Below are 244,145 nucleotides of genomic sequence, written 5' to 3' on the forward strand. Positions count from 1 at the left end.
ATACACGCTGCAGTACATAAAGGTAAATGATAATCTTTTGTCGCGAGTAATCCATGTTTGTTTGGCCAGTGAAATATCTATTCAGTTTTTCTGGACATTTCACAGTTTTTTGCACCAGAAGGTCTCAGTAAAATTGGCTTTATGTAAATGCAAAAGATGTATTTTTCCCATTCAAAAGTTGAATCTTTTTGTTGCCCAAAACAGGATATGCATGACCTCTTGGCTTTCCATCATCTGGTTAAAGTTCTCTGCTTGCTCAATATTGTCATTTACAACAAATACCTGCATATAGTTACAATCCATCTGTTTCAGCAGTTCTGTCTGAGCCAATCTGCAAAAATCTGAAATGTAAGGCACAAAAGAATGAGGGAAAATTAATAATAACTTCCTAATATTATGACTTGTTGGACAGGCAGAATGAAGGTAATAACGTTGATTATCTTATAACAGTGGGGACTGTCAAACTTGTAGAATTTGTTTGGCAGTGAGATAGTAAAGCTAATTTATGAAACTGTAGAAATTGACAAGTTTGAAATTGTAGGAAAATTCTTCTCGTTGGGATACACACCCCTCAAAAAAAACTCCACACTTAAAACCTCATCCTAACCCATACCAATGGTCACCGCTACTTTCTAAAACTGGTCTAGAATGCTCCAACTGAAATGAATACAATACATTATTGTTTTACTGCAGATTCACGCTGTATGAAGGATATCCTGACTCAAGAGTAACTAATACTTCACTTGATAGTCCACAGGGACCATGTGAATAGACCTAATGGCACATTCTCATAATAGTAGTCAGCACAAACAATGTGACCACAAGCTTTGATTATTCAGGGCGTTTGTAAGCAGTAGCTGGATGTAGCTCTGAGATTGATGTCGGGTGACATTTTGTGAGTGTATGTATATCAGACTATACAGGAGTCTCACAATATTTGATCTGAATCAGGGATGTGGACACTCCAGGGCCGGGACTGAGCAGATTGGGTTTTAATTAGAGGATTTAATTGATTTACTTCGCCTTTTTAAAAATTTAACTGAAGGTGGACAGTAGAAGTACAGTAGTAGTACACTCGTACTTTCAAGCTGCAGTGATGAACTGAAAACTCAGACAACACAAAGAAAACACAAGCTTGCACAATCCATCAAACTGCTCCTCTCACTGTCTTGCAATGTGGGAAGTTTTTTCCTTTTTGCTTTTAATTCCTTTGTTTGGAATCCAGCTCATGTGCGACAGGGGCCAGGCCCTCGGTGTCGGTGAGAGTCTGTCGTTTTGTTGGTGTAATGAGCGAGGATGTGTGCTTCCTGTCAGCGAAGAGCAGTCTTCTTACTTCCTGTGTGGATGTTTTAAAACTGTCCTGCGCAAACATTTTGGTTGGCCTCGGAGCTGATTTTTCACCTCGGAGCGCTCGGCCCCTGCCAGCCGTCGTGTTTCCTCAGCTGGTGGATACCCTCCCCTCCTCACGCATCTCTCCCTCTGCCATCCAGCTCCTCCACTCTGCCTCCTACCGGCTCATCGTTCGGCACTCGAACGGGCGGTCAACGGGACTTTGCGCCGAGCTCAAGTCACACTAAATAAAGTGTGACAGATGGAGAAATATATGCTTAACGAATGAACCGTTTCTGCTCGAACCAGATTATTGGCAGTTCGCTAAACCCCACCTCTTCTGAACAGTGATTGCTCAATCATGACTTTGTAACCTTAATCAGGCATAACAGGCCTGTCAAGTTTTGAATTTCCCCACGTTCTGAAGCAAGGCAACAATGTTTCTGCGCTCTCCTTGTAGTGTAAACCGTACCGTGCCAGGAGGAATAAGGTGTGCTTCATTTGCTAACCACTTTCAGATTACATTAAGAATCTCTTTCTTTTCAGGACGAGCACAGCCAGTGGTACTTTGTCTATCAGACTTAAGCTTTATCCTAACATCTGTTCTGCTCTTTCCTGGACTAAGTGTGGGTTACACTCCAGCAACTGCTGCCAACTTTACCTCATTTTGCTTCTAAGACAATAAGAGCAGATATAAATAAAGAGCCAGAAAGGCTGTAGGGTTGTCCATCCATCTTTTATACGCTTTTATCCAACTTGGAGTTGCCGGGCGCTGAAGCTGATTTGAGCTGACGATGGCTGAAAGAGGGGTACGGCCTGGACAGGTTCCCAGTTCATCACAGGTCAAACAGAGGGAAACACACACACACACACACACACACACACACACCTCACACACACACCTCACACACACACACACACACACACACACACACACACACACACACACACACACACACACACACACACACACACACACACACACACACACACACACACACACACACACACACACACACACACACACACACACAAACAGGAGATTTTGATTCACCAATTAGCCTAAAACACAAACAAGACTCCAATCCTGTTCCCAATTGAGAAGTTTTACTTCATTTCAAAGCTATAGTGAGATATTCCTGTTTTACAGCAAGGGTGTGCGACCTGTAAAGCTCGGGCTACAATGGAGGGCCAAGCAATAACTTCTGCTCAATTTTGCTGAAAACCAATATACTGTATCGATAAATGAAAAGCAATAAGTTACATGGTTGATTAAGTTATAAAATAACATAAAATGATTTCTCATTGACCGCTTGTGGGCCGTTTCAGTGACAACCAAAGGTCCCACATGTGGCCCGAGGGCCAGACGTTACCCAGATCTCTTCAGTGTGGCTTTAATGGACACCCTTGAATTGCTCCGGGACCCCCCCTGGGACCCCCCGGGAACCCCCCCGCTGTCTGCTACTTCAAAGCACACCTTGACACTCAACTCAGCGACCACACCTGTACATGTCTCCCTCCACCAGGCAAGTCTCCAGCGACGTGGCGGGTTTGGAGATTGGAAAGCCAAGGGCGAAAATACAACGCTGTGAATGTGAGACTTTGAAGTTCCTACACGCTCTGGAAACAGGGCAAGGAATCACCTGCCATAAAGACGTCTGCGTAAGCGCTGAGATATTTGTTCTGGTGCCTGGGTGGTTATGGGTCCCAGGGGAGGGCTGGCCCGGGCCCCTGTGAGATCACATCAGATCGAGAAGGAGTCCACGCGGAGGTGGAACTAATGGGCCCATGTGTTCGCAGACACTTCTAAGAGCCAGATGCCGAGGAAGAGAGAGACGTCCGTTGAGTTTTTCACAACACCTCCCCTGGAGAGAAGAGAGGGGAACCTAGTCAGGCTTCACACGCATGCAGGACAGAGAAATCGGCGTGTACCGATACACATGCTGCGTTCATTTGCTTTCGTACAGACAGGAATGCTCAGCGTAACACACACATCTTTAGTTTGTTGAGTCTACGCGGCGACTGATTCTAGTGATGCGGCACGCAAAGGTGAAATCCTCTAATAAAAAGGATCGGCGGCTCACATCTATCTATTCCATATGATCTGCCTGACCCAGTAAAAGTCACGTACAAACTCCATTGCCGGTGATTCACCGTGTTATTGATGCAGTCGTGACCCCTCCGATCTGATGTCTTATTCAAAGTGGTTAATGATTACCATCTTTCAATGTGTTTCAGCTGTTGTACCCCTGTTGTGCTCTCACTATCGGATGGATTGTTTTGGTGACTGAGACGCTGTTTTGACCTCATCCTTTCCCTCCAACACGACACGGCATGGTCAGCCATTAGCTCATCGCTCTCCAAACACCCACAACGCCGTTGATGTGGTGATAAAGATATACAGAGCATGGATTAACAGCAGGATGTAGAGAAAATAATTGAGGGCTTACAGCATTTTTGATAGCTTACTGTTTTCTGTATGAAGTCATATAGTCATCCTGTCTCCGCAAACGGGGTTTTCATCTTATTTATTAGGGCCTTTCTTTTCATCAGCTCGGAATTACGAGAAATAAGTGTTAATGGCAACCTAGTAAATCTCAAAGAAAAGGAACAACCCTCAAAAACTTTGCACGGGCGGCTCCTGGCAGACAGCTAAAGATACCATTAAAGATGATTAATAAGGTTTTCGAAGCAGAATATCGTGACAGGCTGGGGAATAAAAGTTTCTCGTCTCATCCTGACGCACAAGCTGCAGTCTTAAGTAGTGATGCTGTGAGGAAACTCTGTAAAAACCAAAAGGGGAACGCGTCTGTCAGCAGGTCTCAAAGCTGTCCAAACCGGAAGACAGGCTCAGTCCAGAGAACACAGATAATGCAACGCCGCCCTTTTCCCTTCTTCCATCCATTGAGTCCTGTCTGAATCAACTCGAATAATAAATAACACGAGAAAAGCCTGGCTGCTCTAAGCAGTGGAAAGCTGAGGAAAAATACGGCTGGAGTGTAGCGGGAGGTCAGCAAGACCTGTGTAATGACGGCTCAGTAAGATGTCAGAGGTGGGAATTAGTCAGATATGGGATTAAGATGGGGGAGAAACGTGAGTCGAATCATCTGCACCATCATGTGTTTAGAAGACTCCTTTTGATCGTGAGAGGTGTTGAAATGTTTCACATATGTCCACATCAAAGTATTTCACTTGCAGTAATATAGTTAAATTGTTTATTTACAGGGTATTAATTCATTCAACTCAGGTAATTTGCAGAACACGTGTGTCTGGACGCTGCTTGTTAAGTTATTGGCGGACGCACACCCCCTCCTGTGAGTTGTGGGCGCATTAAGATGCGGTGACACACTCTGGTAATGGGTGCGTGTCATTAGAAGTCGTCGGTTTATCAACGGTTCATTCGCCCACACAGAAGACGCCTTGCAAGTTAAATTAATCTCACTGTGGAGTGCTTGTTTTTGCCAGCAAAACAAATTTGGCACCTGTTGATTCGCCGGCACGGTCGGTTATCTTGTGTGCGCACGCACAAATCTGACATTAGCCGTGACCGCCCTCTGATCTCGTCTTTTATAACCCTGCCCGCCTCTTTGTTTTAACTTCAACAAAGAAGAGAGAGAAAAGAGATGTGTAGCAATTTCCCATACAGGTTGACCACATGTCGAAGTCCATTAGGGAAAAGGGAGCTGCTGGCCAGATGGGAGCGGACAGCACACATCACTCAGGACCCTTTAAACATGATTGGATGAGCAGAAAGTGTGACTCAAGACCTCAGAGCTGTTTTCCTTTCCAGATCGAGAGTGCGATGTTAAGGGTTGGATAGTCTCGACCTTCGGTCTGAGACCCGGTCACACTGCTTTCCTTTAGATGGGCCAGAAAGAATGTTTTTTTGGGTTTTTTTTTAATACTCACGTTGAAAGATCCCTCATTGCACATTTACCGTCGTGCGTGGAGCAACAAATGTACCAGTCCCTCCATCAGAAGGTTTATAGGAGTCCTGTCTGGACCCAATGAAACGACGCACTGATTGGCTGCTGGGTGCCGTATTGGAGAAAATAACCCAACAGATGGCAAGAAAATCCCCAAGCTACTTTAATTTCAAGTCGCTTTCGTTTTATTTCCTATTTTTAGCCATGTATAATGCAAGCCAAGAATTTCCTCTGCTGTCTGTCTGATTGTTGTGAGCCTGGAGTCTTAATACATGAAGCATCAGAGAATGAAAGATCTGATTAAAACAAATCATCATTATTAGGAAAATCTGCCAGTCCTAAATGTTTTGAAGTTTCAATTAAAACTTCAAGAACAGCTGATTCATGATGTGTAAGTTGTGTTGTCCATCCATCAATCCACCCATCCTCCTTCCACTTTAGTGGAATTATTAAGTGCAAAGAAGCCCAGAGTCAGAGACGCTCCCACTGAGAGATGGAATCTCTACAGGTGGCCGACTGTTAATCTCTTGGGCTCATCCCAGTTGGCCGTGCCCGGTAGATTTCCAACTGTCGATGACGGACTACCTGAACTGAACTGGCGGCTCTACTTTCTCCCGGTTGGCTGAACTCGTCACAATATCATGAAAAGTCAGGAATATTTTCAGCTGCTTGTATGTGCAATAATATTCTGCCATGACTCAAGGTGAGGTTGTGGATGTAGACCATACGTTGCCATACAGTTCACCACAAAAGCTGCTGCTTTACTGCAGTGGCTTTTCCAAAACCTAGGGCCAATTTCACAATCCCTCCTCACATCATGGATAAATAACACCCCAACATACATCAGCTCCTCCACTCCATCTCCTGGGTTCAAACTGACTTTGCGTTTGGATGTTCTTGCTCAAGTCTGAGCACCTTTGACTGACGATGTTTTGGGCCACATTTGAAATCGAGTCATGTATATGTTTCCGATAAACTCAAAGTGATCCACACAAGTTGCTTCTTTGAGTCCTTTGTGTTAAAGACAAGTTAAACCAGGATTGATGTCAATGGTGTCCTTCTTGTTTTCTGAAGTTACAAACTGAACTGAGCTTCGGTTGTCCCACGCTTACAGGGGTTTGCAGACGGTTTGGTTTTAATTAGTTTGTTCACCACAAAACAGTCAGGATCTACAGTAGATGTGTAAATCCAAACTGGGACTAAACACATAACAGCTGATGGAATAAAACTGAGGTCAGTTCTCAACAAGCTTCTTAATTTGTTGAATCAGACATTAAACTTAAGGTCAGAAGGAGTAGCAGAGAATCTGCTGGATTCTTCTGGAGTGTTTGCTGGATGTTGGTGGTTGCAGGAAGCAGTCAGGTCCCTGGAGACACGTTGAAAGGAAAGTGGTGCGTTTCCACCTTGAAGAAGCTCAGAAGCAAAGTCCTGCTGCTTGACACCCCCCCACACACACACAAACACACACACAACCTTCTCTATTTGCCCTTCACATACATCTTGCCACGAAAACACTCACACACTCAAATACACATTTTTCTGACCTCAATGTAAACCGATGTGACCACGGTGAAGCTGAACAGAATTGAATCCATTGACTGTAATGAACACATTACTACTATCCTCTTGTTTAACCAAACCCTTAAATAAACCCTCTTTGACATTTGAATGTGATTAAATCAGTTTTTATTTATGCATTTATATTGAACAGTTCTTTAACAGTGATGTTGTGTCAGTAACTAGAGATCGTAAAATAAAGCCTCTGAGCCACATCCGTCTTTCTGCGTAGGTTCTTTTAACTATGCTTTCATTTCAGGACACTTCAACACAGTTAACTATAAAAGGACACAATCACAACATCTTGATTATGTTAATGTGTTACTCATACTTTAATTTCCTTCCGCTGACAATTGTTGGCAGGATTATATTATTCCTAATTTATTTGGTAAATTCTACTATTTGGTTCCCTAATTTTACTTGTGAGCAAACGATCAGTTCTTTTCCCCCGTATTTCCAACAAGTTTTCAAACTTTTTTTTTTTTTAATTTAGCTAAGAGAGCAACACGACATAAACTTGGCGAGTACAAAGGGACATTCGTATGGGCAGACGACACAATTGGATTGTGATTACGGTGACTCTCAACTATAAAACTACCAAGTCCCAGGGGAACATGGATGCCACTTTAGGCCACCATTGTTGTGCAGAAGAACAATTTTTCTGCGATCGTTGTGCGCATGCGCAGTAGCAACGCATCAGAAAAGTTCTATTTTCTGCCGTTTACACAGAGACAGAGTGGGATTGTTTTCACAAAGTTTCATTTTCAGTGACCGCAGCAGACCCCCCAAAACACAACAAAAGTTTTTAGTTTTCATTTGAAAACATTGTCGTGTAAACGAGGCCCCGATGTTGTTTCCAATGTTTTTTTGTCCATTTCAATGACTGATGTAGTGCGTTTGCCATAGTGTGGCTTATGCGTATGAAGTTACAGTGTTCTTGTGAAAGAAATATGCTGTAATGTTTCTGTTTAAACTCAAAGACTTTGAGCAATAGTAGCTTCTCTGGAGGTGCCCAGATTGTTTTTCCGACTTGTAATGTTGTGATCAACTGGAGCGCTACAACACACTTTTCTCCCCGGGGGGTTAGAAATGACGTCATTGTGAGTTAGGAGCTCAGAGGTAACTGGATTGCAGTGCCAGTTTAAATACTTTCAGCCACGTTCTGCACTTTGCATTCTAAACTACCTGCCTCTAAAACTGAAACCAACTTTTAGAAACCCAAAGATAACCTTTATTGTGACGAAGGTGAACCTTCACGGCCACATTATTACCCTTGATGATCACTCCAACACAACGTTCAAATCGAAACTCTTTGGATAATATCAGAAGAATTCCAAGGTCACCATCCCTGAGGTGAATATCTGTGTGGATCTGGAAATGGATTTTCTCCTGGCGGGCTGTGTGACCCGGGTCCTCCTCCTGTGACCCTGCAGAAGATTACTGTGACTGAGATGTGTTTGATCCCCGCGTTGATGCTGGGCTTTTTGATGGCCTCGCCTCTTTGATGCCGTGACAAGATTGAATCTAACCACCCTCTGAGAAACACGCACACACAAACACACAACACCTCACACGGTTGACCGAATAGCACCATCATGCCTCACATCTAAAGAGGAGGTGCTTTCCCCCCCCCTTTTCCTCTCTCTGATCCAAACATTGATGTTTTTTTTTTCTTCACTTTTCTGACATTTCACTTCCAATATTTAATATCTGAGAAGAAAAATTTACACTATAACCTGTAAAACCTCAGAAATATAACATTTTATTATCCACTTATTCATTTTATTCTTGTTGACATGAATTTGCCTTCTTCTGAGACCACGTCTTTTTTTTTTTTTTTTTTTTTTTAGCACCCACAGGAAATATAGAAAAGTCATTGCCTTGCAGTGAGCGCGGTTTCTCCTGTGCCCTTTGCAGTTTTTTAATACAACTGTTCTGTTTCCTGAACTGTTTGATGTCTCTCTGCATTAATCCCAGCGAGCGAGGAGTCTGATTTACTAGCAACGCCGGACCACTTTAGTTTTACTCTGCTTTTATGTCAGGTTCAATAGGATGGAGCCACATACTGACTAATGGCTAAAGCAGACAAAGTCTCTAAAACCTGCAACTTCTTGAAATGAAATCTAACAGTTTCTAGTCGCAGCATTTGAAGACATTTTCATTAGATGTGATTTATTGGTGCGGCTAAACTATGACATTTAGGGAAGTATTTGCCTCCTGGCACCAGCGTCGTGCTAATTGTGGCACAACTTCTGTCATTTACATGCATTTTGGTTCATTTTATTGGTGGGGCTCCAAACCTTCACAGATTTATCGCACAAACTAAAACGGTTTTTAGCAGGTCGACAGACAAGACAAGAGAGGTAGCGACAGTTAAAATGAGCATCAACAATGAACTTATCTTGCTGTATTTTTCAGTTTTTCTACACTGCCTTGATCTTTAACTTGTGGTCTTACGCCCCATTTACTCCACAACGACTCAAATGAAAACACATTGTTTTTCCCGGTTCGTTTCAGAGGAACACGAGGCAACGATGTCCGCTTATACAAAATGAGCAGAAAGGTTGAAAATGATGTAGTTTACATGCCAAGCCACCAGTTGGCACTGTTGGTTGTTTTTGTAACAGATCCACACATACACATGCACACAGAGAACATTATACTATAAACATTAACAATCACACGCAGACATTCGTATGGACAGACTTTAACGATGTATTGTATTATGACGACTCTACTATAAATTTACCAGGTCCCAGGAGAATATGGCCTGGGAGTCATGACACTCTGGAGGAAACATTGTAGTTAGAGAAGAACTATTTACTACTGTCATGGTTCACATGCGCAGTAGCAGCGTTTCAGAAAACTTGCGCTTTCCAGCTTGGGAGCCATTTTCAGAAGCTCTAAACGCAATAAAAAAAATGTTTGTGTTTTCACTTAAAAATGTTGTCATGTGAACGGGAAACCTAGTGGGATGGAGTGGACCCCACCCGACTATAACCAAGCACAGGGTACACTCTAGACCGGTCACCAGGCCATCACAGAGCAACAATCTCAAACATTTGATTTTTGCACTGCACGAGGAAAAGCGTGGAGCAAAGCCATGCGTACAGAAGAAGAAGCCCAAAATTAAATCAGTAAAATCCTCCTGAAGAGAAGAGAGTGCCACCAACATTCTACCAGGCAGCCTCCACTTGTAATGGCCGTTCAAAAAGAGCCAAATGGAAGCGCCACAGTCCTCCTCATGGTCAGTTCAAGCCTTTTCCCATAATCAGGTGACGAATCCTCCAACCGCATTGAGATCCGACTGGCTGTATGTAAACCCCTGAACTAAAATTCATTTTGACGTCTCTGCCCTACAAGAAGCAAACTTCCAGTGGGTTTTCAGGGTCATGATCTCCAAGATATTAATCAATATTCCACACGTTGTTGGATATGAATCTATATACATTAAACTTTTTGGGGGATTCGTATTCAAGTGAGAAAAAGTTCACCTCACAGCCACTCTGGAAACTGAAGCGAGACACCCTGAGAGCGACACGGCTACCCCGTCAACTTGAGCGAACATAGGTCAGAGCTTTCCTACATTTCTGTCCCACACGCTCGACCCAGAACTGTCTGCGAGCCTTTTTTTTTTTTTTTTTGGAGCTCCATGGATGGGCGAAAGCAAAGAAGGAGAAACGGTGATATAGAAAGCGATTGTGAAATGTGGGAGCGAGGAGTGTTTGGCAGGGCTCATCTTGTTTGCTCAGTAAACCCCCGAGGCCTGTGTTTTTTCGCCGAGGGAAATGCCCGCATTGTTGGGCCCGGAGACCGTGGTTACCGGCCAGCCCGGGGCCCAGCCAGGCAGGTTGGGACAAACAACAAGATGAAGGTCAGCTAATATAGCAGTTAATTCCACTTCCTGGTCCCCATGACACCCAGGCAGGGTTTATTTGAAGATCCCAGACCCCGAAGTCACTCTGCACTTTGTTTGGTCCATGAGTATTTTTGGTGCGAGCCAACACTTTCAGATATTAATGTATTTGAATGAGAAGGAAGGGTGGAAGACAGAAAAGGGGAAAGGGGACATGGCCAAGAAGCGAGGAGGAAAACCAGATTTTCACACATCTCTGTTTTTGTAGGTTGCCAACTTTCTTATGTCATAATTAACTTGTCAGAGATTTGTGGCGAACAAACGGACCGGTGAGACTTTCCAAATTACCTCAAGCTTACACGTTGGCATCTCCGACAGGCTTACACTGAGTCATTCGCTCATATTGACTGAACAGGAGACCAGTGGCTTATTTTACCCCTAACAAACCACCAATATGTGTGTTGTGTTGTATTTTTAAAGTTGGAGGTTTCAAATTGTATGTCGTAATGCAATTTATCGTCTCATTCATATCAATATACACATATTGAGTAAAATGTTGGCTGTGCATTATCATTGGCTTAAAGGAAAAGCAAATCTGATCACTTTCGTGGCATTCTCATAATGTGATTTTTCAGGAATGGATAGAAGATTGAATTTGGCATTTTCACATGGATTCAATTTAAAAGACACTGTGACGTTCAAGTTTTCCCTCTCGGGGGGGGGGGGGCTCTGTGGCTCGCTTACTACCATTCGATCCCTCATCTCTCCCCGTTTCTGACCCGTTGTCCAGAGAAATGTGTTCATCAACTCGTGCCAAGAAGCAACAGCGGCAGCACATCAGCTGAGATTCATCACAAACACTCAGGAAGCAGCAGACAGCTAATGATGCTGCACACAGAGTTGGTTCAGGGTTAATAAGGCTCTCCTTCTCCAGTAAACACCAGTTTGGCGGCATTGTAACCGAGCTGGCCTTCGCTGGAGATAACAGCTTCAGATAATGCCGATGAGCTCATCGACGTCAGTCATTTTAACTGGTCACTAATTGGTTAAAAGTGATCTGTTACTTACACATTTTTGTGAGGAACTCATGGAGTTACTGTCGTGTTGTTTTGGGTTACACAACGCTGCTTTTGTACGTCGTGGCCGAGTCCTCAGCTCGGCTCTTCGATTACACATAAACAGTGTCGCAAGTGTCTGAAAACAGCTTTTTTTTGTACCGCTTTCAGGAGGCAAGGTTTTGAAAACGGATTAGTGTCTATCTTCAAGTAAAGAGGGAAAACATAACTTTTCTGAAAAGTGCTGCACTGCTCATGGGCACTACGCTTGTAGCGTTTTGTACGAGCAGATCCACAACATCAACCACGGCAGATCACACAGGAAAACCAGACGGAAAACCTTTCTGGGACAAAAATGGAAACGTCAAGCGTAAAGACTCTTAAGTCAAATTACTTTTAGTGTAGGTTAAACTGTGCTTGGTGTCCTCTTTTCCGAGTTGCAACCTGCAGGACAGAGCGCCACTGTGAGACAGCTGAAGGACTCTCTGTCCGCTCTGGCATCCAGAGCGTGAAGAGACATTAAAAGGAGCTAGTTTATGAGCTGATTGTCTTAGTGATCATTTAACTTGGACCATGAGAATTAAAAAAAAAAAAAAAAAAAAGGAGGGGGTTGGGCGACTAAAAAATATAGTACTCCCCATCCAAAAGCCAAGTGGCTTAATCCTGTATGGAAATGGTAATGAGAAAAAAAAGAGGCCGAACTCTTGTCTGTGTGTGTCGTCTATGCAGGATGTGATCGAGGCCTCTCTAGTGGGGCTTCTCCAAGATGTATAAGAAGAGCCTTTGTGTGCCAATCTAGTAAGCCAGAAATACAGCTTTTGAACCATGTGCATTGAAAGAAAAGACAGAAATGGAGAGGCAGTTTGGTGAGGGAGTGAATGAGTGAGCGTGGAGGGGTGGGGGGATGGTTTCGGGGCTCTAAAGGTGTTGGTGTCAAAAGCAGAGGGTGTCTCGCATTGCGTGCCTGTGCGCGCACATACATGTTGTTTTCTGTGTGTGTGTGTGTGTGTGTGTGTGTGTGTGTGTGTGTGTGTGTGTGTGTGTGTGTGTGTGTGTGTGTGGGGCGGTCACACAGTGGGCTGATATCAAGTGCCTCTTGAAGCCCTCCCTCCATCCTCAAAGGTGCTTCATTCTTTGTTTCATGGAGCCTCATTCCCCCACTTTGCTGGAGCCTGACTGGGAATGAAAGCTGGGAAGTAGAAGGGCGGCCAAAGAGTGGAAAATGCAACATACCACCTGGCTGAGCATATATATATATATATATATATCGCAGTCCATTGCAGCCAAATTCCCGAGGTTGTTTTTGAAAGTATCAAATGTTTATTTTAAATTTCAATTTGAATAAAAAAGAAAAATGTCGTTGCACTTCTAATTCAGACGATCATATTTCAGTGATTTTGGAGAACCAAGTCAAACAGGACTTTATTATTTTGTTTTGTTTTTAGTTGGGTGCTTAGGAGCAAACAAAACAGCGTTTGAGGCGCAGCTGTAGTTTTACAAGACGAGAGCGCAGAAGGCCAAGTAGGGTTTCAATAAAACAAAAGACTGCGATTGCATGTAGTTTTTCCAGCTCCGAGTCGAGTTGTAGAGATCTCATGCATAAAATCAGACTTTTAACTTCATTAATACGACTGGGAGCCTTTCAGGGAGAAAATTACTCCAAAACTCCATCAGCAGTCAGTATTTCTGAAGGTGGAGGAAGGGCTCATGCTTGTAGAGATTACAATTGAAGCATTTTTTTCTCTCTCTCTCTCTCTTTTTTTTTTCTAGTTCATAGCTGCTGCGTGATCCTCTCCAGTGTTTCGTGTCAGTCCCACACAACTAATCCACTTAAGTATCGCCGGGCCTCTCAGCTCATTTTGTTAGAGCTCGATAATTAGTTTTCTCCCTCGCTCTGTAATAAAACACCAGAGTCATTAAAGCATTGTTCATTTACACCCAAGTTAATGATTGTCTTGTCAATACACTGTAATTACTTGCTAATTAGATTGTTATTGGACAATTTGAATGCCTCCCCCTTTCTTTCTTTTTTGCCCCTTTCCTCTCCGGACTGAATGCTCCGCCGGGCCTGTTGATGAGAGTCTGTGAATGGGATTAAGGCCGGCTCTGATGCTTCCTGTCCCAGCATGGTGGTCATTTCATTCAAGGGGAGTTGTAGAGGTGACCACACTTTTCAGAATGTTTTGCTTCATATCAAATATGGGGCTTAGAAACAAATATTGACAGGAAATAAACCGCAGATTGGACTCAGGCGGAGCTCTGAAAGTTTGTGGAGTTTTTTTTCTCTTTTCTCTGCGATGCAGTTCACGGACTTGAGGCCACTTGGGTTTAAGGACCCCGGCGCATGCAGCAAGAGTCCCTGCAGGCATATAAAATGCAGCTACACGCATGGGAGTCACACAATCCCTGATGTGAGGCTGTTTCAACATTGCGGACAGCCGCAGCGGCCCCATAACGCCCACCAGTTACCTTTCGGGTGGGGGGGGGGGAACAACAGGGCAAGAAACAATAAGGAAAAGGCCATAAATCCAACTCCTCTGACTGTTTTTATGGGCTCAATCTGACAAAGAAATCAGGGTCTTTTCCATCCTGACATCACCGGCAGACATATGTCAAGGGAGCTGCAGCCATTTCGCCCAACCACTTGCTGTTTCCATTTCCTACAAGCTGTCAACGCCACGCAACAATTGAAGGGCGTCAGGACGGCACCGCCACCAAAGCAAGGACACCCTCAGCGTGTCGCACCATCACAGCCACCCCGCCTGGCTTTGTTTTCCCGAGGAGGACAATGGCGGCAGTGTGCCGGGCGCGGAGGGGAGTGAATATGTCTGCGTGGAAAGTTCCAAGTTGACGATGGAAACCTGACCCCCGGCATTAAGCTCACTCTGGGTAACGGGAATACCAGAAAACTGTGGTCATATCATGTCTGTGTGTTTGTTGTTCCAGCCTCGTCTTTGCGATCAGCGAGAGGGAAGTGCGCACACGCCCAGCTCTCTTTTCAACTCGCCCGTCCCGCCCGAATCAGGCGAGAACTCTCAGTCCTGTCGAGATCCTGTGCGACGCTCGCTCTTCGTAGGCTCGAGTGAGATTGCTTGTGGCTCTCAGGCCCTTTGAAACCGTATCAAGTTTACCACGAACAACAAATTCTGTTGGACATAGATCACACATCCATCTCCTTTTTCTCTTCCTCCTCGCAAAGAGGTTGAAGTGCTTTTATGAGTCGTGATCACGGTGGCCTAATATTAACGGAGACTACAGCTTAAACTTTCAACACTGGCTGCATAATTGGTTGGCCCCTTCAGAGTGTTTTGCGCTGGGCATCACAGGAGCCGTATATCAGCACCGCAGCCACAAGCCAAGACAGATGGACTCTCGTTTGGAGCGCGCTCAGAATGCGGCGTTGTTGTGCAAAACTCCCACAGGAATAACTCAAGGGTTTCTTCTGATTCCAAAAGCCTCCCAGCTACAACAATAACATCTGTGGTTTGGATCAGACACGTCGGTGATATCACCCTTTTAGTATTACGCCTGCATTATAGCAATTTAACAGCCAGTCCTTATTGTCTGTGAACTTTGTGGAAACACAGGGTCCAACATAAATGATGATCTGTGCTGCACGACATGGCCAAGGTAGTTTTGGCGGTGTTAATTCTGTTGACTCTTCACTCCTGGCTTCTCATTTCTCGTGTCACACTGACATCCGCCCTGGAGCAGCAAAAGATTTCAGGAAGACTTTTCAAAGTGCTTTCAATTATCCAATAAAAGCTGAAAATCCCTTGTTACGTTTGTGCACATTTTAAAACCCCTGTTCCTAATAAACAGCGGAAGTGGATGTAAAATGGAACAATTAACTTGCACAATAACAACAATTCTAAGACAAGTATTGTTTCTTTTTTAATATAAGTATTCAAAACGAATGACTTTTCCCTCAACTCCTCTTATTCATTATTTTATGGCAAAACCATGCTCTATTTTTAGAGTTCCAGTCTGGACTCCAAGCGAGACAGTTTTTGCACCCAGACTCTTATAGAATGTAGCCAGATCAGCACTCCACTCTATTTTACCATAGATCTATGTTGCAGTAGTACCTGCAGTGTTAGTTCCAGATATCCTTTAGTACAGAACCATGTCGGTGTATTAGTACCCAGGTTTCTTCACTATGGGGTGATACTGTTGTGTTTTTTGCACAATTGTTTGTATGCAGTGGAATCGCCTCTCAGACCTGGTATTGTGGTGCAACGTGGAGCAATAGCAGTGTGGGAGCTTAGGTTTGCAAGTTTGATTCCCACTATGCGAACAGTCGCCACTGCAGCTCCGTCAGCAAGGTCCGTCACCACCAGCAGCTTGCGTGTAGCTCTATAGTACAACATCTGTACTGTTAACGTTAAGTATGAATAGTATGGTTTAACTCAAAGAGATAATATCTAGTTAGTTTAAACTCATCGTAATTTGAATTTGTGCAATCAGCCACGCTCTTTAACGATTGGACTATGCTGTATGTTATAAAACCTGCAGAATGTTGTGAATGTTGCACTCATTCTCTTTTACTGAGCGATCAAGGCCCTCACTATGGAGTCATGCTGGTTTTAGTAGCTGCAGAATATTGGCAGTAAACCACTTGGACACTATATCACCTGCAGATTGTGAGGACTTGGACTCCTTTACTACTGAACCACATGGTTGTAGTATGTACAGGAGAGTGTTTCTCAATGTGTTGCTGATGTGAGTAAGGCCTTGCCTGGATCAAAAGTCTTATGATGGCAGCATATGTTGTTTCATGTTGTTTCCAGACACTTTAAAGCTTTCAACAATAAAGTACTGCAGATGATGGAAACTCCAAGTTGTTTGTCAATTAAATTTACAATATGTTAGTCTTGAGTCCCAGTCTTTGTCTGCCCTGAAGTCATTAGGGTCCATTTAATGGTGAATAGGTTTGTTTTTAATCAGCCCTGTTTCCTATATCTGACACCTTCAGAGGTGTGGTTACAATATTTCATGGACGCAAACTATCTGCAGCCTACATGACACACACACACACACACACACACACACACACACACACACACACACACACACACACACACACACACACACACACACACACACACACACACACACACACACACACAGTTCCATCATTATAATTCAGTCACTGCAGAGATAAATAAATAAATAAATAAATAAATAAATAAATAAATAAATAAATAAATAGTCGTGCAACCAGCAGTAGCAGCTGGCTTTAGCTTTACCTGAGCACGTGCTGCGTCTTCACATGGAGTCTCTGTTCTGGTCATCAGCAGGTCCACTGTGAGCTGCACCAGCATCTTCATCCCTCAGTGACATCTTCTGGGAGGTAAACCCAAAGTGTGCACGTGCTCCCACGGCTTGCTCGCCACTTTCAGTACGACTCCTTGCTTGTTTGGTGCGCACATGGCTAATTTGCATACGTGCACAGAACTGGACGGTTCCGCTTGCGTATGACGTGTATGGATTTGTCATTCATGTTCAGGGGCGATGGAGATCGCCCTGCACGTCACCAATGCGGAAGACTGCGTCATCAAATCGAAAAGCATAATGGGAAATACAGTCAAAACAAGCCTGGCGTGTCTATACTATATACCAACATCTATTGGGTGTCAGAATGATATATGTTTATATTTCACATCCAATCTTGGTGCGATTTATTACAATGTTGTTTTTTTGAATGATGAAAAAACAAAAAAACAAAAACAGGCCTACATGAAATAAGAGTAACAAGACTGTTTTTAAAAATGTAAGGAGTACAAAGTGCAGATAATTGTATGAAAAAGTAAGGAGTATAAGTACAATTAAGCTGAAAAATAATCATTCCAGATAAGTATGGATACCTAAAAATTCTATTTAAGTATTTATACTTAGTTACTTGACACCTCTGGTCATTTTTATATTGCATTGTTATATTGTATGAACTGTGCCATCATCAGCCTGTAAACTCATCAGTTCCTTAGCAGAAACAGAAAGCGTCACCTCAGCACTGACATGAAGTAAATGATTCCTCAAATGTTCATATGACAGGGTGAATCCAGAGGATTCTAGAGTTAAGTTTACACTGAATTTGTAATACAAGCCCCTTTTAAATGCTCAGCTTCTAATTTTAAACCTAGAAATTTGGTAAAAACAAGCAATGAATAAGCACGTTCTTACAAGGTCTAATAAGATGTGTCATTCATTTGAAATGAGGACGCAGTTTTTTGGGGACGTCTGGCAGGATATGGGTCATACTCATCCACAGGATCCATTCACAATAACAGTTAAAGAGGACAACCCCGACATGTGCATTCGGTTGATGTGAGGCACCCTGGTTTGAATCCAGGTTGTGGCATGACAGATGTAAAAACTAGTTGCACTGATTTCCTGTGGTAACCCAGAAAAGGGGTGTGTGTGTGTATATATATATATATATATATATATACTATATTTGGAGAACAATAGTTATAGGTAAATGTCAGTTATTCAGTCATTAGTTAACAGGTATTGCTTTACTAAGACATGAAGTTGAAAGTCTTTGTATTGAATTAATATTCATGTATTCATAATGCATGTAAAAACATCCTCCTTTCTGGTATTATTCCATGATGTAACAAAAGCATTGTAATGTGTGTGTGTCAATTACAAAAGACCAAATAGAAGAAAAATTGATCATGAAAAGGAATAAAAAAAAATATCTTAGCTGAGCTCAACCACATTTTTTTTTGCATTTTTTTTGCACAGCTTTATTTCAGATGAATTAATTTTCATTTCTATCGGGCTGTTCAATAGCCAAACACTTGTCAATACTTTTCATTACAGCCATCTACAATCAATGCAAAATAGTAAAAAAAAAAAAAAAAAAAAAAAAGAACGAAAAAAGAAAAGATCAACAATAAACGCCACAAAAGCCACATCGCTTCATGTGTCATTAAATATATTCATTTGTGATAAACATAATATATTAGTATTACAAGACATTAACACAACCATTTGCAATGGACACTGCTAAACAACATTTACAAGCTGATGTATAAACATGAGGAGATAATTATTCAGATATAATACTTATGGAGGGTAAAAGTCTGGCGGGCAGTACCGTTCTGCAGAGCTAGTTGTGTTGGCAAAAAACTTTATAAGTATAATGTAGTCATCAAATACATGCAGTATGATGCACAGAGTACTGAGTGTGCGTGCGTGTGTGTGTGTGTGTGTGTGTGTGTGTGTGTGTGTGTGTGTGTGTGTGTGTGTGTGTGTGTGTGTGTGTGTGTGTGTGTGTGTGTGAGATCCTCTGGGTGCACATACTCTGTAAACATGAGCAATTATTCCGACATTCATTTATTTGTCTTTCCATTTAATAAGAGCCTCTACTATATAAAACTGTGGTTAAGTTCACATGGAGATAGATCTAGTTAATGTTTTAACAAAAGTATAAAGAAAAAGAGGAGTAATACTATACAACTATATCACATGTAGACAACCGGTCATGCCTTTTTTTTTTTTTTTTTTTTTTTTTTTGTCGAGTACCAAGTCATGATAATTAAATCCCAAAATTTTTGCATCGACGTGTCGGACATTCGACACAGTGTGCTGAACGCACTCTACGATAATAAATGTGATTTTTTATTTTTTTTTAATCACTCCACAGGTTATTTTATTTCCCCCACAACATTGAATACTGTGTACAAATAAATGTGTACATAATTCACAATCATGACCAGCCAAGTCAGGTACAGTAAACAGTAAATAGCATGCAGCGCGTCAGTGGTGCGAGGTTCACTCGATAGGTTGATGTTCTCCTTTAGTTTCAAAGGAAGTGTGCTTCCATCGAGGGTAAGTTCATCACTAATGTCAGATTCCTCTTAATTTGTTTAAACACACTTTAGAAGCCGATGGGAGAATAAAAATTTAGCAATTGGGGAAGAAAATGTTCCAAATATTCACAATTTGAGTAGAATCTCATCGTATTTACTCAGATTTTAGCTGTCCGTGTGTCACAACTGGTTTTCTTTTAAAATGCTCCTGAACGCCTCTCTTGCACACACACACACACACGCACACACACACACACACACACACACACACACACACACACACACACACACACACACACACACACACACACACACACACACACACACACACACACACACACACACAAGAGCAGTCATTGTTGCTGCTCTGTCTCTTTGTAGAATTTTATGAATTAATATGTGTTCTCTCACATCAAATGGCCTCAGCTGATGAAAGCGAGTGGTATTTCATAATCAAATCAACAATTTTCAGTCTTATTTGAAGGGGGTGCACACTCTAAAACTGTGGGAACATATCTTATACGTTCTATAGCGTCTGACTCGCCCCCCAAAAAAATGAACAATAAGTGCATGGTTGACAAGTCTACTCTACGCCTCGTCGACGCTACGGCAACCACCTACGGAAACCCCCCCCCCCAAAAAAACGTCTATATATGCACATATGGTTACTTTACATTGCAGAGGTCACGACCACAACATACTGTTGACATTTCGAAAAGCGCCGAAGACTTGCTCGTGATAACGTCGCCATACGGAACGAGGAGAGGATCTTAATGGCGCTTTGCTCCCACAACAGGAGGAAACTCCCACATATGAGCAGCGAGCTCAACAACGACAAAAGAAAAAGAAAAAGAAAAAGAAAAAATGACACGCTGAGACCACAGGTGTGAACAGATTTCGTGAAAAGGCTCTCCAAGGTTTGGCAGGTTGCAAAGAGCAACTCCTTATACATAAGCAGAGTCCCAGGCGGAAACTCTTCGTTAAGCGAGACGGCGCTTTTCACAGCAAGTAAAATACTGGTGAAACACAAAGGGCTTGAAATGAGAGATGCATTTAAAACAAGCGAACGTGTGACTTTCATAAACATCAGAATGGGTAAGATAGTCAGACTGAGGCTGATCTGTAACATTAGGTGCAAACTCTGCAAGTAGACAACAAAAAAACAAACCTCCAAAGACAAACAGAGACGGAAAGAATGGTAGAATGAGCTCCTTCACAAAAAGTTCCTAAAAAAACAAAAAAAAAAAACAAACACTAAACTCTTCGCTCCGGCTTAGAGCAGCAGCACTCAGTCATTCCCTCTTTCCTACTTTTCACCTGTGTCTCTATCTTTAATTCTTCCAGTTTGTTTTGTTTTAATCATCCATCCTTTTTCCTCCTCGATGACGTCACCCCGACGGAGGAGACAATTTCAGCCCCCACCTCTCCCTCCATCCTTCACTCTCTTTTAGCACTTTCCCCTCTTGTCTCGCTGCTGGAACTTCCTCAGCCGGCGGCCCCACAGGTCCTTCCAGGGGATCAGGAGGCTTCCCTTGTCGGCCACGACGCCGCTCTGCCCGGGGGAGTCGTCGTCCGTGCCCAGGAGCAGGTACTTCCTGCCGGGCTTGATCTTGGGACACTTGCAGGCCACGTCCTTGGCCCGCACCCACAGCAGCTGGTCGCCGCGGCGGATGCGGTGCTCGCCTTGCTTGTAGACGGAGATGATGTTGACGGTGAACTTCCACCACTCGCCCGCCTTGTCCCCCTTGAGAACGTGCGCCTGGACAGCTGGTTGGAGGAGAAGAGCAGAAAGTGGATGAACACGTGACGAACTAAACCAGGACCATATCTGTCCTTTTGGTGGACTGAACTTCCCTTCCTGCAGAAATAAAAGAGGCTTACTTGAAACTCCAGCAGTCATCGGAACTCTGTCATTCCCCAATATCATCTTTAAAAAGCCTTTTAATAAAACATGACTTAAAGGACGCATGAAAAAGTACTTAAAGATGCAGAAAATCTGCTCAAATACATAACGTCTGAAACAAATGCTTTTCCGATTATTCCATCAGAGCTCAGCTGGAATCTGATCCTCGGGGCTACATGGGTCTGAACCTGGTAACTATTGTGACGCCATTTGTGGCAGATTGTCTTCTGCATACCAGGAAACGAAGCCACTGCAGAAGCCCCCCCCCCCCCCCCCCCCCCCCCAACCCCCACCACCCACGCACAGACTCCCTGTGCAGTTAAGCAGCTATTACTTCATCACTGTGATTGCAACAAGAAGCAAACAGCTCAGCAGCATCACAGCTAATCCGTACTCCGAGTGAAGTGCTTGATCCCGCTGGGGATTTATTTTTTTTTGTTGAGGGGGGGGGGGGGGGGTTCAGTCAGGAATGCGCTGTTACCATTTAAGTGTGTGCAGAGGGTACATTTAAAACAGAGAGGCAGTCTAATCGAGTGAGATCAGACGAAGAGAACAATGTCTGCAAGTCAACTTCTGGAACAATCGGATGCAGGTTGAATGTGATGACAGCTGCACCGTTTTAAGTCGCCATTCTGCTGCGTCAGCTCCTCCTCAGTCAACACTTTTGCAGTTTTGAAACTAAAATGTTCTTCCCAGTCTTGCACAATGCAGACTTCACCTGATCAGCAGTTCAGGCTCTCAAACGTCCTGGTTTAGTTTAAAGTGGATGCCACAGAAGAACAGGGTGTGTTTCTGAAGTGAGACGTTTGCATGTTCTCCCTGTGTGTGCATGGTTTGTCTACAGACACTCTTACTTCTTTACAAACCCCCCCCAGGAGGACCCATCAGACCCACATAAGTTGTTCTACATCCAAGATGCATCAATCAAACTGTATATTTTCCTCCTTTATATAGTGAAGCGTTAACTTGTATTTAATCTTTTTTTCTTTGCGTTCTATAGGGCTCTCATAAAGAAAAGTATTGTTCAAGCAGATTTCTTTTTTTACTTTTCATGCTAAAATTAACATCCTTTCAGGCCATTTGTGCGTAGAAATCTACTCCGAAGGTTGAGATTGACCAAAAACACACATTTCAACATTTTCAGCTCCTCAATGTAAATCTGTAGTGTGCCGGCACATGTTTTGAGTACTGCCAACATCACAACATCCCGTTTCCAGCCTGATTATGATTTATGTGTAAATGCAGGTTCTCGAAAGAAAGAATAGCTGAAGTTACCAAAGGTTAAAGCGCTGCTGCGATCTAACAGCACCAGATCTAATCAGGTGCTGTTATTATTTCATGTGATGTCGGATGGCCAATAGATTCTCAAGATAGCTTCAGTTTTATGTGAAGAAATTGTCCGTATGCTTCAATTTTTTCCACTAATTTGCCTGTACAGGTTTTTTTTTGTAACTTTTACTAAATCCTGCAGGTCTGTTTGATGCTCTTTTCTTATACGTTATATACATATATACATATATATATATATATGTACATGTAATGATGCTGCTGCAAGTCCTTTGTTTGGTATTACATTGGGTTTTTTTTCAAAATCTAAAATTTCAGAACTTTGATGTGTAACGTCAATTTATTTCCTTGACATTTTTATGGGGTTCTAATGTGGAGAGCATAATATGATCCTGTTTGTTCTTTATTTTACACCAATTTCCACCTTTATTGTTGTATTTTCTTTCTTCTAAGACAAAACATCATTAACAACTTTCTGTTGTTTATGTTTGAGCGTTCATGGGTGTTCCAATTGTGAGTTATTGTATATTGAAACTGGTTCTCCTTGTTTTATTATTCCAAAGTGAAGTTAGACTCTTGCCCGTGTTGGTTAACATGATCACTTGCGGTTCTGCAATCACAGCCGGGTGAGCGAGGAGGACCGGAGGAGCGGGGGTGTTTGAGTATGTGTGTCAATGCATGGTGTGAGCAAATTGCACACAATTTCAGAAGAAAGGGGGTTTGTTGGTCTGAGTAGGGCGAGCTCTCACAGCCCTGCCATTCATCGCAGCCCTTCTCCTTCATCCAGACACATAAAGGGTGTGTGAGGAGGAGGAGGAGGGAGGAGGGAGGGAGGGTCCACTATTTGTCTTCAACGCCACAGTGGAGGAAGAGGGGAAAAAAAAGAAAAAGTTGGAGGGGAACCGGGATGTGTTTCCGACCTCATGAGCTGTCCGGGTTCTGCTCCCAGAGCTCCATCCAACTCCACAGCGTGAGAATCCAGCGGATGATAGCGCTCTCCTCCTCCTCCCCTCCTCCTCCTCCTCCTCCTCCCCAGCCGCCGGAGGAGTCTCGGTGACGACGGACCCGGGCTCCGTCTCCCTGCCGGTGTCTGCCCGGCTCTTTCTTTCTCTCTCAAGTGTGTTTTCAGTCTATGTGGCGTATTTAAACACACACAAATCCCCCCCCCCCCCCCACACACACACACACACACACCTTCTGCCACTCGGGGTTGAGCTAAATAGACATCGGAGGGAGAGTGGGAGCGCCGGGTCAAGCAAGAGCTCGCAGTGTTTGGTGAGAGGAAGTGTGAGATGATCCTGCCCTTGCACAATGCCCCCCCCCACACACACACATTAAGATATATCCAGTGGGTTGTTTTGGCTGTGTGTGTGTGTGTGTGTGTGGGGGGGGCAGCTTGACACTGCCTGCCACCAACAGGCGAAGGCTAATGAAATTAGCGCCTGTTTAATTACCGTGCAGAGGCCCCTGTCCCCTCCGGTTATCAGCTGAGTGAATGATCAGGGGGGACCTGTTACCCTCGGGTGAGTGCAGAGAGGTGGCCGAGCGAGGCCGGGGGGGGGGGGGGGGGGGTGCTGCCTTTGAGCACCATCCCGGAGCGTTGGTAAACACGAGGCGCTTTGATTCATTGTCCTCCGTGTGGCAGCGGAGAGGGAGGGTACGTGTGTGCAGAGGAGGGTGTCAAGCGAGAATATAATCCCTTTGTGTCGGCCGTCTCCGTAGCTACGGCAGTGATGAAAAACAAAAATTGAATAAACAAAACATATTTCTTTCTCTCCGGGGTGGCAATCCGTCACCGTCCGCTTAATTTACCACCTGTTTGCACCCCGAGGAATGCTCGGAGCCGGCGGAGCGCACCAACTATGTTTAAACAGAAGGCCCCTTCCCGTGACCCCCGGGGGCCGGCATCACCACTCCACACATGGAGGGGGGGGGCCCCCAAGGAGCAGAGTCGAGACTCTGAAGCACCACAAAAAGCTGAAGCGACAGGCCTGAGAAATGAATTAGACCGCGGTGAAGGAAATGCTCACTAAGCAGCGATCATCTGCTTCCAGAGTTTAGAGGAAAACGCCCGCTTTGCCCCCCCCCCCCCCCCCCCCCCCCCCCCCCCCATTGCATTGCTGCACAGGCAGTCTGAGCTTTGATGATTCAGATTCAAGTCAATGGAAATATGAATAATAGCTGTATTTGGCTTCGTCACGCAGCATATGGGCTAAATGACTGTCTGCCCAGCAGGAAGGAGGGACTAAAAATCCATTTGGGACAATTTCAAACTTGCCTGATATCTAAAGTATTTTTCCTTCACAGTGATGAAGTTTTACTCTGACCTTTGAAACTAACTAAGCTGTCCAACATTCAATGTATGGAGAGCTGAAAGAGTCTCACCAGAATTGTTAGTTATGATATGAACATTTAATGAGCAACATTACGTCGCAACGACAAAGAAATCTTAAACGTGCAGGTCAACAAGGGGAAACCCCAAAACTTCTATTTGACTTGAAGGTAAATGTGACATTTTGGAAAATTATATGATCATATTGTCTCAACATGAGTAAATCTGAATAGAATTAGGTGTCTAACACAAATGCAAACACTACAACTGCAATTCTATCAAGTTTTCATTATTTTGTAAACATTTTCGATGTAGAAAACATTGAGAATTTGCCCCCCAAAAAATGTTTAGTTTCAGAAAAACGTGGAATATATTTTCAAACTTTTTATTACTCAGGCTGTTTCTATAAAGATTTATTTTAAAAATATCATGATCTGAAAATGAACTGAATGTTATATTACTCAGACTGATGTTCCTCTTGAGGTTTTTTTTTTTATCTTGGTGGGTTACAGATGTGGATCCACTGATAGCAGACTGCACAGTGACGGTTAAATCGTGTGGAAAATCCAGAGAGAGGAACGGATCATTTGCAGTCTGGATGAACGCAAAGGTACGGAGTGAAGTAAAAAGGACAAAAACAAATGATTATCCTCGCTGTGGTTTTCTCCCCGTATCCCCCCGCTGTGGCTGCGGGTTTTGGTTGGAGAGATAACGGACCTGCGTCGTTAATCATCACAGCATCAGACCTGCTTCTCCATCCAAGCGGCCGGCCTGTGAGACACAGCTGTGTTTGCCGTATTCCGACGATACCAGAACTTTGAACACATGATTCCAGGACTCGCCGATATCGTGTTTGCCTACCTGGCGCCGAGTTAGCAGACGTGTCTCAGCTGTTTCGTGTGCTCGCTGGATTCACCGACTGCATAGTGTGATTGCTGTGTGTTTTGGCTTCTCTTATCATTTTGGGATTTGCTCTAAAATGTCAGAAAGTTTTGTTTTTCTTTTACTTTTTTTTGCCAATTGCCTTCAGGCTAACCGGGCTGGCCCCAGCATTTGTGATCCTGCAGCCTGTTTGTCTTTCATAGGCTCGAGGAGGTTGCCTGGAGAGAACATTTACTGTTATTTTAACATCTGCAGTGTCTCTCTTCAGTGGTTAAAAGCTGCTGCGTGCAGGTGGAAGGAAAAGAGCATGACGATTTTGTTTTTCTCTTATACAGTATAAAAGCCTCACTTTCTTCATTAATTGCTTATACAATTGGATGAGCAGGATGTGAGTGAGACACAAGGTGCTTAACCTAATGCTATGCAAACAATGGAGGTTTTCACACTGTTTTCCATCCAACGAGTACAGGGCTGCTGGGAAAAAAGAAGTGAGCCCTGAAGAACTGTTGAAGCCTTATATCTGCGTCTGCTCAGCCATATTCTCAGGTTATCTGCTCTGGATGGCCCTCTTGAGCTCATCTCGGTTGAAAACAGGACTGAGCCACTCCTGAAGATGGAATTTAGATTCAGGGTTTCTTTCATTTCTGGCTCAATGTGCTTTTTTTGTATTAAGATTGCTGTCTTCATTGTGCATAGCTTTTCTCTGGATGCTCTGGTTTGTTCCTATAGATCAATGCATGTGAGGTCAACTGGTGATTTTAAATGGCCCGTGGGTGTCCCCTGCCTTCACCCATAGTCAGCTGGGATCTGTTTCACTGCTCTGCAACGCTAAATGGGATAAAACATTTGGAAGATGCTTGCATGGATGAATGGATTTACTTCCATGCTTTAGGGGAAATCGCCGATAAATTCAACAGATACTCAAAAGATGTGTTTTTGCAGTCATTTGTGTACTTTTTTCCGTTGGCTGCATGCAAACAAGAACAATTAAGCACTTTGTGGTTGTCTAAAGTTAAGTTCTCACGTTAACGCACTTTTAAAGCTTGTTTTAATTTTGAGCTGGACCTTAAGTATCGCTCGGGTTATAAATACTCTGCAGGGTAACCAATATACTGAATTAACTTGACAGGTATCAGTACTGTATGTCTGTACAGTACACACATAAAGCCAGTTAGATTACCAAGAACACATAAACAAGGGAGGAATAGATTCATTTCTGAAATTAAGCAGGTCAGCATGAGCCCCCTAATAGAGACACTTAAAGTTTGACTTCATTTTGATGTTTTTGGTGATGTATGGGGACTAATTTAAGAGATGAAAGGTGGGAGTCTCTGTTGAGAGAAAACTGGCTTAACCTGCATTGCTCAGGAATTTGCCGTCTCTTCACCTGTTGGTAGCTACGATCAGCTTCAGCAGCATAGAAGACAGATGGACGGATCAGGTCTGATTGGACAGATCGGGCCAATCAGAGGAAACGACCACAAGGAAAAATGTGAAAGACATGCTTGGATGTGAGACGGACAAATCTAATTCTCTCTGTTCACAGATTTGTTTGAAGCATGACAAAGTTCTGTCTTTTACCAGGAAGCAGCTCTTTCACCACTAGAAACCTCGATTACGTCTCATCAGCTTGACTTCACGCCCGGAGGCTTGTACAGTGCAGACAAAGATGACACAGCTGACAGGTTTGCCCTGTTGCCCAGCGTGGGGCAGAACCAGACCAGATGTATTGCTCCTGTTTCTCCTGGTACTTTCTTCAGCTGCGCGGTTTTTAGAGCGCAGATAAGAGCTGCGTCTCATAGCAGAGAATTATTAATCAGGATTGTATTTTCCACAAATTTGAATCTTTCTATTGATATTTCTGCTGTTATATGATTGCACAAACATGCTGAATGGTTAAACCATGACAATGAACCTTGAGTGATGGGAAAAGGAGATATGTGAATGAAAACACCCACATGATGGGATCAGATCAGCTGTATCCTCATATCCAATGAGCAATTACCAGCGACAGATAGTTGGCCGGCAGACAAACATCTTGAAAAGCTCAGTTTTGTCTCCTCACACTTGAAAACTATCTACTTGGGAGAGCATTTTTATAAAAACGTCAATTTTAAGAGGAGGAAATGTCTGCTCAGTGAGCAGCGGGGCCCACTTCAGAGGAGGTCGAGGTGTTTTCAGATTAATCTGTATCAACGGATGTGACCTGAGGCTGTTTGAATGAGACGTCGGTGGAACACGACGATGAGCCGCAGGATGTGGATTAGCCGCGCTGGGGATCTGATTAATTGAGATGTATGACCTCATGACTGCTGGCTGACGTCTGCGATCGGAGACACATTACCGCACACCGGACTCACTCACCGAAGTCTTTTTTGCAGTACTTCTTCATGGTGATCTTCATCTTTCCCTTGGAGGCTTTACAGTGAGATTCACAATCTGAGGATCAGAGGAGATGGAGAGAGGTTAGCCGGCGTAATTTACCAAAAGAGACCTAAAAACGTGGCTCGATATCTTCAGGCAGCTCCAGCTGGATGGACTGTACGTGTGACCCCTTACATCATCCTGTTTATGCCCCCGCGGGGCTTTTAAAAGATGTCGTCAAAGTGCCACTGTGAAATAGATTAAAGCTGAGACAGATGCTCCTGTGTCTGTTAACACGCTCGCACCATCCGCCCGGCAGTGTTTTCCACTTTACCCGACTCCCTCGTCAGTGTGCTGGCATGCATTGTGCCGGGGCTACTGGGGGGTCAGCCTGCACAAAGGGAGGTCACCGGGGGGTAAAAATTAGCCAGAAATTAGCCGGGGACCCACACGAGGTGAGAAAATGACGCCAGCAGAGGTTAAATGTTCTGAGAGGAAGGACCGCGCAGAAGCTCACAGACTTGGTGATTAATGTCTTTGCCCTATCCTTCATTTTACACCCCTGTGTGTGTGTGTGTGTGTGTGTGTGTGTGTGTGTGTGTGTGTGTGTGTGTGTGTGTGTGTGTGTGTGTGTGTGTATACTTGGCCCAGTGCGCCAAAGGACTTTATCGATGGCCAGTCTGTGCCGCTGTCCCTGTGCCAGGTACCTTTTGTAATGAGGAAGCGGGTGGTGTTACCAGAGGCCAAACTGAAAATTGAAATCATTTGTTCCCTCCACTTTCCACTGACTGACACAAATTGGAACCAGACCATCTCCAAGTGTAACCCCCCCCCCCCCCCCCCCCCCCCCCCCCCCCCCCCCACCACCACCACCACCACCACACACACACACCTCCCTCCCACTCTGACTCTCCCAGAGCAATAAGCCTTGTTAGGGGGGGGTGGGAAAACTGGGCTGGGCAGTCTGAAGAGAAAGGAGGGGGCAGTTGAGAGAGAGGGGGGACCTTTCAGCTTCCCTGAATATGGACAAACTTCATTATTTCTTCCAGCCCTCTGTCCAGTCTTCTCCTTTCTTCCCTATTATACTCTGTGTGAATGAGGTTGCCTGGGTAATGATGGAGAAAGAAAAAAACGCCCCTCTCCTCCCTCTCCAAAAAAGAGAACGAGAGAGAGAGAGAGAGAGAGAGAGAGAGAGAGAGAGAGAGAGAGAGAGAGAGACAGAGGAGAGAAAAAAAGAGAACGATTCGGGATGTGAGACGAGGATCGAATTCATGTATGTAGAGAAAGCATTTCTGCTGGAATGCCTGGCTCCTTTCTGGGGGTGGCGGGAAAAATAAGAAAAGAGGAAATCCCAAAGTAAATGAATTTGACGAGTCCATATCCAGCATGCCTGATTTCCATGTAAATGAAGTGCTGAGGGTGGGTGGCGGGGGTGGGGGCGGCTCTTTATCTCCCGCTGGTCCCTGTGGGCCTTTATCATACCTCTCTTTGATAGCTGACGTTACCCATTAGCCCCTTAGCGAGATGGTAGCGGCGGGCCATTACACCCGCGGCTGTCATTAAGGTCCAGTCCCCCGCTGCGGGGACAAACGCCCCCTTTGTGCGTCTCTGCGGCGGTGCCACGTTCATTCCGCGGGGGTCCCCAGGGGACCACACTGCCGCTAATTTGGAGGGTGGTGTCTGTTTGGAGTTCCTGACAGGAGTCCAAACTCGGCACTGAATCGGCAGTCACTACAGCAGGAAGCCAGCGGGCTCGCAACAAAGCTGGGTGAAGTCAGTGGCGCCACTCTCGTCAGACACTGATCGATGATCAGAGGTGACTCAGCCTATTCAAACAAACTGGGACACTTGGTAAAAAAAAAATAAAAAATTTTAATAAATAGAAAACATACACTTAAAAACAGCTGAAATGTTCAGGGAGACGATTTGCAGATTTACCACTTGAAAAAGTTATTCAGCCAAGTCGTCAAATAAGACAAAGAATCTGTTGTTTGTCACAAATTTGAATTAGAAATGTTTTGATGCCTGTTAAAGGCGAGGCATCAAATATGAGGACGTTTAAAAACACGATTTGAATTTTGAATACGAAAAGATCTCTTTTTTTTGGTTTCTTTGCTGTACAACAAGCTTTATATATGTAGAGTCCGACCACAGGCCGCCGTAGCTTCTCCTTGACGCCTAGAGAAGCAAACGTAGGTGATATTTACTTGTTTACTGATTACACCTCTCTACTAAATCTTAACATGGCAGCTTTAGTAGCAGGGCAATAATAAAACAAACGACACCTATAAAGATCTGGAGGTAAATTTGCATGTATGCCGGCACTCTTATCTTCAAATTACAGATATATATTATTTGTAGAGCTTGACGACGAGAGACATTTTTCTTCCTGCAGGTCAACATCTCTCTTCTACTCGATGTTATTTAAGCATTTTGACTGGAGAAAAAGTACGAGGAACATTAAAGGTACTTTCTGTAGTGAGCTGCAAGAGGGAAAAGGTTAGAAAAAACTGCTGACATTTATCTCACATTTGCTTTTTATACTTCTGGTACTTTTGGCCTGCTTCGCAACAAGAGGTCGTCTCCTTTCCAGTCTTAACAAACCTGTTTACAAAATCATACAGCGTCTTCCAAAATAGCACAAGTTAAAACTCCTCTTCCAATTATCGGAATCAATATGCACAGGAACATTTTCGGTTCTTTGAAGAGGAGTACCAGTAACTCAAGGTCAAAACGTGGCTACGCACTTCAACAACAGCCACAAGACACACAAGCACAGATCTTCCAGTAAAACATCCCGAGACGTTTTTCCCGCCTCAGCCTCTCCGCAGCAGTCGGTCCTGCACAAATCAGCAGTTGTTTGAAATCTGCAGCTCTAATTGCAGTAATTTTTCCCCAGAGTGGAACGTTTTATTTCAAATTATTTGGAGATTTATTGTCGGACTCAAACCTCCGCAGCGTTCCCTCCCGAAGGCCCTGGAGATCTCTCTCTGCAGCTTGGCAACGTGACATCGCACGCTTCAACTCTATAAACCATCCAGAGGCTCAAATCTGCTTTCTGTCCTCAAAGTCAGAACTAAACATGCAGAAGCTACAGTTACTTTTCACGGAACAAATATTTGGATAAAGCTTCCAGAAAATTCACTCCTTTTCCAAAAAACATAATTTTTGCTGCTGCTTTTTATTAGAGCAAATGATTGCTGCACTAAACTTTCTTCTTGTTTTGAACTTCGTTTTTCTTTCTATTCCTGCGTTTGATATTTTGCAGTTGTTGGCTTATATGAAGGCCTATTTGGTAAAACTTAGCCTAAATTTCGGTACTTAAAAAATGGACCACCTCACTGAGGAGGATGAAATTGATTTTATGTGTGCTAACTATAGGAGCATACATGTGAATATTATTATTATTATTATTATTTTTTTAAATACATTCAAACAATCAATATAATCAGATTTTAAATGGATAGATCTCATCACAATGTCAAGTTCTTTCAGACAACATCAAATGTTTATTGGGATATTTATGTCCCAACAGCAAAAACATTTATTCTGAGTGTTGTTTTTTTTTTAAATGGCTCGTATTGCACACGACTGTAGGACGTAAATATGGCTGCAGCCTCTCCTCTAATGTCACCATTTGGACTTGGAGCCTCTTGTCGGAGCGCATGAACAATAAGGTCAGGCAAGGCTTCTCTGCTGGCACAGCCGGCCTTGATTGAAATACAAACTGGTGCAAATGAAGCATGTAATCAGATTAGGAGTGAAACCCTCCGGGAGGCTGCGGGGCAGGCCGGGAATACAGGCAAAGAGGCCGCGGGGAGCATTGGCAAAATATCTGCAGTTTACATCAGCGACGGGTGGAAAAACACACACGCGCTTGAAAACACGCCGCTACATGGAGGAAGTCTCATTTAGTAAGAACTAGAAGAATATCAAATGATGATACTGCTCTTTGAAATCTTTCAATAACTGTATCATTTTCAAAAAAAAAAAAAGAAAAGTTTAGCAATATAAAATTTTTATGATCAAAATTTTAATTGAGCCACAAGTTTTTTAATGGTGAAGGGAAACTCATTATTTCTTCACCTACAAGCAAAAAATAATGTTTTCCATTTAGTCACTTTTGAGAAAGTTACCGTAGAAAGAAATTAGTGGGGGGCAAAGGGGGTTTGATCCCATTTTCTTGGGAGAAAAAAGAGATATTGAACCGACCATTATAATTTGAGGGAAATCAAGCTGAGAAATTATGTTTTTCATACTGAGAAGTTCTTGTTTAGTTTATTTATTTATTTATTTATTTATTATTATTATAAATTTTTTATTTTTTTTTAGTTTAAGGAGTTTCACCCCCCTCCCATCTGCACACACAATGGTTTGGTCCAGTTCGCTGCCTGTGGATCAGTGGAAGTGTGTCAGCGAGGAAATAACTGAAACCTCAGTAGCAACTTCACAAAAAGTCACTCAAGTACTTTATACACACCTGCTTCTCAAACGAATAACACATTAATACTTTATTTTGTTAAATTTGAATCTGTTGTTTCCATACATGTATTTACGGAATTCCTTATTTCCATTCTATAAATAATTATTATTACTTCCTATCAAAAAAGCATTATGTTGCTATTCACATGTAACACTAATACAGTCATTATATACATTGATCACACTAGTGAAACCTCAAAGTTATTGAACTGTCTTATATCCAAAATGCAGATGTTTAATGTAAATGTTTTACATTTAAATCCCTCAAAATTGTTGTTTTTTTCAATCTTTTGCCTTATGCAGCAATAAATCGGTTCAACTGCTAAATTTTCCAGCTTTACATAACTTTTTCCAGATACATTTATTCTATACAAGTTACATGCAAAGAAAATGTGGTTAAAAACACATTTTAAATAATTCATTACTATCAAACACTTAATCCAACTTTTTTTAATTAGAAATATTTAGTGAATGAAACAGTTTTTAAATCAAAACTTTAAAATAAATAAAAGAAACAGTCTGTCCTCAGTAGCAGGATGGCAGATTGGATTGCAAACACAAGAGTCTGCAATTTTGGGATGACTGTCTAACTGATAAAACTGTAGGAAATTTTAAAAAAACAACTCAGTACTGAAGACAAACTGGGTATTACAGTGACTCAGTGCTGCCACCTAACGCATAAAATAGGAATATTTAAGACTTACATACAGCACCTTTAATGACAGTTATATAATAAAAGAAAAAAAGTCTTCAGGCTGGACTAATCTGTACACGTGACACGTCATATAAAACAGATATTCATGTCAAAGCTAAATAAGAGGTATAACTCACCTGATGGCTCCTCGTAGCTGCTGTAAGTTGCTGTTGGAGATGCGACTGGGATTTCTGTGACAGAGGAAAAAAAGAAATTGACATTTCCCACTGCTATCATGTTGCAGTGGATCCTGAATAAAACATGTGAGGGTTACATCTACGAGGAAATATAGCCGCTCAATTTCCCTTGTCTGAGGGGCTGAATTTCACTCATTCTGACACACAGATGTGCTGAAAACTGCGCATCGTGGCTGCGAAATTCCCGTTCGCTTCCCGCTCCCTCCTGATTGTGTGTGTGTTGTGGGCATGGCGAGCCGAGGCGTTGTCAAAGCTGAAGCTGGCGAAGGAATTTCACTTCACATTAGTTTAATATCGTGCTGCTAACCCCCCCCCCCCCCCCCCCCCCCCCCCCCCCCCAAAAAAAAAGGAGAACATGAACTCCAAAAAAAATATCCAGGAAACCAAATAGGTTCTCCTTCTTTAGCGGATTCCTCCAACCTTTACACCACATTTGTTACCTTCCCAACTAAATTAAACAAATCCTGCTCGAGCAGCTTTAATTCAGGCCAATCCCATCACCCTGACTCGTCGTGCGCGGACTGAACGTCCAGTTTCCACACATGACGTTATCACGAGTGTCAGCACGAGTTACACAGCCCACAATTGTTAGTTTGCCCACGTCTGTCCAAACATCGCTCTTATCTTATCAGCTGGTGCCAGCCCGCTACTCGATGCTCCTAGTTAAAGCAGCTACTAGTGACCCATCTCTTCTTCTGTGAGGCGCTGGCGTTTATTACCGAGGGCCTGGAAGTCTGCCGGCGGCAGATACAGCCAATAAAGAAATCAGCCATCGTTCCCTCGGACTCATTCTGGGGATTTATTGTGAGACGAGCCGTTAACGGTATTTTAAGGCAAACGAGGCCGTATTAGCGGAGCTGTAACGATCTGTTTATCCAGACCCGGGAGGGTTGAAACAGCCAAATAATAGAATGGGGGTATAAAAATAAATCAAGAACGAGTTCGAGCCAGGGATTCATATGTAACAAGCATGTCCCTTTCAGGGCTTCTCCATGTGGCGTGTTGTGCTGAAATTGCTGCTGCTTTGTATTAAGAATGCACTGTGGGGTTTGTAGTAAGACATTATGTAGAGAAACCACATCAAAATTAGTGGAACCCCTCCCAGAAATCACAGGACGGTTAAAGATATCTAGCAGTTTTCAGAATCTAGAGCAAATCTGAAAAAGTAGCTTCTCTGTTGTGATTTCCTGGCAGTGTTTGTCCACCGCCGTTTGGCTTCACTGTGACCCGAGGATTGAAGGGGAACCGCCGGCTTTCTAAGCGACAGTCCAGAGAACTCCAAGAATTTTTTGGGGAGTTTCCGTTCATTCAACATTTGCACAAACATTCACTAAAATTGAATTGCCTTTGGACATAAGTACATACTCTTTATTTTTTTTTTTTTTTTTTTTTTACCTAGGATTTAAAGCTGTTTAACCACAAGATCTATGCGGCCCCATTTACGAGACTTTTGAGTTTACACGGCAATGTTAAGAAAACAATGTGTTTTTACGTGGAAATGGCAAAAACGCTGAAAACTAAGTAGTTTGCACTACCACTAGTAGGCGCTGTTGTTTATTTTTGTAAACACGCACACAATACACTGTAAACATTAAGAATGGCAAGTGCATGGACATTCATATGGACAGACAACAAGTTAGATTGTTGTTCCGGGTGACTGAATAATGTGTGCTTGCATCTTAAATATGGCAAGTGGATCGGTAAACTGACCGGGTAATACATTTGTTTGGAGTATTTCCGTAGTAATGTTCTCATTTTGCAAATTACCTGATGTGTAAAGTCAATATGTTTTTACATGATTAATGCCGTTCGTAACCGACCCTTCCATGTGCTTTCCTTGTTTTGAAACATTAAACGTCTCATTGTTTCCGAGAAGCGCCATCCTTACTGATGCAGGGAGCGATGGGCGAGCGGCTCTGCTGGTAGCCCTTGGCGCAGCGGTTGCAGGTGATGCCCGTGACGCCGTCCTTGCAGGGACACTGGCCTGTCGTCTGGTTGCACGTTTTCCCGGCCGCTCCAACTGGGTGGCAGTCGCACGCTTGAGGAGGTGAAGGGAGAAGCAGAAAGCGTCGTAACGTGAAACTTATTGTACACAAGCAAACAAGTTGTTATTTAAAGGAAATGAAAACACGAGTGGTGCAAAACAAATATCAGCTTACAAATGACTACGGCATGTCTCTGGCCAGACTTTACATATTCCATACAATAAAAACTAATCCCAGCACTAAAAAGCTAGCGAGAAATCGTTCATATTAGAGCAGGCTGTGTTTTTCCTTCCAGACCATCACAGATGGGGAACTGGGCCTTGCACCAGCATAAAACCTCAATCAAATTACACCGCTTCCCTCCACCCATTACGACCATGAGATTCTTCATTAGCTCGGCGCTGGAAGGCACGCACATGAGTAAATAACTTGATTAATTGCGTTGCCGTGTATGCGCCACATGAAATTTATGCAGGTCTGCGTTACGCCCGTGAGCGTCTCAGGATTCCGGTGCCGTGCCCGCCGCATTGTCGCGATCGAACGAGCTGGAACTCCTCAGATTGAGTTTCCTACGTAAAGCCTCTTGGCAAAGAGCTCCACACAAATACGGCCCGAATAATGTTTCCCATTAATGGACGGGTGGCACGCACTTCAAAGTCTGCTGAAGCTGTTAGTTGGGAGGATTGTGCGTTGAATGTGAGAAGTGTGTGTGTGTGTGTGTCTGTGTGTGTGTGTGTGTGTGTGCGTGCGGTAGTGTGCGTGTGTGTGTATGTGTATACACTCTGCCAAAGTTTTACCATTAAAACTAGTGTTTGAAGTGGAAGCCCAGCCTCCCTATTAGTGCTGCATGTGTTATGTGTAGCTGCAGAGTCATTTGCAATGTGCTTGAAGTGGTCCAATAGACGTTGGAGTTGCTTTCAGTCGGAATTTATAGAGCTTTACTAACACAACGAGATGCTTTTGAAACTTTTTGGAAAATCTAATTTATCTGTTTTTCATCTGCATGGTTTGTATGAAAAAAGCGTGTGCAAAGTAGCTATTAGGGCTGCTCAATATGCGGCAAATTGATCTTTATGGCAACTTCAACATATCGCAAAAGAAATCAATATCTTAATAAGAAAAAGGGATTAAAAACTGCCAAAATCCACCAACTTTTTTGTTTCTGAAACACTGCTCGTGGAAACGGCACAAACACATGAAACTAAAACGACAATAAAAATGGGCTCATCTGAAAATTCCAGCTTGAAACTAGCAAATGATTAAGCATGAAGACAATAACATCATCTCCTAAAGTTTTTGTATTGAATGATTGAAAGAATGAACGATTTATTTCTGACCATAATTCAACACAGAGGAAATACAAACAGCTTTAACTGGCCAAGAAAAGGAATAGGCATATCTAAGTATTTATCTCAAATACTGTACATTTATTGCTCCCATTGAAGTGACGGCGCCTTGCATGGCTGCAGCCTCCAATGGTGTGTGAATGTGTGTGTGATTGGATGAATGAGCTATGTAAAGAGCTTTGGAGTCGCTCACACAGCTGTAAGGCGCTATATAAGTGAAGTCCATTTACCATTTACCATGTAGTTATTGCAAAACTATTCAACATCATTTCATATTGCATCCAATCAAAAACAAGATTTATGTTTGTCAAACTACCAGATATTGAAAGTTGTGGTTGAGCTGGAGGAGCGATCAGGTTAAGTCTTGACCTTGAGTGTGGGAGGAGTCTTACAGCAACAAATACATCCGGTATAAATACATTTCAGGTCTATAGTGCAAGTCGCAGCTGAGCAGACACAACTACTTACTACACATATTCTTGACAATTCCACAGCCACAAAACCAAAATAAATCCAGTCATGAGAAGGTAAATTAATTTCCCCCTGCAGAGCTGAATGGTTGCTGAGGCACTTTGGGGACTTGTGGTGCAGTGGACTGACCGGCTGCGTCTCAGTGGACTCGTCGTGTCTGGTTAAAGACTCGGGCTGCCAAACGTGCACGAGGATCGTTACCAAAAGAAAAACAACCCCAAAACAAAACGGTGCACTGTGGTTCTCGGAGAGCCGTGTTTACACTGCGCTTGATGAGGGGTGAAGTTGTTAATCTGGGAAATAAAGCATGAGGCATTCCACATTGCCACTGGAGATGTAGGTGCTGTACAGAGCAGAAGAGCCTCGTTTTTAGTATTAGGCACATCGTTGAGACGTGGAGTGTGGGGTGAGGGGGGGGGGGGGGGGGTAACGAATGGGAGGGTATGAAAGCAGACTTCCTCCTGGCTGCGCTGGCAGTATTTCCTCTCCAACAACAGCAGAGTGGGATGGTTGGCTGATTCGAACAATAAATACAGTGGGTTTTTAACTGATGTCACGTCGCCCCGTTTTTGTCACCTGAGGAGAAAAGTAGCAATCAGGCTGTTTGGGTTTGATCCCAGAGCAGCGAGCCGGGCACGGGGGGGCGGCGGGGAGCGTTCGGGTTACTGATCCAGCTGTCTGGGAAAACTGCAGAGATGTGAATGCGACGCAGCGGAGAAACATTTCTCATATTTTCAGCCAAGTGCAGATGATCTATCAAACTGCCACGTGTCATAAATAGATCCCAGACGGTCTGATGGGTAAAGCATCTCTTCAGACACACTCGCAGGTCTTTTCATGTAAGTTGAAAAAGTGTTAAAAGGAGGTTATGAGTGTTGTGGCGTGCACTAGGAAATCTAACGTTGCTGTTTCTGTGTTTAAGGAGTCCGTGGTGTACCGAGGAGCGGGGGCACCGGAGGATATTCGTCCCGGCAGCCAATCGCAGCTCAGCGGTGAATGTGGCGAGGGACCGCAATATGAGCATCTGCCCTGAGTTGCTCATTTGTCATTAGTTTGTGGTAGAAGGCTGCTGTGGAAATGCATAACGGCAGCAGGGAATACATCTCAAAACCTCCAGAAGCAACTTTATTGGTTAGCTGAGGGAAACAACAACAACAACAAGGCGTCACCCAAATCGAGGTGTTTTCCCTTAAAAAAATTAACATGAACATTTATTTTCCTCACTTATGAAGTTATTAAAAAAAAACTCCTGTTACACATGAATGATGCGTAAAACATGGAGGAAAGTTTGAATATTTGTACTATTTCCCTTCATAAATAAAGCTGTTTTTTCTTTATTGCTTTTTGGTTCCATGCTCAGTGTCATAAATAAGTTCTAAAGTGGTACGTATTATAGTAACACGTTCACTTCTATGGAAAGTTTAGCGTTGACAGTTCAAAAAAACATGCAAACTACACACTACGTCTCACAAGCTCAACTAAAACCTGAACTGTAGTTTTGCTACAAACTGAGTACCCCGTCACAGATTACAGGGATTTTTCAATGAGATTATACCATTTGTTGTTGCTGAAAACCGTTATAGAGCTGCTGTCTCTCTCTGTCCTGCTCGCTGAGCCGACTGGAGCCTTGTTACTATTTCACCGAACTCATGTTTACCTGACGAGGAGCACATCAAAATCTGAGAGATTCACCAGGAAGTAACGCTGCATCAGTGCCGGTTTAGAGATGCCGGTCGTAGTTTATACTGTTTTGGTGCTGCTCAGTTCATATTCTTTAGTTTACACCCTCCTCTTGTCCTGAAACGGACTGATCTAACTTTAACTGAAATAAATCACGCAAACAACAGCTCAGCTGACAACAATACTTTATCAATGAATACTTTCCTGAGTAAGTACTTATATTTAATTTGCAGTGCCTGTGAAGTAATTCCACTATTGTTAAAAGAAGCAACTGTAATCAATTACTGATGATCAAAATTTGATAAATACAAACTAATATAAATCTTGATGCTTCATTGTCGGCAAAAACAGGTTAATAACAATTCTTTTACTTTCTGACGTGTCAAATCTGACTTGGTACAATAAAGTTTATCTTGTCTTCTAGTTTATGTCCTGATAATAAACCCACCAGCTTTTTGATAGAGGAATCAGGGTTATGAAAACTGTAGACCTGGATCACAAAATATCTCATTTCTGTAGCTCTTTATACGTGTTAAAGGAAATGAACACAGCTGATCCTGGTGGAGGATTCCCAGACTCGTAGGGTTGTGCGTGCTCACACGAGCATTTCATTGTCAGCGGGATATTATTTTTTGCCTGTGAGTGTTTAGAAGAAGTGACTGAGTGACAGCAGCTTGTTTGTCTTTCCTCCCAGAGGTGCAGTGAGACAGAAGGAGCTGAGCTTTTGTCTCCCCTGCACATTAATCCCTGGCAGCTCGCTCTCAAACCTCACATATGTGCTCACACCTTCACACCTGTGTGCATGTTGTTTTCTCCCTTTTTGGTAGCCTTTTTTTTTTTTGTCCGCCTGCACACGTGTATGTGTGCAAGCATGAATAGGAGACAGGGATGATTGGCGAGATGTTTCCACTGCCGCGTTCGGCGGATCAGCTCACACCTCTGCTCTGTTTGTTATGTTTGTACCGTCGGGGACCTGGAATAGTTTGGGAATTGCGCAGGTCAGCTCGCTGACACCAAGACAGGTGGGAGCTTCTCTTCTGCAGGATTCTGCAAGAACTGCTGTAACACCTGAGGAAGGTATGTGCATCAGAAAAAGTTCGTTTTTGGACTGGTGAAGTGGTGGAGTTCATATTTGGACTTTGCATGTTCTCTCTGTGCCTGTATGGGTTTCTCTCGGAGGACGTCTGCATTCATACTAACTAGTGCTTATTCACCATTCAGTCTTTTAACCTGACTCTGGTTACACTTTTCTGGAGCCATAAAAAGTTGTTATAATATGAAATATGTTACCAGATAAGTGTTTTCTTTTCTTAACTAACACCACATGTGTTGCCGCATTGCACACTGCAGGTGGCCTGTTTACTGGTTTCACATCAGAATGTGTCAGGATTACTGTAATCCCCCCAAAACATACAAACATTCACACACACACAGTATTCATCAAGTGAAAATAATGATTTGCATTTTGTTGAGTTGTTGATAATCTCAAATCATTTGAATGTGATTATTGAACGCTAAAATGAGTTAATTTCATTCTTTTACCAAGCACATTAGGAATCGGGACATAATATGGAGATTACATGCACAGGAATTCATAATCTGTGCTATGGGTGCAGAGCATTGTGCTTGCGTCTTATGTTTCATCAACAATGACAAGCCAAAACATGACCAGGGTGAAGTGAGCTCTCCAGATCTTTTTCCTCAAACTATATCATGTGTTGTTGTGCATAAAAGTTCAGATTAATTTAGGATTCAGTCAAATTGTATTCATAAAGGACTTTAAAAAGAGATGGCCATAGTGTTATACACATTCATGAATGGAACAAACACATAAAATACTTAAAACTATGAAAAACAACAAAACATAATGGTAAATAGCCCTTTACAATGTCAGTCACATTAATCCATTCACAAAAAATCTTGAATTAACTGAGTTGTGTAAACATATGAGATGTGACAAAGCCCCTGAATCATTTATATAATTGTGTCCCACCACTGTTGCGAAGTATTAAAAATATTTTTAAATAAATCTCAAAAAAACAGTGAGGCAATGAAGTTACACTTGAAGAGAAATGTAAGGATGTGGATGAGTTTAAGGGACTGTGTTGTGATTAGTGGGAGACTGGGTCAGAACGTTTGGCTCTTTTGAGGTCTTCCCATTCTGCACTGGTCAACCATCAGCTGGGTGAAGTGATGGCGAGCGCTCACTGCAACTTCCAGGACTTAAAGGATCTCCCGCTAACATCTTGTTGCCAGATTTGACACCATCCCCTCAGAGGTCTGGAGGAGTCTGTGCCTTCAGCTTGAGATCAACAAGTGAAGATCGCAGCACGCCATGATGTCAATTCAACCAAAAACGCAGCTGCAGGACGGTGAGTCAAAGACTCATAAAGCTGCTGAAATCAGTGAAAATACTGAGAAGCTGAGCTCAGATGAAGTCCCAACATTTAAATACTGAATCGTCATACCTTTGCAGGCTCTGCGGTGAGAGATGGACTTGGTCATGTCTCGGTAGTAGCCCTCCTTGCAGTAGTGGCAGTGGCGCCCCGCCGTGTTGTGACGGCAGTTGAGACAGACCCCGCCGCTCCTCCGGCCGGACAGCTTGTACAGCTCCATGTTGAAGCGACAGCGGCGGGCGTGCAGGTTACAGTGGCATGCTGAAAGCAGACAAAAAAGGACATTCAACATTGATTCTACCGATTTGCAGTTGCGTTGCACATCCAAATGTAGCGTTGAGGTCCTGGGAACGTGCTTAGAAAAGATCAGGAAGTCTGTCGATATGTGGCGACGTGTTACTGAACCAGATGTTTTAGCTCGGCCTGCTTCGGTCTGGCTTGAGAATAATGACGCCTCTAAAAAAAAAAAAAAAAAAAAAAAAAAAAAAGGGTCCCGGTTCACTCGGCCACCTGCTTGTAAATTTAACCTCTGAACTCTGCTGATGTCATGCAGGAAAAACTTTCTTTCTTTCTTTTTAATATTTGAAGGAGTGGCCGTGGTTTAAAGTTCTTCTGCACGTGTACGAGTAGATGGACAATAACAACAACATTTCCTCAAGAGTGTCATGACTCCCCGTCCATTGTTTCCTGGGACTTGGTAGTTTTATAGTTTGTAGTTTGGAATAACAATCCAGCTTTATCAAATGTCTGTGCACTCTCCATTGCTAGTGTTTATAAGGTATTGTTTTTAGTGCGCATGTGTGTGTAGTTTCATCACAAAAACAACCAACAGCGTCAACTCGTGGACTGGCATGTAACTACATCTTTTTCAGTTTTTCTGCCATTTCAGTGACAACGGACATCATTTTCAAACCACAGCCATGTAAATGCAAAAGTTTTCTTAAACGTTCTCTTGTTAATGGGGTTTTGAAATCTGCCGCTGACGTCACATTCAAATTAAACATTGTTATCAAAAATGTTTTACGTCCATTTGTTTTTCCCATTTCTGGTGAGATATAGAGCTAAAATGATCTGCTAATCTTTCTGACCCGTTTTCCTACTTTAGTTTTCAGCTTTAAGCTCGACAGTAGAACATGTTCCACACCTTGACGCGTCGCTGTATGATTGAGTTTTACTCCTCAGGTCATTTCTTCTTTTCATTTGGCTCAATCAGGCACCAATCATTCACGTGAGCACGTTCCTCACGGTTTTCTCACATTTCAGTAATCCCTCCATCATCTCGCCCGTCTTAATGTTATTACAGGGAGATGCGGGCGATAAGTCCGCCACATATGCTCGGCGTTCATCAGACGTCTGAATCACGTACAAACTCTCTCACATCTGCCGCGAGGGACCGGAGCTGGCAGGTGGCGGGGATTCAGAAACAGTCCTTCTGAATGGGGGGCCCACACACACACGCGCACACACACACACACACACACACACACACACACACACACACACACACACACACACACACACACACACACACACACACACACACACACACACACAAACTAACTACAGCGCAGAGGTGTTTGGCAGCTGTCACAGGCTTATCTCCCTCACTTACCTCCCCAAGGCTGATCCAACACGCACTACACCAAGCTTTGAAGAACACACACACACACACACACACACACACACACACACACACACACACACACACACACAGACGCCCCTCCCCACCCAGTCCCTCCTGCTCTTTGCTGCTTTCTTATCCCAGATGTTATCTCCACTTAGAGGAAGTGTGAGAGTAAATGCTACAGGGCTTTTTTTTTCATTTTTTTTTTCACCAATAGCAACTCGCATGCTCCTTCATTTTCCATGCTGAGGAAAGGCCATGCTGGTATTGACACTTTCATCGTTCCTAAATATGCACAGGCACATGTGTTCCTGTAACTCTTTAAGCATCTCTCCGGAGCACAAAGTGACTTTCTTTAAGAAAACAAACAGAACACGACACAAAAAAAGTTGGCAACACCTTGAGAGTTTTTATAGTATTTGACTCCATCAGAGTCAAGTAAATAAAGTTCCTACTTGTGAATGTGTCTGATTTTCTCGGAGGTAAAAACCACCCTGGCGGTGCGTGTGAGAGCGTCATGAGATTAATAAGTGCTATCTCCTCCGCTGCTGTCCCCAGGCTCTTGTAATGAGCGCTGCACTATCTCACCCACACATCCGCGGCTCTGCCTGCCCGGTCAACGCCGCACCGGCTCTGCAGCGACAATAGCTCGGGAGCTGATAAGCGACGTGCGGAGCAACAACCTCCAAATGCCTTTCTCAGAGAGCTGTCACATTAATAACGCGGCAAAAGTTCGTCTGCAGGTGAAACCCAGCCGCGATTCTCACGCCGGCACGACGCGGATCCCTCCTCGTCCAGCTTTTTATTGAGGACATTACAGAGAGGGGACGAAAAATGTGTCAATGGAAAGACTGCAGCTCGTCGTCACAAAAGGCTATTCTGCTGCTTCCACTCCGAATGAGTATGAGAGATGCCCTGTTGCATCTTCAGTCACGCAAGAATGTAATCTCACTACTCATGAACAGAATCATGCATCCTGTCGTCATTTTCATATTCACACTTATGGTCAATTTAAAGTCGACACTTAACTTTGAATGATATTGGACTAAAATCAAATATTTTATCAAATTAAAGTGTTGATACTAGAATTATGGTGTATTTACAATTCAAATATAGTAACAATGGAGTTAAAATAACTCCGGTGGGGGTGATCGCATCGGCCCACCGGGATTTGTGCCGGTATGCCAGCAGGCCCGTACACCACTGGGTATGTCATATTGCCAATAAATATTAGTATCGGAGGTGTTTACACCAGGTAAATGATACACATGGTATGATACACATGCCTGAGGTGGACACGTTATTAGAAATACTTGAACCTTGTGAAATACAAGAGCTCTGACCTGAGTCCTTCCTCCACACAGCCGACGGTATTTTTGTTTTGTTGGTTCAGGCTGGGATGTGATAACTTTACCTTATATATGTAACGTGAGGGTGTGCTCCTCCACACTGGTCTTCAGTGTAAAGCTAATACACCCTCTCTAAAGGCTGCTACCCAATTAAATCTTACTGCAATCTATAACCTTCATCTTACGACTTGTAATTAAATTGAAGCCTGTGGGATGATCTCAAGCAAAACTGAGTGTTACAACCTAAGGATGGAAGAATTCTATTAGATTGTACATCTGATATAGAAGCTGCAGACATTCAGTTAAACGAGTTGGAAATTATCCGCATATCAGATATCAAAAACCCAAGTTTTAATGCAACTTAATGTTACTTTACAGAGATCCAGGTCCCAGATCTCAATTGTTTTTTCTGAGTTTCCTGCCACAATCCAAAACACATGCATATTAAGTGGCTTTATGCGTGACTGTATCAGTGGTTGTCTGTCTCTGGGCGTCCCCTGCCTTTCGTCCGATGTCAGCTGGGATCCGACCCGGATAACACGGCTACGCAGAAGACGGATGGATGGTTACCGCAGAACAGCTGCTCGCTGTGATTGGACATCCAGAGCAGCAACATGTCTGATGTAGGTCTGCGATCATTTGCTTTCAAGGGCCTACTTGAAGCTATGCTATTCCAATCTATTTATGTTCAAGGGCCATCTATCAGGCACAGCGAAGGAAGCGCTCCTAGTGGGTGTGCATATTGCATGAAAGGTACGCATCCCACAGCTCAGTGGAGGCGGGTTTTTTTCCCCCTCCGTCTACAGCGGAGTGCACACTTCAGGAACAATCAAACGTCTGTATGCGATGATCTCTGATGAAATTCGGTTATGGATGGTTTGAAGAACTTGGCGCCGCGGCCGTAAGAATTTACCGACCTTGTCAACAGGTGTCAGAACCGCACAACATGTGCTGTGTGTGTGTGTGTGTGTGTGTGTGTGTGTGTGTGTGTGTGTGTGTGTGTGTGTGTGTGTGTGTGTGTGTGTGTGTGTGTGGGTGTGTGTGTGCGTGTGTGTGTGATCTGGTTGGAAAAGAATGCGCGGCTTTCTGCAGAGATGGAGACGGATGGGATTTCAGCACAATTGCTGTTTATCCAGGGCCAATTACTCTCTCACTCTGTGTAATCCCGCACAGTCGCTCGTATAGTGAGCTGACGACGTGCGCCAAATCAAACAGGGCTCACGTCTCGTCGCAGCCTCTGATCGGAGCTGAAGGCGGCACTCATGCAGATTACCGAGCCGTTATTATCATGACAACAGTGCGTTTATTGGTGTGGACACACAGAGACACGTGTAGAAAACTACCTGTACTTAATTCTAGTGTTTCACCCGCACAGTATATGGAGCTTATACAACGCTTGTGTAATATCTGTGCAGTACATGTGGGGGATGGAGCTGAAGTATCACAAGTGTTGTACATGTATATGCAGCAGTGAGGAGTTGTTGGTGAGGGTTAGACATATTTGGATGAATAAACCGAAGGCAGATTACAAAAGTGGCATCAGTGACTCATAATTAATTCCCATAATTGAATTACTTTGTGATCCTGAAGTAAAATATATTGATAAAAATGTGGGTTTTTGGAATGACGAGATTAAGTTCTGCTATTCTCTTTGCTGTACATCTGTGTCGTTATCAGCACCCAGAAATGACTGGTGTTGTATTTGGTGCTATATAAATAAAGTTGAATTGTATTGAATCATGGCAGTGATGTACATTCACAAAGGGATATGTTTCTTAGCCCGTTCATTAAATTTAGGTGTGTTGCAGCACAGGGACGTGTTTAAACAGCATTTGATAACCCATGTATCAGATGAGGACGGTCCAAATCGGCTTCAGAAGGAGTCCAATTTTATATTGTGAAAAATCCTGAGCTCCAGCGCTCTGAATTAATTTAAAACAATTTGAAAGAAAAAAAAGTCTATTAATATGAAAGCCTTGAGACATACGATCAAGTATATCACTTTCTCTGCTTGTCCACTCTGAAAGCGTGTTGAGGACAGTTGTTTCAGCTTGCTATTTGACTGCACTGATACGCAAAACAAAAAAAAAAACTTGTCAATTCGATCATCTTTAGTCAGAGCAATATTGATCCATCATGTCTATGTGAAGAAGCACTTTTGTTGCACGAAATGAACAAGAATTTACTTTACTGTAATTTCACTTGTTTCACTGACTTCCTTCTTTTACATTCTCATTCATTTTATGTCCTGGCTCCACCACATTACCCATCCAGGTGGCCAGTTCACTCAGGATGGTCGGGTATCGGGGGTTTTGGCTGTTTTCTCCCACTGAAAGTCCAAATGATCAAACCACCAAGTGAAGCTGCCAGGAACTCTCAGGACAGGTTCAGACGCACTACTCATCACAAATAAAGTTGTTTGTCGGTCCACCTCAGAAGCATGCATGTCATGTCATTTTGTCAATATCAGGCTATTGTCATTTCATTTTTTTTTAGCTGATCATATACAGCAAGTAGCATCTGTGCGTGTTCAAGCTTTAAAGCCTCTAAAGCCAAGTCTGTACGTGAGCTCACATGATGTGTTTTGCTGTTGTGACATCAAACCGAGGCCAAGAATGATCATTAGCTCCGTCCACTTTGGGAAGAAAATGAGGGGCAGAGGCTAACGGAGCAGTTTGGCTGCACCCGGCTGGTTGTACGAAGACGGATGCCATCAGTCTAATGATACCATCACGGCCAGTTTGGCAGTAACGCCTCTGTTTCCCCCTGGGGGAGTTGTCTCTTGCTCCGCCACCACAACAGCACACACAGAAACATAATGAGCCATCACTCAGCTCAACCTTCCACCTCTGAGGACCCGTCAGACCACACAAGGATGCCCTCTGTGCCCCGGCACCAGATAAGAGATAGAAAGGTACAAGCCAAACTCATGAATTGACTTATTCTTGTGATGAAAGGCCACAGCAGAGACATTTCACTCAGTTCACCCAGGCCTGAGCGTGTCCGTGGGAAAATCAGTCATCATTCTGTTTCCTCGACATACACCAATCCCATTATACTGTACATGGCTGATGTGAGAAGCCAGGCTGTTCCATTGTACTTTTTGCTCAGGAATCTGGTTTCGTGACACACCAGAGCATCCAGTCTGTCTTTGCTCCAATAAAAGATCAAGAGGCCGAATTAGTAAACCTGGCGCTGAAACAAATGGCAACAGAAAAACTGCCCAAACTGTGAGTGTCAGACTGGCGACTCACCACCTCCACCCACCAATGCATCGAACAGTCATCCCATAAACGGTAACTTTGACAAGGTTTATTAGGTTTCCTGTAGCTTTTCACCAAACTATTACGAGCCCATTAGCATCAAAGACAATATGTTGCGACTAAACTTTACAGTACTACACGCTTTCGAAAGCATGACGTAAAAGGTAAGGCATTTAGGCTGTTGACTGAATGTATACAGTATGTTAATACTATATGTGTAACAACCAGGCAATGAAAGGTTGCAGAAGCGCTCAATGTAGAGATTACCAATGACGACAAGAGGAACTTCTTAATGGACTTTATCTATATTGGTAAGTTGGCAAGTTTTGCGAGTATAGAGACACTTGGAAGACTGCCAACCCTGGAATTAGTAGACTCTGAGCCACAGCTGCCCACACCTCTATAGCAAAAAAACCCCAAAAAACCTCAGTATTTTGGTTGGAAATGTACTTTAAGAAAAGCACTGCCACCACTCTGCTGCACACCGTAAATGTTTCCCCATGCAGCTCATGTGTGTTTTATTTTTCTGAGGTCTAATAAGGTCGACTTTATACCACAATCCACTTTAGTGCTCTCCCGCGGAGCAACAGCTCAACAAAATGTGTGTTTATGTGCCCTTTCCACCTGCCGCCCTGTCTCGCCTCCCTCGGCAGGCTGCGCCTCTCACAGTGGGAATAAGTCCCCGCTCCGAGCTGCGGGCCTCGTCTCGCCATGCAGCGTGCGCTGATGTCATGCAGGGGTGGGGGTGGGGTGGGGTGGGGTGGGGTGGGGGGGTGGGGGGGGGGGGGGGGGGGGGGCGTTCCCGTTCTTTATGAGCACAGCGCTGTGATCTCTGGTGGGGATCAATTAGTTGAGCAATCAGCCCGCCCAGCGCTTTGTGCGAGTAACTGCTCGTAAAGCGCTCGGTTGCCTGGCGAACGGGGAATGCAGTGCCTCAACATAAACAGCCACCCAAAGGCAGGCCCGGCCGTGGCAGCGGTCCGTGCCCGGCTCGCACTGCGGTATGTGTCATTTAGGTAATGCGACCATTAGTCAGTGCAATTTAAGATTAACTAGTAAGAATTTCTGCGGGTCAAGTAATGACCTGGCAGGGTTACTCTGACGGGAACAGCAGGATTCAAAGGCGCCACGTTGATGCACAACCGTTACACTCGCTGTTTAGCCCGTACACGTGTGTCTATTCTGAGAAGTACATTACTGTAAATGCAATGTTTTACATCTGCATTTTGTGAAGTCTGTCTGATGTGAACGGCGTCCCCTTTTGTGGGGAAAAAATAAAAGGCCTCACATTTGTAATTGTGCAATCAGTAATGACCACAGTTCTCCACTCTCTTTTCTAAACAGCCGCCGCGAAGTGGTGCCAACGACAACACACCTTCTCTCATGAACAATAACGCATAACGGCCAGCATATATCAGCACATTGTTGCCGGGCTGGGAGCAGTCCAGAGAGGCGGGAGTGGGCGGGACGCTGGTTCACAGCGTAGACTTGCAACAAAGTCGAAGCTGTGTTGTGCGACGCACTTCTGTTCAGGCCTTTGATGCTGTACTCTCGAAAAGGAAAAGAAGAAAGTGGTGAATGTGACCAAGGCACTCAAACAGCTTTCGTTTTAACTTTTGATCTCATCAGGTTACTATTTCTTTGGGGACTGGTTGGTAGAGCAAGTCATCTTCCAGTCCCAATGGGGGTTTCTTCATAAAAGGCTCCTGCTTTATATCTGTATGAAATAATGTGTGTGTCTCCGTCTTCAAAACACACACTCAGCTGTATCACCAATTTTATATTGTGGATCTATTCCCAGGAGTAATCTCATAAAATCCCAATAATTTATGATATATCTGTGTGTTTGTGTTTGACATCTTGTATATTTTTATTGACAAACTGGCCAACAGAACTGCAGCTTTGTTTATTCTGCAATGAAAGGATTCTCAGTCAACGGGCTCTTTAAGGAACTTCTGGACGGCACACTAACACTGGAATACAAATTCTACTTCATTCCTTTTGGTTAAAAAGGCACAAGTAATTTACTTAACTACATTAAATGAACATCTTCTTAGAAAAGCTGACTAAGTTTGAGATTTTTCAACATTATTCCATTTTTGTGTTGCCTGGTGCAAAATACAGTGAAATGTCCAAAGTGGTCATCATACATGTTTTTACAAATCATCCTTCACAGTAGGACTTCGACTCCGCTCTACATTCCTACCCTGATGAGTAAGACGCGTTCACTCCTGAAAATGTCACATGTCAGTTTTCTGCAGTCATTGAAGCATCGTTTATTCGACCCGTTGTCTCCGTTGCTGTTTATTTTTTACTCTTTGTGCTTTATGAGTAATTTTCAATGATGCAAATTTTGGTTTGACTGTTGATACACTCGGGAGACATCTGAAAATCTCCCTCTTATCCGGACTGTAATCACCAGCTTGAGGTTGACCTGAATAGTTTTCCTCGGCTGGCAGCTTGTATTTACTGTAAACCTGACAATGCATGAATGCAGCCTAATTGAGCCTGCGGTGAGAAGGGGCATTCTCCAGACTAAACCTGTCCTAAACATCTAAACAGGGCCCCGGTTGCTGCAGGACTCCGGTGTCAGACTGAGGTCCAGATCCGCCCCGCGGCGCAGGGAGGTTGTTTTAATACTCCGGCACGCGGCTGCTCCACTGCGCTCTCCCGTGTGGAGGGAATAAGGGAGGAAGAGGCAGGAAGCCACGCGGTTGTAAATCATAAAAGTGAGGTGACAATCCATCTTTCTTGTGGCATGTTTATTGTGATTTTCCTCACTTGTCTCCAAAGTCCTATTTATAACAGGCCAGATTCTCTCCTCTGTGTTTATAGATCGCCTCGACACTTTTAACCCTTTGTTTCTCCCATCAAAAATTCAAGTTTAGACTGTTAATTCAATGGGTGCAGTTCCAGCACACTTTGGCGTGTCGTCTTTGCACAAACCTGAGTGATCAGTTTGTATTTTAAATAAATAAAAGCAAATTTGTGCACCGGTTCACATACAAACCGCACAAACACGTCAGGAGATTTGTGGTTAATAGATTATTTCTTTGCTGTCACAATGTTTCGCCAACATTATAGGTTTTAAATGCCACATTTGGCATGAAAATCCATCTGTGGGATGAGCAGCAGAGCAGGGTAAGTGGCTCCATTCTTAAATAAACAACTGCAAAAGCCAAATCGATTACGATTATTATTGAATTGTTTTTGCTAATAACGATACAGCTCTGCTGCTCATCCAACAAATGCATATTGCATATGATGAGACACCATTTGTAAAGGAAAATAATCAGGCTCCCAATGCATTGTAACAACAAGGAAATAATCTGTCAAACACCAATTTCCTGACTTTTTGTGGGGAGTTCAAATAATATCTAATAGTGGCTTTTATGGAAACGGTGTCATTGTTTCTACTGTTTTCACTGTTGTTGCCAGAGGCTTGGCTGGTTGCTAGGTGGCTTCCAGGACATGGCACTGAGTCAGAGAGGAAAAGGCTCGGTTTCTTCCTGAAGCCCACCGATGGCCGGCGATCTCAGCCACAGCTTGGTGAACTTTAATCCTCTGCGGCGACGGGTAACACAAACACTGCACTGCTCTTTAGATGTCAATCGCATCCTTCCTTCTTAAAAGCGGATTCACAACAGCTGGAGAATAATTAGGATGATTCTGCATATAGAGTATAGAAAGAAGTAGAAGTAGAAAAACATTGCTCCTGAAGATATAACCTGAAGCATCTTGCAGACTTGTAACGAGCGCTGAGAGGTTTGTGCTCTTGTCTGAAGGAGGCAGCAAACACATCTGTGGTGTGGTAAGTGGACTTGTAGAGGAAAAGCAGCCTCATGAAAATGTTTTTTAGTCGTGCATTAAGGAGCTCGGTGGATCTGCTTTTTTGAATTCCAGTCGCTCTTCAACTTTTTCATACTGTTCATAATCAATTCCTTTACCATATGGCTCAGGTCATTTCAGTCTAAACACTGCAACGTAGAACAGAAGAAGAGAAAGTATGACAATAATACATTAATGATCAAAACTACAGAGTGTTGTGCGTTTCAGAGTTTGTCTCAGGTTACACAATTTTACACTCCAATACATACGACATGAAAATATCGGAGCTTAATGCCAAATTTTTGCATTTTTTTGTTTCATTTGATTCACACTGGACATACAATCCATCACAGAAGGTGAAAACTGAACGAGTGTGTACATTTGTTGCTTTAGTTTTAGTGTGTATATACTATATCATTTCTATTTTGGGTAATTTTAGAAAATGTAATGTAACGTGAAATTGTTATATTTTTAGGGATTTTTTTTTACGACGATCAACTATCAAAACAGGTTCATTCTGATCCGAACATTATGTGAGGGTTGATCAAGAGGCATCTGTAAAACATAAACAAGCAGATCGTCACACTTTGCCTCAGTTGCGGACACACACATGCTGAATATGCATGGTGATAAATCACTGATAGATTACACCGGCTCAATTCAAACCTACAACTCTCAGTTTTTGTTTTCCGAATGTGTATTTCATGAACACGGTGGTGTTGAGGTTTGCATTCTTCAACTCGGATTATGTTGATGTATCAATACACTGGTATTTGGTGATATTGTTTTTAGGGACGCATTGCTCAGCTGTGGTGCCGCCACGCTGAAACAGAATCCAGGCTCTTTGTGGTTTGTTGTCCATCACGGTGCAACCTAACTGTACTGCGGTCACTCCTTTTCCCAGCAGCCCGTCCACGTGGGAACCAGATACGCTGCTTTATCTCTGACTCACTATCATGAGAAATTGAGCTTCACTGTCTGTGTAAATAAACCACACGGCGCTCATACACACACACACACACACAGAGTGATGCCTGCGTGTCCTGGGGATCTTTCACGTTGCCTGACTTTACATCGCAAACAGAGCGTCGCGGTTTTCCTGTGAGCAGAGAAGAGAGGAAACTCCGTCTGCCGTGCATCTCTGATCTGCAAAGGAAGGAAGTCACTTTCTCCTGTGAAGGGATCATGAGCCATCTGCCCCAGCGGAACGAGAGATGAGGAGGTGGAAGGGAACGGCCTACGCGTCCACTCGGACTGGAAGAGTTACAGCACACTGGAAAGTGGCTTAATCCCCTGCCTGTGGATGATTCCCCGCTCCCAGTCTGACCAAGAGGTCTGGCTCCATCGCGCACTCGCTCGGTGGGGGTGTTGCTGTTGATGAATCCCTGGGTTTTCCCGCCTTTGAGCAGATGTGGAACCCTGCGATATTTATTGTCATTGAGGGAACAAAGTCTGGTAGCTAGTGAGTTTTCCTCTTGTGAATCTACCCGGCTGGATATCTGCTCATGTCCAATAAGTGATTCCTCTGTCTCTGTCTCGGAGAAGAATTGGTCACTGGGGTGCGTGAACGATGGAGACAGAGAGCAGCAGGATGTAGAAACCCATTACAAAGAGACTCAGCCACTCCGAGACGCCTCCACAGAGCTTATATGGAAAGATAAATATAAAACCAGAACTAACAACTCAATTTCCTCTTCAGGCGTAGAATATATCTACCTTTTGTTTAAATGTGCTCTGAAAAAGTGACTTTTCTTCGAAAAGACAATTATACACCTTTAATTTATCTGATGTTTAAGTGTTAATTCAATTATGATATGAGCCATATATTTAAAAACTTATTATATAATGTAAATAGAAACACCCGTCTGATTGTCATCAATTAATGAAACGAACCCTTTAGGGCCAGGTTAAAATGATTTATTTAGATTATTTGGCTCTTCTGACTCTTTCTAGGATTATATCAACTTATATATGGCAGTTTTTTAATATTACACACTGTGGCACGCTGGTGAATCTTGTTTGAGCTTTGACTGACATACTGAGAAAGATCTGGGGCCACAGTTATGACTATTATATGGACACAAATCTTAATTTCTGTACTTTCTGGGAGTTTTTGAATTTTCAAGATATCACAAATTGTCAACGACTTATATTTAAGAGACATGCTCATTCAAAATGTTGCCAGTGTTGACAGGATAGGTATAAAAGGCTAAACAGTGAGTCACATTAATGAATTAAAAAAGGTGCATCAAGTAGAAGCTGAGACTTTCAATACATGTAATTTCTGTTTTTAACTAGTTTGAAACGGAGAAAGAAATCGACTCTGCCTCGAGCAGAGATGCTGCTGTTGTTGTTGTGGTGAAAAGTTTATCTGCAGACTTTATATTAATATATTTTCCTTGTTGCAATTTCTTTTCTGATTTTGTTTTCATTGTTCTTCTTTTCCCCACAGCTTTAAATTCTGCCCCATCATCTGATCAAATGATACCATTTCCAGTTCACATTTCAAATGTAAATGGAGCTTAAGGCACACAAAACCCTTATTTCAATACCATCTGTGCGCGACGTCCATCATGGTGTTTTGCAAAAACCCACGCAAACTGAAAGCCCGGTCACTTTGCGTGAGCCTGCAATTTAGCACGCTCCATCCAGGATCTAAGTATATGAGGCCCGTCTAATAAATATTAAGACTGTATTCATCTACAACTGTTCCAGTTGTCAGCTGTTGCCATTGTCTTCCAGTAAAAAGCCCCCCGTGTCGACAGCGCGGCAGGAAGGATGGTACCAGCCAAAGCAGCTTAGCTACGCCTCCGCTACAGAGTTCCTTAATGTTTTTTTTTTTTAAAGGGGGGGGGGGGGGGCATGGTACTGAGGGTAAGTGACACTGAAGAAGTGTGTTGTGTGTGGGCGTACAAGCGGCGTTGTCACTGAGCTGGCTGTGTCGGGTGGCAGCGCAGCAGGAGAGCTGGCTGGGGGTCTGAAGCCGAGCTGCGGAGCGTGTCACTCCGCTGGCCCATTAATCATTCCCAGCCTGCACTGCTTCAGCGCCTCAAAGGGGGCTCGATGTGCACGCACTAGGTGGTCCCGATGCCACCATGGAAGCCCCAGTCGGCTTCGTGCAGGGAGAGAGACGGTGGACACAGAGAATCGGGCATCCGCTCGTTCGCGCAAACATATTTCAGCTTGGCTCTTCGCAAAATAAACAGTGAGGAAAACAATCACAAGTGACTCCGGATCCCTTCACGGCACACAATGTTGTCCTTTGTGAAATGAAAGACTGAAAATGATATCAAGTCTAGAATTTATATTTGTACTCACTAAACGCTAAAGAGTGAATCCCCATGAAGTCTCATGAGGCGTCATGAAAACAGCATAACGTGAAAAGTGATTAATAAACCTAACTTTTCTCCCCAATACTCCGATGTATTCAAAATGTGAAGCCATTTATGTCTAACAGTAAACTGTCTAGGCTGTTATGTTGTTGCCTCACAGTAATTCAAAAACCACATCAGCTTATTCCAATAAACTTTATGGATCATTTTCAATCTCACAACTGTGGCAGCAAAACCTCCATAATTCAGCTTAACATTGAAAAATCCAGTTGCTTCTCCATTGTTTTTGTTTGGCCAGATGAACAGACAAACATCCTGTTACAAGTCTCAGCCATGTTTTGGCGTCTTTGATTTTAGCGTGAATGGTTTGTACATAACTCATAGCCCAGGTCACACACATGATGATGTGAATGAGAATATAAAACACTGAATTCAAATATCTGCATCTGAACTAATTACAAAACTATGTGAAATGTTTCCCATTTTGAATAGTTTTTTAAGTGAAACCCTGTTTTTTCGCTGATTAAAAAATGTGTTTTTAACACAAATTCCCCAAAGTGTCGTTTATAGTCCATAGAAGTGTGGTGAAAATATAGTGTGAGAAGTTGAAAAAGAATTTTGAAACCAGCATAAGAATGTAAAAAAAGAACACAAGAATAAATCTGAACTGTCTTGGGCGTGAGGCTGTTTTATGATTCAGGAGCAGCTTCTCAAAACTTAAGTGTGCAATTATTATAAAGTCTGCTATTGCTATAAAGACAGGAAACCTCGCGTAGCTTTTCACATTCATTTGAGAAAGTCCCCCGTGTCCCGTGAGGAGCGTCTGATCGTGAGGTGAAGGCGACATTTCAGCATCACTTGAGCATGCGGCGCGAAACTACCTGATCCAGTCAAAATCGGTATGTTTTGAATGAATCCAGCGTGTCCTGCAAACGCTGCAGACTGGTCAACGTCCCCGCCCGTGCAGCAGGGGCTCAAACGCTAAATCAAAGTGAACTCGCTCCCGTCAAAACACTGAGTCGCCTCTCCAAACGGCCGTCCGCAGCTCTGCACGAAGCGATTTTTCAGCATGCTCTTAAAAGCCTGAGTGAAACCTTTCTGGCTCGAACCGTCGTGTCTGTCTTGAATTATGAGCTCAACAAAACAAAATCCTCAAAACATGCAGCCTTTACCCAGAGGACACTGGATCGTAGCGGAGAATGGATTTTTTTTTTTTTTCCGAGATCCCCCAAATACATTTCTTTGTTTTATGGTCTGGTTGTATACATAGAAACCTCTTACCAGAGTCGCATAGGCTTATGTTGCAAGAAAACTCTGGAGGCGACAGAGCGACGGCCAACTTCAGTAAAGCACTGTTCTCCATTTGTAGTCGTGACAGAGGCAAAGGATGGGTTTGGAACCGCCACAGGTCCTGTTGTCGTTTTTTATTGCACGCGAACAGTGAGGGTGAGAATCAGGAGATCGGAGCTTAACGACACGATCATTTCTAATCTAATAAGCTCGACTCTTGTAACTCTGTGACGTCTCGCTGTCCTGTGTTAAGCTGCCACTCACTCCTCTCAGGTTCTGGACTGAGGAGGTCCAGTAAACCCGGGAGGCCGACACTTTATTTCAAGTCCTCTCTGCTTTAGCCCATTAACTGCAAATTGTATGGGTTTTTTTGGTTTTTTTTGCCATGGCTGAAGCCTACTTAACACTGATTTATCCTCCTTCAGACAGCCAACATGCTTTCATTTTTATGGATTCTGACAGTAAAAAGAAAACAGTCTCGAGTTTCGACTGGCCGGAGTCACTCTGTTTTTCTTAGATTCTTTCTGCGTCGTCTGACTCCGTAAAGGGACACGGTGCAACAGTGGTTAGTGCTGTTGGCTCACAGCAAGGAAGACCCTGGTTTGAAGGGTCCTGAAAGCCAAAATGTAGTTTGCATGTTCTCCTGCAGCCAACAACAAGAAGAATTGATGACCTCTAGTGGCTGTAGTAAATATGACAGTATCCTTTTGGGAACCCCGAAAGGTTTTTCACAAATTACAATGGTGTTTGAAACCAATGAGAGTTTCCATCTCAACGTACAGACAACATACATGTCTTTATTTCAACTTTATTGTTTGATTGTTTTTGTGTCATTACTAATCTAATCTCCACAGTTATCACAACAAGAAGGGAAGTGGGTTGGGAATGACGTAGCACCTTTGTGATCAAAAGTCTTTCAAAAAGCTTTGTGAAGCAACACTGTTGACTATTACTGGTTGATGTTGATATTGCTCATAGGCGAAGCACAAAGGATGGAGCAGATATTGTTCTCCAAATGCAGGTGGGGTGAGGTCTTTATGATTATCTCGTCTTTTTCATCTGTCCTTTGAGGCCGTCACTAAGGCCCCGTTTACACGACAACTTTTTCAAGTGAAAATCTAAAACATTTGTTGCGTTTTGGGGCAACGGCACTTGAAGCCACTGATAACGCAGCTTCTCGAAAACGTTGCCCAATGTGGAACTTTTTGAAAATGCTCCGACTCTGTCTCTGAAGAAACGATGGAAAACTCTACTTTTTGAAAAACACTCCAACTATATCTCCATGGAAACGAGAGAAAAAACAACTTTTCTGAAATGAAACTGTGCTACTGTGAATGCACGCCACAGCCATAGGAAACAGTTCTCCGGCACATCCGTGAGCAGATGGACAATAACAACAATGGCGGCCTCCGGAGTGTCATGACTCCCAGTCCCTATTCTCCTGGGACTTGGTAGTTTTATAACTGAGACACCCAGAATAACAATCCAACACGGTTGTCTGTCCATACGAATGCACTCGCCAGTGTTAATGTTTATAGCATATTGTTCTCTGCGTGCATGTGTGTGTGGTTTTATTACAAAAACAAACAGCACCCACTAGTGGCCCAGCATGAGAACTACACCGTTTTCAAGCATTTCTTTTCTTTTCTTTTTTTTCTTTTTTCTTTTTTTCTCTTTGCCCTTGTCCTGTTCGGCAGCTTGGGCCAACAATATGATGTGATTGAGAGCCTTCGGAGTCAGAACAGATTTTGGTCTTGCAACAGGGAGAGACCTGGAGTCTCCTCCTGTTGCCTTCTCCGTCAGAAGATGGCATGGCTGCCGTACACGACCGGGGGGGAACGCTCAAAGAGAGAGAGAAGAGAAAAGAGAGAAAAAGGTTGAGGGAGGAGGGAGGAGGGGGGAGGGGGTAGGGGGATAACATACAATATCCTTGTTGTGCTACATATATTATTTGCAGTTATCACACTGATCCAAATATTTTCCAACTGTTTTTGGATTTTTCAAGCATTTCTACCATTTTGTGTAAACGGACGTCATTTCAAAAAAAGTTGCTGTGTATAAGTTTCTGAAACGAAAACGCAAAAACAATAAATTTTCACTCAAAACGTCACGTAAACGAGGCCTAAGGTTCATGGTGCCGGAGCCCGTATTGATTATGGTGTTGCGTTTATGGTTATAATAAAGAAAGCTGTTCTGCTCACTAAGAAACTACCTCTGTTCGTCACATACATTTGAAGTTATTCGCTTGTCTTTCACGTGTTCAAAATGAAAGAAAATGGATTTTAATGACTGAAAATATATTTGCTGCGTAACAGTGGTAGATTCTTAAGGTATTATATTATGAGTGATTATGTTACACCATCTTCCTCATACGCCCACATCTTTTCCTTTTTGCTACTAATAATGATATGATTTGTAATTCTATAGCGTTGTATTAGTTGGACATCTGGTGATTAATAGGGTGTGGAGGAGAGTTTTTTTCACAGTCAAAGGGAGTGTCCATGTAATATATTAATAACTGTGGGAAAGGGCCTGACTGAAACACAAAGTTACTTCCCCTTTTCCCTTACCCAGGATTTCTTTACGGTCTCCAAGGCTCCAAAATGTCAGAGAGCATTAAAGAAAGCTGGGGAGAAAGCTTCAACTCACTCACGATAAAACGTCACAGAGAACCGTTTGGAAAATAGTAGAATGGACTGGATAACAAATTACAAATATAATGCATTGTAGACTCATACGGGTGCTGACACCATTAGACAATCGGCTTCCTGCTTGATTTTGCTGATTGGCTGAATAAACTGAATAAACTTGGTTTTGTCTTGGGGCCGTACCTCCCTCGACTCCCTCTCTTATTGGTCAAGCCTCTGAGCCGAGCTCCACATGTTCTAGATGACTGAGACTCGTCAGTCCGTCTCGCTGGCAGCCGACTCCTGATGGGAGTTCTGTCGGGGGCGTCCGACTTCCCACGGCTGCCAAATAATGTTCCTGCATGTTTCCGAACCTGCGGCACACCTGTTTCCTATTAACCGCTCCCTTCTCGTGTACTGGTGTTTATCCCTATTGCCGCGTTTTCTTTAATATCTACGAAGTGGCGTTTGCACAGCGTTGGGTTTGGTCTGCTTGCACAGCACATCTGCTGGTTGTTGTGAACCCCCAGAGGATCATAATGCCTAGAATCATTAGAAAATCTAAAATAAATACATTTAAATCACACAACAACTTCTAAAGATTAGTATTTTTCAACACCACTGGAGAAATTTCTCAGTCGCTGTATGAATCAAACTGAGGCTGCCTCGCTGGACAGAATGTGTCTCATCATCTACAAACACAGCCTGATTTCATTACTGTCCTATGGAGAAGGTTAAGGTAATGTACTTAAACACAAAAGCCATCAAAACAGAAGTCAACAAAAGGAAAACAACCAAATAAGTTATGTCCTTGAGCTAAAGTTGGCCACGTCTATGTTAAAAATAAAAGAGGAGGAGGAAAAAAAAAAAAAAAGGTCAAAAACCCGAGAATATTTCTCAGCGTACAAACTGAGAAGAATGACTCTGCCTGCCAGAGTGGCACACAGTGGCAAAGAGGGAGAGAGAAATAGAGAGAGGGCAAAGACGGAGAAACAGCAGGAGAGAGAGCAGGAGAGCCAACGAACCGAAATGCAACTTCTATTACAAGAAACTCTGACATCATGCTTCACAGAAATTCCTCTCTCCCGTCACATGGGCCGCTTCTGAAATGAGACCCAGATGGTGAGCGGGCCTGGCCTGGTCTAACCTGGCAACCCTGGGGAGCTGCGGGGGGGGGGGGGGGGGGGGGGGGGGGGGGCAGGACGGGTGGCACGGCCACCGCCAGCAGCACAAGCAGTGGCCACACGTACAGTTCTGAGCTGTAACTAAAGATGGAAGGGGATTTTGTTCGGCGTTGCAGCAGCAGTTGTGTGAAAACGGCGGTGGTGAATGCAGTGTCCTGGTATTGTGAGGGTTTGGTTTCCTCTGGTCTGTAACACAGTTTCCTCTCCCTCAGCTGCTTGGAGGATGTGGCACAAACAGAAAACGAGCTGTTTTGTCTTTCATGACTTCATGTTGACTTTAACATTCAACCTATTATGAACCGAACTGCTACTTTTAATCACTTGACGGGCCTGTTTGGATGCACCTGACAGCACACGGGCAAAGACTTATATGAGTTAAGTGAGGCTGTAAGTGAAGTTAACACACTGTTTTATGACATTGTCTTCAAATAGGTCTGTAAAGTTTGATGAGCACACCTTTAGATTGTTTACTGGAGCTTTAAACATCAGTATATGATTCTCTAAGTTTCAAGATGATTCACAAATACGATCGCTCACAAATTGTTTAGTATTTTTTTTTTAAATCAGAAATGATCTTTCAGTCTCTCCACCCCATAGTTTTATGATTTAAACTTGTGTTTCATCCCATCAACACTAGTTTGAATTGTTCTCATCTTGTGGTATCAAAAAAGTGGCACAGTTTTTGTCAAAATTATTATTTTAATTTAACCCTTTGTGCTGCAAAGACTGAATGAGTCTGCATGCATCTAATGCAAGTATAATCTAAATGAATGATCTTGTGGGTGGAAAATGCATTGGCTCTCGCTCTTTAAAGATAGCTGTGTGGGTTTTAAGGTTTCCAGAAATTGAGTCGGTTTCAGTTCCTGCACTTCTGAACACGAAATCCACAAAAAAAACAAACAAACAAAAACAAAAACACGTGAAAATCTGCAAACTGTGAAGGACCAGACACGAGTTTAAAGAACCCCCCGGCCGAAGCGTCAGCTGACTCAAAGTTATTATAAAACAGAACACCGCATGGCGCGGCGACAGCAAAAATAAAGCTGAAATTGAACAAGTGCAAAATTACACGTGTGAGTGACCGAGGCTACCATTTTCATCTCGCCTCAAAACCCACTTGGCAGGCAGGAGTTTCCCACAGTTCCCTTCACAGCCCATCAGTCAGGCCGGAGAGAGGAGTGGGGGCCTGACTGTCAGGGGTCAGAGCTACGCTGAACATGGAGAGAATATGAAGCAGCTGCCTGGGACAGGAGAGCCTGATGTGTCACTCTGAGTGTGTGTGTGTGTGTGTGTGTGTGTGTGTGTGTGTGTGTGTGTGTGTGTGTGTGTGTGTGTGTGTGTGTGTGTGTGTGTGTGTGTGTGTGTGTGTGTGTGTGTGTGTGTGTGTGTGTGCGTGCGTGTGTGTGTTGGCCAATTGTATTCATTCCTTTATTAAAATGATTGCGGGTCTTGCTCAAACACATTACCATGCATTGATGAATTAAACAAGCGTGGAGCTTTTTGTTGGCATGTTCTATCCCTTTGAATGGAGCTGCTGTGGAGGCAGACCGGAGTGGAGGGGTTTCACGTCGTGCACAATACGCGACAAATATGTTAAGCCTCATCTTGAGAGCAACAATCATAAATAAAGACATTTTATATTGGAGATATAAGCAATACCAAGCAAGCCAGCCTTCTATTACAAGTTCAGACATCATCAGAATGCTATTTATAGCTGATTTGTGTGGCTGTTCTGCATTACAGTGTAGTAATTTTCTGTCTATTTGTGGCTGTTCTGCATTTTTCTGCAGTTATTGTGCTTTTTTAGCAGACTAAGCCCCTTTTACAACAATTTTCTTATTTTCTTTTGTTGCCATTTTGTGTTTCTTTGTGGTACTTCTGTGTCTCTCTTTCCATAATCTCCTCGCAGCACTTTGTTGTGATTGTGACTCCTTGGATTGATTTGGCGTCTCTCTCTCTGGCTGTTTGGCATTTTTCTGCGGTCATCCTGTGTTTTTATATCGGTTTACACGCAATTTGCATCTCTTTGTTCTGATTTTGAATTTTTTTTTCCTGTGGCAGTTTTACATCTTGGTTTCATCTATCTTGCAACACTTCTCCTAATCTTGTTTGGCATCTCCTTTTGTTTTTGGTTCATCTGCATTTTTGTTGTCATTTTCTATATTCATACAGTTATTTAACTGTGTCTGTAGTCAGTTTATGTATCTTCATGTTGTATTTTTTGTTGTTGTACTCTTGTGTTTCTCTCTGGTAGTTTTGGGCCATTTTAGTGCATCTCAATTTGGAATGTTGTGCTACCTTTTTCTGGTCGTTTTTTCTTTTTGCAGCATTGTTGCACGACGTTAGAATCATTTAGATTCCTTTGCCCTCTTGTTTACTCTGTGCTTTGTAGAAGCTTTGCATCTCTTCCTGCATGTTTTAGTACTTTTTTGAAGTAATTTTGTCTATGCTGCAATTATTTTTAAATATTCATCTGCCGGTATGTTTTTTTCTTTATTTTTGTAGTTTATATCTTTTTTTATAGTAATTTTTGCTTTTTTTTTTTTTTTACAGTTTTCTTCGATTTTGTGGCGGTTTTGCAGGCGATGTTAGTATGGCTTTGCTTGAATTTGGAATCTTAGGCATTTCAGTACTGTAACTACATGTTTTTCTGTAGCTCTCCTGCTTCTTCATTTATTTTAAAGGATTATTGTGTGTACATGTGGCTTTCTGTAGTTATTTGGTTGTTTTTGGTGTCCATCTATGTTGCTTTAAGATCAGTTTGCATCTCATGGTAATAATTCTGTGCATGTTTATGTAGTTATTTTGCATCTTTCTGTTTTAGTCTTCATCCCTTTACAGTCTAATCCTCTCCTAGTTGAACATTCTTCATCGTACGTCCTGCATTTTCTCTCCTTTTGCATCAGCTTTTTGTCTTCGCATACAGAAGTTGTGAAGAAACAGAGGTGGTCATTTAACTTCCCATGTCTCCCCACTTTTAATTCATCAAATTTGTCATCGTTGCACCTCCAGCTGATTGGAATGTGAAGCCTGCAGCTGCCAGCATACAGTAAATGCCTCTTGACACAGTGATGGCAACCTTGCATGCAAAGTCATGGGAGGTTGACTTTGTCTTACTTCCTTGATGCCTGCCTCCAATAAGTGAGGCCAACTCTCCCATAACCGCACCTCTATCGCTCTCCCCTCAGTTTCCTAATGTCCTACAGCAGGGAGGAGAAATCCAGACAGATCATTAGCGCGGATCCCCTCTGCATCCCTGCTGCCAGACCATATGGACCCCATGCTCAATGGAAACAAGCCCTCCCCTGGGTCTTCTTCTTTCATGCTAAGGTGTCAGGGCCACCCTTATTATTTCCTCTGTGGAGGAAACATGCTCGGTCTGCCTTTTTTTTTTTCAGTGGTTTTTATCTGATGACACCACTCACACAAAAAAGTGAGACGGTGAAAAGGCGTGGGGCCTCCCGCTGACAGCGAGATGGATGCCACAAGTGACAGCCTTTTGTTTTAGTAAAATACACTCACATGCTGGCTTTGCACGGGCGAAAGGCGGAGGCCAAGGGGAACAACTTGTTCACTTGTTCCGTTTGGTTGAGCAAACCATGGCAGTGTCGGAACTTGTTACTTTTCCAGGTTTGCTGTGCTTGTGGCTCAGGGGGTTGTGGGGGCTTGAACTGTTGATATAAGCCCTCCTGCCCTGCTGAAAATAAGCATTGCAGCAAATACACACGCTGCAATAAAAACTGGGATCTGGCTAAGAATTACACCGCGCTTTGTCCTCCTCACTGAATAGTTTACTGCCTCTAAAGTGGCAGTTTATACTCTACGTGCCAAAAATGTCAATAAAACCGCCCTAATCGCCCATCCGATCTGTAAAAGCACCTGCTTATGGAAACACAACACGCCCCTGCAGTCTATCTCTGCAGCTGCAATGTTTCCTTCCTATTAAAGCCACTACTACAGTCGGAAACGCGGGTCAAAACGCAATTACGCATTAGGACAGGCGCACTTTGTTTGCCGAAACGACTTCCTGCCTTGTCACTCCTATTCAGGAATTTCTTCTGCGTGTTGATAAAAATCAAAGAGTCAAAGTGTTTGTTACCGTCGTGGGGGAAAAGGCGTCTGCAACTTGTGGGGTTAAAAAAAAAAAAAAAAGTTTACGGACGTTTCTTTGTCATTTTGCCTTTACGCACAGGAAACATGCATCCACAGGTCCTGGAAGTTATACACATCAGTTTGCCTCAAATCAATTCCGTGAATATTATAGTCTAATTTACTAACAAATTAAGAATTTAAGAATTGGCATTTTATTTGACTTCAGTCTATGAAAAAATCAACGTGGACAAAAACATATCCTATTTAGCAAAGAGAGTTATCAATTTCATTTTAAATGAGTAATTACTTTTTATTTTATTTGCTAAAACCATCCCCAGTTTGAAGTGGGGTTTTTTTCTCGAGAGAGTGTAACTTCGTCTTGACACGTGAGGCCTTCTCTTTTATTCAAATCCAATTTATTTAGCCACAGATACATGATTTTATTTTTTATTGAAAGCAAAATTATAGCGTATCGTTTTTTTGTCGTAAATGACACGTTTTTCTGTTGTGGAAGAAACAAACTAAATTTGCGTAAAATCAAATCAGAGAGAGTAACAAAGTTAAGGAGAACAAGTGGCCATTAGACTTAATTTTTAGTGTGTAAAAACAGAACAGGGTGAGAAAAAACACTTATTTCTGATCCCAATTATTTGATCAAATGCCCTCGGTAAATCACAAATGTATGAATATTTCAACATTTAAGAGAAAAAAGTTGAGATGTCCTACCGACACACTCGTTGGCCTCCCTGGCCGTGGCGCGCTGCCAGGGTCGGTCATAGTGGAAAGGTTTGCACCTGTCGCACTCCGGCCCCGCCGTGTTGTGTTTGCACTCGCACACCAGATTCCCCTCTCGGTCCTTGACGCACTTCGACGCGTGCCCGTTGCACTTGCACCGTCCGCCGACCTGCAGGTCCGACACCGCGTAAAAGTAGGAGTCGCGCGCCAGCTCCGAGTCGTCCTCGTTCTCGTCCCCGAAGGTGTGCAGCCGGCTGAAGATCACCTTGATGTCGGTGGCCGTCACCCAGTCCTGCAGCACCGGGGAGTTGTCGAAGTCGTGCGCCGACGGCCGCCCGTCCAGCGTGCTGAAGGCGATGAGCCCGCCGGTCAGCGGGTGCATGTCCGTGTGCGAGTCCGTGCAGATCGCCTCCTGCTCGTTCTGCTTGGTGATCGTGGCCTTGTTCTGCCGGTTGTACATCTTCTTGCACTGGGTGGAGTAGAACTGGAACGGCACCCAGGATTTACCGTAGTCCATGGACTTGTAGATGGCCATGGACTCGGGTCTGGGTGAGCAGAACTGCAGGCTAACGTAGGTGACCTCGAACTTCTTCCCCAGCGACAGGGTCAGCGTGACGTTCTGCGGGTACTGCACGTAGTTCTCCGACTGCCAGCAGGTGAGGTTGTGGGGGTTGTTGAGGTCCGTCAGGTAGGCGGGTGGATGCGACTTCTTGGGGTCGCCGGAGTCGCAGGTGTGACAGTCTCTGGTCCTCTCCTCTCCTTTCTCCGTCACCACGCAGTAGCGGGCGGCCGGGCTGCCACAGGTGCTGGACACGCGCACGTCCTTCCCGAACGCGGAGTTGACGAAGTCCGGGATGCATCTCCGGGGGTTCCCGTTCTCGTCATAGCAGGGGTCCGGAGGGGAAGACTGCGCGGCGAACATGCTCAGCCCGTAGCCCCCGAAGACGCGCCCGGCCAGCGCGCAGACTGTCACCAAGGTGACCCAGAGCTCCAGAACCTTCTGCATTGTAATCCGTGCGCCGCGGGGACTCTCGCGCTGAAAGGCAACGAAACACACGTCAATTATGAAGAGCAAATCAACACCCTGGGCGAAAACCAGACATGAGAATAAGAAAAATCTCCTTACGGGGCAAAGAAAAGCTCCAGACCTCTACCCCCAATTATAACCGCTCAGTCTGAAAATGTTCCCAACTCCCAAAAAAGCTCTTAACAACAACGTGACCCGTTTTGCGCACTTCAAAAAAAAAAAAAAAAAAAAACACAGCCACTGCTTCACTGCAACTTTTTATCCTTCTTTGAAAAAAATAAATAAAAAAATACAAAATAAGAGGAAGAAATGGCAAATTCCCAGCTGGCTCTCAGTCTCCCTCTGCCTCTGCCTGTCCACTCAGTCACACCTCTGCCCACCTCTATCTCTTTCTGTCCCATTCCCTCGCTGTTATAATAGAAAAAAGGGGGTTCACTCATTCAGAGGAGAGGAGTCGGAGCTTTGAGAGAGTCTCTGGCGATGGAGAGAGAGCAGCGACATCTTGTGGTGATTTGCTTCAACTACATGTCGGAACCTAGAGCAGAAAGAACGCTCCTCATTCAAAACTAATAGATGGAATTTAGTTAAAATTATATCATTGATAAGATATGTTTTCCATTTTTTTTCAGTCTTCAAGAGACATTTGTGTTATGATCTGATGTGTTAAAAGAAGATTTAACTATTTTTTGAGTCATTGACTAAATTGCACATAAACTACACGAAAAGGGGAAAAGTATCTGTTTCATACATCATTTATTTGTTGTAACAATAAAATACTATAATAAATCTGATACCAGTGGAAATTGTTTCCCTTTTTATTGTTGCCACATTTTTAAGGAACATGCATTTGTGGGATGAGCGTCAGACCTTGACATGTGGGTTGTGGCTTTGAAAAAAACTTCTGACAATATCAAATCGCTTTTTCTTCCAGTTGACATCTCTTTGGTGGATCTGATGATTTAATTATTATTCAAGAAACAAGATGTATTTGTGATTTAATAATGTATTCTTTTAAAAAAAAGAGCCTGGAATCACAAGTTTTCAAACCGTTTCTTCAGGTACTTCAATCCTCGAGTTCTCCGGCAGTTTGGAGCCGCTTATCCCACAGATGCGTTTCTTACAAATGTGAAAGTGGAGTAATCAGGTTTTCCAAATATATACAATCAATTTTGCCTATAAGTATTTTGACATTGCTTTAATATCTGTATATAGTTTCTATATAATGTACTACTGAGGAACATGTTACTCGCTTTGTTTAGTCACAGGTTTTCCAAAACATAAAAAGTGTGGGCAGCAATGATCATAATATCAAAAAGTTGTGATGTCACATGAAAATAAAGAGGATCAACTTACTAGTATTAATAAAACAAGTCTTGATTAATGTATGATTGAAGTTATTAACATGAAATGATTATATATACCATTTTTATTCAGCAAAGTATCAGTAGATACTTCGAGATTCAGGATACGGTTCCGAGATGCATGTTAGTTATCTGCTGGATATAATTTGCCTGTAGGTGTGACTCTCTCTCTCTCTCTCTCTCTCTCTCTCACTCTCTCTCTCTCTCGCTCTCTCTCTCTCTCTCTCTCTCTCTCTCTCTCCTGACATAGGAGGAGAAAAGAGTGGGTTGAGAGGATGAATGGATGGTTTCTAATGCTCGGTTGTAGCGATGTGTGTGTGGGCAAAACAGACTGTTTAATCAGCATAAACTAACCATGGAGGCTGTTGTGTCAGGTTGGAACTGTCACGTAAAGACTCCTCCCACAGCATCAGCGCAATCTCATGTTAACCACTTCAGCATTAAGACTCATTCAGTTCCTGTTTTGCAGTGCGCGCTCTCCTGGCTGTGCAGTTGGACGGTCTATTTTTAAAAAAGCTCCAACTTGGGAGGATGTGGTCTCTGTGTTGTTTTCCTCCACTAGTGCGTCTCAGCTTTGGCTGATCTGGGACGATGTACCGGTAGGACACTGGTTACTGCACACAGGTAGGAGTTACGTGTCTCTGGGCTACTTCATTTTCATATCTCCTAATATTTGCATGCCTGCTATTTTCATTCAGGCTACTCTTGTCTATCCAGTGGAAACAGTCCTCTTCCACAGTTTGATATCCTGTTGCCATTCATATCAATACAATCAAATCTATTTGATTCAAAAAACACTTCTGCATTGTTGAGATGCTGAACGGTACAACTCAGGTTTCTTTAAAGTGTAGCAGTCGTGTACCATTCAAACTGAGCATCAATTCCCTCCAGAGATGCACTGATACCGATGCCGATATTGGTATCTGTATCAGTATCGGTGCATCCCTAATTCCCTCTCTTTTCTTTTCTACTGTCTGACATGAGCAGGTGAAGCTCTACGTATGCACACTCGGTTAGATGAGGCAGAGATCGCTGTTTCTGCACCAGGGCCGGTCAAGTTTTGTCTGACACGGCTGGACAATACAGCCTGAAGGCGCACAATGCCTGTAACACCTGCTTCCTCTGAGGACAATCGATGGCGCTCGCAGGCTGAAAGCGGGATGTGGCAGGTAGCAGAGAGTCGTGTCACCCTGCTGTGTGCACATGGAGTCATTCTGTCCTCATCGGAACCAGATTTCAGTCTAACTTTACTGCATCAATGCCAACATTCTGTTTGAATATTATTCATATTATTGTATGTCTTCACCTCTGACATTTGCATCATTTATTGCTTATATATGAAGCAGAATGTGTGTACTTAGGTTTTTAAGTCCTCAAATTTTTAGGAGTTAAAATAGTTGACGATATGTAATAGGAAATCAAGTGGAATGACTGAAAATCTCTAGCATTTAATGAACGCTTAATTGTGTCCATTTCAAGTTCAGTGTCATTGCACCTATACTGTATATTATTGCATGTTAAGATGCAGCATATCTTCTAAAAGCATGTAAGATTTAAGTAATGCAACCTTGGCTTTCATTTCAATATGTTACAATTAGATGCCGCCTTAAGCTTGGCCGGTGCCATGTGTCCAACTCATTGTCATGTCTGCGACTGCCTATTATGTTCATGGAAGAGTTGAAGAGCGACTCTACACACCATCTTGTGGTAAAATCTGGTATTACAGGAACGTTTGAACCACATCCAGCTTTGTAACTCAATGTTTTTCTGCAACTGCAACATAAACCGGAAATGGCAGGTTGATATTGAGTCTTTTTTTTTTTACTTTTTTCGCTACAAAACGTCCAGCGGAGGACAGAGGAATTGTTGATCTCTGTCTTGATTAGTGAGGTGGATAGTTGGATTGTGTGACAGGATCTTGAGACAGAGTTCTAACAAATTAAAAGTTACCGACAACTCCTGTCTCGTAAAAATAAGAAGAAATACAACTCTGTTGACTGTGAGTTAACCTACCGGATAATATAAAGCAATGAAAATATTCATATTACATCCAAACCTAAGCAGACATTTACTCTTTTCTCACTTGATATATGTAGTTGATTTCTTGCAATGCCAGCACAACGATTGTCCTCCAACTGCTGTTTGCTGGCTCAGATCATGTTAACCTTCCTTCACTGCATAATATACTCTCCTCATCACAGAGCACCTCACACAGCCCTGCTCCCAGCAGACCTCACTCCCACTTTAATTTACATTGTATGCCGAGGAAGGCCTTTTTCCTGTTTTGATGGGCACAGGTGACCCCCGTTTTCCCGCCGCCGCTTCCTCATGTACGTCGACATCCTGTACATAACGAAGCTCCGCAAGGGGAAATATTCCTTCTCATCAATCTGAGGTGAAGGAAGCACCGCCAGCAGACCGCGCATTGAGGAAATCTGCTTCGCTTGTTGTTCTCAAGCTCCCTCATTGTGTGGTTTTCGGTGTGTGCGAATGAATGAAGTCATAAATACAGGAAGCATGCAGTCAGTAGTGAGGAAACTTCACTTACCTGTGCTTTTGTTCACTTTTAACTTAACTAGAACACGTTAAGCATATAGATCCAAATATGCTGCAGTAATGTTGTTAACTCTAACAACGTTATTTGCCGTAAAGAGCAGCACTGTTGCCATTTCACTAAACTCCTGTTTACAGCAGACTGTAAGCAACACAAACATTTGTCTTTTTCCTCATTTCTGATTGAGGAATTACAAAGTGATGTGTGACTGTGATGCCCGGCTAATGTGTCACAGCAATTAGAAGGGCAGCCCTAACGGTAGGAAAACGTTTTGAGCAAATCACAAGTTTCTTTCCCAAATGAGAACTTGTTTTTTGTTCACAGTGAGTCGTGAAGTTGCATTCATTTTCCCAGTTTTTGCCACATATGCACGTCTGTTTCTGCCCGTCATTGTTATGATCGTATTGAACAAATTCAGCTTCTTAATGCTCTGGTTTATTCTCACTCGGATCAACAGGTTTGCCTGCAAGTTTCAACTTTATCTCTGTTTCTGCCGTCAGTTAGAAAAACGTGTTTCCTCCCAAAACCACTCACATCTAGATTATAAAGCATCTTCCTCATTGCTGCGACTTCAGCTGAGTTACTGAACGAGTTATAGAAAGAAACACAAGTTTCCTCGAAGAAACTTCTCACTTTGATTTGTTGTAGCTAGTAATGTAACGCCGCCCACCTTTCAAGAGCATATTGTTATTAATTTCAGAAACTTGCACACCAACCGAGACTATTGACGATCAAACAGGAAGTGGGCCTTTAACGAGACAGATTGCCATCTCACTTTTGGATCATACGAAAGCTGTTGTCAGCAGCTGATTTTAAGAATGAGCAAAAACAAGAAGTTGTGGCATCTGTTTGAGGCCAACTCATCTCAGGCACGCTCACACAGTCTGTGACTCACTGCTTTTTTTGTAGGAAGTGCCAGGCTGCTCTTTATTCCGTCCTTCGCACTGGACGCTTGTGTTGGCGTCTCTCTGAGCGCGAGCATGCCTTTTATCCTCGATTGTGTTTGATTGCTTCCAGAGAGGAGATCATAAAGCCCTGTCGACATCGGCGGCAGGAAGTTGTGAACAATTGAGGACACAATCGACGAGTGTAATTCTTGTTTTCTGTTTTGGGACTTCCTCTTAGCTTGTGTTTTTGTTTGTGGACGTCCCGATACCTCGGCAGAAGATGATTCAGGCGATGGAGCAGAGCTCGTGCACGGAGGACAGAATCCAGCACATCCTCGAGCGCTGCCTGTGCGACCTCGGCCTCAACACCCTCGACAAACAGCTCTGGAATGGTAGGACCCGCAGACACATTTCATTTTACAGTCGATATTTGATTACCCGAAAAGGAACGAAGAAATAGTGAAAGTACTGGCATAGAGCAGAAGCTGCTGTTGAGGCCAGCTAAGAAACAGGAGGACACATTGTCCATTTTCTTCAGATGAATAGGAATTGAAAGTGGTGTCACACAACGCGAGTGAGTAACGTGTCGGATTATGTAAGGTCAGTTTTGAAAGTCTTACAAAAGAGCCTCATTCACAGGTTGTTGTTTTTTTTTTTTGCATTGATGTAATCGTGTTGTTGTTCGTCGGCACCTTGATGGATGTTACCTGAATAAAGGAAAAACTTGAGTGAGCTCAGGCCGTGTGTTTTGTGTCTGCCTCATTAGCCGGACGGTGCATAAACCGCTGGTGTTTGGAGGAACTTGTGAAGAGAGATCCACACAACTTCCTCATCCTTCTACAGAAAATACTGAGGAAAACAAAAGAGGTAAAAAAACAAAACAGAAAAACAACACGGTCTAAACCTCTCTGAGCCACGAAAGGAATGTTTTTCAGTAGTTTCTCGTCCACAGGTGCTGGAAAAGTGTCACTATGAGCAAGTGGTGCCTCTAACTCTTCTGTTCTCTTCAACCCTCCTCAAAGTGAGTCAACAAGCGAGAGCTCTTTGCGCAATGTTTCCTCGGTCTGGTTTGGTATTAAATCCTGTGTTACTCTGGATGTTGCAGGCTCCTCACATGGCTCCGGACTGCAGCATCCTGCAGGAGGCCTACCTGCTGTTCCACAGGTTCCTGTCGTGGCCCGAGCCGTGCAGCTCCGCCTGCAAACGTCTGCTCCTCTTCATCCAGCAGGAGCTGCGAGCACCAGGTCGCAATCAGACTGAGAATCAGACACAGCTGTGAAACAGGACTAACCGTCAACTCAGTGTTTACGTTCTAGTGTTTGGTCTCATGACTCAAGGCCTTAATTCTGCAAGTCAATTTTAACAGCTGCATATACAACACAAACCAGTCAGTTATTTTAATATTACAGTATGGAAAATTGTTTTGTAAAAAAAAAATGTAGCTATGCATGAGTCATTTTATTTAAAAAGAATAAACCCAGTTTGATTAAAATGCTGATATAAAATTGGAAAATTAAAATAGTAATTTAAATTTTGAGCTTACTTAGACTCAAACGTTTTGCTCCCAACACAAATTGAGAGTCAATTGTACTTGAATATGCAAGAAAAAACTATATAAGTAATTTGAGTTCTTGTAATGTATTATTTTTACTCTTTCTATGCATTATAAATTCAAAATGACCACATTGTTTTCTCAAAAAAGAGGATACTGATATTTAGAGGAAACACAAATGGCTGAACCACACCCAGCCTTGATAGTATTTATAAGTACACATACTCTATTGTAATGCATTTGCAGTGTTCCTCAGTCCTCAGTCAAATCTCATTACATGAACACACTAGGAATAAACATATCATCAGTTCATCTGATAACACAGCACGTCTGGGAAAACAGGAATCACCGGTTCAGCTCTTCGCTCATGCTCGTTCCCTGTGGCTGTGTTTTCCCCTCTGACCTTTTTCTTATTTCCTTTGCAGGTATTTCATTTCTCAGACTGGTACGGACAGAACAGGGGATTTCCAGTGAGATCCACTGCTCTAAATCCATGTGAGTTCATTCAGATTATCATTACAGATCATTTATTTAAAAACCCTTGACTTTGTTTTTAAAACAGCTTGACCAACATGTGTGTGGCCCCTGTGTTTCATTAGAACGGTGCTGTTGGTGAGCCCGGATGATGACGTCCCCGCGGAGGTCCGGTCGGTGTCTGAGCAGCTGAGTAGTCCTCATCACTCCAGCAGGGACCTCGCCACCACGCTGATCCTGCACAGTTTCCAGGCTGCTCTGGGCGCCGAATCCAACCGTGAGGCGCTGCACGCTGCCCTGCAGGTAGCTTCATCGAACTGCAACCCCTGCATTGAGAAATTTTGATTATTTCCCGTCTTTAATGTGACTTTCACTCCTCTGAATGCACTTCCAGACGATGCAGCCTGAAGAGCTGGAGCAGCTCCTGGAGGTGGTGAGTGACAGCGTGGAGACAGCAACATCTGCTGCAGCTCTGAGGACAACGATGGAGAGGCTCCGAGAAGGTCTCGCTGTTTCTGCTGAGAGCTGCAATGATCCTGGTAGGATTGAAAATCCCCAAAATGCATGCGTTTAGATAAATGTATCAACAGTTTCTGTATTCTTAATCTCAATATTGTTTTTCTCTTATTAGGGGGAGTTGAGATTTTTACCCTGCCGCTCCCCAAATGTCATTTATGCTCGTGGGAAAATGACAACTTTGGTAATTGGATCAACTTGAATGACGTTTCCCGACAAATTATCCATTTATCATTAAGATGCCTGAAGTTTCTGTTGTGTTCATTCCTGCAGATATTCTGAAAGACGTTCTTGCAGCTGAGGCCGACATGGATTCGCCTGAAGACTGTTTCCTCAAAACTGAAGTGGAGGAGGATGATATTAATGATATCAGCGTGGACGAGGAGGACGAGCTGGAAGGAAACAAACCGGCCAGTGAGCTGGAGAGCCACCGCATTTCCACCGCGTCTTCGTCCTCCAGAGACTCCATGTTTTCCAGTTATTCCCTCTCCTCCAGCTGGTCCGTGCCGTCGGGCTCCTCGGGCGTGGAGAGCGACTTCAGTGAGGATACGACACACGAGGACGCAGAAGAAGGACAAGACGGTCAGCCGAAACCCAGGAAAAAACCCAAGAAGAAGTCCCGATCCCTCCTGGGCATAGAGCGCTTCTCAATGCTTTTCAAGAGTCCGCGCAGTCCCAGTGTTTGCCGCCGTGTTCAAAGCATGGGCTTCAACGGCGACGTGACCAAAGACTTCCAACCAAATGGCTCACAGTTCAAACAATCCAGGTTTTCTTCCAGGCAGGCCCCCTTAGACGCCCTCTCCCCACAGAAGCACGTGTGCATGCGCCGGAGGCCGATCCTGAGCTGTGACGAGGGAGTTGTGCCAGAAGCGCCGACGCTGGTCAAAGTGGTCGTGTTTGGAGGCGACAGAGAGGCCGGCAGGCTGGCCAGAGCTTACAGTGACCTGCAGCAGAAGGAGAGCAGATGCCCCCAACTCACCAAGACGTGCAAACTGCAGTTTTACTTCGTTCCAACCAAGAGGAAAACTGGGAGTCCGGGAGGACAAACATTGAATGAAGGGCAGATCGGGGGTTCGGCTAAAACCAGCGGATCTGTGGTGAGAACATCCTGGAGGCCGTCACTTCTCAGTTAACCTGACATATTCATAGATATGTGGCACCAAAATTATAAATCTCATACAGATCAGTGCCAAGGTCTGACCTTGAGTTACAATACGTACAGTAATGCACAGTCTCTACCTAAATAAATTTAGGCACCAAAGCAATTTGTGTAGTTTTATAAAAAAAGAATAATTCTGTCGATCTATCCATCTTTTACAAAGCTTCAATCAGTTCAGGGTCAGTTGGAGTTGATCGCAGCTGAATATAGTCCATTACAACAAGGTATAGACAATATACAGAAAGACATACGCACATATTCTCACCTAGGGGCAATTCAAAACATCTGTTTAATCTCAAACACATCTTTTTGGACTATGAGACGAAAACCACGGTATCTGGAGAAAATGCATTTACTATCATAGACTAAACCTGCTCCCAAGGTCTTTCAGACTCCTGCCTCTCCACAGGGTTTATGTTGAGTGTACTACAACTGCTTGATGTTGCCATAAATCCTATTAGAGTATTAAGAAATAGCATATACTGTATGAAATGGTGGGGCTCCGTCACACCTGCTGTCAAACAGAATATATCATAAATGTTATTAATCTGATTAAACTAGAATATTAATGACTTACATTTTCTAATTCAAACAGGAGTTAAATGGCCTTACGCTGGAGGATAGTACGACTGAAATGGCCCAGATGGTGGGCCTGTTGGACCCCTGGTATGAGAGGAACGTCCTCAGTCTGCTCAGCCTGTCCTCGGATGTGCTGTGTCAGGTACAGTCTGTATTGTGTTGTAATGTTACCGCTTCTCCAAATCAGCCAGTTTGAATGAAAAAGCTGAGGTAAACGTTCATTTGGATATGAAAAAGACAGCCAGTGTGCTTTTCAATCTGTTTTATCGGAAGTAAGATCGTAAATGTGATTCGGGCTTCATGATGTAATTTCTGGCTGCTGTGATACATTTAGAAAATTTTATATAATCAGTCTATTGCGCAGTTTCTATTGTTTTGTAGTCGTTGATGTTTTTATATGTGAACCTCAGGCCGCGTCAAAGGACGATGACATCTCAGTGGGCAACGTCGAGCGTCTTCCCCTGCTGGCCGACTTGGTGCTTTATTACTGCAGACATGCAGACCAGCCTGTTTTGGTGCAGCTCTACCAGGCTGAGGTGAGCGGACGCACTCACACACTGGCCATCAGTTAATGTTGGTTGCTTCATCCATCTTTTTTTCTCTTTTGTGGGTTCTTCCTCCTCGCAGCTGACGCTGGCTGGCGGTGAGAAGAGAAGAGAAGTGTTTATTCACTCCCTGGAGCTCGGACACACAGCTGGAACCAGAGCAGTGAAGGCCATGGGTGAGTCATAAACTGGCGCAAAGACAACGATAATAATATTAAATCTGTCTTCTAATGTGTGTTTTTCTTTTTCGAAGGCGCTGCCAGTAAAAGATTTGGAATTGATCAAGAACGAGAGGCTGCTCCTTTAACGTTGAATGTGGCTTACAACAAGGTAGTGTTCTTGCCAACAGGTTCCCTTCTGAAGAAACAATATGGCTGAGCTGGTTTCTTTGCTTTGCGTTACAGGTGGCGGTCAGTGGGAGGAGTCAGTGGATCCAGAAGGAAATAGTTTGCACATCCGTCAATCTCTACAAAGGCTGCACAAAGCCGGAGCAGCTCGGTGCTGATTCCCACACACCCTATGATCGGTCCATTTACCCATTTATGTATGTGTTTGTAATCTGGGGCCCCAATCAAATAAGTGTTTTCTGTCCAGATTCGATAGAAAGTCTGCAGCTGACAATGACAGAAGTCCTGAAGAAGCAGAGCTCCAAATCGAAAAAGGTCAACCAGGTGAAGACTTTCAAATGTCGTGAAGCATAAAAGTCAATAACTTATAAATAAGAATGATCAAATATGTAAAGTAAAAGTTCAATAATCCGTATTATCTTCCAGAGCCACAATTAGTCCAGCAGCCAATGACATTAACACAAAATTACAGATTTTAATGACATTTAGTTAGTGGTTATAATTTTTGTACACCCTTGTGCTTGTAGTGGTGCTCGATCACAATTAGGCACCTCGAAAGTGAGGACTGAATTTTCGCCAATCTTGAGACACTCTTTTCTCACACGTCTTCTCTCCCGGCAGCACATTTTGACCACAGAGGTGAAAGTGGACAAGGCGCAGGTGAAGAGTGGAGACGAGGGGACAACTTTTGCCGTGTGTCTGGATCAGGATCAGAAGAAGTTCATCCAAAAGGTCACCAGGTACGACAGAGTTCCTCCCATCTAAAAACCCATTGTCAGATTTAATAGTGACGTGATGTCGTATAGCATAGCAATTTAGGTGTTTGTTGAGTGACTGGCGCGCTGGACGGAGGCAGAAGGTGAAGTAGAAAGAGGGAAACATCTCTGCCAAAGGGCGAGGCGTGGTTCCTGATGAGACTGAAGCCAGTAAGGTCACTATGGAGACCTGCGACAAGAAGTAAACACAGATACTTACCTGGTAATGAAAGGTACAAGTATAAGTGTTTGTTTTATCAAATGACACAGTGGCAACTGCAAGACGATATTGTAAAATAATATTGTGATCGTAGAGTAATAAAAAAAATCTAAATTGTGAACTTCACATTGTTTTCATTGGGATAATGACCGATTCCTGAAAGGGGTCCTATCATACAGCTTTTCAACTCTTCCACATGGTCTCCTTGGTCCAAAAACCTTGTATTCAAAGTTTCTTGCCCCAAATCCTGCTTTTCCTTGATTTTCCTCCATTGGAATATTGGATCATAGGAGCTACATTCAGAATCTGCTGTGTCTGTGTGAGCTGGACTGGCTCCGCCTACACATCTCCATCTTGAGAAGAGGAGGAGGTACTTCCTCTCGTGGTGCCATGTGCCAGAGCAGAGCTGCCTAATTGCGGGAGGGTCAAAGAGATTGGCTAAACCCCCGATGACACTATATAGGGTTTGATTTCTGATTGGCTGGTTGAAACACACTTTTTAAAACCTGAAACAAGCCAGGTAAAGAGAGGACAGACTTTCTTCACTTCTGGGGCGTTGAAGAAAGGGAATTTTGCGTAGTATGATCAATTTAAATAATTCATACTTTTTTACATATTACATATAAATATCAGTCCTTTGTGCTGATGATCTTTTAACAGGACACATCCACTGATGCTCTTTTTTTATCTGCAGCTGTGAAGTTTCTCTGTGCTGCAAACCAGGAAGGGGTTCAGACTGGAGGTCCTTCAAGCCGTCCCCGGGCCAAGTTCAGCCGCTGCACCCGTCCTACTGCTCCCTGCTGTGCCTTCCCATCACCTCCTTCTCTGCATCGAGTCCCTGAAACAGCGACGACTGGAGACGTCGCATTCCCCTGACAGCAGGGTTTCAAAACCAAAACGGATTCCAGAACTACGTTCATCGGCCAGATCAACTTTCTATTATCAGGATAGATTCAACAAGGTGTTGGGAGAATTTCTCAGAGATTTTGCTCCACATTAACTGGATGTAATGGATCTCCAGTTCCACCTCATGTGATCTGGTGGCAGTGGAAGCCATTTGGGCCCCACAAACACATTGTCATGTTCCAGAAACTTTGTTTACACAACTGGAGCTTTGTAAAATGCTGGAAGTGATCGTAAACGGACATAAATATTCCTGATGAAGCTTCTCAGACGAGACGTGAACCATCTTCAAACCTTCAGCACGTCTAAAGACAAACAGGGAAATCATGACCTGGATCACTGAGACTCCACAGGCAATGTCAGTATGTCATTACTTACAAAGACTGCCATGTGTAAACAATGCTCAAAAGGTACTAACGTTTGCTGCTCACAGCATCAGACTGAACAGCTGATACAAGGAATCTACATTTTCAATTTTTTCCAATCTTCTTTGTTGAGCCTTTGTCGTGGTCTTCTGCTGCCGTGACCCTTTGTGCTTCAAGGTTCAACATATTGTGCATCCAGAGAGCTGTTCTCCATCAAGGCGAGGGAGGTTATTAACCCAGCCGCATAAAATCCCATTAACATTCTAAGCATTAAGATGGCAATAACATGGACAACAACGCACTGATGACCAGTACTTGCTGACTAGTTAGCACAAGGTTTTATTACTCCTAAAGTCATTTAAAGATGCAGAGGTGGGACACAGACAAATTATGGAAAAATGAGTTCAAATTGAGGCAACAAGTCCCAAAATCCTTCCACAATTTTATTCAGAAAAATTGAATTTCCAATATTTATTAGCACAGATAGAGTTGACAGGAACTGTAAACCACATAATAAGTGTATTTTTCACTATTCCTAAGAAGAATTCAGTTTCTATTAGCAGTCATGACAAAATGCAATTACGTTTTTTTAGCTGCACAGTTGTGTTGTGGTTACCACTTTCAACTCCTCCCACAGCCCAAACCATCTGTTTCCAAATGGAAACGTATACATTTCCTGAGGTGAGTCTGAGGCCACGTATTTACAAAACTGTGATATTTATCTATGTTTGGGCCTTGCATTTCCACACAATCGCAGCTACGAGTCTCCGCAAACGATGATTCCTGAAAACTCCGGCCACAGTGGAGATTTAGAAAAACTCCATGTCTCATTTACATCTAAAAAGGAGTAAGCTGAGATTTACATCACAATTTGTGACCTCGTGTTTTTTTCTCCCAGATCCTGATTGACCATCATGGCTTCATTCTTCTCGTTACACTGCCCCCTACAGGTTTGGCATGCTCATAGTAGCTCTGAAACAGGTGTATATGTGGGTCCATGTAAATGAAGATTTTTTTCTGCAAACGTAGTGGGAGGAATATCAGTTTTTCTTAAAACCAGTGTACATGTAAAGGTGAAATGGTTTTGTATATGCATGTGTCCTCTCTCTCTCTCTCTCTCTCTCTCTCTCTCTCTCTCTCTCTCTCTCTCTCTCGCCACCCTACAAATGATTGTGTGCGGAAATCCCCGAAGATTAGCATATACAATACATGTCACTCGAGTCACTTTTCTTCCTCACTCTGCTCGATTTAAACGTTCATCTTAACCTTGTTTCCTCTTCGAGGCTCATTGATGAGACAATTTCAGATGTGTTGTGTTTGCCCATGTGTGTCACCAAAGAAGAAGGTGTGAGTGCACTGACGAGGCTGTGTCTCCCGTGGTTGGCACACTGTGGCATTGACATTTACTTTACATGACAAATAAATCAAACTATTTGAGTACGGTTGAGTAGATTCATGGTCTTTTGCAGAATATTACGGAAACTGTACTTTAACACATAGGAATCGGTTTGATTGTAAAATGTTCCAGTCAGGTAAAACAAAAATAAATTATGTTTGGAAATTGTCAAGTCAGAAACTGATCATCAAAAAAATCAGTTTGATGAATCAGTTCTGTTGGAAGCCTTTCATGCAGTTTGTTTCCAACAGTATTTAGGAGCACAATAGGTAAATAATCTGTCGCTTTCTTTTTGTCTGGGAAAAACAAACCAACAAAGGTTAAGCATATTGCAGAAACGAGATATTTGACGGAAATAATGATGCACTGTTTGGTGTATATTGTGCACCATTCTTAAGCATTTTCTAATAATTTTGAGAAACAGTAGCTGATCTCACTTGTGTGTATGTACTGTATGTATGCACAGTATATATAGACAATATATCATTTTCTATGAGGGACCACCAAACATTTTTGTGTTTATTGTGGGTGTGTCTGTAACTATGGTCACTTTTGACTCACCCAAATGACAAAAACAAACAAACAAACAAACAAAACCTTTGCAATTACATTTTAGCAGGTTTGAAATAGTTTGGAACTTCTTTTGTGTCAATTAAACCAAATTAGAAACAAAGAGTGGGGAGGGCCACAGCATGAAAATCCAGCATTCAACCATGAATCACTGCTTGGCATACGAGAAATCATGCAGCATGTAAATTTAATCTACAGTTATTACACATGCAGATGTAGAAATTTTAGGGAATCTAATCTTTTAATAATGAATAACTATTAATACTGAATTTATAAAATGAATGCACTCTTGTTGACACATCTCCACCAGCAGGGGGCGCTGCAGTTCAGTTATATAAAATCCCCTCCAGGTGCAGGTGGCTGTGGAGCCCATTCCGCTTATTACACGATTGTAAATATTGGCTTTTGGGCTTGTTTCTAACATGGGTTTGCTTTTTCGGGCTTGTTCTCATCCCCAATATTTGTCAAGTCTTGGGCGGGTTTGTCGTCCTGACCCTCTTCAACACAGGTAGGAGGGCGGGGTTAACAACCTTTAGCCTGCTTTTGATTGGCTCTTATTTTGATGGAAATGAAAACCAGCCAATTAGTGATAGTCTAAGAGTGAAGTCTTTCTTTTTTTACTTTAATAAGAAAAAAAATTACAGAACATGCTTTTTTAAAATTATTTTCAATCATTGCAGTTTAATTAGAACTTTTATAACTCCTTCATTTATTTGTGAAAGGAGGAGTCACTTTTCTAGTTGAATTTCTTTCCGTTTCTGGGTTGCTTTCATTCAGTTTGTATTTATAATTAATACTATCAATGTTCTCTCACTTGTCAAATAATAATTAGAATCCCTCTGTTTCTTTATTGTTTAAAATTTGAATTTTAGGTGGGGAAATCGCTTGTATTCAGAAGCCCTTCTGCTCTGCCCAAGCTGAAAAAATGTATTTCCTCATATCTGAACACAATTTATTGTAATCCCCTTGTTTGTTTTACTTATATATCTGTTTTTGATTATCTTTACAATGTCGTTTAGTGCTTCTCCTGTAATTTTCTTTTCATTGTTGAATTGGTTTAGTTTTTTTTGTTTCTCTAACCTTTGTATATATGTATATAGATTAAATCTTTTCTTTTTTGAAATGTCAAAAGGCAGATCTTCCATAATGGAGGTGTTTTTTGTTGTTGTTGTATTTAAGATGTTTAGAGTTGAATATCGAATTGTCTTTGTTTTGTTCCATTGTTCGGATTCTTTAATTTAATAAACTCTGGTCGCTGCTCTCGCGAGACTTGACAGCCCCACCCCCCGGCAGGTGGGAGAGTGAGTGACGTGCAGCGCGAGCTTTCAGGTGTCGATCGTTCGCTTTAAACATCAAAAACTCACCCGGCCTGGGGAGTCGGACTCTGATCATGAAGACGATCGTTAGATGAGTGCAAGGAACTTCATGCGGACCAAAGATTAAAGGTAAAAAGTTCATATTTATCTTTTCTTTTTGTTTAGTTCTTGCTGTGACGTGGACCTTGATATCCTGCAGGGACAGGTGCATCCAGACTGACGGGTGGTGCACTGCGTGCGCACCATCCTGTTCCGTGTTGGTTTGATCCGCATAGTTCTGCAATAAACACCGAACTGCGTTTCATGTTTCATCAAAACCAGCAAATATATAGATATGCAAAAAAGTTCAGTTTTATAATAATAATTTTCCGGGTTTATCTGTGGGGGTTTCTCAGGTTTGTTCTGGGAAACAGAAGCACAGTTTAACTATTTCATAGAAATGTTATTAATGCTTTTACATGGTTTATTAAGTATAACTGATGTACGTTTATAGGTTTCCGCTTTGCTTTGCCATATACAGTATTGAGATAACTACTTGACTTGTGCACATTAAACATATAACAAAGCTCCTCAGAGCATTTTTTTCAGCATTTAAATGTTGTGATTCAAATTTTTTTTCTGAGGTTTTCAGGCTGAAGTCATCACTTTGACCATATTTAGGTTTAGAGATCTATTGGTACACCTTTAGAATACTTCAATGATGCTTGAAGTTTACTGAAAAACGCTTCATATTTGATTATTTTTGACGTATGCCTCCTCTGTAGGGATGGAAAATTCACTTCTATGACAAAATATTATCACTCTATAAACAGACACATTCATATAGGCTCCACAAATGTTGTTCATCATCCTGTATTATGCCTTTTTTTTCTACATTAATGGTACAAATATGGATGAAACTAGAGGTTTGCATTTCCAGAAGAAAAAGCAAGTGTGAATGCTGAAGGCTGACTAAAGCTGATCCCCTTTGATCTCTACATCTTTTGCCCCTGTGTCTCCCTGGCAACAAACGCTGATCTCGGAAACGGTTAAAGATATAAACAATTTGTATCGAATAGATCAAACCACAAAGCGACCTTACGTCACACGCAACAAAGTATCGTAGTCAATTTAAATACATGCCTTACAGTCCGCTGGAAAAAACAACGAAAGCCAGACACCGTCACAAGTTCTATAAAAACGTTTGAGTTTTAAATTTAGGACATTTGGCCGCCCCGCTTCATACTAAAATAGAAGCATTTCAGAGCAACTGTATCCATATTTACTTAATTCTTGTTTATTTTTCAGCTCCCTGTTTGAATCCAGCCGGTCTCTCATGTGACATCTAATAGGAGACGCCGCCATGATGAGGAGGAACAAGCAGATCGATGTCAGGCACGCCCTCGCCCTCGCCGGCACCTTCAGCTTCGTGTCCTCCTGCGCTAAGGCCTGCCTGCTCCCCTTCGTCACGCTGTACCTCCGACAGCTGGGTCTGACTCCGGCCATGACCGGCATGGTCATGGGCACGCGGCACTTCATATCGCTGGTGTGGACCCCCGCGGCGAGTCTCCTCTCTAAGCTCTACAACAAGCGGCGGTTGCTGATAAATGGCTCTCTCGTGTCTTCGGCGGCGGTCGCTCTGCTCCTGCTGCTCCCCCCGCCCGCGGATGTGAACACGCAGGGAAACACTTGCAATGTTTCTGGCGTTAAAGTCGCCCCCACCCAAAAATTGGGCGATGGCGCTCTCGTGAGCTCCACACCTGAAACGCCGCCGGCCAAGATGAGACCGGAAGAAGCGGATTCCCAATCCAACGTTACACCGAACGATATGAATTCTGCGCCTGTTTCCTCGAGCACATCTTCACCTCACACAGTCATTTCTCATCAGAATTCCTCCGCGATGGTCGGGAATCACTCCAACGCTCCAGTGAGGAACAAAAGCTCGAAGATGAAGTCAAAACGGTCCGTGAAGGAGGAGAACGAGCAGACCAGTTTTGATTTCCTGGGCAGTCTGAACATGATGGACATTCAGCACCAGATCTTCTTCCTGGTCCTCATCATCATGTCGGTGTGGGTGTTCCTGTCCGCCCCTCTGGAGTGGACGGTAGAAGACGGATTGTATGAGTATTTGGACTTTGCAGATGCGTCAGACCGCCACAGCAGCACCGGTGTTTGGGGCCTGCTGGGGGCGGCGTGCGGGGTCGGGGGGGCGGGGCTGCTGGTCAGTCAGCTCAGCTGCCTCCTCTCCGCCCGGACCCCGAGGAGCGCGGTGCACTTCTACTGCTACGCCGCCCTCTCAGTCCTGGCCCTGCCGGTGGTCTTTTACTTCCCCCTGCACCTGAACAAGAAGCGAGACCGAGCCAACGGCCTCCTGAAGGCCATGCAGCTGGTGCGCGGCTCCGCCCGAGCGCTGCTGTGCGCCGTCACCACCCTACTGGTCGCGGTGGCCTGCTCGGCCGTGGATAACTTCCTCCTGTGGCAGATGCAGGATCACGGGAGCACTGAGCTGCACATGGGGCTTTCTCTGTCCCTCTCTCTGCTGTCACAGGCCAGCTTCCCTCTGCTGGCCAGGCACGTGTCCAAGCTCCTCAGCCCGGGGAGGGTGCTCGCCGTCGCGGCTGCAACTCTGGGCCTGCAGTGCTTCTACTACTCCTTCCTGTGGGGAGCGTGGGCCGCTCTGCCTGCACAGGTGCTGAGCTGCTTCAGCAGCGGAGCCCTGTGGTGGGCCGTGAAGGTGCAGTGTGAAGACATTGCCACGCCGGGGGCCGAGAGGAGCGTGAGCAGAGTCTACACCTCACTGTCCCTGCACCTGGGCGGTGGATTGGGGAGCTTCGCGGGAGGGTTTGTCGTGCAGAGGTTCGGACTGGAGTGGCTGTTCAGAGGAGTGGCGGTGGGGCTGACGGCGTGGTGCGCGTGCCTGCCTCTGCTCCAGTGGAAAACGCCTCTACAGCGCAGGATCAATTACTCCCGCCTCCTGGCAGCCGACGCGAGCGAAGTCAGTGACTCCGAGTCCGAACAGGAGAAGGACTGGCTCGATAAAGCCATGGACGACGACAGAGGCGCCAACAACAACGGAAGGAGGACAAACCACTGAGGCCAGTCAGCTTCGCAGGACATGAGTGGACAGATCTCTGAAACCTGTGTCATGGATGAAACCAAACGTTGACCTTAAGACGGGCGTCTCCGACTCAATCAAACAGTGTTGGAATAGTACAGCAAGATTTATCAACAATGTCATTTAATTATTTAGGAGTTTGAGGCCCCTGCTAGAAGACTCATATTCTCTTGTCTCACCTAAAGTAGAGCCCTGGTCTGTATCCTCCATTCATGTGTGTATTGTTGGTATTTGGCTCATGCTTTATCCACACGAGTTTTAGGATGTGAAAGTTTTCCCGCTGCACTGCATAAACACTTGAATCTGAGCTCAGTTTCAACAATTTAAAACAAGGTTTTGGGGAATTAAAATGTTGTCTGTACTTTTGCGTATGTCAGAATCTCTGCAGTGGACGGGAATGAAGAGTTTGCCTGCATGATAAAGGAGCAATGTGTACATGAGCGTGAGGTACTTGGAAAGCGACTTTAAAAACATGTCACTCTTGACGGCGAGAACAGGATGATTGATTTCCCACTCTGCCAAGTTTAATTACCATCGTAAGTGTTGACTTTTAACTCGTTCATTTCCACCAGAATTAAGTGTCCTTGCAGTTTATTAGTGTGCAAGCTGCTGCGCTTCATCCCTGAGCCTCCCGGGTCTTTACTGATGCACATTTGCATTTGGGCTCATTGTGTTATAAAAGGAATAAGAAACACAGAAGACTCTTACAAGGAGTGTAAACATGAGATCTGTGTACAAGGGAATGCCAAAACTGGACATTTGCAACACAACCAAACATGGAGTCATTGAAAAGACAAACTTGACTGTTGACGTGAATCACCTCTGTGCCTCTTTCTGGACTTTAAACTGTGAACTGCCAAAACAATATATTAAATAAGAATAAAAGCGGTTTGATGTTGTGCATTGGGTGGAAAATTACATCAAATAATTCTTGTTTTATGTAGTCGTGTGCATATCTTTGCAGATTTCTGATGACGAAAGAAATCCTAAAGACAACAGGGTTTTTTTTTCTCTCATTCATACATTCTTTTAGCAGCAGAAAACTCCAGCACCTTGAATTGTGAGTTGTAGTTCCTGTTTCTAACTGCTGATGTTAAGTAGGAGCTGAGCAGGAAGCTCAAGCTCTCCGACCGACACAAACAGCTTCCATCACATTGTTTCATTGTTACACTACAATGATGACAATTCTTTTTAAATTTTCTTTACGTGAAACGTGTTTTAAATTGTCTCTTTTGTTTAAATTTTTTCTCTTTACATTCAAACACAAGTATCTACTTTGGCCTCATATTCTGGCCAAATCCATCTTTTAACCTCTATTAGGACAAGTCAGTGTTGCAGTTTGAGTTCAACGGCTATAAGCTGCAGTCGGTGATAAATTTAAGAGTAAATAAATGCAATAATGTTTTAACGTTAAGACTTCCTCCCTCAGTTGACATAAAAAATGCAAATTGTATTCTTAGTATAATTTATGTAGTCTATTCGGTTTATGTTTATTTTAATTTACAAAATAATAATCTGCCTCCAAACCATGAATACAAGTTGAATCATTACCTGCGTCATCGCTCATGATTAATCCTTATTAATTTAATGTCTTTACATATTTCCTCTTGGTAGAGCACTACTTCCCTTCAGTGAGACTGCTTAATTATTACTATTAAAAGTGTTATCATGAGAACACTCAACACACTAGTGATTTTAGGGTAAAATTTATACACAACAGGCATTACAACAGTGCAGCTCAATATTGTGTTAATTACAGAAATCCTTTGTGAAAAATAACCAAGCCACGAATGTGTGATTTTATTCAGTTCAGTTACTTTAACACATTTCATCCCATTAGGTGGGACATAATTCACTCATATTTACACTATCCTAACACTCTCTAATAAATATGTTCAATTTCCAAGTATTTCAACAAGCACTCTATAAAAGGATAAGCTGCTTTATGCACTAATAAAATTAAGTTTCCCTTCTGTTTACTGTTGTACTTGAAGACTTTTACTCAAGTTAAAGTTCTTCTACTCCGTCTACTGAACTAAAGGTGTGTTGTTATAACGTGTCGCCGCCAGTAGGAGGCGCCTCTGTTCAGCTGCATCCATCCATCCATTCATTCATTCATTCAGCAGCATCAGCTGGAGCTTCATCCCTCATCCTCCTCTCACGTTTCCTCACGTGTTTCTGCGATGCTGCGTGAACTCGAACCTCTAAAAAGTCGCTCCCCCGCCGCATGAGCATCACCTGTGAGTTTCCTCTTTACCTCCGAGGAACGAAAAGATGGAAAAAGAGAGAAAATCGTCTCAACAGTACGGAGCGTTGGAAAACACGCAGGTGGACGTAGAGACGCAGAAACCAAGTGAGTTTCTTTATGACTTTAAAAATCAATGATTAATTGCATGAAGAAGAAAAAAAAAGGAAGGATGTAATGAAACTCCAGGTGTTCACAGGCCTGGTGTTAAAGCTGTTAATGCCCAGGGTCTTATATGCAAATGTAATCTTTTTGAAAGAAATTCTAATTTTCATTAGACTTGACTTCATATTATCAGGCAAGTGACAGCATTTAACAACTTAAACACTCATTCTCCAAACAAAATATAATAATTTTGAATGTCTTACTTCCCTTATCACATGAGATCGGTGTTTTAAACTTGGATACAGGCGGAAAAATGCTTCATCATACATACTATGTGTACTAGTTAGCATATGATATATGACTTCAGAAGTCAGTAGCCTAAAAGGATTACAGTCTAAAAAAAATCCATAGATTCATTTATTCAATTCCTAGAAATTTTTTAAGCTATGAATTGTGAAATATATGCAGATTAAATATTTCTCAACAATATTTATAAGGATTTATAACAATAAAATTCTTGTGACTTCTGAAATGTCTTTTCACAACAATGTAGAATAGATTTTTGACCATTTTCAAAGTTATTGTTACGCTTCATGTTCCATTTAACTGTCATACAGACACATATGTACATCTTATAATCCTAGAAATCAAAGTTGATCTGTTATTTTTGATGGTGGCCACTTTTTTATTTTCATTTAAGATAAAATATTTATTTTTTCAATCCTGAACTGCACAACTTATGTTGATTTTTTTTAATATCGGGTTTTCCTGTTTTATACAATAGCTACTAAACAGTTTCAGATAACATATAGTCAAACTGTTAACGATATATCTTTATTCTTTCTGTCTCAAAATATCCATCTTGTCCCCGTGACATTTTTAACAATCTCAAAGTAGTTAAAAAAACAAAAAAAACAGCTTGTTTATTTTTTTTCTAATTACCCAGCCATAGCAGTACATAACAGGACTGCATGTTGTGTTGCTCATGTAACAATGCTTGCTGGTCTTAATGAGTGTTTCCAGTCCTCGCGGGGAGCCGCTGGCCTGCATGCTTTCAAAAGAAAGGTTCATTATCAGGCTGCTGCAAAAGCTCCTGCCGGCTTTGGGAAGTGGAAACAAAGCAGACCGCTTCGAGGATTCAGGTTCACACAAAAACTTTCACACAAACACGAGTAATCAAAGGCGACGGTGGGAAATTAAAAGCCGGGAACGGTTCGGACTGAATGGAGAAAAAGGCTGTTTGAAGAACGTTTAACTGGAGATCATAAAAGCTCCCTGCTGATAACAAACATGCTTGTGGGAGCAGACCTGCAGCGGAGTGTTGTGGTGGAATTGTGGCGTTGCATGTGTCTCTCTGAGTGAGTCGGTGTGTATTGTGATGTCTTTTCACGAGAGGTCAGGTAATTAAAAGCCAATCAGAGCTCTGCTGGGTGACTCACTGGAGGAGGAGGAAGAAGAGGAGGAGGAGGAGGAGGAGGGGGAGGAGGGGAGGTGTAGTGATGATCAGGGGAAGAATCCTCACAGTTCTGATCAGTTCACATCAGCATGCTGGATTTGATCCCTCTGTCAGTGTTTGATTTGCAATTACCCTGAATTACCCTGAAACCCCAAATAACTATGTCAGTATTGATATTTAATAGATCATTTTAAGCAGCATCAACTTAATGTACAACTCAAGTACAAAATTGGCTTATTTTTTGTTTTTGTTTATTCTTTTCTTTAAATACATAGTATATAGTACATGCAAGTTTTAGCCATTCACAGCAAACTGATTCCTGGAGGATGAATAATTATGATATATTAGTCACATGACTGAGTTTCATCTCCCACTTTGAATAGTGTTGATGGTTCCCTAACGATCATAACTTTGCATTTGCCCGACGAAATAAGTCAAATCGATCCACTTAAAACAACAGTTGATCTGATTGTCCCATTTGTCTTCCTTTCTTCGGCTTCTCTTATTATTAAGTACATGTTATCCGAGCTGTTATCACTGTGTTTTCTTCTAATTACTAATTCTCTCATTCAGTCATATGAGAGAAGAAGCTCTAAAATCTTTACAGGTTTGTGAAGAAAACGCAGCTGAATAACAGCATGCAGCTACTATTTTAATCTTTCGTGTTGCTTTCTGGAGAATTAATCAGGCGTTCATAATCCAGTAAACAGGAGTTTAGTGAAATGGTAAAAAAAAATATATAAGACAACAACTTTGTCTCAAATATTCACTTGTGAAAAAAAGTAAAGAGCAATAAGCTGATTGCATCACTGATTTTGGGAAAGTAAGGAATAACACTGGCACACATGAAGTAGAAAAAACAACATAGTGCTTCTTCCTCTAATAAATATGTTAATGTGACACAAGAACTTTACATTGTCTTCGTGAAAGTTACACACTTTGTAAAAGTTTCACAATATAGGTAATCCCCGGAAAATGTTGCTGCCGATGACCAAAAATAGCAAAGTGCAAAAAATAAAAGTTTTGTGTGTCCATTTGGACACACACTGTCCTAATCACACACTTTTGGGATTATTTTCTGTCTGTTTTTCCAGAAGAAGACGTCGTGTCGATGGCCGACTCCACGATCACAGTGGAGGACATCGAAGGCGAGCTCTTCAGAATCGATCGGATACGAGACATCCTGGTCCGGAGGGAGTCGGAGCTCAGATACATGTGAGATCTGCTTTCTAACCAGGACTTTCACATTTAAACACAATGCAAGCAAAGATACAAACACTTTTCTTTCTTTTTTTCTTAATGATTCATGCTTGTCTGGGTTTTTTGGGGGGGATTGAAGGACTTTTGTGACAGTCGACCCCCGAGGACTGAGTTTGCTTTTATGATTTGACACGAGGGACGACTGTTTGGTCCTCTGCTGCCACCACACACACACACACACACACACACACACACACACACACACACACACACACACACACACACACACACACACACACACACACACACACACACACACACACACACACACTTTAAAACGGCACTGCAGGGATCTGAATACATCCAGAAGCTGCCAGCAGTCCGACGCAGCACAGAAACTGTCAGCCACTCAATGTGGAAGCAGCCATGTGCACAAAGGGAAACACACACACACACACACACACACACACACCACACACACACACACACACTTTTACGATCTTCAAAGATGCCCTTTCTCTCTCATGCTTGCTTTTAATTACTTCACTGTTTCTGTGGGGATTTCTTCATTATTTTTGCTACATGAAGGAGAGTTCAGTGCTGCACAGTGTGGCCACGCCACCAGTCGGGGAAATGGATAACATCTCTTCTTGTTTCGTTGTGCACAAGCGCGGTCCGTGTTGCAGTTCGCGATGACGCATGTCAGCTTCCACTTTCATCTTCTTTCAAGTTCAGCCACATCCAGCGGAGGGAAACGGGAGGCGCTGTCATTTCCATCTTGCATTTTATATTAAAATGAGATATGAACACTTCCTGGTTTGTTTGTTTTGATGGAACATCTCTTTTACTTTAAGTTAATATTCAATTATAATCTATTTACTTCGAGAAGTTCTTGGTTAGAATTTGTGCTAAGCTAACAAACGAATCTCATTATCACTGCGAGAGCGCCAATCAGTGTATCAATGAAACAACCGACTGCTCTCCTAAGTAGGATTGTTATTTTTGTTTTCATTTCATTCACATCATCCAGCAGCTGCGGCGGTTCTGATTGTTTATACGGGCCAGACGATCTCCACTTGCAGCTGCATCTCATCATCATCCTGAAATACACACAGCTGAAGTGCACTCAAGTATAATTCATTTCATTAAACCAGCCCCTCAAAATATATCCGGTAATAGTCTGACGGAAGCCCACGGAGGTGCACATGTGGGTGACACTCGTGCGAGCGCCTCCCAATGTTTCGCCGTCAGTTTCAGAGTGTGAAATGAGCTCTGATACAATCATTGGGAGGGCAGTGTGTCCATGTTATTGCAGCTAATAAACTGGAAGACCTTGCTGTCATCAGTGCTCAAAATCTGAGTCATCCTTGTCTGTTTGATCACTGGCGCCTGTACGTGACGTGCAAAATCCTTTGTATTTACACGGAATGTTGAATAGGGAGGCCGGTGTCGCTCCACGTGTTTGAAAGTTCAATATGATGATAGTTTTGCACTGGCCTCAGCCGGTGGAGCATTTTCCCTGACTGTTTATTTTACCACATAGGATGGACGACATTCAGCTCTGCAAAGAAATCACCAGGCTGAAGCAGGAGCTGCAGAAACTTGTCTCACTTCCAGGTAAAATAAAGGTGCTGCATCTCAAGCTTTAATGGAAAGACATCAGTCTGAGACAAAGCTGTAAACAGAGGCAAGTCATCATCTTGGATAAATGTTACCTTCTCAAGGCTTTTCTCTTATTCCCGTGGTCCTTTGTCTGACTATGTTCAGACCACATTTCCCCTGTACATTAGCTTTAAATGGCAGGAGCCGGTTGCTGTGGCAACTGAAAAAAGGGATTAGTACAGTAAGTGTTGGGTGCAATATAAAGTCCAGAGCTGTGGTTGTAGCACTGAAGTCAAAAGTTTCAGCAATGCTTTGGTGTTCTCCTCACTTTTTATCTTGTCGCCATGGTGACAACATTTCTAAGGAAGAACAAAATGGCAGGAGTTACATTTCATTCTTTTCATCATGCACTTATTCTATATCATGAGTGGCCTTAATGCGATTCTGTAGGGGATCAGCCACGGGATCGACGCCTATGAGTATCAGGGATTGATCAGAGGAGAAGTTTCCACTTCATTCTCGACATTTCGTCTTTTTTCTTTAAGTGCATGATGGAAAGAAAATCTAGAGTGGCCCTAAAGATGTAAATAAAACTGTATGAAACCACAAAGCCTCAGACAAGTTTGGCTGAGGGTGCTGCAACTGGACCTTTAGAATATTTTATAGTTTATTTTTTAACAAGTCGAAAAAGACGGTTTTCACCCGCATAGCTGTGACTACAATGAAATGTACAAAAACGAATGACCCCTCCACTGCAGATCACTAATGCACAACAACCCGCATTGATCATGCACCAAAGGAGAGTGAGGCGTCTTATAATCAGGCTGATCTTATATGTTATATTCAAACCTATTTGGTATTTTATTTCAGTCTTGTCGTGTGATTGTTCCACAGATAAAGAAAAGTCAAAGGAGGACAGAGAGAAGGAAGAGGAGCTGCTGCAGCAGATCACCAAGCTGGTGGAGACCAGGGACTTCCTCGTGGAGGACGTGGAGTTTGAAAGGCTGAGGTGAGAAAAGGCTTTGACATAGAACACTGCTTGTTTCCTTCGTCAAAGTTCCCTGAGGTGTGGTCGAGATAGCAAGAGAGAAGAAGCCACAAACATAAGAGATTTGTTGAGGAAAACAAAGCTTTTTATTTTAATGCGTGATGCGTTTGTTTGTTTTTTCGTGTGCTTGTACATTTTTGGTCATAAAGACAAACGACAGGAGTGTCTGGCCACAATAAAAACAAATAGCAATGCAATCAAATCAATTTTGTCGCTAATCTTTGACATACCAAAGAGCCACATCCTTCTAATATTTAATTACTATTTATTTGATGGATTACTTTCCTGTAGATTGTGACAATTATAAACACGGTTCCTATTTGTTTGAGTTCAAGTGTAAAATCTTTGTCAATCTGGTTAGTAAAATTCAAACAAGGTTCATAAGATGGTATTTGTGCCATACTGCTAATTATCTTGTACCGCAAGTGTCATGGGTGGATGGATGGATGGATGTATGTATGTGTGGATGGATATTTCTTTGCTCCTCATCCTGCAGCTCCCTCATGTGATTGTTTATCAGTCCATCTGTACAGTTACCCAGAAAGAATAATAATATTGAGCCTCCATCATTCACATTATTTGCTTGTGGTTTGACGTTTATCCACCACGGCTGACAGCAGGCGATGCTTATTGGCGAAAAAAAAAACCCTATATCTGAGTGGCATTTTGATTACTCCTTGAAAGATAGCAGGGATGCGAGCAGCTGCCTCTTTTTCATTATTAAACATAGACTTGAAAATGGAAATGAAAAGAGGGCTGTGTGGACGCAGCATTCACACAATAGACTGCACATATTCCAGTCCAGCCAGCAGATTGAGTTTCCTTTGGAAACAGCCAAGAATAACAAGACATGAGACAGACTGAAGTACTACATCTTCACTTAGAAAATACAATTCTTATCTTCCACAGGGAAAGAGAGGAAGACACAGAGATGGCTACCTTCTTACAGTCCAAATTTCCAAACGCTCCAAAAGGTGAGTCTGACCGGTATCAATCCAATAAAATATGAAAAAAATATTAGACACATTTTTCTTTTTATCTCAGTACTCGTGAAATAAGTGATGATATTTAAAAGTATGGGAAGTATTCTTGAATTGTGTGATGATTGTAATACATCTTACGATAATCCAGTAAAGATGTTAGTACGTTTGTCACTTTCTAATGGCAATAATTGTAATTATTTGTCACATAGAAAAGTTGTATTTTACTTTTTTGACTTTATATACACTTGATTGTTAAAAGAGTGAACATTTTCAAGGTTCAAGTATTTTAGTGAGTGTGCTATTATGGGTTAAAACGGTGTGAAACACATTTTTATTGCTGCCGTGACATTTTCTAGAAAGATTATTCTCGAGTTGTGAAAAACTCAAAGCAGGGTGGATCTACATTGGAAAATCCCCCTCCTCTGTCCGAATACACTCTCAGATGTGACTACTCGTGCAAAGGAGGCTGTTTGTGTGTAAACATTTCCCGCCACGTCTTCCCCCCCCCCCCCCCCCCCCCCCCACACTCAGACGCTTCACCAGATCAAACAGTAGCGTCCAAATCGCAGCGGACGTCGACGCCGTTCATCACCAAAACTGGACTCAGGCTACTGAAAGACTGCTGCGGCTTCACCTGCTCCGTCATGTAACGCCGCGTGCAGCGGGAATCTGTGGACCGCTCCTGCAAACATGTGTTCACTTTCCCTCCCTGCTCTCATGTGTGTGCTGTGCGTTTGCCCTTGTCGAGAAAGATTAGGTGCTCTGTATATTAAAGATCACGTGTTTGAATATTTCATGTGATCCTCTGCTGTGGAATACTGTGTTCATATGTCTAGCAGCAGGGAATCGGACTGGATGAACTAATGACTCCTATCTGTTTAACATAATTGGATATTATCAAGGCGGCTCTGACGGTGCAATTATCCATTTGTGCTATATCACACAGTGTAAGCATAGAATACTACACTTAGTAAAAAGTCTTCGCCATTTACTGAGTGTTGGTCTATTATTTGATTAGGTAACTGATGTCGCTTTATCTTTTAAGTAAAGAGAATTTCCACACATGATCAAAAGAAAGTGGGTGTACTCATGATTGTAGCATCTTTGCCGAGCTGTCATATTAAAAAGTTTTACCGCTCATGTGTTGTCATGGTGCTCAAAGCGCTCACGGCTTAATAAGTCTGGTGGAAGATGAATTCTGCTTCACTGAACACTTCACCTGTTGTCCTCCTCTGCTCCGGGTCTCCCCTCACTGCTTCAGTAAGTAGGATCGATCGCTGGAGTTTCTGCACGATGAATCCTCAGGTGTGACTGGACGAGTTCTGGTAAACCTTTCGGAGTACTACATTGATTCCTCAACCTAAAACCTTGATACCTAAAACCACCACATTAGCAAAGGCAACAGAACGGAATCAATCATGTTTTCTCTCACAGTGACAGTGCTAACCACGACACCACCCAAATCAAACCCAAAAGCTTTTTCTTTTTTCAAATCACAAATTTTTCTGCTATTTCTTGCTTTTTCACAACCCCATTCGTCGATTTGCTTCGTTTAACTTAACTGAGATTACGTGTATTTATTTATTGGCTTATTGTGTGGGACACTCCAGCCCAGTTCCCTTAAAGAGACAGGAAATGATGTGTTTAATACTATTTGTGGTTGCTGTACTGCCACACGAGGCGCTTATTGTTTCCAGAAAACGGGGAGAATCAGAAATGTAAACATCTGACCTACTCCACTGAACATCCTGCCTTCATCCTGAGTCTTACTGCCATGACAACAGGATGAATGTGTGTGTGTGTGTGGGGGGGGGGGGGGGGGGGGGGGTAGGCAGCTGAGGGTATTACTGTTCAGTGTGGTGAGGAGGAAACCAGATGGTTTCAGTTCCACATAACTTACCTCAGCTGTCTTCCTTCGCCTCTCGTACTCACACACTAAACACACACACACCGTGGTCACTGATGACTCACGCCGTAGCCTTACGAGATTCACCCCCTCCGGCAGGTTCCTGACGGACACATGAAGCCAAACAGGAGCCAGATTTGTGTGAGTAATAGCAGAGATAAACGTATTTAATTATACACACTGTCCCTATTGTCCATGCTGTGGCTCGCTCCCAGACACTAATGCGATCTGTTTCATGGCTCCTCTGCTCTTGGCAGCTTCGGCCGTCACAGCTGGCTGCAGATAAACAGACCTGCACCACAATGAGCAATGCTTTGCACTGTATTTAATTTGCAGACTGGGAAGACTAATCAGGGGCTACATACTGTGAATATGGACAAGCCCCTCTAATTAGATGCTGGAGGAATCGTTGCTGGTTCCTGTACGCAGCGCCGCCAGAGATAGTAAACAGCTCCTGGAATGGTGATGTCATGCACTGTCACTTAAGGACTGTGTTTTGTTTTTGTTTTTTGTCTTTTATTCCTTTGTATTGTATCCGCAAAGATCAATTCACTTTTATGGGTATAGGTTATACTGCTTTGGTAGCCTCAGTGTACTTTATATAGTCAGTCACATGCACCCAGTTTATACAAATTATTTAGTTGATAGAAACAACTAACTGACTATCCATCCATCTTTTTTACCACTTTATCTGATTCAGTGTCTGAGGATGGTGGAGCCAATCCAGGTTACCGTATAGACAACACACACCAATTAACCTGTAATATAGAATTGGTTCAGTACTACTGATGCACTTTTAGACTGATTAAAAAAGAAGAAGGTTATAAATCATTGCAAGATGGTGGTAACACCTAATGTATACATGGTCAAAGTTCAATTGGATTCTGCACCAACATGACTATGTCTTCTCATATTACCTCACACAAAAGATAAAAATATATAGTTGTTTTATTTCCAGCTGTGCTACAGGAGTTGGTCATTACATACATTTATCTTCATTTGTTTGTGGTAATGCGGCTTCAGGCCTGTTGTGTGCAGCCAGTGAAGGTACGTTCACCCACTTGGCACATCGCCTCGCTGTTCCTCAAAAGACTGTTGGACACATTTTCCTCACCGGGCAGTGACCACAAGCCATCCGCTGTTCCTGCAACATGAAACAATGTCTGTCAGGTTAGAAACGGCTTTGATGCAGAACAAAAAGAAGTCCTCGGTCTATGTATTTATGAGGGAGGGAGAAGCAGTCTGTGTGTTTTATCTGTTGTCTGTGACCACCCACACAGTGGTGCATATGGTTCTTTTTAATGAGTGGCGCTGCGTCGGCCGCCGGTGTAAACATTGCAGCGGGCTGTGCAGCAGCGGTGAGAGTAAAAACTATTATCTCCATTGTGCCATGAGTCACCGTGTGTGTGAGTCACACGTTCTCACCACAGTCATTGACACCCAGACTGGCATTTCTGTGAGAAAACAGTCGATTGTTTCCTGGAAATCAACACCTTCCTCCCTTCTTATTTACACTAAAGATTCAAAGCGTTTTTGCTTCAAAAGAGGATTTATTTTTTTTGTCACCACAGGTTTGTGCGGTTTGCAGTGTTTCTGTACTGAAACATTAACAGGAATCAGGTGAGCCAGAAGAAAATTGATTATTCATCATTTATATATTTCACTACCAATTTGAGAGGATTCATAGAGATTTTATGGCAGAAGAATTGTCAAAAAGATAATATCTGGCAGTTTTTTGATATTATAGTTTGTTTTTGAAAATACTCAAGTTACAAATGTGTAACATGCTTTTGATTATTGTTTGTTATTGGAGAGTCATACTGATGATATCCTGGAGGACACCTTAATGATATGTGTTCTCTTTCTCTGATTTCTGGTCATTTGAATGAGCTTTAATTAAGATTTTTTTTTTTCAGAATGTGAGCTACTGCTAACAGCTACTGCTCTTTAATATATTCCTTGATCCTGTGCTCCAAAACATAGGCAATGAAACAGTGAAATAAATGAGTGCATATTTCTCAAACCAAACTTCTTTTACAAGAGGCGAGCCATAAAGTATGAGCCAAACAAACAGCACAGCCATGTGGCAGAGATGAGCACGAGCAACTGGAAAAAGTACTGAAAATCCGAACTCAATGCAATTATGCTTATAGTCATGTTTCATCATGAGGAATAGTACTCAAGTAAAAGCCAAAGTACTCCTATATTAATCCTTAATTTCACATGTGAGCATGGTTGGTAACATCTGCTTTCCTCCTTTTCCTAATAATTCCACAAAGATAACCATGTAATGTCCTTTTAATCATTTTCTAGATCACTTTATCTAACTTAAGGTTGTATCTGGCTTGAGTCATACACACTGGACCGGTTGCCAATCAGGGAAAAACACAGCGAGACAAATAATAACGTTGACATCAACGAGCAATTTTACGCTCAATTCAGATTTGCGTTTTACGACAGTAGGAGGAAACCTAGAGAATAGACAAACTTCGCCATATCACCCCTTCTGCTTTTATGTGCTTGTTTCACAAATAGTCGCAAATGTAAGTGGATGTTGTTTATTCTGTGTTTTCACTTGAAGGATATAGTCTCTCCAGATACGTATATTTATATTGCTGTGGCAGGTTTTAGGTTGTTTTTACTTTCAATGCCAATGTTTCCCTTTGAGTTTGAGCCACATATGTAAGGAAAAGTCTTCTATTCAGATGCAACATCCCCATGTTGATTAACTTGCACCAAATGCAAGATTCTGCAGATTCTCCATACCCAGGGTCAACGCTCATCCCACAATTGCACATTCCTTACAAATGTGGCACAGTTTAAAAAAATAAATAAGTGCTCTGGCACCCGTTTCTACTCAAGCACTGATGTCCAGTCAGTGGCATTCATTCAGATTGTATTGATGTCATGGATCAGAGATAGGGTTAGGGTTGTTTTTCTTGTGAAGAGCTTTATTGTGAAAACTCAACGACCTCACAATGACGGGCTTTTGAAGCCTCGTTGGCGCAGTAGGCAGCGCGTCAGTCTCATAATCTGAAGGTCGTGCGTTCGACCCTCACACGGGGCAGAGGTTTTACAAACCAGACATGTTGTAGGTCAATTTTTGGGGCGCTGTGACTCACCAAACACAAAAGCGCAGAAGAAGACAGACCACGTAGAAATTTAGAAGTAGACTTCTGCACATAAACACATAAACCACTAATTATAACTCTAGTTTTATAGGTCTATGGCCCCGCTCCGCCTGCTTCTAGCTTCTGCAGCTCGACCGGAGCTTCTAGTCCGTGACTGTTGTGGTGTTTTTTTTTTGTTTTTAGATCGGCGGGTTGATCGGCTGGATTTGCCGATTCCCGATCACTCACAAATCACCAATATCGGCCCCGATCCGATATTTACCGATCTGATCGGGACATCCCTAGTTATTGTGAAACACTGAGAGTTTTAATTTACACTTGAAATCTTCAAAAGGCAAGTCAAAAGTAATCCTGATCATATGAGAAGAAATGCAAGTTATCTTTAGCTATAGCACAATTGTTTTTATTGTGAAGCACTTTGTTGTAAAAACTCAACGACCTCACTATTAGCCTCTTCTGAAGCCTCGTTGGCGCAGTAGGCAGCGCGTCAGTCTCATAATCTGAAGGTCGTGAGTTCGACCCTCACACGGGGCACATTTTTTAGGGCAAACCATGATTTACTAACTAGACATATTGATGGACAATTGCGACTTTCTCGTTCTCGCAAATATCTAGAAAGGCAGTCGTTACCATTCCCCACAGTGGCTCATTGCCTTTTACCCGCATTGAAAGTGTCAGGAAGTTCACCTAATCTCGTTTTGAAAACTCTGCAAGATATATCAAATATTTGAACAAACATGCCAGTTATCTCTACCTGTAGTATTTACATTTGATGACCAGTGCGACGCTCTGTATCTGTTCGGCTGACAATCTTTGACATGTTTCTTCTTCATGACCATGACCCTGACCAAAAGAGGCTGAGGTGAGGTTTGACTTCAGAAACTTCATATTGAAAGATGTACAACAAGTCCTGCATGTTTTAGGGTGGTAGTAATATCACTAATCTAAAAGGAATTTCATTTCTCATAGACTTGATTCATTAGTCCATCGTCCCTTTTGATGAATATTTGCGTATCTTGCAGTGCAATAGTAGAACAGGGTTTTTAATGAATGACACTGTCTGGTCATCAGTACTTTAGTAGAAACGGGTGTCAGAGAATATTTGTGTAGTATACTTGAATAGTTTTTAATGAGGCAAGACAAAATAAATCACAACTGCTGAAAAGGAATACCTGGGATCTTCTACTTGGCATTTACCCGCATTGTAAGTTTCAAGAAGTTCACCTAATCTCGTTTTGAAAACTCTGCAAGATATGCAAATATTCATCACCTTCAACATTCAAGACTTGTTGTAGATATTTTAATATGAAGGTTCTGAGGTCAAACCTCATCTCAGCCACTTTCTGCCAGGGTCATGGTCATGAGGAGGAAACATGTCAAAGATTGTCAGTTGTGTTTTCATAATTTCATTACATTCACTTCCATACATTTATTAACTTCCAGATGGTTGCATGAAGATTTGAAATTGACCAACAACATAAATCATGCTTTTCCCTAAAACCTCTGCCCCGTGTGAGGGTCGAACTCACGACCTTCAGATTATGAGACTGACGCGCTGCCTACTGCGCCAACGAGGCTTCGAAAGAGCCTCATTGTGAGGTCGTTGAGTTTTTACAATAAAACGCTTCACAATAAAAACAATAGTGCTATAGCTAAAGTTAAGGGTTTTTAATGAATGACACTGTCTGGTCATCAGTACTTCAGTAGAAACGGGTGTCAGAGAACACTTGTGTAGTATAACTTGAATAGTTTTGAGTGAGGCAAGACAAAATAAGTTTGAGTGGGGATTGGTAATGGGAGGCCATTCACACTTTTAGTTAGAACTTCCAGATGGTTGCAATTGAAAAACATGTCTAGTTTGTAAATCATGGTAAGCCCTAAAGCTTGTGCCCTGTGAACTCACGACCTTCAGCTTATGAGACTGACGCGCTGCCTACTACGCCAATGAGGCTTCAGAAGAGCCTCATTGTGATGAGAAAAACAAGTCATTTGTTGAATATTTTGTAGCCGCAAACCTGAAAGTCACATGCAAGTTTGACTTTTCTCTGTACTTTGCACCAGATGGCATCGATAAACATGACATATATTGAAATATCCCTTTTTTTATTATTTAATTTCAACTTTTCCTGGTTACGTAAGAAGATATTTATTAAATGTTATTTCTTACAAAAATATTATTAGTTGTTGTTATTTAAAGATTATTCATAGATTATTACTTTAAGATTAATCCTAAAACATTTCTATTTAATAAAGCGTGGAGTTGGGGCGGATTCAGGTCACCCTGGACCATTTTCTGGGAAAGCTGCTATGGGTTTAGACTGCTGGGAGAAATCTCTCCTTTCTCACTCGCCATGACAGCGGGCTTTGTCATGACGATCTGTTGCTTGTTGCACTCTGTCTCTGCACTATCCTTTTCTCTCTTTCTATCCCCTCAACTGAACCGGAACAGCAGAAAGTCTCCACCTCTGAGTCTGGTTCTGCAGACGCTTGCTCAAATTGAATAGAAATTAAAATTGAACTGTGTTGTCTTTAGAACAAAATATATTAAATCAAACTGAATTTATCTTAATGATCTTATGTGGCTGCTGAACTGAAATGAGTTCCCCTGACATGAGACGTGATGGAGACATTGAGCAGCTGTGTGTGTGTGTGTGTGTGTGTGTGTGTGTGTGTGTGTGTGTGTGTGTGTGTGTGTGTGTGTGTGTGTGTGTGTGTGTGTGTGTGTGTGTGTGTGTGTGTGTGTGTGTGTGTGTGTGTGTGTGTGTGTGTGTGTGCAGAGATCAAACCCACCTGTACGTGGCGCCCTCTCTGCAGCCTGCACACAGCTGGGCTCACTGCGGGCCGCTTTCCCTTTAAAACATGACGCAGTTCAACTAGTGGCCCACTTGGTGTGCTGAGCAGCAGCCGCAGAGACAGCGGCACTGTGCGGCAGTCTACTCTGCGTGAGGCGCACGGCTCGGCTCGGTTCGGCTCGGCTCGGCCCGGGACCTTCTGTTTCTCCCCCATCATGGAGTTTTTAATGGGAAATCCGTTCAGCACGCCGGTGGGACAGCTCGTCGGTGAGCGCTTTTATCTCAAACCTCGTCTCGTTACATTGTAACGCCTCAGTCAGTTTACCGCGGCTGTCGCACGCGTGCAGCCCCGCCTGTCATTCAGACATTGTTGTAGAGTTCCTATGATATACATTACCACGTCCATAATTACAATGCATCGATGTAAATAAGTCTAATTTTATCAACACTGCCAAAAGAACGACGGCTTTACGGGTTTGATTGACGCGTCCCTAGCGCAATGAGTCAACGGTGGCGGGGCAGAGTGGCCGAGCCGCGCGCTCTGATTGGTTGCGCGACGCGCCAGTTTAACCTGGACATATGTGGGCGGGACGTGAAGTGGCCGACATCCTCCTGACCCAAATTGGATGCGTGTGTGATGGCCCATTGTGTTTTCATTGACTGATGGGGAATTGAGCGCCATTACAATCTTTAAATCCTCAGATTTAATGAGGAGCTGCGTCCCAGCTGTAAACTGTGTTTTTAATGGTGTTGTACACAATCTGATCAATTCTGGATATTTTACATCATCTTGTAACATTGTACACAGATTGATTCCCACATCCTTGACCAGGAAACTTTATATGTCATTGTAGGACATTTCAACTATTTCGACCATGATTGAAAAACAAAATACCTTATACAATACAAAACATACATGCACAGGACCATCTGGCAAACTCCACAAAGAAAGGCTGACTCAAAGCAGGACTGTACCACCATGTGGTCGCTTTCTATCAGGAAATCTGCAGGATGTTGCAGCAGATCCAAGCTTAGTGTGAGTGGAGGCAGGTTACACCCTGGACAAGCCACTAATCCATCACAGGGCAAACACAGAGAGACAGACAGTCACAGAAACCAATAAATATGTTTTGGGCCTTTGAAAGACACCAAAAGAACTGGGGGAAAAAAAAACCCTCAGATTTTAATGAGTCATTACTATGGGGCAAAAGAGTACTAACAGCTGTCTTCCTTCTGTTGACCAATAGACTTGTAATTACAATCCACATTTTTGTGCATTGTTAGAGTCAATTTTTTGAAAAGTTAAGAATCCTATAGTCAATCCCTGTGGGATACCACATGATTGTAATTTGATTATACAGTGTGTTGTAGCTACTACTAGGTTTGATATTTCATGTGAATCGTTATTGTAATGTCACAAAATAAAGAGTTTTAAAACCAACCATGAATGGATAGTAATTGGAAATAATGTGCAGTTTAATGTTAGTGAGTACTATTACATTACATTTTTCTACTTTTCACAGAGCGTGCCACCAGTGCCAGTTTGCCGTCGGACGACTGGGAGCTGAACATGGAAATCTGTGACATGATCAACAGCTCGGAGGAAGGGTGTGTGTTCATGCGTGTGTTTGTGTGTGTGTGTTTGTGTTATCTGTTGACATCAGGAACAAGCTGCTCCTCTGGATGTTTCACGGCTGAACATTCTCTGATTACAGACCCAGAGATGCCGTCAGGGCCATTAAGAAAAGGATTGCAGGAAACAAGAACTTCAAGGAGGTTATGCTGGCACTTACTGTGAGTGTTGTTTGTCCCAAATGCTTTTACCCCGTGTGTTTCTTCTGAAATTCGTGTTGGTTTTTTGCTATAATTGTTGGGTTAAAGACTATCAGAACTGTGATGAATTATGTTTCTATGCACTATGCATGCATGCTCTGCATGTGAACACACCTGGCCAATCAGATCAAGACCTTCTGTCTACATTGTGTCATATTTCACTTCATTATTTCAATGTTACATCATACCTTGGTGGCCACAGGCAAGAAGTCAGAAGCACAAAACCATCAAGGAAAAGTGTAGCTCGTTCGTTTCTGGTTAAGATTTAATCCACAAAGATAAAGAGTATTATTATTTGGAATCTCAAAGATCATTGATACTGTTACTTAAACATTAAGAAACATTGACGGAGCTGTTCAAACCGATGACTTCGATAAGAGCCAATTGTAGACAGGAGTTGAAAAACCTGAAAATCAATTATTAAGACCTGATTAGAGTCTTGTGTGGCGCTACTCTGAGGTATAAAATCATTCAAGCTTTTCTCAGTCTGCTGCAGAGTGTAGTGACGAGATCTCTGGAAACCTTAGATAAAGAATTGTAAATTTGCATTTCACTGGACGGTGCAACACCCCCCCCTCCCGATAAACAAATGGGAACTATTCAGTACTTCAGCCAGTCTCCCTAAAAGTGGGAACCAGGCCAAGTGAACTCCAAAGACACAATGCGGATCCCTAAAAGATTGAATAACGTCTCTGTCCCGTGAGTGTTGAAAATAACAGAGCAGGCTTGGTATCTCTGAGCTAATCTCCTGAATATCTCTGCTGAATCCAGTTTTAGTTGAGTTGTTGAAAGAAGACTGAACTTGAGTTGTTTCAAGACGCATACCATCAGGGAACCCCGGTGAAGTCCACGGGAGGAATCCTCACGATTTAAGGCTGCTTCACTGCCTCAAGTCCATATGATGAGAAAATTAAATTCCAAGATTATTATAAGTATTTTATAGTATAATGTCAAGGCGGCTTTGACCAACTGGATATCAGTAGAAGTTAATTGATGTGATAAGACAATGAACCTAGACCAGAAATCACTTTGAAAACAACCACGGCTGAGACAGAACGCTGCACATGAAAACGTTAAAAAAATAAAATGTGAAACGAAATACAATAAAATGGAAACAATAAAAACAGGAGCAGAGTCTCTGGCTGGGTTAAAAGACAGGATATATTTTTAAAAAAAAGCAACTGAAGAAGCTGTGTCCCGTCTGAGCTTCCGTTTGGACCTCGGTACCTCCAGGAGCAGCTGATCAGCTGACCTGAGGTACTGAGCAGGAAGCCAAGATGGGAGAAGCTGGACGCAGTAGTCCAAAACTCAGTTCTGATCAACAGCGAGTGGAAGTGTTCGGTTATTGGGTATTATATAATATGGGGCTCAGCTGGTGCAGCCGGTTGCGATCCTTTGATTGGCAAGACACTGAACCACAAATTGCCCCTGATGGAGGTTGAGCATCATCAAGGTGTTTCCATCACCATGTAAAACTCAACCACTTCTCTATTTTTTTTTTTTTTTTTTTAAACCGAGTTTGACTGTTTTTTAGATTTCACAAATAAACAAAAGAATTCTTGGGTAAATAACTGGGCACAGGAGACCACATGTCTGTGAAACACCTGACATTGCCTCTCAGAACCAACCCCTTCTCGTGATTGTAGGTCCTGGAGACTTGCGTGAAGAACTGCGGCTACCGGTTTCACGTCCTGGTGACGTCACGAGACTTCATCGAGGGCTTTTTGGTCCGGTCGATCATCCCGAGGAACAACCCTCCGTTAGTCCTGCACGACAGAGTGCTCAGCATCATCCAGGTGGATACGACAGTCCGGGGCGTCGCCGCAGCGCTCAGAGCGTTTAGCAGTAATTTGTGGTTTTCTCCTGTCAAAGGCGTGGGCCGACGCATTCCGCAGCTCGCCCGACCTGACGGGCGTGGTGTCGGTGTATGAAGACCTGCGCAGGAAAGGCCTGGAATTCCCCATGACTGAGCTGGATGGATACACGCCAGCTCAGGCCACCAAAAAGGTGCGATCAGGGTGCGGTGCGATGCGCCTTAATGCTAATACCTGGGTGCCACCTGTCATCGTTTGGTCATTGTTTTTTTTCCTTCTCTCTGGTCCTTTTCTCCGCCTTCGCCTGTCAGGCTGCGCCTGGGAACGGGCCTGCTGTTACTACTCTGCCCGCTGTGCGTCTGTCTTCCAAACCCCCGCTTATCTCGCCTCAGACCTCTCAGTTAAAAATGGCGCTTGAGGGAAGCAATGCCTTGACTCCCAGCCAGGTGATGGGATTAAAAGCGATATTCCACTTCTTAAACTTCATGCTCTATAACCGGTCTTTCTGCATGTTCCAACCATACTTAAAACACTTGTGGTTATCGTTGTCCTTTTTCAAAACAAATATTTACCTCGCCAACGTTCAACACTGTTGACATTGCAGGTGAAAATGCTGAAGACGGAGCTGGGAGCGGTGCGGAGTAACCTCACCATGATGTCAGACATGATGAGTCAGCTGGATCCGGTCACGGTAAAACAAGCAGACATGGAGCTGCTGGAGGTAAAAACCGAAAATCAATACCTCAAATACAGACGTGTGCTTTATTGCAGTAATGCATCTCAACACTTTTCTGCTGCAAGCAAACTCATTTCCCCTTCTCCCCATGGCGAGCAACGCTGACTTACCCTTAACTGATCTGGCACTTTATACATGTCGTGTTGCATCTGGCCCCTCAACCCCCCCACCCCCACCCCCACCCACACATTCTCTGTCTGGTTGTGTCATTAGCAGTTATACACAGTTTGTAAGGAAATGCAAGACAGGATAGTGAAGATTGTCCCCAAGCTCAGCGAGGAGAAGCTCATCGAGGAGTTACTGGCAACAAACGATGAAATGAACACCGCTTTCACCCGCTACCAAAGGTTACTACACCTTTATATTATGACTTCTATTATCAACCATATACGAGGATGATTTGATGAATAAAATGTTTTCCTCCTTTCAGGTTTGAAAGACGGTTAACAAACGGTCAGAGCGCATCCCAGAAGGTAGTGGACTCCGCTTTGACTTGATTATAACTGCCCAACTAATCGCTGCGTGAGAAGGTTTAACCTGGAGACTTTGACCTTTCAGAATCACACCTACGTCAACCTGGCAGACCTCGATTTGAAGGGCGACTCTGTCGGCCAATCAGGGCTGACGCTGGGGACGAGCGACAGCTCGCTCAGCCTGTCGAAACCCGACAGTGTTTCCAGTCAGATGGCGAAGCTTAGTGAGTTCTTCACTTTTGAAAGGATTCAGCAAATTTTCATGTAGTCCAAATATCTAGCTCTGCTGCTCATCCTTTACAACCGTTAGTAAGATCTAAAAGGAAACCGATCGAACATGACGGTTTTTTGTTTTTTTAATTTTATGTGTTGTGGTTCTTCCTGCAGGTACAAGTGAATCCGATGACACTTTATCACAGCAAATCAGTGTTTCAGCCCAACACAAAACGAGGTAGGCACACATTTTTGTGTTTGTTGAAAATAACATAATTGATTGTTTGCACACAAGTTCGGAGGGTTTAAACTGCCTCAGTTTCATATCTTCAAAGGCCACGATAGAAACGCGCCAGAATATTTAGCTGAATGTGATCAAACAGCTTCGTTGTGTCGTTATGAATGAGGTATGAAGAGAAAATGGATTTAGGCAACAATAATAGAAGAAATATTTGAAATATTTAGCCAAAGTGTGTTGGAAAACAGAAATACATTTAGTGAATATAGTGAATAAACGCATTGAATAGTCGAGAATGTACCTGAAACTGTTTTAACGGCTGCTCCCGGGCAGTATGTAAACAAATCTTTTAAAAACACAACAATTGATGAACAGATGATTTTGCTGAAATGGTGCAAATATTTCAAACAGTGGTGACTAAAGTAAAAGAAACATTTTGAATTCGTTGGTTAAAAAATCATTTGACATATCTATCCTAAAAACTGCTGAATTAATGTGGTTAATGAATCAAGTGAAATTCCTCCTGTCAATCAATGCATGAAGAGGTAAAATATTTTAATAATTTTTTATTAACTCATTTGAAACATGTGAAAAGTGTGTGGAAGCACATACAGATTTTCTTGCAAAAGCTGTGAATTTGTATTTAAACATAAACCTATAAAATCGCTAAACCAATGTATGTAACATTTGGTCAGATAGCTCAAATTATAGTGAGTAAACACGTTAGATGGATGAAGTATTTAAAATGATTAAAACTGCAAAGAATTGTAAAATAGTTTAGATGTACAGTTTGAATTTTGTATCCAGAAAACTGGTTAAATACTTTGCAGAAAAACGCAATGAATTTCAGTTCACTACAATTATGTTTGAATTATACAGTCGCGTAACTCTTCCAGACGTGTTAAGCTGTTGATCTTTGTTTTGTAGTTTAATTCCTGCTAATCCAGGGGTGTGAGCCAGGTTTAGTTTTCTTCATGTTGCGTAAACGCGAACGACTCGCCGATCTTGTGTTGCAGCGACGCCAGCGAAGTGGACGGTCTGGCTCGAGCCCAGGACAGAGTACGAAACACTGGAGCGGTAAGCACAGCCGGCGTGTAATTCATCTTCTTTCCGCTTTAACAAGATTAATCCGGCTGCCAGGATCAAATCAGTTCTTGTCAGGCTTGAACAGAATCCTCCTTTCATTTCTTTTTTTTCTTTTTTTTTTTAAACTTTGGGTGGCTCTGAAGTGACTCTGAGGTTTTGCGTGAGCGGTACTAACACTTGGACACGTGTAGAAATCTGATGCTTTGTCTCACTAACTGTCTTCTCTCTGAACTAACCGTCTGCACATGAAGGATGAGAGTCCGGCCTCGTCCCACAACTCCTCGCCAAAGCTAGATTGGATGATAAAAAGGGGAATGGTGGGTCCGAGTGCGCAAAGTGTCACCTGGCTGTTCAATGAATTCACCCTTTCCACGTCCACCGTCTCTTTATTTGGCCGTCGTGTTTCTTTTTGGTTCCTTTTGCTCTGGTTTGCGTTTGTTTTGTTTGTTTATTTCTCTCTTTAGGTGGTTTGTTTGGGTGAAAATCGATGGTTTGCATGCCAGTTTAGGATTATTAAAGCAGCTACACACTGTGCGGATTCGCGCCGTCTCAGACAGAAGAAGAGTGACCCCAGCGATATCTGCGATCGAGGGTTACACTCAGTGGGTTTTTAGTCGAGCTGCTGCGACTGGGATGAAGTGTGTTCCTATGAAATTGAAAGGACGACATTTTTCAGTTAGAAGAGTGCAATTAATCGCAATTATCCCATTTATTTATAATAATAATTGATTAATGAATTTAAAAATCCTTTTAAAATGTTATAACTGCAGCTAATAATGTAACATGTACATCAAATTAGAAGCCATTTATGTGACATATCCTCGTGGAGGAAGTGATGGGTCAGGTAGTTTATAAAGATATTTTCAGGCTCTCTGGCGTATTAAAGTACACCGAGACGTTTTTCACCTCCGAGTCGATGCAGAGAGACATTGTGGTTTCCTACTGAATTTAAAAAAAAAAAATCCGCATTGCACCGCGAAGCAGCTGATAAACTGATGAGACTGCTGAAGTGGCCCAGTGTGTAGGAGCCGTTTAGAGCATGACTATGTTTGTTGTTTTATGTCCTGATGTTCCATTTCATCGTTCCTGAATTCTGCCTTATTTATTAATGTTTGATGTTTGACCCACTGTGGAATGTTTCTGGACTTTTAGCCGCTCTGCTTTCTCCCTCAGATTCCCATCAATCAGTCCAACGTCATGGATGATATTGAGAAGTGGCTGGCGTTGGAAGACGAGGTTAGTAGTTAGATTACTCAACGTAACCAAGCAAATCACCGCTCATGTTTGTTTGTACGTTGAGCTTTGTTTGGGAACTTTGCTCTGTTTTCCTCCCGGTGTCGTTTTTTTTTTTTCTTTCTTTTTTTCGGCAATTTGATCACTTTTAACTTGCAATATCTAAAACAAGACAGGTCTGGAGGTACTTGAGCCCCCTCTAGTGGTACATGGAGGAAATCCTTAAATATGTACATTATTTAATTGACATCACATTAAAAATATCAAGAATAAAAACAGATGAGAATGATATTTGAAATAAGTACTTTATTTTTCTTTTGCTTGTTAAAAACGCTATTATATTTACAGTAAGTGTGAATGAGAGAAAACTGAGCTGCAACTTGTCAGGATGAGTTTCATTATATGTTTTAACGCTGGTTCTTCCATCATACCTGAGTGAACATGTTTCATTTGTGAAACGTCTATATCTGATTAATTACGATTCCACTACTGTATGATTATATTGTAGTATTTATGTTATGATATTGTACTTGGAGAGCTCAACATGCCTTCACACTAACTAAGTTTAAGAACCACAGATTTACAGACAAACACTAAACTGAAACTCATGTGAAGTAACTCAGCAAACTGAATCAGTAATGACAGTAGATTAATTTCTTCTTTCACCATATATATTATTCTAAATGCTTATTCTTATCATTTATTGCATACATGGAGGGAAGTTGGTACGATAACAATACATACATTTCAATAATAATGTTAATGATATTTGAACATTTAGAGTAAGTCAGCACTATTATTTTGTCACTAAAACAAATGTAATCATCCTCCAATTTACTTTGTTCCTAAACAGTGTAAAGTGAAATAATGTTGTTTGTGTCACAGTATGACGACTTCGAGGACTCCGATGGTGTGACCAGTGAAGGTGAAGAACTTTTTTTTCCTTCTTATTTAAATGATTGTCTTTTATGTTTTAACTTTTGAATTTATTTGTACTAAATTAACTATAAGTTTCTGGTTTTCTGGTGACAATTGTGTGCAGATAAATCATCAAATTGAAAAATAAACAATCTCAAAATGTTAGAAATCTTGGATTTATACATGAAATAAATCTTGAAATTCAAAACAATTCTACATTTTTTATTTATTTATTTATTTTAGTGACTAGACTAGAAATATTAGAAAATAAACTTAAATCCTTCTCATGTTTTGTCGCCTTTTCTCTGGAATTTATGTACATTTTTCCTCATACTCGTCGTGTCTAATGAAGTGAATTTCTACATCCTTCTCTGCAGAGTTTGACAAGTTCTTGGCAGAACGAGCCAAAGCAGCAGATCGCCTGCCGTCGCTGAGGTCTTCCTCACAGGACACCAACCACTCCGAGTCTTAATCCGCCCTGAAACCTGCCAGACTAACGCTACTCATGAAGCTCCTGAACGCACGGGCTGGAAAAACACACATATCCTCAGGCGGCTGCACACCCTGCGATTTCGGCCGTCTCAAGACGAACGGCGGGAAATCGTGGCGATGTCTTTGGCCGTTGCTTAAAATCTGCGATTTGGAGAACGACGGCGGTTCAGACTTGTCGTGGACCACGGACATCCGAAGGTCGTCAGTGTCGGGAGTTCCACTGCTTCTACGAGCGACAGCGACTCCAAACGAAATGCAGAAGAAAATATAAACGGTCAAAGCCAAAACAATTGGGGTTGCATAATATCAGGTGAACATGTCATTTAAGTAATCAGTACACACAATTAAGTATGGGATATTAATGAGAATTTAGATTTGTTCCTACCAATGACAGTGCTCTTTCTTTTGCCCCTCATTTAAAGCAGCTTCTTGTTGTACGGCAGTAGACTCAATCTGATTGGCCAGATATGTTCATGCATGCGCAGTGTATTGAAACATTATTTATCACACTTCAGTTAATGCTTTGCAATATGCAAATTGTGCAATTGTAGCACAATAATGATAAATTTGCACTACATTGTGCAGCCCTAAACACTGTATTTTGCAGAATCCCCCACAAGGTAAAAGGTTTTTACCATGTCCAGATTCCGTACACAAAAGTATATATTCTGTGTCGGCTTCCTTTATTTCCAGAAAGCACCGGTAGCGTACGTAAATAACGTACAGGGTTATGTTGTGGTTGAATATCCAAGTTCGCCACCTCTAATGTGGTGAAGAGCGACATCGCGCAGTTAAACTTACTATCTTACACAGTTTAAAAACGCCATGCCGCACGGTGTAATCGCTTATGTACGTCTAAAACTGCTTAAATCGCACAGTCTGTAGGAGCCTTCAGTGACGATGGGTTAAGTGGCACATTTGAGGTGGAAGCGACTTTCTGCGGTGGAGGGAGGACGTCATACATGTGTACTATGCTCTTTACTGCGGAACAAAAGTGTTTTTAACTGACTCAAAAAAAAAAAAAAAAATGATGTTATTGGATCTGAAGGATGCGTTTTTACTTGACGTTGTGATAGTGTGTCCATGAGCAAATATTTGCACATTTTTGTATGACTACATTCCTGCTGTTGAAAGAGGAAAACATTGTTGAGACATAGATTTATGTATTATATTGCTGTTAAATATCTATATTGGTAAATATGTTGACGGGTTACAGAAGACGAAACTTAGTAAAAACACTGTAAGAGAAGCTCCTCGAACTCTTCATAGTTTGTCGCTTCACATTATTACTCAATGTGAAGCTGGGTTTCTTTTGTTGTTGTTGTTTTTTTTTAACAGCCAACTTTTCCTTATGAAGATGTTTTACTTGAAGTTTTACGGGACGTCCGACAGATTTCTGTCGGGGAATAAACTAAAGTTATTAACTGGAGAGCTGCGTTGTGTCATTCTTCGAGGCCTGCGCAGTGGTGAAGAAAGAATGTGTGTAGTTTGGATGTTCTCCCTGTTTGTGTGTGTCTTTGTGTGTGCGTGGGTTCCTTCAGGTAATCCAGTTGCTTCTCGCAGTCAAAAAGGTTGAGTTTGAGGGTAATTGGTGAGAGATTTGATTCAAAAGCAGGTTAATGATAATCAAAATAATTCATGCAATTGTTTTAAAAGCTCTTTGACCTCTCTGTTAAGACAGAAATATGAAACAGACTGCTAATTTAAAAAAAATAAAATAAAAAATCATGATGCAAGGAAGGTTAATTAATCCCATTTCAACCAAATATCAGCTGCAATTATTCTGAGAAGTTTGCTTTATAATCCAATAATATGAATTTACAGTCATTTAGATGACTGTTAAATAAATAACTCCAACTTGCAAACATTGTTGAATAATGAGTTACAATTTGGCCTTCATGCAGGAAACTTAACAATGACAGGATTAACGATGGATGATCTTCTGACAACAAATCAAAAATGCTGCAGGATTTTACACAACACTTTGTGAAAGTATTAATAATTTCTTCCACATTCGGTTTTGGTTGCTCTTTTTGTTTGTTTTATAGTTTTTTGTTGGTTTTTTTGACTATGTGAGTTCAGATGGACTGGAGATGTCGTAGATTTTAGTAAACTTATGCTTCTTCCTACTTTCATTTCCATTGCCTTCGCTGTATCGATTGTTTTGGGTTTATTCATTATATTCAAGATAAAATCAAACGAACTTTGAAATCAAAATCCACATCTTTTACAAACAGACTGCAAAGCCATTGTAGCCAACATTATATCATTTATTATTTTAATCTGTCTACATAAAAAATACATTCTATGTTGTACTAAGACAATACTGATAAATCGTGTGTTTTTAAAAAAATAAACGATACAATACAATAGAAATACTAGAATAGAAATACTTTATCAATCCCAGGGGGAAAGTCTTTAGATTTAATTTACTGCTTTTTGGAATCATTAATTCCTTTACACCTGAACCCAGGCAGTTTCCTCACGCTTTGTCTTTCCAGAAATTTTTAAGTGTATTATTTATTGATTATTTATTATTTAACAACAAGCAAAGTACATTTTGTGTTTTGTTTATAATTAATTAGAAAAATTATGAAAGTGGTTTGAATGCAAGAAGTAAAACCAATTGTTGATTTTGTCGTTATTAAACAAGTTATAATAAGAAACCGACGGTCTGCTTTGCTGAGCTGTGATTGGACAAAACAAGCCATGTGCCAAATGCTCCTGCATTCAGATTGGTCGGCTTGGCCTACACCCACACTGGTTACGTGACGTAACCACGCCTGCCTGGTGTGTGTACGTGTGGCCGTCGCTGAGGCACGTTTATACTTCTGCCACGCGCACGCCGCTTCTCCTCCGTCATGTCGCTGGGAAAGGCTGCCCGGACTTTACTGTCACCGGCCCGCGGGGTCCTGCGGTCCTCGGCCGCCGCCCTGAACCGGAGCTACGCCGCCGTGGCGGAGGCCAGAACCGTGCTCGAGTCCGAGCTCGACTCGATCCGAGCGGCGGGGACGTGGAAGGCGGAGAGGATCATCACCTCCAAGCAGGGTCCGCAGATCAACGTGGACGGCAGCCGTGGCAGTGAGTTTTTAGAGATCACCTCCTCAAAACCAGCATGAAGCGTTTGTTCTGACGGTGTCTGGGTGTAGAATTCCTGTAAACTGTGACTCTGCAATCCTGAAGTCACTCCGAGGACGTCCTCGGTGAAACTGCAGGAAATAACCAAACAAGAACAAAAAGTTTGTACATAAGCTACTTTCTATTTACAAATCTCAACAAGAATGCAGCAAAGTTCAGTGTTTACACTTCAGCTTGGACCTTTGGCAGACATGGACTGTGCTGGTGTGACTGGTCCAGTTAACTTAAGGTCATGACCCCTCTTATGTTGAACAGACAGTTCAATTCACCCACAGCGCCGTGCATTGTTTTGGATTGTTTTGTTTTGCTTTAGTTATAAATAAATTTAAAAAAAAAAGAACAAAACACACATTTTTATACTATATTTTCACTCTTTCTTACTTTGTTTACCCCCCCCATCCTAACACTTTCTCTCTTTTAGTTTTTTGTATCCACAGACCGCTACCTCACTTTGCACAGTCATCAACATTGGTTGGACCCGTTTCCACATTTCTTTCAGGGCAAACATAAAGGAGAACCTTTATCTTTGTATATTTCTTTCACTCATGCTATGTTGCAAAATTAGGTGTTAACAGTCATGACACCAAGTTATTTTCAGTAAAAATTTTTAAAATATATATATATATATATATATATAAATAAATAGGTGGGCTAAAACAGCCTCTCAGCTATAAAATCAAAGCTTCAGTGCATATTATAGTCCCAGCCTACCTGTGAGAAGCCACATAATAAAATGAATAATAGATCATAAATGAATAATAAAAGTAAAGTTTAAACGTGATCTGTTCGAGCTGACATCATCACGTCCTTATTTACTCATAAGGTCATCTAGTCCAGACTCGGATGCGTTCAGAAAGACGATAATACTGGTGTGGAAGGCTTTGTTCTTTTCATCTGCATGACGGTGCCAAAATCTGACGCTCTATTGTCTTGCCTTCATATCCAACGACGCTCAACTTGGCCGACTTTGACCTGCACACACTGGTTTCTGTCTTCAGTCTCAATGACCTTTTTGTAAAAACCTCCTTTCTCCCAGGTATATTAAATTTCTGTGCCAACAACTACCTCGGGTTGTCCAGTCATCCAGAAGTGGTGCAGGCAGGAATCGATGCCCTGAAGTTGTACGGCGCCGGACTGAGCTCTGTCAGATTCATTTGTGGGACACAGGTATGGAAGAAGAAGAAAAAAAACACTGCTCATCTCATAAATACATGGAAATCCACATACTCTGGAGGCTTAAGACAAATATCATGTGTAATGTGATTTCCAGGATCTGCACAAAAACCTGGAGCAGAAGCTTGCAGAGTTTCACGAGAGGGAGGACTGCATCCTGTACGCCAGCTGTTTTGATGCCAATGCTGGATTGTTTGAGGTGCGTGAACAGTTACGGCGCATCAAGAAAAGCGTGTTTGGTTGCAGTTTGGTAAATGTCCCTACGTCCTACGTCAGGTGATGTTGGGCCCAGAGGATGCGGTGCTGTCTGATGAGCTCAACCACGCCTCAATCATTGATGGGATCCGGCTGTGTAAAGCTAAGAGGATGCGCTACAAACACATGGACCTGAGTGACCTGGAGAAGCAGCTCAAAGAAGCTCAGGTGTGTGTGTGTGTGTGTGTGTGTGTGTGTGTGTGTGTGTGTGTGTGTGTGTGTGTGTGTGTGTGTGTGTGTGTGTGTGTGTGTGTGTGTGTGTGTGTGTGTGTGTGTGTGTGTGTGTGTGTGTGTGTGTGTGTGTGTGTGTGTGTGTGTGTGTGTGTGTGTGTGTGTGTGTGTGTGTGTGTGTGTGTGTGTGTGTGTGTGTGTGTGTGTGTGTGTGTGTGTGTGTGTGTGCGCGTGCGCGTGCGTGTGTTTCTGTAGCCTAAAGAAGAGGTCAGTTATGTTTCGGCGGGTACTTGTGTATTTATACTGAAGTTTGTGTGGCAGATCAGTTCTCCTCCTGATTATAAACTACATTATGTTCCATTCATGAACAAATAACTTGCTCTTTTTTTTAATTCATAGCTCATTTTAGCGCCATATTTTTCAATCTATCGTCAGCATGCTCAGCTGGAGTTGAGATAAATGGTTCCTTGCATCATTAAATGGACGATAATTCCGGGTTTCGGCTTCACTCATCATCGGTCATCTCTTCTGTCCTCCTCAGTCGTCTCGGATGCGTCTGGTCGTGACCGACGGAGTTTTCTCTATGGATGGAGATGTGGCTCCTCTGCAGGGGATCTGTGACCTGGCTGAGCAGTATGGAGCCATGGTGTTCATCGACGAATGTCACGCCACTGGTTTCCTGGGGCCACGGGGCAGGTCAGCGAGATGCTGCTCTCTCTGAAAATACTGAGACGGGTCAATTTAACTTCATGTTTCACTGATGTCTTGATCCCTCTCATTGGATGAAACTAAAAAGTGTGGAAGACAGACATTTGATGAAATTACGTTAGGTTTTGCAGGCATTCCCATTCAAGCTGAATTAGTCATTTTGGATCACAATAGTTAATCTTTAGTAAATCTTTTAAAAATGTTTTATTTGAACTACCTACAAATATACATGGAGTTTCTAATGAACTAATGGGCATGTGCTTGACTAACTATATTATGGGGCTCAATCTTAAGACAATGCAAACTAGTAATGATATGATAACAGAGAAAATGTTGTTTTTGTTTGTTTCTTGTCATGAATCTGTATGACGTTTGAACCCATACACTAACTATAGTCTGTTTGATTACATCTAAAGATTTTACAAAATAAAGTGAAGCCTTTTATATATATTTTTTGCAGAGGAACAGATGAGCTCCTGGGAGTCACGGACAGAGTTCACATTGTAAATTCCACTCTTGGAAAGGCGCTGGGAGGAGCAGCAGGTGGGCCTCCCATCTTACTTTTGAAAACGAACTTCACCGACCAAAGCTCCATTGATAACGTGGCGGCCGTGACGGGTGTTTCTCTGGTGTGAGCGTCTCTTCAGGTGGATACACGGTTGGTCCGAAGCCCCTCATTGATCTGCTCAGGCAGCGCTCGCGGCCCTACCTGTTCTCCAACTCCCTCCCTCCTCCAGTGGTGGGCTGCGCCACCCGAGCCGTGGAGCTGCTGCTCGCCTCCAGTGAGATTGCTCAGAGTATGACGAACAAGACCATGAGGTGCGTTTGGTTCCCAGGAAAGGAGAAACTTCCTGTCTTACAGAATAGAAATACTTAATCAATCCCAGAGGGAAAGTCTTTATTAACCCATAAACGGCAACTTCACAGAGTCGGGTGTCAGATAATACGGGGTGATGAGATTGTTGGATCCACATATCAAGTGTTGATAAAGTATATTAGAGTAGCAGTGATGAAGTCATATGAGGACGTTAGAGCTCGAGTTTGTTGAAACTACAAATTTTAGTCCAGATCTCCACAACCTGACCTCATTTTGTCCTGAATTCCTTCACACGCTGAGTTTCTCCAAGCACAGCTATACCCAGCAAGATAGTAATGCTGACGCCAACTTGATGCCAATCGTTACTTGGGTCTGTACTGACAGAGAAAAAGTGTGTGTTATGATAGATAGGGGCTCCAGACAGGGACACTGCAATTCAGTTCTGCTGAATGGTGAGGGTTTATCAGCAGAAATCTTCTATATTACGACTGAATATTTTTCTCCGAGCAGATTCAGGAACAAGATGACGCAGGCCGGCTTCAGCATTTCAGGCTCGGCTCACCCAATCTGCCCCGTGATGCTCGGTGACGCACGACTGGCCTCCTTGATGTCCGACGACATGCTGAAACTTGGTGAGTCAAATCCGCCACCGACGATCAAGTGTGACTCCACTTCTACCAAGTCGGGACTGTTTTGACCCGTTTTCTCTCTTTGCCAGGAATCTATGTGATCGGGTTCTCATTCCCGGTCGTGCCAAAGGGCAAAGCCAGAATCCGCGTTCAGATATCGGCGGCGCACACAGACGAAGACATCGACCGCTGCGTCGACGCTTTCATCCAGACCGGCAGGAAGCACGGAGTCGTCTCCTGAATGGGACAATCCGGGAGGAATTGTCAATCTCTTCAGCCAACAGCTTGCTTGGACAGATCCTGTTAATGCTGACCTAAGAATGATTTTGATGGAGATATTAGTTACTTTTCTAGGTCAGGGGAGATAAATGTTATTTTTGTGTTTTGCTCTTCTGACCAAGAGCACTTTTGCTGCAGTGTCGGTGTTTGTATATCTGGAGACAAAGGACTGTTTAATCTGCCTTTCGCCGCATTTCTCTTTATCAGGTGATCAGCGTTTTAGGCTCGTCATTCATTTCACACACGAGTGTGATTATTGGTGATGGTGAGGATACTATTACATTGAGCAGATTACTGAAGCTACTTGGCACCTGTTGAAGCACAATCAGCATTTATGATGGTGAAAATTAAACTGATCCTTAAATCCGGAAACACAAGTGTCGGTCTGTGTTCTTACTTTAACAGTGAAAGGAAATTCTGGAGCCATATACCCTGATTCTGCCTTAAATACTAACATTGTACCACAGTGGATTGTTAAGAATAGAATCGACATGCTTTTCACCATTTATTTATGTGAGAAATTGACTTTGTCCCTTTATTAATGCATTAATACTTTTATATTTTATACTTTCTACTTCCATACAACGGATCATGTCATCTGACTTTGGGTTGCAGGTAACTAGAGCTGATTCCAAATACGTACAGGTTTTTGTTCTGTTTGAGGAATAATGATATGTTCTATATTTTATTGTTAAATGCACCAAATTAATGTAGTATTTAAACTAAATGCAACTTCATATTTTAAACCAATTGCCATTTTATAATATTACTATAATATTAAAATGACCTTGCGTGAAAAGGCTATTAATGATCATTTGACAGCTTCTCTACACTCTTATTAGCAGCATTTCTGCTGCTATTACAATCTATCTCTCGACCATCAGAATGTAGAATGCAGGCTCACAATCACTTCTCATTCTTTATTTTATGATTTTGTCGTATTTTTATGGTCGCTCATGACAACTCCGAGAACAGGGGACATAAGTTTCTATTTCATGCATTATGTAGATATTAAATGTCAGATTGCTGAATAAAAACAGGCACCTGTGCCTCTTTTGGGTCTGATTTACAGGTGAACTGCCTGTTTAAATATAGCAACTCTATTGACCTCAAACGGGTCAAAGGTGTGGTCATATTTATTTCTGAGTGGCTGCAACTTGGTACACTTTAAAAAATGAAATAAGAAAGAAGCTGTCATAGCCTTACTGTGGACAGACCGGACTTTACATTGACACACCACAAACATTCAGCCAATAAAAGTAGCATCACTTAACCGAATTGAATATCCCTCGATAATAAAGTATCCATCCATCCAGCAACTGTATCTATGAGCCACAAAGCAGTGAAAGCAACTTGACTTGGAGAATTAGAAGACTACATCACATTGTTCCCAATTCAATTAAATCAATGTAAATCCTACCCAAGCTATCAGAATGCAGTAGCAGAAAAAAAGCAAACTCTCATTTCATGCATGATAGTAAATTGTAAATTAGTATTTGGAGCCCATATTTAGCGACAATTGTATTAAGTCTTTGACAACCCTGTAAAGACAGAAGTGATTTGAAACCAGTAAAAACACTAACTGAGAAGAAAAACTATGAATTGAGAGTACATCTGCTGTTTCTTTGTGTTGCACATGTTCCAGCCACAGCAGCTTTTCTTCTCCCCTCCTCCTCTGACTTTTCGCGCCACCAGAGCGCTCAAGCCCCGCCTTTCCTGTGACGTTCCCCCACCAATACTCATGCCTGACCAATAGCAACACGCGTCTTTTACCTTCGGCCAATCAGAGGAGAGAAGGTGACGCGTTGCGCGAAACTGCTCGCGGGAAACGGACAGGAAGGATTTCAGTCTTTGCCGCGAAACTGACTCGTTGTGGTTCATCGTCTCCGGCGGAGGACCTCAATTATTTTGTCAAATTCAGAGGAGAAGCAGCGGGTTTGATTCCAGTTATTTCTCCGGCGTGCTGGTTTGAATCGACTCGGTGCAAACATGTCTGGCTTTGACGACCCGGGAGTTTACTACAGTGACAGCTTCGGAGGAGCTGACGGACCCGGCGGGGACGAAGGAGGCCACAAGAGGAACCAGATCAAGAAACGATTCCGAGAGTTTCTCCGCCAGTTCCGAGTGGGGACAGACCGCACCGGATTCACTTATAAATACAGGTGAGGACGCGTGGGATTTTATTCTTTTTTAGCATTATCAAAAGTAGTTATGTGGTGATCGATATTATTATTTGCAGGAATCATATCACCGTTATCGTGTGTGAATCAAAGAATTGTAAACTTTATATAGTTTAAAGTAGTGATAATGAGTTAAACATGCATTCGCTGTATGGAAGTTGGTGGCGAAATGCATTATGGGAAATGAAGTCTTTGAAGCTCGAGGGCTTTCTGCCTGGGAAACCTGTATGAAACTGGGTTTTATTTCAATTTATCTGACAGATACGTATGCAAAGGACAACGTAGATGTATAGATACTAACTTTTCTATAAATCTGTTTATAATGACTTTGTTTAATGTATTTTTTCTTCCTTTTTGATCTGCCCTGCTCTCAATACAGGAGTTAATATTCAAGTGTTAATGATTCTTGATTATATAAGAGATGTTTAAGTTTTGTTTAAATGGAAGTAGCTCACTGTCAGTAATGAAAGTACAGAAACAGAATACTTATCCTCGTTTTCTCAATCTTGTGTGTTTTTTTTTTTTTAAATCATATTCCAAGGTTTTTGTTAATGTGTTGTTTGAGTGATTTGGATTTTAACATCACATTGCTGCTTTTATGTCAAACCAGAGATGATTTGAAGCGACACTACACCATGGGGGAGTACTGGATGGAGGTGGAGATGGAGGATCTGGCCAGCTTTGACGAGGATCTATCGGACTGTCTTTACAAGCTTCCCTCTGAGAACCTGCCTCTGGTGAGTCTACTGATCGAAGGATGTCATGTATATTTGGAAAATGATATTAGAAAGCATTTTCTCTCTTCTTGATTCTTAAAAGTTGATGACTTATTTGACTTATTCCATTACACTTGATGCTGAGCTCTCCAAGAAATGCAGTGATGTGCTGCAACTACAATCCAAACAAAATTGAGCAAGAGAGATCGTATCACTGTTTAGTATCTCTTCACTTTGCAGTGTTTGAAGCATTAATTAAATGGACTTTAACAATCATGCCTTTCTGAATATGTTTTTTCGTTAAGTCGTATAATTGAAGGTGAATATTAAATTTGTAGCTGGAGGAAGCGGCGAAGGAGGTGGCGGATGAGGTGACCCGCCCCCGGCCTGTCGGGGAGGAGACGGTGCAGGACGTCCAGGTCATGCTGCGGAGCGACGCCCATCACGCCTCCATTCGCAGCCTCAAGGTATCTTTTGTTTACACACACACACACACACACACACACACACACACACACACACACACACACACACACACACACACACACACACACACACACACACACACACACACACACACACACACACACGGTGTGTTGTATTTCTCCCGGATGGTTCGGTCACGCCCCCCCCTCCCTCTCTGCAGTCCGAGCAGGTCTCCCGCCTGGTGAAGGTACACGGCATCATCATCTCGGCCACCGCCGTGAAGGCGAAGGCCACCAAGGTGTGTCTGCAGTGTCGCGGCTGCCGCAACGTCATTAGCAACATCCCGCTGCCTCCGGGCCTGCAGGGCTACGCGCTGCCTCGCAAGTGCAACACGTGAGTGTGACCACACACACTTTCCTCAGCGTGATTTTCTTAAGATTGATTGCCTTCAACATCCTCCTCCTCCTCCTCCTCTCAGTGACTCTGCCGGCAGGGTGAAGTGTCCCATGGATCCTTACTTCATCCTCCCAGACCGCTGCGTCTGCGTGGACTTCCAGACGCTCCGCCTGCAGGAGTCTCCCGATGCGGTGCCGCACGGCGAGATGCCGCGTCACCTGCAACTCTACTGCGACAGGTGAGAGGTGTTCTGGCGGAAACCGTTAATCCAGGAAGGTGAAATTTTGAAGTTTTAGCTCATACAGGTTTCTCATGCTCCCCTCAGGTATCTGTGTGACCGCGTGGTCCCAGGCAACAGGGTGACCATCCTGGGTATCTACTCCATCAAAAAAATGGCTGCCGCGAAGGCCAAAGGCAAAGAGAAAGGTGTCGGCGTGGGCATTCGTGCGTCGTACCTGCGAGTTGTCGGCATCCAGGTGGACACAGAAGGAGCAGGTAGAGAGCGATTATTGCACTGAAATGCAAAGCTGTTGATTTGCTTCACTTCCTGTGTGCTGATGCTTTTCTTTAAATCCACCGTGTGTTCCAGGTCGTGGTGCGACCGGCTCGGTGTCTCCACAGGAGGAGGAGGAGCTCAGATCTCTGGCCGCCTCTCCTAATGTCTACAACTCTCTGGCTCGTTCTGTGGCTCCGTCAATCTACGGCAGCGATGATCTGAAGAAGGCCATCACCTGTCTGCTGTTTGGAGGCTCCAGGAAGAGGCCGGTTTCTTTTCTTTCATGTCAATACCATAAAACACACTGAACAGATTGTCACTGTGATGTCCAGCCGCTTGTTTTCGGAGGGATTTCTACTCACCCATGATTGTCTCCCGACGTCGTCTGTAACACTTTTCTTCCCGGTCCTTCAGGCTGCCTGACGGTCTCACTCGTAGAGGCGACATCAACCTCCTGATGTTGGGAGACCCCGGTACAGCCAAGTCCCAGCTGCTCAAGTTTGTGGAGAGATGCTCGCCTATCGGGGTAAATACCTGCCACCTGCCCCGCATGCTTACAGCTTGTGTTGTGGAGACACGTTAGACGATCCTCTCCTCTGTGTCTGGACAGGTTTATACTTCAGGGAAAGGCAGCAGTGCAGCCGGTCTGACCGCCTCGGTGCTGAGAGACCCCGCCACTCGAGGATTCATCATGGAGGGCGGGGCGATGGTGCTGGCCGACGGTGGAGTTGTGTGCATCGATGAGTTCGATAAGGTGACATTTGTAAATAAATGCTGGACTTGTGATTGTCTTTAGTTTTCCCCCCCAAGATTCAAGAAACGATTTATATCCATTCAAACAAAGTCACTTTTTAGTTTTTTTTTTTTTTTTTTTTTAAGTTAAGTATTTTCTGTTGTAACAAATTAGCTTCTAGAGTTAGTCACTCCACCATCTAGTCGTACAAACTGGTATTACAAGACAACGCAGGCGGCTGCAAACAAATGTTTTTTTTTTTCTTTAAGATGACATATTCATTAGGTTTTTTTTCAAAAGATTTAAACAATAACTAACGTTTTATGTTATTCAGATGAGAGAAGATGACAGAGTGGCAATCCACGAGGCCATGGAGCAGCAGACCATCTCTATCGCCAAGGTATCACAACATTCAAGCGTTTAAATGAAACGTAACGGCGCTACTTTAGTTTGAGACACTGACATGTGTTCTCCTCTCAGGCTGGGATCACCACCACGCTCAACTCCCGCTGCTCCGTTCTGGCTGCAGCTAACTCCGTGTTCGGCCGCTGGGACGACACGAAGGGAGAGGACAACATCGACTTCATGCCCACCATCCTGTCCCGTTTCGACATGATCTTCATCATCAAAGACCACCACGACCAGCAGAGAGACATGGTGAGGAGGGCGGGAAGCCTTCAGATCAGCTCCTTACAGTCGGAGGACGATAGCATGTGATGTTGAATCTGTGTGTGTGTGTGTGTTTAGACGCTGGCTCGTCACGTGATGAACGTCCACCTGAGCGCTCAGACGCAGACCGAAGGCGTCGAGGGCGAGATCCCACTGGCCACCTTTAAGAAATACATCGCCTATTCCAGAGCGTGAGTTCATTTCCAAGCTTTGTGATAAGATTACAGCTCATGGTGCTGACGACTGATGTTTTGATTATTATTTCTTTTCCCTGCAGGAAGTGTGGCCCGCGGCTCTCTGCGGCCGCTGCCGAGAAGCTGAAGAACAGATACGTGGTGATGAGGAGCGGCGCCCGGGAGCACGAGCGAGAGGCCGACAAGCGACCCTCCATCCCCATCACCGTCAGGTACTCCATTTGTCCGTGCTCACGTCGGTGTGTTTGGACCGCTGCTGCTTGGATTCGGAGAGGAAACGGTTTATTTGTGCTCTTTCAGGCAGCTGGAGGCCGTCATACGTATCGCAGAGTCACTGGCGAAGATGAAACTGCAGGCCGTCGCCGGAGAGGAGGAGGTTGACGAGGCGCTCCGACTCTTCCAGGTTTCCACGCTGGACGCTGCGCTCTCTGGCGGCCTCTCAGGTGTGTGTGTGTGTGTCTGTAGTATGGAGCCCATCAGTTTATTAAAATTTTCAAAAACATGCAAATTTCTTCAACGTGGGGTAAAATCCAACCAGGTTAATGCCTTTTGAGTAATTCTACATGATATTAAATAAATATAACAAACTAAATACTGCATGTTTCAACATACAGTGTTATGAACCTTTCCAAACCAGGCAACCGCTCAGGAATAGAACAGGGAATTTATCATTTTAAAATTAATTTGAATCATACATGCATCTTAAAAATTACTTGCATAAAAAAAAAGTATAGTTTCCTACATTACAATATAAAAGTAAAATAAGAATTTAAATGAGTCGGTTTCTTTCTTAAGCTGTGATTCGACGATCAAGTTTCAAATCTCACCACAGTGCAATGCCAGAAAAAAGATCAACTGTGTTGTTTTGAGCCACAAAACAAAAAAAAAAAAAAAAAGGTGCCCTCAGAAAACAGAAAAACCTCCTCGTCCTGCAGCTCCCGACTCTCCACCCTCTGCGAGGCCTTTAGATAATTTGATTCGGATGCACTGCAGTTGCTTCCCGCTGGTAACGTCTCTCCACCCACACATCTGTGCAGGAGTGGAGGGCTTCACTTCTCAGGAGGACCAGGAAATGGTCTCTCGCGTCGAGAAGCAGCTGAAGAGACGCTTCGCCATCGGCTCGCAGGTGTCGGAGCACAGCATCATCCAGGACTTCACCAAACAGGTCAGAGACAATTACAGTTAAGTGGAACCACTTTAATGTTTATGAACTGAAACACTAACCTCTCCTTATTCCGCTCGAACAGAAATATCCGGAGCACGCCATCTACAAAGTCCTCCACCTGATGCTGCGGCGAGGCGAGCTGCAGCACCGCATGCAGAGGAAAGTCCTGTACAGAGTCAAGTGAACCGCCGCAGCCACTTTGTTGTTCATGTACATAGTTCTGGTCTATTTGTGCTGTTCTGTTGTGCCGGAGGCCACAATAGAATAAATACTCCTCTTGTCTGATTACATGTCATAAAATGTAAAGCAGCAGATGAAGTGGGTCACTGGTGAGGTGTTGGTGATGTTCTGTCAGTCTGAAGATGTCAAAGAAATAAAGTACTAAAAAAACATAATACTGGAGTTTGAATGGAAAAGTTAGTTTTATTTAATTCATGTATTTGATATTTACTTTTCTAGTTAACAATGTCAATTACATAATAGTTGATATTTGATTCTTATAATTGAAAATATTTGCTTTAAGGTAGTTGAGCCAATTTGACAATTATTTCTTTTTTTTTTTTTTTTTTAAATGAAATGTCTTTGGGGGGGATTACAAATAGTGCCAGGAACTTCTTCTTTACATCCCTCATGATACCAAAATCTCGCTTAACATTGGAGGATGTGTATAAACTCACACTGCTCTCTCAATCAGGTATTCAGATTTAGAAAAAAAAAAAAAATTCAAGTTAAGTTTTTTAAAATTCATAACTTGCTATTTTAACCTATTGATGTATAACAAAATAGTTTTGAAGTGTAAAACTGACCTAAGTCACACTCATTTCAGATTGTTTTGCAAAAAATGAAATAAAATTTTGAGCAAAATGGTTTTTTGTGGAGTATAAATTGAATACTAAATGTCCAGGTTATCAGTTATTTGTACAAATGTTTATGATGTGAATATATTTTTTCACCTCACATTTAGAGCTGCAATCTCATGATGCAAATAAATTAGATATAGTAAAAATACAGTGAGGAATTACACACAAAAAATTAATAAACGCTGTGATCTGTGTTGTTGGCATTTATTTCTGTTGTATGACAACAACCAAGTGATTTTCAGTCAACAAGACAAATTGAGTAACACAAAGCAGCTTATTGAATATTAAAAAATATTGAAAATACAACAAAATCATGTTTTTAAAGCAAGTACGCCATACATAAAGCAAAGGAGCCAAACACAGAGATGTCTGCGTGATCATGAGAACTTTAAAGCAGAAGTTACTACGTTGTTAGGAAACTCAAATCAGCCCAAGTTCCATCTGTCTGACTGTATAACTATTTAATCACGTATTCAGTTGCTATTATACTGAAATTGTGAAATATTTCTGACACCATGATTGAACATTTGAACATTGTACTCGCCAGGTCTAGAAATTCAATTATCAATATCGAAATATCTGATATGTGAAAGATGAGTAACCTTGATCCATTTCACACAACACATTTTATTGAATATAAGTGTGTGTGTGTGTGTATATATATATATATATATATATGGCTACAAAAACTAGATAAGAGTTTGAAAAGTTTAATAGAAGTTGAAGTATATCTAATAAGAGTTGGAGGTTACAAAGTAAATCAATCACATGTTTGATTTCATTCCTGATATTAAAGTGCTATGAGTGCATATCCAGCAGAAATCCAGCAGGTTGAAGCCTACATGGCGTAGATTCCCACTCCGATCGTGGCCAGAGCGACACACACTCCCACGGTGAGTTGCATGATGGGGGACGACGGCAGCACCGCCGCCGGGGAGCCGTTGGATTGGCCAGCTGTTTCTGTTGTCACACTCAACATTTTCTGCAAGTCATCAAAAACCTGGGAGGAAAACAAGTTATAAAAACGATCAGCTCCGCAGAATCACTTCTTCTTTCAGCTGAAATCAGATTTGAGGCCTTCCTGAAGGGGGAGTTATGCCTTCCGACGGTTTTCTCTCTCCTCTCACCTGGATGTTGAGCTCGAAGGCCGACACGGCCTCCTCCAGGACCGCCGCCCTCTGCCTCTCCGTCAGCTCGATGGCGTTCATCCGGCTCCTGTACAGCTGCTTGAAGCGGTTCGGGCTGGTCACGCCGGGGAACGAGAAGAAGGACAGGCCCTCTTTGCCGCTCAGCCCGAGAGATTTCTGGGTGATTTTCCCCAGAACCTGCCCCCCCGACAGATCGCCCAGGTAGCGGGTGTAGGCGTGGGCCACCAGCAGCTCCGGGTTCTCCCTGCCGATCTGAAGAGATACACAACTTGAACCCAAAAGACCATTTCTGACATCAGATTGGTAAAGACGCAACACTTTATGAGACGTTTCATGCAATAGCTCCTTGGAGTTTCCTCGGATTGCTTCTAAAAATGGCTGCAGACCCTCTCAAATTCATGATCCGCCAAAACAGTATAGTGAAGTAAAGCGGGAGCTTTCAAAAATATAAATAAAGGGCGGTTTCTCAAGTTTTAGAAAGTGTCCAACCAAAAGGATCCAACCTGAGGTTGCAGAGGTCAAGCTTTAGCAGGTACAGGGAACTTAAAATCACCAATAACCCCAAACACATTTATTAACTCCATCCCAGATTTACTGGATGGACAGCTGACTGTCCAAAGAGATCCAGTTTTAAAATGCACCCTAGCAAGGTTTTAAGAGTGAAAAGAAGGATTTCTTTGGATATCCACATCCGACTGTACTCACTTGTCTGAGCCTCTGTTGGTATTTGAATGTGGCTGCAGGGACGATGACCTTCTTCCTCCAGTCAAACCCAAAGAAATGCTCCAGGTCTTGCTCCAGAGACTCCAGACGGGCCAGTTCCTGGGGGAAGTATATGGGTGCAACGGCTGGATGGGAGCAGTTCCTGTCCATCTCCTCTTCCAGAGCGCTGTAGATCTCATAGAGGGAGCACAGCAGCACCTGATGGAAACACGGCAACAGTGAGGACGATAAAGAACCCAAACAGAGTCTTTCGTGGTTCGGCCCGTCTCTTACTTTGTACTGTTGCAGGTTGATTTGTCCCTTCTGGTAACTCAGCATCAGCTCCGTGTTTTCCGCCCTGACGTGGTTATCCTTCGTGGCTGCTTTAATCTGCTCGGACAAATCACTGCGGGCAAGACACAACAAATGTATCACATCTTATAAGAATATGAGACAAAGTGAAGACGAAACGTGAAAACAAACACACCTGCCAACTTCCTCCGAGTTGTTATTCCGGGCGCTCTTCATGTTCTCCATCTGTTTGGATGACATCAAGTGGTTTGAGTCACATACAGGAATTAAATGTAAGAAGAAAAGCTCAAGTGAACAAACCTGTAGTGAGGTGGAGTGTTGTCCTCTGTGCGGGCTGCAGGGTGTCCTCGGCTCGGCCTCCTCGGTGTGATGTGACCTCCCTGCTCTCTCCAGTCCTTTATACCGGGGTCATAGGGGAAGTGTGAGTGCTGACTCATGTCTTTCACTCTGCTGCTGCAGCACATCATGACGAGGCTGATGTGCTGCTGTGGTGGCGAAATCACTAAACATGATGAGGCAGAAACCAAAAGGTTGGAGGTGCTGGACGGTGACCTGTCACTTCTGTTCGGTTAACAAAGTGCAGTCAGTGTGTTTCATTCATTTTTAATGGAATATACCGACATGTTTGGTATTGTTTGTTTATAGTTTCATTCGTTTGCTGATTACATTTTACATAAACATAACCCTGTTGAGGCTTTGATGTTGATTATTTCCTTTTTTTATTTCTTATGTTAAGTTTGTTTCTTATACTGTTTTTACAATTTTAACTCAATATAATTTATGTCCTTTTTTTGAAAGGTTTCTTCACTATAATTTATTTATTTATTTATTCATTTATTTATTTTGATTATTTATTTATTTGATTATTTATTTATTTATTTATTTATTTATTTATTTATTTATTTATTTATTTATTTATTTAAAAACACAACGTGTCACACACTTGTATTCACAACCACATGACAGCCTTTACTGTTGCGTTATATCCCCCAAGTGGACAAATTAAGTTTAGCAGTTACATTTATTTCAGTATTTTCTGGACTGTATTCATACTTTTTGTACTTTCTGCCGAACCAGACTTAGTGATTTACATGTAAATACTGGTATCACTATTTACCACTACTACCATATTTCACTGACAACAAAAGCAAAATGCTGCCATAAAATAAAAAGGAAACACACACATAGCTATGTCTATGCATTTTCTTATTTGTGCAGGTTGGACTCAACTCAAAGCAATTAAATCGGGTCAACAGGATTTGTTCAGGCCAGACTGACCCGTCTGTCCCACAGGCCACATGCTTATTACTGCTGACACGCTTGAGCCAATGCACTTATATAGAACCTAATGCATAAGACTAATATGTATGCTCTGTGTCTCCACTCCCTCCCAACTTCATACTGAGTGTTCAAGCTTTGTTTATGAGGCAAAAGTGAACTCTCACTCTCTGGCTTTCTGCACCCGGGGGGACTCATGTAGTGATTCACTCCTTCCTTTAAAATGGAGGAAGTGAAACGTCTGTTGAACCTTCTGTATGGCACCTTTTTTTTCTTTCCTCTTGATGTGTGTCACAAGCACAGGTTCAGTTCAGGGGACTTTAACACAGCAGCAGCTCCAATCTTTGTTCAACACCTCTGCTGTAGCGATGGCCACCAAGGACTGTCCTGCAGGGTCCAAGTGGGACCATCTCCTGGTCTTTTGCGTCAAGGATGAAACCGGGCAAAAGCCTGAGCGCCACGCAGGTGAGCTTCATGTCTTATTTTCCAGTAAACACACAGTTTAACCATCTTTCTCAGTGGTGTTTTCACCTGTCCTGTGTCTGTTTGAACCCTTTCAGACCAGCCGGTGATCATTGTGGACCAGCTGAGAGCGTCTGTGGCGTCTGTCAGTACCCCTTCAGCCCTTATGGTGGGTCCGGCTCTGTGGAGCTGTGTGGCTTTGGCCACTCTGGGGTCCATCTTGGCTCTGGCCGTTTGGTTTTTCATATACAGACGACAGAGAAGACCCAGCAGCTCCTCTGGTGAGAACTATAAATATTATTGTTTTGTTCTTTGAGATCTTTTTGACTATATTTCTGGTGGCACTGTGGGGGTCAGAGGGGTCATGCCAAAGTCTCGTGGAGGAAATGGGGGTCTCGGGCAGGCAGCTGCCGGAGTGAGACGCTCACCACAGTGGAAACGCCACAGTTTCTGTTCTCTTCCTCTCGGGCGTCCCATGGGTTGGCCCGCTATGTCTCAGCAGCTATTTTAGTTTAATCACTCGTGCAAGCAGTAAACGACATGTTCGGCCTCTACAAACGCAAACTGACGTCCCCAGAAGAAAGGAAATACCTGAAACCAGGCATGACACGTTGGAGTTTTATGTGACAATAACAGTGTATAGTTTTAACTATTTGCAGGTCCTGTTGAAAATGGCTCGAGTGTAGTTTGATTTGTTCTGACAGCGGTGGCGTTTACGCCACTTTACACGGAGCATCCAAGGATGCAAAAACCTCATGAGCAACAGGAAGACGTCCACAGTCATCTACGTAGCGATGCACACTACATAATGCATTTATTAGGTTAATAAGCATAATGAAGCCCAAAAAGAACCACCTCAGTGTCTTGTAGATAAGTGCCACAGAATGGAATAATATTTAACAACTGTTGGAAACATTCATCTGGTTTAACGAGAATGAGTTTGAATAATTACAAAGCAGCCTGTGTTGGTAGAACTTAACAAGTGTCACTATTAAACATTGATACTGAAATGTGACAATTATGGTTGAGGTCTCCAACAAATTCTACCAAAAGCACTTTATCAGGATTGTTGGATCTTCTTATTTGTGTTTATTGGTTTGAAATATTTTCTTATTACAAAAAGTCAGAGTCAACACATTCATGTGACCTCGACTGCATTAAAAGTCTGAGACATATGAGACATAATAACTCATAACAACCCACAATATTATGAATAAAGCCTTGTATTCATGCGACTTATTTAAAGTCTGTCTTGAGACAGAGGATAAGACTGCTGGTGTTACGAGATGCAAATTATGCTCAACAATTTTTTTTCTTCTATTCACTTTCTATGTAAGTTTTACATGAGACGTTTCCATGACAGTGCTGCTTCTTTGTACACAACTAGAACGTTTACAGACTAACATGATATGAATCTGGAGAAATTGTGATTATGCTGTTAAAAGTTTCAGCTTTTCTTGAGTTTTTGAACCAAATGTCATAAAGAACCTATTACAAAGAGTCATATTGTGAACCCCTCAAACTAAAATTGTCTTGTGATTTCGGTTGACATTCACACTTGAATGAATTTAGGAATGATTTCCTTATCCAGGAGACTTTCTGTTGTTTTGTGTCTCAGACTCTTCAGTCTCAGGACGGGAGCTCCTTCAGAAAACAGAGGCACCTGCCAAGCAGCCGCTCGCAGAAGCGAACCGTCACACAGAGACGTTTCCCGGAGCAGCAGAGGTCCCTTCACCCTGTCATCACCTGCACCCGGGGGCCCAGCAGGGTGTGAGGTGGGGGGACGGCTTCACGGCCTGCAGGGGCCCCGCGATGCCCTCGGGAAGCGACGGAGGCGCCGGGTTTCCCGTGTGCATCTCTGAGCACAGGATCCCACTTCCCGCCACAGAGCTGGGGGGCACCGTGTTAGTCACAACTAAAACCATGTAGAGAGGGAGGACGGGGCGCGGTTAAACGCAAGACTGTCGTTCATTCGGACCTTGATGTCCTCTGAAGAAACTTGGATCGCGGGAATAATGTGAATAATGCGATTCGGGTATACATGCAGGTTCCAAGCGGATCCAGCGTAAAAACTAGACAAGTCGCAATGAGTTTAGTGGCAACGCATCTAAAAAAAGTAAGCATCCAAATAGACACTTATACTGTAGAAAAGATCCGTGTGGTGCAAAGTTTGCAGGCTGTTGATAACAGCATCTTGTGAAAACACAAGGAAACCAGGATCCAACTAAAGTGTATGTGGAGGAATAACATATGATCCATTCAGTAAGAGTGATATGTAAAAGTCTGCATGTTCTCCCTCTGTGTGTGTGTTGGATTTCTCCAGGTTTCTCTAAGTTTGAGAAAGTATTTTAGAGGAAGGATGGATGACATGTTATGCTGATGGAGGTAATCCATCCACAAAACAATTGGACGAGAAGCTTGTTAGACTCGAAAAAAACCAAAAACAGTACTTTGTTTGTGAAGCCAGTGCAATGACGGTGCATTCATGGAGAAATCTACACTCTCTAAACTTTAACAATGTTGTTAAAAACATATACTCGAATCTTTTTGTTTGTGCTGCTTTAAAGTGTAAAGAGAGACTTTTTTGGGGGTTTTGATCCACAAACCTCAGTGAGTACAATTGTAAGTTACATACTGTATATCATTTTCTCACATTGTCAATATTTGCCAATAAAAAAAACAAATCTTTGAATTTGCTTTCAAGCATTATTTAATAAAACACAAATCACTCGAGAGAAATATATCCAATGTTCTGAAGACAAGGTAGCATTGTTGTAAGTATGAAACAGAAATATTCTGGACAAGAACGGTTTGAGCATAGTCCCGCTGTCTCCGCAGCGGAAAAGGCTATTTACACGGTAAATAATTGGGTCAAACGTTTGCGATCAATGAGCATCCTGTCAGCAACATCGAAATATAAACAAAGAGGCACCGGTCAACAATAAAGAGGAGAGGAAAAGTCTCCCAGCGTTCCGGACGAGACAGAATAACCATTTGCTCTTCAAATGGATATTAAAAGATTAATATACTTAAGAGTCGTTCAACAAAAGCGTCAACAAAACTCCACATTGTTGCTGAAGAATTTACCATCTCTGTTTTCTGACACTGGCAAGAGGCGACATAATAAACCCTTCATATGGTCTCAATGTGACTTTATCCAGAGGGAGACTCCTCCTCTTCATGACCAGTGAAATAAAACCACAGGAGGAAACGGTTTTAAGGCACGATGCATGTGAAAAACACATGTTAGGAAACGCAGAGAGGACTTTTGACTCTGAGGCGGGGACATTCATCATAGCATCAACACACAGGCCTCGCCAGCTTCCCCCAGCGTGGCTCCTGCACGGCTCCTCCATCAGCCCAGCGGTGATTCGGTTTGTGCAGCAGCAGCAGCTACCGTTCATGTGTGAGAGCTCCTGTGTGATCACAGGTAGGTGCCGGGGCTCTCGGTGACCGCCAGGTGAAAGTAGTCCGGCAGACCGTCCTTCTGCAGGCTGCTGTTCGTCTCTCGCCGACGGATTTTGGTGGAGAGAGTTTTCCTCTTGTCGAAGCCCTCTTTTCCTCGCTTCAGGCTGGACATGATCATCTCGGCCAGGTCCTGCTGGAGCCGCTGGAAGTTCTCCCTGGCGCAGAGAAGATGGGAGAATGTAAGACCTTTCTAATCAAAACTACTGGAAAATATCTAAGATTCAGTAACTAGTTTTTGATTATCAAATTTTTTTTATCTTATTTAATTTGTATATCTTTATGTTATATTTTGTGTTTATATAAAATATATAAATTTTATATAAATTTTATAAAATTGTGTGTGTGTGTGTGTGTGTGTGTGTGTGTGTGTGTGTGTGTTTATATGTATGTATGTATGTATGTATGTATGTATGTATGTATGTATGTATGTATGTATGTATGTATGTATGTATGTATAAAATATAACATAAAATATATATACAATTAAACAATTAGCATTTACATTTTATTTGACAAAAAACATGGTTTATTTTATACATTTAGAATGAATAGCGTTTTATTTCATTGTACCCCTTTTGCAGACATGATAAACTAGATATATTTGTTAAATGTGTAGTTCTATGTGTGTATGTCTAGAAAGATGTGTGTGGATTGAATATATTTATCTATTTTGTTTAATGTATAGTCATAGAATTTAAATTTATTCACAAGGAGTTGTACACATGCACAAGTATGTGTATAACCCAAAGTAAATAAATCTAATAATGTAAAAACATAACTAGTAAAAGCAGTTAAAGGTTAAAAGACTGTTTTCTTACTTTTATCTTTCCATCTTTTTGTGCTTTACTATATTTGAAGTGTCTATGAAGGATGTTTAAATGAGATGTTACTCACGCTGTCGGTGGCGTTGGCAGGTTGTACTGTCCTCCAGTGACTCCTGTCAACCAATACGTCAACAATTTGCCTTTTCCCTGTGCAGGTGAAGAAAGGCACAAACACAGAAACATTTAACTAATAACCATTACGGAGGTTTCATTTATTTCTGCGGGGACGTCACAGCCCACCTTCAGGTACGTCTCCCCTCTTTGCTCATACTCAAACTTGCAGTCTGTCCTCTGCAGGATGTTGATGGTCGACTGACTGACGTGAATCCTCAGAGCTGGAATCAGGAAAAAATAAACCGCAAATACTACTTACAGTGTGTGTGTGTGTGTGTGTGTGTGTGTGTGTGTGTGTGTGTGTGTGTGTGTGTGTGTGTGTGTGTGTGTGTGTGTGTGTGTGTGTGCGTGTGTGTGTGTGTCTTACGCAGGCCTGTTGACTCCATGCGTGAGGCGGTGTTGACCGTGTCACCGAACAAACAATACCGAGGCATTTTGTTTCCCACCACACCTGCTGCACAAGGTCCTGAAAACAAATTTTATTATTATCAATTTTTTTTTTTTTAAATAAGTATCTGCAAATAGCCTAAAGTGTAAACAACCTCTTTTATTATCTTTAAAGTTTTCATCTTCTTCAGATTTCTTGAAAAATATATAAAAGTAAATGCAAACTCTTTCAAAATGTGTTTGTACTGATTTGGTACTAAACCAGAGGTTATGAATTTAAAAGTAGTAGACATTTATTTATTTATACCAATCAGCCACTAGATGTCAGCAGCATCACAACAAGCATGAATATGATTAGTAGCATTACTAGCATTAGTAAATCAAATGCTCATTAGAAAAGAATCCACATGTGAATTTAAACAAACTTGTGATGCAAACAGATTTCTTTTTTTTGTTCCTTAAAAATTCAAAATGTGATGTTTAACAAGAAAAAATTTATTGTGAATTGACAAATGACCAAAAGACCAAAAGAAGTGTGCTTGATATGCAAAAAATTTTTTTAAAATCAATGTAAAGCAGCAACATTAAACTTGCTTTAAAGCTTTTTGAATGCGAGGTTACCTGAATGCACCCCGATACGGATCCACAGAGGGATCCCGGGCAGGTGCTGCAGTTCAAACGTCCCCACAAATGCCAGGATGTCGAGCGCCATGCGGGCGATGTCCACTGCATGCCGGTTCCCGTTGCGTTTGGGCAAACCCGAAGCGACCATGTAGGCGTCTCCTATCGTCTCAACCTGAATCACAATGAAAATATGAGGCCACAGGAAGCAGCAACCCTCCTGCTACCCCCCCGAGAAACGGATCCTGCGTGACCACAGACTACCTTGTAGACGTCGTGGTGGTCGAGGATGCTGTCAAAGTTCTTGTAGATGTCGTTGAGCATGTCCACCACCTCCATCGGGGTGCTGTAGTGGCAGAGGGTGGTGAATCCCACAATGTCACTGAAGTAGATGGTCACCTCCTCGAACAGCTCGGGCTTCACTCTGCCCGTCTCCTTCAGGGAGCGCACCACCGGGCTGAGAGGGGGACAGAGAGAGAGACGGACATGTGATGTCGAGACACAGCAAAGAGCCACACAGAACGGGCCCTCGATCCCAGATGTGAACCAGTGGAATTGTTCGTGTTCCATTATTCAGGTGTAACATGTTGCTGAAAATAACAGATTTTCTTTGCAATGGTGCCTGTTCCTATGGCCTGATTGGTTTTGTTGGTAGACAAATAGTAATGGAATGTTAAATGTTTACAGAGTCGAATGCTTATTTTCTTGAAGAAAATTACAAAGTCTGCTTCCATGGGCCAAATGAAAATGATGAATATATGGAGAAATTTAAAAAAAATAAAAGAAAAGAAAATGAGAGAAAACTCAAAAATCATTTAGAATTAAAAAAAATAAAAAAATCATACAACTTTTTAGAGGATCGGTACAAGCTTGCGAATTCAACTAAATCTTCCAATATCAAAAAGGCCATAAGAAAAATACAATGCAACAGGTCCAAGTATAGTGGAGACATGACTTTTAACTTCTGTCCTATTTTACAAAATTTAAAAAAAAAAAATCTCTAAAAAATGCTTACTTTTTTTGTTTATTATGGATTGATATGTTTATCCATGCCTGATTTTTTTAGACGCACCAGTGAGCAATTTTTTTATGATGTGGGCTGATAACCATGTAAATCACGTGCAGCTGAAACAGTAATAATAATTTTTTAAATTTTGCCTTCACTGTCTTTTCACCTGTAAAGCATTTAATGGACTAAAAAGTGTTGATTGAAGATTAGAGCTGGTTCACGTTGTGTTTCCGCGTCCGGCCAGCTGTGTGTGCAGACAAAAGCGTGGACCCACCCGGGAAGCAGCATGAAGTTGAGGCGGTCAGCTCGGTCCCTCTCTGCTTTGTAGAGCGACGTCCGCTCCTCCACCAGGCGCTCCAGCGTGCGCGAGTACATCTGCAGGCGGCGGATCAGGTTGTCCATGTACGTCTCGGGGCCTTGGTTGTGTAAGTTACTGCGAGTAATCAGAAGTATTTCACTATAGTTCGATCAAAAACATAACTGGCTTGGGTGTCATCTTGAGTGAGGATTCAGATTAAAACAGTTATAAATGCACATAAGCCTTCAGCTCACCTGAATATCTTTCCTAGCGACGATTCTATTTTCTTAAAATCTGGCCTCCGTTCTGGATCTTCATCCCAGCAGTTTGTTACCAGCATGTACAGCTGAAGACACGTGAAAAAGATCAGAGAAGTCTATCGAATTGGTCCATGTTGAAATAACTCCTTTATTCTTATTTATTGGTTTTCTTTACCTCGATCTCCCTTTCTGACATGCCTTCGAAGTAAAGGTCGGGCCTAAAGACGTTGGCACTGGGATACTGAACTCTGTAGAGCTTTTCTATGAGGGAGAAAAGAAAAACAGTAAAACAATGTGACTTTCAGCTTTAATATGCAAGTAAATCAATCAGACTTTATTCAAATAACATTTTCATGCAATTTAAGCTCAATGCAGTGAAGAAAAAATGGAATTACAAAGAAACAGAAAATAATAAGTAAAAGGTGATTATCTATATTCACAAGAGCAATGGAATTTTAAAAAATACTGCTTTTGTTGTTTCATGTGCTAACTATCAGCATATTTGGGCTCAAATCATGTCAACTCAACAGAAGAAGAATCAAAAACACCACAGCTTAGATATGAATCAGTCCCTTAAGAACAAACAAACTTTGGAATCCCTGATCAGACTTCCCAATCCTAACCCTAAACAAGAATTAGTTTCAGATGCTTTTATTGTGGCGATCAGACAGATGCTGATGTAACCTGAGCAGTTTGGTATTAAACTCTGTGTTTAAGGACTTCTGGTTCCTTAAACCTGCAACACCAATACATGTGTGCACGACTGGATGTCAGTGTTACTTCAGCAAGGATTTGTACATTACTTCTAATGTACTTTAATATCAGAAAGGTTTGTTTGAAGTGTGTATGGCGAAGGATCTCGCAAGCAGCTCCTCATAAACCCTGAAAAGATCTTTAGTGTTAAGAAAGTTGCAGATTCTCCACAAAGGCGAGAGAAAGTAGAAGTGAGGCCGACCTGCTTTACTGCAGCAGTACTGCGTGTAGAACGGAGGTCGCCTCATTACAATCTCATGGGCAATGATGGAGTAGCTGTAGACGTCTCCTTTTTGAGACACGCCGTCTTTACGAAGGTGCTCGGGGGCCGTCCACAGGTCTGAGAGGAGAGGAGATGGGAGGAGAGGACGAGTAGTTCAGGATCTTTCTTGGGATGAGAAATCAGCACCAATGAGCAGCAGAAAGACTCACCTCGGTCGGGCTTCAGGAGGGTGTGGCAGCCGAAGTCAGTGATCTTAACCACCATGCGGTTGTCAACCACACAGTTGGTGGACTTGAGGCGGCCGTGGACCTGAATGTTACTGGAGTGGAGATAAGACATTCCCTGCACAGTGCAAGAGGGCAGTACTGAGTTACTAATGCCTGCTGCCACACGTCCTCACAACCTCTCATGTTTAATTTAAGACATTTCTGCAAGGATTTAATTATATTACTGAAGGAAAATCATTTGGTTTTGGTGGACACAGTTTGGAGCAATGCTTGGACTTCATTGTAAGCCATTATTGAAAAGCAAACTTAGTTTATTCACATTCATTCAGGGGAAATAGAATAAATATATTAGCAACACCATCACATAATGTGTGGAAAAAACAGAAGCTTTAGAGAGAAAGTCATGATGAGCCTATGAAGCTTTCCGTATAGAATGTAGTGCATTGTAATATAACCGCAAGAAATAAGATCCTTAGATCCTGTAAATAAGAAACTTGGATTGAAAACAAATTAGCAGTACCTTTGCAATGTCATACATGACCGATATCTTAAACTCCATGTCCATGAAGGTTTCATCCGGATATGAGATCCTGTCATTGAGGATGTACTGGACAGGAAAAGAACAGAAAACAGATAAAGAAGCTCCATGGTTGTCATTTTTATTATCACGCTCACATCCACCTTTATTAAACACACGGGTGAGAGTGCGTGTTTGCACGATGGCGTGTTTTCCTGTTCTTTCTATCAACACTGAACTCTGCATCCATCTATCTATCCATCCATCTCTCTCAATAGCCATGTGGGGGGAAGGTCAATAAAAAAAAAAAAGAATCTGATAGGATATCCTGATAGATAATGAGAGATCAGATAAACTCATAAAGACAGACTGAAGTTGCGCTCTTACCCTGAGCGAGCCCCTCTGACAGAGCTCAAACACGCCGTACAGGCCATACTCAAACTTCACCGTGCCGTAAAACTTGGTCAGGTTGTAATAATCGATGCGCAGCAGCTGCAACGTGAACACAGGCAGGAGATTAGAGCGAGGTTAACTTATCTTTTTCATCCATTTCGTTCATATAAAGACAAAAAAAACAACCAAAAAAAACGTACGGTGTTGAGCTCAATCCGCTGGCTCTCTGTGAAGTCTCCGTCTGTGTGCTGCAGCTCTTTTAAAATCACTGGCTGGGAAAAAAGGGACAAAGGGAAAAAGTTTCATATCATAACTTCCTTCTTTTAAAGCATTTTTCATTCACCTTGATGCCGGTATTTAGAAATGCTGGTACCTTTCTGTCGTAGCGGCCTCTGTGGTTGAAGTATGTACTGTCCTTCCTCTTATTGTCATCGATCTGTTACATAAACACAAACGTAAATGGACCTCACTTATACAGCACATTTTCACCGCTTCAGCGGTTTCTGAGCACTTTCACCCATTCAGGCACACAAACCAGTATAGATAGCTGCCGCGCAACGTGCTCAAAGTCCCTTCAGAGAAAGTTGAGGTTCCGTGTCTTTCTCAAGGCCACATGTACACATTGACCGGGTGAAACTTTAAGCCTGGAAGAAGAGCAACCTGAGCAACGGCCACCTGGATGATCCTTTAGGGTACGGGGTTTGATCATTCAGAGTTTAGGGAATTTTATCTACTTTAATTAAATGAGTACATCTATGATTTACACTCCCTTTATCAAACTCTGTCAGTAAAGTGTCATTCGTATGAAACAAGGCTGCAACACAAAGTGTAAACACAAGTAAGGAAAATAATCATCACAATAAAACCTCCACCTTCACACATAGTCACACACCCTCAGCATACACATGAATACACAAACACATACACGTACAAAGAAAAAGGCTACTTTTGCTTTAGGTTTACTTTTTAAATGCAGCTCCTGTGGTGTTTGTTGCGTCTGGATGGTGCCATACATAACACCTTGCCTTACCTTGATGATTCATTTACATTAAAGCTGTCAAACACCTTTTCAGTTCAGGGGCCACGTACGGCCCAATTTCATCATAATATTTAATGTCATAATAACCTTTAAATGTAAACTTTTTTGTTGTGGTGCAGAGTATACGTGATGAAAGTGTCTATATATTTTCACAAAAAACAAACAATTACTATGGAAAATGGCTACAATCTCAACATAAAACCAATTTCAACAATACCGCCTTTTGCGAAATACAGTGAAATGCCCATACAAACTACTGCATTATGCCTGTTTTTATGAATGACTTCCGGCAGCTTCTAATGCTAATGCTACTTCAAAGAAATTTGCTTTAAAAAAAATCTGTTTTCTCAGAAATGTTTACCATTTGCTTAGTGTTGAGTGTGTATATATTATAACAGAGTAATCTCATGCCATCTAGTACTCAAGAGGTATAAAATAATAATTACATCATTAAAAAAAGGCGATGATAAGAGCATAAACTCCCCGTTAAGACGTTTCCCCCAGAGAGCAGCTCAGACTGTCTGGGTTAAAGGATGATTGATTATTGATAATAATACTGTACTTTATTGCATCTATTTTCCTGCATCTTTTATATCTTATATCATGCTCTGTATCAGACATCGGGCAATCCTTTGACTCTTGACGGACAGACGAGACGTTTACCTTCAGTGACACCTCCTTCTCGTCCAGAGGACCAATCAGATGCGGTTCAATGTGCGACCACTTCTTCTGCATGAGACGCTCTTTTCTGTTCTGCCTGGCAACGTTCAAACAAACAGTAAATCCCACAGTAAACACAAGGTATACACCTCTCTTGTTCTGCATATAGGCTTTTCACAGCACCTCTTATTTCCTGTAATATTGTTACAAAAACTGCATAAATGATTTTTGAAACTCTTGTATTCAACAACCAAATGTGTAACAGCTACGACAGCTATCTTTATAGGAACTAACCCACATGACTTTCACTTTACAGGTAAAATACTAACCCGCACACGCCCATGTGTTTTTCTTATTTGTGGTTTGCTTTGACGACGGCATCTTTTATTATGAATCTTTGTGCTTGCACTGTGAGACGGAGGGAGTTTAATAGTGTTGTTTTGTCCAGTTTGCTGGTGGAGTAGCTTCAATTATCTTAAATCAATGTGACAGATTTGATCCCTTCCAGTGATAAAAACTCAGCAGAAGTGAGAATGAGTGACTTCTGCTGAGCCGATTTCCGAGACGATCAGCCAAAACTTGAATCACTTCAATATACAGTATATGTTTTTTGTTTGTGTTTCGTCCCGTGGATACACAATTCAGGAATTTGAGTTTCGTTCAATTAAGCGACATGCGTTGGTTATTTACCTGTAGAAAATGAGCGCGATGGCCGTCACTATCACTATGCTGAGGCTTAAAACGATCACGATCACTTGCTGCACGTCAAAACCTGCAGGCACACACAGAGTTACAGTGACACATTTTAACTTTCACAGTCATCTTTTCCATCAATTTAACCGTCGTTAGAACACAGTACTTCTCACCATCGTCGAGAATCTTCGGCTTGTCCTCAGGGAGGACGCCTCCTTTCCAAGGCAGGGCAGGGTTTGAGTTCACCGTGATGGTTGCATTTTTTGACGTATCATAAACCAACAGGGTTTCATACTGATGACAGACAGAAGACGTTCGGTTTAAAAGCAGCTTTTTAGTGGCTGTAATATCTGTTAAACTGACGGTGGTCTGACCTGGCCAGTCATCGTGGACGTGTAAATCACAGAGAAGTTAACTTCTCTGTCGCCGTACTCATCAAGCACATAGTGACCTCCCATTCCTGATCGCAGCCAACACAGAAACACAAAACAATGTTTTTTGTTTATCTGATTTCCTGCAAACGTTAAAAGATCATTTTGGATTGAGTCCAAAAATCTACATGAAATATTGATAAAATACAGTTAAATTACTTTCTTGAATAAAAAGTAATGAATCGTAGCTACTAAAACATGAGAAACCTGAAAGGAAAACATTTAAACATGAAAAGGTACAAAGTGACTTAAAATCAGCTTAAAGTGATATACAATAATGAGATATTAAAATGGTGGAATATCCTGGACTAACCCTGACCCAAATACATCTCGCAACAAAATTGCTCATCGCTTCGTTCAACAAGAGCAAGCTTGTGACCAAACGTTTGTTGGTTTGAATCCCACGGCCAACGGGACACCTCCCAGCGAGAGTCACATAATCCACTCCGGCGAGTCAAACTCTGTTGTAACTTCAGGAGCATTTTAACGCCTGAACAAGTTGTCAGTCCATCATGTGGGTAAGACACAGACACAGAAACACTCAAACATACAATTAGCAAGTCATGTATTTGGATTGTGGGAGGAAGGGAGAACATGGAAACCAGGGTCCAACACGTTCCTGAAATCTCTACTTAAATGTCTATTTATAGAGCAATGTTTACACAAAACGCAGCACAAAAAGCCTCACATGTTATAAACAGAGACCCGACCATCCTCCCACAGCAGACACGTCAAGCTTCCTTACCATTATTTCTCACTTTAGGAATAATTGAACGGTCGGGGGTGGAGGTCACAAGGGTTAATGAGATACAAGTCTGACAGACACTAACACCACAAGCCCATTATTGCATTTAAAAAACATTAAAAGGACCATAAAAATGCAATCTTGAAACACACAGGGAAACTTTTCTTTATATCTTCCCCAATTAGACCAATAGTTGGCTATACAGGAGTCATGCCAGAGGGAAATAATTTACTCATCTATCTGAACAACAAGCTCTTAATTTGTAATTTTGAGCTCTACGTTTGTATGTAATTGTCTTGAATTTGTACCAAATAGAGCAAACAGGAATATCCCAAATGCCATTTGCTCCATTTGTTGTTTGAGTTCAATGTACTTAGAGCTTTCTTCAAATTGCAAAATGTTCTCCGTCCTCTGAAATGTTATGTACTGACCGTCAAAGGTGACGTTTGCAAACGGGTGCTCCGCCGCAGTCTCGTTGAAGAACACATCGTTCTGTTGCCTGCCGAGCATCCTCTCTCTGAGCACTTTACCAAACAGCAGAACTCCGTCATGATATCCGGCCACGTAGTCGTTTATCTGAGGAGCACATCAAAACACACATTTGCCTCATGCTTGTTTTCCCTGGAAACACACACAGCCATCCATCTATCCCCACTCACAATAATGTAATGATGACTGCTCCCCACGACCCTCAATGACAATGACTCAAACTTGATTTTTTTTTTTTTTCCCTTGAGGATATATCAAATACATGTCAATAAAAATATTTTAAAGGACAAAAGGTTTCTTTAAAATCAAGCGAAATGATAATAAAAAAAATCAACAGAAATAAGATCACAAAACAGACAAAAAAGTATTGAAAACTGAACAAATTTGAATGTGAAGCAAAGTACTAAAATCTAGAGCAACCAATCAATGTTGTATCATGAGCCAAGCTGAAGAGGTGGGTGTCTGCAGTGCTGCTCACCGTGTCGTTGTCCGAGGAGTTGTATCTCAGGGTCTTGTAGTTCCTCTGTGGCAGAGTGACCACCAGGACGTCCTTCATGCTCTCAGAGGCCGTGGCGTTGTCATGATACTCGGTGCTAAACGAAAAGGGAAAATTGTTGCATTTATTTTTTTTAAGCTCGAAGCCATACATCGCTATGTTTTCTGCCCGATACCTCTATGTTGAATCTCAACCTTTTAGAAATGAAGAACATAAACTCAAACATTCATAACAGCATATATACAGACAGACAATGCAAACTTACTTTTTTTTTTTTTTAATTGTTGCTCGGACAAGTCTGCTGAACAACTACTGGAAGCTGATTTAGTTCAGAACAGGGATCAGATACCTCAGGGACGAGTGCGACATTTAGCCCACCATAGCACAATCGCTGGCACGTTGGCCAAAGGCCAAGTCACCAAGTCACAAAGGCTGAGTCACCATATTTGTTTAAAATCATTCGTCACTGTGTCAAATCCCTGAGCGAGAATGAGATATACCGGAATAACTCCTTCACATCTGATTTGTGATTGTGGATTTTGGCAGGGATTTTGCTGCCACAGCCATCGGTCACAAACCAAACCATGTGAAAAAGAAAGTTGTTCCTCAATAGAAGCGACTGGTGGAAAAGGATAAAGGACATCCTTCAGTTGTATTAGAAACTGGCATCAAACTCTCTTGGTGCTAGTTGTCCTTTGCCTGATTAAAACGAGCTTGTTACTATCTTTACTTCTGTTGGTCTGTGGGTGATTGAATCTGGAAAACTATTCACGGCCTTTGTGTGTGATTAAGGCTGACAGGAAGCTATCTTGACTGTTGTTGGTCCTTGCTTGCGACTAACTAAACCTGATTGATTGAACAGCAATAGAAGCAATTTGGACTCTTATTGGTAACATACTGTTGGGAGGTTCTTGTACTTTTGTTTGAGGGTCAAAAAGTAATTAATCATTTTGAATCTCATAAAGTATCTTAAAAAAATGTGTTTCATGGCTTGTTTTGAAAAATCCTCTGAACTGAACTGCCCTGAACTTGCTATGAACTAAATATAGTGTTTATTTATTCAGATTATTTGCAATACAATCTATTATTTAGCTGGCAGTTTGTTTATAAATAAATAATTGATAGCATTAGTTCTACATTTACCTCACATCTCTCATGGGTTTCCTAATTCTGTGTCTCACGATAGGAAGCTTTGAGACAATGAGAGTCAATAGGAGAAACATCGTGGACAAACTTACTTGTAAACGTCAAGGAGAATGAACATGGTGTCCTCTTGAATCGTGTCCGCCTTCTCCTTTATGGAAACAATGTCTCTGACACTGCCACATATAATAAAAACTGAAGGACATCAAACGTTCACGTCAAATGGCAGGAAAATTATTGAGCAGTAGTTCTTTTTTTTTCTTTTTCTTTTTTTTTTTAGCAATAATGAATCATGAAATCCACAAGTACTTTTACCAACTTTTCTCATCCAAAAGTTGGTAACTGTTTCTGTCTTGTCAGAAGTGTTGAGCAAACTGAAATGTCCATCTGTATATATGAAACAAACTCAAGCTGATACTCACTGTTGCTGTGTCTTGTTGAGGACTTCAGGGCTTTTAACAGGTCCGTCTCCCTGCGCAGCATCTCTCTCTTTGTTCCTGCGGCAAACACGGAAACCGGTGCTTCCAAAGCGTTGATGTACCTGCCGACAAATGGAGTTGAAACTTAAATGTGGCTTGAGGGGAGGATATAGCTCCTCGGGCCAACTGGTGCTCACCAGAAACAGTCTTCAGTGTAATTTTCAGCCATTTTGTAGACGTAGACTTGCTCCCAATACTCCTTAAAAGGCAGAGATACATTCATAAAGTTGAGGAAAAACCCTGCGATCCTCCTTGCCGGAGGGAGAATCCGGGTCAATTTGGGTTTAAAGTCACATGAGAGGCCGAAGCTCCCGGCAGAGATGATGGGTATGGTCAGACTGAAGCCGATCTCCTGACTGAGACAGACGACAGGAGGCCAAGACATCAAAGAAGGTCAGTGGCGTTATATTTGATTAAAAAGAAACGGAATCATACTCACTCGACTAACTGGAAAGTTGCAAAAGTGCAAGAAGGACCCAGCATGACACATCCAAGTTCCTTATCTTTCTGCAGAAAGTTGCATCAGACATGTATTTACCTCCAGGCCATTGAGTTAATGTGCCGTATTTATGACACTCGGCGTGTAATCAAACAGTGATTTCACTCATTTCACCATTTCGATACTATGAATCGTTGGTTCTCTGAGCAAACAAACCTCTCACCTTCACGTCCATGATCAATATCTCTGTAATACTCATTGGAAAAAGTTGAAGTTAAACTCACGTCGAGCTTTTTGAGTATCGTCACCCCTTCACAGGTGCTGCTCCCGCAGCCCTGCTGATTGTATCCTGTGGTGGTGAAGCCATTGAAGTTAGCCCTCAGTGTGAAATTTAAACCTTTGGCAATGGAAACAAATAAAAGATAAGAGTCATTAATATCAAAACTGAACTCATTAATCTCTTTGGGCTGTTCAGATTAGATTAGAGGGACCATGTCACCTGCAGAGCAAACATCTGGCTTCAATTACTCGAGGATAAACTGAGTACGTTCAACCGTATCAGTATCCAAAAAAACATCGGACAAAGGCAATTCGATAATAACGAGATACAAAGATCAGAAACCTTTCAGCAAAGTGATCGCAGACAAGAAAGGAATCGTAATAAAGTTATTTTAATTAAGTTATTTTATATGACTAAAACTGTTTTTGCATTTTAAATCTATATTTTACTAAATACTGCACACATTCAAAGTGTTCCAAAATGTAATCCATTGTTAATAAAGTTTTATCACATTGCATGGTAACTGGAATCACTTTTTAGCCCTAAACCTTTCATAATAACCCTTTTAAATGAAAACTTGGGGACTTTAATTAGGCTATAGATCACTGAAAGGTTTAATTCAAATATATGTGACATAACAAACCTTTCCATGGATGTACCATGCACTCATTTTGAGCTGCGAGAAGGTTTTTAACTTGCAAGTCGACCACTAATTTAACATTTAGCGATGTTACTTATGTGCTTCATGACAATCAGCTGAAATGAGCTGCCAACATAACCCAACAAGTCCAAACATAAGCAAACATGAGTAACAGGGATGGCAAAAAATGATTTAACAAGGAACACTTCAATCAGACACTGATAATAGACATCCGCCTCTACTGGTTAGGCTTGATAAAAAAATGATAAGAAATGTAAGGAAATTGCAATAAGCAATATAATTAAGCCAATATATCAGAGGAAAAGCCCTCAGGTCCCGAGATATCACTGACTGTTAAACATCTGAGTTAAACCAGAGCAGATCATCAGAATGACATGTCACACCTTTTAAAACCATTGTAGACAATATTCAGAGTCCATGCATGACCAAAAACCTACGTTTGTGGATGAAATCCAGATTTTGTCAATATTTTCAACAGTGTCCATTACGAGACTTTAAAAAAAATAAAATAAAAATTGGCATGCTGGGTCTTTGAATAAAAAATCAAATGTGCCAACAAAGCTTTATTCAGAAGTTTCACCAAAACCTGCACTATTTTTTAATCTCACTGTACCTGTACATGTGACAATAAAAGGCATTCTATTCTATTCTATTCCGTCTACATGCTCTGCTACATGCATCTTCTCACAGAAGCATCGAGAAACACACTTGACCTCCACACACACTCTGCGTAAGTCTCTAAAATGTAAGCACAGGAATATAAGCCTAGATTCCTCTTATATTTTCATGTGAAATGATATGCTTTCATTTAATTTACTGAGATTTTTGTTTTTAAAGCTACCGCTGAGGTTCCTCACCAGCAACGTCAGGTTGTAGTTCTGTTTGTGTGTGTAAAAGACCAACTTTACTCTCATTCCTTCCCTGTTGGTGTCATTTTTCTGAGCGTCATTGTGTAATTTAAAGCCATTTGTTTCTTGTTGCAGTTCGCCAGTTTAGTTTTCATGTTTTGGGACTATTCATCCATACCGTCCGCCTCATTGGCCAGCCTGTCCTCCTCAATGGCTTGCTCCACAGCCGCCTGAACAAACGGGAGACTCCATTCATAAATGTCGTCCTCCAGCAGCACAACATTCAGTGTGTAGTGAGGGTCGGATATTATACAGTCGTACAGCGTGTTGTGGGCGACCACCGCCGCGATCAACACTCCCAGGCAAGACAAACTGTACCAGCTGTGCATCCTGATTCCTGCGGTCGTCTGGTTTCTCTCAGATTCCTGGGCCTTCTCTTCACTTTCTACATGTCATTTACCAAACCAAGGCCTTTTCTTTTCTTTTTTCTTCTTTTTTTTTTTTTTACGTGTGTCCACAAGAATAAATCCTCCCTAGAGACGACATAAGTCCAAAACGAGAAGTGAGCTCCGGCTCTCCGGTAAGAAGTCCACCATCCAGATACGACGACGAAACAAATGCTTTGTGGAAGAGCTCAACTCCAAACACCTTCAATAACTCCAAAGGAGGGCAGAAATAGCAGTTTTAACTGCTTTTCGTTGAAGCCTTGGATCAATAAACCCTCCACCTCGATACAGACGAGCCTCGCTGTCGTCCTAGTGTTAATGAACAACTGTCAAGTGAGTCGGGAGGGAGGGAGGGAGGGAGGACGGGGCAGAGAGAAAACTCCCACACTCCATCGGGACTGGCACCTCACCTAGAATCTCACTCAGATCACACTTTGTCCTGTTTGTAAACAAGCCTCCATACGATTCATTTAACACCGTCTGCATTATACTGTCCAGTTTTGCTCCACTCCGGATGTAAAGGTCAGAATAAAAAAAACGGCCCTCAATTCATTGAGACCAGATTTACAGACACATTAAATCCAGACACATTTTGAGGATTGAAACCCCCCCGCCCCGCAAAAATCTACACATTAACAACACAGATCATATTTTCTTGCCTTTTTCCAACACATTGGGTAAGAAAACACTTTTTTCACGCAGAGACAAGAGGGGGAACGCGTGCGTGCCGTTGGGGGCAAAGGTCACCGCGGGGCTGTAAAAGCGAAGGCTTGCGCAGAGCTGATAAATATTGTGGGCTATAAAAGCAGGGCGGATTAAGCCTATAAAAGTCTCGTAAACCAGCGTCAGCAGCTTTAATCTTCACAATCACACACTGAAAACAAATAAGCCGGGTTTTGGAGTTGAGGGCCCCAGAAGCCACAAAGTGTTTCACAGTTCAAGGGGAAACTTTCTTAACTAAAGCAACTTCAGGATTAATGAGTTTGTGTCCGTGCTAATAACGTTTGTCACGATGACCACATGAAACCAGCTGTCGCATAAAGAAACGGGTTTATGTTGCAGAATTATCAACTATCGTTGAAAGATCCAAAACAGTCAATTATAATTAAGTGTAGTTGTGTTTTCCCAGAGTGTCTCAAACCCACATCTTACCTGCATTTACCCAAATAATCTCAAGTCACACTATCCAAGCATTCAAATGTAAGAATGACACAAAGGTATTAATGTTTTCATTTGATCCCATTTAGATTCACACAAACGTCAACCGATCAGATTCAGTTTGCGAGAAAGTTTCTGCTTGAAAGACGATGGTTGGATCTCTTTCACGTCACTAAAATGGTTTAAATCTAATCTAAAGAGCAGGAACTTCTGTGTGTCAATGGGGAAGATGATGAATTGAAATTAACAAGCATGACTGAAGGAAATCACAAACCAATATAATAATAATAATTGATCCCTGTCATATTTACCCAGAAGCTCCCTATTGGTCTTGCCGTGGTCAAATCGGCATCATATTCTTCTACCTGTATGTTGTAACAGAGAAGCATTTATGAACCAATGTAAGCAAAGATTTAGATGTTTTCTTGCTGCCATATGTGATTTTTTTTATTTTTTTTTTTATAGAATCATTAAAGCAAACTTATTTTGTTATCGCTCCTTTAATAAAGACAGTCCACAGTAAACACTACCACCGTGTTACACCGCGCCCTCATTGAGCAAACAGAAAAGAAAACACATCAGGGTCCGTGCTTGATATTTCCTGTACATCAAACTGCTTCTTCTCCGGACACCAGCTCACGGAGTCATAAACACCTTCAACAAACACTCACGTCTGACGGTGGCTTGGGACACACAGTAATTTAGCACCATTACTCCACCTTTTTACACCTGGAATATTATCAAGAGGAGGAAACGGTGATGTTAAAAGGAACAAAACTCTTAGTGTTATCGTCTCATCCTGCTTGTTTGAGAGCGACCGAACGCTGTTAGAGGTACTTGTTGTTAATAGTCATGGCTCTGGAGCAACGTCCCCGGAGTGAGATAAGAGGGCAGGTCGAACAGGAGCTTTATTATGTGGACTACTAACACTATAGAAAAGAAGAGAGACAGTTAAGCAAGAAAAATAAAACAGATATAACAGGTGGATTACTGATATCATAGATAGCCATAACAATAACATTTTGTTTTAGCACATTTAATAAGATTTTCTGTTTTTCAAGGATCTGTAAAATAACCATGAAATATCGACGCGATAATGAAAAAAATGGAAGATTAAATAGGATCCACAAAACCCCCATAATGAAAACATAAAGCGTAGTGGATAACAATAACATTTTTGATGCCAAAAGGGTTTTAACAAAATTCCTGCTTTACGTCAATGCTTGTTTACCAATGTTCATTATATGTTTTAATATACTTTGTCGGTCTCAGAAATGTGCTTGGAAGTTAAATATCTTATACAAGTGAGTTGAACACTTGCTATTACATGTGGTTGAAAAGTAACTAATACTTTTACTTGTTCAAGTTGTACCTCACTGTCGCCCATTGTTAGCTGGAATGAGCTCCAGTATATATATATATACATATATATATATATATAGTAGTTGTACTTGAGTATAGATTTTCCGTTCTATTTCCACATCTACACATTACCGGAAATTCTGGACTACAAGTCGCACCTGAGTATAAGTCGTATCTTTCAAAAACTGGATCAAGAAGAGAACATTTTGTACCTTTATCTTTTAGTGACATTTAGTTTTAATTATTGGTTCAATAGGAAAGTAATGGAGATTTTCGTGGTGCTTTGGTGTCATACAGCAACACTTTGTGGTCACAGATGGTAACTACCTATAGATACAGTATACAGTATATAAAAAATAAATAAATTACCAACCTTTCACCCTTGTTGGGTGACGTCTGTGTCATTCTCCAGCTCGGGTCTTCTACCAGCGAAAAAACACAATTTTAGATGACAAATAAAAATAAACATATTTGCCTCTGTACTTGTCTGTGCATCCCCACATATTTCTTATAGAGTTGTAATTATTCAAAAATGTAAAAAGTTGTTTCAATCTTACCTTTTCCTGCCACGGTGTCACATGCAGCTTCACTTCCTGTAGTGGCCACTCAAACAAAATCCCATACCCAATTCAAAACCCCGAATATCTAAGACAGAAACGTATCTCGCAATGTTTCAAAAAGATATAAAGGCGAAAACATCCAAAGGGAAAGTGTCAAGAGCCAGAGATGTGGTTTGCTGCTGGAGGGTAAAACTGTAGAGGATATAAGGAGGCTACAATTGCTTTAATGTTCTCTTTTATGTTTTATTTACGGCTTTTAGCAACATCCGATTCTAGTTTTTGTTGACTTTGTTGTCTTTTTCCCTTGTGTAAAGCAACATTTTTACCTGTTTTCTTAAAGTTACACACTTTACTTGTTTAATAATAAATTATTTAAAAAATACCAGTTAAATACAGTTACTGTTACGTCACTGTTGTTACATCATTTTCACTCATCTGCATAATGTGTCAAGAGCCAGTCTGGAGGGACGACGAGGCCAGACAACCAACACCAACATTTTGTGTTACCTTTTTAAATCTGTGAAAACAAAATCCTGATAACTAGTAAAAGACAAAAATATAAAAACATGCCATTCATTATTTGAGGGAAAAAAAAAAAAAAAAAAAAAAAAGGTGACATCTCCAGGCAACTAAAGCCTCCGTCTGTGGTAACGTGTGATGAATTGGGCAGTTTTGCAACAGGTGACATGTTTAATACCGGCACCATAAATCACGCTTCATAAATCGCGTTTTATCTCTTTGCCGCAATCATAAATCATGCGTGCGAGAACCTGGGCTTGAAAACAAGAGATAATGTGCGAGCGCAAAGCAGTGTGACCCCGTTTGTGACATGGCATACATGCGATAGAGATGTAGGTTAATGTGTGTTTGTCTGACTCAACATCAGCGACGACCCCCGGAACTGGGAGAACGTTTAACGTGCCTGACTTGTTACTGAACTAGCGATTGACACGGCGAAGGAAGGAGTCAGACAGAGGCCAAAAACGGAATAATTAACAACAGAGTAATCATTCGCCTCTGAAATTTCTAACATAACTCTTTATCTGACTTTCAACCCCAGTGCCATGTTTACTCTGAACCGAGCAGCTCAGTATCTGTTTAAAGACTGGCTTTACTATTTGTTTGTTTACTCTCTTAATACCCCATATAGCTTTGGTCACATAGATTTGATAATTCATTGCTCAATATATTGAATAGTTATGTAATTCCATTCCTCAACATTGTTTCTGTATTCTGCGTATGATGTTGTATTTCCATTGCTAGGGGTTTTTAACAAAACGTTTATAGAGTTTATATATTTTTAGATTTATTCTAAAATACCTTTTGTCAGCCAAGATTTCTCTTCAGTTGAATTCATTTTGAAAAACCCTTCTGGTGTCATTGACAGATTCAGTATTTTTCATGAATTACAGCATTATATGCAGTATTGGGATTACCACATGCTATACTGCCATGTTTTGACTTGCAGGTTTTCAAGGAGATTTTATGTGGAAGTGAAAAGTCATCAATGCTTTCCCACGTGTTTTATCTGTTCTGGATCACCAGTGCAGTTTAAATACTCCAGTACAATATAAGACCTCATCAGAGTACCTGCCTGCCCTCTGGTGGCTGATTTGGTTAAGTGAAAATGAGACCTGCAGATTAAAATACATGGTAGAAAAAAATCTCATCAAATACCAATTAAAGCCATCTGAGTGTATACACTACTTACATTCATGTACAGTAGTATAACTTGAACTGAACTCAAATCATATAATGACACAGATACAATATAAGATTGACAGGTTCATCTAACACTAGTAATAAGTGAGTTTTATGCTAATTACAATGAAAGCATAAGGTTAGGTTTGGTTGCAAAACATTATTATTGCCCATGATCTCACGATTAAAAGGTTTTTTTTTAACGTCAACCCCTATTTTTTTTACCTGATTAATCCTTCATGCTGTCAGACAGAATTAATGCAGTACATCATCTTTAAAGATGCTCGGATTGTGGCTCAGGTTTCTGCTTTCCACCTTCCTGAAATAAATGTTCTACTTCCTCTGTTTAGTGTCTCAGTAATAGACTGGTTTAGTGAAAGGTGCCGCTCTGAGTGAGTCTCTTTATAGCCACAGGGAGTAACACTCTCTCACTCTGGGAGTTTTGCCCAAAAAGACAATCTGGAGACTATCATGCAGGGCTTCAACCTGCAGGTATTCTTCCTCCATCACCATTCATACCAGAAAACTATATTGACCTGAATCATATCAGATTTTTGTGGATAAACTATAGTAATGCAGCATTATTATAAAGTCTAAAACAACTTAGCAGTTATATAACAACACTGCTGGTGAAGTTTTAGAAAATATGATACTGTTAGGCGGAACCCAAAGTACTGAAAGATATGACCATGCATATCGACCTTTGTATCTCGAAGAAAATGAATCATGAATCCATGTGGCTTCATCAGTCCGTGCTCTTCCCTCAACGAGGCTGCCTCCGGTCTAGTCAACAGATGGACGTAATCTTTTTTCAGCTTTCAACATTGAGTGTTACACAAGTTCTTATCTTCTCTTGACTTACGTTTCACAACGGTTTGGGGATATTGTAAACCCCAACGCTGCAACTCATTTTTCAGAGGAAAATCCATTTAGAACGAAGCACATCACTCCCGTCCAGGCTTCGTTTATTGGATCACTGCATGCGTAAGATTGATTTCAACATTGATTTCACTCCCTGCCGTTTGTTCGATCTAATCTTTCCGACCTGCTGAACCTCGGGTCGCGCTGTGGTCACTCAGGTCAGATCAAGTCACTGAAGGGTTGAGGATGAGACACACGGCTAGTTATGTTTTTGCAGACGTAAGATGTCGTTACTAAAGCAGACCAGCCCTCAGGGTGTCACTGGGAAATTCTGAATAGAATTAAACTTGACTGCTTTTATTTCCTTTATTACATCTAAAATAGTCAAAATTTTCCATGTTATTGGTCATTATTACACAACTGGTTGGATCCAGCATCTTGGCTGGAGTTTTAAAGTGAAAAAAAAAAGACAGTTGAAGAAAAATAGTTATTATTTTACTACTAAACTTAAAATTTGGAAAAAATGTAATCGTGATTTCCAGACAAAGACTGGGATTCTGAGAAAAAGTGACGCACAGCAACAGTAACTCTTAAAAACCATGTAAAAATATAAAAGTGATCATTCTTATTAAACAAAACTCAAGTCATCTTTTGCCTGAACCCTCAATAGTAGTTCTAATTTTTCATGTGGCCCTTTGGGAAAATGAGTTGCCCACCTCTGGATGTTTAATCCTGCACAGCAGCGAGGGACCTCTCTGGAATAATAAAAAAAACATGTAAATTAATAGTTATTATATAGTGGACTAACAGTAACAATCACAAAAGAGTAATACTTAAAGAGCCAAAACAGCCAAGAAAGAAACAAAAGAAGTCGTTGGTTCTTAGTTGTAGTGAATACAACATAAAGTAGTTTCTGTCGTAATCAGTTGTCGGCCCTTTTCAGTTCAACTCAAAAACCCGTACATGCACAGGGAGAACATGTAAACTCCAAGTAACCACCAGCCCAGACGTAAACCAGGGATATTCTCCCAGAATGACATTAAATTCTTCCTACTCAGGTTTGCACTCTCATGTCCGTCCTCCGTGTGTAGGTTTTTTTTTTAAAAATAAAAACCTGTGGAATATTCTCACAAAAGCTAAAAACTCAACCGCTTTGCTGACTTCCGGCTCTCAGTCGCCCCTCCTCCCATCTGGATAACTAATGTCACGTGACCAGAATGTAAATAGCCTGTTTCCCCGCCTATTTGTGACGTCACGACAGACGCTGCTGCCTCTGATTGGCTGCTGTTTTGCTCTGCGGCGCTGCAAAAGAAAGTCTGCACGTACAGCACGCCGTGTCTGTTTGTGTGTGTGTGTGAGCGTGTGTGTGTGTGTGTGTGTGTGTGTGTGTGTGTGTGTGTGTGTGTGTGTGTGTGTGTGTGTGTGTGTGTGAGCGTGGAGTGTGTGAGTGTGTGAGTGTCACTGAGGCGAGAGAGAGGAAGCTGTCAACGTGCAGGAGAAGAAATAGCCCACCTTATTTTAAAACCTTTTTATTTATTTATTTGAATTCATCTCCTGCATTTGGATTTTAATTTTTTTCACCTCATGCGAATGTTTCTATTCCATTATTTATTTTTTTACGTGTTTGATTGCACAACAGTGGCGCGTGAAAGGACACTTTGCATTCTGTGTGGGGAAAGAAATGGAGAAATCGCAGGACTTCCCGCCGGAGCGAACCGTCCTGTGTCTGTTCGATGTGGACGGAACACTGACACTACCCAGAGAGGTGAGCGCTCAGCCCGATCCCGGCATCGTTTCATCCATGTTACCAGAGAGGCACACTGTGTCCTACTCTTTCACTCTTTCATACACAAGGGGTGACCCGACCCCCCTCTGAGTGTTTACCCCAGATCGAGCTGCAGAAGGACCGGTATGCTGGGCTGTAATGTGTGTGTCTCAGGTGGTGTCTGGAGACTTGTTTACTTACAGATTATGTTAAGGGTTTTGTCCCCCCCCCCCCCCCCCCAAATGCATCTTTATTGTTTGAATTGCAATCAACAGGAGTTGGAGCTTGGCAACAGTTCATGCCTCTCCATTCGGGTTCACCTGAGGTAACTGCTTTGTGAGTGCAGTCCCAGTCTTACAGATGGTGAATCTGTCAACTCAGTTACATCACGAGGAAGGTCTTCTCAGAAGTAAGATTTTAAAGCTTCCACGATGTTAAAAAAAGCTAAACTCCACATCCCCACCAGTATGTTTGTCTATTTTCCAGTCAAATAACTGAAATTTCAGTAAAATGTTGCATCAGAAATACTGGAAACGACAATCCATTTCAGATAAGTCTCATGAAACAAGAATATAGGTAAAGAAGCAAATATGAAAAGATATAAAGTAACGCGCCATACTTAGAATCAGAATCAGTCGAGAGAAAAAGGCATAAAATAGACTTTGAGTAGAACTCAGATAGAATATGTACATTCAAAATACTCAAATATAAACATTCCAACTAAGATAACAGCTCTGAAGCGACAGCACAAACACACACAAAATCCAAGTTTTGCCATTGATAAGCTCACAATGAAGTTTATAGATAACCTATTCCTCAACATGTGAGTGTAGATTAGTTATTGTTCCGCAAACTGCATCTTGTCTTTGAGAGGGAAAAAAAGAAGCAGACATATTTCTTACTTTGAGTCTTATGTAAGCGTGTAAATGATTCCTGAATCTGAATTACTCATGCATTAAGATGTAGTCAAGCAGATCATTCACGGTAAGGAGACTCCAGTTCAATGTGCAAATAAATGCCTAAATATGTGGAATAAAAAAAATAAAAAAAAGATAAAGGAGAACATTTCTCTCATTATTTAATAAAATACCTTAAAAATTAGTTGGTCTATATTGGAGAAGTCGATATTTTACGTTGGAACAAGTTGATTGTGTCTAAAGCAACTGCATACAGATAAAATGACAACATTAATACAGTTCATCTTTTCGATAACTCTGTACTCTCATGGATACACTTCAGATTCACTGACTCCACCCGAGCTCCGTCACAGATAACAAGGCTTCTCCCATTATCATCGTCTCTACGTCTAACAAACACTCTGGATCTTTTTGAGAGAGTTTTCTGTCTGTACCGGGTCTCTAAATGGTTTTGTGGGTTTATTTGGGTTTGCTGTGTGTAAAGTCTGCTCACTCTTCGGTCGTTACATAATCTTGTCTCCCTTGTGTGCAGCTTTTTTCTCACATGTGCTAGAAATTTGGACCGCTCTCAGTCCCAATACCACTGATGCAATCCTGCAGCCATGAGCGTTTCCTCTGTTTGCAACGAGACAATAATGATGCTTTGTCTGTGTCTGTGTGTGTGTGTGTGTGTTGAGACAGGAGAGTCTCTCTGATAGGTCGCTACGAAGTAACTTCTCCCCCCCGCGTGACTTTTTCCTGTCGTCCGCAGAAAATCGACCCCCGGCTGGATGAATTCTTCCAGATTCTGCGACGAAAGGTGAAGATCGGCATCGTGGGGGGGTCGGACTACTCTAAGATCGCGGAGCAGCTCGGGGAGGGTGACGATGGTGAGCAGACCTCTGCGATCTCACAGAAAATAGCTGTCACCTCAATGGTCTTTGAAATCCATCCCGCCTCAGTGGTCCTAATCATGCTGACCCGTCACTGGAAACATGATTCCTGCATCCTTCAGCACATTTTTGTCAACTCACCTTTATAATATCACTTTTCTTTTCTCACCGAGGGAGGTCACCCCTGATTTAACAGGTCTGGGGTCAGGAGAGTGAACCTTAACGGGAATTTTCTTCTTATATTCTTCTTTTGCTTCCTTGTTTTTACTGTACTGGAGTGAATCAGGCTGGCTCTTGAATTGCCCATTCATAACTTGTTGTTTTAAACTAGTCACAACCACCTTTAAGTTATTTCCCCCAACACCCTCACTGAACGTCACCTGGCTGACGTGCTCCTGTGAGATCACAACAGTTTCTCAATTTGCGGCCAAAACACCGTGCAACCAGTGCATTGACAAAGCTGATAACCAGCCTGTGAACAAACAGCAGACTACATCAGTGGAATGTGTTGCCGTGCCAAGAAAGCTATGTGGTTTTCATCTCCGTGCCAAGTGTGCTAAAGTGGACACTTTGTGATGTTTGAAGCTGCAGTCGATGCGACTTTGTGAAGGGAAATGTCAATGAATGGTTTGGAAATGTGATAGAAAAGGTGAAATATTGTCTGTTGAAGGCAAATTATCATGTAGCAGATCACGTCAAGAACAGACTTCTGTTTTAGTGTGATTGGGATTATGCATGTTTTTCCTATGTGTGAGTGGTACTTCGGTTTCCTCCCACTCTCTTCATAGATTTTAGGTTAAAAGGTCAGCGTGAGTGTGAATGTCTCACACACACACACACATTCACACTCATTGTCTGTCTGTCTGTGTGTACACTGCAATGGACCTGCCTTCAACCGCAATCATCTGGGATCGGTTCCAGCGCCTGGCAGCCCCGAGTTGGATAAAACACTGTAACGGATGAATGGAAGATACTTTTTTATTTTACATACTTACACATTGTAGTTAAAGTTGCAAAGTGTTTCTTACCATGAAGCCCCTCCAGCGACAGTGAGAAGCTCAGGCTGATTAAACTGTCCCCGGTAGTGTTACATGCACTGTAATCTACTGCTGGGTAAATATAGCAGGCCATTATGTCCTTCCGCTCTCTTGCCACCTCAGCGAAGGACTTTCTGTACATTTAGTATGAGTTGTTTTGTTTTTTCATAGGAACAGATGTGTTAGTCACAGCCCACCTGTCCACTCTGTCTCCTGCAGTGATAAACAAGTTCGACTACGTGTTTGCTGAGAATGGCACCGTGCAGTACAAAGACGGGAAGCTCCTCTCCAAACACGTAAGTGGACGCAGAGAAAGATACAGATGCGGTAATTATAGGCACGCGTGGAATAATGCGATTGATTCAATGCAAAAATTAAGTGGGTCAAAATGTAGGGGCTTCAAAACTGATTTGAAAAATTCCTCTATGTTGCATTCGCAAAGAGTTTATAAAGAAATAAAATGAAAAGAACTGCACATTGTTTCAGTTGGAATTTTTCCTATTTGCTTTGTGCTGTAAAAAAGAAAGTTAATAACAGAGGTAAACCTTTGCCTTAACTTCTAGTTTGGTAAATGTGATAACTACATGTTGAGCAACTTTTCTTTCCGCTTGTTATTGCTACACCACCACATGAAAGCATTAACAATTTCCAGTCACCATAGTAAGACCTTTCTGCTGTTATAGCATTTATACCAGCATTATTGCAAAAGATATGAAATGGCACACTCATAACGTATTGTTTGCGTGTTCAGAGATTATGGGATTATAGTAAAACATGATGGAAAATGTTTTATTTATACATGTATTGGATGATAGAACAAAGGTCTTCCACAACAAATTTATACACAAATATGTTTATTATCAGAAAGTGTTAGGATGACATTGAACCTTCCCACAAGGCTGTAATAATATTATAATCTAAATGAGGCAAATCGCTTTTTGAAAATCATTTCAGTCACTCAAAGGTGCTTTTTACTTGGACAGGCCATTCAGAACCAGATCGGGGAGGAGCTGCTGCAGGAGCTGATCAACTTCTGCCTCAGCTACATGGGACTCATCAAGCTGCCAAAGAAAAGGTGAAACACGGAGCAAACAGTTTCAGAGCGACGCATGTGTGTAAACTCATCTTTGAGCTCGGTTTCATATTTGTTACCATCTTTAGACTATATTTAGATTCCAAATCTATTGTCGGAACTGTGTGCTGGCTGAGAAGGCTGCAACATAAAGAGCATTTACAGCAACTCAGAGCAATAAATCATACAGGAAAACTACAAGAAATGTCAGAACAAAACAACAAAATCCAGAGAATAATTAATAAAACCACCTTACGTAAAGCTTTTTTCGTCTGTTCTTATGAAAAAGGGGCTAAGATGTCTTCCCCAGCTCAGTGCAGAGACCAAAGCAAGAAGAAATCCTGTAAATGCAAATGCTGTCAATATTTTACAGTGTTTAATATTGTGCTAGCTGCCAGGGTACTTTATAACTCAAAGTACACGTGGTGAAAGCAGGAGTAGCTTTGCGACTGGTGACAAACTGTGAACAAGGACACGAATAAATCAAAAATGGACAAGGTCGATTAACAGCAGGATGACCAGGCTGCATGAGTCGACTAAATAAAATGTACTTTTGTTTCAAATTTAAATAAAAAAATTTTTTTTAAAAAGATACAGAAAAGTTGATGTAGCTATGAACACAAAGTATATAAAACACTTATTAAATGAGCAGTGTAGTTATTGAACGTCATGGCTCGAAGGAGATATTATGTTTATAAAGGACATTTCACAGAAAAAGACTCAAAGGGTCATTTAAAAGAACATTTAAAATGAATAGAAAAAGATTGAGTCAAAACAATATAAAAAAAAATGTTCAGTGTAGAATTTGACTGCTTCTTAAAAACATACAGTAAGAATAAAATATGAATGTTTGAAGAGTTGAGTCTTGATCTGCCTTTTACACCTTTGGAACTGAGCCGGTTTTGTGCACTTAGGTTTTCTTTTTGATTCCAAAGATGGAATACCCTGATATTGTCACAATCTGCGGAGTTTCTGCTTTGATTCGGTGTGTTTATGTGTGTTTGGAATAAACCGTCAGATCGAGTCTCCAAAATAGCTTCGCAGCATCGGAGGTGGCTGATCTTTCTGCGACTGAATCCCGCTGAAGGTTGAGTCAAAAAAGTGCCGTCAAACTTAAGTCAAACGTCCAGACCAGGATCTGCTGGGAGCAGCCGAACGACAAACTTCCTTAAAGTTCCCGCTCTTGTTTTTGTAGCGTTAAACGAGTCCATAAGAGGCTGTTTGATCGCCTGCAGGAGATTGAGGGCGGAGCTCAGTGACGAGACGGATGCGTTACAGTCGCCTGCATGGAGGACTGTGGTCCGGCTAGCAGAGCAGGTTGACTTCCACTGGTTTCCAGTTCAGGCCTCCACTTTGTTCTGGCCACATGTCAAACTGTGATTATTTACATGTGACACGTACAAGTGAAACGTCTCAGTATGGAGAGTGAGAAAGGAAAGAAACTCAATAAAGGTCTTCCAGGAGTCTAAATCTAAAGCAGCGTAACTAGAAAATGGTGAAAATCTGAATCGAGGAAACTGTGTTTCTGGGTGTCATTTGGGACTAAGAGCTCCTTAAGAGGGATGTTTAACTTCCTATTTCTGCAGGTATGAGTCCATGTTTTAGGTGTTTTCTTTCAGGAATATGTGCTTTAACTGTTCTGCCCGTTCCGTCTGCAGGGGGACGTTCATCGAGTTCAGGAATGGGATGCTCAACATCTCTCCCATCGGTCGCAGCTGCTCGCAAGCGGAGAGAATAGAATTCTCAGAAATCGACAAAGTAAGCTTTTTTGTTGTTGTTGCTGTATTTCATTTGAGGGAAGCTTTTCTCTGGTGATGTCACTCGTGTTTAACAAAGCTTTAAATCTTTTAACCTCTGGTAAGACTTTTTTTTTTTTTTAAATGTTGTCATCTAATGGAATGTTCACTGGTGAACTCCACAGCAAAAAAAAAACACAGATAATTAACAAGTACGTCGAAAAGTTCAAGAGAGAAGAAACGACGCACAGAATGTGTAATGAAAGAAGCTCAGTTCAGCAGACGGATAAAGATCGACAAATCCTGAGCTCTCAGAACAGTTTAACTTGTTTTCCTATGACGGCTCACAGAGCCAGGAGACGAAGAGGAAGCAGAAAGCAGCAGCGGAGGAGAAGTTTAACCCCTCGATATCCTTTATTTACTGGAGCGGAGGGACAGCTGGTCACGCTGCAGCAGTTTTGACAAACTGACTCCTTTGTTCCACAGAGAGAAAAGATCCGGGAGAAGTTTGTCGCGGCCCTGAAAGTGGAGTTTGCCGGTAAAGGACTTCGATTCACGAAAGGTAAACGAATCGTCACGATCTGGAAACTTCAACCGTCACGTCGGTCATGACCACACTCTCCCAGTCTCTTTTCCATCTTGTCTGTTTTAAGAGGCCAACCATCACTGATCAGTAACAAGAGGCAATCCAGGTCCGGAAGAATATCCAACTTTCAACCCGCAATGTCTGACGAGAATATTACAGATTTCCGACAGAAAGGAAAACAAGTTTACCAAGTAGAATGGGGTGTATCGAGGGAAATATTTCCTTTTCACCTATTTATGAGCTGCACTTTGATTAAAAGTTCAGTAACTTATGCTGTTTTTTTTAACATGATCTCTTCTGAGTTCTAAAGTGTCGGTCCACGGGCCACTTCCGTTTTGAAGCTTCACCTTTTTACATGCACAAACCACGGGGATGTTTTTGTCCTCCTCAGTCGTCAATATGCTAAAATCCACGTGTCATATTCTCAGTTATATCTGTTAACACACAAACTCTGGCTCATCTTTCACTCCACCTATACGTCAAAGTCTCCGACCCTCTAGAAACAAGGCTGGTGACCTACTTTTGTGTCTCGGCCCACCAGTTGAGCATCGCCGCTCTTCCACATTAAAGCTGTTAAACAAGTCAAATCTGCTTGTGTTTGCGTGTCGTCTCGACACGGGCGGCAGGTTCACGGCTGTTCAGCTTCCCGCAGCAACACTTCATGACAAACCAGTTTCACAGCGTATCTGTTTGTTTTCACTCTTTCTTTTTTTTTCTTTTTAGTTCTAAGTCCCAGCCCTGTGGGGCATCTTGGAGCTGGTGGTGGATATTCGAGGTGCTGGTTAACTATTACACTCAGTTCCCGTCTTTCGGCTGGAAACACGGCGAATCAGGGACCTGATGTTTGCCTACGTGCTCTGAGAGGCGCAACACTCTCATGTGATGACGCTTAAAGTGTGTTAACACTCAAGACTGACGGTCCTGTTTTCCCCCCCCAAGTTAGAGATGTCTGGCATGAGGCTGTGTCAAAACACAGCTTTTTAATGTTTGGAATGAAAATAAAAGCCAGATGTGATGATTTTCCCTATATGTATTTATAAAAAACAAAAATCTCAATAGAATATAAACAACCTGTCTCTGTGTGAGACAGGTCCTCACACAGAGATAGAAAACCCCACACAATCCGTAGGATGCATGCACATGGAGGTGACAGTGCTAACCACGACACCACCGAGGGCCTATAAACTACATATATGTTATAAGATGGGCTTTTCGTGATTGCATGCAAAATATAAGCTCATTGTGAATTTGATGGCAATAAAACATCTCGGCCATGTTTGAACTGATCGGGCTGGAAAAGTAAGTTATGCTGATGAAACACAGCTGGAAGAGTCAGCTCACTCAGTTGATTTTCTCAGAGAAGCAGAGGATGTAATACCGAAGCTACTTTTTTAGGCAGAATTGTTCAAAACAATAATAAGCAGCCAATCTTTTACAGGAATCCAGTGAGATATTTATCTGATTTTGATGCTGTTCACTTTAATGCTGTTGCATTAAATGCATTCCTGTCATGCATGTTTTAACAAGTTTAAATGACATGCTGCTTAAGCGTAAATGAGGGGATTTTCTATAGCTGGTGCATGAAACAAAGAAGAATCCAAATCCAATTAGTCATATGATTTAAAGTGTGAAACCACAGATGTCCAGTCCTGCAGGCAAAAGTCTAGGACAATCATCTTTTCTTTTTCTTTTCATTTTTGTCAATATTTTAGGGATCGATTGTCGCTTTTTTTTGCAATTTGTTTATGTACTTTATTGTTGATTTACAAATTCAGTGCAGATTTGGATGCATATCGTATCATGTGCTTGTTAAAGATTGAAATCTGCACACAACGTCAGATCAGACTGGTTTGTGTCCTGGTTTTTAGATTCATTCACTCCTCTTGAAACGTGTCTTGTTTTTAAATCTGAGATGAAGAAACAAGGTTCTACTGCTGAGTTGTGTGCGGTTCAATAACTGTTGCACATGCATGTCTTTTCATTGTCTCCCGGTGTTGAAACCTGCAAGCTGGGGGAGGGGGAGGGGGAGGTGGAAGATGTCGGAGCTGTTTACGGTTCGAGTTTGAAGGTGTTCTGTTCCGAAGATGGAAGCGTGCGGGGGGGGGCGTGTGAAGGAAGCAGCCCTCTGATTGGCCAGATGCTCATCAGCTGGCGCCGTTAAACCTTCCGACCAGAAACAAGACTGTGGAGAGTTTAAGGTGGAAGAGGGGGAAGGGCGAGAGGCAGGACTGCAGCTAAAGGCCACATTTCACAGCTGGAGGGTGACTGCGTTCCTCAGAGCTGCTTGAAAACACACAACCTCCTCTGTCATTTTAAAAGAAAGAAAGAAAAAAAGAAAAACAGTGGCGCTATAATGAAAAGTGGATCTGAATCGTAAATATGTGCGCTGCAGTCATGATACTTTGTGAGCTGCGGTTGTGATCACACACGTCCCACTCACGGGATTCAATAGAGAAGCAAAACTGCTCACTAGTGGACAAAAATGTGCAATTTGTCTTTGGATTTGTTTTCATGTTTGCAGCTCCTTTGTCTTGTTGTTGACTGAGTCGGGGGGAAAAAAAGCTTGTGTGAAGTTTTTCCCCGTCAAGCCCGCAGCGTACAGGCTGTCCATGATTAATGACAATAACGAGGGTCCCGTCCTTGTCACCTCTTAGGTGGTCTCATCAGCTTTGACATTTTCCCAGAGGGCTGGGACAAGCGGTTGTGTTTGGAGCTGCTGGAGAGGGAAGGCCTGGACACCATCTACTTCTTTGGCAATGAGACTTCGGATGTGAGTTTGTGTTTGTTTACCGACACACTTTACTGAGTGGCTGAAAATAAACACACAAACATGGGGGAGTGGATCGTTTCATTAAAGGGAATGAAGGTGTATTGCATTGACATGAAAATATTAATAAATCTGTTTATATGAACTAAGAAAATACAAGGACATATGTGTTTGACTATTATAGAAATAATGCGTTCTTGCTTTAATGTTTATGTTTATTCTCTAAGGTCTCTTACAATTCATTATAAAGGGGTTATTATGGTTGTCAATGGGTACATATATATATATATATATATATATATGTATGTATATATATATTGTTTTGGACCAAGTTCTATTGAAGTAGTATGAATTTGTCTAATACAGCTTATACATTTCAAGATCAACATTTGTCACAAGTTTATCTTGTTGACTTAAAAAAGAAAATCTTTTTATATCAATGCAATACTCTTGTTTCTAAATGATGTTTTATGTATTTTAGGACCTGGTTTTGTGCTTCGCCCGCTGCAGTATTAACTTTTGCTTATGTTAATATTCAACCTACTCTCAACTTACTTTATAGATTCCCCTCAAGACGGCTTGTATTCTGCTTGTATATAAGGTTTAATCAGAAAAAACTAAAACATAAATCTATATTTTAACTGTAAACTCTAATTTAAATTCATTCGTGATTCATATTTTGATGTCAAAGAATCAAATGAAGAATAGTTGAGAAATGAGCTGTGATGTCAGTTACCACTTTTATAGACATAAGACTGAATATGCATTAAATACATTCGGGTCGTTTTTTTTCTGCTTTTTGCCTGAATTTGTATCGCCTGTGGTGTAATTTTAATTGTTTTTATTTGGTTATTTACTTTAAAAAAAATCATTTTCTTCCATTTTTCTGTTTTGGTTTATTTTTTATAAATTTTTTTAATCCAAAACACTTTAAGTTGCAGTTTGTGTGATTTGTGTAAAATGACATTGTCATGTCACATAAACACATGATTGCACACTTGATGCTGTTGAAAGGATTTGCTCATTGATTTCATTAAAGAAACCAAAAAAAAAAAAAAGAAAGCATTTTAGATAACAGTAAAATCACAGTGTGTCTGTTTTTCATGTAGTTTATACAGGTACCATTGTGGCGAGGTAAAGTGCAATAAGTGTTTTTGAGTCTGCGGATGTGTGGGCAAACGGCTGTAAACACGCCTGTGAAGCCTTAACAGAAGTGCTGAGTCAGCTGAAACGCCAGTGTTTTCCTAAGCTCAGTTCAGAGGTCACAGATTAGATGAGCTTGTTGTAAATCTCCTGTTTGTTTTAGTCTCAATCAGAGAACAGGTTGGGTTGGTTTGATCCGCTCCGTGTGCCGTTTTTTTATTCATTTTTTGCAACTTGTCTCAATGTCTCTTCAGGGAGGGAACGACTACGAGATCTTCAACGACCCCCGGACCATCGGCTTCACCGTCTACTCCCCGGAGGACACGGCCAGACTCTGTCGGGAAATTTTCTTTGGCGCGTCCCCGCGCGAGTCCTGATGTCCTGAACTGCCTCCGTCTCCTGACCCACAATCCCGTGTGGTGGTATACTGGCACTAAAGCCACCGTCTTCAGCCTCCAGTTTAACGGCAACACTACTGACAAAGTTGTCGTCCCTGATCTGGATCCAACCAGATGATCTGACTACACCAGCTCAGTACTACACTTTTCTTTATTATCAAAAAGGGACTATGAGAGTTGCAGTGTGACAAACTGCCGTGTGTTGTAAGTGTACGTACTGTGATGTGTGATTCAGATATGTGAGATTCAGCAGTAGAGAAAGAGAAAGATCCTTTCAGTGATGTTTTGCACTAATATTTTCTTACCAGTAGCTCTAGTCTCTGTCACTGAAGGAGGTAGGGGTTGTTTTTTTTAATTCAAGGTGAAGCGAATCACCTAATTTTTCTTTGGAGACGAGAAAAACGGTAATCATTCCATATATACTAATGCCTCATATTTTTATATTTTTAACATGATTTTACTGTGTGACTGCCTAAATGGTGACTGTTTCTTCCAAAGGTGCTAAAAAAGAAAGGAGCTTTTCTTCATGTTTTCCCTCAGCATGTTGTGCAATTGTTGTAGCTGAATATTTCGCAGCATTTTGATTTAAAGCTGATGACTACTGTCGAGGCACGTCCATCTCATCCAGTTAATGAAGCCGCTGAGTCACTCCAAACTTTGTTCTGTAAATATGACTTGGCTTTTGCAGCAAACCGTTTTTGTTCAATGCTTTTAATCATCATCCACTTGAAGTCCCCGTAAAACAATTTTAGGAGTACAATTTTTATTGTGTATATTAATTAAAAACAGTTCAATATAAAGGCGATACTTCACTGCACTGTGAATAAGACACTCCCATCAGTGTGAGCCTATATTATCATGGAGATTTCTGGATTTGACACCATTTTACTGGAAAATGCAGTAAATTGATGTAAAAAAAATGTTTTATCAGACAATTATGGTTCCAGGTGAAGAGAAAGAAAGGGCTAGACACAAGATTTAAAAAAGTTTTCAATATTATGGGCACTTTTTCCACAATAATTATCTTAATACATTTGTGTCTGGAGTGTTTTGGGAAAATACTGACATTGATTGTGAATTAATGTGGGGCTCTTTTGTGAATCTTTATTTATGTTTCTGCTCTCATTCAGCTTAATAAGCCCAATGATGCAGATTACAGCTGCATTTAAGCATTAAAACTGCTCTGAAGTCTTCAGACATGAAGTGTTTGGAGCGCATGAGTTCGGTCTCTAGCCTTGCAGTTCTCCATCCAGCCACTAGAGGCCCTCAGACTTTCTCTCACGATGTCTCAATCTATCTCTGGATTTTAATCTCTCAGATTGTCACTTTATTCGTCATCTTTATAATGTGCGTTATCTCAAGACTTTTGTTTTTCACCTGTACATAGACCAACTCACATGTCTGCAAGATTTGATCATTCTTATAATAAATCCACTCTGATCTTCTATAAATGAAACTTGTCGCCTTAAAATTCATATATTAGATATCACACAAAGTCTGTTGGAGACTCTCAGCAGTCATCAGGACCAGCTTCAAGAATATCTGGGGAATTTAGTGGAGAAATTGGCAGTCAGGTGGATTCTTTTTTCCAGGCTGACTAGATTTCCTTTTAGTTATTGAGATGAAATCCCCATAAAAAGGAACACGTGAAGGGTAAAACCACTGATTACTACTGTTTGAACATAATTTTTCAGGTCTGATCTATTGTTGAAAATATGACATAACAGTTATACAACTACAAATGAATTAAATCATGTACATTCAAAATTGTACAGAATTGAATCAGTTGCATTGATTTGTGAAGACTTTCTAACCTGGACACCCTGCAGGGAGGCGCAGTGGTGCAGTGTTTAGCTGTCTCGCCTCATTGTGAGAATACTCCCGGTTCAAGTCTGTGGAAATACTGTTTTCTCTCAGTATTCCTCAAGATGATGCGTTTTAAGCGGATCATTGACTTCAAATTGCCAACAGGTGAGAGTGTGACTTTGTGTTTGGCCCGTTGAAGGTGGATGTTGATTTTACTCATTTTCATTCTGGGTCGGCTGGAGCACCCTGAGTTTAATAAAAGATTCCAATAAAAGATGGAGATCTGTACACTCAGTGACTCAGTGTTCCTGAGTGACTTTTAAAAGTCACTCAGGAACACTGAATCAGTTTGTTGAGGTCTCTCTCTCTCTCTCTCTCTCTCTCTCTCTCGCCATGTCACAAAGTAAACTTCACGCCTGACTTGTGAATCATAAAATGCTTTAATGTTCTTTCAAGGCTCAGCAGAAGTAATCATGGGGGATCACCACCACAGTGGCTCGTCCACACGGAGACAATTAAAAGTGCCCTTTAACGTGACCGAAACAAAAATAAAATCATGTAGAACAAATTCAGGCATCGACACGGACAAGATGCATAGAGATCCGACGGAGGACGTAATAGAAAATACAGTACAGCTGAATAACTACAAACAACGTGACACTGAACTCTATTGGCACAAAAGGTGTCGTCTTTTGACTCCACTCTGAAAATCACACACAGGTAAATGGCTTTTTCTAATCATAGAAAAAGAGATATAGAATTTTTTAATTATTTTTTTTTTGCACACATACATGGCTCCAGACCTTTTTAAAACAGGAAGTTTCAAACAGCAAATTGAGTAAAACTGTGGCAGTTTTCATTGTGGAAGTGCAAGTTTTGACTGTATCGTCCAAAATAAAGAGTCTCTGACACACACGCACACCCACACACACACACACACACACACACACACACACACACACACACACACACACACACACACACACACACACACACACACACACACACACACACACACACACACACACACACACACACAACAAATAAATAATACAAATAAATAACCACAAACAAGACAATACAATAATAGGTATGTCATTCTTGAAAAATCCCTTTCTGCTGATTTCAAAAGGTCCATGCTTGAGTAAATATAAAAACCTGTTCTACGTTCTCCTCTCGACCTCAGCACATATTTTTCTCTGTTTCGCCATCTAAACGTCCTGCATCCATCACTTCATGTTTCTAACAAGATGTTATGAAACTAAAAGGGAGTCATGAGACACCCTGGAAAATATGCAGATCACTACTTTTAGTGGTTTCTCACATATTTCATCCTTCTGTCTCTCAGCCAGTCGAATCTGTTCAGACATGTTTCTTCTGTCATCTAACGTCTGCTGTGAATCTGCACGTCCCCTTCCTAAGTTAAACTTTATGTAGGCTGCAATAAGTCATCTGACCCACGCTCACACCCAACATGTGATGTGGGAAACTTCAGCGAAGTAAACAAGAGAAGAACTTCTGCTGTGGAAGGGAAGTGAAACTGAATCCAGTCTTTTGTTCGCCGTCTGCGCATGAAGTTCACTCGGTCTTTACACCTCCTCACTTCTCCAGTAAAACCAAACTCATCCTTCCTTCACCGATCACTTTCTGATGCCTTCTCAAACCCGATTGGAAGGAACATGAATCAAATAAACGTCATTTCTTTTCTAACAGATGATTAGTTTTTCATGCACAACAAACTGATAAGTTTGAATAAAGAATCAGCTCTAGGAGTGACTGTCAACACAAACGACAACATATCAACGTTTTGCCGTGTAGGTAGAACAAATTAAGAAAAAAAAAAGGAAGTTTGAGCACAGCCAAGTTTGTTATCTGTCCCAAAAGACCCCACCACCACCACCCCACCCCCACCCACCCAATGCCCAACATGGGCCCCACCGGGGCCCTATGAGCTGATGATCTGCCCGGACCAGGTCTCGTGTTTCGTCCCCGGGTTGAGGTGTGTGATCTTCACATCCACCGCCTGCACCTTCAGGTTCTTGGGGGGAACCCGGCACACTTTGTACGTGACTTCGTCGCCCTCTACCGGGACGTACTCCCCGTCGATGCTGGAGCACAGAAAACAGCCAAAGTTTGAGGGAGAATACATAAAGAAATCGTTTGCCACTGGAATAAAGATGCTTTGTCTTTACGAGGGACCACCACCATATTCTGGAAGATCTGGGGTCCATTTCTAGAGGTAATGAAAAGGATGAATCCCCTTCTTATTTCTAACTAAGGTCTGTTTGGAGTTCTAATGCTGCGTGACATTTGGAGGCCAAAGTGTGGCTGCAACAATGGAAGACATACAACTTAATGTTGTCTGGCTGTGAGCGGACTGATTTATACATTTATTACTTTCACTTTCATATCTATATTTACCTTTGTTAGTATTTTTTTGTTGTGGTTAATATGATTGTTGTTGTGTTTGATTGTTTTTATTAGTATAGTTTGTTTACTTTAATTCACTTTAATTTAATTAAATTTTAATACATTTTAGGGGTTCTGCTTGATGGGAAATGTGTGACTCTTAGTGTTAATTGCTTCCATTATCTTAACCAATAACAGCTTTTCATTCATACATGTGATTGTAGTTCTCTGACAAAACCCAATACACAAAGTTTGCCAGAAAAAAAAACATCTCCCAAGAGGACAAATTAGGAACAACTGGGTCTATTTGTGAAATTAGTAATCTAAGTCTTATTTGTTATTTTTACACTTTGCAAAGTATTCCTTCCTGGAAGTTTTTGAACACAGGCCACACATGTTTGACACTGTTTATCTAGAGCAAAGGATGTCGAACACATTTCAGTTCAGGAGCCACAATAGCAACATAAACTCTAAATCCCTGCAGCGTTTTTTCTTAGTTTGAAATGCAAAGAAATCAACACATTCCAAAAATGTTGAGATTTATCACACAATTTCTCAATAAATATAAATGCAACCTGATATTCTGGAATGCCACCACATTGTGTTTCTGCAGACTAATGTTGTTAAAAGAATGTCACTTTGATTACACCAGTATTTCTGCTGCCTTTAGTATGATCTTCTTTCCTCCCAGAAACTTAACCTCGTGTTTTGGCTTTAGTCAAATGAGTTGTCTGGCTGTTCGCTGAACTCTCGGCTATAAGCATTGTTTCCCCGCTTCCACTTCAGTGTTTCTTCTGCTCTAACAGAAACAGTGCGACCACTAGTGGACAAATGGAGAACGACAGTTACCTATATATTTTTTATCTATCGTGCTTCCTCAGGCCTCATGCTTTACAACCTCTGACTTACAACCGCTGTTTGACCCATGCTGCAGATATTTGGACGCCGGATAAGAGGATCATCCTGTATAATCTGTCTGCAGATGGTTTGCTTTTGCTGAGGCCCAGGTAACATTTGATGTGCAGCGTGTCCTACATAAAAAAAAAAGAAGCTTGAATCAACTCTGTTACACTCTTAGTGCATGTCTTTTTATTACCAGGGAAACAACGTCCTTGGAGAAATGATAAAGCAGATATATTCCACTGGAAGTAAAAAAAAAAAAAAAAAAAGCAGCTTTCTATCTGAACATATGTAAAAGTTGTTGAGTTCTTCGTGTCCTTCGTGTGAGTCTACGCTGCAGATTCGCAACTATTCGGCGCTGCTTTAAATCAGCTAATGCGTGTTATTGGTACTCACTCGGAGATGTGGACGAAGATGTCTTCCCCGCCGTGGGAGGGCCGGATGAAGCCGTGACCTTGTGACCTGGAGAAGTTCTTACATACGCCCTTGAAAGCTGGACCTGAGTGAGCGCGGACAGTGCTGCAGGGAAACAGAGGAGGACGAGCCTCGCATTAACAATGAACGATTAAAGCAAATGCACTTCTACCTTTAATTGAACTAGTTGTCTTAGGGTCCTCATAAATCCTCCGGGTAGATGTTTTAATTTCCGGAAAAGGTTTTGTAAATATATCTCAATCACTGATAGTATTTTGTGTGATATATTCTGCTGTTCATTCAAGGAAAACTGCAGATGTGAGCCGACTGGTAGACGCGTTCGTGAACGTATTAAGAAAAGCAGATGAACTCCTACTCGCCGCCTCATAATGTCACAACGCGACAGCAAAAGACATGAGAGCTCTAATCTGCTGAGTCACAGCGTAAACCGCACCGTACTTAACCATCTGTCTGCAATCCTGCCACTATTCAGCGAGCAGCCAGACTGCAGCTGTGGAGGAGTTCACATCTTGTACTGAGCGAAACGACCCGACGATGTAAAAAACATCTGAACCAGGCGAAAGTGCTTGAATGGAAGGTTTTTCTGGAGTTAAAACCAAAATACACAAGCGTCCTGTCATCAACTGTGGAACTTCGAATCAGTGAATTTACAGTTTTTTATTAAAGTGCTTTGGTTTCAGTGGTTTGCATTGATATTTTTTTTTTTTGCGTTTTTGCTCAACTTTGTCTATGTTTATCAGTTTCATGTCACTCATTGATTTATAATGAGCAAGGAAGACGCGATGATGCAGTGACTGGAAGTGGAGTGTGGATGTTCTCCATGGGTCTGTGTGGTTCTGTAGTTGTTTCCTCCCCCGATCCACGTAAATCGATTTTTCAAATTAGGTGAATTAGTGGTTTTAAACTGACTGCTGTTCTAAGTGTCTTCATCTCTGTGTGAGCCCAGTGGTGACCTGACAACCCGCCCCAGGTGTATTCTGTTATTCACTGTGATGAGATCTGGCCTCTGTGATGCTGGCTTGGATTAAAACGGAGGGGGGGAAAAAAACAAACAAGCATTCATCATGTATTCATTACACTCTGATTAGATTACATTGAGATTATTTTCGTTATTGCGTAACATCATAATCGTTGCCATGAAAAAGCTTTCAGATACTAGGAGTGTCGCACTCAGTTCAGTTCACTGAAAACATTCAGTTCAATTTAATCCCAAAAGGGGCCGGACAATAATAGCATAACCTATAGATAGTAACTCTGACTTTTCTGAATGCTGTAGTGCAGGTAAGAGTGAGGACACTGGAAGGATGTGAACAATCAATGTACTTTGTACAAAAAACTAAGAATTGGTTTCGAGCTTTCAACCGCAGACTGTTCGCTGCAATTGACTGTTCGATTCTCGGTCTGGGACGAATTACAAGAAATAAAAACACATCGGCTGCAGTGAAAATGAGGAGACATCAGTAGACTTACATACACAATCTAAGGCAAAGTTAACTTTAAGAAACTGTGTATTTAAAGTGTTTGTGGTGGATTTGTGGAACAGGGTTTGTCAGAGAATGTCTAAATCTAAACTCTGTAAATATTCACATCTTTTCTTTATATTTCTATATATTTAGTATAATTAGATAGATAGAATAATGAGACAGGGGCAGGGATGTATTAGTTTTGCTTGTACAAACTCCTTTTTGAGCATTTCTGGGGTTTTGTTGTTGTTATTTTTCATGATAACATTTGTCTTCCACTTTGGTTTGAGATGAACTGGTTCATGTGTGAAGGGATGATACGTACGCAGAGTAGGTGCGGGTGCGTTTGGTCGGCAGCGGGCTGGGCAGTTCCCGAGGCAGCGGCGGCTCTTTCCCGTCCCCCCACACCCGGCTGCCCTCCCTCAGGAACGGGAAGGAGAGGGTGAGGGAGGCGTTGGGCGAGCGCAGCGGCGTCCTGGAGGGCGACGTGAGGCTGGGGTCCGCCATGTCGAGTACGTGATGGAGAGGGTGGGGATGGAGCAGGAGGAGGACGAAGAGGATGCAGATGTGGATGCGGCGCTTTCGTCACCGGGCGGCTGTTTGCTCAAGCTGCTGACGGGCAGCGGGCGCCTCGGTCTGTCCGTGAGTCCGGCTGCTTGGGAGATTAACCGTCTCCGTGTGGGATGCAGCCTCAGCGGTTATCCGGGTCAGCGCTGTCGCCTCGAGTCTGTCAGGAAGACCTGCTGGCTGAAAGGGAAAGCAAAGGGAGATCCATCATGTCATGTTCCTACCAGAGAGCACGATGAAGAATGAAGAGGAGCATCCAGCCAACGAAAACCTTATTCAGTGGCGATACGACAAGCAATTTTTGTGTTTACTCCTCTTCATTTTTCTTTTTTTCATTTAATGTCAAAAACATGTAAAAACATTCAATCACATTAAGATCACAGCTGTCACAGCGGTACAGCTAATCCCCGTGTTCCATGCAGCAGAGGCCAAAACAGGCTGAAGAGAGCTGCCTGCACTCTTACGTATTATGTTTTCACTTCACGTGCAGTATTTTACACATTGAACAACTCATACATGCCTGGTAACAAATACACCCAGTTCGAGATATAAAACTTTGCGTAGCCCCTTTGAATACCTATTTCGTGTCAATTAGTGTTTCAGTTTTCACCTTCACCTTTTGTAAGCCTCCCACTAGACTGCTGGTCCACTTCATATCCAATAATATCTACAACACGATTTCTCTCCTGAGCCACTGGAGACATCATAATGAATATGGAGATTACATTTTTATATCTATTTGACTTGCATCTATCCGTCTATCCATCTATCTATCTATCCATGTTTTCTCAATCCATGTACCCATTATCTTATTAATTTGATAATAGGAGAATTGCGAGAGCTGATATGTTATACTTCTGCCCGCTCTATTTTATATATGTACATTTCTCAAGAAGAAGAAGAAGAAGAAGAAGAAGAAGAAGAAAATTCTTTGCATATTCAAAATGAATAAAACAGAAAAAGCTTCTTTTTTTAAACAATTAAACTCTAAATGTATCCTGACCACAATCATTTCCACTTCAGCAGCATGATGAAACCTCCAACATGTTTTAAAGTTCCTGTTTGATTCTTCGTCTACATCCCTTCTGAACAAACTGACCGACTGTGTTTACTGAGGTGTTTGCAAACTCATCATAAAGACTGTGGTGCAGCTCTAAATGTTATCTTTTCAGCACGACTGTTCCCGTCGGCCGGGTCCCACGGAGTTCTTCCTGGTTTGGTGTTCAGTGAGCGTCACAGGCTGAAAGCAGCCCTTCAAGCTGTTCCAAGTCGGCCTGGAGCTCTTTACATGTCCTGCATGATGATTTCACCTTCACAGAGTTTTCTCACTTTCTTCTGAACTCCACATACAGGAAAAGCTAAAACTTCTTCATAACTTTACACCCTTTGGGCCGTTAACATCATAATCCAAGCTGATGACTATATAGACAGACCACCACTTTATAGTTAATAAGGGTCATGTGAACATTGAAAGTGAAACACATGAGTCTCATTTGTTTTTGTAAGTTTCTTATTGTCAAATAAGCGCCGATGAGTATCAGGAGGGAGCACTGTGTTTTCTAATTCTGGTTAAATTCAAGGGCTTTTATTACAATGTTTTACAAACAAACTAAATTTATTTTCAATTCTTTGAACTGAAACACTTTTAAATTGAAAATTGCAGCCTCTTTCTATGGTTTCAAATTAACACTGTTACATTTCATTTGTGATGAATCTGTAGGGGAAAATATTAAACTGACCAGAACTGCTCATAATTCATGATTTGTCACCTATAAATGTCTTCAATTGGGATGTATTTCTTATGGAATTTTGATATAAGGTTATAAAGTCTAAGGCAGGACTACTCTCCTCCACTGTAATCAAAATATCAAAATAAAAGCAACAATCTGGTGACCTTGTGAAGAGACTGGGAGTGAGATTCGTTTCTAAACAATAATGCAAAACATATGAGAAGGTTTAAAGCAGGGATTGTCTTGCCTCGTCATTATTTCTTCATATTTGTGTGTGTGTGTGTGTGGGGGGGGGGGGGGGGGGGGGGGGGGGGGGTAACAACTACACAAGCAGCAACAACTAAATTGATTCTGCTGTGATTTTCATGAAATCGTCATCTTTAGTTGTGATGAAATAGGAAGAAATCAAGTTGTCAAATATAGTAATGAAGGTTTAGAATCAGGGATGCCAGTAATTCTGATTTATCCATCCATCCTCTGCTGTTCAGTCAGGTGACCTTGCCCTTCAATCCCTGCAATAATCCGGATTTTCCGGCACGTTGATCGTCTCATTGTTATTTTGACGGTCTGCTCATGCAGGTTGATTCCACCGTCAGGAATATTCCAGAAAACACACGTTACATTTCTGTGTTTGTGTGCGTGCCCCATTCTCCCCCCCCCCCACACTATTTATTTATTTATCTATTTTCTGCACGCCCACTCCTTTCTATTGTGATGACGCATCACGCACCGTGACGTCACAACAGCTGCAAAGCGGGGCGTGAGTGGTGCGTTCGTGATGTCAGCGGGGCCGTTCCCATACGGAGTAAAAGCGACACAAACGTGAGAAAAACACGATAAAAAATTAAACAAACAGAGGAATTCAGCTGAGTTTCTACATCAATGTCAGTGATTTAATTAACGAGAGGTTTCTCGTGTTGATACAGGCAAGCAACAGCTGGAGAACATCTGGATGTATAGGAAAAATTAAAACAACAACAACATCTACTAGAGAATTAAGATAAATCTCTGCCCATCGCGGTCATGATGATGTCCAGACACGTGCTAATGAGCTGCAGGGTTTGTTTGTTTTTTGATTCGGACATCTGCACGATTGCATGAATTAGATTTTCCGCGAATGAATGAACTGCAATCACACACATGCTTAATCGATTCCTCTAGTGCATGCATCGTTTTACTCTCAGTGACACCAGTCTGATCCGCGCACGTTTCTGTTCGATCAAACAGAAAACGCGAGACACAACTTAGGTTTGAGAGGTCGGGGCGCCAAGCATCGATCCCCTGAACTGTCACAGATCAACAGATCCTACGTCTCCTTCAATGTCCTCTGGATTTAGCTGCTACTTTCATTCAGAACAGATGAAATGGTCTTAAAAAAATAGAAGAAGAAGAAGCAGCACAAAGCCCGCAGAGACTCAGATTGACAGAAATGTTACTTACTGCACCGGCTGCGCTGCGAGGCGGAGGACGATCAGCTGTGGGATTTAAACACCCTGTGTGTCTATTATATAACGAGGAATTTAATAAATAAGTCCCATAAATCCGCGCAGAGCGACGGAAAAACCCTGATGTGACGGAGGGAGAGAGCGAGAGAGAGAGAGAGAGAGAGAGAGAGAGAGAGAGAGGGCTGCTGAGTCTGCGCAGCTGGTGGAGATTCCGATGGCGTGATGTGACTCTGTGTGTGTGTGTGTGTGTGTGTGTGTGTGTGTGTGTGTGTGTGTGTGTGTGTGTGTGTGTGTAAGGGAAGTGAATACCAAAACAATGATCCCACTGTAGAGACATATTGCCTCTTTTAACACAGAATCTTCACGACAATCAAACTGTTGCCATGTGAAGGAAAAAAAAAATCAGGTTCTGCTCGTGATTTATTCCTCCTGCTTTTACCCCAAACACACTGCGAGCACTCTGCCTCACTTCTTCATGTTTCTTTTTTCATTACATTTGTTTTTTTTTTTTGTATTTCTTTAGTCATAATAATGACCTCTGGTTAAAACAAAATGGAGAAAAAATTTCAAATCTCATCCAATATCCAACAGTATTGATAATGTGCATGATATACTGTATTCTCTACCTCCCAATTTGTGTAGTTTGCTTGTTTGGTTCTTACTTTTTTTATTGTTCTGTTCACCCTATAAATATAAAGTTCTCATTGACATGAGATAATTGATTGTACCCTGTCTATCCTAAATGAAAGGTTGAAAAAAAATGGAAAATCCAAAAGAGATGTGTTCCTGTGTTAATTATAAGAATGATCAAGTAATGGAATTAATTTATAATGTAAAAAGAATGGACAAAAATGTAATTCTCTAAATGTGCAAATCTTGTAGAGATATGCAAAATACTGCACCTAAATGTGGCTCTACAAAGTATTAACTTGAGGGGATGAATACTTTTGCAATCGCTTTCAGTTTTTTTTTTTGTTTTCTAAAATAATTTGAAACCCATGTATCATTATCTGTAGAGCATTGTGTTGGTCTGTCACATAAAATCCCAATGAAATACATTTACTTTTGTGGTTTTAATGTGACAAAATGTGGAAAAGTTCAAGGAGTATTAATACTTTAACAAGCCACTGTACCCATTTAACCACCTATTCCCTCATCGTCATAACCTAATAATGCAAATTTAGTGTGTACATCCCACTGGGTAAATACACGTTCTGTGGGCAACAGTGCAGCAGTTTCAGTGCACACCACATGAAAACAGTCTATTTTTACTGCTCGACAAACTCTGCAGTCTGTCCCAGTTTCACAATAAACTGACACATGAATCGCAGCCCACTTGCGTCTCTCGATTGCACGATAAACAGGAAGACGACGCGTGCGAGTCGTGTGAACTCAGAGGGCAGATGTGTCTCCTCACTGACCCTCAAAACTCTGGTATGCAAAAGGCTGCGCGGTAATCCTCTCCGATTTTTATAAGCACACAAAATTCATCCCCAAACCGCCGGGCTCGGGGGGGAAAGGACCTTTTACTGTCAGATGATGTGGAAAAACGGACCACAAGCAGAAAAGTGAAATAAGGATCTAAAGACAATATCTCTAACAAAATAAAAGCTTTTTTCCCCCCAATTGAAGAGCACATTTGTTTTGGGTTATGACAGGCATTTCTGTAATTTAATTGTAATTACTAGCTTTCTTACATCTAAAGAAGACTATTGATCATATGTATTTCTTCAATGTTGACTCACAAAGTAATAATAAAATATAATATGTCCATCAAACTGAAAATACTTCATTACAATATCTCAATAGATCTTACACGAATCAATTTAATTAAAACATTATCTAAAGAAGTACATTGAGTATATAGCTATCTCTACATCATCGTGGTTGTATTTCTATTTTTGTTAGATTTAAAGTTTATTGCTTTCATGAAAGACGACCTATCATTATTAACAAATATTTTTATTGAATTATATATTGAGCCTGACTCACAAATAAACACTTAATGACTATAATTTAATATTGACGTCACTATTAGTCTGTCGAACTGTGGTAATAATGTCTTACCAAAAATATTTAAACAAACTTTAAGCTTTTTATTCCACACAAGGACAAAATTGTCTTGTTTTGACATCAGGAGCCAAATAATATTATTTTTTTTAAAAAGACAAAAAGAGGATATTGAACAGGAGTCCGGCCAGTAATGAATGTATATCAGATTAATCATCTACTGAATTAGAGGTAATTCCGTTTTTTCTTCTTCTTTGAACTAAGGGAGAAAACATCTTTCCAGCCATTTTGAACGTTAATTATTCTTCTATCAAACACTTTTAATAATAATACAACAAACTGTACATGTGAAGAGAAAGAAGAGGCTGGTGTGTTTCAGATGAACGAGTCCCAGACTGAAGCCTCCTGCTCCGGCCGCTGATCAGCAGGGATCCATCGTCTCTCTTCGTCTCCTACAAATAATGTCTTTTCCTGTCTTCTTCCAGTGCTAACTGTTCCACCAGGACAGCAGCCCCAGCCCCGGGTCACAGATGGTCCCCTGAAACAAAACGCAGTGGTGAAGCTGACTTACGATCACAGTTTCAACTCATTGCAGATTATTAGTACGCAGGGCTGATTAAATACTTATTATTAGAATTGTTACACTGAAAACTGTCATTTCTACTCCATGGTTACATCAAGTTTAAAAAAAAAAAAAAAACATTATTATGAATAATGACAACTGCTGCATTTCAATAATCTAAGCCTGGAAGGTGGATTATTTTCAAGGAAAAATCCAATAAGTGTTTTTTTTTTTAAACATGCAAACATAAACTTCAATAGGATTTTTGTGTGACTAAATTCTAACTTCTGATCTGTATAAAAACTTCTTATGAAGCTTTAAAATTCAGCAATTTCATGAATAACACCATGAAGCTGCTCTCTGAATTAAAACTCATATCAATGCAAAAAAAACAATTATTTGAACCATTTCGGACTCAACCAATCTACTAATGATGAAATCCTTTTCACATTTCATATTAAATTAACTACTATTGGATTTTATTCTGAAAGCTTGATCAGTCTTGTCATGGCCATTATGGTTTTACACTATATTGTTTAATTTGTCTTCACATTTATTTTAGATTCACTTCTGAAAATGTCTGTTTTCATAAAAGTTTTATCCTCCGAATGTTCCTTTTTAATAAAAAAATTAATAAAAGTAGACTTTCTTCTTATTAATCCCAAATAGGCGGGAAAGTTTTTGTTGTCTTGCGTCCTGAACACAGAAATTTAAAGTGATTTCAAAAGTGCTCTTCCTGATAAAGGAAGGTTTGTTTCAGGATCACTCCCTTCCACAGGACTTATCTCAGCAGTTCTATTGATCCTGAGGTTTTCTTACGATCAGAGTGTACGGCGGCTCCTTCTTCTCAGCGGCGTCCTCTGCCGCCGGCGCCGTCGACTGTCCCGGAGGGGCCGCCGCGTCAGCAGCGGGCGTGGCCGGGCCCGTCGGGGACGTGTCCACGAAGACTTCGTCCGCCACCCGGAAGCGGATCTCCTCGCCCTGGTCCATGTAGAGGTCGTGAGCGCCCTCGTCGGTCTCGTACTCCCAAAGCCACACCTGCTCGGCCTCGTCGCTGAGGAAGACGCTCAGGAAGGAAACGCCAGGATACCTCGCACACTAATGATCACACAGTTCTTTGTTTTTTTAATTAATTCGGGGGAATATTCTGGGGCAGGATACAACTTTGCGGGCTGCTGAAGAGACTCCGGAGGTATTAGGATGTCATCGAAGAAGCCCATCGTCACTGCGAAGAAGAAAATAATATTTACAAGTTTAAACGCAGCTCAGGTATAATCTTCAAATCTGACGCCTCAGCGTCTCAGCATGTCCACATGTCAAAGTGTCCTCAAGCGAGACACTGAACCTGGAAGATGGTTGAAAGAAAAACAATAACAGCCAAACAATCTACCTCATTATAAGATGAAGGTTCATATTATTATTAATATTAATGTCACCAAGCCGATCATTTATACAAAATTCAAACAGGGTGTGATTTTAAAACAAAAAAGTGCCAATTCATTTAAAAATATTAATAAATAATCTGACATGTGCTTTTTGACCTTAAAATGTTAAAACAAACTTGAGATGAACAGGAATCAACTTTAGTGCAATAAAGTCCACGGACCCTTTAGTTCCTTTGTAATTATTTTCTCTTTTCTTCTCCATTCAGGCAGGAAGGTTTTATTTTTCATCCACGCCTCGATGTTGAACATGTAAATGTATCCGACTCCAAATCACCGCGAATAACTGAGCCCGGTTTGAATTTTCCATGGAATTTGTGAAAGTTAAAGCACCAGAGAGCCAATCAAACGAAGACGTGTGTGACTCCTCGTTTAAAAGCAACACTGCTCACATCCACATGACTGCTTTCTTACAGAGATGAAACAACAACAAGCAAAACTGCGATCATCAGTTATTTTATGATTTATTTATTTTAATTCATTCACAGCTTTGCTCTAATGAGCTGCTGCTCTCTGGAACTCAAACGTCTTCGAGCTTTAAAGCGTCCAAAGACGCCACCTGCTGTTCAAACAGAGAATTTCACTGGGACTGATTCTAATGGCTCTCTTGTTCTGTAATTTTTTCTTTTAAAGGTACCTCGAACAAAAGTGATATTAAAAGTGAGGCCAGTTACCGTGGACTCCCTCCTGACTGCAGTACTTGATCTTGCCGACGAGGATCTCGTCGAGGAACGGGTGAAAAACCACGTACCTGAAATGAACTGACACAGAAAGAGAGAGAGGATCTGTGGGCAATCGGAAGAACCTAAACACAGAAATATCACTTTTAAAGTGTGAGTACAGAACAGACCTATTCAACCACACTGTGTTTCAATTAACGTGGAAGAAAGCGAATCCTACAGAGACTCCAGATCGAGATCGGAGGAGTCAAACTCACAAAAAGCCACAAGAAGCACAAATTGATCTCGGTGGGTGAAATTAAATACTTTAAAGTTCTTACAGATTCACAGCCGTCTACTTTTTGTTTAAGTATTCTCTTAATATTCCCAATTTAGAATTTCAACTCTGAATGGAGGTTAAGTACTTGTGTATATAAATTGAGACAAATGCCAGCACTTAAAGTCTTTGTTTTTCCAAATAACAATTCTATTCCTTAAAATTACATAATAATAAGAGATGTCAGGAAAATACTTTATTCAGTAAGTCTGAAGGAAACACGTTGATCGCAATGAATCACACTTTTCCTCTTTACTTTCTAATTTACACGAATTAATAGTGCATCAAAACAGAATCAAATCACATTCAGTCCGGGTTTTTTTTTTTGCACGTATATTCCAATATAATGATTGATATATATCGAGGAGTTCTAATCAAGCGATCCACGTCAGTAAAACGTGTTTCTGGACAGAACCACAGACGAAGAGCGTCGGTGTGGATAGAGTTTCACTAGACGATCAGGTCGAAGCACAAGTGTCCTGCTTTGATTTTATTTTCATGAATTGAAAACCTTTGGTGTGCGAGGCGCCGTCCCCAGGAAATATGTAGGAGTCCTCCAGTTTAGTGATGTCGTACAGGCAGATGCAGAGACCCACGTTGTAAACCACCTGCGGGCGAGAAAAGATAAAACATTCTAGAAACTTAGTAATTCATGTGAAAACAACCATGAAAACTTAAAAGCCAAATAACAAATATATTAAATACAATAAATCAGTCATGAAAGTCAGAATATGAATGCTGGTATTTTAATATAACACGTTTCTGTTTTTAACCAGAAGATGATAAACAACCAACTTTTGAATACTTTAACCTTTTTTTTAGGCGCACCAGTAAAAGAAAAATGCAATATTCACATACAACTATACTGCTTCTTTTAAATAAGGGATTAAGATACTATTATTTGCTCATATTTCCCAATAAACAATAGAATTGACTTGTTTTATTATGATTACTTCATGTATTCTCCATGACTTACCTGTAATAGTTGGGTTCGCTCTTAATTTCATCCTTTCTGTGCTTTAATGAGTCACAGTAAAGCCTGTATATATTGATAATTACAATGATTACTTATTCTATAAATACATTTACCTTGATTTACATGTGTAGTTTGGATCTTTCATCAATTATTTTTGCAATTACAGCTGTATGAGAACGAGGACGTTAGAACTGCACAAAAGAGGGATCTTCTCATTTTACATGATGAATAATTATAAACTTTAAAGTCGTCTATCCGTCCTGCAGATCATCTTCCAGCCTGATGGTGAAATGACACTGGATTATAATCTGGATGATCCAGATGTTGCGCTGCGGGGGGAGGAACTGACCTTGTTGGCCAGCTTCTTGTTGAGCTCCTCGGCTATCGCCTCGTTCAGCTGGCGGTGGAAGTCCCAGGGAGAGATCCGGACAGTGTCCACCATCTCCACCAGCACGAACATGACGCTCCCGATCAGACACACATACACACCTAAACACACACGCCTAAACACACACACACCTAAACACACACACTGAAACACGCCGAGTCGCTGCTGTCAGCGAGACAACAGGCGGAAGTTTAACCACAAATCATTTTTTCTTATAATTCAGATTCTTTTAAAAGTGATCCGAGTATTGGTGACTCTCAGTTAAAAACATTTGCGACACTACGGGAAGCGCCATGACACGACCACGTGGTTTAAGACAGCTCCGGTTTACGGCCTGTCGCAAAACTTAAAGGTACAGTACACCTTTTAGGCCTCCAATATTTTGAAATGCTTTAATTAAAATCATCTCAAACGTACAAACGTGGTAAAAAAAAAAAGAATAAAATACCGAATATTAATAGCTGTACCTTCCATGATGTATTATTTAAATGATATTTTAAATAGAATAGAAAAACTTTATTAATTCCAGTGGGAAATTATTTTACAGCGTTGCTCCACACACAATATGATATGGCAAATAGCACTGGAAAGTTGTTTTTTTTAAAGACAGAACAAAACTGTAAGTAAAATATTATATAATAATCTGCCCAAGGATTAATGGGGACAAATAAGCACGGAAAGAATAGAATTGAAAGAAATCACAGCAAACACCCTTTATCATTGTCTGCAGAAGGAGCCACAGTTCAGTCATTCATTTAAGTGATGTAATCTTTTAAAATACATAAAAAAAAAAAACTTAAATTGGTGGATAATATTAGCTCATCGGGAATAAATAGGTGGTGTAAATAGACCTGAGTGAAAAAATGACAGAAGAAACACGGAACTATTCACTATAGAATGGAATCTTTATTGATTTACTATTCACATTATAGTCATCAATATATAAGCTATAAAACCGCAGGCATTCTGACCGGTCTACTTTTACAAAATCACAGTTTAATTCTAAAGCAGGAGTGTGAGGATAATCATCACTATAAAACAAGACCATCTGTTAACAATTAATTTCTTATTTACTGCATTTGAACAAATGAAGGACGATTTTCACTTAAATCAGCAGGACTGTGTGAATGAAGCGCACCTGAGTACAGAAATCACAGAGCAGGCATGCAAACCAGAACAATGCTTTCATTCATCTACTGTTTGATTCATTACAGTAGCACTTTAAAACTCAAAGGCTAGAACCAGGAAACAAACCGCCGTCTTACATCACAGTTTCAGCAATCAAATATTCAGACAAGACCAGTCCTGTACAATCTTATACGCTGTACCCCATCAGAAAAGTAGAATATTTGGAGAGTTTGACATAAAAATAAGGAACAATCATATTTTTTGTATCAAAATAAGTCATGGTGATTATTACGTCTCAATGTTTTCATATCATCTTCAGCTGGAAATTAGATTTGAATGATCAAAGTGAGGAACAGAACAGGGACAACAGGTTTTAGTTGTTTTTTCCTGATTGATCAGTGGATTTTATTTTATTTTAACCTTGTAAAGAGTCATTCATTTCCTTGAGCTGTTCAAGAGACATACAAAACCTTTCAAAGACACTTTTCTGATATCAAGAATCCACTCTCCTTCCTCAAAACCAGCTTTAACAGTCAGCTACACTCTGACATGACATTTCTTTGTCCTAACAAACGATCCAGATGTGTTGCACAGACGTGTCAGCCAGTTGGTGACCATGACGAACAAACATGTCACAAAAACCACAGAGGCCACCCTAAAGTTCATAGCTCTCTTAGACAGGCAGGGTACAGCATGTGGCTTCCTCTCATTTTGTATGTTTTTAATATTATTATAACACTATTTATACATATATATATATATATAAACCCATGTATATATATAATTATTCTTTACTTATGTACACTACCCTGTAAACACTTCACCTTTATATCACATCATTTACACATGGGTTTACAGTTTGAAACTTGGGGAAATATCTGAGAAAATGGTAAAATTATTCTCAGTAATGAAATAGGAAAATTAAGTTTATACACATTTTCTATATTTGGGCACAAATGGTCTTTCTGCTTAAAGCTTAAATAGGTCATGTGTCAGTCATGTGTACGCTGAAGGTTAAATGTGGAGAGAAAAAAAAACAGACAAGTGCATCTAAAACTACATTTCTAACTCTACAAAGTGCTAGTACACAGGCGTCTGGACACTAGATTGTGCGTTAGTGTGCGATGGAGGTTTAAACCCTCCACGTGAACAAATAATAAACATTCAGTTCAAAGACACGGACACACGGTCGTCTCCCATCACAGAACACTCTGGCAGGTTCAGACGACGGCAAAGGACTGATGGAGAAATAATGGAGCTCAACACCGGAACAACACCGGAACAAAAAGTTGGACTTGGACGGCTCTCTAAAGCTTTCACAGATTTCAGCAGCATGTCTAACTACAAGCAAAAATGTTTGGAAGCAAGATCAAGTTTGTGCTCACAATGGATTTCTGAAATGTTACTGTGAATGGTGCCGAGTTCATAATCAACATGAATTTAGAGCGGGGAAGATTCAAAAGTGTTTTTAATTAAACGAGAACAGCGAAAATCAATGCATGCAGTTTGTAATCGCCTCAAAAATAGCTTGATAGGCCATGAAACCTATTCCTTAAATTTACAAACAAAGAAGACTGGACATAAAAGATGAATTTGATGGTCATCGTCACCAGGAAACCTCAACCCACTTGGAGTTTGTGGGAAACGCAAAATATAAAAATGCTGACACTGGTTGAAACGTTAAACAAAGTAATTAAACCTCCTTGTGGTTCAAGTAAGGAAAAGTAACTTACAAGAAAAGATCATCGTAGTCACAATATGTTTTCATAAGTAGTTTACAGAGTCATGGCATTTTTCCTGCTTCTAAATCAAACTGGTTAAACATGTTTTGAGCACAAACAAGATCTCGCTAATAAACATTATGGTCTGTAGCAAACTAGACTAGAACTTTCACAAGCTTCACAAATTCTCAGCTCATTTCACCGAAGGCAGCATGAGCAAAGAGGGACAGACACTCCCAGTCCCAGTGTGACTAGGCAATGGACAACATACAGGAACTTTTTCACCCAATCAGGTGTTACGTTGTGCAAAGAGACAGAAGGAGGAGGCAGGCAGCACACAAAGTCCGGCGTATTGAATTTGAAGTGTTGTGGTGAAGAGGGTTAACCAAAAACACGAGTGAGTGAGACACAATGAGACTTCACTGCTGTCCATAAGTGGGCCTGGGAGTTTTGCTGACACGATGGCAAATTAGCTTAACCGTTTATAACTTTTGCATTTCTTCCTGTTTAGAGCAAGTATGTGATTTCACGGCCGACGTATCTGATGAGTCATATTCACACTCCTCGTTACATAAACCAACATTATAGAGTATTCAAGTTTGTCTCATGTGTGAGCAAACCTTTACAGAAATCCATCACTTTTTTTTTTTTTTTTTTAACTATAAATGGTGAAATGTGTGTGATTTTGGTCAGTTTTAAAAATTTTAACTGGTTTTTGTGTGTATAAATGCATTTCAAAGACCTTTAAATAGCAATTGAATTACTTGTTGTTTCAGGATGTTCAATGAGTGACTCAAAAGAGGAATCAAAACCAAGCTGGACTTATCGAAAGCTGACAGCATCACCAGGTTTTGGGGTCCTAATCGGGTTAATGTCTCGCTGTATTTGTGTTGGTGAGAAAAGCTTTTTGAGGGTAACATGAAACACCGACTGTTGATGTATAATGTGTCACAAAAAAAACAATAAATACCTCCCCGTTCAACACAAACAACACGCTCTATCGCCACCATTTATCGTGGGAATAACATGGATCATGGCATTAGTGCAAAAGAAATGTGTGCCATATATTTTTAGCAGCTTGTAAGAAGGCTGGAACACCAAATATGGCTTCCAGGCTGAAATCCCAACACAGAGAAACTGGTTAAAAATTAATAGAAATGTTTTCATTGAATCTACTCATGGACAGATTCATATAGAATTGCATTGTGGATAATCAAACAGCAGGTCCTGCATGTTTTAGACGTCCTCTTCCAACACTCCAGGTTGTATGGAACAGCTTGCTATAAGGCGTTGATGACGCACGCATTATATTCAAGCGTGTGAACAGAGACACACCTAAAAACATACAGGATGCCACTGCCCTGGAACATGAATTATTCAACAATGAATTTACTAATATTCCAACCACGCAATGTCTAAATACACGCATCAGTGAGCAGCTTTTGCTTTTCTTTCATGCTGTTTATACTGAACCGCTGAGGAGTGCTGCCAGGAGCAGAGAAACAAACTACCAAGCGTCAGTATTGTGCTCGTCTGTCAGTACGTTTGTGTAATTCTACCTGTGGATGCGGGAGTAACAGTAATCCTGTCTCCACATGAAAGTGCTCATGTTGGTGTGTGTGTGTGTGTGTGCGTGTGTGTGCGCTTTTCACCAGTACAGCGACCTTGTGTTTGTATGTGTGTGCGTGAGAGAGAGAGAGGGTGTTTGTGGGTTTATTCTTTACTTGAAAAGTTTGCATCATCTCTCCTGGTCCACATTCCGACCCTTCAGAAACCACACCAATCTTTCACATGGCTGCCCTTCTCTTTCACCATTCACTGCAGCTCCTTCATCCTGTTGAGGGCGGAGCCGGCACTGAACCACTCGATCTGCGTCTCGTTGAAGGTGTGGTTCAGAGAGATGGTCTCCTTGCTGCCGTCGGTGTGTGCGAGCACTGCCGACAGAGGCTGGAGGAAGAAGCAGGAGGCAAACGGGTGTCAGTACGTTGTGTAACTCTTCCTCAAGCATAACGTGAAAGAAGCTGCGCTGGATCAATATTTCATTAAAGCAGAACTTAGCGCACCTTGCCGGGGGCGAAGGATTTCAGGCCGATGATTGAAATTTTGTCATCGGGACGGATTTTGTCGTAGTCACTGGGCTTGGCAAAAGTCAGAGGCAGCAGGCCCTGTTTCTTCAGGTTGGTCTCTGTGTGAGGAGAACGCGTGAGCTCGCAACAAGACGCCGTCTCAGATTTCCTTCTTTTAAAGAAATGTAAAATAATTCATATGTGTGATGTTTAAATCGGTTTCTTTTTCTCGCGTCAAACTGACCGTGGATTCTGGCGAAGCTCTTGACGATGATGGCGCGTCCTCCCAGGTGTCGCGGCTCCAGGGCGGCGTGCTCTCGACTGGATCCCTCGCCGTAGTTCTCATCTCCAACCACCACCCAGTTTATTCCGTTGGCCTAAATTAATTTAAACAATTAAAGTCTGGATAAAGCCATTTCAAACCTCTGTTTTCAGGTTTGTTTGTTTTTTTTTTAAATTGGGTGACAAGACGAATTATGTAAAGTTTCATCTTCAAAATGTTTCACTTTTAATTTCAGCCTCATGAACAGACATCCACCCAGTGTAGTCACTTATAATTGTGAGGCCAAATTTCACATTTTTATCCATGTCTTTAGGGTGTCACTGGGTGAACAAATTAAAAAAAACAACAATTTATAACAGTTTTAATGAGATTTTGAATTAAAAGTTAGACTGCTCTGGATTCTTAATGTCCAATGGTGAACAAAATGTGGAAATTGGTTTGAAAAATATAGAACATCACCAAAGATCTTCAACTCTCACTGAATAGCATGAACAGCGTCCCAAAATGTTCACATTGTAATAAAATGCAAATGTTTTTTGTTAACCTATTTAAATTAGTAATATAATAATATGAAGGGACACAAAAAATTTAAATTTCATAATGAATAATTTCTAAGGTTTTTGAAACTGAAACCATCAACCACATGGCTAAATTTAGTAAACATTTGTAGTTACTGCAGTTAAACCCTTCAAATCCCTTTCTGAAGTTACAGATTGTGTATAAATAATGAGACGACCTCGGATCTTTGACTCTACTTTTTTAACCTTTGAGATTCAACAGCTTGTTTTTGAAAGAATCCAACAGTTTCCAAACGAAAGGACATTTGCCTCCATTGATTGAACAGTCGAGTGTCTCCTATCAGACTGGCCTTGTAATATCGGGCCACATCCGGCACGCCGCCGAACTCTCCGGTCAGCTGGTTCTTGATCTTGTTGACGGCGTCGTTCTCGTAGTTGACGGCGCCGATCAGCAGATTGTTGGAGATGTTGTCCAGGTGGCCGCGGAATTTCAGCCAGGGTCCGGCAGCGCTGATGTGGTCAGTTGTGCACTTCCCCTTCACCTGCAGCCATGAGGAAGAATAAAAAAAAAATAATAATAATAAAAACAGGAGTCATGAAGAATACAATTACAATCATTACATTTTAGAAGGTCATTTCACACTTGTGCAAAACATGATTTGAACATTTTTGCCACTGATAAAAAAAAAGAAGAAAAAAAAAGCACATCTATAGCTGCTTCAGTTCCTGCTCACCTTGATGAGGACCTTCATGTCCTCCAGGTCTCCTCCGTGCCACTTGTCAAAAGGCTCCAGCAGCTGCAGACGGTTACTGGAGGGGCTTACATCCACCTGCACCGGACCACAGCAGGTTGTCATATAAAGATTCCACACACTCAAAAAGGCACCACACTTTAGTTTCCACACCAAATGGGAAAGGAAAGCCAGATCCTCACCTCACCAACAGAGTATTTCATTAGTGCCGTGCTGCTATGTGGACTATCACCAGAAGATGCTGCATCTGAAAACAGGAATCACCTGGACTGAGCCGCTCTCGGCTGGGGGGTGCTGGTAGGTGTCCTGTCCGGGGTCAAAGTCTCTGGAGGGGAGCTCGTCTCCGCTTGGAGGCTCCAGCTTGAACTTCTCTCCGTTGGGAGCAGTCAAGTAGTCGGTCTCTGGGTTGAAATCGAGGGTCCCAGCGAGGGCCAGCGCAGTAACAATCTGCAACCACAGTTCAGAAGAATGAAATGTCGGAATGCAAATTCATTGTTTAGTGTCACACCGTCAAGAACTCAGAGAATCCACTGAATTAGGAAGTACAAATGTTAGGTTGCATTTCGCTTCTCATTCAACATGCAGTACGTCTTACCTCAGGAGAGGTGACAAAAGCGTGAGTAGCTGGGTTAGCGTCATTCCGAGCCGTAAAGTTTCTGTTGAAAGACGTCACGATTGTATTCTTCTCTCCTTTTTTCACATCCTTCCTAATAAAGTCAAAACGCAGAGGGCATTAGTCGAATGTGTATTTACACAACCGTGCTTGCTTGGGAAATGCTCAAGAACACTTTAAAATACTGAAATCGAACATCTCCCAGTTCTTCATTAACTGCAATCTGTGACACTAAAATTAAAAAGCTCTCTACTCTGGGAAGCGACGACATATCCAGGGTAATTTACTGATGATACTGAGAATATTCATTTGGTGTTTTGGATGGAAATCGGTCATTGCAGGTGCAAGAATAAAGCTTTTTCAAAGAGCCAAGACAAGAACAATTCTGGTGAAAACACAACTTCCTTTGTAACTTTCGACTAATATTTTGAGACAAAAGAAACATGATCAAAATCAGGAGTACTGTTATCTTCCTTGATATAATTTTCCTCAGTGTTTTCAATTTAAATCTAGTCGGATCCAGTCCGGATGATAAGTAGCATAAAAATTTTAAAACGGGGGAAGACTAAAACGGATATGAAACTCATATAGGAAGGTGGCATGAAACTGAAAACTTTTTACTGCACTGGGTCAGACAGATTGTATATCACACTCATCACCAATCATGAATGTACTACTACTCTTGGCGCATTTATGATGGATTATGTCACACAGGAAAGGTGCGCACCTGTCCCACTGTCCAATGCAAGGTCCACAAGCATTAGCAAGAACAATTCCTCCGACATCACTCAGGATCTTCGCCTGCAAGATGAAAATATCAACGTATTTATGCCATAAAAAAAAATTCACATGGGAAAAAAAAAAAAAAAAAGACTGCTGAATGTTCAGGGTGGACTCACGTAGCCATCCCTCTCAATGGTGGCACGGATTTGTTCAGAACCAGGGGTGACAGTGAACTGGGCTTTGCACGTCAGACCCTTATCCAGAGCCTGTTTGGCCAGAGAAGCCGCTCTGCCCATGTCCTCGTAGCTGGAGTTGGTGCAGCTGCCGATCAGACCTGTTTGCATGTTGGTAGGAGAAGTAAACAAAACAACGGTTAGTTTACTGTTACAGTTGAAGGACTCGTGTATCCTTAATGACACATCTTGCATATGAAATGAAAGAAGACATGCTGAAGAAGAGACGATACAAGATCCAAGTTAGTCTGTATTCATACAGCCTGATCCTTCTCACTCTGTCAGAGGCTGAATTTCTATTGGTTCCATTACTCAAGATCACTTTACATTACCAGGGGCATGACTGAGCTGTAATGTGACCTGAACACAGCTGGTCAATAATATAAAGACGGCAACCTCAAATTTCTCTCAAGTGAGCAATCCTAAATGTTAACAGTTGTAAGTGTGTGTGTCACAAATACCAACCGACTTTAACCTCCAGGGGCCAGCCACTCTTCTTTGCTACGGCCCCGATATCAGACACAGGGTGGGCCAGGTCGGGGGTGAACGGTCCGTTAATGTGAGGCTTCAGCTGTTAGACAAAGAGGGTGAAAGGACACAATGAAGGGCAGTGAGGCGATTATAAAAACCTTCAAAAACTGTGTTTTTAACGCTACACTGGCGTTTTTTTATTTGAATGACCCTCTATGGTGATGCCTATAAAATCCGATAAAACCATTAAACTTCTTCACCAAAGTCAAGCACCTCATATAAAACTCACCTCGCTCAGGTTAATCTCAATGACTTGATCGTATTCACAGCCTTCATCTGGGACCAAATCATCTTGGAATTGATCAGCCAAAGAAGCTATCTCTGTGGAGGGAGTCAACGAATGATAAGATAGAGAGTCGGCATGGTAAAGAAGGAACAAATACACTGACTGGAGAAAAGTAACTGACCTCCACGACCAGTTTTATGCATGTACGTCCTCATACGGTGGTTGTAGGGGAAAACAGATGTGGTGGCTCCAATCTCAGCACCCATGTTACAAATAGTGGCCATTCCTGAAATGTGTCATTATAATAGAAGAGCGGGTTGAAAAGTCATAATACCATCGTGCAAAATATATTGTTTTGAAATACTGTCTTTTGCTTGCTGCATGTAGACAAAGAACATCTCTGACCAGCCTTTTAAATCCTGGTGGAGCTTATTCTCACCAGTGCAGGATATTGAATCAACTCCAGGTCCATGATACTCCACAATGGCCCCAGTGCCGCCTTTTACGGTGAGGATGCCGGCCACCTTCAGGATGACATCTTTAGGGGAGGTCCAGCCAGACAGAGTCCCTGTCAACCTCACTCCAATAACCTAAAGGTAAATAAAACACCCGTAAATATAAATAACGGAAAAATAAAACTGAAGAATTTATCTGGATAAGTTATACAAGCTAAAATCTGTGCACTTTAAATACGGATGAATGTTTTTATGATGTTGTTAAAAACTCACATTCGGGCACTTGAGCTCCCAGGGGATTCCAGCCATGACATCTACTGCATCAGCTCCACCCACTCCGATGCATATTGCACCCAGTCCACCGCCATTGGGCGTGTGGGAGTCTGTTCCGATCAGCATCACACCAGGATATGCATAATTCTCAAGGATGATCTGTTCAGGAACACACACAATGACAGTCACATGCTGGGGTCATTATGTCCTGTTGATGTGAATGATATTACTATTTGCAAGTTCAGGGGGGAAAAATTGAAATGCATGAAGACTTTCATCACATTGATAATCAATAGAGTGAACTTCTCTCTTCTAAGTGAAAGGATACCGTAAAAATGCTGGTTTTAAGGAAGAGGTTCCACTCCAAAGATAAATGTAATGAGTCCCTTCTAAGGTAATCACATTATGATTCTTAAGTTCATATGATTGAACAACAAAACCAAAATAAATCTATTCCTAATCTATTATTTATCTCTCTACTGTAGCCTGTGCTCTCTTTGTACCTTCCTTTCTGCTCGCTGACTGTTTGCTGCACAGCCCTTCCTGCTGCCTTATGTCAACTTATTAGTTGCTCTATGACTCTGTACTTTTCCTTTCTCTCTTACTATGCCTTAACCTTAACCGGTGCGAATAGAAAGCGAACACCACTGAGCCGGGTTAGTATAAAGGTTAGTAAAACTTAATCCAATTGGGAAAAAAATAATCAGTCACAACATTCTTTCAAATAATGCTGTTCCTAATACTTCTTTTAAGGACTTGAAGATTAACACATCTGTGCCATCATCACAAATCAATGTACTGGACCTGATGGATGATCCCTGAGCCAGGTTTCCAGAAGCCGACTCCATATTTTGCTCCAGCAGTTGCAAGAAAGTTGTACACTTCTTCGTTTATATCCTGTGTTAGGACAAATAAGAGGTGAGGATAGGACTTGGGCTTTGGAATCAATATTTTGAAACGTGTCAATAAAAACATAAACTTGTGGTTTCCAGTCTGTCTATCCTCACCTTGGCCCTTTGCAGGTCCTGAACTCCTCCGATCTGAGCCTCGATCAGGTGATCGCAGTGGATGGTGGAGGGGACAGCCACTCTGGGCAGACCGCTGCTGATGAACTGAAGCATGGCCATCTGAGCTGTTGCATCCTGCATGGCCACGCGGTCAGGACGCAGACGTAGGTAAGTGCGGCCGCGGTCGATCTCCTGTCCCGCGGGATCGTCCAGGTGACCATACACGATTTTCTCAGACAGAGTGAGAGGTCTGTTGAGCCTGGAGAGATGCATTGTGGTAAATGAGCAGTGAAGAATGTGAAAGCATTGTGTTCATGGCAGAATCTATACAAGTTTCAGAAAACAAAATCAAATTACATAACAATTAATATGCACAGTTTTCAGTTGTATTTCTTTGTGTCAGTTAGTAAGTCCACATTTTACAAACACTTCAGACAAAGCGCTCAACATGAGCAGCACCCATATATAATCACCACAGTTAACACTTGACATTTGAGAGCCAGACCATCAGGCCATCTCAGTTGGGGGGGAGGGCACACCAGGACATCCGAAATTAGCTCCTGGGCTCCACCAGCTATGTCGACCCATATTATAAATGTCACATGACTTATGGCGCAGCTGTTTACACACCAGGCATTCCACAAGAGCCAAACTAGAATCTGTGAGCCCTCAGTTCACGTGTGTTCAAAAAAATGTGACTGCTGACCTCTTGCGAACAATGTTGATGTTCTCGTGCATCGTCTTATAATTGACGCTGGAATCTGGCTCAAAGCGACTCATGGCCACCTTGGCCTTGGCACTGAAGACAGTCGAGACATGGAACCTTCTTGCCCCAGTTCCAAGAGCCAGCTAGAGGAAAGGATACGGGAGGTAATTCAGACACCACATCACAATGCTTTTCTTGCCAGCTCACCAACAATACTTTCCATCTTCGAGTTATACAATAGCAAATCCAAGAAAAAATAATAAGAAGAGGGAATTAAATTATGAAAGAATGGGGGTACATGGCATGCAACAACAGTGGGTGAAACCAAACAAAACTTTACTTGCCAATAGAAGTATAATCTACAAGCAATGTTTAATGTTTCACAAGCATGTTCATTTTTGGTTCAAGATTTTGGCCATGTTTATATCTGACAATTTCATGAACGCAGATGTAATTAAAAAAAAGTTTGTGTATGTACTTGACTGTATTACCTGTACGATCAGCTATTGCTCCAATAAAAAGAAAATTGTACCATAAAGTAAATGTCTCCTTAGGCTTAAAACTCATTAAAAGATGGCTGAGTTCAGAGTGGACCATTTACTTAGTCTGGCTGTTATGGGATTATCTAATGCAATGAACTCTACTCTTAACTCTCCGTGTAAATATAGAAAATCAAAAGCAAAGAAGGGCTGTGGGAGGAAACCATAGTACCTGGAGAAAATATAAACACAGATAGGAATAACATGCAAAATCCACAGTCATCTATTGTAAGACAAGATTGCTGAACCCTGTGTGGCCCTTGAACTTTGATAAGAAAAAGTAAATAATCTATGTGAATCAAATCTACAAAATACATGTAATATAGTTCAAAATCACAAACTAACGCAAATAAATTATAAAGGTTATGATTTGGCCAATGGACAGTGTTTGCATTTTGGAAACGATTAACTGTAGACCTGACTTAATTAAAATTAATACAAAGTATAGTATATAATGAAAAAAGAATCAGGAACTAATTGTAGATCCTTACTTATTCAAGATGAAAATAAAATATATAATCTAATGTTGAAGAAATAGAAACGCTCCTCTGTAACAGTCCCATCCACAAGTATAAAAATCACAAATAAACTCCTTAACCTTGCGTTCACCTTGCAAACATGACGATATCTAACCCTTGGATCAACGAATGTCACCTGTTTTTGAAACTGGTGTATTTAACGTTTTAGTAGATCGCGGTTTTCGTTCAATTATAGGTGGATTAGAGCCGCTATAGAGCGAAGCTGTCAGGAGTCACACGGGGACAGGGTGACCTGCCAGCAGAACGCAGTGCGCACTTAGCTCCTCATTTATCCGCTCTGGTTCGATTAATAACCACTGCCGCTGCACTACGCGACTAACATGTCTGTAATCTAACATGTAGTCTCCGTCAATGACGATTCAGACCGGTTTCTATATGTAAAAAAAGGTTTTCTTACCCGCACTCTAGTGACAGTCAGGCAATAAGACGCCATTTTGGAGTTATTTAACAGTATTTGTCGCCCTCGTGTGACGTCATGCGCTTCCCCTGTCGCGTTTGTTTTGTTTTTAGATTTCGCTTAATTCTTTTTATAAACTATTGACATGTTGTGAGATGTCAACGCTGTAAAATTTTGTTTCAAAATTGTAGTGTCAAGTCCAAAGAAATTTACATTAAATTATGTACATTTATTAGAATGATCATATATACTAGCACGTATCAAAGACAGATCATGTTGCTTCTCTACACTTGTCTTATTTCTTTAAATGTTTTTAATTTGTATATGTTCTGCTTTCTGTTTGTTTGGTTCTTTTTTATATATTCGAAATAGGGTTCAATCAATCAATTAATTAATGACATACACTGTTTTAATTCTTGATTTTAGTATATTTTCTCCTGTTTTTTTGTATTACATCAGAATTAAAACTCATAATTCTGTGATATTTTGATAAAGTACTCTCTCTCTATTTTTTGTGTGAGTTGCATTCTATTTTTTACTTTATTCATAATAACACAATGTCAACAGGACAACAGTACAAATTGCATTCAGTGAAAAATAGCAATTTTACATGAGTGCAACAGTACCAGGATACAAGAAAGAGAAAAAGAAAAAAGAAAGAAAAAGGTACAGCTCATGCTAGAGGGTTTGAGTTTATATAAATACATCCAATAAAGTACAGATTTGTACTTTTTCAATCACCTTTAGTTTGAGTGTTTGATTGAGAAAGTTTTACGTTTGGACTTGTTATGAAAAACAATAGAACACAGCCCTTTCCAGAGTAGTTGCAATGTAATACTTTGGCAAAGTATGAGCAGCATACCTGCTGGTAGATATATGATGCCACAAGAAAAAAAACTGATTTAAAAAAAGGAATATTATGATATCTTTAATAATAGAATTTCTGGATGCATGGTTGAAATCAGTCATACATGGGATCACATCACCAAAAGCAACACAACTCATAAGCTACTGTTCTAAATAAGTTACTTTAGTATTATTGTCGGTAATACTGATACTGTTTTTGTTTTATTGTTTGTTTTAGCTCTTCTACCACTATAACTAAGCCTAAAAGAAATTATAAATCTGTATGCATCACGTCCAAGGTGTATTCTTGTTTGGACTTCACTTCTTATCTTTGTTGTTCCTTATTTATCTTTACTAAAATCAATTATCTTTTCTGGTGGACAAACACATAAACGAGAACAAAAAATGAAATTAATAAAAGACAAATCGGTTTTGTTTCCATGTCTAATTTATATAGTTATTCTGCAGCACATGGGAGGTTTGAGGATTTACATTCAAGCAATAAACTTAATTATTCTTACAGTTTTAAAATAATTATCAATCCCTAATCCCCAAGATGGCCAGGAATCCATGAAACCATCACAAGCCCAAAACTGGCATGAGGAAAATACAAAGCTTATAAATTATTTAACCATATTATAACCGAGTCCTTCTCATCTCTTGTCTTTTTCCTTACAGAGACATCATTTCCCACAAGCCCCCGCTGGCAGTCAGGTTGTTTTAGTCGTTGCAGCCCAATAATCTGCGGACCCGCCCCCATCTCGACCAATAGAGTCTCTGTTGCCATCACCGCTTATATTTTTAGTAAATTGTCCAGCGTCGTAGAAAACTACAAATATCTCTCCGCCGTGTAAAATAGAGCCCGCTCATCAATTTGAGATTCTATACCACAATTATTATTATTTTTTTTGTCATTTGTAATCGAGAAAATACGCTTATAGATAAAATAAAATAAAATCTAAAATTTGAAATCGGGTGTAATTTTACGTTTTTCTTATATAATGAATGTGCGGGTTTGACGCTTAAATTTAATAAAATACGAACAAAATGAATCATGTAAAATTATTTTATAACTTGATGATTGCAGGAGAAGTGACTATATAGCGTAATGCGCGGAAGAAAACAACAACAATAATAATAAAGCAGCGGCTGTTGTCAAATGGAGAAAGTAGTCCCCGCCGTCACGGGGGTGTGGGCGAGTCACGCTGTATAAATACGCCGCGTTGTCAAACTGTAAACTTTCGCTGGACCCTCCATGCAAAGTGCCACCTGAAGACTCAGAGCATCCGACACTCCGGGCAGCAGTGAGAGGGGCTGCAAAGAGCACCGAGGTGTGCGGGAGGAAAACACGCACACCTGAAGGGGTGATACATCTCAACCAGTGATTCGACACATCCGCCGAGAAAAACAGAGACGTCTCACGGGAATTAAAAAATAGAAGAATAAAACGCAGAAACGCAGGAGTACACGTCGGTGCAATTTCTATAGATAGGTGAGTAATTAATGTCGTGGCATGGAATCAGATGATTCTATTTAATTGTGCATTATCATGAGGTGATTGGCAACTGCAATGCTGGTGTTGTGTGTGCGTGTGTGGGGTTTTTTTTTTCCACCTTTAATGCGCTGACTATAATGAATAGCTGTGCTGGTTCAGACATTGAATGAAGCCAAAAGCTTCTTGTTTTTCTCTTCATATATCTACTGAGGGCGACAGAGAGAGTCCAAAATGTTTATTTTGCTGTCTGTGCTGGGAAATGACTGCCTTCTTGATTGCGCCGTCACTTGAGTCAATAGGCTGCTCACCACTTAATTAGCTATATAATTCAATTCACACCGACTGTTTGGTGGACGGGGGGGTGTTTCTCCACCTGCTCCACTGCCTTTTGACTGACATATGGCACTAATAGCCCAGGTACCTCCTGCTGATGCCTCTCAGCTTGTCATCACTAATGTAAAACCCGGGGAATGTTTCTCCTTTCCTACTGTTTTCATGCGCATTCATCTTCATTTTAACAGCAGTGCAAAAAAAATAAATAAAAAAATGCAAACCGCGTCTAAATGTCAAACCAATCTGAATATGTCTTGGATGTACACAAATCATAACACCAAGGCCTCTATATTTGGTTCTTAACTGATGCTTTCTTCTCATAAATATACTGCAGGTAATCTTTTTTTAATGACACAAGCTGTGGCTGTGCTGCTTCATGGTTAAAAAAGCTGACATGCAGCGGGTGGTGAGCGGCACACACTGCTTTCATAATGAGTCAATGTAAACAAAAATAACAGCCCAGATTGTGCTGATGCTCTGAGGCTCACCAATCAGGCCCACTGACACAAAACCTGCTCTCTCCAATCTACATGTGAACCATACAACTGAGAATGTTATGATCGAGATCTATAGGTTTATTTTAATTAAAAATGCAGATTCTTCCTTTTCAAGCTCTTCCTAAGCAACATGACCTGTGCTCTCCCTCTGTCATTGGATGACATTGGCTCTTGTGCATCTTGCTGTTTTTCTTTTTGTAATGAGAGATACAAAATGCAGTGGATACAGTCGGAGCATGAGCCATTTCTGTGCTCGGGCTTTTTTTCCTGTGCTGATGGCCGACGCAGGTGTATCTTTGTCCACAGCTACGGTAGCTCATTTTTAATTAAAGTGGTGGTTGGGGGAGAGACACATTTGCACCATGGATGATTCAAAAAAAACAAAAGGGGGGCCCTATTTATAGCCTCCTCCTATTCCATCCCTCCAATGTCACCCTTTTCCATGTAAACGTAGTCTTGGATTGTCCCTCATGCATCCCGGCTGTGCAGCTTTATTTGTAATAACATTAGAATTGTCTTTAATCTGAGGCGTCTTTCTAATCTTAGCTACCGAATCCCCATCTGGCAGGGAAGTGAATGTGAAGGGGATTGTTTGTGTATGTGTGTGCGTGGGTGTGGGAGGGAGGGTGAGCGAGCGAACAGGGGAGTGAGGGAGGGAGGGATGAGATGAAGAGGGGAGGCGATCGCTCCTGCTGCACACTGGGAAACTGTGTTTTATGCCGTCTTAACTGTCCTGCCATTTTACACAGCTTCCCCCAGTAAGTGTTGTGTTTTGGTTTGTGAGCCTCCCTGTAGTTTGAATGTTTCACAGATGACGAATGGACTCCCGTGTGGGTGAAGCACTAGGCAAGATGCGTTTCATAGGATTAGATTCAGATTATGCCGGATTGATGAAGCTCGCCACGCAGCATCTGTTACATCCATCACTGCATCCTGCAGCTGATTTTTAAAACCTGAAATGCAAAACACTACATTTATCACTGCTGTTCCTGAATATCTAATGCGATGGAGGCAGTTTGGTTGCTTTGTTTTCAAAACTCTGTTTTGATTCATCTCCATTGATTTCCTGCAGCTTCTTGCTTGAACGATGTCTGCAGTCATGTACATGCTGTCCTCTTCACGGTTGTATTGAGGCCTGAGTCTGTATGGATTGAAAGTTTATTTAATCAGTACAAATCTGGACCGGGATTCTATTTATGCAGTCTGTTGAAGCAAAGCTAATTTGAAATCCTTTTTTTCATTGTGGTGCAGACTGCAATAAAAACAAAAACATTTCTGAGTCCCCATCAATCTCATAAATACCAATAATATGCAAGTTTGACAACTATTCTTCATAAATCTTCATCAGTTTTAGCATTGCTGTTGTCTTTTAACATGCTATTACTACAACATAGAAAAAGTGCTTGTAGAAGATGATCATATTATGAGATTATTCTGCCGCCCCCTAAAACGCTGTGACTTCAGTGTCCAGACAATATCTGTGATTAACAGTTTGCAGTAGAATAACAACAGATCCCTCATGTTCATGCTGAGTAAAATTGCTGTTTTCTTCTTCCTTCACAGTTGGGACCAGAAAACGAGATTTGAAAACGGTCTGCAATCTGCCGCCTCTGCCTTCAAGGTGCCTTTATAATGGCCATGCTAAGAGAATCGCACACTTTACAATAAGCTGGGGGAGGAAACTGACGAACGCTGCATTGCCGAACTTTTTGCACCATCATCTTTGAACGCTTTGCACCCACGACGGCGCTACCCCGGTGCAGCCATGCATCTGGAAGTGAAGGTGGCCCTGAATTTCATCGTGTCCTACCTATACAACAAGCTGCCTCGGCGCCGGGCCGACCTCTTCGGCGAGGAGCTGGAGAGGATACTGATGTCGCGTTTTGAGGGCCACTGGTACCCCGAGGCGCCCCTCAGAGGTTCTGCCTTCCGCTGCATCCACCTCGGAGCGCCGAGGGACCCGGTGGTGGAGCTGGCCGCCAAGAGAAGTGGTTTGGACACGGAGGAGGTGCGTGCAAATGTTCCCGCAGAACTGAGCGTGTGGATCGACCCTTACGAGGTGTCCTACCAGATCGGGGAAAAGGGGGCGGTGAAAGTGCTCTACCTGGAGGACCCTCCGGGCCTAGGCTGTGACAGCGAGAGGGTCGAGGGGCCGATCGGCGAGGCGAAGGCAGAAGCGGAGGCCGAGGAGACCAAGAACCTGGGCTTCAACCCAGACGCTCAAGTGTTCGTACCCATTGGAAGCCAGGCATCTCCTGCCCTCATGCCGTCGCTCTCCAGCTCTCCCACGCCGATGTCCGCTCCATCCTGCCCCGGGCTCTTCAGCTACCCCAGCTCCAGCACGCCCACCGACCCCGGAGTCCACTCCTCCAACACCTCCACCCCGTCTCCGCCCGGCAGTGGTCTGCCCTACCTCGCCACTCAGCAGCAGCCGCCAGCCACTCTACCCACCGCCCGTCCTCAGCCCATCACCTTCACCACCGCCAGCTTCGCCGCCACAAAATTTGGTTCTACCAAAATGAAGAAGTGCAGCGGGGCCGGGTCGGCCGCCGGCTCCGGCGTCATCGTGCCGCCTTCGCAGAGGATGCTCACCCGCTCCCCCACCGCCATCTCTGCACCAGAGCTGCTCAAGCACAAGCCCCTGTCCCTCTCCTTGCACTCCCTCGGAGGCCCCATCCCCAGCCAGCTCTCCCCGAATGCCAAAGAGTTCGTATACCCAGGATCCCCGGGCCCCCTTTACTTCGACAGCGACACCCAGCCCATGCAGCCTCACGCCAGCCCCTTCCAGCCCCCACACACGGTCAACGCCCACCCCTCCTTCGACCCGTTCTCCAGCCCGCCTGCTCAGAGCGTGGGCATCATCGGCAGCAACGGGGGAATCTCTTACATGGAGAAGCCGCCGTTTGTCGAAGGTTTAGGAAGCTACAATTTGCAATATCCTAGTCAGTCCTTCCAGCCTGTCGTGCTGGCAAACTAAAGCCTTCATTTGCGATAAGAATGGTTGTAGGAGGAGTCGACGCTCCAGATATTTTCAGTTTTTCTAACAAACTGTTCTAATACTAATACATGTTAAGGGTTAGTTTTACTACAAACATTTGAAACCCCACAGCCACTGAATATTACATGTGACTTGTTTGGTATGTCAATAAATCCCAACCCCACCCTGCCCGTGTCCATAGCTGTTTCTCGTCACGTTTCGTGTGCTGGTTCTGACAGAAGTGGGTGGGTGGGGGGAGGGGGGGCGGGTTGTTTCTTACTACCTTGTCGTCATTGCCAATCTTGTCTGTTTATTTTGCAGTGAATGTTGATGTGAGAAACTTTTTTTTTTTTCTTTTCTTCCCTCAATTTGTAGTCTAATGGACTCTGTTTGAGTATAGCTCCATTTTGCACTGCACTGTCATGCTGTGAAAAAGGACTTTGCCAAGTCCTGCAGGGAATGACGGCTGTGGGGAAACTCAGCACTTTGCTCTGCAATCTGCTCTGCCCTACTTGCCACAAATACAGAGGGGGGGCGGGGGGGCTCTGGTGTGTACCTTTGTGTGTTTGCGCACGCCTCTTCTGTTTTGTTGTGACTCAACGTGATCGAAGGATTTGTTTGTTCAGAGGGCCCATCACCTCTTTGACTCTGTTGTTATGGATGTTTACTGAAAGTCTGCCGTCATTGGCTGAAATGGGTGCATGTGCCGGGTTTAAACGAAGTGAGCAGACGAGGAGGCATTGGGGTGTTAAAGGGAGTGATGTAGTAGAATGTATTGCCCCTGTCGGGGGAAATTGCAGCTATGAAGGTCAGTGAGGAGGAGGAGGAGGAGGAGAAGCCTGGATGAATATGGGGCAAAAACATAAATCTTTGAATTTTAAGTTAATAATCGCACATGGATTCCTCTTTGGTAGCACGCAGGGGTGAAAGTGATGTCTTCACACGTGCATGCAAATGGACGGGCGTACGCACTGTATGCATTAATGTGTACATACATTCCAGTCAGCAATGTGTGAAGGTGAACAGGCAGAGAAGGAGGCGAGGGGGAGGGGATGCAGCAGCTAAGCAGTAGGGATTGTGATAAATGGCTTAGCATGACTTTGACTATGAAGGAGAGGTTTTCCTCTGCATGGAAGGGAGAGCAAGAGAGCGAGGTGGGAGAGAGATGGTAGGAAATGAGAGAAAGAAGCAGCTAGAGGGTTGTGTTGCCCGTGTGCCATCCAGGGTGTAATGGCTTAGAAAGCGACACTTTAAAACCCAGAGCACGTTTCTGTTGAGCTTAAATGGTATTGAAGCCAAAGGCTCACCATTCTCTCCCTCCTCTTGAAATTCTTCTCTGATCTCTGCTCCTCCAGCTGTTACAAAGAAAATACCCCAATCGTACAGTTCGGGTTGTTCTTGTCTTTTTTTTTTTTTTTCTTTCTTTTCCTTTTTTTTGCCAGTTGTCGTGACGCAGACAAAATCCTCATAGAGGAATGTTGTGTCTGTGTGTTATGTGGCTTCATTGGATAAGTCGGTGGATATCTGTTGATTGTAACAATGCGTGTGTTTAAGAGCCGGATCCAGGCTTCATCCGTCGGTTGTTCCAGGGAAGAGTAACCTCTGAGTGTCCAGCACCTTATGGCCGGGCTCCTGACGCTCGTGTGCCACCGCAGACGCTGGCGATAAGCCATTTATTTGCCCTCCGACTATTGCACATTTCATTCAGCTGTCAAGAAATGCTTTCGAGAATTAAATGGGAGCTAAATTTGCATTTCATTGCACCACAAAGCAGGTCGGGTTTTATTCTCAGCCGTTCATTTGAATGTTCTTCAGACTGGTACCTAGAAATGATTTTGTAAGAGATGGCTTCAAGGACCCTGGCTGGTTTTCTGTGCAATGTGACGGGTTGTTGCATGCATGCAAGGTTAATTCTTTGGTTTTGTTTTCTACGGGTGGGTGGGGACGTTCACATCTTTTCAACAGTGTTCTGAATGTGAGGGAAGAGATTTATAATTTGTTTTTTTTGTAATTTATTTCTATTTTTTTTTGTTTTTTTGCTAATTATGACTTAACATTTGTATGAGTAAAGACATGGCAAGTCCAGGAATAAGTGTGTATATATATCTATATATAAAAGTTCTTATGTTCAGATTATTTGTTTAGTTTCTTACATGCTGAAGTTATTTTTTCAGAAAATAACATGAATATATGCAAACCGAGATAAAATAAAGATGTACAGAATAAAGTATTGAATGTGTATTGTACCTTGTACAGCATTTGTCTAATAAGACGGGTAAATGTATTCATTCTTCAGTTTGGGTTTCGAGTTAATGGCGTGAATGTTTACAGTGGGTTTGTGTAGGAGAAGATGGCTGATATCACTTTTTCTGTGCTCCCGGGGCAGTCGGACCACACTACTCCCATAGGCAGTACATTTAAACCAAAAATGTCCACATTTAAGATTTATTTCAGAGCTCCTCGCTCCCATTTTTCCCTTTTTTTTTTTTTTTTTTTTTTTTTAATATATATTTACTGCATATCACCTTTTACTCTTTTTCGTTTGGCTTTGCGATCTAGATTTAGTCAGCTTTATGTCATTAATTTCCTGATTGTTTGTTTACCATTTAAAAAAAACAAAACAAAAAAAAAAAAACACTTTCAAATTCTTCATCCTCACACCATCACTTTGGTCCGTTTGAAACTTGACACTATAGCCATATCCCAGACTGTCTTTGCTTACAGAGGCTCACCCTTCTCCAGTGCAATGTAATGCCATAGTTTAAATTACCCTGAAGGATTAAAGGGGTTTCTACCTCTCTGCACCGTAGGGAAAAAAAATAAATAAAAAATCAGTATCTCTTCATTAGGAAGACAAAGTTATTGACAGGTCTGAAAGGATGAAGGAAACGAATGTGCTGTGAATAATGTTGTGATGTTCGTTGACCCTGGTTTAGATTAGCCTGTGAATGGAAAACATTATACTTTTAGCCCCATGATGCATGTGCAAAAATGACTTTATCTCACATTCGACCTGTTAATGCAAATGAGGTGCGTTATGTTTCCTCTGAAGAGTCTTGAGGCGTCTTTAGTGTTTTAAGGACGGATTTAAACTTTAAGCTACAAACACAGGCTGCTCTATAGCCGGGGTCAAGCATCAAAAAAGACGGAAAGAAAAAAAAAACAAGAATTTTGTATCCTGATGTCCTTTTGCTTATATCGACGTGTGCATTTTATTTTGCACTTTTGAATATTTCATTGTCATAAAAAGAAGTTTATTTTCTATGTAAGATTTAACATTTAAGAGTAAAATAGATATAATTAAAAGTTCAGATGATGTATAAATATAGTGCTTTCTTTCCTGCCTGTATTTTATTATTTTTCCTACTTTGTATCTGATCTGTACACCCTGTAGATGTAAAATGAATCTTTCACTACTGAAATGCAATGACCTGTTTTCTGTGCTGCCCCTCGGGAATGGGGAGTTACTACTTGCAGTTTCTTATTGTATCAGATTCTTTTTTAAGTTTGTAATAAAAACAGATTGGCGAAAATAAGCATGGAAAATAAGATGATTGTGTTGTTCTCGTTGCTTGTGACGGGGGGGGGCACTCCTGAGGTGACGCCTCGGCCCGGTGGCAAGTTGAAGATCACCTTTCGGCGTGTGAGTGTCTTGGCATTGAACATATTGCAGATCAAAGATGACCCGGGAGGGGGGGTAAAAAAAAAAAAAAGATGTGGAGCAGTGCATCCTCTGATTGCAGTAAACAAATTCAAGTGATGTTTGATCAATAATTCAAAGCAAAAGATGGGATTTCTCAAATGGAGTGCAGCCAGATTGCTCACCGCCCACCTCAGCTGGACCCATCCCAGCAGATATTACTTTACATTTCATCATGCAGCATTCCTCTGGATGTCCGTCTGTTCTGCTGCTCTAGAAGCCCGGCTTGCTCATGTGAGACACACACACACACTGAATGAGGCAGTACTGAATGTAGCAGCATACAGTGTACTGTGACATTAACATGCATGGCTGGGCTCCTCCTTGGGTCTCCTCTACTCTCCTCCACATCTTCATCACCCGCTCTTGGCGTCCCCCCCCCCGCAGCTCTCCATCTTTCTCCTTCCATCCTATAGCCATCTTGTTTCCCTTCGTCTCCTTACCCCCTTTTCTCCCAAACCCCTCCCTCCTATTTCAATTCCTATAGCCCATCCCCTGCTTCCTTGCTCCATCCCTCCCTCTCTCTCTCTCACACACACACACACACACACATCCCACTGGTCTTTGAGGCTGCTGCTGTTATGCAACACAGCTCCCCTGTGTGTCGATGTGATCATTACGCAACATCTCCTACTCTTCTGGAATACTGATGAGCAGGATCCAGGCAACAAAGGGCCGTAAAAACAAAACAAACACCTCAAAGAACCAAAATGACATTTTGTGTATTGTGTCATGTGCTGGATCTGTGTTCACGTGTGTGCGTCAAAGAGGAGGTTTTAGGCTGAGGATGACGTCTCCACTCGTCCTGCACACCGTTTCTATTGTCACCCCCTTGTTTCTTTGTCTCTCAGCACCAAACGCTGCTGCTGATGGTACATGACTCAAACAAGGTCGAAGCAAAAAATTTTTAAGAAATCACCAAATGTCATTAAATTCCAGTTTATTCCATATGCATAATACAAGATACGATTAGACATGGTACTGCAGTCGCATGTATCCAATACATGGTTAAGACAATACAAAAACACCTAACAAAAAAACGAAACAAAACCCGTTTATATAAAAAGAGAACATAAGGCAAAACACCCAAAAAAAACAGAACTTTAAAAATGTACATATATATATATTTTTTATTAAATTTCTTTCTGGAGTACTGAAGCTACTTTAAGAAGTAAACAAGGAGTGCGATGCACCTGAAACCTGCTAACAGTTTGAGAAGAGGATCGGAAACAGTCATGACAGGTATTCGATGTAGATTGTGCCATCTACAGATAAAGAAATTAACTGCAGCTTTGTACTTGTGCCCCCTGCAGGTAAAGTGCTGCTACTGCAAGTTAGCCTTGCATCAAAATTTTGAACTTTGCAAATCAAATGTGATTCAATTTATGAAGAAAAATCTATTATATACTCATCAAACATGATTATCGGATGACTTTGCCTAAAATTTCAGATTTAAAAATGCAGCTTTTGTCCTCGCCTGCAGGTGACAAACGCGCCCACATTCTGATACCCAAACCGCTGATGCTGTCAATGTTTTTTTGTTTTTTTTCTTTTCCCAATCTGCAACAAGAGAGCAAGTCAGAAATACAAGTTGTTTTTTCGTGAGTTGCCTTGCATCAGAAAGAGACTGCTACATAACTTATGCGGTACTATACCAGATTAGATCTTGATTTATTGTTTTCTAAAAAGCCTTTCTTGGCCAGTACCTTTAATCAACCTTATTAAGAACAGTTTCAATTTAGTTGAAAATTAACTAACACAAGTTTGCATTCGTCAACCACACTTGATGTTTAATCAGCCTGATGCAGTCAATGTCAAGTCTGAATGTCAAATGCAAAAATTAAAATACTCAGAAATGTCTGGTATAGCACGCCATCGGGGAATCTCAAACGCATTATCAAGAAACAGAAGCGCCAACTGATCCAGTGTATCTAGATATAGATCAATCTTCAGTATATAGGAAACAATCCACACAGTGATCAAAAGATGCTGTTTTCCAGCTCATGTTTGCCACAAGGTCAAGCACTGGCTGCAGGAGGAAAGGTGGTGCTGTTATGCAAGTCATAAACGCAGGACATCAGAGCAAAGATGTTCTGCTTTTCCTTTTTGACAGAACTGTACAATAGACCATTGGCCAACCCATCCAAAAAACATATCCAGTTTTCAGTGATGGTTTTACAGACATAAGTACACTTGGTGTCAAATTTTACAAGAAGAAAAAAATAGATGAGACAAATTTACTGGGTTTCATGCATCAAGATCCTAGACTACAGAGGATCAGAACTGGAAGCACAAATGACTTTGGGGCATTTCTATTTAGTACATCATAGCAAGTTTTACATACAACATCATTACTGAACTTAAACAAGCATTACATAACAGGGTATTATTGCCACATTTATTTTCTTCCCAGGATTATGTTGATTATGAGCACAAGCCGGCCGATCGCACAATCTGCATCGGCCAAAGACACTTGAGATATGCGAGTCCCGTAACAGTCTGTAACATGTTTACTAATTTAGCCGCAGACTCAGCCACTTTGGCAAACATAACTCACTTTACCCACTCATAAGTGTTGCCAAATGGGACAGAGCTGCTTCGAATGTGCTCTCTGCTGAAACCAACACCGCTCCGTAGCCCTGCTGAACTCCGAACCAGACAAAACAGGAAGTGCTGGATGAGGTAAATTAGAGTGTCCCCTGTTTTTTTGTGTGTTTACACATATATGTATCTATATAGAAGGGAAAAAAAAAGAAGTCCCATTTAATGATAGAAATCTGTGTTTAAAAACAAACATCCAAAAAAGCACAGTTTATCCATTGAATTCCCTGCTTTGTCATTGGTTTTTATTATATACGTATTGAAATAGAATTATCTGACATACTGTTGTACATCACAATCAACAGATGCATTATTACCATCAGAATAAATACAGCACTCATTGACTATTTGGCAAATATAAGGAATATTGTTGGGTTAATAAAGACACAGTCAAGAGTCCCTGTCGTAGGAAATCAAGATTATGAGACAGTCGTTTATATACAAGCTTCAGAAGCAACCACCTTTGGGCCTGGCTAGTTTCCTCCATTCTAAAAACACAGAACAGATCAACCCAGCCATCACTACACCTTTTAGGATACAGGCAGTGACTCTAGCGCCCTCTACTTGCAGTGTGCAGTAAAATAAACAGCCCTACATATGAACATATCCCTCCACCAGTGAGGGCCCTGGATATCATCAAACGTGTGCCTTCAGCAGAACCCAGCAGAGCAAACTAAAAGAAACTCCCTCCGTGTGTAAAACCATCACTTTAGAAGATTCTGATTAAATCTCATGTGAGTAAACTGAGATTAGTAGAAAGAGAAGCTCAACCACAGTAGCTTCGATCTGCAGGTCATGCTTGGGTTTATTGAGTTTTGTTTTTTTAACCCACTCTGAGCTACCGTACCTCCCCCTGCTGTTGGTGCTAAATAAAGTGGAAAGCTGCCACCAGTTGAATTTTTAAACATTACATTTACGAGTGTGTGTGTTTGTAAGAAAAAGTGCAAAATTGTGGAGTATACATTGTAAAAATGCATTGAACTAAATGGTACGAGGACTGTATATACACCAACAGTTGTTTTGAACTTTTTGTGTGCATGTTGGACGGAAGAACTGTGACCGAACAGGATCGCACTACTAACTGTTCCTCTCCTGCGCCAACCTGAGGCCTCCCCTTTATCTCTCGCTCTCAATCCGACTCCTGCTCCCGGACTAGAGCACTCGACTACTCCACTCCTGCACCACGGAGAAATAATCCTCCTCCTCCTCCTCAGTTGGAGAGGAAACGCAACACAAGAAAAAGTGAGGGAGAGCAAGTGTGCACCACTCTAAACACATCATCCTCTGACTGATGCTACTCATGCTTTGGTCCTCTAAGAAGTGCTGTGCAGTGATTAGAAACCGATTTGTCGGGTGATTTGTTTGTATCTGCTGGCTATTGTCGTGTTTCCTGACTTTCTTCAGCCTCCCTTGACGAGAGGTCAGTATTGTCCACGTGTATTTGACCATGGGAGTGTCCGCAAAAGTCCACTTCCTCTCTCGAGTGTAGGAGCCAGGCGCTCTCCACGGGCCGTCCTGTGACCACCGCTCCCATCATGCCTCACTGCCTGCCAGCGTGCATCCAGAATTTCCAGCGTCACGTTGAGGAAACGGCGACTGGAATTGGACACGGTGACTGGAGGTCAGCGAAGACAACAGTGCAAATTTAAGATTCCCTTGGTTGTTTGTGTCTGTGTGAATTCTGCGGGGAAGGGAGTTCTGCTTTTGTCTCATTGATGCGTCACGGGATTTTTATTGAGATCTTTCCTTTTAAATGTTTTTCTGTCTCTCTCTCCCTTTACAGCGAACCATACTTAGCCTCGTATCGGGCCAAGATGTTCTTACAGCGGCCGCAGTCCTTCCTCATCTCGGCCACCTGCTGCCTCAGTGCGGCGTTCTCCCTCTCCAGGAAGGAGGCGCGCACCGTGATCTGGTTCTCCTTCAGCCGCCGTGCGTCACGGGAACGCTTTGCTGCCAGGTTGTTCTTCTTTCTCCTCGACCAGTATTTGTCATCCTGAGAGAAACAAGGCAAATAGTTAAAAAAAAGAACTAGGAGATTTGATAGAAGCAAACAGCTGTGCTTGTGAAAACATCCCCCACATCTTTCATCTCTAATCCACAAGCCACCGGCTCTGTTTGCAAATGCTTTAATCTAAGCAGGACTGACCGGAGCAGCGAAGCCTCTGATACAGAAACCACTCAGTGGAATCTGCTCCCTTTGACCTTTACACGAGTGATTAACCTCCACCTGATCTACTAACTTCATCCGAATGTTTCATTCAAACATGCATCCCTGCAAATATTAAATAATTTTCAATAATTATTATTTTTTAGTTTTTTTTTTAACTCAACCAACCTTCTGCTCATCGGGAACAAAAACTTTCTTGGCCTTCTTGATCATGGGCTGTGGCTTCAGCTCCTCGTCAGAGAACTTGTGCTTGCGGGGGTTGAACAGCTCGCCGCCCGGCACGCTGGACAGAACCAGGTCTGTGGGATCCGGCTGGAAATTGATGTCCACCTCGATGGCGTCCGGGTCGATGGGGGAGGGCGTGTTGCGTTCTGCAGCGAGGAAGAACAACAGAGGAAAAACTGTAATAAACATCAATAATTGGGACATCTACAGGCTGATATGCTGCGTTTATATTATGCCAGTCCGGCCCACTGAAAAACATAGTAGGCATTTTCATTTTATTATTGACTGTTATTTTGAGTCTAAATTTGCTGTTTTGCTAAACTAGATTTTGCTCCCCTGACTAATTCCTATCATAAATCTTAAAAACTGTTTTTCAATCTTATTTTAATGTGAATTAAATAATTTTAATCAAATTGAAATTGACTTGGACAACACTGCAAATATTGCAACTGCAACTATATTCACTTAACATCAGCTATTCGTGACAACGTTTGAGACTCTTTATTAAGAAATCAATGTTTTACATTTTTGTAATACTTTTTAAAACGTTTTCAAATAAACTAAGTTGCACCTCTCAGTGTCACCTTACCTATTAGGTGACACTGCCTGATCTGCAGTGTTCTCAGATATTTTTGAACAAAAATATGGAAACAAACTTATTATAACACGATTATTACAAGTTGATGATCACATAAAATGTATTAAGTGGCAAATGATCTGCTTTGAAATATTCTAGTAGGAGATAAGAGAATCACTGACTTCTTATATTCACTTTCTTTTCTTTTTTTAGCTCCTTTAAATCTCTCATCCCAAAAGCAACCATGGAAACTATAACATGGGCTAAAAGTTCAGAGCTTCACGGTACAGCGGTACATTACTTAATGTTACACCAGCATCCAGAATGAGAAAGTGACCGAAGGTGATTCTCATTAAAATGGAAACTGAAAACACAAAGCAACAGAACAAAACTCCTTTTATCACTCACCTCTTTTCTTCACTTCCACAACTACTGGTGCCTCCTCAGATTCCTCTTCTGGCATTTCTTCTTCTTCTTCTTCTTCCTCTTCTTCGTCATCCCCCTCCTCTTCCTCGTCTTCATCTTCCAGTTTAGCCGGCAGTAATGTGGTGACTGTCACTGGTTCCTCTGGCTCTGAGGCGTCCGTAGAGGCAGACGGGGAAGATGGTTGGTCGGAGACAGACACTGCAGCAGGAGTGGGTGGGGCAGGAGCAGTAGTAGTGGTGGTCGTAGTAATATCAGTAGTAGCTGGGGCGACAACCTTGGAGAGGGATTTGCTTTTGCCCTCCACCGAGGTCAGAGTCCGCTGCAGCTCCTCTTCCTCCAGGCTCACCGGGATCCCATTCTCCAGGAGGAACTCGTCCAGGTCCATGTACTCCAGGTGGAAGGTCTCGCCATCGTAGGGAATGGTCTTGTCCCAAATGGCTGGGGTCAGGGAGGCCGACACCCCGCCGCCGCCTCCACCGCTGCCACCGCCTCCTCTGGAACCTCCACCAGCACTGGCTGCCACGACTCCAACTCCTTCCACATCCTCGGAGGAGCACAACTTCTCCTTCTCGATTTCTGCATGGAACACCAATAAAGCTCGAGTTAATTGTTGTTCACACAGCTCGGAAAAAAAAGGGGTTCATTTTAAGGGATGGTGGGAATGAGACATTTGACAAAATATACTTGTAGACGAAGAAACCTGGAAATGACACAGAACTAGAGAAGGGATGGAAAAAGACTGAGTGAGGTTTTGCAGAAGTCAGAAAGGAGAGAGAGAGAGAGAGCGCGCGAGAGAGATAGATCACGCGCATGAATCCCAAAACACAAACCGACACCACACCATCCAGGACCCTGGTACAAACAGAGAACCGTGTTTAACGCAGAGCCAGGCGGTGTGTGTGTCTGGAGGTGTGTCTACAGCCTGGTTTCCATGCTCACAGAGCCGCTGACTCGAGCTGGAACTTTTTGTTCTTTTATTGTTGCCTCGCTCTCTCTGGTGAAACCGACCTCGCGCAACATATGGCACGCGAGCCGTGTCCTCCAGCAACGATCTGACACCATTTACAAAGCAATGCGTCAAGTCGCACCCGCTTTAACCGCAAAATAAGCCACCCTGTGCAAACCTCGATGAATCCCACAACCTGTCAACACCCCGTGACTGATTCACAAACTCGAACAACCCTTTCCCTACGCTCTCCTCACCCACTTGGAGCTTACCGTCGTCTCCTTCCTCCAGGATGTTAGGAGGAGGGATGTCCATAATCTTCTTTAAAACAAAAGGGAAGGACTTGTGCGGAGCCGCCGCAGCGACATCGCCGCCGGGCTGGAGTACCACTGCCACCGCTGCTTTGCCAGGCATTGTTCCCCGCTGAGCTCTCCGAGAGGACCGGGGCGACGCTGGTATCGAGAGCTGCCACCGAAAGGCACACGACGACCGCAACACTTTCTTTCTTTTTGTCTGCCGTTTGTTTTGCGGAAGCCTTTTTTTTCTTCTTCTTCTTCTTCCTTGACAACGCTGACGCTTGAAGGAGCGAAAACAACACTACACAAACCCCTCGTTCTCCTTGTGTATGTCGAGCCCGCTCATTGGAAATTCATGAGCACTTGCCCCGCCCACTCGTGGGATAGTAGACGCTGATTGGCCGAGAGTGCTGTCAAATGAATATATAGGTACATATGTGCACTATCTTGGAGCGGTCTAGTTTTAGCGTGGTCGCTCTGCGGCTGCTCATTGGCTGCTTGCGCACATACTTGAGTACATGTACAGCCCATACGTGCACAACATGAGTCACAGTGAGAACAAACAACTTGGTGCAGAGAGTATCAAAATACTTCAGTTTTATTTTTAAGTAAACATACAAGACGTCTCAGTAGGATCGCGCTCCCCTACAGACCAAACGCCACACTGTCGCGCACGCGCGGTGACTTGTTCTCTCCGAAAGGAACAGCACACAAGATACTCGTGGACAAACACGTGCCCCCCGCCCTCATCTCTGTCACGTGAAGGTACAAGCGGTACAAGCTGTCGAGGGGGCGTGGCTTCACACATATAGCACGTGCAGGAAAAGGAGAGCGAGCGGGCACGCGCACAGGGTTGGAACATCTCGCACGGGGCATTAACGCAGCACAGCAATATTATTGTGACACTAAATTCTTACATTTGACATCGAACAAATTGACTTTAAGAATAGTTTTTTTTTCAACATCTGTCATAATTTATGCCCAATGTTGCTCTGTACAAATGGAAATTAAGAGACACTTTAACATTAATATAGTTTTAGAACTATGACTTATTAAAAAACATGTTAGTCCTGTAGTCAAGTATTCAAGCCTTCTAGATTATTAAATCCTAAATAATGAATTTAATTAATGCCGTTGGTTTTACAAGTCCTCCTGGATCAGGACTGAGGATGACAGTTGTCAATCACATGTGGAGGAGGTATGTAAACATAAGACATCATTCATTTGATAGAAAGGCTGATCCAAAACAACAAATAGCTCTTTATCTAAATCACATAACTCCCTTTCAGTAGCCGAAGGTTGATTTCTCCAGCTGCTTGTCTATTGAGGGCTGTTTCCACTGATCAAACTCAACATTATTGTTTTTCTGAGCAGCCCAAACCAGCTTAGTTTAAATTTTTACACAAGAAAACAGTCATTATGACTGTCCATCGTGCCCACAGGACTGCCATAAAGAGGCTGGGCTGGATTCAGTCCAGCAGGTGTCCAGGTTGAGGATGCTCAGGATACTGAACTGTTTACTGAGAAATGCTTCTCACCCACTGCGCCACCTAGAGGCCTTGAGAGAAAACACGTTCAGCCGCAAACTGATCCACCTTAGTGAAGGACAGCACAATTTCACTGTTATTATTTTCTAAATATCTCAAATGATGTTTATTGCTAATTAATGAGTGTCGGTGTCTGTGTGGAAACAGCAATTCACTGCATATGATGAATAAAGTGCAATTTTATTCTATTTCATCATCTAGTTGAATAAAATAAAAATAAAGATAATGTAAACATAGATTACACTAAGAATAAAAAAACTTGTTTATTTACAGTATCTCATGATGGACAGCAGCAACAGCTTAAAAAATGTAATTGGAAATTGTAAATTTAAGCAATTTTGAAGAGCCTATTACATCTTTTTAATTTTTTTAAGATTTCTATGCATCTGTTTTGTACGACCATGCCTTTTTAAACGGTGCAATAGTATCATGTTGAAGGACTGCGCCAAACATAATATTGGATGTGCCCTATCAAGTAAATAACTTGGCTAAAAAGGACTCACAGTCTTCACAATGATACAGCTGTTAGACTCCATCATTGAAATGTTACACTTTAAGTTATTTTAGCTTATCATAACTAAAACTAACCATCGAATCATTTTAAAATCACATCTACATTAATAATTTGCATTTTGGTGGTCACAAGGAAATAAAAATGACGATGGATGTGAGTGTTTCATTTAATAGTGCAAAAAAAAAAAAAAAAAAATCTTCTATTAACATTCCACATCAGCACCGGCGCTACAACAAGGGAAAATCTCACGTTTCCACGCATGCACTGCTCCACTGCACGAGACAGTGGGCGCACAGAGAAGCTCTCTCTCTCTCTTTCTCTCTGTGTCTCTCTCTCTCTCTCTCTCTCTCTGTCTCTCTCTCTCTCTCTCTCTCCTAGGATGTTTAGGTTCAGGAACACGATGTTCAGCCGCACAGCCCGCCACCTTCACCGCTAATCTCAGTGTTGTTATTGCCAGTCCTGCGCGGTAAACAAAGCGTCCGTCGCTGCAGAAAGGATGCCCAGTAAATCTCTGCTGTTGCAGCCTGAATACAAAGAGGGACCCAAAAGCTGCACCTATGGGCTATTTACTGTGTTATCTGAGTGGCGTTCCAGATACGTACAGTGTACCTTCTACTGCAACAATAAAAACAACAAATTCCTTAAATTAAACAATCACACCGACGAATGGGGGACAGATAGCCACCCAAAGTTGTCTTTTTTGGTCACTAAACCTGAAGAGTTTACTGAGGAGAAGATGAAAAACCTTGTGCAAACATCTGCTGGAGAATAAGCACATCTCATTGCCCTCTATTGTCCATTCACATGGATGAAAATATTTTCTTTTTAGTCTGAAAAGAGCTTGAGACATGAGGCGGCCTTGCAATTCTATTTTCTGTTTTAGAATGAAGAAGGTTTTGTATGCACACTCCAAGACTTGGACAATATGGACGCTGTAGGGACTCTAACTCCCTGTCCCCTCCTCTTATATTGCATGTTTAAAGAAAACCAACAGCTTTAGAGACCTTAACATGACACATGACCCAGTGTCACATGCAAATATTTCAATTTCAAAACACCCTGCACGAGCACTACATGCAAAGTGGAGGTTTAATGGCAGTTCAGGGAGCATTTCTTCGCTCTCTGTTCACTCATGCAGATTTGTTGGCAACTCTGTGATGATCTCTCACTTCTGCCCCGAAAAAAACAAACAAAAAAAACCCACTAAACAATTCTGTGCTTGAACCAGATCATTATTCGTCTCTCACTCACCAAACAAAGAAGATTTTCCACCAAGGTTTTTGCAAATGTCACTCCGTATAAATACTGAATAATCTCTGAACCAACACTGCAGCAACCAGACAGACAATGGACAGACCCAAACGTTTGGACGTTGTGAAAAATGTAAGTAAAAATGAAACTGATTGATTTGCAGTTCCCCTAATATCCCTTAAAATAATTATAAAAAAGCAATTTTTCTAATATAAAATGGGCAAATGTGTTATCTTTAGTGTCTGATACGTCGTGTACTATCACCTATATCGTGTTTTGTATGTTGTTTATTAACCTTTCAGTTATTTGGGACACTGTGTTGTTTTTAAAGTGCTCTATAAATAAAGTTAGTAGTAGTAGTAGTATTTCTTACTGACCAACCAGGTAAAACAGTACCACATATTATACATCCTCCACAGCATTGTCTTTCATTACACCTGGTGGCCTTATTCATTTGATGCCCTCCCTCCATTCTCAGGTGAACCCTGTGAACGACTTACGTCCAGCTTGTAATGGGTCACCAAGCTGGTCAACTGGAAGGTCTTTCATGGCGTGAAGGGGGGGGGGGGGGGGGGGGGGGGTGGTCTTCTAATTACTACCAATGAAACTGGGTCAGCAGTTTGGCCTCTGTTAGGAATGACACAGTCTTTCCCATCCAATTTACTCACTCAAATACCACAAAATTGATAAGTGGAAATAGATCATAACTCGATCTATAATACACAGGGAGCCGAGGAGCATAAAAGAGGGAATGACCTCCATTGCCTGAGTCAGTCACTTGATGTAAGCCGAACTGAGCTGCTTTTCACCCACTGAAGACAAAGCTGACAAAGAACACAAGGCTGCTGCAGTAAACACATTTCAAGGAAGCCTTACTTGTTTTTCGTCACACGTCTCAAAATGCGTAACTTAAATCACACGTCCAAACATGGATTAACCAACCTTAATGTAGATTAATTTATCTGCGTTATTGACAGAATGTCTTGGAGGTCTGACCATAAGAACCCTTTTGTATCTGGTTTGCTGACACACATCCACAATGGCTTCATGGAGAAAATGAGATCAGTCAACATATCTCACCCTCAGCTTGAACAGCTGACTTTCTCCAAGTGCATTTTATCTTTATATCATTAGAATTTCATACTACTTGCTAAACCGGCATCTCTGAATGCTTTTCAGTTGGATTTGTTTAACAAAGATTTGACACAGTTTAAGCTGAATTCACCCAAATCAAGAAAATGTCTTTGCTTAATATCTCTTAATATGATTATCTTTAAAATTAGCATTGTCAAAGAATTCCATTTATGCCGTTGCCTTTGGGGCGGCTCCCCCCCCCCCCCCCCTCAGGGTTATCTGTAAGTCAAATCCATAAAATTCCAAAGTGAAGACATTGTACACCCAGCAGGTCACGGGTCTGTTCTGGGACAAACACACTGGGACACGTGCACTCGCATGACCTACAAACCTCCATCACATGTTGTGAACAGTGTGAACAGAACACCCACGTATTCACAGGTAGAACGTGCACGTCACACAATTCGCACAGATGGAAGCCCACGTTAAATATTCCCATTAAAAATGTACCTCCAAACAAACCCAAGGTCTGGAGCACTTTTTTTTTTTTTTTTAACAACTCTTTCTGGATGGTTCAGAACTTTTAAACAAATGTATATAAGCCTGGACATTTGGGAATTAAATAAAGATGTTGTGGGTTTCTAGAAACCATTTACGGAGATTAGTTTGGATTCAAGGTTATAGTACGGCAGCCAAATGTGGTACAATTATGCTTTCTTCATATTTAATCCAATTGCAACAATGCAAATCTTTGCACTGATGTCTTGTGAGATTAAGAAGTACGTTTTCAATTATTACTTTTGACACACTGCATCACTGCAGTTTCAATTGTTTCGCTAAACTCCCAGCCTCAGAAACTCAGATGAGCCAAGTCTTTTAGCTGAGTCAGATTTTTATGGAGATCAACAATCCTGTGGGGGAAAACTTATACCATTATATTGATATTTCTATATTTACTTTGCAACTTTGTTTTTTTCTTCTTCTTTTTTGACACAGTAAAAGGAGCCGTGAGCACAACTAAAGGGAAAAGCACTCAGGTAACATGAGCCCAACATATCTGGTTCAGTTTTAGCTGGAGATCTCTGTCGCTCCTGTTTCACGTCTGTCCACACAGTCGAGGCCAAACGCAGACAAGAAACAACCTGCCAGCACTTTTTAATTGAGGGCGAGCAAGAAAGTGCACACAAAGTCTGCCTAATGATGTGATGAAACTGTGAGTGAGGGCCGTTTCAGGGTTATTGCGTCAGGTGCGGGGTGATGTGTGGAGAAACTGCACAGCTACACTGCTGACATGAAGCAGCTCAGAGGCTTTCATCACCTGTGCAACACTCTGAAGGAGCACAGGCCTAATAGCACAGTCACATTACAGCAAGCTGCCATTGTATTACTAATGAGTCATAAAACATCCATTCCATTCCAATGGGAGCTGTCTTAGCAGTGGACTAAACATCACACCAATGGCGGACAGTACTGAAATATAATAGTGGGACCTGTATTTAAAAAGCAGCTCTGCTGCATTCCTGTAACGGCAAAAAGCGTGTCAATCAAACCCACACAAATATCTGCTAAACTAATGTGTTAATTATAAAAAAAAAAAACTCCTTTAGAACAAACTGCCAAGAATCAACCCAACATTACAGCCAATATGACGTGTTTATAGGTCAAGCTAGAGAGTGCACGTAAATACACGTCAGTCTTCAGTCAAGATATTTATTCAGAGTACTAATAGTTAATAGGATTAATGCGTTTAGAATTATTTGATCCGTTCTGGGCTTGATTGAATAGTTTATTCCGACTCGTGTCATGGGTCACATCTGAGTGTTCCTAACTAATCATTGGTAACAATAACTAAACATTCTAGTGTACGATAGCAAAAGGTTCAACATGATATTCCACTCAAATAAAAGTTTAAAAGATATGCTTACCAGAATCCTCAAAACAGGGGAAAGAGAAGGGATAATCTGCCAGGGACTTGAGGAGATCAGGAACTTCGCTCCTATCTCCGAATAACAGTTGGTTGGCTGTAGACATGATGAATAAACTGCGAAGTTACCTCCAGTTGTCAAAACACAAGTCTGCTGTAGCGAGAAAAGCTCAAACTGTGTGCCGTCTTCTGATGACTTCACTCACTTTATACCAACTTTTTCCAGCATCACGGGGCCGCCTGCATGTGTCCAAACAACGCCGATTTGGAAAAGCCCCGCCCTGTCGGCATGTGGGTCCCGCCGGATTGGAGCCCGCCCCTGTCAGTCACAAAGTGGAGCCAATCAGGGAGCAGAGAGGGGGGCGGGATCTCTTTGTCAGAACCAAAACAACAGCAGCTGCCAGCAGTGGACGTTGACTCCACGCACCGGAACACGTGCAGGATGTACAGGGCACAGGGGGCGGAGCGCGCCACCTGGTGGGCTTAAGGAGTCACTTCACCAAAGCGGGGAAATAAACAAAATGATTATTAACTCTTTACTGGTGATGTTTAACCTTTTACTGGGCACGTGGTCATACTTAGTAACTCGTGCGATTCTTCATACATCACTTCTTAAAATAAAGGGAAAAAATACATCACAGGAAATAAAGTATTCTAATTATTTGTTGCATTTATTATGATCTCGTTAATTATAAATGCCTAAATACCATTAATCTACCTTATAGATGCATTCATCTCAAGATAACATACAGTCTTAGATAACAGAAAACTGCTGAAAATGACAGAATCTTCTTTTTTCTTTTACATACACTGTGAAAGTTCAATTTATTGCACCTAACTACTCAACAATATATAGGTAATCTTTAAATGGTATAAATGTGTTATTCTGACATGTTCTATGCCACTTTGCAAGAGATTTAGAATCTGTGGTGATATACAGGTATAAAGAGAGCAATTAATGTAACTTATATGACTGGTATGTATGCAATTGTGTATGTGCTTGTCATTTAATGGCAACGTAGGGATAATATTTTCATTTAAAGAGCTAAGAATCTCATTTAGACCATCCATACAAATAAATGCAAATGTGTAAATGCTGTAGAAAAAAAAACAAAGCTAAAAAACATTCAACTCACTAATAATAAACAAAGCCTAAAAAAGATTAAAAAAAATAATGATTTGATTGAAATTCTTTAAAAATGGATGTACTGATGTAATTCCCTTTGCTGCAATTTATCATTAATCACCACAATAATTTCTTTAAGTGATTATCTGGTAGTCAGGTAAGCGGGTTTTCTTTGTGTTTTCTAAATAATAATCTCGACATTTTTCCAAACGAACTGACACTATGAAGTCATCTGTTCTTGTTGTTTCGCATCCTTCATCTTGGGTGAACGTGTTACTTGCACATTCCTTTTATTGTAAGTAGACTTACATAAGGTTTTTATCACGGCTCCAGTATCAGAGACATTTCAAAGAAAAGATGACACGAGGTGACATGACAAGAGAAGTGTGTTACCAAGAGTAACACGTCCAGATCTGAGGTGAAGATGCTTTCATCAGCAAATAGATGATAAGCACACATGTCGCACTCACTTGGCATTAGACTTGTGAAAATAGGATAAAAGTTAAAACCCTAAAGAAGTTAACCCTGTTATTTTATAATTTTCAAGTGATGAATCAGTTGCTTAGCTCAGGCTCTACTTTAACACCAATGTTAAATCTGTCTATGAATCAATGTTTTCTGTGGTGTCATGGTAATATTAACTTGTTAACCCTTTGTTAGGTACTTATTGCTTGTAAAAATACTCAAACCTTGGATTTTTTGAAAAGATGATTTTTAAAATATTGACACTTTTAACAGTTCACAAAAATGCTATTTTAGGGAATTAATATATAATAAAATGATCTTTAAACTGTAAGTTTGACCAAAAGCACTTTTGGATTGGATAATGACAAAAAGGCCTTCTGTTCTTCCTGAAAACGAAATGTAACACAAAGCATTTCTTGCTGTATTTTTGTGTTAGTAATCTAGTACTAAAGTCTGAAAACTGCAAAATTTTCTATGCTTTACTTTTATAAGTGTCAAGAGTGCAACTGATCAGATATTTTGTACTAGTTGATGTTTTCCATACCGTAGAGCAACTAAGAGATACTTGGTCAAACTAAAAGGGTAAAAGGTTTGATTATATACAGCACAATGACTTAATGTGTTCAATGACTGTTGATTTCCTAAGGTTAGGAAGGACTGAAGGACTGAGGGAGTTAATAAACATGGTCCCAGAAGGATTAACATCTCCAATGGCTGTTATATGTGTTTCAGTTTGACTGATTGGGTTTTTAAAAAGGAGGGAAGGATCTGTCAAGTCCCCCTCTCTCACCCAATGTCTGGTCTAATGCCATCAGTTTACAAAATGATTTTTAGTTATACACTCAACGTATTTAACAGAAACTTTCCTGTCGGGTAAAGACATTCCCCCGTTCGCCTCTCCGGAGCTCGGTCCTCCCAAAATGCCCCTCCCATAAGAACAGGAATGTAATACATGCCAAGGGCAGTGGGACAAAACTATCAGACTGAGTGGAAAGCTTCCTTCCTTCACAAGGTCAGCACTCCCTTCACGTTTCCACTCTCATAAAGGAAACAAGCCAGAAAAGAACACAAACTGGATGAGCTGAAATGCTTTGTGGGGAGTATTTTTATTGCATGGTTACTGTCTGGAACAAATGTTGCTCTTCCAAATATGAACTGACGTCACTCATTATTAATCCCTGCTGAAACAAAAGCACAATAGTGAAAAAAAACAAAAAAAAAAAAAAAGGCACAAAAAAAAGGTTGCATTCCATTGATTAGGTTTCACTTAAGATAGTTTTTTTTTTGTTTTTTTTAATGTGGCACAAACACAAACGTCTTTTTTTTAACAATACTGTGCAGTTTGCACTGCAGCTTTATGTGAAAGCACAAACAATTAAAGTAAACACCTTGGGATGAACAGCGGCACACGTTTCAGGCTTGAACGTGAACTCCTCCATGATAAGCCATTTTAATTTGAAAACCCCTAATACACAAAAACGCTTGTCTGGCAGTGACGAGAAGAAAAAAAATTTAAAAAAGGTTCAAAAGCTGAAAAACGTCGCTCAGTCCTGAAGTAGAAAGTTGTACTTTCCAAAGTCAAACTCGTCGGGCATGACGAGCATGTCCTCCCGGGCTTTAGCTAGTTTCTGTCGCAGGAAGTCGCGTCGCTCTGTCCACTCCTGCAGCTCCTCCGGACTGTGAGCGAAGTCACAGCTTAGGCCGTCAGGGCAACGGTCATCCAACCTGAACATCGACAAGATAACGCAGGTTCAGTCGAACTCTCGCCTCAGCGTGAGGATTCCCGGCTTCGGGAGTTTGCATGTTTAAATTTCATTTTTATTACATAATTTACCTGCATAGTGTTCTTATGGCCAGTTCAGGGAAGCACAAAAAGATAAAAACAAAATACATATTTATGAATCTATCATCTCCTTGAGAACCGGTTCATTAAACTCTGAACAACAATATTTTATGTCTGTACCTAAAGTTACTACAAAAAGATAAATAAATAAATAAATCCTCCAAGAAAATAAAATTAAATAGGATGGAAAAGTTCTACTTTTTAGATTCCTGTCAAACAGTGAATTCTTTTGTTTATTTGAAATAAACCTGAACTAAATGAAGAATTCAATGTTGAAATTTGGGGTTTATATCTGATTTTTAAAAAATCCTTAAATATCTATTGAATTTCTTATTAAATTCTTATTTTGTCTTTATTAAATTAGTAAAACAAGACTGACAAGAATTTAAATCCGTTAAAAAGTGTTCACTCAAGTAATCATGGCATTTATGAAAAATATTTAATTACACATCCAATATTCAATTATTTTATTAAACTGAGGCAACCAGGATCAAAATTAAACAGAAGAAACACTTAGAATAATCTTAATTTACAGGTAACAAATGTGGATTGTTTATAGTGTTTCTACCTGAAAATTAATAGAAACTTTGCCAGATTAGTTTTCTCTTCATAGGCTCGCCTGATATTTTGAGGTCATATTTCCCTGGTCCTGGGAACCCAAACCCATATTGATAAACTTGGAGTTCAGCACGTGTTTACTTTGGCGATTGCGTGCAGGATCTTACTTTGGGCAGAGTTTAAATTGTGTGCCGGGGAAGCGGTAGCTCCACATCAGAGCCTCGTTCTCCCCCTCGCAGCTGAACACTCGGTCCTTGTGCTTCTCGGAGGAAATGTGCTGCTGCCACTGCCGCTCGCTGTTACTGTGTCGACCGCACAGGCGGCAGTGGAAACCACTCTGAAACACAGGAGAGAGAGAGAGAGAGAGAGAGAGAGAGAGAGAGAGAGCGAAGCATTACACTCATCTGTTATTGAGTGAGTGCTGCTGACACATTAGACATGTTTTTCTTTGTTTACACTTTAAAAACCCACCAGTGGTTCAGCGTAGTCGGTTGGCATCATGATGAATTTGTCCTCCGAGGCGGGCTGCGCTCCGTTCACCGGGCGGTTTTGGACGGTTAATGTCAGCCACATCTCGTACATCTGCTGCATGTCCCTCACTGCAGGCACAAACAATAAAAGATGAAGAGACTAAATACACTGGCGGCTTAAAACAAAAGTAATGTTTATCGAGCGTATTCATGTTCTCTTTTCTCATTATTTCAAGGCAACTCTGCCGCAGACGGGTTCTATGCACTCACTGTCATTGTTCTTCATATACATCCACATCTTCTTCTCCTCCTGACTGTGAGCGAAGGTGCAGTTGCCCGTGAAGGTGCATTTCTTCTTCGTCAAAATCTGAGTGCATATCTGCCAAAAGAGAAACAGGCTGATGTCAAACAGAGATCTCAATGATGAGGATAAACTCACAGCAGACACGAACCTTGGCTGCCCCCTTCTGGGCAAGAGCAGTATTGTATTTAGCATTAGAGACCTTCAACATGAAGCTATTCTTTCATATATGTTAACCTTTTATATACAATTTATAGTAAGTAAGACAATGATAATTAATGTTAATAGGGTTTTAATAAAAAAAAAAAAAAAACTATATCAAAAGCAACAAGTTAGACAGTAGGAGTTATTTCATGGACCAACAGTCATCAGATTGAACACCGATGTTAAATGTGCATCATGTAAACACTAATATCTGATTAGATTGGCCCTAATCAATTTAGATCTGATTGGAGGAGGTGGTGTAACCATGGTAATGATCATTGTCCATGAGATTGCTTCTCATAATCTAAGTTTATGTGCATGTTTGTTAGACGTCAACATGCAATGCTTTACACACCATGTGGAGAAATAAGGTGCTTGTGTTCATCTCTTTCTGCTCCGTTCAGTTTCAAAGAGAAAGCAACTAAACCTGCTCGATTAGCCTCGCTAACAAATCTTAAACACTTGAGCGCTTCTCCATAAAGCTGCAAGTGGAATCGTGTACACGTCACAAACAGCTACTGTTGTTATGGGATTGATCCACTGACTCAGACGGTATTCTTGGTGTATAGAAATCTGCTATCTGATCCTGGAGTGTTCATGGAAACAAGACAATAAGATTTCCACATCTGAAAGACATCAGACTGGAAAAAAAAAACTGTTAAACAGACAAGCAGACAAAGTCATGAAGTTCATGAAATTCAGCTCCACCTACCTCATACTGTAGAGGTAAATGCTTGGCGTGCGGCAGTGGTCGGACTTGAACCCACTTACTCCTCTCGACAGACCTGACCAGCAGTACTCGTCTATCTTTGGTCCACCTGAGGACGAAAGGACAGAAACACTGAAAGCAACCATTTAAGTAAACACTTGTATATTGACATATCTTGTATTCTGATCTCCTGACACTTTGAATAAATCATTTCCGACTGAAAACACGAGGTTATTAGTTCAAGCGAGAGTGATATTTTATGATCTGGCAGTTCAGGAAGCGTAACTCTCCAATCGATGGAACGTCGATTCCACTGTCCTCCAAACTCTGCAGGTTCACCGTCGTTACTCACGCGTGTCGGGCTTTAGCGGAGCAGTGCTTGAGGGATTTGTCTGGTTCACTGATCAGGCCGTATCGCCAGCAATAAGCACAGGCAAACTTCATATTCATGTCCAGGTTTTTACCAGCGTCTCCTCCGCCTACAGCTCCTTTTGGTTTATTCTCACAGGCTCCGGCAGACAACTGTTTGGATTTAAATAAGGAAGAGAGTAAAATTCATCAATTTCACGCTTAAAAATAACTATGCTGATATTAAATGTACTTATTTCAACACATACTTCTAGAACAAAAGCATCTCATCGTTATTCATGATGGAGTCAAGTTAAAAACAAACAAAAAAAAAAAACCCTAATATTGATTTGAAAGGCTTAAAATTGGACTCTCACTTGGTTTCTTTTCTGTTTGTTCGAGGTTTGCTCCAGCTTTTCATAAAATTTGTCAGATATCTTCACAATCTCATCGGGGCTGACACCTGGAAATACAGAAAAACTAAAGCTTTAACTCGTGTGTATTAATCTCGTTTCATTTCATGTCTGATCAACAGGAATTGGCAGTTCAACAAGCTGAAGATGATCATCACTGAAAATAGACGGAAGACCTGATGCATCCAAATTACCACTGCTACCACGCTTAAATTATCCCCAATAACAAGCAGTACTGTTCTGAAATTATTTGCTGTATTTATCAACATTGCCAATATCTTTTGACTCAATTTTCTAGTATAAAACATTAAAATCTAATTTTGTTTTAAACATTAAGCACATATAAACATGGGAATTTAAATATCATTTTCTATAAATAACTAAAACTGTAAATTTTGAATATTTTTGAATCAGAATGTAATAAACAGAAATGATTTGAAGTCATAAAAAATATTACAGTAAGAAGTATAATATATATATATATATATATATGTAAGAAACTATTTATGTTTGTCAGGACATCTCATTTATCCATTTTTTTTCTAGGATGCATGTTAATCCTGTAAAAATGGATCTGATGGGACTCCACCTGTATCCCGCTGCACCCTCCAGGTTTTCAGCTCGATGACAGAGTGGGCGTAGTGACACGTGTCCTCCCTCACGCAGCCGTAGCGGATGGCCTGACGGCACAAGTCCATTTGGCACAGGACGCTCAGCGGGCGAACCTTCTTGTAGATTACGTTGTGTGTCCTCACCACAAACGCCAGGCACCTGACAAACAAATCACAGAAAGAGGCGCAATAAAACAGTGTAACTCCAGTAAAATATTCAACTTTTAAAATGTGTTGAATCAAAGAATAAGGATGCCGATGACCAGAAGTTAAACTTGTAGACAGAAAATGTTTTATGGTCAATTAACCGCATTTAATTACAACTCTTAAATTCAGCGACATCAAACTTTTAACAGACTCCACTGTGTTTTCATGAGTTCACAGATTTTGTCCCAACAGTTTTTTTTCCTCAATTAGAGGCCAGTGACCGACTGAAAACAGGCCGGTCCAAAAGTTGAGACTCACCGAATTAATTGTTATTGTAGTGCGAGTAAAGGAAAGACGATGAGGTTTCAAACACACTCACTTATCAGCATCAAAATTATGGTGAACGTCCATGTTGGAGCAGACGGTGTGATTGTCTTGGGAGCGCTTACTGATGATTCTGGGCTTGTTGTCGTAGCACTCCTGCAGAGAGACAAACACGGAAACACAAAATAAAATACATATGCAGAGAACAAAATGGGGAAAAACATTCCAAACAGGCAAATTTTAACGAATACGCTCTTTGTAATGGAATAAAATGTATTTCAAATTATGTATTCACATATTTATTGACAGCTTTAAAATCACTTCAAAGTTATTTTCTGCCGATAGTGTCATCGTCAAAATACCAACATGTGCAATACGTGGATTTTTCTTTCACGTCTCTTCCTTTTTCCAATAAACGAAACAAGTAAAGCAACGGTACCGACGCACTAACCTGACAGAGGAACATGAACATGCCCTTGTTTTCCTGCAGAAGGCGTGTGATGTTGTTTACAGGGTCCAGTTTGGCAGCAGTTGTCTCAAACAGCAGGTCCCTGTCCAGCGTCCCTTTCCTCTCCTCCGTCCAAACGTCGATCTCCAGCTGATTGTAGGCAAACGTGCAGCTCTCGCCATACTTACACATACCCAGTTTTCCAGAGTTTATTACCTCTGCGAAGATCAATGAAAAAAAATATATATATTTGTATTTGGCCAATCCATAAGTTCATTCTTAAGAGTTCGGAGGAAACCGTTTCTATGCAGTTGATTTGTGTATTAGTTTAACTACAATGAGGAGTAAAGTGATCAAGAATGATCTCTCATTTAATCATCATATGCTTACCTCGACAAAGTACATAAGGTCCAAAAAATGACTTCCCGGGGGGAATCGATCGCACTCTGACCCACTCTGGGGGATGCTCCGTCTTTCGCCTACATAGGAGAATGTCTCGCGCACATTTGTGGGCCAGGTTTGGCTTGTGAACGTAACTATATATTCCCACACCTAAGAGTGAAACACAAATAAAAACAACATGTTGAAGATCGTTGCGACACAATGCAAATGGGCCCATAAATCAGCACTTTCACACAGGAGAGATTAAAAGGGTGAACAAGGGTGACCTAGAGGTCAGCACTGCGTTTTTGTGCTTCACATGGGTCAAAAGGTTATGAAATGTCTTTACTATCAAAGTTCACAGCATAAGGTGACAAATTATCCCCCAAAATACATTTTAAGTACTCCTGGGGACACAAACACTCATTGTAGTGTTTTTGAACTCGTTTCACTGATGTTTGGATGAGAAATGTCCCTCATGAAACAAACAACGCGCACTGCCCCCTACTGGATGGATTGATTAACAACCACACCAACTGCCACTACCAGACTCCTACCATACCTTCCCGAGGGAAACAGGTGGAACAAGCCTGCAGGAACTCGTGGGTTGTGAACAGGGGGTTAGAGGCTGCACTCGGCCCGTGGCTGGCCCTCTCCTTCATTTCCACGAGGGAGGAAAAAAAAAAAAAGATTTTAGTGAACATTAATAAACACACATGAAGGGTAGTTAACCCAGCTGAGACCATCAATCTTACATTATAGTGATTTTGTGGAGATCTCGTCCCTGAAGCGGCGGCACTGTGAGAGCTTGTGATACCTGGGGAGTGACGACAGATTAGTATTATATTATAGTCTTATAACATTGTGGAGTCACTGCACCTTCTTGAAATTTTAATTATCCACATATATATATTCCATAAAAAAAGAAAAGATTTGACAATCAGCTCTGACATGCTAAAATTTCTTCCTGGTTCATCGAGGCTTTTTCTAGACGAATACGTACCGCAGCGTTATACACACACGCGGTGCAAATGTGAGAAACTCTTGATGAATGAATGACCTAATTTAGGAGTGCAGACGGGAACGTAGACAAGTAAAGACTAGAGAACCTTTTTGAAAATGCAGGAAACACTAATTGTCACTGTGGCCATGACCTTTGACTACCAAAGTCTCATCAGTTTCTCTCGGAGTTACGGCGAGTAAGAGCAATAGATCTGAGGAAATTCCTTCATGTGATAACTAAACACTGCTTTTGTTGTTACGGTGTTAAGACGGGCAGCATGACTGCAGAAAGAGAAATGTTTGTACAAATCTAATTATTTCATGTGTCTGTTATATGAAAGGTCTGCATTTCTTTCTTTTTTTTTTTTTTTTTTTTTTTTTAAATGTAGGTTCTGAAATGTACTTCGGTACAAAAGTAAGAATTATCTTTGGTATTTGTAGAGCAGCCTGGAGGGACCACATTCACTTACTGAATAATTATTACTACTGACAAAGATCACGACTGAACTTTATGGATCTCATTTAAAGCTTTTGTCTCTGTAGAACTTATTTTTGAAGCGGAAACAAAGTTTTAGCCCTAAATTATTAGTGTAGCTTCAACTCCTTCAACAGTTGGCCGCTTTAATCCTTTCACTACAACTCCGACTCACAGAGTCTGCCAATTAAATAAATCAGCAAGGAGTCACACTCACCAGCTGCAGTGAAACTTGAGATCGAATCCAGGCTTTTTCTCACATGTGAGGCTGCAGGCAGCGCTCCTCCTCTCCGGTCCTCCGAGGTAAATGAGTCCAGAGTATCAAGACAGTTGAGGTGGTCCGACGTTTTACTGCCAGCTTTGGGGACGGTCCCAATGTGACCATTTGAAATAGGGAAAGTGTACATTGGGCGAACTTCATCGAGCATTTCATCAAGGGACTTCAGCCCTGGGTTGAACTTAGTTTGGGGCTCGTGGACTCCGACAGAAGCATCATCCAATGGGTCATCGAGGGAATCGAGGGCATCGAGACTGTCCAAGGAGTCCTGCGCCGCCACCGCGGGGGGTAAGAGCGAATCGTCTCCAAGCTCCAAGGTCGAGAGGTCATCTAAGATATCCAGTGTTGCAGCAGCGGTGTCAAGCTCCTCGGTTGAGAAGGAGTCCAAGGCGTTGAGCTGGCTGATGGTCGAGCTGAAAAAGGCCGGAGGGAGCTTGGGTGTCGGGGCAGGCAGGTCAGACGGAGCAAGTTGTGTGAAAGTGTCCAATGTCCTGCTGGGGATCCGGAATGCCTGAAAGGGGGAGAGAAAACCACGAGTTGTGACTGAATGGAGATGAAACAATGAGAGTGAGTGCAAAAGGACAGAAGCCAAGTGTCTCTTTAATGAATGCTGTGTAAGTATTAGTTATTGAAGCTTCACACTCATCATCCGAGATGATTTACAGTCTATAACTTTTTTATATTTTGTACATGTAAGAAAACGCTTGTTATAATCACGTGAACAAGTAGCTTCTATTTTGTAGTGAATTACTGAGTGAAACCTAGCCAGCATTGAACCATAACTACAAGAATGCAGTTTTCCAGTTATATAATGTCTGTTGGTTTGCATTTTTAAGCTCTTTGGCTATATAACATGAACAACTATTGTTTCAAGACACTCTGGACCACTTTCCAGTGAAGCTGCCGGAGGCTAAGGAGAGAGATGCATGCGCAGTAACAGCACGCCGTCGCCTCCGGCAGTCTCTGCAGGTGGGAATCGTGACCGTGAAAGAATCCTTCCACCTTGGGAGCCGGTATAAAAACAGCAGATACAGTGGATACGCACACCTGCGTCGTATAAACGGACCCCGCCAAGAGTGAAGAAAGTTTTGGGGATACACGCGTATTCGTTGTTGTTTGAACAGACCCCCACCCTCAACCACCACCACCACCACTCTGTCTGTCTGTCCTATCGTTTTCTCTCCTCTATCCCCTCACTCCAATAGCCACCACCTCTGAGCCTGGTTCTGCAAAATGTCCTTCCTGTTGGCGAGCTTTTCCTTTCCACAGTCACTTACGCATGCTCATGTGGATTTGTTGGGTTTTCTCTGTAAAAAGCACCGAGAAGTGACTGTGTTGTATTTGGTGCAGTGTAAATAAAGTTGAGTTGAATTGAATTACTGTGGCAAAACGATGTCTGCTTCTTTTGTACTCCTCCACCAGCAACAGCCCATTCATGCCTTATCAGCAAGGAGAGGTAAGATTTCCGATTCCGCAAGGACAAACTTGGACAAACTTCACCTTGGTTGGTTCAGTGGAAAAGTCATCGAGCAGACTGTCCAAATCATCTCCCATCAGCTCAGAGTCCTCCAGAGTTTCCACCCTGTCCGGCTGTCTGGAGAACGCAGGCAGGTTGTGGTTCGGAGAAGACGTAGTGCAGGAAGACTGGGGCATCGTGGAAGAACCAGCTGGACAAGTTAAGAAGCAAAGGTACACAGAGTTTACATGGTATTGATCTTTCATGCTGCTTCAACAACCTAATTTCGGTGTTGTGCATGTTGTGTTCTCACCTGCTGGTGCAGCGCTCTGCTGAGAGTTCAACCCATTCCCTAACTTGTCTGCAGGCACCTGGAGAAAAGAAGAGAAAACGCCTCAAAATATATAGCAACTCAGGGACATTCTCATTATGATGCGCGAGTGCTGAGCACCACACCACTCTGCAGTCTCAACAATAACCAAACCTCCACCAAACCCACCTTTGAGCTGACATAGGGTTTTCGAATCTTCAGTCCGAGGTGGGCGGACAGCTCCTGCGCGAGTTCGTTCACCTGTTTGTCCTGAAAAGAGTCAAAGGAAATAATGAATGAATCAACTGCTGAACGACATGTTTATGACAATTTCACACAAAATATGGCATTTCAAACCAGTCTACCATTGTTCTTTATTCTCTATGACGTAGTCGTACATGTAAGTCATGGTTTGAAAGCGTCTTCACAGGTTGGGTTGGAGAAGTAAAGAGACAGATAAAACAGATATGCGACGCAACAGCCGTGGGACTCATCTAAATCAACAATCAGACATGGTGACACTTCTGTCTGAGTGGTGCGAGGATCCTGATCCTCAACACCTCCAAGACAAAAGGAGCAATGTATGTAAAGAGGAGTCACGGGCAATTTCATTATTCATTGTGAAATGACAATAAAACCTTTCTGATTCTGATTTTAGAGCGAAATCGCATAACAACATTTAAAAAAAACAGCAAAACGCAGAATAGTAATAAACACTTTCACTGACTTTCCCCAAATCAAATACTTTTTATTTCCTGTTTAAGGCAGGTGCCCACACATGCTTCTTCCTTTGATTATATTTTTCATCTCAACAGACTGCTTCAATCTCAGGTGATGCATTATTGATGAATTACTGTGGTGATAGTATAATATGTATATTTCACTACAAGAGGAGGGAGCGTAGGACATATCGGGTGTTACACAATATGTATTATGAAAATAAAAATGGAATGTTGGAGTCTCAGGGCCATTTGACCTGCTCATATTTGAGGCAGGATTAAATTTATTTCAGCTCAAATAGACCTAAAATGCTTGTCAATGACACAACAGAGCATTTAATTATTTTAAACCCATTTTTCTGTGACTTTTTTTTTTTTTTTTAAGAGCTGCACCCAGGAGCATGAACTCTGCTTCCCTTACCAGAGGACAGATGAGCAGACACACTGAGATGCAGTTGTAGGCCTCCCTGAACTTGCCAAGCGCCTTCAGACAGAGCGCCTTCCTGTAAAGAGCCCTGCGGCTGTCCTGGCATGCTTCCAGTGCACGGTCGCTGTCCAGCACGCCTTCATCATACTTCCCCTGTGGGAAAGATAAACAAGACAAACAAGGAGCAGTTACGTCGGGGAAAGCAAACCAATAAGCACACAGATCGGTGATAGCGACCCTTCCTGCAGAAAATATCACCCCTTTTTTTTTTAAAGTTGCTGTTAAGTGAACGAAAGACGGCACAATGTGGATGTTTGGTATTGAAAGCCAGTGAGCATCCGGGTAAATATTACATACTCCAACACTGAGGTTTGTGCTGCTTGCATCGAGTCATTCATTTGTATTCAAGTTTAAGCCGAGTGGTCAGTTCAAGAAACTAATCACAATTTATGAGGAATAACCAGGGAACCTGATGAGGAAATACATTTGGACGGCTATCAAAAGTTGAAAAAAAAAAAACAACCAAACTGGAAATTCTTCATTTTTCTTTTCTTGTTGTTTTTAGAACTTTTACAGGCACTGCTGCCAGATTTAAAAAAAAAAAAAAAGAAACAAGTAACCGGGCTTCTAAAAGCAAACAAATGATGAATTCCATATGAAAACAATATGAAAATACAACATGGACTTACTGGAGGTGCAACACCATTAAAACATTGAAGATTTGCTGAACAGCATTAGAACAGACGTCTGATCTACTGCAGTAGACTCTTGCCTCTACGGCCCTTGTGCTGAGTGCAGGTACTTGTGTTGCCATTAGTGCTTCCATGTCAGTCCAGCATTTTCAAGCCACTGATGGGTCTTCTAGATATCAGCCACTTCCTCAAACCTAGCAGGTGTTAGAAGCTGTGAAGGGGCACGTCCGTCCAGGTTACCTGCTCCTCCTCGTTCTCATCCTTTGGGAACGTCTTTCTAATGTATTCTTGGATTTTAGTTGTTTTATTTTGGATAGTGGCTCTAACAGCCCTCAGCCTTCCTCGTTTCATTTATATGAATGAGCTTAAAAATGTCGATTCCAAGGAAAAAAAAACAAAAAAAAAGGGAGATTCTGCTCGTGAGGAATAACATCAGTTCAATGAGCTTAACAGGAGTGGACTTGTAATATAAACCTCACGCCCATAATTATCAGCCGACAGGTCCAGACCACAGAAGAAGTGTTGCACGGGCCTGAATTACAGCCACAAGATACTGAAATGATTCTCACCAAACTGTGGTAAGCGGCAGCGCGGTTCACATACAGGCTCTCCAGCAAAGCTTGGGGGATGTGGACGTCCCCGCCTTCAGCGTAGCGCGAAACATTCAAGCCTTCGGTGAACTCTCTGACGGCCTGCTCCCATTCGTTGTCTCGAAAGAAGGCGTTTCCCTCCTCAAGCAGGTTGCACACTAATGTGGTCAGAAAGTCCTATATGAAGCAAATAAATAAATAAAAAAAAACATGGAAATAAGAGTCAGAAACAATGGGGATCCGGCTTGATGGACACCAACCATAAGAGTGCAAGTTATTTTAATTCACGCTCCACGGAGATGCTGAGTCATTTTACTAAAAAGTTCTTAATAGCAGTGGTGGACTCAGCGGCTCATCGTTTAATAAAGATCTTGAAATCATCCATCCAGCCATTTTTTTCTACCACATCATCCAAATTAGGGTGACATTCCTGGAGCGGACCTCAGCTAACACCCGCCACAGGTCACCAGTCCATCACAGAACAATCAACAAACGGGTTCAAACTTTTACTCGGAGAAAACCCAGAAAGCTCAGATAAAACCTGGTAGAATAGGATTTATCGTTCAATGACAATAAATTGAAGGGTAACTGATCCAGAATGCCACAAGTACGGGTTAGGGAATGTTTAAAAATGTTGCCTGCTCAGTTTGAAGGTCTGTCTCAATGCAGTGTATTTACTTCATAATAAAAGTCATAAGAAGAATTAGCCGAGCAAACACATTAAGAAACTACCGAGTCCATCCATTCAGCAAGGTGTAGAAGTCGGGTCATTTTGGGTTCAATAACAAGCATCAAGCGACTTAAACCTAAACAATGTTTCAGTCTTATTAACAGGTCATGAGCTGGCGTCAAACTGCACAGCAGACGTGACTAGAAAACACATATAACTTATAATATCTCGCAGCCCAACAAGTCATATTTAGTGTGAATTCCTTGCAGACAAGCCATGACAAGACATGAGGATTTAGTAGTATAAAAGATGCGGCATGCATAATGTGTAAAACAGCAATAAATATGTCACAAGCAGAATGTTGAGGCTATTAATTGCAAAAAGTGTGCTTTTTATTTCTGGGTATATCCCCAAAACATTTTAATTTCTAGTGTCGCAGTTAATGCAATATAAAATCAGAGGATTGCGGTGAGTTTGTAAACTTCAGGAGAACTCCTTGTTTGTTGATCCAGAAACAGAACTGCAAGTAAAAGCAGGGCCTCCGTGTTTCAGGTGAAACAAAACAGAGAACGGAGGGGTGTGACCTCAACTCGCAGCCACCAGGCAAATCAAAACCTACGAGTCCAAAAACATGGTGGGGAGACCAGATTAAGCAGTGGGTGGAAAAGCAGTACCTGGTAGCCGTCTGGGTCTGGATAAGCCAGGGGAGACCTGGAACAGAAGAAGGTGGATTTGTTTTGAAAACATGTTTCAGTCTGTGTCCCGGGTGTCCTGAAATGAACCCACTCACTGTATAAACGCCAGGGCTCGTTTTATCTCCTCTTGACGTTTGAGGCGTGCAGCGTCCATGCTTGAAAGGAGGCGAAAATAATATAAAAAAAAAGCGACATTAGTACAAACAAAACAAACAAATAAAAGATAATTATGTGTTCTTTATGTTGACGTTTAGTACCACGTGACGTGTGCACGCGTTCCCTTCGTAAACACGGAGCAGGAAAAGAAGCAAGCCTCTGTAACGCCAAGTTTAGAAACACCTACCCGAAGAATTGAGGAAGTTCATTGAACCGAGGCGAAGTTAACGAGCGGGACACGCCGCGTCAGAAACCCGCTGAGAAGCAGCGCCGACGCGGACAAATGGGGAGAAGATTCACGGGTTCATCCACTCGCTGAGTATCCCCGTTTGGCGAGTCACCGTTCACACGCTATAAGTTTCGGTTTCCTGCATGGTGGACCAGCAGCTGCTTCCTCCGCCTCCTCCTCCGCCTCCGCCACCTCCTCGACAGTTCTCGCGACATCTCGCGAGAAAACAAAACAAAACACAAGCAACGAGACATCTGGAAAACAACCCACAAGGGATTTTTGTTGTTTTGTTTGACCCCCCGCCTGCAATAAAACGTCTATCTATCTTCCAAGTTTTCCTGATATCTATCTATCTATCTATATCACCCATAGCCTTTTATCCAATTCAGGGTTCGTAAAAACAACACATGGGGTAATTAAGTTATAGTGCACAAAAGATATGTAAATGAGAATATTAAAGAAAAATAAATATGTAAAATAGTATTTTATTTTTTATATTGTATTTGCACTGCAAATATAAGATGAATTGCAGTATATTTATATTATTTTTACATATCAAAATATTAAATGACAAGGTAGACAATAATACTAATTTTATATAAAAGAACACACTTCAGTATTTGGAAAATGAAAAATAAATAAACAAAATGAAAGGATGAATGAACACAAACTCACTGAAATGTTTCAAGAGTGTGACAAAAATACAGATTTACAGTCATTGATGATGGATTGCCTTGGACTGGCAGGAAACAGTTTAATTGCAGCAAGAATATGATAAGATCAGATCAGACCAGACTTCCCACATAGGCAAATTTGACAGCTCCATATTGCACAAATAGTCCAAAATTGTGAAAATACAAGAGACAATATAATTTGCAATATTTACAGTATTCAGCAGTGCCAGGACAGGACGGTGGTATTTACAGACATACTGAGTTTCAGATATGAATGGCTTGTGGTAGCACTCAGGGGTATTCTCAAATCCAGGCCTCGAGAGCCAATGTCCTGCACGTTTTGGATGTCTCCCAGCCTCAGCACCCCTCAATTTATCATCAAGTCATGATCAAGTATGTTGAAACAAAAAAGCCCAATAACAAGCCCCTTATTGCATTCAATTGCGTTGCGACTGGAAGAGACCTAAAACAAGCAGGACATTGGCCCTCGAGGCCGGAATTGAGTACTGAAAGTAACGCGCAATGATGACATTTTACTGGATTATAATGTCACTAACATCATCCCATACAACAAAATCATGAAGTCTTTGTAGCTTGGTAACTTCTTAAAATCTTCATGGTGATAGATTTTGCATTATCATTTATTTAATATGGTTCCACTTTAATTCCTCTGTTGGAATAATCACGTTGTCTAGAGGAGCCAACATCAATACAATCATCACGCGCTTCTGTGATTAAAAGGATAGGCACGACGGTTTATGTTTCTACATTTTAATGCCAATTAATTAAACCGTTTGAGTTGAGACTTGTATTAACACCTGCTGGCTTGCTAGTGCAGCAACCCCCAGCAGAGGGCGCCAGAGGCCATGCCTATGTCACCGACAGGAAAGACCGGCACTGCCGTTGTGTAACGGCACCATGGACTTTGCGGGAATTAAAAAAAAAGACATCACGGGAATAAATAGAACTCGCGGGATTGTTGCCGGTCAAAATCCCTATTTCGCGGAAGGTTTTCCAGAAAGTTTTTTTATTTCATTTTTTATTTATTAGGTGTTAGTTGTAGTGAAATTCAACTTAAATTATATAGTGCCCAATACAACAAAGTCATTTCAAGGCAGTTTCACAGAGGTAACCCAACAATTCCACAAGAGCAAGCACAAGCGACTGTAGAAAGGAAAAGAACCCCTCATGTTTTTATAGGAAGAAACCTGCAGCACCAGGCTCATAGACCAAAATGCATGAACGAGTCAAAGTTTTATTGAAGTTTAGATCCCTCCTTTTTTTCACAGTAATTCCATATTGCTTTGGAAAATGAGTAATTAACATTCTGAATTAATGAAATACTTTGACTAAAAAACAAAAACATTGAAACAGGTCCTTTATATCACCTTAACATGACAAGAGATTTACAGGACTACAAACATGTTATAAATTAGACTTAACTGAGGCTGACACCGCTTAAAGTTTCATATACAGTTGTTTTAAAACAATAAAACGCAAATTGTGTCGTATTTATAAAGTTCTAATTACAATATAGGATGGTAATCACTGCATAACATTTTCAACTGTTTTTGTAACTGATTTTAGAGGCTATATTCTTCTTTTCTAGCATTTTTCAGACAATTTTGAGAGAATAGAAACACTTAATTAATCCAAGGGAATTATCTTGAAGCATTGCTTCACACAAAATAAATAGAAAGAAATTTGAATATCAAATAAGACAGGATACAAATAACACAAATACTCTTAAATGTCAATTTGTCCAAGGCATTAAGTGACTAATATAAGCACAGAGAGGATGCCATTAACCAAAACAAAGCAAACACTAACGGGAGGAGTTATAGAATCTTATGGCCACTGGAAGAAACAACAACATTCGTATCTCTTTTCTAAGCAGTTTTGCTTTTTTTTTTCCTGCTATTTTTTTAAGACACATTATGCAGTGTGGGAAGGGCCGCCGCTGCGCGAAGCAAAACGCCACACAAGTTCATGCAGAAACCATAATCCAGCTTTCAAAGCTGCAAAAAAAAAGAAGAAAAAACACAAAACAGAGTCACTCCATTCTTGTGCAAGACATTTAGAAACAGTTTTTAAACATTAAACATCTTTATTTTACCATGAGTGTGAATCTTCACTCTTTAACTTTAATAAAGTTGCCGGTCTGCATGCAGTTCTTGTCCTTACCATTGAAATGTGGGGGCGCTAGTTTTCAACGTCACTTTATAAAAATAAAAGTTTGGGGGACTCTGAGGAGCATGTTTTGTCTTAATGCAGACAGGGTTTTTTTTTTTAAATTTGCCAAAGCTGAGAATTGTCTTTCGGTGCCGACAGATGAGCGTTCGCAAACGTCGGAGCAGTTTTTCCCCGGGGAGAAAGTGTTCGGATTTGCGAAAGCTGAGAATGGACTGTCGGTGCCGACAGGTGAGCGTAAGTAAAACTGCGAACTTTCGAAATTTGCGAAAAATGACAAGGAGGCTTGTATAATGAATGTGTTTTTGAGAATAACTGTGTGTTTATCAATGCACACGACAGGCTTTGCACAGCGAAGAGAGAAGTAGAGGCAGGAAAGCTGCGAGGAGCAGAATCGCACAGGACTGGGGAAGAACTCACATCGGAGTGTGTGTATTGAGGTTGAAAAGCCCGACTGATTCTTCAAACCATCCGTGTGCATGGTTCATTTAGTGTTGACAGAGTTTGGTTGATGAAAGATGAGATTACCAAGTACATTCAGTCCAAGCAAGATATGGAAGTGCGAATCTGTGGTTTTTAGAATCTCACAGACAAGAGCTCAGAGGCAGATAACAGGAAGTGACTGTCTCAATAGACACAAACATCTCCATGCACACACTGGCCGTTTTCCAATAAGCATACTTGTCTATACTTGTGCTCTCGTGCACTCGTGAAACGTCATCAGTGGGAGACCAAGTACTGTTCCAATTCTTAGGCCGTTTCTCACCGAGTACTCATGGAATACCCGGATGTAGCCTCGCTCCGCCCACATTTTCGAGGATGCATCGACACTGACCTGTGCAGGCTTGGGAAGCCAATTTACCCATAATGCATTTGGCAGGAGAAGCCGGAGGAGATCGAGGAGGAGGAAACACACAACAGTGCGTAAAAATCTGAAATATTAGCGTCATTGTTCAACAGAGTGCAGTTTTAAGAGTATTTTAGGCCAGAATATAGTTCTTAAAATGTTGTTATGAGGTTGATATTTCAAGATCACGTTTACTTAAACATTTGTTCTGAGGTTTTCATGAGATCTAAATGTTTTAGTGTAAATCTAACAGTGTTCATGTACATTTATATTTGCTGCTGAGGGGAAAGATCCTGTTTAAAACTATTTAACTTGACTGAGAGGTGAAGGTACTACTGGCCATAGTGTGTTGTCTCAATTGCACTGAAGTGTTCTACCCATTATACTGGAGGTTCTACCGGAGGTTCTATCGGAGGTTCTACTTGTTCTACTGGAGGATGCTGTGGATTCAAACTAACACCATGCACTATTTGAATCCAGGACTCCTGAGGAACCTGAAGCCTGATCCAGTGGAGAAGAGGAACTCCTCCAGATGAGGAGTGAGGATTGTTTTTGATGTTTGAATTATTACATGTATATATTTTATTCATACATGAGTTAATAACTTACTGAACTGGTAGTGTGTCATGCTTTTTGTTCTATGTCCTCCTCATAGACCTCATAGTTGTTGAAATTCCTCCGAGACAATTTCTTCTTTAAAGCAACATTACATTGTTTATGAAATAACACAGACAAATGTTAAGTTCTATATTTTACAGTCATATACAATCATTTACAGTCAGTTGATCTCTCTGTTGATCTCGCTGTCTTTATCCATCTATCTCCATATATTTACACATGTCTAGAGAACATGAGTAGAGAACATGACTCCATGAGGAGAGCTTCCTGTCTAGATGTGGTTCTGCTCTCTGAGGTCTGCAGGTCGTTCTTCAGGAGCAGGTAGCTGGACAGTGAGTCTCGCTCGCACATCACTTCCTGCCAGGTCCCTCTGGGCGTCCTCAGTGTCACCTGGTCATCTCCATCATCATCCCTGGACCTTCCTCCTCCTCCTCCCTGGACCGTCCTTCTCCTCCCTGGACCTCCCTCTCCACCTCCATGATGTCACCCGATGCCACACAGACAACACTCGGACAGCAACCAGAGGACGTCTCTCCAGGCTCTCAGAAAGATGGAGCACCACCAGGTTTGGCCTGGTTCTGTTGGGTTTCAACCTGCCTGTCAGTTAAAATTCACATGAAAACATTTGATATATTTTGATGTAATCATGAATCAGAATTCATTGTGTACCTTCGTGTTCATGATTTTGATTATTGAAATAAAGCAGGTTGCCATTCCAGTCATATAATAACAACTGTGCACTGCAGGCATGGATATAGTACTTCCTCTGTCCCCCATCAGAAAGTACTTGGTGGATACAGTACTTCCTCCGTCACCCAGCAGAAAGTACCCAGCTGGTACCAGTACTTGCTGGTACATGGAGGATCTGTGCAGGACAAGAGCATCCTGCACAGATCCCCAGTTGTCAATGTACACATCAATAAACCTCATATATTATAGAGTATTTTTTAACGACAGGTAGATGCAGGAAAGATTCTGCCTTGCTGACATGTTTCAGCTTCATCTGTAGTCTTCCTCAGAGCGTCATCATCTGGTTGTGATGACATGTCGGTCTTTATCAGGTGACCGGCCAGATGATGCTCTGAGGAAGACTACAGATGAAGCTGAAACATGTCAGCAAGGTAGAGTCTTTCCTGCATCTACCTGTCGTTAAAAAATACTGTATAATATATGAGGTTAGAAAGAACTTTAGAATTTTACAAAACAATGTCATTATTCTATGTACATAATGTTTCTAACTTGTGTTATTACTGTTGTAGGTTCTGCTGAAGTTTATTAAATAAAATTTCCTTTATCTTCTGCTTGATATCTTTCTTTGCTCGACAGTGTAAGTGATGTGTGTATTTATGTATTTACTCTCACACAGTATAAGCCATTTATGTATTTATTCTAAAGAGAAATGATTGGAGTGCTTAACTGTAGGATGTATATAGACAAATGTAATAGAGTACATATTAATGACATGACCAGAAGGATGACAACAAGCAGCAGGTATGTGAAAAGCTGGTTACTTCATTTAATAAACATCAGGGATCTTCAGTAAAACAGTAAAATACTAGTTTATATTAGTAGAACATTTCTGATCAGCTGCTTTCATTGTTCAAGGAGATGAAGAGTAAAATAAAGGCTGTATAGGAGGTAGAAGTAATAGTAACACTGTCTTATACACAGAACTATACACTGTACTTTATACAGTACTGTACATGGTACTAAACACAGTACTGTACATTGTACTATACACGGTACAATACACTGCAATATACACAGCATGTATGTGACGGAAAAGGTACTATTTTAAAATAATGTTCTAAAATTTAGATCATCATATAAAATATCATGTACAAATCACCTTCCTGCTGAACTAGAGAGGCAACAGGTTCCTCCTCTTCCAACAAACCCTCCGACCACAGAACAGTACTGGAGAGAGGACTATAGGCAGACAGGCCAGGAGGAACAGAAACTCACACAGCTTGAGAGGAACTCCCACAACCCTGTGTGTTTATCAATGCAGACGACAGGCTTTGCACAGTGGAGAGAGAAGTAGAGGCAGGCAGGCTGTGAGGAGCAGAAACTCACAGGGCTGGGGAGTAACTCACATCAGAGTGTGTGTGTGTTTGTGTATTGAGGTTGAAAAGTCTGACTGATTCTTCAACCCTCCGATCACCAAACACTATTTGTACTGAAGAGGAAACTCCTCCACCCGAGGCAGCTTAACCCAAAACAAGCTGCAGAAAGTAATATTTCTACACCCAGAAATGTGGGGGGAGGAGGAGGTTGAAAAGTCCCACTGATTCTTCAAACCCTCTGATCACCAAACATCATTTGTTCTGTCAGATAAAACTCCCCATAGCCTGTTACACGAACAGAGTGATGCGAGATCATTCTTCCCCTGTGTGTCTCTGCTTTTCACAGCCTGCCTGCTTTTCTCTCTCGGCTGTGCACAGCCTGTTACACAGAGTGATGTGAGTTCCTCCTTTCTACCCCCACCCTTGTGTGTTTCTGCTCTTCACGGCCTGCCTGCTTTTTTTCTCTCCGTCTGTTCTGTGCATGCAGACACGTGGTGATGTGAGGTCCTACAAGCCCTCCGACCACAGGACAGTATTTGAGAGACAACTATAGGCAGACAGGCCAATGAGAGGATCTGACAGCCTCAGCCACAATGTTTTCACGTTTTCATGGTTTGACCACTTATTCAAAACAAAGAAAGTTGGTGAAATTGAAGAAAGAAAAATCAAAGTCCAACTGATCCTACGAGCCCTCTGATCACTGAACAACATTTGTTCTGTCAGATAAAACTCCCCATAGCCTATCGCACAAACAGAGTGATGTGAGTTCCTTCTTTCTTCCCCCCACACTCGTGAGTTTCAGCTCCTCATGGCCTGCCTGTACTTCTCTCTCGCTGCCTGTCCTCTCCACACACACACACAGGTCGATGTGAGATCCTTCTTCCCCTGTGCGTCTCTGCTTCTCACAGCTTGCCTGCCTGATTTTCTCCCTTGGCCTGTCCTAGTCATACACACAGGGAGGTATGAGTGGCTTCTTTCTCTCGCCCCGTTGTGCCGTTCTGCTCTTCATGGCCTGCCTGCTTTTTTCTCTCCGTCTGTTCAGTGCATGCAGACACGTGGTGATGTGAGGTCCCCACAGTTGTGTGTTCCTGCTCCTCGTCGCCTGCCTGCCGATAGTTCTCTCTGCTGTGCGTAGCCTGTTACACACACAGGGTGACGCGAGTACTCTCTTTCTCTCCCCTCTTGTGCGTCTCTGCTCTTCGTGGCCTGCCTGCTTTTCTCTCTCGGCTGTGCACAGCCTGTTACACAGAGGGATGAGTTCCTTCCTTCTACCCCCACCCTTGTGCGTCTCTGCTCTTCGTGGCCTGTCTGCTTTTCTCTCTCGGCTGTGCATAGTCTGTCCTATGCAGAAACACACAGGGTGATGTGAGTTGCTCCCCCTGGTGCGTTTATGCTCCTCGTGGCCTGCCTGCAGTTCTCTCTCCACAGTGCCATGGCAAAACCGCCAACCACCGCCGCCACAACCACACCCACCACCCCCTCCCTCGGAGAGTGGGAGGGATAACTCCTCCCTGTCACTGGCCGGACAGTATAAAAGACGAGGAGAAGAAAGGCTGCGAGAGAGACTGGACAGACAGCAGCTGAAGTAGGACGTGAAGACACACTCGGGAAAGGAAGCTCCCACGAGGCAACCAACGGAAAACTTGTGGCCTTATGAAGACAACAGATCGTACAACCCAAGCTGACTCTGTGTCTGGAGATACAAACAAAGAGTCATAATTTCACACTTGTGGCCAACATAAGGACAGAATGACAGCGCAGCAACCCACCCAACCAGCAGCGGCTCTGTGTAAAATCATGGAGGATATGGCGCATGTGCAAGAGGAGCTGGCGATGGTTAACCGACAATACTTGGAGACACTCCTGCAGCAGACGGAAAGACAGGCCAGAGTACTAGAGGGTCTGCTGTCTAAGCCTGGGGACGCACAGTCACCCAAGTCTGTCCCTCAAGCCCCGCAAGCATCGGGGCAGGAATGTTGGAGTTGTGGGCGGCCTGGGCATGGGCAGGCTGACTGTCACCTGATGGAGGTCGACTAGGTGATCCGCAGAACAACATACAGCCTCCTGATAAGGATTCAAACCAGGCAATGGTGGATTCTGGCTCCATGTAGTCCATAATTCATCCGAATCTGGTTTGACCCGGGGCTTTTGTGGAGGCAGAGGATATAAGCCCGGGTCATAATTACCAATGACCTCCTTCATGCAGCTGACTCCAGAATATTTACCGTTTTCATCCTCCTCAATCTCAGTCCAGCATTTGACACCATCTCTTACCCACTACTCCTGGACCACCTGGCCAGTACAGGGATGGTACTGGTGCTGCACTGTCCTGGTTCACGTCACACCTCACTGATTGCTAATATTTTGTTTGTGTGGGGCTTTCATTGAGTGTCTCCCAAGGGTCAGTCCTGAGTCCACTTCTTTTAATTATTTACCTCCTCCTGTTGGGCACACTCCTCTGTCACTACTCCTCCGTCGTCATGGAGTTGATTTTCATTGTTATGCCGATGACACACAGTTCTACATCTCCACCAAACCCAGGGCTGCCATCCCTCCCATCTCCCTCATCAACTGCCTTGAAGACATCCAGAGCTGGATGAACAGGAACGCCCTGAAGCTCAACAGCAGTAAAACGGAGACCATGCTCATCTGCTCCAAATCCACCCTTACCAAAGCACAACATACCCCATCATCATCGACGGATTCTCTGTACCCTTCTTCCCCCAAGCCAAGAGCCTTGGCGGCATTCTGGACCCTCTCATTTGAACCCCATATACAAAACATCACCTGGACTGCATTCTCTCACCTCCGCAACTTCTCCAGACTCCACCCATCACTGTCCCAACCCAGGACTGAAATCCTCGTTCACTCGATTGTCGTAAACCACGTTGACTATTGTAACGCTTTCCTCACTGGACTCCCCACCAAGCTCAAAGAAAACTCCAGATCATTCAGAACTTGACCACCAGGATCATCACCCAAACAAAATCATCGGACAACATCAACCTGGTTCTCGTCCAACTCCACTGGCTCCCTGCACAATACCACATCTAGTACAAAGACCTTCTCCTCATCTATAAAGCTCTGGACAATCTAGCCCCCACTTACGTCTGCGACCTCCTTCATGAATACATTTCACTCAACCTCTGCTGGACTGGACTACTCGTCCATTCACTAGTTTTTTTATGTTCTTATGTTTCTGATCTATTTGTGTCTTGGTTTTTTATGCTCGTTTTCTCTATAAGGTGACCTTTGGTGACCTGAAAGGCATATCCAAATAAAATGTATTCTTATTCTTGGTCTTATTATCATTCTTATTCCTCCAGGGACCGACAGACACAAGTGACTTTCTCTCCTGATGTATTTATTGAATCAATCCTGGTATAGACTCAACACACCACACAACGAAATCTAAAAAGCACAGATAAGACAAGAATGAGCTTAAAGGAATATAAAGACAACTGGCAAATAAAAACCTCTTCTACAAAATAAACAGACGAAAGCAATACCTCCTCCATGGCTTCCTGCGCCCGGTGACTGTCAGCTCAACGTTGAAAACACGTCGACAGGATTTGGACCAAAGGACCAGGTCTGGGAGCACGTTGGTCGCTGCAATTTCAGGTGGGAAGGTGAGCCTCTGATTTAGGTTCACTTGCCAGATAGTAGTCTGGGCT

The 244,145-nt window shown here is 42.0% G+C and overlaps 17 protein-coding genes across 24 annotated transcripts; 9 read left to right on the plus strand and 8 right to left on the minus strand.

Annotated features, from left to right (window-relative positions):
- Positions 1-19,247: 19,247 nt before the first annotated feature.
- On the minus strand, positions 19,248-66,124 carry ntn1b (netrin 1b). The gene is made up of 7 exons (XM_080488471.1): positions 66,013-66,124; positions 64,878-65,922; positions 41,635-41,823; positions 35,573-35,722; positions 33,625-33,678; positions 28,312-28,386; positions 19,248-21,310 (listed from the first exon to the last, which is right to left on the minus strand). Exons 2-7 carry the CDS (start codon positions 65,890-65,892, stop codon positions 20,991-20,993), a joined length of 1,803 nt encoding a protein of 600 aa, XP_080344597.1. The 5' UTR covers positions 65,893-65,922; positions 66,013-66,124; the 3' UTR covers positions 19,248-20,990.
- Positions 66,125-70,835: 4,711 nt separating this feature from the next.
- Positions 70,836-79,575, plus strand: LOC308124086 (phosphoinositide 3-kinase regulatory subunit 5-like). Its single transcript, XM_080486897.1, has 17 exons — positions 70,836-71,107; positions 71,482-71,582; positions 71,668-71,736; positions 71,821-71,959; positions 72,693-72,762; positions 72,867-73,044; positions 73,136-73,280; positions 73,373-73,441; positions 73,531-74,354; positions 75,012-75,137; positions 75,406-75,531; positions 75,623-75,716; positions 75,794-75,870; positions 75,945-76,038; positions 76,135-76,211; positions 76,509-76,627; positions 77,557-79,575. Exons 1-17 carry the CDS (start codon positions 70,996-70,998, stop codon positions 77,702-77,704), a joined length of 2,568 nt encoding a protein of 855 aa, XP_080343023.1. The 5' UTR covers positions 70,836-70,995; the 3' UTR covers positions 77,705-79,575.
- Positions 79,576-81,381: 1,806 nt separating this feature from the next.
- Positions 81,382-85,715, plus strand: mfsd6l (major facilitator superfamily domain containing 6-like). The gene is made up of 2 exons (XM_080488441.1): positions 81,382-81,541; positions 82,700-85,715. Exon 2 carries the CDS (start codon positions 82,755-82,757, stop codon positions 84,483-84,485), a length of 1,731 nt encoding a protein of 576 aa, XP_080344567.1. The 5' UTR covers positions 81,382-81,541; positions 82,700-82,754; the 3' UTR covers positions 84,486-85,715.
- Positions 85,716-86,611: 896 nt separating this feature from the next.
- LOC308125137 (bMERB domain-containing protein 1) lies at positions 86,612-94,284 on the plus strand. Its single transcript, XM_080488659.1, has 6 exons — positions 86,612-86,859; positions 89,407-89,527; positions 91,056-91,129; positions 92,009-92,123; positions 93,072-93,136; positions 93,677-94,284. The coding sequence occupies exons 1-6, from the start codon at positions 86,781-86,783 to the stop codon at positions 93,793-93,795; spliced, it is 573 nt and encodes a 190-aa protein (XP_080344785.1). The 5' UTR covers positions 86,612-86,780; the 3' UTR covers positions 93,796-94,284.
- Positions 94,285-101,030: 6,746 nt separating this feature from the next.
- On the plus strand, positions 101,031-111,439 carry tom1 (target of myb1 membrane trafficking protein). Of its 5 annotated transcripts, XM_080487484.1 has the most exons (16): positions 101,050-101,241; positions 102,498-102,582; positions 102,690-102,768; positions 104,454-104,603; positions 104,680-104,814; positions 104,933-105,067; positions 105,226-105,342; positions 105,571-105,704; positions 105,788-105,830; positions 105,916-106,054; positions 106,218-106,281; positions 107,298-107,358; positions 107,619-107,684; positions 108,541-108,603; positions 109,486-109,525; positions 109,896-111,439. In XM_080487484.1, the coding sequence occupies exons 1-16, from the start codon at positions 101,190-101,192 to the stop codon at positions 109,988-109,990; spliced, it is 1,458 nt and encodes a 485-aa protein (XP_080343610.1). In that variant the 5' UTR covers positions 101,050-101,189; the 3' UTR covers positions 109,991-111,439. The 5 variants fall into 5 exon arrangements, with proteins under 5 accessions (XP_080343611.1, XP_080343614.1, XP_080343610.1 ...); XM_080487485.1 differs by lacking the exon at positions 107,619-107,684 and having other exon boundaries at positions 101,031-101,241; XM_080487486.1 differs by lacking the exon at positions 104,933-105,067.
- Positions 111,440-112,763: 1,324 nt separating this feature from the next.
- gcat (glycine C-acetyltransferase) lies at positions 112,764-117,549 on the plus strand. Its single transcript, XM_080488837.1, has 9 exons — positions 112,764-113,091; positions 114,185-114,315; positions 114,419-114,520; positions 114,598-114,744; positions 115,289-115,443; positions 115,916-115,998; positions 116,103-116,274; positions 116,783-116,904; positions 116,991-117,549. The coding sequence occupies exons 1-9, from the start codon at positions 112,872-112,874 to the stop codon at positions 117,140-117,142; spliced, it is 1,284 nt and encodes a 427-aa protein (XP_080344963.1). The 5' UTR covers positions 112,764-112,871; the 3' UTR covers positions 117,143-117,549.
- A 1,471-nt stretch (positions 117,550-119,020) lies between these two features.
- mcm5 (minichromosome maintenance complex component 5) lies at positions 119,021-125,022 on the plus strand. The gene is made up of 16 exons (XM_080486956.1): positions 119,021-119,342; positions 119,971-120,097; positions 120,415-120,543; positions 120,723-120,895; positions 120,981-121,136; positions 121,224-121,393; positions 121,488-121,659; positions 121,809-121,920; positions 122,005-122,148; positions 122,462-122,527; positions 122,608-122,784; positions 122,875-122,987; positions 123,074-123,202; positions 123,291-123,433; positions 124,028-124,155; positions 124,238-125,022. Exons 1-16 carry the CDS (start codon positions 119,170-119,172, stop codon positions 124,337-124,339), a joined length of 2,214 nt encoding a protein of 737 aa, XP_080343082.1. The 5' UTR covers positions 119,021-119,169; the 3' UTR covers positions 124,340-125,022.
- Positions 125,023-125,204: 182 nt separating this feature from the next.
- On the minus strand, positions 125,205-127,544 carry hmox1a (heme oxygenase 1a). Its single transcript, XM_080487173.1, has 6 exons — positions 127,478-127,544; positions 127,353-127,402; positions 127,160-127,271; positions 126,869-127,084; positions 126,143-126,415; positions 125,205-126,015 (listed from the first exon to the last, which is right to left on the minus strand). The coding sequence occupies exons 2-6, from the start codon at positions 127,400-127,402 to the stop codon at positions 125,854-125,856; spliced, it is 813 nt and encodes a 270-aa protein (XP_080343299.1). The 5' UTR covers positions 127,478-127,544; the 3' UTR covers positions 125,205-125,853.
- A 1,194-nt stretch (positions 127,545-128,738) lies between these two features.
- Positions 128,739-131,607, plus strand: LOC308124115 (uncharacterized protein). Its single transcript, XM_080486934.1, has 3 exons — positions 128,739-128,920; positions 129,016-129,198; positions 130,536-131,607. The coding sequence occupies exons 1-3, from the start codon at positions 128,740-128,742 to the stop codon at positions 130,844-130,846; spliced, it is 675 nt and encodes a 224-aa protein (XP_080343060.1). The 5' UTR covers position 128,739; the 3' UTR covers positions 130,847-131,607.
- gucy2ca (guanylate cyclase 2Ca) lies at positions 131,607-147,180 on the minus strand. Its single transcript, XM_080486933.1, has 27 exons — positions 146,593-147,180; positions 144,910-145,022; positions 144,626-144,693; positions 144,324-144,542; positions 144,130-144,248; positions 143,803-143,902; positions 142,547-142,661; positions 142,011-142,155; positions 140,778-140,863; positions 140,577-140,697; positions 140,401-140,482; positions 139,714-139,807; positions 138,385-138,447; positions 138,212-138,283; positions 138,006-138,110; positions 137,622-137,708; positions 137,084-137,216; positions 136,854-136,991; positions 136,074-136,159; positions 135,893-135,984; positions 135,615-135,773; positions 134,596-134,788; positions 134,332-134,506; positions 133,691-133,789; positions 133,450-133,544; positions 133,280-133,356; positions 131,607-132,540 (listed from the first exon to the last, which is right to left on the minus strand). The coding sequence occupies exons 1-27, from the start codon at positions 146,801-146,803 to the stop codon at positions 132,342-132,344; spliced, it is 3,246 nt and encodes a 1,081-aa protein (XP_080343059.1). The 5' UTR covers positions 146,804-147,180; the 3' UTR covers positions 131,607-132,341.
- Positions 147,181-153,822: 6,642 nt separating this feature from the next.
- Positions 153,823-166,575, plus strand: pmm1 (phosphomannomutase 1). Its single transcript, XM_080487116.1, has 8 exons — positions 153,823-154,267; positions 155,936-156,053; positions 157,313-157,389; positions 158,077-158,168; positions 159,824-159,923; positions 160,388-160,463; positions 163,142-163,257; positions 164,652-166,575. Exons 1-8 carry the CDS (start codon positions 154,184-154,186, stop codon positions 164,772-164,774), a joined length of 786 nt encoding a protein of 261 aa, XP_080343242.1. The 5' UTR covers positions 153,823-154,183; the 3' UTR covers positions 164,775-166,575.
- Positions 166,576-167,024: 449 nt separating this feature from the next.
- On the minus strand, positions 167,025-175,792 carry csdc2b (cold shock domain containing C2, RNA binding b). Of its 2 annotated transcripts, none has more exons than XM_080487707.1 (4): positions 175,546-175,792; positions 172,134-172,555; positions 170,307-170,429; positions 167,025-168,709 (listed from the first exon to the last, which is right to left on the minus strand). In XM_080487707.1, the coding sequence occupies exons 2-4, from the start codon at positions 172,313-172,315 to the stop codon at positions 168,547-168,549; spliced, it is 468 nt and encodes a 155-aa protein (XP_080343833.1). In that variant the 5' UTR covers positions 172,316-172,555; positions 175,546-175,792; the 3' UTR covers positions 167,025-168,546. The 2 variants fall into 2 exon arrangements, with proteins under 2 accessions (XP_080343833.1, XP_080343834.1); XM_080487708.1 differs by having other exon boundaries at positions 175,531-175,641.
- A 1,404-nt stretch (positions 175,793-177,196) lies between these two features.
- polr3h (polymerase (RNA) III (DNA directed) polypeptide H) lies at positions 177,197-182,283 on the minus strand. Its single transcript, XM_080488225.1, has 6 exons — positions 181,886-182,283; positions 181,072-181,168; positions 180,239-180,325; positions 179,284-179,347; positions 178,942-179,176; positions 177,197-178,098 (listed from the first exon to the last, which is right to left on the minus strand). Exons 1-6 carry the CDS (start codon positions 181,994-181,996, stop codon positions 178,048-178,050), a joined length of 645 nt encoding a protein of 214 aa, XP_080344351.1. The 5' UTR covers positions 181,997-182,283; the 3' UTR covers positions 177,197-178,047.
- A 3,147-nt stretch (positions 182,284-185,430) lies between these two features.
- Positions 185,431-194,712, minus strand: LOC308124584 (aconitate hydratase, mitochondrial-like). The gene is made up of 18 exons (XM_080487661.1): positions 194,635-194,712; positions 193,160-193,302; positions 192,454-192,712; positions 192,251-192,343; positions 191,447-191,605; positions 191,158-191,308; positions 190,900-191,004; positions 190,722-190,813; positions 190,427-190,532; positions 189,905-190,062; positions 189,733-189,806; positions 188,988-189,099; positions 188,657-188,839; positions 188,375-188,470; positions 187,991-188,182; positions 187,084-187,216; positions 186,837-186,958; positions 185,431-186,720 (listed from the first exon to the last, which is right to left on the minus strand). The coding sequence occupies exons 1-18, from the start codon at positions 194,668-194,670 to the stop codon at positions 186,589-186,591; spliced, it is 2,346 nt and encodes a 781-aa protein (XP_080343787.1). The 5' UTR covers positions 194,671-194,712; the 3' UTR covers positions 185,431-186,588.
- A 1,446-nt stretch (positions 194,713-196,158) lies between these two features.
- tob2 (transducer of ERBB2, 2) lies at positions 196,159-200,971 on the plus strand. The gene is made up of 2 exons (XM_080487664.1): positions 196,159-196,972; positions 199,369-200,971. The coding sequence occupies exon 2, from the start codon at positions 199,571-199,573 to the stop codon at positions 200,780-200,782; it is 1,212 nt and encodes a 403-aa protein (XP_080343790.1). The 5' UTR covers positions 196,159-196,972; positions 199,369-199,570; the 3' UTR covers positions 200,783-200,971.
- Positions 200,972-205,406: 4,435 nt separating this feature from the next.
- tefb (TEF transcription factor, PAR bZIP family member b) lies at positions 205,407-218,278 on the minus strand. 2 transcript variants are annotated; one of them, XM_080488407.1, is made up of 4 exons: positions 218,032-218,278; positions 210,461-211,054; positions 209,419-209,621; positions 205,407-209,076 (listed from the first exon to the last, which is right to left on the minus strand). In XM_080488407.1, the coding sequence occupies exons 1-4, from the start codon at positions 218,135-218,137 to the stop codon at positions 208,861-208,863; spliced, it is 1,119 nt and encodes a 372-aa protein (XP_080344533.1). In that variant the 5' UTR covers positions 218,138-218,278; the 3' UTR covers positions 205,407-208,860. The 2 variants fall into 2 exon arrangements, with proteins under 2 accessions (XP_080344533.1, XP_080344532.1); XM_080488406.1 differs by lacking the exon at positions 218,032-218,278 and adding an exon at positions 211,697-212,081.
- A 2,421-nt stretch (positions 218,279-220,699) lies between these two features.
- LOC308124189 (zinc finger CCCH domain-containing protein 7B-like) lies at positions 220,700-234,269 on the minus strand. 2 transcript variants are annotated; one of them, XM_080487065.1, is made up of 22 exons: positions 234,035-234,269; positions 233,787-233,846; positions 233,671-233,707; positions 232,306-232,503; positions 231,039-231,197; positions 230,088-230,168; positions 229,902-229,959; positions 229,633-229,799; positions 228,073-228,643; positions 227,134-227,195; positions 226,941-227,034; positions 226,388-226,549; positions 226,001-226,215; positions 225,605-225,705; positions 225,057-225,238; positions 224,432-224,517; positions 224,059-224,228; positions 223,710-223,815; positions 222,763-222,871; positions 222,494-222,621; positions 222,190-222,359; positions 220,700-221,346 (listed from the first exon to the last, which is right to left on the minus strand). In XM_080487065.1, the coding sequence occupies exons 2-22, from the start codon at positions 233,843-233,845 to the stop codon at positions 221,166-221,168; spliced, it is 3,096 nt and encodes a 1,031-aa protein (XP_080343191.1). In that variant the 5' UTR covers position 233,846; positions 234,035-234,269; the 3' UTR covers positions 220,700-221,165. The 2 variants fall into 2 exon arrangements, with proteins under 2 accessions (XP_080343191.1, XP_080343192.1); XM_080487066.1 differs by having other exon boundaries at positions 220,709-221,346; positions 222,176-222,359; positions 234,035-234,263.
- Between the last annotated feature and the right edge of the window lie 9,876 nt (positions 234,270-244,145).

The sequence above is a fragment of the Lipophrys pholis genome, assembly GCF_963383615.2.
Source record: "Lipophrys pholis genome assembly, chromosome: 19".
NCBI lineage: Eukaryota > Metazoa > Chordata > Actinopteri > Blenniiformes > Blenniidae > Lipophrys > Lipophrys pholis.

Coding starts and splice junctions, on each gene's coding strand:
- ntn1b (XM_080488471.1), bottom strand. CDS start 65,892: ATGCAGAAGGTTCTGGAGCTCTGGGTCACCTTGGTGACAGTCTGCGCG. Junction 41,824..64,877: donor GGAGGCCAACGAGTGTGTCG/GTAGGACATCTC, acceptor GTCTGCTTTCAG/CATGCCACTGTAACCTGCAC. Junction 28,387..33,624: donor CAGCTACGAGGAGCCATCAG/GTGAGTTATACC, acceptor TCTGATCCTCAG/ATTGTGAATCTCACTGTAAA.
- LOC308124086 (XM_080486897.1), top strand. CDS start 70,996: ATGATTCAGGCGATGGAGCAGAGCTCGTGCACGGAGGACAGAATCCAG. Junction 72,763..72,866: donor ATCCACTGCTCTAAATCCAT/GTGAGTTCATTC, acceptor GTGTTTCATTAG/AACGGTGCTGTTGGTGAGCC. Junction 75,138..75,405: donor CCTCGGATGTGCTGTGTCAG/GTACAGTCTGTA, acceptor TGTGAACCTCAG/GCCGCGTCAAAGGACGATGA.
- mfsd6l (XM_080488441.1), top strand. CDS start 82,755: ATGATGAGGAGGAACAAGCAGATCGATGTCAGGCACGCCCTCGCCCTC.
- LOC308125137 (XM_080488659.1), top strand. CDS start 86,781: ATGGAAAAAGAGAGAAAATCGTCTCAACAGTACGGAGCGTTGGAAAAC. Junction 91,130..92,008: donor GAAACTTGTCTCACTTCCAG/GTAAAATAAAGG, acceptor ATTGTTCCACAG/ATAAAGAAAAGTCAAAGGAG. Junction 92,124..93,071: donor GTGGAGTTTGAAAGGCTGAG/GTGAGAAAAGGC, acceptor TATCTTCCACAG/GGAAAGAGAGGAAGACACAG.
- tom1 (XM_080487484.1), top strand. CDS start 101,190: ATGGAGTTTTTAATGGGAAATCCGTTCAGCACGCCGGTGGGACAGCTC. Junction 101,242..102,497: donor GCCGGTGGGACAGCTCGTCG/GTGAGCGCTTTT, acceptor TACTTTTCACAG/AGCGTGCCACCAGTGCCAGT. Junction 109,526..109,895: donor CGATGGTGTGACCAGTGAAG/GTGAAGAACTTT, acceptor CCTTCTCTGCAG/AGTTTGACAAGTTCTTGGCA.
- gcat (XM_080488837.1), top strand. CDS start 112,872: ATGTCGCTGGGAAAGGCTGCCCGGACTTTACTGTCACCGGCCCGCGGG. Junction 113,092..114,184: donor CGTGGACGGCAGCCGTGGCA/GTGAGTTTTTAG, acceptor CCTTTCTCCCAG/GTATATTAAATTTCTGTGCC. Junction 114,316..114,418: donor GATTCATTTGTGGGACACAG/GTATGGAAGAAG, acceptor TGTGATTTCCAG/GATCTGCACAAAAACCTGGA.
- mcm5 (XM_080486956.1), top strand. CDS start 119,170: ATGTCTGGCTTTGACGACCCGGGAGTTTACTACAGTGACAGCTTCGGA. Junction 121,394..121,487: donor GGTGGACACAGAAGGAGCAG/GTAGAGAGCGAT, acceptor CGTGTGTTCCAG/GTCGTGGTGCGACCGGCTCG. Junction 123,434..124,027: donor GCTCTCTGGCGGCCTCTCAG/GTGTGTGTGTGT, acceptor ACATCTGTGCAG/GAGTGGAGGGCTTCACTTCT.
- hmox1a (XM_080487173.1), bottom strand. CDS start 127,402: ATGGAGAACATGAAGAGCGCCCGGAATAACAACTCGGAGGAAGTTGGC. Junction 127,085..127,159: donor TCAACCTGCAACAGTACAAA/GTAAGAGACGGG, acceptor TGTTTCCATCAG/GTGCTGCTGTGCTCCCTCTA. Junction 126,016..126,142: donor CCTTCGAGCTCAACATCCAG/GTGAGAGGAGAG, acceptor TTTTCCTCCCAG/GTTTTTGATGACTTGCAGAA.
- LOC308124115 (XM_080486934.1), top strand. CDS start 128,740: ATGTGTGTCACAAGCACAGGTTCAGTTCAGGGGACTTTAACACAGCAG. Junction 128,921..129,015: donor AAAGCCTGAGCGCCACGCAG/GTGAGCTTCATG, acceptor GAACCCTTTCAG/ACCAGCCGGTGATCATTGTG. Junction 129,199..130,535: donor AAGACCCAGCAGCTCCTCTG/GTGAGAACTATA, acceptor TTTGTGTCTCAG/ACTCTTCAGTCTCAGGACGG.
- gucy2ca (XM_080486933.1), bottom strand. CDS start 146,803: ATGCACAGCTGGTACAGTTTGTCTTGCCTGGGAGTGTTGATCGCGGCG. Junction 136,992..137,083: donor CCTCCTGAAGCCCGACCGAG/GTGAGTCTTTCT, acceptor CTCTCCTCTCAG/ACCTGTGGACGGCCCCCGAG. Junction 136,160..136,853: donor GTACTGCTGCAGTAAAGCAG/GTCGGCCTCACT, acceptor TCTCCCTCATAG/AAAAGCTCTACAGAGTTCAG.
- pmm1 (XM_080487116.1), top strand. CDS start 154,184: ATGGAGAAATCGCAGGACTTCCCGCCGGAGCGAACCGTCCTGTGTCTG. Junction 160,464..163,141: donor AGGACTTCGATTCACGAAAG/GTAAACGAATCG, acceptor GTCACCTCTTAG/GTGGTCTCATCAGCTTTGAC. Junction 163,258..164,651: donor TTGGCAATGAGACTTCGGAT/GTGAGTTTGTGT, acceptor ATGTCTCTTCAG/GGAGGGAACGACTACGAGAT.
- csdc2b (XM_080487707.1), bottom strand. CDS start 172,315: ATGGCGGACCCCAGCCTCACGTCGCCCTCCAGGACGCCGCTGCGCTCG. Junction 170,430..172,133: donor CGCACCCGCACCTACTCTGC/GTACGTATCATC, acceptor GTTTCCCTGCAG/CACTGTCCGCGCTCACTCAG. Junction 168,710..170,306: donor ATCTTCGTCCACATCTCCGA/GTGAGTACCAAT, acceptor TCTGTGCTCCAG/CATCGACGGGGAGTACGTCC.
- polr3h (XM_080488225.1), bottom strand. CDS start 181,996: ATGTTCGTGCTGGTGGAGATGGTGGACACTGTCCGGATCTCTCCCTGG. Junction 180,326..181,071: donor CGGCGCCTCGCACACCAAAG/GTTTTCAATTCA, acceptor TTTCTGTGTCAG/TTCATTTCAGGTACGTGGTT. Junction 178,099..178,941: donor AGCCGCCGTACACTCTGATC/GTAAGAAAACCT, acceptor GTTTTGTTTCAG/GGGACCATCTGTGACCCGGG.
- LOC308124584 (XM_080487661.1), bottom strand. CDS start 194,670: ATGGCGTCTTATTGCCTGACTGTCACTAGAGTGCGG. Junction 191,005..191,157: donor TGATTCAATATCCTGCACTG/GTGAGAATAAGC, acceptor GACACATTTCAG/GAATGGCCACTATTTGTAAC. Junction 188,471..188,656: donor CCGAGAGCGGCTCAGTCCAG/GTGATTCCTGTT, acceptor GGTCCGGTGCAG/GTGGATGTAAGCCCCTCCAG.
- tob2 (XM_080487664.1), top strand. CDS start 199,571: ATGCATCTGGAAGTGAAGGTGGCCCTGAATTTCATCGTGTCCTACCTA.
- tefb (XM_080488406.1), bottom strand. CDS start 211,838: ATGCCTGGCAAAGCAGCGGTGGCAGTGGTACTCCAGCCCGGCGGCGAT. Junction 209,622..210,460: donor TGTGGAAGTGAAGAAAAGAG/GTGAGTGATAAA, acceptor TCCTCGCTGCAG/AACGCAACACGCCCTCCCCC. Junction 209,077..209,418: donor TTGTTCCCGATGAGCAGAAG/GTTGGTTGAGTT, acceptor TGTTTCTCTCAG/GATGACAAATACTGGTCGAG.
- LOC308124189 (XM_080487065.1), bottom strand. CDS start 233,845: ATGGACGCTGCACGCCTCAAACGTCAAGAGGAGATAAAACGAGCCCTG. Junction 233,708..233,786: donor CGAGCCCTGGCGTTTATACA/GTGAGTGGGTTC, acceptor CTTCTGTTCCAG/GTCTCCCCTGGCTTATCCAG. Junction 228,644..229,632: donor TTTCCACTGAACCAACCAAG/GTGAAGTTTGTC, acceptor TCCCCCTTTCAG/GCATTCCGGATCCCCAGCAG.